The sequence below is a fragment of the Arvicanthis niloticus genome, chromosome 17 (genome assembly GCF_011762505.2).
Source record: "Arvicanthis niloticus isolate mArvNil1 chromosome 17, mArvNil1.pat.X, whole genome shotgun sequence".
NCBI classification, from domain to species: Eukaryota; Metazoa; Chordata; class Mammalia; order Rodentia; family Muridae; genus Arvicanthis; species Arvicanthis niloticus.
This window is the reverse complement of record NC_047674.1, coordinates 9,765,264-10,053,621: the sequence shown is the minus strand read 5'-3', so window position 1 is coordinate 10,053,621 and position 288,358 is coordinate 9,765,264. Positions and strand designations below refer to the sequence as shown.

Here is a 288,358-nt window from a genome sequence, read left to right as displayed (position 1 = left end):
TTTAGGAGTTCTCTGGTGGAAGTTTTAGGGTCACTTAAGTATACTATCATATCATCTGCAAATAGTGATATTTTGACTTTTTCCTTTCCTATTTGTATCCCTTTGACTTCTTTTTGTTGTCTAATTGCTCTAGCTAGGACTTCCAGTACTATATTGAATAGGTAAGGTGAGAGTGGGCAGCCTTGTCTAGTCCCTGATCTTAGTGGGAATGCTTCAAGTTTCTCTCAATTTAGTTTGAAGTTGGTTACTGGCTTGCTGGATATTGATTTTACTATGTTTAGGTATGGGCCTTGAATTCCTGATCTTTCCAAGACTTTTATCATGAAGTGATGATGAATTTTGTTAGATACTTTCTCAGCATCTAGTGAGATGATCATGTGTTTTTTTTTCTTTGAGTTTGTTTATATAGTGAATTACGTTGATGGATTTCCAAATATTAAACCCTCCCTGCATTCCTGGGATAAAGCCTACTTGATCATGATGGATGATTGTCTTGATGTGTTCTTGGATTTGGTTTACCAGAATTTTATGGATTATTTTTGTATTGATATTCATAAGAGAGATTGGTCTGAAGTTTTCTTTCTTTGTTGGGTCTTTGTGAGGTTTAGGTATGAGCGTGATTGTGGTTTCATAGAATGAATTGGGTAGACTCATTAGTGGTCAGCATCTAATACTGGCTAAAATAAATAAAATATAGAAAAACATGATTTAATTAAATGATCAGCATTAGCTTTTCCCCATTTCTTGGTGGCTTGTGGTTGGCTAAAGGATGTATAGTCAAGTTAATCCTATATTATGGGAAAATGGAAACTCATTCCTTATCATTGATGATTGAGAATAGTTTCTGAAAATGTATTCTTCTTAAACAATCTGTCTCTTCTTTGTGTGTCAGTCCCTGCAAATTGCTGATTTACCAAAATAGTTGTGTCTTATCAATGTACTCAACTATTCTCATAGATCAATGCCTTGTTTAGCCATCATCTGAGAAGCTTCCTCCTGCAGCAGATGGGAACAGGTATAGAGACCCACAGCCAGACATTTCATAGAGGGCATGGGAGGGAGAGAGAGAGAGGGAGAGGGAGGAGGAGGGGAAGGGGAAGGGGGATGGGGAGAGGAAGGGGAGAGGGAGTCTCAAGACACACATCTTTAAATGAGATGGCTCTGTTGACTCTACCCTTAGAACTCAGGGAACCCCACAGAAGAGGAGGCAGAAAGATGGTAAAACCTGGAGGAGATGGAGAACACCAGGTGTACAGGGTTCCTAAAGCAGCTGAGCAAAGCCTATGTAAACTCACAGAGACTGAAGAAGAAAGCACAAGGCCTGGGTGTGTCTCACCAGGGTTTCAGCCTAGTATATTTTGTAGACTCCCAACTGTGTGAAGACTGGGTACCTGATTCTTGTGCTTCTTCTTGGGCTCCTTCCTTCTATTTTGTTTGCCTTGTCCTATTTTGATTTGATTTTTTTCAATCTTATAATAGTTTATTTTGTTATGTTTTGTTATCTCTTAAAAGCTTGTTCTTTTCTAATGAGAGACAGAAAGGCAGTGGTTCATGATGGGAAGGGAGGTCAAGAGGAACAGTGTAGGACCCTGAAGGGCTGCTATGCCCTGGCTGAGACTTTCCATGTGCTGCTATTTGCCAAGTAACATTCTACAGTTTTTCTAACAACAAAACATCCTATTGAAGGTGTGATGCCCCGGGCAAGGACTTTTCACTATATAAACCATTGCCCTCCAGTTGAGTTCCTGTTTGTGTTTTTCCCTCCCCAGTTTGGTGTATATGTTGAACCTGTTCAGTAAAAGCTTCGACATTCTCTCATAATGAATGACCAGAGTCTGTGTCTTCTTTTAATCCCTCAGGCCTATGCACAAGCTCGGTATAGCAGCAGCACTGGCACTGTCAAGTGGAGGTCCCACCAAGATCAGGAAATCAAGGAGAACATGAAAGAAGCCAGCTGGCTCAGTGAGTGGAACGTATTGGAGAAGCAGCATGGGATCAAACTGAAAGTAAGTAGCACTAAGTAGTTTTAAAGATTTTGATTGCTCCATGGTGACTAGGAGATCCCCCCTACAAGTAGTGGCACAGGATGATGCAGCTAAGAAATCCTTGCATGAGACGAAGAATAGGTCCAGTCTGAGCATGAGGGAGAAATTTTAGAAAAGGAAAAATTGAAGAAATGCAAGGTCAAAAAATTGGAAGGGAAGCCTGGAAAATGGAAAGCGAGAGCAGAAGACTGACTCAGTTCCGGGGCAGCAGCAATGGCAGCTGGGATGGCAAGATGGTCGAGCCAGGGACATTTCTGCTGCTGCAGTGGCAGTAGCCCACACCAGCCATGCTGAATAAAAACAAGAAGGAGAAAGAACCACCAAAACTGGTGAAAGTGGAAAAGGTTCAAACGAAGGACAAGATACAGCAGAAGCAGAGATAGCCAGCAGGAAAAACAGCTGTCCAGTCTTCAACATCTACTAAAATAAAAGTATCAGTCCCTCAGCCCATCATCATCCCTGTGAAGAAAGACAAATGGCAGAACTCTTCATGGTTTAATGCCAGCAATAATAAAGAACTGCAAAAACTCCCATCTTTACAAGATGTTTCTCCTGTGGGTCAAAAGAAGCTTTTTATCCAGAAGCTACATCAGTGTTGTGTCCTCTTTGACTTTGCTTGTGACCCACTGAGTGACCTGAAGTGGAAGGAAGTAAAGCAAGCTTCACTAAGCGAGGTGGTGAAGTATATCACCCACATCCAGAACGCGATCACAGAGCCCATTTACCCCGAGGCCATCCACATGTTTGCGGTTAATATGTTTCAAACCTTGCCACCCTGCTTCAATCTTACGGGAGCAGAATTCAACTCAGAAGAAGATGAACCAATGTTAGAAGCAGCCTGACATCATCCACAGCTTGTTGATAAATTTTGTTTTCTTAAAATTTTTATAGTCTCCAGATTTCCAGCCCTATATAGCAAAGAAATATATTGATCAGAATTTTGTATTGCAGCTTCTAGAACTCTTTGACAGCAAGGATTCTTGGAGAGAGATTTTCTAAAAGTGACCCTTCACAGAATCTATGTAAAGTTCTTAGGCCTGTACACTTACATGAGGAAACAGATCTATAATATATTTTATAGGTTTATCTATGAGACAGAGTACCACAATGGCATAGCAGATGGAGATCCTGAGAAGTATAATTAATGGATCTGCCTTACCGCTAAAGGAAGAGCACAAGATTTTCCTGTTGAAGGTGTTGCTGCCCTTGCACAAAGTGAGGTCCCTGAGTGTCAACTATCCCAAGTTGGCATACTGTGTCATGCAGTTTTTAGAGAAGGACAGCACCCTCACTGAACCAGTGGTAATGGCACTTCTCAAATACTGTCCAAAGACTCATAGTCCAAAAGAAGTAATATTCTTAAATGAATTAGAAAAAATTTTAGATGTAATTGAACCATCAGAATTTGTGAAGATCATGAAGCCTCTTTTCCAACAGTTAGCCAAATGTGTTTCCAGCCCTCACTTCCAGGTGGAAGAACAGGCACTCTATTACTGGAACAATGACTACATCATGAGTTTAATCAGTGACAATACAGCGAAAATTATGCCCATCATGTTTTCATCCTTATACTGCAACTCAAAGACCCACTGGAACAAGACAATACATGGTTTGATATACAATGCTTTGAAACTCTTCATGAAGATAAACCAGAAACTCTTTGATGATTGTACTCAGCAGTTCAAAGCAGAAAAACTTAAAGGAAAGCTAAAAATGAAAAAGCAATAAGAAGCATGGGTTAAAATAGAAAATCTAGCCAAAGTGAATTTCCAGGTACTAAAAGAGAGTAACTTGGGAGTATTAAGGCTTTGTGTGACATCTCCTAGGAAGGAGATGAAAATTTAAACCTTAAAAATGAGAGAAAGAAAGAGGGTTTCAGAAAAGCAGTTTTCTTCTCTCTGGCCGTGTTAGCAAAAGAGAAGGAAAAGGCTGTTTCAGAGCCCTCCTGGGAGCAGGAGAAAATCAGGAGATGTCCTGCTTTCTCTCTGGCTCCTACTGGAGAAATTCTTAGTTCTTCTTTCCCTGTCTATTGTCAGTTCTTTGCACGCCAATCTGTCCATGTGTATTAATTATCTGTTTTTATTTCATTGTTTGAATGATTGTTGTCCTGTTTTATGTTTAAAAAGTGTTTATTTGGTATGATTAAACATTTTCAACTTTGATAATAGAAAGTTGCTTTAACTAGTAACTCAGGGCTAGATAGATGGCTCAGCCATTAAAGGCCAGGCTATAGTGGAAAGAGCACATTTAACTTTGAAAAAATTATCTTGAAAAACAAAAAAGGAGGAGTTTACTTCACACCTCATGCAAAATTTTAAAATTTTTATTAGTGGCAAGATTTTAAAATTTTTATTAGTGGATAAGGATGCATTGTCTGCTGCAGACAGACATTGGAAATGAGCCCAGAAGGCACTGAACTTAGTGAAATGAAAAGAATTGTCATCAGGTGTATGGAAAGGACTTGGCCCTGTGTTAGTCAGGGAGAGAGGTTCTGTTTGTGTTTTTCCTAAAGATGCCAAAAGTCCTGTTTGGATTCCTGAGCATTGCATGTGCCCTGGAGCTATGGAGCCTCGCCCAGGCAAAGATCTACTGGACCTTTGTGAAGAACCCCCCAGTTCTGATGTCAGAGGGGATAAGTAGCTTGGTCTGGCCAGTCATAGTTTCCACCAACAGGACTATTGGAAAACCTGGAGCAGGATTGATATTTCCTTGCCACTTTTGCAGAAAGCAGACTAAGTCCCAGGTAGTTACTAAGCAGGTGCTCATGTCACTGGCACGAGAGAACCCTACTGCCCAGGTTTGTCTCAGACTTTACAGAAAATAGTTAGTCAATGATGGGCAACTCCTTTGAAGTCCTTACCTACCTAAGCCAGGGTCCCTGAGGCTGACAGGGATTCCCAGTGATGGGTAATTGGTATTGACAGAAGGTAACCTAAGACAGAGAATATTCACCTATAAAATAAAAACAGGGGACTTGTAGGACCCCGAAGGGCTGCCATGCCCTGGCTGAGACTTTCCATATGCTGCTGTCTGCCAAGTAACATTCTGCAGTTTTTCTAACAACAAAACATCCTGTTGAAGGTGTGATGCCCCGGGCAAGGACTTTCCACTATACAAACCATTGCCCCGCAGTTGAGTTCCTGTTTGTGTTTTTCCCTCCCCGGTTTGGTATGTATGTTGAACCTGCTCAGTAAAAGCTTCAGCATTCTCTCATAATGAATGACCTGAGTCTGTGTCTTCCTTTAATCTCCCAGGCCTATGCCTGAGCTCAGTACATTGGGAGCACTGGTGCTGTCAGAACAGGGAGGAGTAGAGGTAGAAGAAAGTGTAAACAGGATATATTTTATGAGAAAAGGTCTGATTTCAATAAAAGGAAAAAATTCACAATAAAAAATAAATAGATAAAATAATACCACTTAATAAATGCAAATATGATATGGAAAATTTATGATGAGATGTAGTTTTAACTACCAACTTATTGTAATCTAGAGTCCCATTGGAAGGAAGGCTAAAGGAAGGTTTCTCCAGATGAGGTTGTCCTGTGAGTACTTCTTGTGGTTTATCTTTATTGGTTAATTGAGTTGGAAAAGAACCATCCTCAGAGGGTGGCATCATTCCTTGAATAGATGATTCTGAACTGTACATGAGTGAACAAAGTCAAGAACAAAATAAGATTATTCAACTCTTGCCTAGGGGCCTGACTAACTGTTTAACTTTTGTTTCACAAGACTCATTGGCAACAATGGATGGTAACTTGGAATTGAGAGTCAAATCAATGTATTCTGCACTAAGTTGCTTTTGTAATTAAATTTCAGTCATAAGAGGAAACAAAGCAAAGACACCTGTCTTGGAGGAAAATATAGCACTATACTTCTCAATGTAAATTTTCTATCCATTACTTAATATTTTTTGGTTGTTTTTATTTTTTATGTCCATCTACAATAGAAATATAAAGTTAACGTTCAGGATTAATCACTATCAATGTGATTCCTTCTTTTGTATAGTATTCAAAGCATATATATATATCAAGACTTTTAAATAGCATTATTATTAAATTCATTTTGTAATTGCACATATGTGTACTACACTTACATAACCCCTCTTTCCTCCATCCACAACTCCTGCTTTGTCCTACTACTGAGTATAGATACAAAGCCAACCATATTAACATGATTCCAGTTGGAAATATGACTTCAAGCTATAAGTTACAGAGAAGTACGGCATAAACCCTCAGCAGCCCCCCTCAGCCAGATTGTGCTGTTCTCTGGTATCATCATATATTCCTCCATGATAGGCATTAGGGAAATGTGACTTCTCACTTTAACTAGAAAACTTGCTTGAGGTTGTTTTTGTCTCTTAAAGATTTTAAAAGCACATTCCAGAAACTGATTGTGATTTGGCAATTGAAAATCCATGCTCCAATATGATTATCACCTCAGCAAAACTGGAAAAATATCTTTGTAGCTTCCTTTTCATCTTCTCTGAGATTGAGACATTACTACCTTCATTATCTCTCTGACAATTCTGGCCTGTGACTCACTACTGTAAATTTATTATAAATTTTAATTAATCCAGAAACAAAATAGATTTGCTATGTCTGGGGAGCCCATAACTATTTTTCTCACTTCTGTTTCATTTTTTTAATGAATGGTTCATACAGTGCCCCTCTCTCCTTAGTTTGCTGAAAGCCACAGGAGCTCATTTATTTCCCTTTGTGAAGAGACATGTGGGACTTCAGCAAGCACAGTAAGGACCTGTCTGTCACTACCCACATTGTTACTACTTCTAGTGACTCAAAGGCAGTGACAGTGTTGGACTTTGATGGTAAAGAGAATTGGAGATTGCAATAATATAATCAGTAGATAGACACAAATTTAATAGCATTGTGACTTACCACCAGAAGGTAGTGAATAAATGCATTACATACACATCAGGCATTTATCATTTTAAAGCTTCACTACACGGTGAATCCTTTATGCTAAATATGCATCATCCACTTTCCTCTGACCTTCAAATAAAAATTTCACTCATTTGAAACATGTGTAGAATAGAACAAAATGGTACTTGGTTGAAGACTGACTTTAATTTTTATAATTTACATTTATTATTTTCAATAGCATAGTGTGGAAGTATGTATACCTGTGCGATTGCAACATTGTATAATCCAAATGTCTTTTTGACATTTAATAAGAGTAACACTGACTTTAATTTTTATAATTTATATTCATTATTTTCAAGGGTTGGTTACATATTTCTTAGAGTATTTAGTTTTACTTCTGTAAAATTCATAGCCACATACTCTGTCAGTTTTTAGGGTGTTATTCACTTCTTTTTATCTTATTTTACTTCTTTAGTTTATATGTTTGTTACTTGCTTGTTTGTTTGTTGGAGACAGGGTTTCTTGTTCTTGTTGGAGACAGTCCCTGACTGTCCTGGAACTTACTCTGTAGACCAGGCTGGCTTCTACTCATAAAGATCTGCCTGCTTTTGCCTCCCTCGTAATTGGAGTAAAGATATATGCCACAATCACCCAGCATGTTTTCACTTATGGAATTTAAAGCACCTTTGATTGACTTCAAGTATCTTTTCTTATTTTACGATGTAATATTAGTCAGCCTATTGCATATGCAACATATATAATATATATTGTATTATCAATATATATAATACAATATATATAGTATTGAATATATATCATGAGATCTATTATTTTAATACATTTTTACCTTGTAAATCATTTAAATTACATTTAACATGTTTATCTTTCTTGGTATTTACCAATTCTTTATGATAATTGCCATTAACATCCTTTTCCTACATGTATGAATTTAAAATAATTGAGTGCAAGGTTTTTTAATATATAGCTTATATAGTTTTGATTTACTACAAAGATAGCATCCAATATTTATTATTATTATTATTATTATTATTATTATTATTATTATTATTATTATTATTTTATTATTATTGAGCTACTTATTTTTTAGATACAACCTCAATCTTTTTCTCATTTTATTTTTGTTGTTTGGTTTTGGAGTTATCCTTTTACTCCACATCCAAGACTGACCTTAAATAACAAATAATTGTCTTTTCAAGTGTTGAAATTATAGCCAGGAACTACATTGTTAATGTGGGAGTTCTTTTCAATTAAGTCTTTACACCATATATTTTAATGTGCTCTTCCACTTCCACCAGTTCCTCCTAGGATCAGCTGCTCCAATCCAACTTTTTGTCCTTTCTCTCTCTTAATGAAAAACATTTATTTATTAATTGGAACAGGAAACATCTATATTATTGAACAAGCTACCCTGAAACTCATAAACCTTCTTGACTGTATCTGAGTGCTAATATTATAGGTGTGTGATAAATGACTCAACCCCACCTTCATTTTCTTTATATAATGAGCTAATTTTGCCGTGCTATATGGAAAACTTTTCATTGTTGATTTATGAAGTCTCAGTTTTGTACATTCAGGTTCTACCAACTCATAATTCTCTCTCTAAATTGTCTTTCAATTCTACTGCATTGTTATGCATTATTGTCTGATTTCATACTATACTTACTATTAATCCTTAGATTCCATCTCATTACCTAGCTGGCCAATTTAATAGCTATCAAGGTATTTTATGGTCATTTGGTCTCAATTTCTACCCAATGACAGAACTCTCTTTTGCAGTATTCCTAAGATGATCATTAAATATCGTAAATATCCCTAGAGATGACGCTTTTACAAGTCACCTATGATGCTGCACGCGTATCCCTAGCCACTCATGCACAGCATTCTGTTGTTTGTTTGTTTGTTTCTATGTGTAGGAAAAGAGAAAAGGTACAATTTTCACACATGCACATGCCAAGATTAGCAATCAGTCTAAGGATTTGTTTCTCTGGATCTATCTAACTTATCATTGAGTTAGTGTTTATTGCTGGCCTCTTGGATTCTTGAGCCAGCAAACGTAGCTTTATTCTGCAAGTGCCATGGATCCTCTTGCCTTTGCCGTCCCAAGGCTGAAATTACAAGTGCATGCTAAATTCCCATCTTTGAACATAGGTTCTAAAAATCAGACTCAGGCCCTCATGTGTAAGAGACAAACACGACTCACTAAATAATCTTTCCATCTATATCATGGTCCTGTGTCTCTTCACTTCAGATTATCATTCTTTAAAATAAAACTTATTTTCCTGCAGTTCTCATCGCTTATTCACAGATTTCTTTTTCTTGTTTAATAAATAGTTTTATATGTTTGAGAGCTTCAAAAATAAGCAGACCTGTTGCCCTCTCTCTCCCATCTAATTTGTTCTATATACTTCTTCAAAATTCATGATCTTTAATTATTATTTTATATATATGTGTACACATACATACATATATAACATATCGACTGCCTCAAGCTTTGCTCAAATTTTAACAAAACATGAGGTTTATTTTATTTTCTGAATAGTAATTATTTGACTATCTTTTATTTTTGATATTATAATTATATCATTTCTTATTGCCCATGCTCTTCCCAAACCCTCCCATATATCCCATACGTAAATCCTGTCTTGATTTTTTCAAATTTATGCCCTCCTTTATTTCCATTAAGTATCATTTATTTCATTCATGCATGTGCACACACACACACACACACACACACACACACACAGAGAGAGAGAGAGAGAGAGAGAGAGAGAGAGAGAGAGTGAGAGAGAGACAGAGATCAATGTACACATATATTCCTAACTATAACCTATGAGATCTTTATAATGTTACTTGTATGTATGTTTTCAGGGCCAACCCTTTAGAATTTGCTAACCAGCTGGTATGCTTTTCTCTGAGGAAGATGATTTCCCCTGATCTCAGCATTCCTTATGTGCCTGTAGTTCTTTGTGTAAGGTTAAAGCCTTGATGTCTTTCCCCTGTCCACTTAGACATGCTTATTGTTGTTGTTCTTTTACAGATCATGTTGTTTAAGCAGTTATTTTGGTGAGACTTTTTGGGTGTAGCTTCTGACATTACTAGGAGATACCCCCCTCCCTTTTTTTTCTAGTCTAAGCTTGATATCCACAGCAACATTATATATCGTCATGTACCATGAAATCCACACATGTCTCAAGTAAAGTTGAACTTCTCTGTGAAAAATTTATTTCGTTTTGGGTCCTTTTAAAATATTGGTTGTAGTGCAAAGTAAATAATTCACATGTGGCCTGCCAAATATAGAATGCAGTGATAGCATAATCACTCTCATTACTGGCGCTAAAATAATGTTCTTTCCATGAGGATTGCTCCTTCCACACTTTGTATAACATAATTCTCTGTAAATGTATATATTTTTATTTTTTGTGGTAATAAGCAGCATACCTTGAAAAAGAGGTAAAAGTATATGCTGAGTAGAGTGTGCCAAATATTACCACTGGAATGACTCTAATCAAGAAAAAGAAGGCACTATTAAATTTGTAACATTCCAAATCTTCCTTCTATGACCAACTCTGAGACTTTGGCTTAAAACTAGTCAGTGCACATTATTGGATAGAACACTCCAGGGGCTACATACTGAAAACTGCCATTAAGAACAGTAAATCTGTGGCCATGGCTTATTTCACAGGAGATCTAGTTTCTTTGGCCCACTCTAAGGCAAATTGACCATAATAATGTCTTGACATGTCTATTTCCTATTTTAGGCAAGCTTTCCTCACGTGTTACTCAGCTCTCAGCATGGAGATATCTGGAGACACATCAGGATAACTTGCCCCCTACAGTAAAAGCATGCGGCAAGCAGAGGACCAGTGACAGGTACCATCCTCGAAGCTCCAAATATGTGACAAGCGCTGTCAACCGCATGACACATTGCTACAGGTCTGTCAGCTCACCTTCAGAGCACTGTTAAAGGGTTAGGTGCATCATCTCCTCATCCAAATTTTAGCTGTGCACAAAAAAACCAGGGAAAAGTCAGGAACATTGTAGTATACAGTGCCCATAAATTCTTGTTTATTTTGCATGGAAGGTATGTACAGTTTTACTGGTTTGAGCTTCAACATATTTTCCTATGTAATTTCTACCATATTTTGACAAGCTGTCTTTAGGTTGCTTGGGCACTCTAAGCAATTTAACTAAATGCATCCTGAAAAAGTTTTTTTAAAAAAATCTATTGACCTTTGTCTGTAGGTGAGTATAATTCACATCATCCTTCAAAATACAAGTTGAAGGTCATCTCCTGGGTGATGCTTTACCTGATACTAAAATTCACACTTGGTATTTCAATGCTTTTTCAAAAGATAGTTAAGTGTATGGTTATTGCTTTCTTTCATGCACACATTTAGGGAATTTTTTGAGGGCTTGTTGTAATGCAAACTATGTTATGTGATACAGTTTAAAGGGAAAAACTGTTTTAAAAAACTGGAGCTCTAATTTGAAAACAAGCTTGCAAACAAAATGCTGATGCAGTGTGGTATATGCAGCAATGAATGATGTGCACAGGATACAGACAGAAAAATCATAAAACTGTCTTGCATTTAGATCAGTTAAAACTTAATAGCTTGCACACATTACTGAAGTCTGAAGAAGAGGCCATGTTCTTTCCCGTTCTTTATCTTCCACTTATAGACCAACTCCCCTGGAATGACATACCGTTTAGGACATAAAGCATTGATTTGTTATACTTGAATTACTGACATGTGTTCTCTCTCTCTCTCTCTCTCTCTCTCTCTCTCTCTCTCTCTTTCTCTCTCTCTCCTCTCTCTCTCTCTCTCTCTCTCTCTCTCTCTCTCTCTCTCTCTCTCTCTCTCTCGTGTGTGTGTGTGTGTGTGTGTGTATGTGTGAAAAATAACTGGGTCTTAATGCTAAACAAGGCTAATTGGATTTCTAAAAGATTTATTATGGATGCCATTTAACTGCAAAAATATATTAAGGTGACAATTTGCCTTTTGGGGGGACAGAGACAAATATTTTCAGAGAAAAGAATTGTTATATAAGTACACAGTAGTTTCATTTTCCTCTTCACTACTCTAAGCAGCTTCTGGAGGAATGAAAGGCAAGGATAACCGAGAACAGTAATTCCTTCAAGGAAAATCTCACCTTTCAAATAAAGAGATTTGTATATTATGATTTATGTTTTATGTGTATAAAAAGAAATTTTCAGGGTGTCTGATATATTCCTGATATCCACAATACTCAGAGCATCTATTGTAATTTACATCTCAAAGCAGCTGCTTGGGGAGGAAAGTGTTTTGATAATTCATGGTTTTTAAATAAAATATTTTACTCTGCAAAGTATTGATTAAAGTTTCAAGATAAAGTTGATATTTCTTAAAAGAACCTGATAACAGATGACAGAGAGAATAATAAAGAAAATCCAGAGGTTTTAAAGAGACTGTTCTAAAAAGATTTCTTTAAAAGACAGTTTTCAAGATTAATGTTTAAGAAAACTCTTATTTATTTTATTTTATTTTATTTTTAAATACATTTCAGATTTTATTCCCTCACCCCATTCCCTCCACCACCCAGGAACCCCCTATCCCATCCCCCACTTCTGCCTCCTCAAGGGTGTGCCCCCACCCACCCCCCACTTCCCCCTCCCCACCCTTGAATTCCTTCCTGCTCTGTGTTCAGCCTTCATGGGACCAGGAATCTCCTCTCCCACCCATGCCCAACAAGGCCATCCTCCCCGAAGTATACAGCTAAAGTCATGGGTGCCTCCCTTAGTGCTCACAGGCTGGTGGTTTAGACCCTGAGGAACTCTGGTTGACTGGCACTGTTGCTCTCCTCTTGGGACCACCAACCCTTTCAGCTCCTTCAGTCTTCTAACTTCTCCATTGGGAACCCTTGATCAGATCAATCGGTAGCTTCAAGCAACCACCTCTAGATATGTTAGACTCTGGCAGACCTCCAAGGAAACAGCCACATCAGGCTCCTGTTAGCATGCACTTCCTGACATCCATATTGGCGTCTATCTTTGGTGACTGCACAAGGGATGGATATCAAGGTAGAGTGGTCTCCTGAGGGCTTTCTGTCCCACACTTTGTCACCTTATTTGCTCCCTTGAGTATTCTGTCACTCCTTCCAAGAAGGACCGAGGCATCCACACTTGGTCTTCCTTCTTCATGAGCTTCATGTGGTTAGTTAGTTGAATCTTGGCTATTTCAAACTTTTGGGCTAATATCCACATACCAGTGAGTAAATACCATGTGTGTTCTTTGTGATTGGGTTACCCCACTCAGGATGACATTTTCTGGTTCCATCCATTTACCTAAGAATTTCTCGAATTCATTATTTTTAATAGCTGAGTAGTACTCCATTGTGTAAATGTACCACATGTTTTGTATCCATGCCTCTGTTGAAGGACATTTGGGTTCTTTCCAGCTTCTGGCTATTATAAATAAGGCTGCTATGACCATAGTGGCGCATATATCCTTGTTATATGTTGGAGCATCTTCTGGGTATATGCCCAGGAGTGGTATAGCTGGGTCCTCAGGTAATGCTATGTTTAATTTTCTGAGGAACCGCTAGACTGATTTCCAGAGTGGTTGTACCAGCTTGCATTCCTACCAACAATGGAGGAGTGTTTCTCTTTCTCCACATCCTCGCCAGCATCTACCATCACTTGAATTTTTTATCTTACCCATTCTGACTGGTGTGATGTGGTATCACTGGGTTGTTTTGATTTGCATTTACTTGATGACTAGGAATGTTGAGCATTTCTTAAGGTGCTTCTCAGCCATTCGGATTTCCTCAGTTGAGAATTCTTTGTTTAGCTCTGTACCTCATTTTTAATAGGGTTATTTGGTTGTCTGGAGTCTAATTTCTTGAGTTTTTTGTATATATTGGATATTAGCCCTCTATCGGATCTAGGATTAGTAATGATCTTTTCCCAATCTGTTGGTTGCTATTTTGTCTTATTGACAGTGTCTTTTGCCTTACAGAAGCTTTGTAATTTTATGAGGTCCCATTTGTCAATTCTTGATCTTAGAGCATAAGCCATTGGTGTTCTGTTCAGGAACTTTTCCCCTGTGCCTAAGTATTCGAGGGTCTTTCCCATCTTCTCTTCTATTAGTTTCAGTGTATCTGATTTTATGTGAAGGTCCTTTATACACTTGGATTTGAGCTTTGTACAAGGGGATAAGAATGGATTGATTTGCATTCTTCTACATGCTGACCTCCAGTTGAACTAGCACCATTTATTGAAAATGCTGTCCTTTTTCCACTAGATGGCTTTAGCTCCTTTGTCAAAGATCAAGTGACCATAGGTGTGTGGGTTCATTTCTGGATCTTCAATTCTATTCCATTGATCATCCTGCCAGTCTCTGTACCAATACTATGCAGTTTTTTATCACTATTGCTCTGTAGTACAGTTTGAAGTCAGGGAAGATGATTCCCCCAGAAGTTTTTTTATTATTGAGAATGGTTCTTGCTATCCTGGGTTTTTTGTTATTCCAAATGAATTTGCAAATTGCTCTTTCTATCTCTTTAAAGAATTGATTTGGAATTTTGATGGGGATTGCATTGAACCTGTAGATAGCTTTTGGCAAGATGGCCATTTTTACTAAGTTAATCCTGCCAATCCAGGAGCATGGGAGATCTTTCCATCTTCTGAGATCTTCTTCGATTTCTTTCTCCAGAGACTTGAAAAGTTCTTGTCATACAGATCTTTTACTTCCTTGGTTAGATTCACTCCAAGTTATTTTATATTATTTGTGACTATTGTGAAGGGTGTCATTTCCCTAATTTCTTTTTCAGCCTGTTTATCTTTTGAGTAGAGGAAGGTTACTGATTCATTTGACTTGATTTTATATCCAGCCACTTTGATAAAGTTGTTTATCAGGTTTAGGAGTTCTCTGGTGGAAGTTTTAGGGTCACTTACGTATACTATCCTATCATCTGCAAATAGTGAAATTTTGACTTCTTCCTTTCCTATATGTATCTCTTTGACTTCCTTTTGTTGTCTAATTGCTCTGGCTAGGACTTCCAGTACTATATTGAATAAGTAGGGTGAGAGTGGGCAGCCTTGTCTAGTCCCTGATCTTAGTGGGATTGCTTCAAGTTTGTCTCCATTTAGTTTGATGTTGGCTACTGGCTTGCTGTATATTACTTTTACTATGTTTACATATGGGCCCTTGGATTCCTGATCGTTCCAAGAGTTTTATCATGAAGAGATGTTGAATTTTGTCAAATGCTTTCTTGGCATCTAGTGAGATGATCATGTGGTTTTTTTCTTTGAGTTTATTTATGTAGTGGATTATGTTGATGGATTTTTGAATATTGAACCATCCCTGCATTCCTGGGATAAAGCCTACTTGATCATGATGAATGATTGTTTTGATGTGTTCTTGGATTCAGTTTGTGAGAATTTTATTGAGTATTTTTGCATCAATATTCATAAGTGAGATTGCTCTGTACTCTTTCTTTGTTGGATCTTTGTGAGGTTTAAGTATAAGTGTAATTGTAGCTTCATAGAACAAATTGGGTAGTGTTTCTTCTGTTTCTATTCTGTGGAATAGTTTGAAGAGAATTGGTTTTAGGTCTTCCTTGAAGGTCTGATAGAATTCTGCACTAAAGCCGTCTGTTCCCCGAGTTTTTTGGTGGGGAGACCTTTAATGACTGCATCTATTTCTTTAGGGGTTATAGGACTGTTTAGATGGTTTATCTGCTCCTCGTTTAACTTTGGTACCTAGTATCTATCTAGAAAATTGTCCATTTCATCCAGATTTTCCAATTTTGTTGAGTATAGGCCTTTGTAGTAGGATCTGATGATTTTTTTTTTAATTTCTTCATATTCTGTTGTTATAGCTCTCATTTCAATTCTGATTTTATTAATTTGGATACTGTCTCTGTGCCCTTTGATTAGTCTGGCTAAAGGTTTATCTATCTTATTGATTTTCTCAAAGAACCAGCTCTTGGTTTTGTTGACATTTTGTATAGTTCTTTCTGTTTCTACTTGGTTGATTTCAGCTCTGAGTTTGATTATTTCCTGCCATCTACTCCTCTTGGGAATATTAGCTTCTTTTTGTTCTAAAGCTTTCAGGTGTGCTGTCTAGTTGTTAGTGTATGCTCTCTCCATTTTTTTTTTTGTAAGCACTTAGAGCTATGAGTTTTCCTCTTAGTACTGCTTTCATGTAGTCCCACAAGGTTTGGTGTGATGTGTTCTTTTTATTAAATTCTAAAAAATCTTTAATTTCTTTCTTTACTTCTTCCTTGAGCAAGTCATCACTGAGTAGAGTGTTGTTCAGTTTCCATGTGCATGTGGGCTTTCTGTTGTTTTTCTTGTTATTAAAGACCAGCCTTAGTCCATGGTGGTCTAATAGTGTACAAGGGATTATTTCAATCTTTTTGTATTTGTTGAGGCCTGTTTTGTGACCAATTATATGGTCTATTTTGGAATAGGTACCATGAGGTACTGAGAAAAAGGTATATTCTTTTGTTTTAGGATGAAATGTTCTATAGATATCAGTTAAATTCATTTGGTTCATAATTTCTGTTAGTTTCATTGTGTCTCGGTTTAGGTTTTGTTTCTGTGATCTGTCCATTGCTGAGAGTGGGATGTTGAAGTCCCCCATTATTATTGTGTGAGGTGCAATGTATGCTTTGAGCTTTAGTAAAGTTTCTTTTATGTATGTGGGTGCCCTTGCATTTGGGGCATACTTGTTCAGAATTGTGAGTTCCTCTTGGTACATTTTTCCTTTGATGAATATGAAGTGTCCTTTCTTATCTTTTTTGATTACTTTTGGTTGAAAATCAATTTTATTTGACATTAGAACTGCTACTCTAGCTTGTTTTTTGGGACCATTTGCTTGGAAGATTGTTTTCCATCCTTTTACTCTGAGGTAGTGTCTGTCTTTGTCACAGAGGTGAGTTTCCTGTATGCAGCAAAATTCTGGGTCCTGTTTATGTATTCAGGCTTATAGTCTATATCTTTTCATTGGAGAATTGAGTCCATTGATATTAAGAGATATTAAGTAAATGATAGTTGCTTCTGTTATTTGTGTTATTAGGGGTGGAATTATGTTTGTGTAACTATCTTCTTTTGGGGTTGTTGGAAGATTACTTTCTTGCTTCTTCTTTGTTGTAGTTTCCCTCCTTTTGTTGGAGTTTTCCACCAATTATCCTTTGAAGTGCTGGATTTTTGGGAAGATATTGTGTAAATTTCGTTATGTCATGGAATATCTTGATTTCTCTTCAATAGTGATTGAGAGTTTTGCTGGGTATAGTAGTCTGGGCTGGCATTTGTGATCTCTTAGGGTCTGTATAATATCAGTCCAGGATTTCCTGGCTTTTATAGTCTCAGGTCAAAAGTCTGGTGTAATTCTTATAGGTCTGCCTTTATATGTTACTTTGCCTTTTTCTCTTACTCCTTTTAGTATCTTCTCTTTGTTTTGTATATTTGGTGTTTTGATTATTATGTGATGGGAGGTATTTCTTTTTTGGTCTAGACTATTTGGGGTTCTGTAGGCTTCTTGTATATTTAAGGACATCTTTTTTGTTAGGTTAGGGAAGTTTTCCTCTATAATTTTGTTGAAGATACTTACTGGCCCTTTAAGTTGGGAGTCTTCACCCTCATCTATACCTATTATCCTTAGGTTTGGTCTTCTCATTATGTCTTGGATTTCCTGGATGTTTTGTGTTAGGAGCTTTTTGCATTTTGCATTTTCTTTGACAGTTGTGTCAATGTTTTCCATGGTATCTTCTGCACATGAGATCCTCTCTTCTATCTCTTGTATTCTGTTGGTGATGCTTGTGTCTATGACTCCTGATCTTTTTCCTAGGTTTTCTATCTCCAGGGTAGTCTCCCTTTGAGATTTCTTTATTGTTTCTACTTTCATTTTTAGATCCTAGACTGTGTTGTGTAATTCCTTCACCTGTTTGTTTGTGTTTTCTTGCATTTCTTTAAGAGCCTCTACCTGTTTACATGTGTTCTCCTCAAATTCTTTGAGAGTGTTGTTTATGTCCTTTTTAAAGTCCTCTATCATTATCATGAGAAGTGATTTTAATTCTAAATCCTGATTTTCTGGTGTGATGTGGTGTTCAGGACTTGCTATGGTGGGAGAACTGGGTTCTGGTGATACCAAGAAAATTTGCTTTCTGTTGTTTACATTCTTATGCTTGCCTTTTGCCATTTGGTTAGCTCTAGTGCTACCTGCACTCACTAGTTCTGACTGGAGCCTGCCTTTCCAGTTATTTTGGTTGTGTCAGAACTCCTTGGGGTCCGGATGTCTCTGTGATCCTGAGCTCTAGCTGTTCTGGTTACAGTGGCTCCTCTAAGATATCTCAGAATATGGTGTCTCCATGGTAGTAGACCAGCTAGGTGTTTGCTGCTCTGAGTGTAGTCGTTCCTCTAGGATGTCTCAGGATATGGTGTTCCCTGTTATGAGGTCAATGGCCTCTCTAGAATGTCTCGAGACTCGATTTCTACAGCTTTGCAGCTCTGCGGACCGTGGCCTCTCAAGGATGCCTCAGGAAGTGGTTTCCATAGGGGAGCGAATCAGCTGGGTGTTTGCTCTAGCCACCAGGATCTGGATGAGGGACAAAAGGGGAGTGGTATTCCACAGGGGCAGGGTCTGGATGCCAGGTGTGCTCTGAGGGCTCACTACTGCCAGTTGTGCCTCTGGGGCATAGGGCAGTGGGCGGGTGCTTCTACCTGCAGCTCTGTGGGCCATGGCTTCTCTAGGATGCCTCCAGACTTGGTTTTCACAGGGGATCAGATCAGCTGGGTGTCTGCTCCAGTCCCTGGAATCTAGGTGAGGGGTGGAAGGTTAAGAAAACTTTTGAAAGAAAGTGTGTATCACCTTTTAATATCTATATTAATGTAAGTTTTACTTACCACAGGAATAGTCTTTGTTCTCCACTCCATTCTAATTTTATAGAAAGGTAAAAGTTGCATGGATTATTCTTTTGGTTAAAGCAATAAGTGCATTTTAATCTCTGACTTTAAATCATTATTTCTCAAGATACAAACAACTTGAGAAAAAGTAGAACATACAGATATTGCATAACCAAGGAAGACCTCGAAGTCAATCAAGGTTTTTAGTTTATAACATATTTATAGAATAGTGTAATACTATCACAAAATGTTATGGCCTCAATATGTTGAAGAATATAGAAACTAATGATAACTAATGTTAGTTATTACTTTGACAGACTCTAGAATCATCTGGTAAATGATGTCTTGTAATGCCTGTGGAGAATAGTCTTGATTATGATAACTGATATGGAAAGATCCATCATAATTGTGGGTGGGACATTCCCTAGGTAGTGGATCCTGGACTGTATACCTGTAGAAACGCAATGGCATCAGCATGAATTCAATGTTCACAGCTTGACTGAGGCTGCAATGAAGCCAGCTGCTCCAGTCTCTCCGTGACTCGATTTTCCTGTTGTAATTGACTGTTTCTTGACTGGGATGCAGGAAAAATCCCTTTGCTCTTAAGTTGATTTCATCGTCCTGTTTAGTTACAACAACTGGGGAAGAAAATAACATGCTACATAATATCATAGCAATCAAGAAGTGAATTACAGATAAACTGGGAAAATGAGGACCATATGGAGATTACGAAAGTGTAGAACATGGTGAATAGTATTTACAACATGGAAAAATTGCCTTGGGTAAATCTTACTGCTTCTGAGAAACTGAGAGCAGAGGAGGAAGAAAATACTTTGGAGCTAGAAAATCAAGTTGAATAGCAAGGCAAATTAATCTGAAGCGTCATCGAAAAATAATGGCAAAGACGTGTGTTGTCAGACTACATCATGTGCTTTTGGAAAGGACTAAATGCCACCACCTACATTACTGTGTACTTACTCTGGTGACTGCTATAAAATGACAGAGATAGCTAAATAAATAAAATGATAGATAAAAATTTATCTCCTATACCTTAAAAATATTTCAATGAAATTCAGTAGTACATAAATTTGTATGGAGACGATAGTGGTATTTTGGAAGGAAATGCTAGGAAATCAAGCAAAATATAATCAGTTTCATGCTTAGACTATAGAAACAGTCAGGAATTCCCACAAGTATATTATAGAAACATTGGGGAGTTCCAGAGACATTGCCATATTCTGTTTTTTCTTTATGACCATTACCTCAGTAGGAGAATATTTATTTCTTCATAGGGAATGTCAAAAGTGAGAAGCAACATTGTTATAAGGATTGAATCTGTTTATCGCTGTTACTGTGTGACTTTTGAAAAGGAGTATGTGGCCCAGGCATTCTAGAGGTAACATTATGTGGATTCAGTGAGAATCTCTAAATGAAACAGAAACCAACAAGGAGGGTCACAGGGCTGAAGGTTGGAGTTTAAATTTTGCATTTAAATCTTATGCCCATCACCATTTCATTTGTGATCTTAGCAATAGGGTCAGAATGTTACAAGTATTTAATAGTCAAATGCGTGATATATTTAGCCCAGACATTTAGGTGTAATCTTTTCTCTCTGCTTTCAAAACCATTGAAAATGAATTCCTTTAAAACATGCAAAAATGAAAACAAAAGCTTTGTTTTAGGTGATTTAAATCTCTTTCTTGTGTTTCAACTATTTTAGAGAAGCATGACATATTCTGGAGAAAGCAAAAAAAAAAAAAAAAAAAAAGCTGTCAATACATGATCCTTTTGAACCTGGGCTGTCTGACTTTTAGTCCTCTTTGTCCTTTATAGAATTTTAGGTTGCACGTCTAGGTTAATTCAATTATTCTCTTTTTGCTGAGGGAGTTGTTCAGAAACATGAGGCCTGTGCGATATAGGATAAGCAGCAGAGCATGTTTACCAGTTGTGACCTCTATCACACATGGTATCAAAATGCAATTTAGACACATGCACTTGAGGAGAAGGTCAGACTAAAGATAAAGATGGCGGTCTTCAAAGAAAGACCTTTAAGTGATATTTAATTAAATTGACTGCTTTATCTTACAAACTGTGGAGTCTATTTTTTTATCCCAGAGTCCTGTAGGATTCTAGCTACCATGTAAATTTGGATAGTTATGCTTTTAATATCATTTTATCATGTTACCCCATGAAAAAGATGCATTTAGATAAGTTTGTTGAGTAAAAGAATAAACACTAGACAGCATGTTTAAATGAGGATTGTTAGCACTCTATGTGTAATTATACTTAAACAAAACTTCCTAACTTGTGCTTAACAATCTCTTCCTCTTCTGCACCAATTAATCCATGGGTTTGGAAGCGGGATGCATTTGTCTTTCACTCTTTCGATACACATTACAATTTGCATGCTAAAGTTGACATTTTCACTCACAGGTTATAAATACTAAAGTTTATATTATCTACAAAACTAGTGGCTTCATTAGTCACTAGATGGTTATTGGTTTGTACTAAATTACAAGTTCAAGGAGACATAATACAACATAGAATTAATACTGTTTTACAAATTATTGCTTGTAAGTTTTGTACATATATAGTTATGTTTTGCATTTAAATATGTATATGTGTGTTTTACAAATTATTGCATCTATCTATCTATCTATCTATCTATCTATCTATCTATCTATCTATGGTTAAGAATTGCTTTGCTTTTATTTAGATAAAAGAAAGAAAATAAACCTCAAAAACTTACATTTAGATATTTAACTTAGGTCAAGTTTTTATGATACCATTTTCCACAAGAAATTATATCTTAACTGCCATGTTTGTATGCTTGTATGGTATTGGTTTAGCTTCAGTTAGTCTCAGACTACTTTAATTAGCAGAAGTGAGTTCTGTCTATTTCTCAGACTGAGAGGACATTTGGATTTTTCTTACTTTAATAACGCTTCAAAACTTCATTTACTTAGTTCAGTCATATTAATCAAAAGATAGCATCTATATGACAATATAAGTGTGTGTCTCAGAGACACAGGAAAATTACTCAGAAATTCATATTCACCCTGCATGGTCTTCTTAGATGCTCCTTTTGAACCTTAAGGCTTCTCAAGTATCTTCCCCTGGGCCCTACATGTTACTTAGCTTCTTTGATTCTCTGGATTGTTTAGCCTGGTTATCCTGTGCTTTATGACTAATATTCACTGATAAGTTGAGTATATACCATGAGGTTTTTTCTGGGTTTGGGCTACCCCAGTCAGGATAACATTTTCTAGTTCCATCAATGCCGGGAGCCAAACCCAGGAACTTAAAGAACGTCTGGCATTTCCTTGGAGCTGGTTATGACAGTGGGATGGTCTAGGGCAATAAGGATATGACAGTGGACTGGTCTTAGACCATAAGGATTCTATAGTAGGATAGCCCTAAGCAATGACCCAAACTTCCGGGTTTGCTGTGTCTTTATAACCTGCCCCCAAAATTAAAGTTTCAGAGCTTGATCAGAACCCGAGACTTGCTCTCATTCTTTGTGTCTCTTGTCCTTTCATTCTTTTTCCCCCTTCCCTAAGATCTCGTCGAATCCCCGCAGGCTGGGGCACATCAATTTGCCTTAAAAATTAGTAATTTCATTGATTTTACTGAGTAGCATTGCATTACAAAAAAATGCATATGCATCCATTTTCAGTTGAGGTACATCTTGGTTATTTCTAATTTCTGGCTATTCCAAATAAGGCTACTATGAACATAGTGAAGTACATGTCCTTATGGTATGGTGGAGCGTCTTTTGGGTATGTGCCCAAAAGTGGTATAGCTGGGTCTTCCGGTAGAACTATCTCCAATTTTCTGAGGAACTGCCAGAATTGATTTCCAGAGTGTTTGTACCAGCTTGTATTTCCACCAGCAATGGAAGAGTGTTCCTCTTTCTCCACATCCTTACCAGCATCTGTTATCACTTGAGATTTTGATCTTAGCCATTCTGATGGGTATAAGATGGAATCTCAGAGTCATTTTGATTTGAATTTCCCTGATGACTAAAGAAGCTGAATATTTCTTTAATGCTTCTCGGACATTCTTTTGAGAATACTGTTTTGCTCTACCCTATTTTTTAAACTGGGTTATTTGGTTTGCTGTTGTCTAACTTCTTGAGTTCTTTATATAATTTGGATATTACCCCTCTGTCAAATGTAGCGTTGGTAAAGATCTTTTCCCATTCTGTGGGCAGCTGTTTTATCCTATTGATGATGTCCTTTGTCTAACAAAATATTTACAGTTTCATGAGATCCCATTTATTAATCATTGTTCTTAGTCTCTGATCTGTTGGTGTTTTATTCGGGAAGTTGTCTCCTGTTCCAATGTGTTCAAGACTATTCTCTACTTTTTCTTGTCTAAGAATCCTCCTTGTAGGAGGAGCTAAGGGTGAGAAGAGAGAGAAAGGTGAACGTGGAGGCGGATGTTCATGTGTCTCCACCAGTCAAAGGTAGTTGGTATATCTAGTTGGGTTGGTAGTTGGGTATTGGGTCACACTTCTGATTGAATGGGCATATTGCTATTGATCATTACCAAATATATAAAGCCTTTGGATAATCTAAGCATTAGAGTCTCATTTTTCTTCTGCCCACGTGGTTGAGCTAGGCAGAGCTGCTGCAGCCTAGATAGTCGGCTTTACCTATGGCCGTTTTAAAATAATTACTACAACATTTAGTGTATCTAGTTTTAGTTGAGATCTTTGATTCACTTGAACTTGAGTTTTGTGCATGGATCTATTTAAATGCCATGAGAGAGCCCACCCCCAATACTATTAATAATATTCTTCTATAGCTGCAGATAGGAGGATAGCATGACAATCATCTGACTTGCTTCACCAGGAGCTGATGTAAACAGATGCAGAGACTCAGAGCCAAACATTAGGTAGAGCCTAGGGACTCTTGTATCAGAAAGGATTGAGTCAGAAAGGTCAAGGACACCACAAGAAAACCTGCAGAATCAAGTAACCTGGCCACATAGGTGTTCCCAGAGAGTGGGCCACCAGCCAGGGAGCATGCATGGTACAGACCTAGTCACTCTACACATAAGTAACAGATGTATATAGTCCTAATATGAGATCTCTAACTGCAGGACCGGGGAGTGTCTCTGACTCATTCTGTGCTCTGCCTTTGGATTCTCATTCCCAAACTGAATGGCCTTGTTTAGCCTCTGTAGAAGAAGATGTGTCCAGTCATTTTACAACTTGATATACTAACATGGATTGACACCTATGGGAGGTTTTCCCTTCTCTGGGGAAAAAGGAAGGGGCCATAGAGAAGATGAGAGAGGAACAGAGGAGAGAGGGGAAGCTTCCATGGGTGAAAAGGTGTCTCATAATTTATGAGCTCTAACTTGTGAAACATTGTGACTAGTTCCACCAAATTTTAAATAAAATTTAAAAATAAACAGAATCGCAATAATCTCAAAATACTTCAGGGTTACTTACAGTAAACCTGTGCTTAATTATAATCTCATTTAACATGGGGGAAAATAAATTGGGGGGGGGGAATCTTACAGGCTCTTGACTTTCTTCAACACCAAGATCAATTCTCATCCCTTTGCGAAGTTTGTGAAAAGAACAGTTGCTGGCTCAGAACAATATCCTCTGGTCTGTTGGTCCCAACACTGGCAGCTCAGAGAAGTAGTTGGCATGTTCTCCAAAGGATCTTTGTTTAGAATAGTATTTAATGTAGTATCCCGAATCTGTCCAAAATCTGATTTTAAAATGTATGGCCCTAATTATTCTTTGTTAATAAAATCTAGAATCAGAAATAAGAATGATAGTAATTTTTGTCACTCATTTTACATAAAATATCTTTATTCTAGGAGTGGAGGAATATTATCTCAAATGAGTGTGTTAATGCTTATATAATATTATTATGTTTTATAATAATATTATGTTTAATAATAATAGTAATAGTAACAGTAATAATAATAATACCACAGGAGGAGAGTAGGTGACTCCTCAGGGTCAGAGTTAGAACCTGAGGATGAAATGCCCACATATGAAGCTGACATGATGCCATATATCTTAGGGTCTTCATGAGGGTCAAGTTCAAGACACAGACAGAGACAGAATGGCATGTAAACATCCTACAAGAAAACTGTATCCTAAGCATTGCAAATGTTCTAATATTTATTTTGTATTTGTCACTTTAAAATTGGTTTCCAGCACTTTACTTTTTGACATTTTCATATATGTATATAATACATTTTCATTACTCTTCATCTCTGTCTCTCACCCCCTGTCTCTCCTATCAAATCACTTCTCCTCTTGCTAAGTTTTTTATTCATGTGTGAACATTTAGTTTAATTACAGTTGCTTCCATAAGTGTGAGTAGGGCATGTTCTGTAAGGCTTGAGGAAAATGGAGAAAGAGGAATGGGAAAAACAGGAGAGCCAGAGGATGGGAGTTTTGCTGCAAAAAAAACCATCTGGAGATGACTTCCTGTTGCCCTTAGGTATGTGCTTTCAGCTGTGGTCATCTGCACAAAACCTTGAGCCCACAACATGAATGGAGCCCACAACATGGATGGAGGCACAAAAGGAGAGGAAAAAGAATCCCTACACTTTTTGAGTGCACAGCCCACAAACTGGGCTTGTGTTTAACTGAGGAAAAAACTTCCTATTTCCATGTCTTGTTTTTTCTCCAATGCTTTGCGGTGTTTATTTTCTGTTTTGTACTAAGATAAGTCAATAGAAGGGTCTTCTTTTGAAATAATGGAGGCATAGCTCAATATGTAGTGTTATCTATCATTCTCAAGTCCTTAGGTCCAATCCCAGGACTTTATAAACCGAATATCTGGATTTCCTATCTATGTATTCCAAAACTGCAGGGATGAAGGTAGGGGGTACTGACATTCATTCTCCTCTCAATATTGTTTCAATATCTCATATTAGCCGCATTGGCTGGTTTTGTGTGGCAACTTGACACAAACTGGAGTTATCACACAGAAAGGAGCCTCAGTTGAGGAAATGTCTCCTCCTTGAGATCTAGCTGTAAGGCCATTTTTCAATGAGCTATCAAAGGGGAGGGACCAGCCCTTTGTGGGGGAAGCTGGGCTGGTGGTCCTGGGTTCTTTAAGAAAGCAAGCTGAAAAGGGCATTTCTCCATAGCCTCTGCATCAGCTCCTGCTTCCATATTCCTGCCTTGTGTGAGTTGTTGTCCTGACTTCCTTTGGTAATGAACAGCAATGTGGAAGCATAAGCTGAATAAACCCTTTCTTCTCAACTTGCATCTTGGTCATGATGTTTTCTGCAGGAATGCAAAGACATTAGCTGTAGTCTAACAACAGACATTTATACATAGGAATCCTGATTCTAATACTTACTAACCATTTGACCATGAATAAAACCTGTAATTACTGTGTCCCTTTCCATACTTGTAAAAGTGGTTGAATCTATGTATGTAAAATGAACTTTGTGTATTCTCAAATCATTATTATCTATGGCAAAATTTTGATATGTACAGAGAAAAATAATTTTTCTGAAAATGTTAAACTTATAAAAGGAAGACTTTAGCTTTCCTATGTTTTGGCACAATTTATGCTCCAGTATTTTATCAGCTTTTTCCATCAAATAAAATAAGAAATAAGATATTATGAGTTCCTATCAGTAAAAATCAGCTGAAGTCTAGCTAATAAGACTTTCCAGGGGTAATATTTTAAAAGTTCAATTTTCATACAGAGTCATATTCCCTTCCTACTCTGTAACTTTAATTCTCATGATTTCAAACTTATATGAATAACCAATCAGAATTTTTTTTCTTCCTTTAGCTAGTATATTCTTTTAAAAAATAAAATCTTCCATGAAGATGTGGCTACGCTCTTGATTCTCCTAACATAGATTTTCTTCAGGAGGTAATCACAGTCTCAATTACTGATGACTGTAGAAAGTTCACTGCTTGAGAGTCGAGGAAGTAGAAGATGAAGTAATTTTCTAGGGCTGACTTGCATTATTGTTACTCTGATCATTTAGAAGGTGGCAGAAGTGAGCAAGAGAGTGTTGCATTGACATGACAAATAAGGTTAATGAGCCATGATGATGCATAACACAAACCAAACCATTTCAGCAAAGTGCTGTTTACAAGCTTGTTCGGCAAGCAGTGAGTATGCACTCCAGAAGTCAGCCAGCTCTAGCGTTTTTAAATTAATTAGAAATGGTAAGTAGATTTTAGGTGCTTGCTTTCCCATTGAGGCCCACAGGGAAGTTAATCATCAACAGAATTTCAGAGAAAGTAGAGCTTTCTATACACAGAAAATTTTTATTCATTACAAACTTCGTATATGACTTTAATGATTTTAATCAGAGTCTAAAATAGATATTTACATTATTTTATTTCTAATTTATTATCCAAGAGAGCTATAGTATTCTACTGTATAAATAAGGGTTGAAAATACTACACCATAATTATTCAAATAATTGAGTGTTATCTAGAGAAGGAACACAAAGCTGTTTTAAGTAGGATTTTCTCCTTCCACTTGAATTATTCCTAAGATTTCATTTTCCTGAGAATTATTATATCTCCAATCACAGTTTTATTTCTCAGTAAAAAAAAAATATGCATGAAGAATGTGCATGTGGATTAGAGGATAGTCTCTGTTTCAGCAAGAGCTGCTAAAACTATGGATTAGTCTAACACTACTAAAGACCTCCACTAGGTTGAAAAAAAAAAAAGTTCTCCACCACAATTCTATTCAGATGCTTCATGTTCTTTCCTAAGTAAAATATTAAAACAAACCACTAAACCATGAGTAACCCGAGGTTAATTTATTATTAAACACTTTCTCTGGTGTTCTTATCTCTGGTGTTTTTATCCTTGTCTGTCATCAGCTATAAAATATTTTCCTATAGCCACAGATGAGCATACTGATATCCTCCAATGGGGACCACATGCAAGTTATACTACAATTACATGTATGTGCTTAAGAGGTGGATATTGCCATGCCAGTGCAGCTAAGACTCACCCAACGTTTTCCATCAGCAAATCCTCTGCTCACCTGGTATTTCTATTCAGAAAGAAAAAAAATAATGAGGATTAGAACCTAATTGTTTATAACAGATCTGCCCAGGAGTAACCTCAAAGGCTTCCAGCCCTCTTTACTGGCCAGCACAGAAGATTTCTAAATTATGGGAAGAATACTTTCTACTACTTTTCAATAACTTGGGAAGATTAGAATATAACTCAGCAATGCTAACTGTCAGGGTCTGTACCTCCTCAGCGTCCCCTAGCCCGCAAGTGAGACACGGGAGGCGGTTGTCGGGTATTACTACAGCACACTTTATTGCAAGATGAAGCGGAAGACCCCAAGCCCCCAAAAGGCACTGCTTATATACACCCTAGAGTGGCGTGTTCACTTCTGATTGGCTGCTTACTCATCACCCCATATTACGCCCCAGGATGGGCAGTGACTTGGCGCGCTTTCGCCACTTGCACTTGTGCAGTTTAGTTGTTTACTTGTAGGAGCACTGGTTGCCAGCGCCATCTTGTAATGGCGAATGTTGTCACTGCTTGCTGCAGCTCTCTACATCTCCCCCTTTTTATTTTATTAAGATGGAACTGCCTTTGTCTATCAATCATGGCACCAACTCAGTGAGGGAAAGCAGAGGCCTGATCCCCTGTGCAATCTGAGATATTGTAATGGGTTTCTTCTCTTGTCGTCGTGCAATGAGCAATACTTCCCATACCCATCTTGATGCCTTTTGACGGGGAAAGGGAGCCTCCGCCCTGGGGCGCCACCAGGAGAGGAGGTTTTTGGCATCAAACCTTTGTGCAATCAGGCATGCTTTCGGGAAATCTATCCACACTCGTGGAACATTCCCTGTTGAGTACCCACTCGCAAACACCTCAAACTATTCAGGTACCACAGTTGTTCAGGCAAGGGCTGGCTAGACTTAGACCTCTCATCGACCCAGTGCAATGGGCTGAACCCTTGGGGTGCATCGACTAAGGGTCTCAGTCATCAGATCCTTTTAGCACAGATAGCCAAATTTCAGGGAAAGATCCTTGTTCCAAGGCTACAAGTGCTTGGGCAATAACGACCTTGTCACGTTTCTGTTGGGCTCTGAGCTTGCAGACCAACCATAACATGAACACTAATCCACAACATAGGGCTGCACCAAACAGGCCTTCCCCCACCCACTCTTTAAAGAAAGAAAAGGCTGAAGAAATCTAAGAGGAGAGTCCTTCAGTCAGCGACAGGTCAATTCGTGTTGCGTTGATGGTCACAATCGCTGTTCTCAATGACTCCATGGTTTTCTCAAATCCTTCAGGCCAGTTTCCTGTAAGATATAAAGACAATTTTCTAGACAAATTGGCAGTTTGAGTAAAATTTTCATACTGTACGCTAGCAATGCAATGCGCTCCAAGCTTTCTTTCACATCCCAATTGGGCCAATTGAAAGAGGATGTCTAATCTCTCTTCCACTAAATCAAGGCGTTGGTTAACAACCATCAGCCCGCCTTTTAACTGGGCTGTAGTAGATGTATGGGTATAGTTTCTCTTAATTGTCATTTTCGCCCATTCTCTCTTATCATAAAACCATCTCAAGGCCCTCCTCGAGAGAGGTATACAGTCTCCATCCTCAGTTGTTTGAAAACAAAGAGAGCCTCGTTCTAGCAAGGAGCGGCTCTCACCTAATGGGGCCCTTGTAGGGTCATATGGCATGTAGGGCAAATCTAGAGTCTTATTTGTTGTGAAGATTTTAGGAAAAACTGCTGCATCATGTATGACTGGCATAGGTTTTGGAAAGGCAGATAGAATAGCCCAACGATATTCTCCCCAAATACTAGAAACCCAATTCTGGAGAATCATCGTGAGAACTGGAATTAACTTCCAAGGAATCTATCGGTTCATTTCCAGGTGTTAGGATCTTTCTCGTCAATCTCTCAGGTAACCAGAAAGGGTTATCTTCTTCCTGTGGAAAAACACAAACAGCTCCCCTGGATCTTATTAAAATAGGATCCGGGCCTTTCCATTGACCAGTCAAGACATCTTTCCATTTGACCATCTCCTTTGGCCTATCAGGCTCTAAACAATGAAGGTCAGCTGCCGAATGGCCCTGACTGTCCAGATTCAGAAAATTAAGAGTGAACAGTGCTATAGAGATGGCTACTCGTGGCACTGAGGGTAGAGCTTCCTCGACTCCCCCTTTTTGTCTTATTAAATAAGACTTGAGAGTGTGATGAGCCCGTTCTATAATGCCTTGTCCTTGAGGGTTATAAGGAAGGCCAGTTAGATGTGTAACTTCCATTTGGCAACAAAATTGTTGAAATTTTTGAGAGGTATAAGTGGGTCCATTGTCTGTTTTCAGGATTTTTGGTTTGCCCCAGGCACTCCACGCCTCCAGGCAATGTTGGATAACATGGGCTGCTTTTTCTCCGGCCAATGGAGAAGCAAATATAATTCCAGAACAAGTATCAATAGAAACATGCAAATATTGTAATTTGCCAAAAGATGGGATGTGAGTAACATCCATTTGCCAGATCTGTAGTGGCCGGATTCCTCGGGGGTTAATTCCAACATGAGGCACAGGTAAGAATTGACAGCAATTTTGACATTGAGTCACTATATCCCTAGCCTCTTTTCTAGTTATGTCAAATCGACGACGTAACGTCTCAGCTGTCACATGGAATCTTTTATGAAAGTCTTTAGCCAAGTCCAATTTTGGCGAAAGGGCAATCGTAATCAACTTTGTGGCTCGATCTGCTAGGTCATTTCCATGGGACATGGGTCCCGGTAGGCCTGAGTGAGCCCTAATATGTGTAATAAAAACAGGGAATATTCTATTAACCAAGGTAAACTGAATCTTTTGAAAAAACTTCTACAAGTCTACTGGATGTCTTAATTATTCCGGCCAATTCTAAAACTTTTACTTCATTAACCACATAACAGGAATCTGAAACAATATTTAAGGGACCTGGAAAATTTTTCAGAACCTCTAACACCACTAAACATTCCACAATTTGAGGTGAGGTTTCATGGTATTGTTTGGATGTGACCTTGTTATTAACCACATAGGCACCTACTCCTGTCTTAGACCCAACTGTATAAACTACCATTCCATCTAAGAGTGGTTCCTGAGATACAATGCATGGAAATATAATAGCTTGAGTTAAGGCAAATTGCAAAATGGGATGTTTGGGATAGTGATTATCTATCTGACCATTAAAGGAAGTGGCCAACACCACTCAAACATCAGAGGTAGCAGTTAAGATTTGGACTTGATGGGCAGTATAAGGCACTATTAAAACCCTAGGTTCTCTTCCAAAATGGGTAATGGCTGTTTTTAGTCCACGAAGGGCAAGTTGAGCAACTGCATTTGGATACCATTCAATGGTCTTTGCAGGAGAAGCATTGGGATGGATCCATAACAAGGGCCCCTTCTGCCATAACACAGCAGTTGGTAAGTGTCTAGTTTTAAGCACATATAAGTCAAAGGCTTTGGTTTCAGCTATGCGTTTTAGTTGGGCATCTTGTAATGCGTTTTCTACCACTTGTAGGGTGTGGCTTGCAGCCGGTGTTAAGGCTCTTGGCGAGGAAATATGAGCATCCCCTTCTAAGATATCAAACAAAGGTTTTAATTCAGCAGAGGGAATTTTCAGAAATGGTCTCAACCAATTTATATCACCCAGTAATTTTTGAAAATCATTCAAGGTATGTAAATGGTCTCTGTGAATCTCTAATTTTTGAGGAACTATTTTTTTCTGGATAAATAACCGTTCCTAGAAAAGAGCCAATTTCTGAAATTTTGGGGATCTGAAATCCCCAAAGATTCTGCCAGCTGCCTCAGTCATACGGGCCACAAAGTCAGAGAAGGACTCACTGGTCCCCTGAGTTATTTTGGACAAATAAAGATTACTCCCTTCTCACCTGGGGAGAGACTTCCAGGCCTTAACAGCAGCTGTCGCTAGCTATTTGTGCGTATACCTGCCAAGGGTGAGTGGTCTGGTAATTGGTATGTGCGCCAACTCCTGCCAGCATGTCAAAAGTCCATAACTGTTGTCCCTCAGTGTTTGAATTAATTCTGGCTTGTGCTTGTAGTGCCTCGTGCCACAAGGCCTTCCACTCTAGGTATTGGCCTATGTTGGTAAGCACCGCCTTGACAGTATCTTGCCAGTCTCCTGGCATCATGGCAGCTGCACTTAATCTCTCCACTTGGGATATGGTAAAATTAGCCCCAACTCCATATGTGCATACTGCCTCAGCTAATTCTTTGACCTGTCTATACTCTACTGGGGCATGAACATGGGCTCCCTCTGCCCCTTCAAAAACAGGAAATGCCAGCTGTAGCTGTTTCTGGTCTTCGGGGCTAAAAAATGAGCTAGAGGGAGAGCCCAAGGCATAGGGCGGAGGCAACGGGGGGCAGTGGGGCAGCTGGCAAGGGCCCTTCCTGTTTTTGCCTTAGGGTGTGTGGCCACTGACCCATATCTATCTTGTTCATAGGCAGCTGCTTCTTTCTCAAGATCCTCCTCCTCTTCCGTGGACAATTCATCATCTGAATCACTCAATCCTACAGCTATGAGTTCTTTTATAGGATGGAGGGGAGTCTTTTTAACCTGTACTTTCTCCCCACCAGCCGGTGGAGGGCTACTATTCTTGGTAGGCCCTGCAGTGGCCTTAGTTTCCTTAAATTCTTTTTTCAAACCATCTTTCTTTCCTCCAGGCTCTTTGGCCTGTTGCCGGCTAACCCGTTCTGATCCTGATATGCTGGAGTGAACCTCTTCTAAGATTTCTTGGCTTGCGGTAACGGCTGCGCTGCATGTTGGGTCCTCTAAACAATTATATACAAGCTGCCAGACAGATAAAGCGGCTAAATGTAGCTTGCCCTTGCGTTTTTCTAGCTCAAGATCTTTCTTCAGCTTGTTCCAAGAGGGGATCGTGAGTGAGCCCGATACAGCAAACCACGGTGCCACTCATTCCACCTCCTTGACAAAAGAGTGGATACATTTATCAGAAAGATTAATGTCGCGATGTCTTAGGAGCGACTTGACCGACGCGACCACTGAGTGGGTTTGTCCCATTTTGTCCACTTATCTACGTCGAACTTACTCACAGGACAACAGAAGATGGAGGGTTGCAGCTTATCTATGTCTGTCTAACACTCCTTCTGAAAACACCGTGGACTATCTACGTCCGCCTTATGCGTTCTAAATAAATCCGCAATGGGCAGAGTAAGCACAACACAAAAAGACAAAAAATACAAGCAGAACAAGCAAAAGGCCAACAATCGCTGCCGTGGCGGAGGCTGAAAATCCGGTCGCAACCAAGGCTTCTACTCCAAACATACCTTTCAGAAACGTACCTGAATCCTGTAGTCTTTTAACCCACCCCGAATCTCGGGGGTCTCCGCGGAGCCTCGAAGTTCCCGGGTTTTGGCGCCAGATGTCAGGGTCTGCACCTCCTCAGTGCCCCCTCGCCCGCAAGTGAGACATGGGAGGCCGTTGTCGGGTATTACTACAGCACACTTTATTGCAAGATGAAGCAGAAGACCCCAAGCCCCCAAAAGGCACTGCTTATATACACCCTAGAGCGGCATGTTCACTTCTGATTGGCTGCTTACTTATTACCCCATATTACACCCCAGGATGGGCAGTGACTTGGTGTGCTTTCACCACTTGCACTTGCGCAGTTTAGTTGTTTACTTGTAGGAGCACCGGATGCCAGCGCCATCTTGTAATGGCGAATGTTGTCCCCGCTCGCCACGGCTCTCTACAGCTGACTAGAAATTTAGATTATGTTATTCAATCTGTTATTAACATGCATTATGCTCAAGACAAAACTGTCTAAGGATGTTTAGAATAAATCATTGAGGAAAATCTCAGTATATACAATGTTTAAATGATCTTTCTACAAGAATATTATATTACTTTTTGTCCTTTTGTGTATATTATTATCTTAAGGTAGAGTTTCATTATGTCTCCCAGACTGGCATGGGATTCAAGATTTTCCTGACTTCCCCCCTGAGGGCAGGGATTACAGTGGGCACCACTACACACCATTACTTTTGTATTGAAAAACCTGGAGGCTTTCAGAACTGGAAAAGTATATGTTAAAAAATATTTAGAAGGCAGTTCTAGAGATTTCTCTTTCAATTCCATATATATAGATAGAAAGATATAGATATAGATATAGATATATAGATATATAATCTTTTTGTAATAACATTGCAGTAGGGCATGGTAAAAATGTGTTATTTTGAAAATTCATACTTTGTGAAATAAATCACAATTCAAAATACCATTACTGGTTTGTATGTATGCTTAAAATTATGTGATGCCATTTACATTCAATGAGTTTTACATGTTTAAACAAAATTTAATAATCTAACTTGAAAAAAACTAAGTGTGTAACAAATTCATGTCCTAAATCTCACTATCTTAATGTTTTAAAACATAGGCACCTTTGGTTGTCATGATGATTTCCCAGTGAAATAATATATTAAACAGGATTTAAGACATTAACACTACTCCTGAACTGAAGATTATAAGTACTGATTTCTGGATACTGGGTCTTTTCACTCTCTTTTTATAAAATATATATAATTAAAGTTTGTTGAGGCTCTCCTAGGCTAGTTGGTACTTCACTGGAAACCTTCTTATAGTTTCTAGGTAGAAGACATATTAGTTGATATGTTTCATTAGCTTCACTGTTAACGTGATAAAACACTGAACCAATACAACTTGGGAGGAAAAGGATTTATTTTTAACACTCCATATCATTTCTATCAAAATGGCAGTCAGGGCAGGAATTTAGGACAAAAACTGAAGTAAAAATCATCGAGAAATGCTTTTTTTCTGGCTTGGTTTCTACAAGTTGCCCAGCTTTCTTAGACAACTCAAGACCACCTGTCCTCCTGTCCAGGATCAGAAGCACTCACAGTGGACTGGCCCCTCCACCATCAACTACTATTGAAGAAAATACTCCACAGGCCAAACTAAAAGAAGCAATTTCTAAATTGATCTTCCCTCTTTTCAGGTGACTCTAGTTTCTATCAAGTTGACAAAACCTAACCATCACAGTACCTTATCTACTTTCAGTCATTACAAGGTATTTATGAACATAATACCTTCATTCTGCTTACTCTGAAACAGGTAAGCCTCTCTTGTTTGAAATGTTATATACAGGAAGGGATCCTTCCTGTAATGGAGCAGGTGTTTATACTTATCTTTGAGGGGATAAGAGAAGAAGTGAGTAGCACCCAGACAGTGAAGTCATAGAAGCTGGTATGTTAATCCACTGGTGAAGAATTGTGATAAACTTTTACTAGGCTAGCACTCTCATTATCTATTGCAAATTACTCTGTTATTGTTATCGAAGACGAAATCTTTTTGACACCAATCTTTCCCATGTTGTCATTCTGGCTTTATTCCCATTAGTATGACTTATCCTTTCTCTGCTCTTCTGCCCACAAACATTAATCTGTGACTTCAAAAATCTATATATGGGGATTAACAAAGAGCCACATAATCAAAATCATTGTTTGTCAAAAAAGGTTTTTACACTAATTACTCAATGACTCTTTGTTGAAGTCAACATTACTACTTTTAGACAAAGGCTTTACATATTCCATATTTTTATTAATTATTTTATTTGTTTATAATTCAAATGATATCCCCATTCCTGTTTACCCTCCAGAAACCCCTTATCCTGTCTCCTCCCCCCTGCTTCAGTGAGGGCACTCCCCTACCCACCTACCCACTCCCACCTCCCCATCCTGGCATCCTCCTACTCTGGGGCACTGAGCCTTCACAGGATCAAGGGTCATTCCTCCCATTAATGCCCAACAAGCCATACTCTGCTACATATGCAGATGGAGCCATATGTCACTCTTTGGTTGGTCGTTTAATCTCTGAGAGCTCTAGATTGTCTGGTTAATTGATATTGTTCTTCCTATAGAGTTGCAATCCATATTTCTTTCTGTATGTATATATACTTATTTGTTGAAAAGGGGAATTGTCATCTCTTATAGTCTCCATTCTCATGGAGAAATAGTAAACACGGAAATAATATCTATTGCTTATTTTAATGTAATTATAATGTATCGATCATGTCAGAAGATTAATTACCATGATCTGCATGCACCTTGATTTCTTTTTGTCATATATTGTTTGAATCTTTACTTCAGCAACTATTACATTATATAACATTGAATTTTTGACCTTATGTCTTTAATGTATCCTTCTCTCAAATCTGTAAGTCATATGTAAAATACAGATACACACATGTATCCATCTGTGCATATATAACCTAGAAACCTGATACTCAACAACTTTGTAATTTTAATAATTGTTTACTGCTTAAATTAATTTGTCTTCTAGCTTCTCTTCTGCAAATAAATATATTAGCCCTCAAATCAACTACCAATTCTCTCAGAATTTTTAAGCTTCTTTCTTCACTTTTTGCCCAATTAATTTTAAATCCTCACTGAATCCACCTTTAATTTATTTATCAAACCTACAATGCTTTTCCATTCCTGCTACCAATATTCTTCCACATTCCATTTTTTCCTATACATGTCAGTAAAATCTTCACAAACTGAATCTTGTCTTAGCTGCCCTTTGGTTTGTTTTCTTTCATTTATTTTAAATTTTATCTTCAATATTAAAACCTTTAAATGATATTTTTAAATTACCATGGGAAAATAGTTGGCCCATAATCTTGAACATCAATCTTCTTTTTCCCTATAATTGAATTTGGACTGTTCATTAAACACCAACAACTGAAGAGAGAGAACAATCTTAAAGAACTAGTCATTTTTATAATATATAGATTGGAAATACCTACTTCGATATCTAGAAAACCTTTAAAAATAAATATTACTGAGATATAGTTCCAGTCGAGAGATTGTAGTATAGCAAGAATGGTGCTGAGTGACTATTCACTGTATTATAAGTAGGAGGAGCAATCAAACCCATCTCATATATTAGGAAAACAATTGTACATGCTGGCACAAGTGACAGAATTCATAAGTATCGATCGAATTTCTAAGAACTCCATATTTAGTAAGGACAAGAAAAACTCTCTGAAGTGTCTGCTTTTCAGTTTGTCTGCAGTGACTATCACAGCTATTTAAACTAAATGGAGAAACATGTTAGAAAAATTCTACATGAAATCAGGCAATTATTGAGTAAGAGGCACTTTGAATTTTACTCATGATGTTAAACAATGACTTTGTTGTTCAAGGAACTCAATTCAGCTCTTTAGCATCACAGATTGGCATTCTTGAAGTGCTGTTTATGTTTGTATTTGTTATGCTGTAATTTTCTCTATGTTGAAGAGGAAGCTTGTGAGACTCAGGCAATAAACAAACCTGGCAAGTCAGGCAAAAGCAACAAGGCCCTATCCTCAAGTTATGTAAAGAGGCTCTCTGACTTGTTGAATTGCCTGCTACTACCCCTGTAAGCTCCTGGCATGCAGCTTTCGTAAGCAATCCCTCTACCTCCTGCTTCTATGGTGAGCTTTTCAGTGATACAGCTGCCTTTGAGTCTTGAGGAACCCCAGTCTACTTCCTAATTCACCAAAAGAGACTTTGGTATAATTGTCTTCTTAATCTGTATTGGTTTTCTATCTGGTTTGAGTAGAGGTTTCTTCACAATTTCCAGGAGTAGTCACAGGACACATTATACACTGCTCTGAGGTCATTGATTTCACTTTGTTGTTTCTTGATCTTTCTTGAGTACAAACATTCATCATATGAAGAATATGGCATATTAACCATGTTTGTATCTCCATACTCTAGCACAGAAATTGGCAAACATGGCCAGTAAACACAATTGTATGTGAAAACATGAATATATACTAAAGAATTTTCTTGAGTTGTTATTGACTATTTAATTTTTTTGGTATTGAAACTTCACAGTATTTACCAAATTCCTTGAATCTGTGATTTTTTTTCTGGAGTTAAGGGCAACGAATATTAATAATTTATTAAGAACTCCATGTGACTTATAAAAGACCTCTCCTGTAGCAGGTGATAGTCTAAGCTCCAGGGATGAAGCCCTGCTTTGATGGAAGTTGCATTCTAGTAGTGAATAAACCATGAAGTGTGGATTGCAAATGTACAGCATAAGAGCAAGGGAATTTTAGCTCACATGTAGCAGAGTGTAAGGAAGGTCTTTGCTTTAAAGCACAAGTAGTGCAAGAATGTTCAATATAATGTAAGTTTAAGTACTATATGGGAGTACTTATTTAAGTACTAAATAAGACAAGACGAGACAGAGAAAGACTGCTGGTTAATTTTAGAAGGGGCAGGATGCACTTCTCATTGACATGGTACAGAAATTAGGAAACAGTTGCCTGGGAACAATTAATTAAATACAGAAGGCAGAAATGTAAGCAATGTTTAAGCAGAGTAGAATTCATTAGCCTCAGCCTTCAATATTTGAAGATGTTTAGACCAGTACTAAACATGCATACAAAAGTAACCTCTTCTCCACCAAACAAGACACACACAATGATTTTATTTTATTTGTATGACTAATTAGAATTTTATAGAAATAACTATAAGTACTTAAAAACCATTAAGACCATTTAAATCCCACTATGTGCCATGCTATACCTAAAGAAATACAATATCTGACATGAGGCATTTAGATTCATCCCACTTTTTTCCACAAGGAACAACTTTACTGTGATTTTTCTATGATCTGTTATACTTTCTGTTAAAAACACAATGCCACATTCTAAAATATGTAGATGGTGCATGCTTGAATTTTTGATTTACCAAATAAAGTAACTTAATTATTATTTCACAGGTCCTGATTTAGGCTGGATTTTAGTTATTATATTTAAACAGCCTGGGTGTGATTGGGTAAAGTAATAGAGAAAGTGGCAAATGAGGGTGGGGCAAACAAAACATCTGTTACTGAAAGAAAAAATACTAAGACCTATTAGAGTGTTTCCTTAATATAGATTATAATTTAGCAATAGAAAGACCTATTAATCAAATATTTAGAGATAAAATATAAAGGTGATTTTTCTATAAATCATTGGAAATTCAAAAAATGAATGCTACAAGAATAGCTTTGATCCATAGGTTAATCATCCATATGCCCAAGAAAGCAAAACTTGATTAGTGCTCCTTTGTCTGTATATGAGTTGAGCAGAAGAGGCCAGGGAAGCCATTTGCTGTTATGATAGAAAATTTTCTTGATGCACACTACAACTTCAGGAATGAAAAGTAGCTTGATAGGGAAGGCCAGGTTGCAAGACCTGCTCTTCTTAAACGTGTTTAAAGCCCACTGTCATTCAGAAGTCTTTACTATAATTATTAAACAGAAAGAGAAATCCATTAGATCTAACAAAAGATGGGCTAAACCCAAACAGTTTACTTGGCAAACACAATCTATATTAAATCTCAAAAGAACAAAGACAATTTTGACAGAACTATTTTTTTTCTTTTAGGGATTTTCTTTAATAGGTTTAACAGATAAATAGGGTCAAATGGAAAATCGCAAAAGTTGTTTATGAGACCTTCTCATAACCTTACAACAATTAAAAATGCTTAAAAGTGACACTGGGTATCATCTATTATATTAGCAGCCAATGTACTCTAATATTAGAAATTTAGTTAATAGCTTGCAGAAACATATTCATTTGCTTTTGAAAATTTTATGTTCAAACACTTTCAGAAGAGTGCTTGTCAATTTCATTCAAGCCAGAGCAGTAGTCTATATTAAATACTATATACAAAACTCAGTACTAAATAAATGTCGGCTAAAATGACCCTGAATCATGACAACTAGCTTCTTATTGATTACCATCTTCTCTGAGAGAAAGAAGTTAAAAGCAATTAACCATAAAGTAGGGCATACTGTGTTAAATTCTATGCTATGGATATAATGTGCCCAGAGAGTAGAATAAAGGAAGGAATTCATTCTAAAGAAGAAAAAAATTCAATTTACTGAGAACAAGCAGTTTCCTTTTTATTTCCCTTTGTATTTTCTTCTCCTATATTTTGAAAACTCATTTTTTAAAAGTCATATTCTATTAGGTATTGGAATGGAGAAATCATAGAAATAGTGGAGAAGTTTCTGAGTTTATGTGCCTGATAAGGCTGGTATAGTACATGCTCCAGGGCTTAAAACACTGATGTTAGCTCGTGAACCTTGGATATGACTATGGAAAATTTCTCTGTATCCCCCGTATGCAGTGAGCATCAGCAAAAGTTTCCAAACTGGAGGCACAACCTAGCCCTGGGCATGGGAAGGGAGCTTGCAGAGAAATAGAAGGTTTTAGAGGACAAGACTTCAAGCTAAAAATAAAATAAAATAAAATAAAATAAAATAAAATAAAATAAAATAAAATTTAATTAAAAATCAACTAACTAAAATGAACACCTCAGTTAATGGGCATGTAGTGCTAAATCACACGACTTGTAGCAAAGGAGTAAAAAAGAACAAATTTGAGAAATAAACAACCATCACTGACTGGTATGGGGTGAGCTGGAATCAAGGGAGAACATGATGAGATTCTCAGGGTGGGAAAAGGTCCACTGAGAAGAGTTAGGAAATTTAATGTAATCCACACATCCTCATCTATAATACCTGCCTGAAATGCTATCTATGCAGGAAATGGTCATGAATCAAAGCCATCATGAAGTCCATCAATCATTCTTGAGTGATGGATCATTAGAAGCAGCATGGGAACAATAAATTAAGACTACCAATCGCTATAATTTATTATAAAGGATTTAGACATAAGTGGTTAGGTTATAACATCAATCTGTCAATCTTTCATCCGTCTGTCCTCCTACCTACCTACCTATCTACCTACCTACCTACCTACCTACCTACCTACCTACCTATCTAGTTGCTCAAGTGATCAGAATGATAAGCCAGATTTAAAATCCCTAAGAAAAGTTCTACCCTTTAGGGGTTACCCTAATACTCAATGAGATTGTGTTTCCTTCTTTTAAAACTTTTACTTATTTGTTTATTTATATCCCAAGCGCTGATGCTCCACTCTCAGTTACTCCTCACTGAGACACTCCTCCAATCCTCCCTACCCTTCTTCTCTAAGAAGATGGCCCCTCTAGGTATCCTCCTACTCTGGAGTATTGTCTCTGCTAGATTAGGGGCATCCTCTCTCACTGAGGCAGGATAAGGCAGCCCTATTGGGGAATGGATACCACAGTCAGAATAAAGATTTACAAGAGCCTTCGTTCCAGTTGTTCTAATGCCTAGATGGAGTCTGAGATGCACATCTGCTGCATATGTGCCAGTGGTTGGTGAAAAAATAGGGAAAGCCACACACACACACACACACACACACACACTGACACACTGAACTGGTAGTTCAGTTTCTGAGAGCTTTCAAAGGTCCAGGTTAGTTAATTCTGTTGGTCATCCTGTGGGGTTTCCTTCCCCTTCAGGGCCTTCAATCCTTCCACCAACTCTTCATAAGAGTCCCCAACCTCCATCCAATGTTTGGCTGTGGTATCTTCACCTGTTTCAGTCAGCTGTTGGATGGAGCCTTTCAGAGGACATTAATGCTAGGTTCCTGTCTGCAAGCATAATGGAATATCATAAATAATGTCAGAGGATGGTACTTGCCTATGGGATAGGTTCCAAGTAGGGCCAGCTGTTGGTTGGCCATTCCTTCAATCTCTGCTCTATCTCTGTGCTTGCATTTTTTTTTTTTTTTAGACAGGACAAATTTAGGGTTGAAAGTTTTGTGGGTGGGTTGATGTCCTTATCCCTCTATTGGGGGTTCTGCCTGTTTACATGAAGTGGCTTCTTCAGGTTTCACATCCCCACTGTTAGACATCTTAGCAAAGGTTTCCTGCGTTGAAAATATCATCCTGAATGAGATAACCCAGACCCAAAAGGACATGCATGGTATGTACTCACTGATAAGTGGCTATTAGCCATAAAGCACAAAATGCCAATGATACAGCCCACAGACCAAATACTTTAAATAAAAACAGAAGGCCCAAGCAAGGATATTGAATCATACAAGGTAAAAGGAACAAAATAGTCATAGGAGGCAGAGGGATGGAGTAAAGTAGGTGGGAGAGGGAAGGAAAATGAGAGAAACAGGTATGGGAAGAGACAGGAGGGAGACTCAGAGGGATAGAAGAATGAAGGGAAATCTGCAGCTGCCAGGGGTGGGGTTGGGGAGGAATCTTCTAGGAAGTCCCAGGAACCTGAGATGAGAGGCTCCCAGGAGACAGTGTTTCTTTTACAAGATTTTTCTGGGTTGATCAAGCTGCAGTCTGCTTGTGCTGTGTATTTGACTCCTATCTTGTTTCAACTATTCTTAAACATTTGCCCAGTGAGTTCTGTCTTGAGGTGGCAGGTAGTGGTCATAAATTTGGAAACATAAACATGACTGAAGAATCCCTGCTGTTTATAGCAAATGTCTTTGCTTTCATTATACTCCATAGCAATTATCACTACTTTGTTTCATTGTGGCTTGAAAGAAAGGTCTTTAGTTCAGCTATTTCTCCCAATTTGCAATGTCCTTTTTTCTATTTGCTTATCCTGATCTGTCACAACAAGCTCAATATTTCTAAATTAACTTAATTTACCTCCATTTGTCAGTGTTACTGCAGTGATAACATGCATCCTACACATGCAAGAGTGTCCTTGTGTTATTTTAGGTGAATTTGAGTCACAGTCTATTGACAACTTTGGTGTCAGAATATTTTCTAGACAACCAATATATCTCTTATAATGTAGTCCTCACTAACAAGTTACCTCCAAACTCTGAGAATTAAGATCTTCAGCTGACCCTTCTTCTCACCTTGTTCCCCACCACATCTTGATATCTTGCTCAGTGCATAAAGGCAGACACCTTGATCTTTAGATGGAGTTCTGGGGCTCAGATACAGGAAACATTTCTTCTCTTCAGTTTTAATATGATTCTATGCTCTCAAGTAATGATTTCTATAACAAAAATTACCTCAAATTGTGAATTATTAAGCTTACTTAGATTGAGAGATATACCAGTGCTTCTCTTTCTTTTACTTGACTCTCATCATTTCAAGGCTAAAAATACTATGTGGTTCATAGGGGTAAATTGGAAATCCCAGATGTCCTGATCACTTAAACATTTTTTGCCATCTCTTTTGTGGTGTTCCCATGATTCTGGGGTTTATAGGTGTAGGTGGCATTGATTATGTACCAATTAAGACTAAGCACCCATAGGCACTTGCCCTCTGCATTTTGGTCAGTAATGGATTAGTCTCTGTCTCTGGGGGGAAAAACTTCTCTAATGCAGGCTAAGAGCTACATCTATAGCTAGGTAAACATTTGAATATATAAATTAAATTGGTTTAGACAAATAACAATAATAGGTTTTTCTCTAGGTTCTATAACCTCTCCAGTCTTGGACAGTTGGCCAGGTTACCAAACCAGGCATAAATTCCATCTTTGTCTTTGGTAGTTTTGTTCTACAATTAGAAAGCTAATGATTATTCCTAAGACAAATGCCACTATTTCACTACCAGATATTTTGCTATGGTTATCAGGCTTTACAGCTATGTAAGAATATTGATTGATTTTCTCCCTTGACCGTTGCATGGTGTCTTGACATGCTGAGAGCTGGTCCCCAGAGAGGAGGTTTCTAGGATTATTTGAGCTTGAGTTCTCTGAAGTTCTGTGTCCAAAGTGTGTAGTGTTTCCAGCAATAAGCTCTTCCTTAAAGTTCAGGAAGGCAACAGAGGGCAATGATAATAGCCTGAATTGTTTGGGAGGGGTCCTTTGGATATTCCTAACAACTTGAAAGGAGGTGTCCCATGCCTGTCCTTGGGTATTTTGTTCTATAATCTATGGCCAAGGATCAGGATATTTGGTGCTAGATGTGTATTCTTAACATGACAGGGGTGCTGTCCCAATGAAATCTGAATACTTTGTTTCCTAAATAAGACCTGCACAATAACACCAGTTGACATACCAATGTGACAGGAAATTTCACAAGCCCCAACCCTTAGATGAAGAGCTAGAGCCAATCACTGGCTACTTAGAATCAGCCTTCTCCCAGAATGAACCACTGATAGGTATCCAATTCCAAGTGGTAAGATCTATACACATGTAAATAAAAGCAATATTTAATGGTCTTTCTCTCTGTGTCTCTCTCTCTGTCTCTCTCTGCTTCTGTCTTGCTGTCTCTCTCTCTCACACACACACATATGTACATAACTCTAACTAAAGAAGAACAGAGCATAAATTTATGATCATAGGAAGATGCTGAAGTTTATATTCATTTATGAAACAAAATTTAAATGAAATGAAAACAAATGGAAATAACAAGAAAATATAATTCTACTAGTAACACTGCACTCTTGGTAGCAGCTGTGTTCTATTACTTTGTATTTCACTTCCTCAGTAAATCATAGTATTAATTAGTTTTTATGTTAAAATAAGATTAAATGCGAGTGGCTATGAAAGAGCATATTTAACTATTGTCACCACTGTTTTCTGTGATGGATATCTAGCAAGCAGATATCTGAAAAGAATCAAACTTAGAATACAAATATTTAGTAAGACAATTGTTATCTCAAAGTAGGACTGTCCCAGGATTTTTATCAAAATACATCTGCAATTTTAATGCATTATAGCTTTCTTAGGGAAGTGTAAGGGAACAGGCAGTAACACATTCTGAGGCAATCTTGAAGGCCTTGCCAGATGTTGTAATTAACTGCTATTTTTGAAGCAGAGGTAAACATCACAAAACCATGAACAAATACACCAGACATCCAAAGAGTCTTCCATCCTGCCCTGCTCCACACCAGCCAACTTACTCAACTGAAAACAGGAGGCATTTCTTACTGTCTAAACTCATCAAAAAGCTTAGTGGACCAGCAAATGACAACAATAAACATCTAACCAACCATGAAACAAGAAGTCAGAGCTTTCAACTTGTATGCATGCTTAAGCTAGGAAAGATGCCAGTCAACGAGTTTAAAAGAAAGAAAAATATATATAAGGAAATAGCAAGAGAGCTATTGGGAATATTCCTCAGGGGCCTAAGGGAAAAGAGCCCAGTGCCTTACATAGCTAAGGAGGCTAAGGCTTCTAGAGGCCCCTAAAGTAAGTATACAGCAACTTGAAGGACATGTAGCCTAGAGTGGCATTCAGCTACTTGAAGAAGTTGCCTATTTCTTAAGAGACTTACATGGTGGGCTCATCTTGGGAATACTGTCCGGCTATGAGTCATCTGGATTGTACTTTTCTCCTTTAAAAAAGAGTTCTGCCTGAAGTCAGCCAGAGCTAGGTTATGAGAACTCAGAGGATCTGGGAATTAGTGAGACTAAAGAGATGCCACTCTCTTCGTGGACAGAAGTGCTGGCTATCCTCCTCCATAATCTTCATTCTGCCCACAGTTCAATTATTTACTGAAGGAAGAAACAAAACCATGTGTTTTAGCCCTTGATTAAGGAGAGTATAGTGTTTTGTTAGGAAAGTCAGCTGCAGAGTCTGTGTGAACGCGGCGGCCGGTGCGCTGAAAGGTTTTGATTTGGCTAATCACTGAGGTCTTGCTCGAAGGCTAAGTAAGGAGCCCAGGCAGAACAAATTCATTCCTGATGAAGTCTTGCAGCTGACAACGTGGAATAATTTGAATCACAGACCTGTGAAATTTGATCAGGATGGAATTAAATGACTCCCAAAGTGATTTGGCAAGTCAGTTTTAACCAAGGAGTGACAGCCTAGCAAGTGAGAGCCCATTTTCTTCTGCATTCTCATCAGGTCTTTGCTATCTGGAACAATTCTAAAGTCCACACCAGGAACTCAAGGTTACCTGAAGTCAAACTAAAATGCATATCCTAACACCGACAGTCAATTTACTAACACATATGACTGTATCATTTACAAAGCTGTCCAAATCTTTCTAGGATTATGCTATGTTAGATCTGCTTCAGGTTGTTATGTCTAGGTGTGTTCTAAATTTGTATGAAATAAAATTTCTTTTCATTTCTCCTACACACTTTATTCCATACATATTAAAGAGTACAAAGTATGCCCAGGTGAAAAATTGGAAAGTTCTACAAAACCATCATCAGCTCAACCTTGATCTATACTAACCCAGGCAGAGAATTCTAAGTGCTGTCCTGATGAGCTACATTGAGTCATTCACTTCCATTCTTACAGCATATGGATGTGATACCATCACATGCCATTCTGAGGACAGAGATGAGTTGAGAAAATGAACCCAACACAAATTGGAGACTTCCAAAGTGTTGTCACTAGTTGTGGATTTCGCTGTCAAAACCAACGTTGGACCACAATCGCGAAATACTTTTATCCATGCAAGAGTATGTTAAAAATTGATATTTATATATTTTACCATGACCAGTGGGACATGTCACATTCAGCTAGATTGTTTCTTAGAAATTGGTCCTGGCAGGGGAAGTTTGACGAAAATAATGTACAGGGAACAAATAGATGAAATTTAGAAGAATTGTATGGTAGTGCACAAGAAGTGATTATAGAAGATGTTTCTAAAGAAAAGATGTAGCTAAAGGAACACTAAGATGAAAACTAAAACATATTACTGAGTTCTATAGTAATGAACTAGATAAGAGCTGATCATGGTGTTGCATGCCTAAATCCCAAACTCAACAGGCAAAGGCAGATCGCTGTAGATTCCAAGCCAGTATGGACTACACAGAAAGTCCCAGGCCAGCCAAGGTTACAAAAATAGCACCATGTCAAAAAATAAAATAGTTTTTCTTACAAAAAAAAAAAAAAAACAGAAAAAACTAAGATGTATATATGAGAAAGGACATCTAAAAACTGCAGTACTGAAATGCTTAGTTTTTAAATAAGCATAATACATATTATTAATTGAACTCAAGGCTATCAATGGTTGGTAACAAATGGAAGCTAAAGAGAATTAGCTTATTCAATGGTTTGGTTTAATTTACAGCTTCTTAATTTTGTTTCCCTTGAAGAAGAAATGGTAAGGGTGGAGAAATGCAAACCTTTTTATCTCAAGTCTGTGCTATGACTTCTATACCATAACTTAAACATTTTTAATATTCCTGATTTTACATACTACATATATACATCATATATGTACACATTATATATACACATATGTGCACATGTGTGTGTTTGTATATGTGTGTGTGTGTATTCATTTAAATTTATTGTCAAGACATTCTCTACTCAATTGTGGTCCTATTTGCCAACATGCAACATTTCCCTATAAGGGCAAAGCTTATATACACACATCATATAATAAGTTTTATGATACACAAGACTTACAGAAGTACGTGAACATATTATTGGCTTTATAACATATAAAATATATGTGTGTGCATGTGTGTGTGTATGGAGGTGAGGATCCTTATTAATTCAGAAGAGTATTTACAACAAATATTATACATTGGCCTCACATATTTTTCATATATCATAATGTTTATCATCAAAAGAGAACTTTTTCAGTTTTAGATATTGCCTGTTTAACAAAATATCATTAGAAGAAACATTAATTCTTGTGATAATCAAGAGGGTATATTAAAATAAAATATAGGCACTTTATAAATTTCAGATAAACTGACACCAAACACCATTGTTTCTTGGCTTGAAACAGATTTCTGATTCTTCCACCTTATATCCATTCTCCTCTCTGTTTCTACCAAAGTCCTTACCATCCAACACTGTGCCTTCAATATCACTGGAATTACATTCCTTAGTTTCCTAAATGTGTCCTAATTCTCCTCTACTCCTTTGTAGACTCCTGCTGCATGCACATAGACACATAGGCACAGAGGCATCTGCTAAGTCTCATCCTTGTGTTTTTATCTTTACACTTTCCACACATGTGTGCAGCTTGAGGTTCTGCTGTTACATTAAAGATACTGCTCACACATCCAGCCTTTCTTTGTAAATACTAGCAAATAGTAGTATACCAGTGGTACTCCAGTCTACAAGGAAATCCATCTTCTCCACTCATTCTTTTCTTTCTTTTCTCTTTATATTTTTATTGGATATTTTATTTATTTATATTTCAGAAGTGTTATCCCCTTTCCCCATTTCCCCCCCACCCATAAACTTCCTATCCCATCCCTCCTCCTCCTTTTTGCTTTTACACCATTTTAATTATGTGCAAGTATTAAGGTCAGTTCCAGGATGAGGAACTAGCAATATAATAGATGCAAATAGTCAAGGAACAAGCAAGACAATAAACACAAATAGTCAAAAAACAAGCAAGGCAATGAACAAAGTCCCACAATTACTCTCATGATCACTATTTCTAAGAGCTTATCAGTATGACTAAGATATCTGAGCCTACTCTCCTGTCCTAGCCCAAAGTCATTTTCTTGCCTAAAACATCTACTTCTTTGTTCTAGCCTAAGATTTAGATTCCTACCTGAAATTACTTCTTTGTTCTAGCCTAATGTAACAATCATGTCTGAAGCCCATTTCCTTGTCCTTGGCCAATGTCAGATTCCTGCCAAGCAGCCCCCAAAGCTCTTCACATCTCCCTCTTTTTTATTTCATAAACAAAACTGAGACTGTCTTAGGTTGTTCTGACAAGAATGCCTTCCTTACCCATCATGGAATATACATTATCAAAAACAATGCATTTCTGTCTTAGGTTGACAATGTTCTGTGCAGAATCTTTCCCGTCCTTTACTTGCCAGCCTGTTAAGTTAATAACACTGGGGGTCCATTTTCAGTTTCAAGTCATGTACTTTGGCTGTCAAGGCATCCCCCTCCTTCTCTACCTGTTAAATATAGTACTTGAAACAACAGATGGAGGTCAAAGGATACAAATTGGAAAGAAAGAAGTCAAAATGTTACTACTTACAGATGATATGATATTATACTTAAGTGACCCCAAAACTTCCACCAGAGAACTCTTAAACATGATAAACAGCTTCAGCAAAGCGGCTGGATATAAAATCAACTAAAATAAATCAGTAGCCTTTCTCTACACGAAGGATAAACAGACTGAAAAAGAGATTAGGGAAATGACACCCATCACTATTGTGAAGCCCATTGTCAGTATTGTCATAAAGAATATAAAATAACTTTGGGTGAATCTAATCAAGTAAGTGAAAATCTGTATGATAAGAACTCCAAATCCCGGAAGAAAAATATCAAAGAAGATCTTAGAAGATGGAAAGATCTCCCATGCTCATGGATTGGTAGGATTAATATAGTAAAAATGGCCATCTTGCAGAAAGCAATCTATGTATTCAATAGAATCCCCATCAAAATTCTACCTCAATTCTTTATAGAGTTAGAAAGAGCAATTTGCAAATTCATTTGGAATAGCAAAAACCCCAGGAAACTGAAAACTATTCTCAACAATAAAATAAATTCTCAGGGAATCACCATCTTGGATCTCAAGCTGTACTACAGAGCAATAGTTATAAAACTGCATGGTATTGGTAGAGAGACAGGCAGAAAGACCAAAGGAATTGAATTGAAGATCAAGAAATAAATCCATACACCTATGGTCACTTGATCTTTGACAAAGGAGCCAAAACCATTCAGTGGGAAAACCACTGCATTTTCAAAAAATGGAGCTGGTTCAACTGGAGGTTGGAAAGTAGAAGAACACAAATTGATCCATTCTTGATCTCCTTGTACAAAGCTCAAGTCCAAGTGGATCAAGGATCTCTACATAAAAACAGACACACTGAAAGTAATAGAAGAGAAGATGGGAAAGAGCCTCGAACACATGGGCACAGGGGAAATGTTCCTGGACAGAACACAAACGGCTTATGCTCTAAGATCAAGAATTGACAAATGGGTCCTCATAAAATTGCAAAGCTTCTGAAGGGAAAGGACAATAGGCAACCAACTGATTGGGAAAACATCTTTACCAATCCTACATCTGATAGCGGGCTAATATTCAATGTATATAAAAAACTCAAGAAATTAGACTCCAGACAAACAAATAACACTATTAAATAATGGGGTACATAGTTAAACAAAAAATTCTCAACTGAGGTAACTCAAATGGCCAAGAAGACCTAAAGAAATGTTCAACATCCTTAGTCATCAGGGAAATGCAAATCAAAACAATCATGAGATTCTACCTCACACCAGTCAGAATCGCTAAGTTCAAAAACTCAGGTGATAGAAGATGCTGGCAAGGATGTGGAGAAAGAAGAACACTCCTCCATTGTTGGTGGGATTGTAAGCTGGTACAACCACTCTGGAAATCAGTCTGGTGGCTCCTCAGAAAACTGGACATAGCATTACCTGAGGACCCAGCTATACCATTCCTTGGCATATATCCAGAAGATGCTCCAACATATAACAAGGACACATGCTCCACTATGTTCATAGCAGCCTTATTTATAATGGCCAGAAGCTGGAAAGAACCCAGATGTCCTTCAACAGAGGAATGTATACAGAAAATGGGGTACATTTACTCAATGGAGTACTACTCAGCTTTTAAAAACAATGAATTCATGACATTCTTAGGCAAATGGATGGAACTGGAAAATATCATTCTGAGTGAGGTAACCCAATCACAAAAGAACACACATGGTATGCACTCACTGATAAGTGGATATTAGCCCCCAAATTCCGTTATTTTCTTAACATCAAATGCCCCTATATCCTCATTAGTAAAAATACTAATTTACTACCAAGTATTTATATGGTGTACTATTTTAGCCTCTAATTTCTTTTACATCATTTGTGGCTGAATAATATGTTTTCTTTTCTTTCTTTCTTTTCATTTATTTTTGACAGGGTTTTTCTCTATAGCCTTGGCTCTCCTGGAACTCACTCAGTAGACCAGCCTGGCCTAGAACTCAGAAATCTGCCTGCCTCTGCCTCCCAAGTGCTGGGATTAAAGGCATGCACCACCACTGCCCGGCATAATATATTTTCTTACAGAAATTTGCTTTAAAATTTTCCACTCTTCAATAGTCCAAAACACTTGAATGGAGATGAATGAATATATGGATATATTTCACTGTCTTTTATAGTGTTACATTAATTTCACATGGTTACAGGAATTCAAGATATTAAACTACACAGTTACTCACTCATTGGACTTGTGCTGAGTCATCTAAAACAGTCAGCACACAGTTTCAAAAAAATTAGAATTTATTTTTGTTTCACCCATGGTCATTGCAGCCCACCATTGCTGGTGACTTGACCAAGGCTGACAGGCCTTTTCTTTCATTAACATACAATTTTCTATTTTCTTCATGTATTTTTTCCTACTCATTTATCATGATTAGAGTTAGAGTCCTCATTTTTATCCTCATTTTTATTTATGTGAATGCCTATTCTTTTCTACATTCTAAGACATGAAATTATTGTTACATTTTTCTGTGATCATCACTTGCCCTCAGGTTTTAGTTTCTAAAGTAGCAGCATAATGGTGAGCTTATATGCTTGGTTATACCCATTTTACAAGTGATTAATGCAAAACTAAAGGAAGGAAGAGAGGAGGGAATATAGAAGGGAAGGGAATTAAAATGAGAGGAAAGTGAAGGGAAAGATAAGAGTAGACATACCTCAAGTTTCTTTCTTTTTATTATTTTATTCATTTACATTCCAAATGTTGTCCTCCTTCCCAATTCTCCCTCCCTGAGTTCTTCATCTCATCCTCCCTTCTCTTTCCTCTTAACTGGTAAAGTCTCAGATGTAACATAAAATTTACCTTTAACTATATTTCTACCTCCTTCAATGTTTAATTTTGCCTCTTAACATACTATTACTGTCACAGCAGTAATCCTGTGCTTCATTCTTTCCCATTGGAATTACAAGTTCCTATATACAGACACCATTGCTTCATCCACTCAACTCTGTGTTGTAGTCTAGGATCTAGCAATATGGTGCTGATATGTCAGGCTTAACATGAATTACTTACAGCATAAAACACATGAAGCACCGGATGTTGCTGCATGTTAATAATCTGAGGGTATGTTCTATTTTTTATTTTAACACTATTAATAAAGTTTTTCAGATATAGTAATTCATAAATTTCAATTATTGTACAATTTTGTAGAAATAATGTTTTCATTGTTCATAATATAATGGAGGTTAAGATAAATAACCCCAACAAAAAAAAATTCAGAGGTGCAGACAGTTTTAGTACTCCTTAATTTATCATATAAAGTTTAAAATAGATGAGATGCTTAACTGTACACATCATACCGATTTCCACACTAGATTCAGAAACAAATGGACACATTTCAGTAATTGTGTGAATAAAAGAGAGTGGCTCAAATGTTTTCCAATAGCTACTTTTCTAAAGCTTGACAAGGAATTGGAAAATGTAAAGGTGCCTACTGGGTGTTCTGAAAGCTTTCGTTATCTGCATGTCCTTGCACATGCAGAGTTTGGGAAGAACAGACAATTCAGTCAATATAACAGAGTAGGAGATCAGTAAGTGTGGCTAGAGTGCTTGGTATATCTCAGACTGTGAGACTGCACACCTTCTCGTGAGGGCCAGCATCTCTAATGACTTAATCCACCATGCTTCATGAGTTTTCCATGCATAAAATAGCAGAAACAATCAGAGCAAACAAAGCAGTCAAAGCAGGCAGGGTAGTCAGTGTTGGTAGAGTATTCAGAGCCTCTATGCTCATCAGTCTGTCTTTACCAAGCAGCTCTTTAGTGATCTGCCTGTTGAGGCCAGGACTTTGTTGATTATGTCATTTATACATAGCCTTAATTTATCTAATTTCTTTTCGTACTTTTTTTTTTGTTGTTGCTGTTCTTGAAAGCGAAGAAGCTCAGAAGAAGCTGCTGGTTGGACGTGTCAGAGTAGAGGCAGAAGATGACTGGACTTTGTTATCCAGTGATTCCTATCACATCAGAAAATTCCTTCCTGTGTCATCATGATAGTCATGTAGATAAAAAACCCAATTATCTCAGGCAAAAATGGAGTGTGAAGTTCCTATATTGCATCCCCTCTCTTGGGGATTGTTGATTCATGCCATACTCACTACAGTCAGTATTATGGTCCTTGGGATATCTTATAGTGAAGACTAATGTGATCAGTTACCTTATCTAGCTTCATTATGACAGTTAAATGTCCTCTACTGAGTCCCTGATTTACTTCTATTTAAAGTACTCCAGACTACTTGATAGTGAACACTTGTGCTCCTGGAACATGCCTTATATGCATAGAGAGCCATATGTTTGTAGAACTACACATAGGCCCAATTCATCTTACAGTTGTTGGAAGTTCTCTTATCCTATTAAAAATTAGGAAGAGTTTAGAGAATTATGTCTATGATTTTTACAAAAAAATAAATATTTTGTGTTCATCAGCTATATATTATCTGGCTCAAAAAATCATTTGTAGAATATTCTGGGAGGGAACACAAAGTATTACTAGGACAGGGTTGTTTTTAGTGAATTCTGAGTCATGAGTAAAAACATGGCAACACAGGGATTTCAATAGGGGCATAGTTAGAGAGAAATATAGGGATGAGGCTTTGGCTGTGTCTAATTCCTAATTATTAATTTCTAAAATATTAATTCCAAATGTTAGGCATTTAAAGTAAATTTGCAAGCAGGATAAAAAAATGAAATGAGTCTGATACTCTAGGTCACCAAAAAAATGAAAGATCATCAGAATGTTCATGATATTAAACATATGGTTACATATAATCAGTGTGTCTTTGAATCTACCTCTGTCACAATGGAAAAGCAGGTTTAAGGGAGATGTACACAACAGTTTTTCATTTATATGAGGTGAAAATTGAATCATCTTGGATATTGTGCTAAAATGATTGAGGAGAAATTTATATCTGAAAGGTATTTAGAGATATAATGAATGATATTTGGTAGTTTACAAAGGACTGAATGAAACAACTCAAAACCTTGGTGTGAGTAACTAAGTAAGATGAAGATTTTTTTTTAAAAAAAGATAGAAAGTGTTAAATGAGGGACAAGAGAAGAAACAGGGGAGATGTTTGGCATTAAGTATGTTATATTTGCCACATTCAAAATTGTCCTTATGAATTTTGAAGTGAAGAAGCATTTTGGCTAAAATATCACAATTGAGTATAAGAAGGATGCAGACTTGACTATAGCAATGGGAGAGACTGGCCAGAGAGGTTGTGCAGTGTGTAGAGATGAGAGAGAGAGAGAGAGAGAGAGAGAGAGAGAGAGAGAGAGAGAGAGAGAGAGAGAGAGAGAGAGAGAGCAATTACCAAGGTTGAATACCTTGCCAAGGGAACTCTGAATGTGCATGTTGCTCACCAGGCTCAAAATAAAATTGAATAAAAGCTGAATAAATGTCTCTAACATAAGTGGTCTTCTGATCCTAAAGACTGACTTTTTTATATTAAAAAAGAAATGTTAAATTTGATTTTATGTTCTAATTCCATGTAGTCTATACCAGCCAGGCAAGTGTTATCTGGCAGTAGCAGAGATGCTGTGACCAAGGGAGAACATTTTCACTTTTCATTTTGAATTGCGCAACAGGTATAGGTATAGGTATATTTCTCTGGGAATGTCCAAGCAGTGATAATATACAGGATTAAAGTGGATAAGCTTATGATTAACTAATTATTTGAAACTTAGTAAGAAATGACTGAATAAATAGGTGCCTGAAAAAAAATCTTTTGTGGTTCAAATTAATGAGGGCAGAAAAAGAAATATAAATGAAAAATATTCAAAACCATGAAAGCTGGAAGAAAATTACATTATGTGAGATAGAAATATCAAAGTAGGTAAGTCCACTTCACTTGAAAAAAATATTAATTCCGCTCATTGAAGCTATTAATATTTCACCATTTTGATATCACTATTACAACAAATATTTCTCATGAGGAATTAAAAGTCCCATCACATATTAATTTTAATCACAATTTGTATCACCTATATGTTAAATATTTTTAAGTGTAAGTAGCAAGTGTTAGGTTCTGGCATCTCTGGAAACACATTAGCTATCGGTTAGCCATTCTGGGAGAGTCACACTCTTCTCAAGAGATTGAACCTTTCATACCTAATTACTTGACATGAGTTTTCCCTAGAGAATCATTCCATCTGTAAGGCACAATTCAGCAATGTGCTTTCAGATGCATCACTTGTTGAAGCTACAGTTTCCTCACTGAAATCCCCTATTGAAGATGCATGTCTCGGATGCTCTGAGCTATATGGTTAAAATGGGTGATGACATTCTGTGCTTATACATCCTAACCTTTCATCATGCCATGGTTTCACATGAAGGAACTAGATAGACAGATTGCTGACCTTTGCTGTGTTCTCAGAAAGGATCAAAGGAGTTCTCACTAATAGAATCAGATCTCGAATTTTCTAACCCAACTGAACAGCGGTTCAGCTAGCTGCAAGCTACCTCATGCGGCACACTTCCTAACTACCACTGGACTTGCTAAATGCATCTACAATTGGGGACTAGCTGTAAGAAAAATGCAGTGTATGAAAAGAAGTCTTTTATACACTGTCCCTTATTATGTTATTAAAAACCCAGGCTTAAAATAGATTGAAGTACATTTATCTTTTAATGAAAATCATCAGGAGTTTGCAGTCAAATGTTCTTATCTTTTTCTCATGTCTCTGGTGCAGAGTTGACCTTGCAATACCAACCTAGAGAGAACTACCACAGTTTTGTGGACTGACTTGGTTCACAAGCTACACTTGAAAGAGACACCAAAGCCAGCATGTCTCCTTTAAGGCTTCATTGTCTGGAGGTGTGCATGTTGGCTTTTTCAGAAGACAGGGGACACAAAAGTTCAGAGGCATTGTATAGGAAACAAAGGAGTGAGTTCTCAGGACACTGTTAGGTGAGTGGCCTGACATGCTCACAGGTCCATTGGGGGCACTGATGCAGATTGGGTGCATGTATGCAACTGATTTCAACAGTCTCACTACCGGAACATAGCCAGGACTGAGGCAGAACCAAGAAAAACATGAATCCTCAGCAGGCACACCTTCTAGAGACCTGTCTTTGTTGTCCTAGCAGGACTGAGACACATGAGTGGATCTGTCAGAACCTGAAAATGATGTATGTGATTTCAAAACCTAGTTCTCAGTTTATTTATTTATTTATTTATTTATTTATTTATTTTATTTCTCACAGCAGCCAGTGGGAAAATGATAATTGCTTGTTTCTTTTCCTTTGCTTCCTCCTGTATATATCTTAAACTCCATAACAGAGATGAGAGCTGATGCCTGAGTGGAGAAATAGGGTAGCAAGAAGTAAAAGCAGATAAAAGGGGAAATATAAAGACTGTATTCAGCTAGCATTTTATAAATATATGTAAAAAATTCACAGGGAAAATACAGTAATGAGAATTTAATGTCAAAATGATTGTAATGTTATGCCTAAATAGACTCAACATGACAAAAAATGTTCATCTTAATTAAAAACAGATTGATGCATTTTCATAGATTTCTCTAAAACTGCAAAGCTTTTGAAACTAATCCCTAAGAACAGTATTTAATGAAGAAGCATGATCACCAACTGATACACTTTAAAGCAGGAATCTAAGGTTACCTTGAATTCTTCCCTCTCCACATTGTATCAAATAATAAAATTCTGTAATAATTTTATATCACAAGGTTATTATATAATTTTTGCTATAACTGAATTTCTAATGTCCTTACTTTTGGTAATCATTTTTACTTATACACAAATTAATGTATTACTGAAATTGTGTGCTGTAAAGCTTGTTAAAGATTTTACAAAGCAGTGAAGGAAACTGTGGAGGTTTGAAGGAAAATGTTCACCAGAATCTCAGACAGACATGGTGGTGGCACTCTTTCGGGAGGTTTGGGTGTTGGGGCCTTGCTGTAGGAACTATGTCACTGGAAGTAGAATTGGAAAACTTATAAATTTGCCATTTTCAGTTCACTCTTTCTACGGTGTACTTGGAATTTCAGATGTGAGCTTTCATCTTGTTGTCCTATCCAACCGCTGGTTGCCTTGCTGTCTCCACCATTGTGGACTCTGATTCTCTGGAGTGATAAATCCCAATAATTTTTATCTTCTGTAAGTTGCCTTGGTCACAGTGTTTTATCACAGCAACAGAAAAGTGACTAAGACAGAAACATATGTGCCCTACAGATAAGCATTTGACGGACTTGCTTATTGTAACGAGGACTTCTTACTGTTACCGTTTCTTACATTAGTTTTTCAGTGATTTACAACAAAAGTTAGCAGCCATGGGATTCTATTGAAGCTATGCATTACTACAAGAAGATGAACTTCCAAAATACTGTATGTAATATTCATACAGAGAAATAATGCCTTTTGATCAAACCTATCCCACTCCCTTCTCTCCAACCACTCCCCGATCCCATGCCACTTTTTTCTTCCAACTTCATATGCTGTTCTTTTAAAAATAGTCATATTACAAATATATATATTTTAATATATATTATTTAAAATTGAAATATAATTCCACTACATCCTACCCCCTGTTTCTTCTCCTCACATCTTTGCAGCACTGACAGCTCATGAAACACTGCGCAAGTCTGGCAGGAAAAAAATCCTAAGAACTAGCATATCAGAAAGTTTTCTGTAACATAGTCTGTCCTAGAACTGTCTGTGAAAATGAGGGCAAACAATGGCACTGTACGTGGATGTGCTAACCAGTGGAGGGTGGGTTGTTTCACGAGGGTGTACCTATAGACACAGAACTACAGGCAGCCAGTGGCTGCTGCGAGATTATGGTTTGTTTACTTTAGACTCACTAAGGTCATTTAGCGTTTCCCATTTGTTTATGGGTATGGAGATGTCAATTGTAGCATAGGTAGCCTCAAGCCATCCCTGGTGAACCCCGACTCTTCTCCCAGAAAATAGTGGGGTCATACTTCAAAGTCCCTCCACCATCCATCCTAGGATTCATAAGAGTTTCTTCCATCTAAGTTCATGTAGGGTAGACCTTTCTTCTTGGCTGGATGTCATCTATGTTTGGTCTATGGGGATGAGGAGTTTTGCTGCCATTACCTTGCCAGCTGCTTGCTTCGGCTGCCTGCCTGTCTGTCCTGGGCAAGTCCTTCTTCCTGGCATGTGCATCCTCTTGGCTATGTGTCACTAGAGCTTGGCTGATGGCAGTAGGAGGGGTGCTGTTGTCTGTAAACCCTGCAAAGTAGAAAGAGAATAAAGAGGCAGAGGTGCCTGCTGGCACACCACCAGTAGGTAGGGCCTTAGGTCCTCTTTTTTAAAATGGAGAAAAGCCCCTGGAAAGCTGCCGACATTGCAAGCCCTTGTGCCAGCGAGGGAGTAAAGTCAACACACGAAGGGACAAATCTATCATATTTTCAGAGTGCCTTGCAGGCCTACGCAGGGCTTTGCAGGTTTTATTAGCATTTTGTAAGCTTATTGTCTCAGCAATATACCTACTACCACTTTATTAGGAATTATCTTTGTGACATTATCCATTAGACAAACCACAAAGTCTGTAAAGCTCTCATCTTCCCTGGTGGATGTCCACCAAAGCCGAAGTTTGGGACCCAGAAGAGGGTAATTTCCTCCAGGCAGTAATAGCAAGGTTTGAGAAAGCCATCAAATTTCCTTTTGAAAATTTTAATTGTACCGTAGAGTCCAAAAATGCCCCTGTTCCAGTCAATGTCTGATATGCAGCCACAGTCTCACTATTTTCTTTTTATTTGAATGATATTTTTTGACTTCTTCCTCATATTCTGTTTTACCACAACAGAAATTATCCTCCTGAGAGACAAGCTTTTGTTACCTGCTGCTCATCCTGGGGTGTCAACCAGTATGTGGCCATACTGTGTAACAAAGATATTACATAAGGAGACATAGGACCATATTAAGGTTGGTTCCTGAAAGTTCAAGATTTGCCTGTAACACTTTTGGTATCTGGGGAGGGGGTGACTGATGGTGGTGGCCTTAGTAAAGGTTTAATTTTCCTCATACTAAACCTGAGCCTGAACTAGACTGGGGCACCAATTGAGCAGGCTCAGATATTTCTTTACCCTCTTGGGTCTGTACCCACATGTGAAGGTCTTTACCAACCTTATGCTCTCTATCAGGGCTCAATGACTCTTTTTCTGAGAATCACGGACTTACTTTTCTTATAAACTCAAAGAAATCTTGCAAAAGACAGCATGCATCTTGAAGCTTTCTTACTTGTTTCAAGACCTTAATATACATTTTTCTACCTTTTTAATATGCTTGAACCATTTTTATTTACCAAATATTCACTCTTTTATCCAGTTCTGTCTCATACAGGACAGGGAGGGTGAGGTTGAGACACCTTAGTGAAATACATAAGTCAGAAAACCTGCTAGAAAAAATTCTTTGGTTATCCCTCCAAAGTCAGAAATCCTGCTAGAAAAATTTGAAAGGAGCTGTAGTCACTCTTTAAGTATCTCTCTGGGTATTTCTCTGTTGCATAACAAAGCCCAGTCTTTTATTTATAAATCAATTCAGTCATATGCCCCAGTTTCCCTTGCGATTATCCCAGGAATCAGCATCTATGACCTTAGCCCCTTGATTCTTAGAGACAGCAAGTACATTTTTTTTTTTAAACACAGCAAATAAATTCAGAGACCTGTCTGCCTTCATAAACACAAACAATAAACTTAGGTGGTGCAGGGAGATCTTGCCCTGTGATCACAGCTCCTCAAATCTCTTTGTTTCTTCTTTTCTGACAAGCTGGCTCACAGTGCAGCTGCCTCTGGTATTTTAGGTCCAAGGAGCCCCTCATATAACTGATATCCATCCTTATATTTTTGCATAGTTGAGAAATTATACATGCTGAAACTCGTGTTTTCAGAGTTCTTTCTCACAGCCTTACAGACTGTCCTGAAGGTCACAGGGTTTACTATTTTTGCTGAGGAACACCAGACACAGCCTCGCCTCCAGACTAGTGCTCTTTTCATTGTGTAGTCATTAACACTGGCAGAGAGAATATCTCCCAAAGAGGTCCATAAAGTAAATTATGTACATTTTTATACAAATGAACCTTCCACCTAGCAACCATCAGCACTCCTGGAGGCCCATGTCCTGCTAGCTCTGCTCCAAGGACAGAAACTCTGTCACTCTGTCCCTTCCACATGGCCATGCAGGACCACAGCTGAAGTTGCATAACACCATCTCTTTGGTTCCTTGGGTAAGATCTCATTTAGGGATAAATAGAACTTTGTTTTCTCAGAAAAGCCATATAGTATTTTGTTCATTTGTGTTCTCTTGTTTTTGTTGTTTTGTCTTTTTTAAAATTTAATTTAATTTAATTTAATTTAATTTTGTGCAACAGAGTCTCAGTGCAAGGTGGTCTCAAATTTATTTTGCAGTATAGGTGGGGCTTACCAAAGTTGTCAGCATATAATATTGTATAGTCATTTAAGAACCTCATTACCTCAAAATATTTTCTATAATGTCTACAATGTCATTTATAATTAGAAATATTTATACTATGTCAATCTTTTTAATTTTATACTGCAAAATTGCTGTTTTTCTTGATTTTCAAAAAGCATTCTATTGATTTAAAAATAATTTGTCATTTTTAAAATTGACTTGTGTATGTTCTGATCTATTTATTTCGTTACTTCTGTTAACTTTCTTTTTAATTTCTTCCCCCATCCTAAGGTTTTTGAGGCAGACAATTAAGGTATCATTTGTAGGCACTGAGCCACCTAACACAAAAGCCACTACACCATAAAAGCCATCAAGGGACAGCAGGTCCCTCCTTCTCTCTGCCTACATCCAGCACAGTAAAATGTACCGTACCACAGGCACTGTCCAGTTTTCATTTAATAGAATTATTGATAAAGACTTATTAGTCAATTGCCTTTTGATTGTTTTACATACCTTTTATTCTTCCTTTATTTGTTTTCATAATTACTTTATTTCCTGTAGTGCTGTTTGATCTATAGCAAACACAAATTTCACTAGAAAGATTTCAAAACTCTGAGACTTAAATTAAAACAACCTAATGTATTTGTATATAAAAGCTCAAGTCTTTTAGACTCCCCATCATTCTGCATATTATTGTATCATAATCATATATTATGTATTTTTATAAATTATTATAGATAAAGTGATATTTTTTACTTTTTGATATTTTCCCATCATATTGGGTAAACATATATTTTCACAACTGTTGTGTACCACACATAGAGATTGAAATCCAGAACATAGTTGAATGAATAATAGGGTATCCTTGGTTTGTCTGCATGCTCAGTAGTAAATACCATATTCCTGAGTGCTGTCATGCATGCAGTCATTGCCATTTTGTTTCTCTTTTCCAGAATTTCCTTGAGCGTTGTCTATTAGATGAATTTAGTAGTAATACACTCTGCTTTTCAAAAATGTCAGTTATTTAAATTTAGTAATGTCATGAGCAGGGATTTTTAGTGAAAAAAATAGTTTCTTTGAAAAACACAGAAATATTATGGGGTTTTGTTTGTTTTAATCCCAGGTGTGGAATATGGGGCTACTTCAGATCGTCCACAGCAGCAGACTATGACTTACCTTGTGTTCTATCAGGGGCATGATTTGATCACAGGCAGATAGTTTCTGAAATTATGTGACATTTGGAATTCTGGGCACTTTTCAGAGAGTATATAAATGCTAGGGCCCCCAGAAGCATGGTGGGTTTTTGATTGTCAGTTGGTTGCTCTTGGTTTCTCTTTGTTAAGTAGTTGTGTGCCAAAATATGAAGAGATATTTGATATCCTGAATTTGAAGATCAATCTTTCCCCAGGGAACTTGACACCCCCAATCTCATAAAGTCACCGCCTTCCTCCTCTAGCCTTTTTCTCCCCTATCTCAAATATGTTCAACAGTGCCTATACATTTGGAGAGTCATATTATCTTGATCAAACTGGGTTTACCACTGTTCTTCCCCTCTGGAGAAGACCTAAAAATAGATCGCTTGTATGCCATACATGTGTAGAATTAGGAAAAAAGAGAAAATAGAAATGAATAAATGTTATTTTTTCTTATTTGCATAATGATAATCTAAAGCTTTGAAAAAACCAGAAAGCTTGTGACTGATAGCTGTTTCTTTAAAGAGCTTTTTATGATAAGCCAAACCAACTTTTTGGCACCATAAGAGTGTTGAGGATATTGGTTATAGACAAAACATTTCATAATCCTGCATAAAAACATTAATATATGGATGAATAATTCAATTATACCTAAAAATGAATTATGGCTTTGATCATGTGAGAAATTTATGAAATGAGAAGCTTGAGTTTTAACTGAAAATTTTACAAACTTCTTAAGTGAACATTCAATGTTGCAGTAAATTCCAATGAATAAAGTTAGCAAATCCTGGTCATAGAGTGTTTTCTGAGTTAGACAGATGTTATGTAATTACCATATCAATGAGTTTGTCCATAACCAAAATTAAGGGCTTGAACATTATGGTAATCACAAATCTTGATTTATTTATTTTTCTCTCAGAAACTTAATATTTTAGTGCTTATGATGTGTGATAAATGACTCAAATTCAGTGGGTAGGTTAGTGAATAAACCAGAGCCCTTCCTCCTCTAGTGAAACTAGACATGAGTAAACGATTATTCATGTAACTGTTACAGTAGTTGGTATTAAAGGGAGAGTGAAATAAAATGAGAGAGTGGTGGTTTAGCCTCACTATAGTACAGACAGTAAGGCTTACTGATACAGATGAAATGGTTGCAAACCATGGAGACCTTCACAGGTGGTGCTAAGGAAGAGCATAGAAGTCCCAAGCCCCATAGCAGAACCCTGACTGATGAGCCAGAATGTCTTAGAAGCCATGGTGTTGCAGCATAATGAGGGACCCTAAGAATATGAGTGGCTTAGGAGTGCCACAGAGCTTGCCTGACGTCAGTTAGGATGGATGCTGTGTTTAAGTGACTTGAGAAATAGCCGAATCCATGAATCTATGGATTTCACATAATGTCAGTGTAGCTCATTGGAGAGATTTACCTTTCAGCGTGAACTCAAAGCGAAGGCACACCCTCAAACTTCAGCTTACTTCTTGAGCAATGAAGAAGAATCTAGCTGGATTTTGTCACCAAACTATCTATATTGTAAATATATGTGTGCAGCAGATAAGAAGACAATGGAGTAAAAGCTCTGTAGTTGAGGTGTAAATTATTCTAAAATGCCTAGATGTGTTTTTTATTCTGAAAAATCTCTCAAAGGGTTGATGTGTGCAGAAGGCTGATAAGAAACACTGTTGAAATCAGAGTGTGAAGACCTGTGCATGTCAGCAGGTCTTTATCTCAGAGTCATGTCTGTAGTTGATCACCTGGCATATTTATTACTCTTCAGGAAAATCTGCAGACCAAGGGATAAAACAGAACCCAACAGTAAGAATTCAGAACAAGTAGCTTAGAGTTTCCTGCTTACTAATTTCCAGCAATGTGGATTTTAGGTGCATCCTACATGTCCCATTGTTGCCAAAAGCAGAATTTTGCTTCAAAAGAAGTCCACAATAGTGATTTCAAATGCAATGATATGTTCTGAGTCTTTTACAGGTTGCTATGATTCCACAAGCACGCAAACACATGCACAAATGCACAGTAAGAATTAAAGTAGTTTAATGTAAAATGCACTGTGAGATGTTGTGTTTCTTTCAACACCACCTGAGTATCATTCCTCCTATTACTCAGAACAGTTATTCCTGGTATTTAGTAATTGAGACTTTAAATGAGTAAACATATTATAAGGACTATTTCAATTATTTTACTACAAAGTAGTATTTCCAGCTTTGAAAGAAATGTGAGAAAAAATAATATTTACTGATAACTGCTCTAGAAAATTTACAATAGGTCGTGTTAGATTTGACTTAATTTCCAGTCTCAAGATGTGAGAGTCTCTGGTTATATTTGCAGATAATCAAGCTATTTGTATAACATTGATTAAATTTTGGTTGTGAAAGTTGGTACTATTGAGAGATACACATTGAACAAAATAGTCAATCATCTGGCTTGGAAATATAGTTGAGGTAGATACAGTTTGACCGATACTATTTCATGACTAATAATTACGCATTTTCACACTGTTATGAAATATTAAATGGGCAACATATAATTTAAGCTTTAAATTTTCACTGTTGTTTAAGAACTTCTACCATTTTAGGTAAAATTCAGGGAAATAAAAACTTCCAATTACTGAGTCACTACCAATGTTAAGTAAGTAGTGCTCTTGTTTCAGAGATGTATAATTATTAAAATATGTGTGTTTTGGAGTTGATGTGTAAAAAAAATTAATAGTTCACTCTTCTAAAAGTATCAAGCATTCACTTTCTTGTGCATGGTTTTATAGCTGCCATTTTAGTTGCAAAGAATTGAACTTATAAAATGTAGTTTATATCTCTAAACTATCCACAGAGTTATAAAGCCAACAGACAAATCACTGATAAAAATCAAGTTGGGACAGCAGAATGGGAGAGAAAAAATGCTGATACTGGAATTAAATCACAATTGATATTCTTTGTTGTCCAGATAATGTGCTGTGAGTTGGCTTCTGGAAGTGTGTTTTAACTTAATGAAATTAACCAAAGGCAATAGAAAAACCGTGTCACACACAAGAGCTTAAAATAGTGAACCAGGGGCAGATGTGATAAATTTTGGGGCATGTTATCATAGAGTATCAAGAGAATTTCAGAAGCAGGAAGGCCCCCCTTCCCTTCCTCCTTGAAGCAGATCATAAAAGTATAAGGAGGCCATATGTTCTATTCTCTTGAGGATCAGGCCATGAGTCCTCATTCAGAAGGTGTCTTTTCTGTTCCCAAAGAAAGGAACATCCTATCTTTTAAAATTTATGACAAAATAATCTGGAAAAAAAAAACTGGTCTAGACTAAGTTTCTCCTGGGCTCTTCATACTTACTTATCAAGGATTTCCCATGAGTGAGCACTGGTTACCAAACCTAAGCACAAAATTAGTTTTTCTCTATTTCTCTGAGTCATCATTTCTAAAGGCTACTATGTTGTATGTCACATATTTTAAATTTACTTGTGCATTTTTCCTCGTTAATCTGTACTTTGTTGCAAGGTTCTCACTTATATACTCATGGGCAATGAAAAGTAGTTATTACCTCACAGCCCATAAAGTTTAAGCACCACGAAACACAGAGACCAAGAGACATTTCTGAAAAGTGATGGGCATAGAGTATCATAAAACTACATTTAGATCTATAATAGCTATCATTTAATACAGTCAGGGTCCTTGTCACCTGCATGTATTTTCTCCTTAAGATAGCCTGTTTCCTTTGGAGCAAATAGATTTAAATGCTTGCAGTGAGGAAAAATACTTACCTAGAGAACCAACCTATAATTAACAGAACTTTTACTTGTGCTATGCAGGTGTACACAGAGAGCACATTTTGACCCATGCAGAGAGACTAGTGTTGCATCTGGAGAACCATTAAGAGGATGTCACCAGAGAAGCATTTTTTAGTCTGAGGATTTCAGTAGAAACGTGTTTCAAAAATGTTTGTTCATGGACTAGAATGTCAAATAAAAATTTAAAAATATAAATATCTGTAGGAATAGCACTCACAAGCAAAAGAAGAGAAATATCCAGTAGTATATGATTAATCATGATTCTGCTTTTATTCTTGCTAAAAGTCATGCAGCATAAACCACATGTAATTAAAAAATATAAACATGCTGTAAATGATCAAGGAAAGTGAAGGGCTCTAAGTTCTATAGTGTTTAATTACATGGCAATATTGCAACATTCTGTAGGATCTGGGCAGCTAGTTTTTTATATTTTGTATATATAGTCCTATTGGTGCACCATAGAACTCTTCTCAACATTAAAATTATACTCTGTGTCAAATATTAGAGTCTCTGACAGTATTATAACTTTCCACAGTTATAGGTTAGGCAGTTTGAGTAAAGAATTCCCACATTGCTTCAGGCATTTGAACACTTGGGCCCCAGTTGCTGCTCTGTGGAGGATATGGGACCTTTAAGAAGTAGCCTTGCTGGAGTAAGTACTCACTGGAGAAATTTGGGGAAGTTATAGCTTTGATTTGCTTCTAGTTTCCTCTCTTGGCTTTTAGCTTGTCTGTGAGCTTTCTTCTCTGGCTGCCTGATGCAATTTCGTCTATGTCATTATGAACTGTCTGATAGAACTATAATCTTAAATCCATTCTTATTTCTATAGGTAGCCTTTGTCGAGCTATTTTTACCATAAGCAGATAGGCAATTAACACAACAGGAAAGATTTCAAAAAACAAAACAAAACAAAACAAAACAGATTTTGTTAGCAAATGAGTGAGGAAGACACATTCATGTCAGACCTGTGGCTTTCCCCGTATCCCTTGCTTATACTTCTTCTGGTTATGTATTATGAAACATCACACAAATTAACAAAGAAGGCATGTGCAGCCCTTAAAACGTGCTACAATCAACTAACATGAATGTACTCCAGAAAAATTCAGAAATATTTGTGAAGAGATTTTCTTACGTATGTATCAATACTTATTTTTCTCCTTCAGGGATTTGGTGAAGTGATCTCCTTGTTAGAAAGTTTTGCCTTTTTAAAGGATTGTTCTTACCTGCTCTCTGGCCTAGTAGCTGATTAGCCTGATGTATGTATTTCCTTGCCTTCTCAGTCCAGAAGTAGAACAGTGCGAACTATGTGGATGAACTATGTAATATTCTTTTCCCTACTTTTGTCATGTGTTAGCTAGCAATACATTTTAATTGACTTTCTAAATATACCACTTATTTTACTTAACAGTGACCTCTGAGATCCTTATAACTATTTTCTTTATACTTGTTACCCTACCCTCTACCCTGTACCAGCCAGGTACCCATGGGGGATAATGATTGTCTCAGGGTTTTACTGTTGTAAACAGGTACCATGACCAAAGAAACTCTTAAAAAGAACATTTAATTGGGGCTGGCTTACAGGATCAGAGGTTCAGTCAACAAGGCAGGAGCATGGCAGCATACAGGCAGGCATGGTGCAGGAGGAGCTGAGAGTTCTACATCTTCATCTGAAGGATGCTAGCTGAACACTGGCTTCCAGGCAGCTAGGATGAGAGTCTTACAGCCCACACCCACAGTGACACACCTACTCCAACAGGATCAAACTTTCTAATTGTGCTACTCCCTGGATGGAGCATATACAAACCATCACAATGGTATAACATTTTTTTTGAAATTATAAGGTAATTATACCATTTCTGCTTCCATTTTCTGTCTCCAAACTCTATCATATACCTGCCCTATTTGCTTCAAATCCATGGTGTTGAGAGTATAATTGAGTGATTGAGCATTTGACTGCATATTGGTGACCTTTCTTTTTTAAAATTGATTTGTGTTACATACACACACACACACACACACACAGACACACACAGACAGCTCATTCTGTTTATTACTTGTTATTATTACTTGTATATTTTTAGAGTTATTTATTTGCCACAGATAACAAATTGGTGTGCTTCTCCCTGAGGATGATTACTTCTCCCACTCTTGTATTTCATTAGTTGCCCATGGCTCTTTGTGGAGAATTGAAGCTTTGGGGGCTTTTTCCAATATACTTTAATATGATTCATATTATTTTCTTTGTTCAACTCAGGTTAGGCAATCATATTGGTGAGACTTTATGGGATGCACCTTCTGATAGTAACAGGAGATACAATCTCACATCAAACATCCTAATTCTCTGGCTTTTCCAATACATCTGCCTCCTCTTGAGGAATTATCCTCAAGCCTTAAGTGCAAGATGTGTTTTGTAGATGTATCCATTGGGATTGTGCTTCACAGCTCTGCACTTTGATTGGTTGTGATTTTTTGTAATAGTCTTTCTCTGTTGCAATGAGAAGTTTCCCTAATGAGGGATGAGGACTACACTTAACTCTGGGCATAGTTTCAAATATTTAGAATGTAATGAGGGATGGTACTTATTTATAAAGTGACAGTCATATGTTCCCCTATATTATCTATAACATCATTTTTCCTGAATAGTTAGCTAGGGTTCCAGTATCAGAAATAGTTACCCTCTGTTGTGTGGGTATTATATTCAATTAGCCATTAGTTACCACTAAGGAATGCATGCAATACTATACTCTTAGGGCTAGTGTGCTGTGCTGTTTGTTGTGATGATTCATACACTTTGTACCTTGGTGGGACTGTTGATTGCTTCCCATTTTGGGACCCTTGCATGCGCCTTCTGATAGCATAAAAGATAGTCTTCAGGGAGGAAGAAGTCATCTTTGTTCTTTATCATTGACCTCTTGTTTCTGTACCTGAAGTCCATGGTGCCTTTAGCAATAGGACTTTACCTTCCACATAGTATGGGACGGTAACTAAGGGCAATAACAATAGTTGTATGTTTTAGTAGTCTTTTGGACAGTTTTGACAAAACAACTTTAAAGATGGCTTCCCATGTGCTTTGGATCTTGGTAGATGGTTTGTCTCCTGGAGAGAGTACAGTTAGCCTGGATGAGAAAATTTTATTTAAACTATATATGTATATTAATGTATTACAAGATTATTTTTAAGATAGATCATTAATAGTGGAAATTTTAAAATATTTTTAAAAACATCTTTACTGTTATTTTAGCTCCTTTTCCTCTGAGCTTATCTTCCTCCTTCTCACTAATTAAAGGCCCGGGTTTTCCTCATTGCCCAATCAGATTACTTGCACCCTGATTTCCCCATTGTGTCTCTTTCCCCACAAACCTTATCCCTTCAAGGGTCTCTTTTAACTTTCCTGATTTCTGTTTTGACACAAGAATTTGTACTCATATCTGAAGATTGAGAGCTAGGAGCCTCCAGTGAGAAAGACCATAGTGCATTGGAGTTTTTGGATATGGGTTACCTCAGTCAATATGATATTTCCTAGTTCTATCCATTTACCTAAAGAGTTTATGATCACCTTTTTCTTTATAGCTGGATAGTTCTCTAAATTGTATGTGTATGTTATACAACACATTCATTGGTGATAGAATATTTAGGTTACATAATCTCCTATTTGTGAATATAGTAGCAATGAACATAGATGAGCAAAAATCATTGGCATAGGATTTCCAGTCCTTGAGTACATAGCAAGTGTGTGTGTGTGTGTGTGTGTGTGTGTGTACAGGGTCATATTATATATATATATATATATATATATATATATATATATATATATATATATATATATATATATATATGTGTGTGTGTGTGTGTGTGTGTGTGTGTGTGTATGTGTGTGTGTGTGTGTATGTGGGTGTGTGTATCACCTTCTGGTAGCATGAATGATAGTCTTCAGGGAAGAAGAATTCATCTTTGTTCTTTATCAGTGACCTCTTGTTCCTGTGCCTAACGTCATATATATTTCATATGACCACACACACACACACACACACACACACACACACACACACACACATACACACACACATTTTTTCTTGGCCATCACTCAGATATTTATTCTCCTTAAATTCTTTTTCCTTTAATTTCATTGAGATGTTTCTTTGTGATTTCTTTAAACTCCCTAATTTCTTTCATGCAGTTTATGATTTTTCTTTTAAATTACTTATCTCATAATTATATATATATATATATAGTTCTTTCCCACTGGCAAATATTTCATTAGAATTGACATGGTTTTGGGAGAAGATACTGGCTTGATTGTTAATACTCTTTGTATTTTTGACATGAGATGTTGGCATATGGACTTCTTTTGTTAGCTCTAAGTTTGATATGGATTGAGCAGATTGGAGAAGAAGATAGGATATGTAAAGCAGTTGAGACTAGAGGTTGTGCATGACATAGAGAGATGAAGTCAGTTGGAATAGAAGCAAGTGGGATGCTATCAAGAATGTGTGTCCTTGTCCAAGCCTGGAGAGTGGGAGTAGATGTGGTTTTGTGGAGAGTGTGGATGTGACAGATACCTGTCTTCTGAGTTCAGACAATATACATCCTGGTGGAAGCCTAGAGGTTGGTTGTTATGCAGACAAATGTGACCAGACTAGGTCTAGGCACTGGATGTGAGACTGAGGTTAGATCTGGCTCACTGAGGAGGTGAGTAGATGGGGTCTTAGGCAGATTCACCTGGCTTGACTTAGGATAGATAGGATTTGAGTGGATGAAGAGATTTAATGTGGAATGTTAGGGGTTTGTTGATCTGGTCAGGTAGGATAAATTCTTGGGGAAGCCTAGAAGTTCCTTTCAGGACAGGAAATGGTGACAAAACTAGGCAAAGGGACCCATGTTATATCTAGTGAGTTGAGGAGGGTGCATAGAGAGCAGGGTTAGGCAGACTCATCAGAATAGACCTTTGAGAATCAGTACAGAACTTGGCCACATGGTGAGATTGGATAGGCCATCAGAGGAGCCTGTGGATAAAATCTTTTAACAACTCAATTCCAGTTCATATAGAGAGATATTTGTGCTCTACTTATGAAGAGCAATGAAATAGATCATCTTTCCTGCTTAAAATAAATCATTTTAAAAAATTTTACTTCTCATCTACCTTCACAACCATAATCTAGATTCTCTTGAAACAGGCACTTCAGTAGAAGTGTTAGTTTTATTAGATGATGCCAGTGAACTATAAAAGGAATTAGAATGAATAAAAATAAATACCACACACTGATGGAGTTCCCAGTAGTTGCATAAAAATATATAGGAGCCCAAAACATATGGAGTGTATTGTATTTTGATTATCTTATACCGATTCTGCTGTTGTTATTATGTATTCATAGCTTAAACTATCACTGAGTATGGTAGGTCCTGATATTCAGTAAGACCTCTCATTTCAGATGAGGCCAACCATACATTGCTGACAACAATACCAGTCCTCTACCATAACAATTAAATGGACCTACCTTTCTCCTAAGCTTCATACTCATATCTCCTCTTGTCATCTTAATTTCATTCTTCTAGGTGCTCAGTACAAATCTGAAGTATCATCCTTGATTCATATGCCTCTCTAAATTTACATCAAAATTTCTATCAAAAACAATTTGAAGTTCTACAAATATGCCCCTATTATCCAACCACATCTCTCCTCAAATAATGACAGTACTAACATCTATGCCAACATTACCTCTTGACTAAGTGCATACAATGGTTTTCAAGATGTCTCACTGATTTCAAATTTCCTCAATATTGTCCATAGTAAACATTTCTGTCTTGGTTATCAATTTGACACATGTGCAAAGAGAAGGCTTCAGTTGAAGAATTACCTCCATTCTATTGGCCTGTAGGCATGTGCATATTACATTTTATTGATTTGTCTTTGACAAAGGAGACCCCAGTCCACTCTGGGCAGTGCCATCCATAGGCAAGTGAACCTGAACTGTATAAGAAACATAGATGGACATGATTTAAGGAATAATCCAGTAATCTGTGTATTGCTATTTTTTTCTGATTTCATATAATGCTTGATTTCTTCCCTTGGTTTCCTTGATGATAAACTGTTACTTGAAAGCATATGATGAGCCTTTCATTTCAAATTTTCTTAGATCATAGTGTTTTATCACTGTAACAGGGCACAATCTATAACAATATTGAAGACAATCTCATTAATATACATGTATTAATATTTTGTATTAATTAAAGCAGTTTTGCTTCACAAGAGAGAAAGAAAAAAGAAGGAAAGAAAGAAAGAAAGAGAGAAAGGAGGAAAGAAAGAAAGATACAAGTAGGTTTCCTACTATAACTTAATTATTTTTATGACTGATTTGGTAATATCAGACTTCTTTCTATCTTCCCATCCAATTGCCACTTCCTTACTTCATCTTTCACTATTGTTGATATTTTTCAGTCTACTCTTATTGTTCCTTCTTGTTGTCCTCCTACTGACTTGTCTTTTTACCAGCATTCCATCATTCACTGTTCTTTGTTTCTTCCTGTCTCTTCCTGTCTCAGTTATTTGATTGTTAGCTACTCACATTATTGCTGGGTCTACTAAGGTCAAGTAGAATGTTTTTCATTGAAGTTTTATTTTTCTAATTAATAGCATTCACCTTTTAATGAGATAAAAATTTCTTTGATCTTATTAAATTTACTTTCATCTTAATAATAAAGATATTTATTTTATTCATGAACTCTTCAGTGGTATCCTAAACAAGTTTTCTAGACTGGCAGGGATGGAACTCTTGATAGATTTAACACTGTGGGTTCCCTCTTCACTCCAATTGTGGGGTGGGTAAACTGCCAATGGCTCTAACCTGTGCCAGGCTCCATAGGATGACAGCAAGATAAGTTGAACAACTTTAGAGGCATGCTGAAATAAGTTTATATTAGATCAATTCATGTTGGAGGAGACAATAATTTAATCTTATGGGAATTCATAATTATAATGCAAACCTTATATGTGGATAAAAAGCAATTGCTAGACTTACCATGTAGGTTGTAGGTTCTTACAAATCTACAGATCATTACAAAAGGGTCCTACATTTAATTACTTTTCTGAGACAAATGCACAGTTTCGTAAAAACTATGAAGAGACAAGGGGTATATTAGTGTTACTTTGGTATACATTTCTTTCACCATGTACTCCCTCAGCAAAAAGTGTGGTAGCCTAATTAATAGACTAGCATGAAATTGCAACTACTCAGCAGAATGACAGGTCATGGTTAAAATATTATGCGTGTTTACAAGGATGTGCTTTTCAGTTTAAATAACTATTAAATGAACAGCCTCCATATCTAGCTTCAGTCCTTACAAACATGGCATAAAAGCACCACTAAGTATCTTCTCATAATTTTAAATAGTTCATTTTTGGAATTTTGTTTCTATTCTTTATTATTTAAACTCCATTAAATTAGATGTCCTAATTTTTTTAGGACACAGAGAGAATAAATATCTTGCTGAAGTTAAAGCTAACACTACAGCTTCATTAAACTGGGTTTTCTCACGACACTGTGTCAATAGTCAAGGAAGAAGTGTTCTCATTCTGACAGAGGTAATTGACACTGATGTTACCAAGAAGGTAGTTAATGTGTACAATGCATAGAAGGGAGAGTAAGTCTGAAACTCAGAGGATTCATTTAGTATCTCCTGGTGATTCATTTCTGGAATAAATATTAATCCACAACTGTGCCTGTCAATGTCTAGCAAGTAAAATTCTGGTAAATGCTCACTCAGCCTCTTGAAGAACTATGAGGTATGAGGTGTAACATAAGCAAAGAAATAAGAATATGAAGAGAAACAGAAGAAGTAATTTACAGGGAATGGGATTCTGATTTCAACGGGCCATCTTTAGCCTTCTGTAATTTGGCAAGCTTGTACCAAATTATCAGACTTGTCACTGGATTAGATTTGGTAGAAAAGACAACCCTAATTCAAAAAATACCTTGAATTTATCACCTAGGCTCCCAAATACTGTCTTCTTTCTCCTGATACATCTGAGATTCACAAATTGTTGTAACAAAAGTAAAAAAAAAAAATGATGGCCCCCTTCCGGTCTGGGCCCCTGGCACAGAGCAGATCCCAGGTGGCAGCTCTGCACCCAATCTCACAAAACCCGGAGGAAGCAGGCCTCCCAGGAACTCCAACGCAGACAGTATCTTAGGTAAGGAGACAGCAACACTTGCCCCAAACAGGGAGTAACTGGGACCCACTAGGACCCAGGAAGTCACTCCTGGCCTGGAGCACTGTTTTCTTCCTGTCTGCACCTGAGCACTGAGTAGATCTTGGGCCCAGGCTCTAACTCCAGTAGTAGCACCCACCTCACACAGTTCTGCTACAACCAAGATAATAGGAAAGACAGGCTCCAGTCAGAGACAGGGCAGGTAGCACTAAGGCGATCCAGATTGTGAAAGGCAAGCACAAGAACATAAGCATCAGCAACCCAAGGTACTTGGCATCATTAGAACGTAGCTCTTATACACTAGAAAGTCCTGAATTCCCCATATCACTAGGAAAGAGATTCAGATTTAAAATAATTTCTAATGATGATAATAGAGAACTTTAAGAAGGACATAAATAACACTCTCAAAGAATTTGAGAAGAACACAGGTAAACAGGTAGAAGCCCTTAAAGAGGAAACACAAAAATCCCTAAAAGAATTACAAGAAAACACAACCAAACAGGTGACGGAATTGAACAAAATCATTCAGGACATAAAAATGGAAGTAGAAACAATAAAGAAATCACAAAAGGAAACTACCCTGCAGATAGAAAACCTAGGAAAGAAATCAGGAGACATAAACACAAGCATCATCAACAGAATACAAGAGATAGAAGAGAAAATCTCAGCTGCAGAGGATACCATAGAAAATATTGACACAACAGTCAAATAAAATGCAAAATGCAAAATGCAAAAAATTTTTAACACAAAACATTCAGGAAATCCAGGACACAATGAGAAGACCAAACCTAAGGATAATAGGTATAGATGTGAATGAAGATCCCAATTTAAAGGGCCAATAAATATCTTCAACAAAATTATAGAAGAAAACTTTCCTAACCTAAAGAACAAGATGACCATAAACATACAAGAAGCCTATAGAACACCAAATAGACTAGACCAGAAAAGAAGTACCTTCTTTCATATAATAATGGAAACACCAAATGCACAAAACAAAGAAAGAATATTAAATGCAGTAAGGGAAAAAGGCCAAGTAACATATAAAGGCAGACCTATCAAAATTACACCAGACTTCTCACCAGATACTATTTAAGTGAGAAGATTGTGGGCAGATGTCATACAGACTCTAAGAGAACACAAATGGCAGCCCAAGCTGCTATACCCAGCAAAACTCTCAATTACCATAGATGGAGAAACCAAGGTATTCCATGACAAAACCAGATTTACACAGTATCTTTCCACAAACCCAGCACTACAAAGCATAGTAGCGGGAAAGCTCCAATACAAGGAGGGAAATTATACCCTAGAAAGAGCAAGAAAATGATCCTCTTTCAACAAATCCATAAGAAGATAGCCACACAAAGATAAATTCACCTCCAATAACAAAAATAACAGGAAGCAACAATCACTGTTCCTTAATATCTCTTAACATCAATGGACTCAATTCCCCAATTAAAAGACATAGGCTAATGGACTGGATATATAAACAAGACCCAGCATTTTGCTGCATACAGGAAACCCACCTCAGTGACAAAGACAGACTCTACCTTAGGCTGAAAAACAATTTTTTAAGCAAATGGTCCTAAGAAACAAGCTGGAGTAGCCATTCAAAAATCTCCAGCCTGAGAACACAAAGGGAGGGACTCATGGCTCCACCTGTATAGGTAGTTGAGGTTGGCCTTGCCTGGCATCAGTGGAAGTGGACAGCCTTGGTGCCTGAAAGTCTGGATTCCCTAGTGTTGGGTAATTTGAGAGCAGGGAGGCAGGAATGGGAGCATGGTGGGAGCATACCCTCATAGTAATAGGAGCAGGGTGGATGGGGTAAAGGGATTTGGAGGGGAATGGGAATAACATTGAAAAGTAAATAAATAAAATATCCAATTAACAACAACAACAAAAAGATAATGGGTCTGGCAATTGTAGTTGAGCAGTTGAGAACTTTTGTCAACAATTTGTTATGTGGATTTTGTTTAATCCTCAAGGACGAGGAATTGTGGAAGAGGCCCATGGAACTCTAAAAAGATTGATGAGGCATACTGTTGCTGAGACAAAAAATGATGCTGACCTGTAAGCTTGCTGAGTGCCTTGACAAGGGTGACTGGGGAGTTGTATTGGACATATGTTCCTGACCCACCTTTGCTTGACTATATCCCAGATGGTACAAGCTGCCTTGTCTCAAGATTTTAGACCTTGTGGGATAGAGAATTGAAAAGAGAAACTATGTCTCTTGTATTCTTCTTAAAGCTGTCCAGCTATTAGGACAAAATCACTGGTCTAGAAATCAATTCAATATGGGAAATAACAGTCTACTTTTGGGAGACTGGATCTGGATTTTGTCAGGAACATATTTGGAAGCTAGCTGTAGCTCACTATGATGTTAGGATAGCAAGAGATAATGTTGGGACAGGATCTGGATTACAAACAAGGGCTAGTGCATGTTTTAAGGCTCTTTTAATTGTCAAGCTAAAATTGGTTTTGTCTCTTCTACAGCATTTATTGTAAGTTGTATTGACTGTATAATTTCCAATTGTGTTAGTGTGTTGAAACCTGGCATGTCTGTTATGGAGATCTATCAACCAGCTTTTGCCTCACTGCCCTGAATGTTATCTCACTGCCCTGAATATTAGACAACCTTGATTCTCTGAAAAAAAGCTTGAAAGTGCGGGAAGAAGTGAATTAGGCGGAAAGTGGTGGAAGAAGTGAATTAGGCGGAAAGTGGTGGAAGAAGTGAATTAGGCCTTAAGCAGAAGCAAGAGGGCATCAGGCTTGATTAATTGCTAGCTCCACTGCTTCTGCAATAGCATTGACACAAGGATTTAAGACAACTATTTTTGTTAACCATCTAGCAGAAAATATTACTAATGTTTTGAGGAAACAAAAGGATTTTAATAGGTATCAGGAACAATGAATGATGCTCTATAATCCATTCAAATTATCTGAAGGAGGTTCAGGGTTCAAGTTAGGAGCCATCCCAAGTGTCATGACAAATATTATTGGAGTAGTGTTACTTTTGAAATTCACAATGATTGTAATTATAATTAGAAAAAAGTTTAAAGACATCTGTAGAATATTTGGCATAATCCTAATACCTCTCTGGGTGTGTTAACTTTGCATAATGAGATTATGAATTTAAAGAATGCTGCTCTGTTGACCTTTGATGCTGGAGATAATCCTGATAAAATTATCCATGGTCTGAGCTCAGTATTTTCATTTTGGACAAACCTCAGGAATGGCATATAAAGCTTGATCAGGCTAGCCCTTCTTGTCCTGGGAATATTTTTATTCCTGCCTACAATGTTAAAGCTTATCTTTAACAACATCAACATGTTGGCAGCCAAAGTACATGGCTTAAACTTGAAAATGGACCCCCAGACATAGTTATTAAATTAATACCTGGCAATTCAAGGACGGGTAAGATTCTGCACAGAGCCTTACCAACCTAAGACATAAGTGCATTGCCTTTGGTAATGCATATTCCATGATGGGTATGGAAGGCATTTTTGTCCGAATGACCTAAGACAGGCTCAGTCTTGTTAACGAAATAAAAAAAGAGGAGAGGTGGAAAGCCTTTGGAGCTGCTTGGCAAGAAGCTGACATGAGCCAAGGACAAAGAAAGGGGCTGTTTGGCAGGAATATTACATTGGCCAAGGACAAGGAAGTAGGCTTCAAGTACGAATCTGACATTAGACTAGAACAAAGAAGTAATTTCAGGTAGGAGTTTAAATTCTAAGCTACAACAAAGAAGTAATCTCATGCAGGAATCTAAATATTAGGCCAGAACAAAGAAGTAATTTCAGACAGGATTCTAAATTTTAGACTAGAACAAGGGAGTAGGCTTCAGACATGAAAATGATCTTGGGATAGGATAGGAAAGTAGGCTCAGATACTTTGGTCATCCTGATAAGCCTTTAAAAACAGTGATCACGGGAGTGTTCAAGTAATTTGGTTTAATGCCATGCTTTTTCTTTGACTATTTGTGTTTATTGTATTGCTTGTTCCTTGACTATTTGCATCTATTGTGTTGCTAGACCCTCAACCTAGAACTGACCTTATTAAATGCATATAATCAAAATGGTATAAAAGCATAAAGGAAGAGGGGTTATAGGATAGGGGGTTCTAGGGAGGGGGAATGGGAAATGGGAAATGGGGATGACATATATATTGTAAATAAATAAAATATCTAATTAAAAAAAGAAGAAAAAAAAAACCCAAACATCTCCCACATAGTATGCAAGAGTTAGTGATATCTTTTCAGTGCAACCTGTTTCTAATATGTTGAACTAACTAGAGATAGAAGCATATTAACTGAATGAATAAAATACATTATTTCAGTAAAGAAAAAAAAAAACAAACAAAAAATCCCCCAAAAATGATGGTATATCTTAAAAATCTACATTTGCAGAACAAAAAGTGAGATATTTAGGGATTTATTAAAAAAAAAAAAAGAATACCCAGGGAAGGACAGGGTCTGAAGAGCAATTTGTTTACCGTTTTATTTCGTGAATCAAGATCTTCTCACAAAGCTTCTCAATTCTTCAATTAAGACTTAATATCAGCCTATAGAATCAGTCAATTTACAACGTTTCTTTATGTGTACTTTATCTCACATCCGGTCATAGTTTGCCTGGTTCCTCACTTCATATTCTAAGGAATATTTGTCAATTAAACTATCTCCTATAAAAAACCTTCATGCTAAATATTAAGTGAATCCTAAAAAATAAATATGAGTGGGGAATGGTGGATTTTCAGGTCATGGGTCTTAGTCAAATAATACTTTAAAATTCACGCTAAAATGACAAGAAAATTAGTTAAAATTTTGTTACATAGAACCCAGACATTTTCTTTGATGGTACATTGCTTCGAGTTGCTAACATAAAATATATACTGAAATGATCAAATTGAAACTCATATAATGGAAAATTTCAGAAATATTCATTTATTTTGGTGGTAACTCCTTGTTTTATGTTGGACTCTGTTTTTTTTTTCATTATTTTTATCTATTTTTGCTATTTATTTTATTTATTTATGGTCCAAATATTGCTCCAGGTCCCCACTCTCTGAGTCTCTCTTCCCTCTTCCCTTTGCCTCTGAGAGTATGTTCTTTCTACCTTACCCCTCACATCCCCTTTCTCTGAGACATCAATCTCTATAGAATTGGACTGTATCCTCTCCCATTGAGGCCAGACAAGGCATTCCTCTGGTAAATGTGTGCCAGGGGCCTCAGATTAGCCTTGTATGCTCTGTATGCTCTTAGTCTCTGGTAGCTCCCAGGGGTCCAGGTTAGTTGACACTATTGTGTATCCTATGGGGTTGTCATCCCCTTCAGCTTCTTTGGTCCTTTTCCTAATTCTTCCATAGGGGTCCCTGACCTCAGTCCAATGGTTGACTGTAAGTATCTGCAATTGCCTCAGTCATCTGCTGGTAGAGCCTCTCAGAGGACAGCCAAGCTAGGCTTCTATCTGCAAACACAACATAGCATCAGTAATAGTGTCAGGGTTTGGTACCCGCATATGGGATGGACCCCAGATCAGGCTGGTCTCTAGATGGACTTTTTTTAGTCTCTGTTCTCTGCATTACTTTTAGACAGGAACAATTCCAGTTCAAAAAATTTGAAGGTGGAGTGGTAAGCCCATGCCTCCACTGAGGGCCTCTGGTCTCTTCAGGTTCCCCCTCCCTACTGTTGGGCATTTAGACTAAGGTCACCTTCATTGAGTCCTGAGAGCCTCTTACATCCCAGATCTCTGGAACTTTCTAGACTTTCCCCTCATCCCCATCACCAGAAGCTACATATTCTATGAATTCTCCTGGCCCTCTGAGCTTCTCTCCTGTCTCACCCCCATACCTGATTCTGCATCCTTTTCCCCTTCCTCTCCCCTCTCCCACCCAGACCCCTCCCTCCTCCTGACTTTTATTTTATTTAATGGTAAAATTCAAAAATGAATCCAGGAAAGAAATGTGATGATAGAATCTATCATTTTTATAACGCAGGATTTGACAGGATTCTAATTCTCTAGGCTAATGGCTCTTTCTTTTTATAACTCTACCATTTATAATAATGGAAGAACAAAAAAAAGGAGTAACTACTTTTTCTGTTTACACAATATATTTTGTTTTGTTTTATTTTTAGGATCTTGAATTCTGCCCTTGGTATCTCAAACTTCAGAGGACAGGTGCTGCTCTATTTATCTTAGATCATTTCTGAAGGTTCTTTGTTTCATGTCCTGTCAAATCAACTATAGATGATCAGTACTCTATGTTCCTTGTTATTATAACAACTAAAACCCAGCTACACATATAAAACTATTACTACATTTTTATTGATATAATCAACAGTTAATGAATGCTTGTCAAATTGACTTAACAGGGAAGCAGTCACTGGTCAGAAGATATAACTAATGCCTGGCAGACTATCTCATGAATTTATTATCATATACATGCTGAATAAATAGAATCACTTTATAGTTTAAGTGTTTTTTTTAAATTTTTATATGGAATCGAGGTTTGTATACATATACATTGAAAACTGGTTGATAAAATGTGAAGAAATATATGTAAACATAATCTGTGGAATAAATTTATGCCAAGAAAAATATCTAACTTTTTTAAATTCTAGAAAAAAAAACAAAAATTACAGTTATTAATGCAGACAGTTGTTAAGGCTATCACTGGAAGACTACAACTTGATTTATACTGCTAATATCAATATTTTTCTTTCTATTCTTTCTTTCTAGGATTTATATTTTGAAAATATATCAAATAAAGTCTTAAAGTTAACACAAAGGTTTATTGAAACAGCACAGAAAAAGAAGACCTCAACCTACAGGGGTACTCTTTATTCATATTTCTACATACCTGTTCTTGACAGAATCTGGTGAATGAACCTACATCAATTCTGTTACTGTTCTAGACATGAGAGTCAAGTGATCCATTTGGACAGAAAGGCCTGTGGCCAACCACGAAGCATTAACTAACAGAGAAGCCAGATCTGAGCAGCTCTGATGGGAGTGACCTTTTCTGGGAAACATCTGCTTCCAGCTGAGTGTGTTTACATCTTGGCAATAGTGGCAGATGTGCTTAGATTCAACCCATCTGTGTGGTGTTAGGAGCCTGGGGCTGAGAAAGCAGTGCTGGACAGAAGGTATAGAGTGAAAATACTGCATGATATTAAGTTGTAGAAAATGGAAATTAGCACCTAATCCTTCCTGCAATACTGTTTTATGTATATAAAGGATCATGAGGAGTAGTTGAGCCATGTTGCTTAATGGTAGGATTCCTCATAAATGGCCTTAAGAGAAAATCAGGTTTCTTTTCTTTCATTAAAAATAGGGTCTTTTCCTCATACAATATATCCTGGTGTAGTCTTCCCCCACCCCTGCCCCAGATCCTCGGTCAAAGAGCTTTTTTCCAGATATGCTCCATTTTTTTTTTTCTCATTAGGAAAGAACAGGCTTCTAAGAGATAACAACTAAATATGACAATATAAATATAATAAGATGAAGCACAAACTATCATGTCAATAGTTGGACATCGCAACCAAAAAGCAGAATTCAAAGAGCAGATATGATAGTCAGAGACCATCTCCTCATTCTCACAGTCAGAAGTTCCACAAAAATACTAAGTGAATAGCTATACATATTCAGAGAACCTGGTGCAGACCCATTTAGGCTTAGTGTTTGCTGCTTGTCTCAGTGAGCTATATGCACCATGGTTAGTTGATTCAGAGGGCTGTGTTCTCCATCACCTCTGGCTCTTAGACTCATTCTGCCTCCTCTTCCATGGGATTACCTAAGTTCTGAGTGGAGGGATTTGATGGAGACCTCCTACTTAATCTGTCTCTCAGAAAATGTCTTATTGTGGGTCTCTACATCTGTTCTCATTTGCTGACAGAGGAAGTCTCTCTGATGATGACTGGGTAAGACCTTGATATAGAAGAATATCACTAGGAGTAATTTTATTGTTAACATTTTGACTTTTTTTTTAGACCAGTAAAGTTTAATTTTACCCTAGGTCTCTAAGCTATTTAGTCTCTGGATCTTGGTTACCCAAGCAGTGTCAGGCTAAGGTTCCTTCCCATGGAGTGTGCCTTAAGTCAAATTAGACATTGGTTGGATACTCCCACAAGTTCTGTGCCACTGTTGAACTAATATATTTTGCAGGTAAGACAGATTTGTAAGTCAAAGATTTTGTAGCTGGGTTGGTGCTCACATTTCAGTAACCAGGGAGAATATAAGATCAGGGATTTGGGGAGGAGGTATTGTTTATTTGTTTCTAGCTTCCATGTCTAGCCTATGAATAGTTAGAAAAGAGAAGGAAACTCTCTAGGCTATCCCAAGCCACATAGTCCTACAGTTTGGGTTTGGCTCTTATCTCATCACTTCAACTGAGGAAATAAAAAGGACATTTACAAGAGACACTATCTCAAAAAAAGGGATATAGTACATGAGATATCACACCAGGAGTTGTCCTTTGTTCCCCATATATATGTGCACACACTAGTACATTTACAATCTGTTAAGGCCTGTGAAACTGGTGCTTGTCTAGCCAGGCATTTTGAGTTGTTACTAATGCTACAAGGAAATTTTCTTATATACTGTTACTAGGAAACTTTTCCAAGTGCTAGTTGATTGCATATTCTGTTATGCGCCGTGCTTTGGTGTTCTCGGAAACCAATTACAGTATAGTCAGTTAGAACTGCTTTGTGTAGTTAGTCACAAGAAGCTTGAACCCAAACCAACCACTCAGCAGCACGTCTCACACCTATGTATAAGTTTTTATGGTTTCTTGCCTTTATTAGCTGTTCCTGAGATGGACCCCAATATAGGAGAAACATCTGTGCCAATCTAAGAGGTCACTGGGAGTAAAACTTCCATTTTGAGAAGGGGTGAAATAAAATTTAAATTCCCAAGACTTCCCTGGGAATTGACATCCTACTTGACAAAAAGGGACATACATACATATCTTGGTTGGCAGGTGAAAACATGATTGTTAGGTAAGGCAAGTTCCCAGCCACTATTGAATTCCCCAACCAATGAGAAGAAGGTAAGTGTTCAACAATGAAATGTACCTAAGGAAAGTCTCTATCCCTAAATTCTGATTGGTAGAATAGTTTGGTACAGATGTTTGTGGATTTTAGGCTTAAATGCTCTATAGGATTCTAGCTGGTGTCACAGTTCAGCTCCCAAGTCTGCACTGCATCTCAGATCAATCAATCTTGGAGTGTACACTGAATAAACCATACCTGTTTGACTGAGATTGGTGTATGAATGGTTTGTGCTGCAATTACTAGACACCTACACACAAGTAGAAAACAGGTACATACATATTTTATTTGTCTATTTATTTCTCAAATTATAGGAGTGGAACTTATTTACTCTCTTCTTGTATTTTTCTTCTTATACTAAAATTTCTTTTCAGAATGTGGTGTTACAAAAATAATATCATAGCTAGTACAACTTATTTAAAATTACCTGACTTCTGAAATTAAAGCTCTTGGTATTGCCAGATATTAGCTCCTTCATTGTGTTAATAAATTTTCTGGATTTTCTTGGAGAAATATAATGCTGTCATTCATAGAATAGAATTTGGAGAAAAATTCATTGATTATTATACTTCCATATCTACTTCAGAAATTTAGCAGTTGTGATTGTATCAAAAAGCAGTAAGCTATAAGAAATCTTTAATCTGGAAGCAAGATAAACAATCAAATGTTCATATACTTGTATTCAACACTTTAATTAAATTGCTTTTGGAATTTTAGGCATTGAACCATTTAACTGATTATTATTTGAAATATCTAAAAAGTGAAAATAGCCTAAAATATCTAAAATATCTAAAATGTGAATCAGCTGATGAATAGAAAATCAAACTGATATATTCACACAATTCAATGTTATGAAAGTGTTAATAAAAATAAAAATAAGAAATTCAGAATTATAGGAATGGGAGTGGAAAGAATGATTTTGAGGGAGGTAGCTCAGAACCAAAAGGATGCATATTTATTTCTCATTTGTTGATGTCAGCTTTGAATCTTCAGATATGTTGTCTCATACGGAATCCCCACAGATATCAGGAAATTAGTAAGGAGTAATGGAAGCAAGAGGCTTTCAAGGGATGGAAGATAGAATTCACTGGTATAAGCAAAACAAAGGATAGGATTGAAGGGGTAGGGTTTAACTGGGATGAGGGAGGGAAGGCAAGTTTGTAAGAGGAATACAGAGAAAAGGCTTTTCAAAAAAGTCATGGGTTAACCTACTACAGTAGAGTATCCAAAAATATTCATGTGGAGATGGCTTTGGCTTAAATGTTGCTTCCCTCTATTGGAGTGATATGCTCTCACTAAATACTACAAGCTAGGCAATACAAACCCCAGTACACATACTAACTTACTGGGAACTAGACTAGAGAAAACTGACACCCCATCACCTAGTAGCTACCAGCCAAAGTTGCTTGCCTAGGAGTGGGACTCTGGCTACATTTGCTCTGAATACTGAACTTTGGTCTTGCTTGAGCTTGCACAGGTCTTAGGTTTGTTGTAAAAACTACTGAGATTTAATATGAGCAGCTGCCATGCAGTGTTCAGAAGAAGCTCTTGTCTTGTGGTTATACATTGCTTTGCATTTTGAGAATCATTCTTCCTCCCTTCATACAATGATCCCTGAGCCTTCTGATGAAGGATTGTGATACAGTTGTACCATCTAGGGCTAAATGTTCTGCAACATCATTTTCTGAGCATATTGACCAGCTGTGGGTCTCTGTGCTGATCACCATCTACTGCAGAAAGTGTTGTAACCACATTTTGAAAGGATATCACTGATAATGAAGAAGAAGCAGCCCCAAGAGAGGATAGTACCAAGATTCAGGAGAGAGTGGATTCTAGAGTCAGTGAGTTCAAGTCCCCAGTCTCCTCTGAGTCATGTTTCCTTGAAGACATCTCATAATCTTTTTAATAGTGTGTGTCAAATTTAAATGATGGCAGTACTTAGGTCTCATACTTTTATTAAAATTAAGTAACTTAATATCTATATATAATATTATGCATTATTATACATATATATTATGGATTATATATTATATGCTATAATATATAATAAACTAATACTATTATAATACAATACTATATATGTATACATATATATAATATTCAGAAAATTATTTGATCTAAAGTATAGACAGTTTAAGCACTGTTAATACAAGATAGGTGAAACACAAATTACCTTAATGAATCTTGAGAGAGTATTAAGATTCATTCAGTCTGTTTTTACTATAAATATAGTCTCTTGTATATTAGTTTAATTTCTGCTTAGTTTAATCATTCCTCGGAATCTGTTACATATTATAATGTTTAATTTTTCCTGAGAGAACACTAGAACTGTGTAAGGACATGCAATTTTAGTCTTTTGCAAAGCACATTTAAATGTATACTAAAAAAGAATGATGATAGCGTCTAGTCACAATTTAGACAGTCAAATATATTTTAAATTAAAACACACATTAAGGTGTGTTTATTTGACAGTTAAAGTAAAGTGTTTTTTAGCATGAAGTTTTATAGATTCAAAGTCACCAATGCTTACACAAAGTTCTGTAAGCTGTTGCATACCATCAGACCTGGGATTCAGCGGGTGAATTGACCATTTGTACATAAAGAGAGAGAATGAACATTATTTATGAATACTGAAAAGTAAATGTAGGTACAAGAGTTTAAAGAAAAGAAAAACATCATATAGACTTATCAACCACACCTGAATCTTGCTTTTCTGGTGTCATCGGGTATTCAGGACTTGCTATGGTGGGAGAACTAGGTTTTAATGATGCCAAGTAACCTTGGTTTCTGTTGCTTATGTTCTCGCACGGGTTATTTCTAGTGTTACCTTCACTCACTATCTCTGATTGAAGCCTGTCTGTCCTGTTATCTCGGCTGTGTCAGAACTCTTCAGAATCCAGCTGTCTTAGTGATCCTGTGATCCTGAGATCCTGGTTGTGTTAGCTCCTGAGAGTCAGGCTGCTTCTGGGCTCCTGAAATCCTGGTGTGCCCTAGCTCCTGAGACCCTGTGATCCTAGTATCCTATGTTCCTATATGTTAGAGCTCCTGGGAGTCCAGCCTTCTCTGGGTTTTGAGGGGTTGGGTGCATAGCTGAAGCCTTAGGGCTGCTCCAGGCACAGGCACAGACAGGGAGGGTCTTGTGCCACTGGCCTTGAAGGAGTTTGTGGGTCCCAGCAGGTCCCAAATTACTCCCAGTTTGGGGACCTGGGGGGGGGGGTTAGGTTACTCACCTACACTCCTGGGCATGTTAGAACTGTTGGGAGTCCAGCCTCCTCTCTCAACCACTCCTAATAGTCCTGTGATAGTGTCTAGTAGAATTTGACTCGTAATTGTACAATGTTGAAAGATACTTCATAAAATTACATTTAAAATGTTTTCCTGAAAAGTGAGGTTATGACTGAAAGCATAGATTTGTAAGTTATTGAAAGGTCTGGAAAATGGTTTAAGTAAATAGTCTTTCTAAATCATCTTCTAAAAGGCAAACAGCCAATGGCAGCAATTTGCAGACGAAGTTACATGTTAGAAGGAAGCCCTAGGAAATGCTGTGTATAAAAAGTCAGCAATGTTCTAGCCACAGAGGGCAAATGACTAAGCTATAATACTCAGTGGAAGTATGAATTAAAAACAAATTGCAGTAACCTGTGTAGTGAATGCCCCAGAATCCATGCACACAACGAATATTCCACCCGCAAACTCTTGAGTGCTTCCTGATACTCATGTTGGTATTAAATTTACTCATATATCCATGAATGCATTTAAAATAAATGTTTAAATCAATTGTCAATCATTGAGGCTGAGATTGGAAAAGACTCAAACAGTAATAAAACCTTCATAAATGCAGTCACCCAATATTGATATATGCCATGAAATCAAAGGCGTAGATAAGAGAAAAATTGAAAAACAAGTAATTTAATTTATTTTACAATTGTACAAATGATAAAGCAGGAATAGCTCATTGCTATGCACAAACAACAGAAGACATTGTTGAACAGAATGAACCTACAGAGTAAGCTTCATCCTTCCTTTCCAGAGATGGTATAAGAAAGACTCAGTAGCAATTATCCTATGCAGCAAAGCTATCTGTAAACTCTTTTTTTTTTTTCTTCTTCTTGCTATATACATTAAAAACACTTGTGCTTTCACCTACACAAAAAAATCAGTATTTCTTAAAAGGTGCTACATAAAGGAGAAACAAACAGCCTAGACTCACAATCAGAAACCTGCAATTTAAATACATTGCCAGCTTGAAGTTTTTTTTCTTTACTTTTGTTTTGAAAGATTTGCACATACTAGTTGCTTACTATTACTCTAGGAAAGAACATATAATTCAGCTATAAAGTAGGTCTTTCTTAAAGCAGAGTAGTAAATGAAGTTTCAAAAGAACTTCTGTTTTTAAAGTGGTCATGATCTCCAGGGCAGTTCACAGTGCAGACCCTGAAGATATCAATATAACACACATCTAGTTGTGCACATATTACAGAATCAGTGCGTACACACAGATATACATATATAACATGGTATATATGCATCACACTTGTTTATTTGTACTATATAGATATATTTATAGCACATATATAATAAAATATCTATTTCTAGATGGGTTGTATTTGGAGTTTGTTTATCAAATACAAATAATTACTCTTACTTGTTTTTATTAAAACCTTGGTATATTGATAACGTTTAATGGGGAAACTCTCAATCTTGTAGAGATACCAGCTAACTATACACAACTTTTTCCATCCCCTGTCCACAACTATAGATAGTCCTTATAATTATCACATGAAAACAACTCTGTGAACCAAATATCACTTAATATGTATTATGACTAATTGGCATAACTATAAATAAATTATTTTGCTTACCCTTTCTTGAGCAGTAACTGAGTAACTCACTTGTCTGTACACTACCCTTCACACTTCTTAAATAAAGCATTTCTGTTAGGATATATGTGGAGATTTTCATTAACAATAGATATACAGTTCATATGATATACAACACATGAAGACATTTGAATGCCCAGCACCTTCTCCCAGTGAGAACAACTTCCACAGCACTTTCTTTGTTCCTGAGGGCTGAATTGCTAGATTTGCCCTGAAAATCTATTATTGAGTCATATTTTCTTTCAACAACTTATTATTAGTATAGGTTATGCTGAGTAACAATAATGAGAATGTTTCCATGGTCTGTTCATGTCAAAAGCACAGTAGAAATCATGTTACCTCAGTGACTAGGATATTTCACAGTCAACTGCCTGGGCATTTCCAGGTGCATAATTAAATCATAAACAACAGGAAATAAAACAAGTAAAGCTGTAAGCATACCATATTAAGGAAAATACAGATAGTTCAAGTATATACTTATAATTTGATTTTGTTATGATTCCTTATGCCACCATGTGTGTTAAATCCTGTTTTCCCAAATGTTAAGTCTCCAATTCTCTCCCTGCCTTCTTCCTGTGAGAAAGCCATGATAGGGATTGAGGTGTGATGGCAAATGAAAGGGTATATGTGAGAGAATGAAATAATCTCACACAATATTTCCTCTTTGAGTACTAAATGTCTTTAATTGAATTCATTCTTATGTACTGAAAGTTCCCTGAGATGAACAAAAGTAGTTATCTCTCAAATCTGAAGCCCTTTTGCTACTAAACATTTCCCTAACTGGGCAAGCATTTAGAAAACACAAAGCAGAGGGTGAAGAATCAATGCAAAGACATTAAAAGGCACTACCCAATGCATGTAAGAGATAGACATCAATGCATGGAACATTGGATGGCTGAGCTGTGCTTGCTGTGGCCAAAATGTCATTTAAACACATTTTTTTTTCTTCTTAAAATTTCAGTCAAAACCATATGCTTCTGCTTTCAAATACATACTTTGAATGAGTGCCAAGATAGTATTTACTTGTCAGAACTTACTTGTGACTTATGGATTTCTATGGGATTTATGTTAGCTGTTAGTGGGAACACTGATCTGCATAGAGTTCAAAATAAATTTTGTACATTATCCAATGTTCACATATCCAGTATATTAGACTTTCAATTTAACATTTATATAACATGTACTTAACACTTTCAAAATTTTAATTAGCAAAGGAATTTAATGATAAAGGTATATTGAGATAATGATTCATGCTAGTTATGAACTCCCATATACATTTTTTTTCCTTTTTGATAGATACATGAATTCTCAGAAAATGTTAGTTTTATCCTGAGATTCTGTTGATGTTTTAAAAAATATTGCAACCATTATTAAAAATCTGGTAACTGTACTATGTGACTATTCTTGTCCATAATATATATATATATATATATATATATATATATATATATATATATATATATATATATATACCTTTGCTGTCCTCTGCATTCATTTTAGATTGCCTGACTTAGAAAAACAAAGCGTACACATTTTTTCATGCTGTTTCTGCTTTCTTCTGATTGCCTTCCCAAGAAACAGGAAGTCATGTTAAGTTGCTGCAGGCAAAAGCAGAAGTGAGAATATAGTTCTGCTTTCAAAAGAAACAGAAAGCCTGGCCACCAGTCTGCTCAGTCATGTATGTAAGTCAGTAAGTCACTCTATGAGTAAGTTCATGTTCCTTTAGAAATACAGCAATACCGGAACTGTACTCAACTACAGAAAAATCCTTGTCAATTGAATTAATTTTAAAGGTACAATGTTGATGTATTATTGTTAAACTGCTTTGAATTAATTATCTGTTATGAAAACAGTGCTCAGTTAATCATGTTATTTTCTAGAGAGAAATTTTAAAATAATATTAAGTGGATCCTATTGATTTCTGCACCTGAATAGCCAAGATGATTTTACTCAATGAGAAGTCCTATTTCAGCTACATAAATTCAACATTTACTCTACATGGCCATGTGTTTTCATATTATCATGAAATTGCAAAGAAATAAGTTAAAAAACAATGTTTGATTTTGAAAAATTTTAACTATGTAGAGTTCAGTTTCATATTAACAGCATATGGATGTGTCCATGTTAATAATATATTCTTTAAGGACAGTGGCTTACTGTGTAGGAACATGATATAATCTTTGGTACCAAGACTGAAGTTTTTCTGCTAATTTGATCATTTTTCAAATATCACTCCTTCATAATAGTTTACTCCTACTGAGTGGTGTAGTTTGGCTGGTACCTGCTACACTGTTGATCTATAGTCCAGAGATTCAGAGTTGTGCAAAGTAAAACAAACAAACAAACCAGCAAAAATTTGGTGTGATCGCTGTTTAAAAAATATAAGAACTTTAGAAAGGCTTGTTTGATGTTTCTTTTTCTCATTCATATGTGTTTCCCATTTCTGTATCTCAAATGAATTTCTAAGCACCCCAAACTGAAACTAAAATAAATGTCAGAAGACAAACAAGAATATAAGCAAAACGTAAACATGACCGTTCTCAGTGTCCTGACTGAAAGCATTCCCTCAAGTTGCTTCATGCCATGGATTTCACTGCTGGAACTCTGTTCTTCATTTCTGCTGTTAAGGATATTTTAACTTCCCAAGGGCCGAGTTGTGCGCCTGGGTTCCTCTTCCAGTGTGCTTGGCGTTACAGTGGCTGCCCCACATTGATGAACACATTTGCTTTGCTAACTGATAATGAGTGCACTGTTGGATCTTGTAAACACTACTGATAATACATTCAAACTGTTTTCTTCATGGAAGTGGCACTTACTAGGACCCTTGAAGTCAGAGTATTTTCTAGTTAGAGCACTTTGCAGGTTTTTCATCAGCTGGTGGTGGATTCACTTAGACTTCCATTTCAGCTACTCAGTCAAGTGGTGGATGCTGAAACCCAGCCTTGTTTTGGATCCTGTTTCTAAATCTCCAGAAGCATCTTTAGAAAAAGTTTGTGTTCAGTTTCTATACTTCAAAGTGTGCCTTATTGCTTCATGCACTTCCCTGTAGTCAGTTTTAGAGCTCCTCTATTGTGTAGCACATTCAATGTTTTAAATTCCAATGGCATTCTGTGAGGACTTGCATTGGAAAAGTATCTGTATTTTAAGTCATCATAGTAATGATATTTGACAGCTTTTCCATTTAGATCCTTAGGGAATGGCCAGAATCCATACAGGTGAATTTCATCACAGAATCTGGTGGCAAGTGTATACATCAGGAGACCTGTGCTGGGTCTTTTGATGGGTACTTTGTTGGTCAGCCAGTAACTAGAAGAAAAAAAAAAAAAAAAAAAAAGTAAGACAGGGAAGATTTACAGTGATATACAACAATACATTCTATAGAAATCATATCATGTAGTAAGCACAATGCATAATTATAAATAAACTTTTCAGCGATTACTAAAAAATAACATTTATGTAGATAGGAAATTTTATACTTCCACATTTTCTTTGACATTTATTTCCTTATGTATTTGTGATCCCATAAAAACAGCCAGAGGACTTAAAAGCATAAGTTAATTCTATTCTAGAATATGACGTTCCAAACTAATTAGGAATAAACATACATCTAATATTCAGAGTAGAATCTTTGCAGAATGGTGTAAATGTTATTGAAAATTCACGACTTCAATGCCACAGGCTTGATGGTCAGAAGTCACATGACAGCTTTGGCATGATATGCATAGGCTGGTGAATTCCTGAGTCTCACTGGTCACCTTGCCTAGAGTAACAGAACCCAACATTGACTTCCTGCCTCAGGCATACACAGAAACATTCTCTCTCCTTTCTCTCTTTCTTTCTTTCTTTCTTTCTTTCTTTCTTTCTTTCTTTCTTTCTTTCTTTCTTGGATATTTTATTTCTTTATATTTCAAATGTTATCCCCTTTCCAGGTTTCCTCTCTACAACGAGACCCCAAAGGAGGAGTTAGGGAAAGGAGCTGAAGGAGCTGAAGAGGTTTGCAACCCCTTAGGAAGAACAACACTGACCAACCAGACCCCTGAGAGCTTGCAGGGACTAAATCACCAACCAAAGAGTACACATGGAGGGACACATAGCTCCAGCCACATATGTAGCAGAGAATGGCCTTGTCTGGCATCAAAGGGAGGGGATGCCCTTTGTCCTGTGAAGGCTTGATGTCCCATCCTAGCTAGAGCAGTGAGGTGGGAATGGGTGAGTGGGTAGAGGAGCACCCTCATAGAGGCAAAGTTGAGGGGGATGGAATGGGAGGTGTGTGGAGGCATAATCTGGAAAGGGCATATCATTTGAAATGTAAATGAGTAAAATGATTAATAATAAAATAATTTAAATGAAATCACTCCTGGACCTACCCACAAACATATGTGCTGACATCTTCCATCCTCCCTCCCTTATTCCTTCCACCTTTTTCTTCCCATTTGTTTTAATATTACAAAATTAAAAATTTTGTAATATTAAAAATTCACTTAGAAAGTTATGTATAACTTATAAACTATTTATAAATGGAAAAATGTGTTGTAGGTCCCATAGATCTCAGTGCTCCAAGAATGAGATATCAGTTTTTCTTAATCAGAAGGTCTTTTACTCTTCCTCCAGTAAAATTTCCATGTTCTTTGAGGAAACTAAAATCTGGAATGCTACAAAACGCTTAATTTATGAATAACTCCTGTGAATCCAGGAAGTAGCTGGTTCACCTGTTTGAAATTAATAATATCTAGCCTAGCTTATGTTACGATGATATGAAAGAGATGGTAAATGTGAAAGAATCTAGCATGGCTCTTGCCACATAGTGAACAATGTATCTTTGCTCTCAACAAGTCATGAAGGAAGCTATTCTTCAATTCTATGTATAAATTGAACATCATGCTTAGAAATTATCTCTTAAAATGACATATTGACTGGTTAAGGCCTAGATACAATATTAAGGACTAGATGGATTATTAAGGACTATATAAAATGTTAAGGCCCAGCTGGATGATAAAGCCTAAGTAACTGTTGTCTGTCTAGCCTGACACTTTGTGCTATTACAAATATTATAAGGAAACATTTTCATATAGTTGTTTCTGCTGTTACTAGGAAATTATGTCATGCCCAAGTTGATTACATATTCTGTTATGTTCTGTGCCCTTGGAAAACAATCACGATAGAGGTCAGTAGAACTGCTTTGAGTAGTTACCTACAATATCTGTTGCTTTTTATCATGTGCCTCATATTTTATTAGAGAATTACTCTAACTACTGGAAATTAATTCACAAACCCAGATTCACACTACTACATGATGTTCATAATATCTCATGGTGAATTCTATTGGATGAAAGGCCATCACTTGCGTTTACACTCATGGCTCCAGAAAAAAAATATTCTGCATGAATTGCTCATTAAACAAGCTGTCTATTGGTATTCTGTTAAAGATTTAAGCATATTTACCTAATAGGGAAGAGGAAGCTACTACTTTCTAACAATGGGCAGTGTCTGTGGCAGAAATGTTTTTCATATTTTTGATGTCAAGATAATACCCTGATATCTCTATATATTTAATTTGGAAGACTTGGTACAATCAGCTCTGAAAAAAAAAATCCAATCCATTTTCAGTACATGTTTGTAATTTAAGAGAGATATAAAATACTTCTCCATATGCATAGTACCATTAAGCTTGAAAGCTATATTTCAATATTAAATAAACATTACATAAAACTTATAAAAATTAACTGTTTCTTACTTCTCAAGAAAGAAATTGATGAAGCATTGATGTTTTAGGTTTATAAAGGAGAACTAACTATTGCTACTTTCTTCACAAGCATAAATCCTAACTGCATTCTAAATACTTATCCTTAGACCTACAGATTGTAACTTTCACCTCTCATATGAGAAACTTCTTTTTACAGCATACAGAAAGTTATAGAAATCCTCAAGGTACATATGTATGAAATCTTAATTATCAACCTGATATAGTAAAATCTTGCTGGAAAGCAAGAGAAATTTAAACAAAATATCCAGAAAGACTATCTGTATATATCTATGTTTATGTCAATATCTTTATGTATATCTATATCTATATAACTATATCTATTCTGAGAAGAATTAAATTGATTATACACAGAATATGGATGGCTCAGATTATCACTTGGATAGAAAGATGTTGATGAAGGGAGTAATTTTAAAGTCATCATATATGAACAGTTTCTAATTGTATTTTAAATGTTTTTGGCTTTTTAAAAATAATACTTTAAATTTGAAACTAGCAAATGGAACCAGTGGCAATATTTAGAAAAATGTCATATCATACCACAACTTCTGTGAACCCTTTAATTAAATTTACATCAGAGAGAAAACTGAGTACGTAACTGAAACTGTACAATGAGGAAGTAGTAACATAAAAAAGCAATCTACAGATTCAATTCAATCCCCATCAAAAAACCCAGGATATAAAAAACAATTATTAACAATAAAAAAAACTTCTGGGGAAATCACCATCCCTGAACTCAAGTTGTGCTACAGAGTAATAGTAATAAAAAATTGCGGTATTGGTACAGAGATAAAAAGGTTGATCAATGGAATAGAATTGAAAACCTAGAAATAAAACCACACACGTATGGACACTGATCTTTGACTTAGAAGTTAAAAATATACAATGGAAAAAAAGCATTTTCAATAAATAGTTCTGGTCTCAGCAGTATGGTCAGTATATAGAAAAATGAAAATATTTGTCATGTTGCACAAAGCTCACGTCTAAGTGAATCAAGGACCTCAGCATAAAACAGGATACACCGAATCTAATAGAAGAGAAAATGGGAAAGACCCTTAAACTCATTGACACAGATGGGGGGTTGGATTTTCTAAACAGAACTCCAATAGCTCAGGCTGTAAGATTAAGAATTGACCTCATGAAACTGAAAAGCTTCTGTAAGGCAAAAGACATAGCCAACCGGACAAATCCACAACCTACAATTTGGGGGAAAAAATTCACTAACCCCACATCTGATAGAGAGCTAATATCCAAAATATGTAAACAACCCAAGAAGCTAACCTCCAAAAAATCAAACAACCTAATAAAAAAATGAAGTATACAGATAAACAGAATTTACAACAGAAGAATCTCGAATGGCCAAGAAGCACTTAAAGAAATGGTCAAAGTTCTCAGTCATCAGGGAAATGCAAATCAATATAATCCTGAGATTCCTCCTTACACCAATCAGAATATCTAAGATAAAAAATTCAGGTGAAAGCACATGTTGATGAGGATATGGAGAAGGAGGAAGACTCCTCCATTTCTGGTGGGATGGCAAACTGGTATAACCACTCTGGAAATCAATCTGGAGATTTCTAAGAAAATTGGAAACAGATCTACCTGAAGACCTAGCTATACCACTCTTGGACATACACCCAAAAGATGCTGCACCATACCACAGTATCACATGCTCCACTGTGTTCATAGTGGCCTTATCTACAATAGCCAGAAGCTGGAAACAACACAGATATCCCACAACCGATGATGAATGGATACAAAAAAAATGTGGTTCATTTATACAATGAAATACTACTCAGCTATTAAGAATGAGGATATTGTGAGTTTTGTAGGTAAATGGATGGTACACGAAAATATTATCCCGAGTGAGGTAACTCAGACCCAAAAAGACATGCGTGCTATGTACTCACCAATAAGTGGATATTAGCCAAAAAAAAAAAAAAAAAAAAAAAAAAGTACAGAATACCCAGGATACATTCCACAGAACTCAAGGTTAATAAGCTGAAGGGCCCAAGTGTAGATGCTTCACTCCCAGTTGGGAGGGAGAAGAAAGCAATCACAGGAGACAGAAGGAGGGAGCTAGATACCTCGATGGGTGAGGGAGAAGGAAAGAAAATTGGGATATGATCAGATATTCAGGGGCAGAGAGAAGCCTGAGGGCCAACCTAACAAATGGAAATATTCAACCTGGAGTAAAGGAAGTGGAAGGACCCTCTAGAATGTAATGTAAACCTGGGACTCGAGAGACTCTCAGGACTCAAAGAAAGGGATCTTAGATAAAATGTCCAACAGAGGGCAGAGTGAACTTGTAAAGTCCACCTCCAGTAGAAAGGGCATCAAGTAGAGAGACAGGGTTAATATTCCACAGTCAAAAACTTTGACACAGGAGTTTAAAGAACTCTGTCTAAAAGGATTGCAGGGACAAAAATAGAGAAGAGTTTGAGGAAAAGGGGATCCAGTGAGTGGTCCAACTTGGGATCCATCACAAGGGAAGGCTCCAAGGCCTGACAATATTACTGACGCTTTGGTGTGTTTACAGACAGGAGCCAAACATAGCTGCCCTCTGAGAAACCCAACAAGCAGCTGACTGAGACAGATGGACCCCTGTGGTTGAATTAAGGAAAGGCTGGAAGAAGCTGAGAAGGAGGGCGACCCCGTAGCAAGACCAGCAGTCTCAACTAATTCAAAGCCCTCAGATCTCTCAGACACTGAGCCACCAACCAGGCAGCATATAAGAGCTGGTCCAATGCCCCAGCACATGTATAGCAGAGGACTGCCAGGTCTGGCCTCAGTGAGAGAAGATGCACCTAAACCTCTAGATACTTGAGGGCCCAGGGAGTGGGGAGCCCTGGCAGGGTAGGATAAGGTGGGGGTGGGGACATCATTTTGGAGTCATGGAGGAAGGGTAATGGAATGAGGAACTGTGGGAGGGCAAATCAGGACAGGGGTAATGACTGGACTGTAAAAACGTATTCTGGAGGGTCTCCCCCAACCTTCTCCCTCCTTATGTTGTCTGTTTCCACTCTTTCTGCTGGCTCTCAGGGCTTCAGTCCTTTTCCCTCACCCAATACTAGGTCATGTTCCCCTCTCTCCCCCTCCCCACCCCATCCACTTTCCCTCTCAGGTCCCTCCCCCCTCCCTTCCCACTTGTGATTGCTTACTTCTCCCTCCCAAGTGGGACTGAGGTGTCCTCACTTGGGCCCTTCAGCTTGTTGACCTTTTTGAGTTCTGTGGACTATATCTTAAATATTCTGTACTATTTATTTATTTATTTATTTATTTATTTTGGCAAATATCTACTTATTAGTAAGTACATACCATACTATTCATGTCCTTTTGGATCTGAGTTACCTCCCTCAGGATGATATTTTCTAATTCTATCCACTTGCCTGCAAAACTCAGGGTAGGGGGCAATGGGGAACCTGCTCTGGTATTGGGTGAAGGTAAAGGACTGAAGCCCCGAGGGCCAGCAGAAGGAATGGAAAGAGGCAACCTAGGGAGGAAGGAGGTGGGGAATCCTCCAGAATGCACCAGAGACCTGGGAGGTGAGAGTCTCTCAGGACTCAAAGGGAGGGACCTTAGATGAAATGCCTGACAAAAGAAAGAGGGAACATATAGAGCGCACCTCCAGCAGGAAGACAGGGCATCAAAAGAGGGAGGGGGTTGCCTTTCTACAGTCAAAACTCAGACATGGAATCCTATAAAGGAAGAAGGGAGTTGTGGGGGTTAAGCCACTCAAAGATTTAGTAACAGTAAGTTGGTTTTGGGGAAATGGACACAGTACTTATCCATGTAAATGCTTTTTTCTCATAAACATTTGTCCTAAGAAGCCACTTTGAGGTCATACTTGCAGCCATCAGAAGGAGGATTTCCCCACAAGAGTCAACCTTACTCTGAAAACAGTGTGTAAATGACTTTTAAATCTGATGATTTCTAATTGATGTAAAATGACAGTTTACAAGTGACAGTGACAGAGCAAAGTTCAGTTCAGTAGGTCAGCTTACTTTGAGCTCAAACACAAAGCAGGGATGAAATCTATTTCAAGAGGAACAGAGACCAACAAAGTGGTCTCCAACAAAGGAACAGAGACCAAAAGGTATAAGTGATCCTTATATCTTTTAAATTTGCAAAGTTCTGACCAGGAAAGTCTACAAGTTCTGCAGACTTTTCCCAACTTTAAAGTTTCCTGTCTGAAGGGGCTCACTTTAGACATAATTCCCTGTTTTCATACTTTGTATAAAGGAATAGAAGATGACAGAAATGCTCGCTTAGATCACACTGCTGTCCTCTGAATTAATTTATTTCTCAATAAAAGACTACTCATGAGGAGAGGATGTAAATGGAGAAGAGCAGTTTGGTTGAGTGAAAGTCTCATGTATTTTGTAAATATACATAGTTTCTAGACAGGCTACTGCTGTATATTCTACTCTCAAGGTGACTGGAGGGAATCATCTAATTGAGTTTGAGCACTGAAATTTGCCAGGCTATAAGACAGCATACAGGAGTTTGTTATATCATGTTATTAAATAATTTTTCATGTCACTTCCATGTCTTTATGGCTCAGATGCCAGTCTTGTGGGCTCAATCTGTTTCCCGCTCTTTACACCTTTTCAAATGGAGTCACTTAATACACAAACACATTTACTACACATCTATAAAATAGTTCAGGAGTAGTCAAACATTGCCATGCATTTAAAAAAATGTTCCTATGAAGAAAGGATATAATAAGTCTTGTAACTGAAAATATAACGGCATCATAGCATATGCTGTTTTAGGTTATGGGAAACTACAAAGTGAAAATAGTGCTGTAGTATCAGGTACTTGTGTGACAAACCATTTACTTGATATACTCTCATTATGAGGTTTGTCATCACAATTGACAGAAATATATGAAGTATAACCTGAGTTAGGCTTTTGTGACCCTCTTCTTAGGTAAGCCCCCAGATTCCCTGTCTATCTTTGAAGAGTCCCATTTCAGTGAGTATCCCAACAAACCAACATTAAATTTCCCTTAGTAATTTTTTGTTGTTCACTATGCTCCTTTGATATGAAACCCCATTTGTCCCTTGCTATATTTAGAAGTTAGCTTGACTATGTTCAGATTTAGTTTTCATCTATTTTAAAACATTGAATGAAGTCCTATTTACTGTTATTTTTGAGTCTTCTCTTACAAGACCTCAAGAATTAAAAAACGGTGTGTCCCGGATACAATTTTTACTTTAATGGTCCAAAAATAGAAGCAATTTACATTTTGTATGAATAGATGAAGTGTAGTATATACCACAAGAGAATGATATCTGCCATTTAAAATTAAAAATGCTGATCAATGCCACGACACATTCCAGATCTTATAAAGTATGGTAAGTGAAAGACAGAAGTTACAAGAAAAGTACACTGCATTTCCATTTATATGAAATGTGCAAGGTACTGTAGTTTCTTTAAATAAAATGTTAATTACACTTGGCTAGGAACTGGACATGATGGCACAGAGGATTTTGGGGAATGGCTGATAATACACAAAGTCTTCCTGTAGGACAATAAAAACACCCTAAATTGATTGTGATGATGGTTAAGTAATCTTATCAACAAATGAAAATCATCTAATTTTTAATTTAAAAGTGTAAGTAAAATAAATTCAGGAAAATTGTTATAAGGTAACGAAAGGTAACCCTGAGTGCTCATGCCTAAAGTTTCAGTAGCAGACACAGTGCTTTCTCAAAATATCACAAAATAGTCTGTAGCAGTCAAGAACTACCTGGGAGGGAAATATAATTATAATTAATTATAATATAATCTTAAATTTACAGAACAGTAATATTTTTATAATTGCTATCAATCAGCCACCTATATGTCTATAAATTGTATCCATCATCCTATGAGTCCTATTTTTCAAAGTAAGAGTTAAAAAACCAAGTACTTCATAAATCACATACTTGGCATCCTAGTACAGGGAGGTAAAGTTGAGAGAATCTTAAGTTCAAGGCCAGCCTGCACTACAAAGAAATCTTTAGTAACAAGAGAGAGGGGATGCAAGAGAGGGAGATGTTAAGAAGGTGAGTGGTGAAGGAAATTTTGTCTATTTTCTTTTTTTTATTGGATATTTTATTTACATTTTAGATGCCATCCCCTTTCCCCATTCCTCCCCCCCCCAGAAAACCCCTATCCCATGCCCCCTTTTCCTTTTTGCTTTTATACACTTTTTAAAAATGTTAATCAAAGGCTTTATCAGTTTGGTAATGCTCAGTCAGAAGTGTAACCCAATACCCAACATAGATATATCAACTATCTTTGACTGGTGGGGACATGTGAACATCTGCCTCTATATCCCCCCTCCCTCTTTCTCTCTCTCATCACCTAGCTTCTCCTCTCCTTCTTCTCCTCCTCTCCTTACTCCTTCTCTTCCTCTCAGTACTCCTCCCACCTTAGCTCCTCCTTTGTTTTGTTTTTAATTCTGTCTCACTATGCATCCCTGACTAGCCTATAACTTGTGATCCTCCTGTCTACCCATTCCTGGTATGATAGGTCTGCTTCGTATTTGAATTTGGCAATTTTGTCATGATGAAAATCAACTTAAGTGAACCCTTATTACTGTGCTCCAGATTCCTGACTGTATCAGGGTTAAATATCTTGAGGAATGTAGAAGGAACTGAATCATACAATAGAAACAACAGTTCACTGAATTATTAAACTTACAGACAAATGAATGTCAACATACCACATTGTGTTGTACCAATTGCCTTATGAAGATTTAACCACACTATTAAGCACATGCATACATATCACATAACTGAGTCTGAGTTTATCTCCTGCTTTTTGTTTAGAATATTTAACAGATTCTTGCCTATAATATACAACTAGAGCTTGAAAATTATTTGGCAAAATAAAACAAAAGTAATGAGCAAATAAAAGTATCCAACACTTGCTTCTTTGGGATTAGGGAAATTTTAACAAGCCAGAAAAACAACCATGAGATATCCATCCATCTTCACTGTGAACTATGCAGTTCAACTTAATATACCAATCATGAAATTCATGGGAATTTAAAGTACTAAGACAACCACAATCTCCATAAAATTTGATTTCTTTTAGCTATACAGATATAGTAAAAACTCAGCAATGAAAGTCACAAACTTCTATTCAATAGACACTTTGGAAAAGAATATGAGCTGATGGAGAAAATTAGCTCAGATTTCATAACAATAAAACTTGAAAAGAGTGAAACAAAGCTCTATTCACAAAGACAATGTGATTGAAATGGCTTTTTGTTGTGATTACTCAAGAGGAATATTTCCATGATAAAGAATCTCTACTCCTTTGTTTAATGATTGGTTTACATGGGAAAATATATGAAGAGAGGCAATATGGGGGTGTTGCTTTACAAAGAACATGTAAAATATTTGTGAACATCTTTTTGTAGGTAGATTCATGTACTATTATTTTATATTTTGTGACTAATACCTTGCATAAAATCTCATAATCACAGAATATGTATAACATATAAAAAACAATAGATAAATCTGGCATGTAGAAGGAGTCAAAAAGTCATATTGGCTACCCCTTAAATATTTAAAAAAAACAAAAATTTAAAATATTGTTAAACCACACATTGAAACTTTAACACTGCTACCTAACAAATATCTCTGAAATGTCTCTATGGTTATTGTAGTATTTGTTATCTGAAAGAAATGATAAATTAAATTCAACACTAATGAAAATTTTTTAAATGTGTGGGAACACCAAGAATTGTTCAGAGTCTTTGAGTTATGAATGGATAACACAGGTATGGCTGTGGTTAAACTCAATGGGTCACAGTATACATAAAAATGATATGATATAAATCCAGAAAAAATACTGTCAGGAAAGATTAGGAGGACATAGGGAAGAGTAAAGGAGATGATGGGATAAAGAGCAACCAAAGGCATTATATACAGAGATGTAATCCTGAGGGAATAAATGTATTCCTTTTAAAGGAGTTTTTCATTTCTGCTATAACAACTATGGATTATATCAAACTCAAGAACTCAGCTTGTAAAAATGTTTAAGAAATGCAGAATTTAAGAGATAAAAGACAAGATAAACACTTTCTTTGTCTAAAATAAATAGGAAACACACAAAAAATGTATTGAGAAAAGTGCCTATGTTCACAAATGAACTTGGGCCCAGCAGATATAGTGTTGAAGTAGACAGCATGTCTAACATGGTCAAGACCCTGAGCTCAACCCTTACTTAGCACTACAGACACACAAGTTATCTCATATCACACTGTTATTTTTCTTATACTATGTTATCAAAACTGCCTGTGCTTTCAGAGATACAGTACATCTCAAGGACACTCTAGAGAAAATAAATTTGGAGTTTTGATGGGTTTAAACAAATCTAAAATTTGTATGTATATTTATATAAGGTAAAGAATAGGGGAACACATTGCAACACTATATGACACTTTGGCCCTGATAGTCAACCCTAGCCAGTCTTCTTCGCTTTTGATTCTGGTATACGTTTAAAATTGACTGTGGATTCCAATGTTGGAAACATTGCTGAACTACAAACACAAGCTCTATATCCACTTCAGTCTCTAGATGATTCATCAAAAACAAAGGTGCCATATAAAGAGGAAAAACTATAAATTGATTAAATATGCTTAACATAAAATATTATTCATGATCTGCTAGGGTTTATGGCTAAATCTTCTAGGGGATATGTGCATGCCCAGGAAGAGTCAGTCATGGTACAATAAAGAAAATTTCAAGGCTATTTTATAGTTAGATGGCAGTTTTCACCTATTTTGAGATACACAATTTCTATGTTTATATACATGAAAAATATAAGGACTTATCTCTGAACATAGTTGATGGCAAAGTTGAATAGGCTGTTGTCAATTAATTAGTGGTTGACCTCAATAGTTCCCAAGATAGATAATAAAATAAGCCACTATAGGTTAACATGTAATAAGACATGCCATTCTAATTTATACAATTATTAAAAACAAAATACATATTTTTATCATTGTCTTTTAGATGCAACAGGGCTGGTGTGCATGTGAACTCACTGAGATTGGCAGCATGAACAGGACCTGCACAGGTCTAAGGCAAATAGGATCCAATCCCTGAGAAGGGCAGTGGACATAAGTCCCCATCCCTAAAGAAGAAGGTATCTCAAATTTTTAACTGCTCTCAAAAAAAAAAAAAATCAAAATTTCTCCAATAGAGTCTCACTGGGTAGAAGAATTTTTCTAGTGACATAACTACTGTGATTGTATCCAAATACTTTCTAGGTCTTTGCGATCTGGCTGCAGTCCTTTAATACCTCTGGGTAGAACTCTTTGGTATATACCTTTAATCCCAAGCAATGATATCTAATTGAGGGTCAGACAAAGTGATGAATTAGAGAAAGAAAGAATGAGGAAAGATAGGATACACCCAACTCTCCTGAGGATATCACAGGCAAGAGAATATGTTTAAGAGCAGCGCAGGAGAGAGAATAAGCCACATGAGAGTCAGTGCAGTGCAGTGGAGTTTGGGTTATTTCATGAGTTTATGCACTTCAGTGTAGGTCAGCAGGGGAGTTAAAACCAGAGAATAAGAAAGAGCCAGAAGATTAGAAAAAATGCTAGTGTTAGTTTGAGGCCAAGCAGAACAATTCAATGAAAAATTGAGAGTAATCAGATTGAATCAATCAGCCTGGAGAGGAGTTTAAGAGAGAATAGCTGAGTTGAACGAGTTGAACCAGGCAGCTACAGTGAGCCTATTTGGTAGTAAATCTTTGAGACAACAATTATATCTGGCAAATGAAAGATACTTTTACAGTATTTAAGGGAGGTCCTGCTCAGCAGTAGAAGATAAACACAAGAGAGAGAGAGAGAGAGAGAGAGAGAGAGAGAGAGAGAGAGAGAGAGAGAAGATGAAGGGAGGGAGAGAAAGAAACGGGAGAGATGAATGAAGAAATGTAAACAAATAAGTTCAATAATGAGGAATAAGGATAATCTATGTAGTAGGTGCTGGAGATATATTTCATCTGTTAAAAGCACTGACTACTCTTCTGGAGAATCCAAGTTTGATTCCTAGCACCCACATGGTAGCTCAGAATTATTTGTAACTTTAGGTCAAGGGATCCAACACCCTCTTTTGATGTCCATGGGAACTATATACACATGATACAGACTTACATGCAGGCAAAATTTCTATACATATGACATTTTTATAGAGTTTAAAATATTAATTTCAAAGAGTGAAAACCTCTTCTTTTCAAATGTTCAATTGAAATACATCACATATCCTATATCTATTCTGCCTACATTGATGAAAGAACACTATAACTTCAGAGATTAAATATAACAAAATCAAATGAGGACTAAGAAAAATCTGCTTCCATAAAGTATTTAGCAGTCAACAAGCAGAAAAACTCCCAGGGTCAGTTCCACTATTCTGCATGTCTAATAAACACCATGCCAAAGATAAAAATGTCACAGAAAAAAATTGTCTTGCTCTGTGCAGTTGTATTCATCTCATGATGGAAACAGTTTGCTCAGGAGACATATGTATCTCTATGACAGCTGCATTGCCACAATATGCTGAAGAGGCTCAAGTCGACAGGTCACATCCTGGATCTCATATTCTAAATGGCAGCTGGGAGATGCCAGGAGTACTTTCTCACAGTGGGTCAGTCCAGCATCAAGTATCCATGTGTTAGAGCTCCCTTGGCCTCGGAAACACATGACTGTAAGACGCTCAGGTCACATCTTTATCAGTCTAGTTCTGCTCTAAGTAGCAGTGACATTCCAAGCCAAAATATCTACGATTCTACAAGAACAGCCCAGTATTTTTCGGGATTACTATGTCCTGTGCTTGATTGACTTTTTATGTGACAACCTTTGACTGATGCCAGATACAGTATTAGCACTGTGAGCATGAAAATGCTGCTTAGTAGCAGAAGCTTCAGACTGAAATCTCCAAATGCAGTAATGACTCTCTCTCTCTCTCTCTCTCTCTCTCTCTCTCTCTCTCTCTCTCTCTCTCTCTCTCTCTCTCTCTGTGTGTGTGTGTGTGTGTGTGTGTGCGTGGTGTGCACATGTGTGCAAAACTAAGACACAGTCCTAGACTATTACTGTGGCTACAACTGAAAAACACAATCCCACTCTCTCCAATAGAAAATAATTTCCCATCTATTCTTGTGTGTCTTGTAGAACCAGGACCACATAAGTCAACCACCTCACTAACTATAATTGGTCAATAGATCATAAGTTGTTATATGTTAACACAAGGACCATGTCTCTCAGCTCTTCAGAGTTCTTCGTTGTGACAGGCATACAACATTTAGGTCACTCACACAGAGTAACTGCAAGAAACATTTCTGTTAGTCCTCACTATCAGTGTGACTTTGTAGGATCCAAGACCTTACTTTTGTTCATAAGACCTTAAATGACAGTATTTCATTGAGGATTTCTCTAAAAGTTGTCCTTAACAGAACCAAATATTTTAGTGTTAATTGTAAAACTATGTTTAGCTTAGATTTCCAAGCAAAGGTTTTCAAAAATATTCCCTCAGGCAAAAGTCCAAGATTAAGTCCTAAATTCCATCACTTTCAGGATTCTAAAAGTCTAGAGCCATTTCACTTGGATAAATATGAACTAGACTTCGTGATATTTTAGGTACATGTGTTACAGAACTAGTCAGGTAGACCAACAGATTGCAAAAATGTGTGGCAGATATGTTGTCTACAACTGTAGTTTCAGATCTAGAGAAGTCTAACTAATTGTCTATTGACAAAAGTTTCTGAGCAGTGAGTTCTGAGTGAGAATTCCTCATCAGGAAATTGTGGAGACTTTCAATTAGCTTAACTGCAATAGATCAAAAGCAAATCCCTGCCTTTGATTCCTAAACAACTATGAATACTGATGCAGGTAGAATTTAGCCACAAAACAGAATAAAGACTTTGAAAACTGGATAACCACTTGTAGGTACAAGATACTTCCACACTGTGTCTTTGTCTATGACACCTGACTAACATCCTCCACAGAAGAATCTTAGCGTTCTATATATTTTGTTTCACTCCAATGCTGTGCTCTGACATCTGGCCAATCTTGCACAAGTCTCAAGACCCTGTGGAGCCCAGGACGATCTTTGTGAACCAGGATCTGTTCTTCAGCCATCTTCCTCCTCATTTAAAACAAATTTTCTTCAAATTTGATAGTCTACGTTTTGCATTGCCCTTCCCACATTGATTATATACATAAATTCAATCATTTTAATATAAACACATATATCTTCTTATCAATTCTTTCCTTGGCTCTGTAAAACTAAATGCATTAAAACATTAAAATTACTCTTCATCAGATATCCCTTTGTTGAATTATATTTTATATTATATATATATATACATATATATATATATATATATTATATATATATATCAACAAGGAGAAAGCCAAAGTTGAATAATAGTGAAACATATATAATGGAAGAATGAAAATTTGTAAGTCAAGAAGAAAGTAGATAGTGATTTCCTAAACCTTTAAAGTCCTTGACATACTAGTACATCCTTTAGAATGGCCACATTTCTACCTAAGTATCCTTTTATTCCTTAAGGAGATCTGGCATTTCTAATGCACAGTTTGATAAGATGAAGCTACTGAATCTCTTCCTTTATTATTGATTTCATATTACTTGGAGCATAGTCATACTTTTCCAGGCATCAGCCACAAATATGCAACACTGAAGTTAAATATATGTGGTCCAGATTTGAAATGCAGTTCTGCCATTCTTAAAATTATTATAATAAAACCATCCTTGGAGAACAATACATCAAAGGTGTTAGACCTTAGCCTGGCCCACTATTTTGGAAGTGATGAGCACTATCAGGCTAATGGTGTTGAAAACCCAGATAGATTTGTTGTGCCAGTGTTTACAGGATATCTACGTTGCCTCTTCATTCTACTATCTTTGTAATTAGAATGATGTTTATTTTATAAATTGTTATGATGATTAAATTTACCATCTGTACAGTGTTTTCAGTACTACTTGGAAAAAAGTTAGTGTGAAGCTGGGTATGTTTGCTCACATCTGCAATCTCAGCATTTAAGCACCGGAGGCAGGAAGCAAGAGACTTTGAAATCAACCTGTACTACAAAGTGAGATCTGGATAAAAGAAATCCAAAATTTGATGCAACAGCTCAGTATAGCAACATTCAGGCAGATGTCCTTCAGTATCTGTATTGTAGGTGCCTCTGTGTGTACAAAGATATGCATAAGAACACAGATATGACAGACACATACATGGGCAAGCATATGATAATTAAAAGGCAAGAGGATCATTTCTACATACAATTTGACACATTATCACACCTAAATTACCTGAATATTGCATGTTTTCTAACATAACTATTGTTGATTTTGTTTATAGAGGTCATCACTAGATGCAATGTTTTAATAACAGCTTATAGAAGTAAGGCATGTGGGTAGATTGCATCTTAACATTTAAATTTAGAGTTTTTCAAAACAAATCTGTATCGATGTTGTACTTATATTTAATATTCACTGACAATTTTCATTATAAGTTATCACTAAAACTTACTGTTGAATTAGGCCTGACAAGACACTCAGCAAAATAGGGCACTACCTCGGGAGCCTGTCAACCATAACTGGATGATCAAACACCACACTGAAGTGGAAAAAGAGATTCAATTTTATAAAGTTCTCCTTTGATCTCTACATGTGTGCTATGGACACATACAAAACAATAATAAAGATTTATTTTTTAAAAGATTGCAGATTTGCCACAGAACTTTTTATAACAATATTCTATTTGTCTACCTAAATTCGTTTTGCAATGATTTTTATTTTCACTTATCTATCAACCACTTCATTTTTTGAGGATCCGTATTTGCCAAGTACTCTTCTGGCAAATAAACAAAGAACAGAGTTTATATCCAGTGCTATCTTATTTCTGTAAACTGTGAGTTCTTATATGTGCTAATCATAGTACCTCCCAGAAGGTAACAAGAAAAACATTAGGATTACAGCTTAAGAAACAAGCACACTTTAATGCTACCCACTCTCTTGTCTTTAGCCTTCATTCTTGGTTCTGGCCCTGAGTTCTTCTTATCCTAATGGGAGACTCATAAAACCTATTGGTTATAACATGTTAATCACAAATGCCTGTTCCATCTTTGAGTCATGGTCCTGTTCACATGTGCAGACAGCTCTGTGCCATTTCTAATCATTGAGATCCTAAGCCATCATCTGTCCTCGTCCCATTTCCCTCCAGTTTTTCTCCTGTTTCATTTCCCACAGCAGTTGCAGTCCAGTCTAGCTAATTTGGCCCTAGAAAGTCGGGTTTGGTCACGATTCAGGAGAGTCCAAATATTTAACGAATTTGCTTCATGCAACTCTTGGTTTAAATTGTTCACCTTATGTTTTTGAGCAGTTTGGAACAGATAAACAGGTAATGAAAAATTAGGAAGTAGAGGGCTGATAAGGGTGAGAAGAGGATAAAATAATGTAGGTAAAAGTGTGATTAGAATTTACTATAACCATGTATAAAATTGCCAAATTTAATTAATAGAATTAAACCACCAAAAAGTGGACATATTGCATCATTTGTAAAGAAGACAGAATGTATATATATACACATATATAATTTCTGAATTGATTACTGATGATAGAAAAGATTGAATAAATATTCATAATAAAAAATATCACATGAGGAATCCATGAATTTATGTCAAAAATACTTGAGTCTACTACCAGGATCCAGTATTAAAACTATATTCAAAACACTGTCTCTGTGAAGTACTTTGAGGAACTCCAAAATGTTTTTCTGTGAATTCTACAGAAGACCTTGATTGGTTTAAATATTTAAATATTGTAGTACAGTTTAAATAGATATGGAATGCAAACAAATAATTAAATATTTTGTGTTTATTCACACTTAATGCAGGAGTTTTGACAAAAAATTATTTTACAGTTTAGGTTTCATCTATTTTTTTTTTCTAATTCTCTATGACCTAGTCTTTATGTGGAGGGGCTGGTGATACATCACAGTCTTTGTAATTATCACTAAAATATGAAGAGCGTTATCTAGGGCATATGCCCAAGGGAAGTCTTCCCAAAACCTACAAAAAAAAAAAAAAAGACTGAAGATATTTCAGTATCACAGTTGCTTCCTATTGAAGATATTTCTGTATCACAGATGTTTCATTTTCAAGCATGCTTTAGACAAAAGACACTGAAATAAAAATTACAAAGATTTCCTGTTTCCTTCCATGACATGAAGGAAATATTTCTTATTTTCACAATTTTATAATCTTTTTCAGTTTTCTAAGTTTTGCACTGAAATATATTCTAAAATTCTAATTACTCAATATACTATTAACTAAACCTGTCCTGGTCTTTTTGGTCTATTTATGTTTTTATTGTTCAGGTCTAGATCATTAATGACTTGTAAAATGTTAAATACATCACCCAGTGTTTTTGTAGGAGCCAGTTACACAATGTAATCAGATTTTTTTTTTAATAAAAGTACAACTTTGATCATGTTATTTCTAGTTTAAAAATCTCTAAGTGTTAGTTATCCATTTTTAATAAGAATGATGTTCTCTGATTAGTAAATGGAAATTTTACAGCAGATGAACTTATAGGATGCTGTCATTGTTCTTCCTCAAATCTCTAAATGTTCCTATGATGCTTTTCTTCCTCCTTACCCACATGCCAAGACTTATCTACTCTATCACCTTTGATTAGGAAATTACAACCTGCTTTCCCGGGTCTTAAATGCCACCTTTTAATGAAAAACTATTGATTTTTCCCTAATGAAACTAAGTTTTCCCTCCAGGTCACATTGTTGTATTTAGCTATACACCTCATTCTTAAGCAGGTTTCAGATTTGCACTGTGAATTCAAGATGACTAAGACAAATCTTTGTACCTCACCACATGCGTATACGGAATAGTCTCTGTTTTCATTAAGTTTTATATATTATTTGTTATATACATAGTACTGGAATGAATTGTCAACAATTTGAAGGTAGAGTTAAAAGCAATGTTTCTTTCTCTTTTTTTTCTTGATCTCTAGTATAGATCCTTGCATATAGAAGACCAGGTTGCTAATGTCAACTAAATTCCTAGTTTTATTGCTGATTTCTGATTTGTGATGAATGACACACAGAATCTTACTGATTCTCTTTTTGCTGACTTAATTATTTCAACTATTACAAGCTGGTATCTATCATGCTTTTCAATACCATATTGAGGTAGGAAAGAAAACCTAGTATAATGAATTAATTTGGTTCTTTAATGTCTTTCTAGTACTTTCATACTGGAAATTAGGACAGCTAGCAATATCTGGTATTATGCTACAAAATTATTACAGGTTTTATATATCTCCTTTTTTTGTTTAAACAAAGTTTCCGTTATTAATTATAACATGCCAATATAAATTAATATGCATTAGTAGATAGCATATTATTAAGGATATAAACATTATTTTTCTTGGATTTTTATGTGTTCCAAGTCACTTGCTCACAGAACTATAAGAAAAGCTATAAATAATTTAAAATATTTAATAAAAGTGGTCATTTAAAATTTGAAAATACAATGCTGTAAAGGTAAATGTTGAGCCATCAGCTTGTTGTAGTTGAGCACTATTGCTGGTAGTCGACATAGTTTTCCACTAATGCACATTAAGTCATGGAAAATTTCTCATAGAAAGTTGTGTCTATCACTCATTTAAAAGTTAATGCTGAATTTCAACGGAGAGTCAAAATGATAGAAAGTGACTGACACTTTGAATCTCAAAGATAACCTGTGTAGGTGCAGTCATGGCTTCCCAAACATCACATAGTCATTTTATCTACCAAGCTTAAGCTGGTTGTGTTCCTTTGGGAAACATACTAGGCCTTTGTATCTATTATTTGCATTCACCAGAGTGGAAAGAGCTCTATTTAATCCCAATTGAGAGAGTTGCAGAAGCAGAAAGCAAAAACAAACACAGATATCCATACTTCCTTCTGAAATCAAGAAAGAACAACAGATCTCATTCCTGGGCCTTCCATCTGTTTTCCAACCCAAATCTCATTTATCTATTTATTTCAAGACACTGTGTTAGAAATAAGCCATTGGACTTACTGAATCTACTTTAATGACATTTTAATTTGAGCTAAGCTTTCTTTAGCAGTAAGAAATTCTTCCAAGTAACTTAGCATCTAATGCAAATGCTGATCTCAGCAAGCCCTGTGTTGTAGCAACTCTTAATAACTACATACTAGAAATCTGAAGACTGATGAAAAGAAGTAACGGGCTTTAAGCCATAGAGCTGGGAAAATAAAGTAACTTCATTCCAAGTCTGTGCCCCAAACAGCTGTGGACCTGGAGTGCTGTATTAATCTTTAGGTGCATGATATTATTTCCAAAATAAATATTTAATTCTTAAAATGTAAGATGTGATATTCTAGGATTACTTATCAAATATATTGATATGCTGATATACAAATATACTGGTAAAATAAAGACAGCAATAGATATGCTTCTAAAAACCTAATAGAATGAAGTGTTTCCAAAATAAAATTGGGAAAAAGTTAACATATTTTCAGTTAAGCAAATAGTTTTTTTTTTTTAGTAAGTGTAGTCTGGACTTTAGTAAATTTCACATTTCTATGATAAATGTCAAATCTGATATTTGCATACTAAAACAGCCCAATCTAAATTTCTTTTTTGCATATTCAAGGGAAATAAATAATAATTATAAATAAAAATAATTTAAGCTATTAGTTTGAAATATATATAATTAAAACAACATGTAAGAAGATAACATCATTTCTAAGTTGTATTTTTACTTATTTGACAGAGTACACTTCTATTCTGAAAAGGATAAAATCTGTCAGAGTAAATTGCCACTGTTGCAAACAGTTATTAAAGGAAAAACTTTGGAGACTCCCTTTACAAATTAGAGATGAAAATACCCCATCACTCTTAGTAACAACTGTTGAATTTGCTCATAGGAGAAAACCCTTTGAATTTTCTCATTAGTGATCACACACACACACACACACACACACACACACACACACTATCACCGAAGAGAAGAGAAATCAATATTCCGAGTATTAATTCCACTAGCCACTTAAATGATGAGAGGAATAAGTAGAGAACTACTTTGCAAAGAAGTATGAGGAAGGGAAAGAGGGAGACAAGGGTTGGGGGGAGGAAGAAAAAAAAACAGTTATGAACATTAATCTTGCTGCTTCATTTTAGATATTATATTCTTTATAAAAAGTTTTCTAAAAAATGCCACAAAATATTAGGTTAGTTTATACCTTATTCTTGCTGTCATAAATCAGTTTCAAATTCTGCTTCCTAGACAAATCTAGGACATCAGCATGTAGATTCGACTCTTTACATCTGAAATGCTTTAGCTGTAAGGGTTGTGGTGGTCCAGTTTTACACAAGCATGAGGATGAGTTTAGTACATGTTAGGTGAAACAGCCAACATTATTGTTAGCATATCCATTGAAAAGCATAGTTTGGACAAAATCAATCAATCAATCATTCAGCCAATCAAGTACATTTTTTGACTTATGATTGTTAAGAACAAATTTAAGAGGGGTTGGAGGCCATTGTAGGAACTAGAGAATTGAGGAGAGACATTAAGCAATGCAGCATATGAATGGATAAAATTCTCCCAAATATTACATTAAAGGGATGATAAAATAAGGGAGAACAATAAAGAAAATAGAATGATGGTGAGCTATGTTTTATTTTAAATATTAGAGAAATAAATATGATTCTAACTCATTTGGGTTGTGAATAATTTCATTGTAGAATTAGGAAAAATGTTACTTACAATATAACTCAAAGAATTCGTAAGCAGTATGAGAGCTATAATTAGACACAAGAGCAAAACTGTTTTTTCCTAAAACTGTTCAGCATCTGCGTTGGACACAATTATCTCTATGTTCTGAGAATTAAACTTATAAACTTATTATCCAAACTTTTGAAGTAAAAGTAGAATTAGATGTGTATTAACTAATATGTATGCAAACTGTAATATCTATAAGGATATAAATGTATGCACAAGTAAAAGCTATTATTTATTACACAGTAGATATTTGCCATATTTATATGTATTATCGTTAATTAAAACTTATACATCTTTGTATAGAAATATCACCAATTGTTTTCCTTTCAACATACTTAGTTGTAAGTAAACAATAATTTTATTTTCTCAGGGAATCTTGAACCACATTTACTACTATATTTGATTTCAGGCTAAGTCCTTAAATTAAAATTTTTAAATTGTTTAGGTAAATTTACGTCCTATGAAGGCTGATGATGTTGCAATCATCATGTTTCTAAAGTAAAATAAAAAAAGCATAACAAAAAGCATTTCAAGTATTTATAATATAATAATTAAAATGTCTGAAATCAATGTTTAAGGATGATTATGAATCCTTAAGATTTTATAGCTTATAAAATAGTAGAATATAGACAAAATAATCATTTCTCAGAAACACTAAAATTTAAAAGCTATTCAATAGCATGTACCTAGGAAAAGTACACTGGCAGAGGGAACAATTTAAGTACTTCTTCTTTAGTCATTAACACTTAAAGATTGTTTTTTAAGGATTAGTGTATAAATTTTCCATTATGCATCTTACATCTAATTAGCATAATAAACCAAAGACAGGGATTAAATGAAAGTACCTGACTTTTCATTCCCATACATCAGTTGGCCAGGGCTTTTGTGCTAGCCAATATAAGCTACATAACAGACGTAATAAAAAAATGTTCTAATAAGTGAAATAGATATTTCTGATAGAGTGCCAAGCATTAGAAACATTTTATTCAATAACAATACATTAGTGACTTCAATCTGGCTTCACCAACACCAGTCAAGTCTTTCCTTGACACTGACATCTATTCTGATGCTGGTACTTGCCCTCAGTCATTCACAAAGCAGCTGTCAAACTTTTTGGAAATTTGAAGACTATTTTGTATTTTGTCTTCAATGTGAAATCAGACATGCGAGGAACATTTGAACTATGAATATGAGCTAATATTATAAGTCCAGATTTTTCTTTTTCTTCAGAGAGCTCATTGGCAAACAGTCGCTGCCATATGTTTCCTCAAAGAAAATCCCGTTGATGATGTAGATGCTGCTTAGCTTTCTGTAACTTATTAACATCATGCTTTCTACATTTGTGTCAAAATAGGTGTATAGTAGAGAAAGATCCTGCTTTTCTATACTTAATAATTAACTAGCCATCCCAAAGACTATGAGATGCCATTAAATAAAAAAATGGAAATAAAAACTGGGAAATACAGAGACCTAATAAAAGACTCATCTGGTACAATGATCGACCAGGAAGGTGTAAACACCAACAAGTAAAACTTTGTATTTTAACTCTGCTTCATGTCTGTCATGAAGATATTCTGATTTCATTAGAGTGACTAGAAACTGACATTTTTATTTAAAACCATGGGATTCTTTAATATCGTTAATTAATTCAATTAAAAATATCTGTGTTGTTAAATATGTCAGCAGATTGAAATGAAATCGTGAATTATCGATATGTTACTCTTGGTCTGTAAGTAGAAAAAGTGACCCAGATGTGAGTAGAGGGCTTCTGGGAAATCAATCAGAAAGATTATTGACAATAAACACTATATGCTTTAAATTGCTACCAACTAAATATATATGTTGAGTAGATGTTGAATAATAAAATATTTTAAAGTCTTTCTTGATCACAAATAATACCCAGACATTACTTTGATCATTCAAATGCAAACACCATTTTTTATACACCTGGATTACTGATGGGAAGAAAAGCATTCAAATTAAGCACTGAGCTGAAAGGCACACCACTACAGGTATTTCCTTATATACTTGCAAAAACTTAATACAAATTAAAAATAAAGATTACTTTTTGGTATTGCAGAAACTCAGCTCAAAGTCACCAACTTAGAAACTTAGCTTGAAGGTGTTTAAGATACATTTTCTAGAAACTTCCTCAACTATGTCATCATGAATATTTGTTTCTGAAAAAATTCTATATATTTACAAGAGAAAACAAAATTGCCATTATGCCATTTTAATAAATCAAAAAAATCTGTGATTTTTCCCCTTATACTACGTTATAATTAGTAAACTTCCTAGACACAAAATCAATCAATAAGAAAATCATTTAAGGCCAGGCAGTGGTGCCGCACGCCTTTAATCCCAGCACTTGGGAGGTAGAGGCAGGCAGATTTCTGAGTTCAAGGCCAGCCTGGTCTACAGAGTGAGTTCCAGAACAGCCAGGGCTACACAGAGAAACCCTGTCTCAACAACCACCACCCCCCCCAAATAAAAGAAAGAAAATAATCTAAATCATGCTAAGGTATATACCATAAACAGGAAATTTTATTTATTCTGATAAATTTTGACTGACTTACAAAGTGTAAGTATGGCTATTTTGTTATTATAAAAAATTTACTTGCTCATTGACCAAAAACACACTGCAAGCTTCTTACTTTCTTTTTAATTTCATTTACAGAAAATTATTTCAAACGAGAGTGGGTTGCGTTCTGTGAATAGCACAATACACTATGCATCAGTTCTCCAAAAGAGAGCTTGATTTTGCTCTGCAGACGTCAGCTGAATGTCTAAACAGATAAATGTACTTGGATTTAATGAAATGCTTTGGAACGCAGTGATCAAAATTGTGCTATTTTTTTTTTTTTAAGTTGGAAAAATAACCATTCAAATTATATTTTTAGATTATTTGAAAACTTGAGCTTGTGGTTTGGGTTATAAATCCTTAGTGAGGAAGAAGCTTTTTTAGTTACTTCTTCGTGTGTGTGTGTGTGTGTGTGTGTGTGGTGTGTGTGTGTGTGGTATCAACTTCTTAGGCCAGGAGCTGGTGGCCTATACCCTTAATATCAGCAGTTGGGGGATAGAAGCAAGCAGATCTCTGATAGTATGGTATACAGAGCAAGCTGGAGGATAGCCAGAGCTACACAGAGAAACCCTCTCTTGAACCATTCCCCATCCCTCCCCCAAAAAACCTTTTTATCTTTGTCCAAGAAACAAACACAAGCCAGAAACTAATCAAGATCTGGTAAAACTCCATTAAAATAGAGATAGATTCACTTTCAAATATTACTTCGGCATAATATAAAGGTTTTGGATTAAATAATATTATATGGAAAAATTAAAGAGTAATTATAGAATGGACAAAGACTAATATGAAGATGTATTGTTCTGTAAAGAAATTTATAGACATAGACCTAATCCTTAAATCTGTAACTCTGGGTATCCCAGTAAATGAGGATTTATTACTGGTAAGTCAGGCTTCAAAATACCTGGTATAAAATAAAAGATTTAATTAGATTATCCCACAACTTACTAAAAAGTTCTCTATGTATTCATCAGCTATGCATAAGGTATTGATGTATTTACAAAGCAAAGATATATTAATATTTTCAAATTTTCCATATTTTAAAGACGATCCATCCCTTATCTTGAACTCTTTTATCATTCACATTTTATATTCACTCTTAGCAATGGTAATAACCACCCATGTGATGACTAAAATAAAATATTGTCTTTGAATGTTCTCAAATGTTTCAAGCACTTTTTTTCTCATCCAAATTAACATTTCAAGACATTTTATACTAGTTTTGTAAAGAAGAATGGTTACTACAGGGTCCATATAACTTAAGTCTGAGGTACATAGTATGAGTATGACCATCTTCCCACCCATCCTCACACATGTGATCAATTCTTGAGTTTTCTTAAGGTAAATGATGGGGGAATTTGGATGATTGCAGAACTAGTTTTCAATGTCTGATTATAACAAATAACAAGCTATGTAAATGATTCCTAATAAGGTCAACACTCAGCTTAGGAAGTCCCATCTCAAAAGGTTGAGATCACTCAAGTGGTAACAAAATTCCCCCAAGCAACTTATGTTGCTTAGTCATGTCCATCATGCCTGGTGGATGTAAATGGTGTCCTAATACAAACTGCTGGGGAGAATTCTGAATGCCAGCATCAAACACTCCCAGCTAGGGAGGCATCAACTTGTAACAATTTTTTATCTAAATAAATGCTTTTTCTATTCAGCTTTGTTGGAAACTCTCAGAACACTATGATCCCTGTATTTCTTCAGGATGTAAAAACCCTAATCTTCATCAATGATCTCATTGTACAGATCCCAGCGAATACAATAAGGGAAAGTAGTTTGTCTAATTTTCCTCTTTACAATGGCTCTTGCATGATCTATTCTGTAAGCACCCCTCCCCTGACAATGAAAGCACAGCTCTTCATTATCAGTCTCTGTCAGAGTGAGTACTCCAAGGACGCATTTCCTGTGTACACAAAGCTAAATGAGAAAAACAGAAAGGGGAAATGCCAAACCCACCATATATCACAATTGAGAGAGAAGAGGGATTCGTGAATCTAGGTCATACTTCTTCGGCTAGAAGTATTTCAAAAGATGTTCCTCATTTCAGTAGTTGGGTTTTTTTTTTTTTTTTTTTTTTTGGCTTTTATTTTTTGTCTTATTACTCTTTTTTTATTACTTTTTGAAGCATAAACTTCAGCACATAGCATTAAATACCTTCGTTCTTGAACATTTTAGTAAATGGACAATTTTAGTATTCAGTACACTTTACGCTAAATTCAAAAGTATTCAGTACACTGTTATGACCCAGCATCTGAATTGGAATTACTGCAAATGTTGGTCTGTACTGCTATCTGACCGTTCATCCTGCTTGGAAAGTGCTCTGCGACTCTCTGACCAGTGAGATCTCACATATCTCAAAGGATGTAACTCAAGTCTTCGCCAAGTCCCTTAAGCTAGCAGGTCCAAATTACCTTCCCCACACTGTGCATAAGCAGCTGCTCTGTCAATCTGAGAATTCTGTCACTCGTGTAAGCTCATAAATTTGTTATCCTCCTTGAAGCTTCAGGCCAGTCACAGCTCCTGGACAAATAAAAGCCATCAACATCTTTCTAGTGAAGAAACGGCTATGCTATATAGCAGGGATATACCCTTTCATAATATATTAATGTTTGGGAATCAAAGTATTTTCCCACTGCAGTAAATCTTCTTAAAGAATAAAATACCATTTTTTAATCATTTTGTACATGATAAAAATTTCTAGAAACATATTCTATGTCAAATATTTCTTATAAAATAAGTATCTTAGCAATATTTTTGATAATGATATTTTTCTGAAAAAAGAAAGAAAAGTATTAGTCATGTCAGTAATTAGAACAATATTAGCAGTGCTGATCTTTGCTAGTGGGAACTTTTCTCACATGATAGGCTAGGTGGCAAAGGCATGCACAAGTAAGCTCCCTGCATTTCACAAAAGATGCTTACTCTTTACAAATAGAATTTAGTGGTTAAGATATTTTCCTCAAATATTTATGAATTCTGTATAATGGTTTGAGGATCAGCTAAGAACATATTTTGGATGCAAAATCAGTGTTTGGTATGCTAATATTTTACATGTTACCATGAGATTTCAGTGATGTTATGGAACTCTAATGAGAGAAGTAAGATCTTCAGTGCAATGAAGAGTTAAATCAGAAAGTACATGGGATAAATCATCTCACTTTAAAATAAATTTGAGAAAAAAATACATTATTTTCTATTAAACTAAGATTTGAAAACAGTAATAGTGTAGCATTGGTTCTCTAGTTCCAAATCCTGAACTGTAACCAGTAACCACATTGTAATTGTAGCTATTCACCTTTGCAGTTTGTGAAAGTATATTTTGAATCTCTATTAAGACAATTTGAGTCTAAACTCAATTATTGACATTCATGTTTAAAAAGTTCTGTCAAGTGTCATTGATATTTACTGTTTAAATGTGAACCAAACAAGAAGTTATTAATGAACATGGCAAACTGAAAGGGAAAAATCTCTGGAGGCCTGAACTCTACACAAAGAACTATAGGTAACTTAGTAAATTTGAAACAGAATTGTTAGCCCTCTCATAGGTAGAACACACTAATTATTGTCCAGTGAAAATAATTGTTCCTGTAAACATATAGATAAATTTATATGACTCAATATGTTTTCTTATGACTATGCATATACATATATATGAATATATTATTATGTTAATGAGAGAAAGAGACAGTGAATTTTAGGAAGAGCGGAGAAGAATATTTGGAAGGGTTTGAAGGAAGCAAAGGGGAGGGACAAACAGGATTAAACAGCAGTCTCAAAATCAAACAAAAGAAAAAATTGTTATAAAGACAAAGGAACCATTGTGCACATAATTAATTGAGGAGACACTGTATATGGCATGTTCCAACAAATTCTCATTTTTTCTGTGACACACCACTTTCCACCTGTATGTTCTGCAGAAGAGTGAGCAGATCCCAGTGCTGATGTTGCCTTCTCTTCAGTGATGACAAAGAACATTATTTCTCTACAGGAGTGTGCTTCAAGCAACATAATCTGCTTTCACTATGGAAGCTATCTGATATTGACAATGAAATATACACTGTCTGAAACAAAAGCAATAACGCTTGGTAAGAACTGACCAGCAAGGGAGTCCTCCCAGACCTTATATCATCTTACTTTTGCATCACCCACATGGTCATTCTGTGACTGCTTAGGGGACAGAAGTAAGGCAGAGTTTGGACTTTGTAACTGACAGTTTAGGTCACTAGCATCTGACTGAGACTCTTATCAGAAATAAAAATCTTAACAAGGGAATATAATTAATCATTGCTACTGCTCAGCTGAGACCTGTGAAAGCAAAATGTACCAAATGTTTGCTCATTTTCTTAGAACAGGAGAGTGATTTATTACTTATGTGCTCCTGGAACTGAGTCCCACCTCAAAGCCTTTGAAACAGTTGTACAAAGGTGGACATTGTTGGAATTGTTACCAGAAATGGGAATCTGAAGGGCCAGTACCTCAATGTACTTTCAACATCTTACACCCAAACCACACAAATATATCCATAAGGCCTTTGCATTACTTTCTTTTACCCCAACAACTTAATTACCTTCTATTATAAATATTTTATAAGTAATTTACATGTCTCTGTATAAAGAACATGTTTTCTTACAGCTCATATATATGAAGGTTAGGTAGTAATTCCATAATCAAAACTAAAAGCCTTCCAAATACTCTGACTGAACCACCTGCTATACTGCTTCTTTTAAAAGACTTGTTGGATATTTGACTCAAAATCCTTTTTAATATACTTAGCAGTAAGTACATACTTATACTTTCTGCATAAGGTCATTAGATATATTTTGCTCTTTGCTTGAAGCCCATAACTTATAATTTAATGTTCTTATGAATGATTCTTATGAATGATACAAATAAGCTAAACACCCATTTTCTTATCCATAAATTAGACTAGCTTTGAGCAGATTAATTCAATGCTTGATCTGCACATTATTGTTCTTTCTTCCCAAGAGCTCAGAGAAACAAGGGAGTTTCTGAGGTTGTGTATAAACTTTACCATTATTAGAAGAGTAACTATTACAAGTAAGAAAGATGGCCTTATTTGCTTTCTAAAGACAAAGAAAGAAAGGGCTTGAAGTAAGGTGAATGTGGAGATGGAAAGGACCTTGAAGAAGTTATAAATGAGAAACCATGATTGCAATATATTTACAAAAACAATTTTTTCCATAAGAGAAGAAAAAACAAGTGAAAAAGAGTAGAAAGATAGCATAAAAACAAAATTATGTAATGAATATAATTTATGAACAAAATTTATATGTTTCCTGTAGCTCTTTCAAAACATATATATATATATATATATATATATATATATATATATACATACACATACATATATGTATATATACATACATATATATCAACTTTTATATGTGTACACATGCACAAGGTTGTATACATGTATGTGTGAATAAATGCATCTCATTAATCATGGCAAAGCATGGGTTTGCCAGATGTGCACTACAATAGGCTGTCGGGGTTTGAAGCATGGGGCTGGCATGGTAGCCACCTGCCAGTGGGAACTTAGTGAGCTGGCTGGAGAGATTTTGGAGTTCTGAGTCAGAGAGTATCCACGAGATAGAAACAGGCCGGCCATTGCCCGCGAGTGCATGGCTGGCCAGCCGGCTGGGGCAGAGAGTAGCTGGGATTAGCACAGGAAATCGGTGTCGACTTTTAAAGTATTTCCTGCAACAATATTTAAAAGACTTAGCACAAAAGTGAGCATAACATGACATTTTTAGATATCTTATGCACACAGATTTACAATCAGAAAATTTAGAGATCAAAGAAATATAATTATTATTAATGTGGATACTCATAGTTTCATGGTATAAATCTGAGACTTAAAGTCATGAACAGTTTTATCCCAACACAGCAGAGCTGTGTTACTTATTCCTTAAAAATAAAGTTCCTTAAAAATTCTAAAATATTCTCTCTCTAAAGAAACCTTATTTAAATGAACAATGACTCTAAGAGACATTAATTAAATTTTATCTTTCTCTCCCCCCACATGTATATATAAACTTCCATGGCGTTTATAAAATGCCATTGTGAGTTAAACATTCTGCAGTCAGTAAAATGTGAGAAATTATAGAATTGATTTTCCCTATTTCTGTCCAGTATTCTGGCAGCCATTAGATTTTAATTCAGTTTTGTTCATCTTTTATCCTTTTAAATTTTTTGCAAGAGTCTGCTATAATTTCCTCTGACTTCACTTCATATGACATCCAAAATCTTCTTGTAAAAGTGTGTAAAGTTAGCAGTTTCATTATTTTCATAGGGTAAAGTTTAAATATTGAAATCTGACTTGTGATGATTTCCAAATTATCCTTATAAGAAATTTTGATATCTATTATTATGTTCACATTTTTTTATGTTGAACTACAGCACTCAGACGTCAGCGATGCCTTCACACATCAGCGTTGTAGTTATGTTCTAAAAATATGTGCTCTGGTCCCTTCACCTTTCATTAACAATTCAACCCCAGTAAGCAACAAAAGATCTGAAACTATTTTGTTAAAGCTTTTAACCACGAGGTTTTCACATTACTATACCAGTAGGATTTACGATTTGGAAGTAAGTCTGTCTTAACAGGTGTTCTGGAGTTTGATCTTGTTAATTTTAGGTGTGGCATAACCTTTTATCAGTGATTTTTATTCTTGGCTTGTCAGTGTTTATGTTTTGCTATTCTTTTTCTGGGTTCCAGCTTCATAAAAATATGTTGAAATGATTCACTACCAGTAATATTAGTTCTATAATTAGTAGTATATATGAAGTAGTATATATGCATGCCACTTTTCAGGAGTCAATCTCTTTACCTTACAGGGGGATATGCAGTTATATTAATAAGAATATGGTGACACATCTTCTAGCAAAGTCAAGAAGCACACTAGTCAACTGCATAAGACATGGTAACAACAATTTAACATGCCACACATTGTATTTACAAGTTTTATCTTAAAGTTCTTTGGATGATGGCACTTACTAACTATTAATTTTCAAAGTTATTATGGGACTAAAGTAAATACAATGAAACATGAAATACTTATAACTGAAATAAAAATAATTGGCGTTTTTTACATTTGAATCTTTGTACAAAGCAAAATAGATGTGCCAGTTTTCTTAGTTACTAGAAATGTGAGGCAGGAGAGTTGCTTGGGTGACTCAGGAGTTAGAGGCCAGCGTGGAAGGTAGCGGATGGTTTCAAGCACACAATGAAAACAAAATAACACATAAACATATTCATAAATACTTTCAGTAGAATTTTTAAGTACATGTATTTCTAACTGTCCAGTAACTTCAACTGTGACACCTCTTTCATAATCTGCTTTTGGTATTGGGTTGAAAACTATTAGTCAGATTATAATGATTATATTTTAATTTAGTGGTTATATTAAGCTTTCTTTATGCTTTCTCTCATCAGGGAGTTGAGTATATGCTTTTTAGCTCTAATCATCTATCACTGGAGAATATGTATCTAAACTTAGAAGGAGATCTGTTTTTTAGAATAATACGATAAGTTTATAACATAATATATTCTTATTCTATTTTTTGCTGACCATATGTCATTCTTTTGGGTCAACTTTTTAAATCAAAGAATACATTTAGAAATAAATTTTACCTTAGTTATAATCTAAGTGCATATATATGCACTTAGCATATATGTATATTCACTTCCCAGTGAATAGAGTAGTGACTGTTGAATAACTTGATCCAATCATGACTAATTTAATTGTAAACAGAAGAGTACAGAGTATGAAACTCTTGAGGCTTAAACAGGAAATGGTGAACCTTTGCAGGGAAATATTAGAGTAAAGAAATTAAAAAATAAAAACAAAACAAAAGAAAATGAAAACCACTTGTACATGCTTTCTATTATACAAAGAAGGCTATTTTACGTCTGGACTTAGATATTTTTTTCTTCTTTTAGAAATTCTATCACTATATTTACTTGTTTCCCTAAATTTAGGATTGTTTCTGTTGTTGTTGCTGTTTTCCATAGTCACCATGTCAATCCTATATCTTTGTTTTTCTATGAGCAAATTAATTAAATTATTTGTTCCATTGAAGGATGTACCATTTCAAACTCAGAAACGTAATTGTACTTGAAACAGAACAAAAATGTCTCCCTCCCAGCCATAACTCAACTTGCTTTTGCAACCTGTGTTTCAGTGCTCACAATTGGCTCTGTGTGTGCTGATTTTCTCCCCTGTGCTCTCTCTTTGCCCCTCCATCCTTAACCCTCCCTCCTCTCTTCTCAAGGATCTCTCAGGCTCCTCCTCCCTCTCTTTCTATGGTTACCTTCCCCTCTCTACAAATCCCAAATTATTTGTCACTCCAGTCTGTCTTTTCTCCAGCTTTTTCCCCTGCCCACCCGCTTTATTGTTTCTTATAATTGTTATTCTGTTTTCAAATCCAGTCAAATAACAAGCTTACCTTTAAAGTCTTGTGAACCTGAGGAGGAAATTACTTTTCCCTAACCAATATGCTTTGTTACAAGGGCACTGGAATGTCATATGCCCATGCATTCACCATCAGTCCCCTTCACTGATTTTTGTATTTACAGGATGTGATGCTTAAAGCACATTCCTAAGCCTACAGAAACGTCTGTCTTTGATCTAGTCATTTAACACACTATGTACATAATTGCCCTTAGCCTTTTTGTCATTTCTCATACTTAAGCAATAGATTATTCCTTATAAATTTTTAATTATGACTTTTTTATTAAAAGGGAAATAGTACCTTGAGTTGTGAAAATTGTGACACTGTTGTGAAGTATTAAGTCATATAATCTCAGCTAGATACCTCTCCTACTAGTTGGACTCTTAGCTACAGATGGACTTTAATTGTTCTTTAAACAAAGCTAGTGCTTCTGTGTCCATCACATTTCCTTGTATCCACTGAGAATTTCTGTTGCAGCCTGTCATTCTAAAGTCATCAGTTTTACTGTGCACTGTTATTGCCTTTTGTTGCAGGAAAACCCCAAAATCAGTAGTCCGTTCATGAGCAGGAGTAAATGTCAAACTCACCAATTTGCTTTTCCAACGTGGGTGAGCAGAAAGACTAAGTACATAAAATGAATATTTGAAAATATAGAAAGCATTGTAATGAAAACATGCTTATTTCAGGGGATTTTCTGGTGTTTCTTTCCTTAGAGACACTCTTTAGTTACACGTTCTATTGTGTCAAGGACAGACTGGTCCTTTCCAGCCACTTACCCTCTGACTGCATGAATAAGTCTCAGTGATGGATAGGCAGTTCGCACTTTCAGTTTGTTCTTAAGGATTAATGCATTAACCCATTCCACGTGCTTCTCTCCTCCTTTGACCATGAAGGCAGGAATCCAAAGGACACTGTCATTCAGCATGGAGAGTCTATGCACAAATTTTTCTCTGTCACTCTCATTCCGAAAGCCTCCAAATGCTCTTTGCACAACTGATGGATTCATGGTAATAAAATCTGATTTAGTCCCCACATCCGCAGCAAACTCGACCACAGGAGCTAGATTGCACCTGAGGAAAAATGAATGGAAAAATGGAAAATAAATATGAAAAATTCACCCATAAAACGGTGTGCATGAGGAGAATGAGGAGCCATCAGGTTTTTATCAATAGGCAACAGAACAACAAAACAAAACCAAATTTCCCCAATTAATCTGCCTGGTAAATTTACATGTATAATAAATAAACAAAACATTAGAAATAATACTTTCAATAAAGATGTTAATTCCCAGCAGGGCTCCAATTATCCAATCTGTTATTTTTTTGTTTGTCTTCACAAAGCCATACATTAGCAGTTCATGATAAATTCATTTATAATGGTGAATCCACAAAGGCTTTGTTATTGTGCAATAGGAAATCTTAACCACCTGCTGTATAAGTAAAGAAAATTCAATTTACTTGCTGGTCAGATCGGTCTTGTTTCAAGCCTTGAGTCTTTCAACATTCCTGGATGTTCCCGAATAAGTCTGACTTTTTAATACTCTGTGATAGAAGAGCATATTTTTGCAGTACTGTCCACAAATATATTTACAATTGCCTTTGGTAGGCCTATGCATTGAACAAAATGAGCAAATGGAATTGAAACCTTTAGCCTGACTCTCAGAGACTTTAAGGTGTGTAGGAAAAAAAATCCTTGCTATTCCTTTGGACACTATTCTGTAGATTCCTGCATCCCTGTGGGCATATGCAGAAAAGGCAGAGAATCTGTGTTTCTGATTTTTTACCATTGGATCATGATCCTATAATATATCTTACATCTAATTTTATTCACGCAATATGATCTCATCTGTATATTGAAAGATTACTTTGGAAGCTTTTTGAATATATGCCCAACTTAATTGCGATGCTGTATTAACTCTTTCATATTAATCATGGATGCTTGACTTGAGATATATTTAAATACTCTTATTTTAGCTTCTTTGGATGTATGTTTTAATTAGTTTCCAAATGAAAACTTAGATTTTTATTCAAACAAGACTTAACTATCTATAAAAGAAGGTTTTTCAAATGCATTCAATCTATAGATTCATGAAAACAAACCTCCACACACATAAAAGGCAGTATCCTCCCTTGTATCAGTCTCTAAAAAGAATGAATATAGGGTATTATAGCTCATTAGTTTGGGGAGTTTCTTTATATTTCTCTTCCTGTGTATTTTGTTGCATTAGTAAGAATTTCAAACAACTTACACTTTAAGAAAAGAAGAAAATGTATGTACTATTATAAAAATATCATCTTGTATATCCTTCCATATATCTCTTAATATATACTAATTTCATAGATCTCTAACAACTTTGTCTATAATAATAAATCTTTTCCACCTCATCATAATCTTAGGTTAAATCTTTACTATCCAGGATTAGCTGTTAAGTGGGAAAAGGAAAACATTAAAAGTTATAGCTTGCATATTAGATATTTAAGTTTATATTTTAATGTATATATCGTTTTGCACACTATAACAGATAATTGATATTTTAGCTTTTCTTACTCCATGTCACAAATTGAGAGTAAATAGAAATCATTTCCATTATAACAAAGACAGTAGGAATAGGATAGTCCTGAAAATCTATTAGAACTCAAATAAGTAGGAATCTGCAGGATGGCACTCAAGGGAACAAAAAATATATTTTACTGACATATCCTAATGTGGGTAACTGTTAAAAATAGCCTGTAATGATATTCATGGGGTGCTGAACATCTGATTATTATTTGTTTGGATTTACTGGCTCCACAGTAGGTCAGCTCACACATTGTCCTAAAACACATCCTTAAAGATATATTTTTAAACATATCCTTAATGATATACATCTTTAGCTTCTAGCGTCACTTTTGTAGAGGGTACCAATCCAGATCCGTCTACCCCTACCTCTCAGAAGCTGAGATATCAAATGTCCACAGAAGTGTCTGAAGTTTTAACCAATATTATGTGATGCCAATGCATCAGTTTATAGATATTCCATATATATTCCATATATATATATATATATATATATATATATATTTCATATATATATATGGAATATCTGTAAAACATATATATATATATATATATATATATATATATATATATATATGGAATATCTGTAAAAATCAGAGCACCTGCTTTCTCATTATAAATAGCATTTTTCTTCATGATAATAATAATATAAAAATAATCAGGATCAGCATAATTATGCTGAAGAGAGTAAAGAATCTACATGGCTATATCACCTATTAGGAAGAAATGAATGATTTACTCTATGCTTATATTCCCTTACAGGTTAAAATTCTCCCATCCCATCCAATATTCTCCAACATCTACTATTTTAACCTAAGTTAAAAGTGGTTTACATACACGATTGTCTGGGCCTGTGTGTGATAAATGGGCATAACATTTAACTAACTTATACAATCTAACCTTTATACTCATAGATTAATGCATCTCTCAACTCTCATTGGAGAAGAAACTCTTTGAAGTAGATAGTCATTACCACAAAGACCACAGAGACCACACCTGCATAAGCTGCACAGAATAAGGAACTGTGGTATGCTCACTCCTAAATGCAGCATCTGTACCACATCCCCTCCTTCCAGTACTCACAATCATGGCAGAAAAAGAAAAGGTCATAAAACCTAGAGATGATGGATGAATAAAAGCAAATATTGTCCTCCTGACACAGTAGGGCAGCTGCAATCTGAACTCAGCAACTACAAAGGCATGAACAAGCCCTATGCAAGCTCAAGCCAGATAAAATCCCAGAATGGAGAGGGACAGTTGGCACAAATTCCTACCCCAGGAGCTATTGTCAATTGATAGTGGCTTGGAGAGGCAGTATCAGCTCCCTTCAGCGTATTTCACTTAGTAAGTCTACCACCATACAGTGGAAGACCACATACCCAAGAATATATGAGTAATACAAATTGGACTTGATGGATGGGTAAAAGGGCACAAGGTTGGGTAGGCACCTAAGGGAAAGCATATCTGAGAAGAGTGGAGACAGGGTCAGAAAGATCAAAATTCTTTGTTCAAAATTCTCAAAGGACCAATAAGTAAAAATGTTAACTTTGAATGGAAACTTAAAAACCAGAAGTGTTAAAAAGAAACTCAACAATTAGCACTAGTACTAACTGAAAATACTTTCTACTTTGGAAGCAGAGAAAATCCTATATTATGTTTTTGTTTACTTGTTTGTCTGTATTTTCTTTGAGAAAAGGATTGGTCTTAGAGGGGAAAACACATATATTTAAATATATCTAAATATAGTTAAATGAGGATGATGCTTACTTAAAAACCATTGTGTCTCCCAGCAATGTCAACAGATATGATATGGTTATGAGTTCTCACCAGCTCAACTGCATAAACATGAGCTGAACAAGGAAAATACTAATAGAAATGTTAAAGTGAATGGAAGTGGCCTTATCCATACATAAAGAACTAGAGGAATGGAGATGACAGTGGGGGATATAGTCATCTTTAGCAAAGAGCATACCAATCCTACTCCAATTCCAAATGGTCAGCTTTAAAACAGACATATGAGTAGCATTATACAGACTTAGTGTATTATATCTAGGAATATCGGCATACTTACATTTATACTTGTAATGAAAATTAATAAGGCAACGTGGTGATGGTATAAAAGAAAACAAGGGGGAGCATAGGACAGTTTGGGTGGAGGAAACAAAATGGGAGGGAGAAGGACATCATTTTATTGTGTCAAAAATAAAACCAGGAAAGAACAACTAAAGATGGGAGAATAAATATTAAATTCATATGTAGTATTTTGACAACTTGAACATAGCCCCATCAGACTTGAAGAATGAGAGTAAATGTACTGAAAATAAAACAGAAAGACACATCATAAAATGTAGCTTGTGTTGGCTAGAAAAGGCCAATTTGTCACTCTGCTGGGAGTAAGTAGCATACTTTTATTCCACTGGAAATGAAGAATAGAACCATGTCTACATGTAGCTGACAAATAACTACGTGGAGATAGATCAGCTATCTAGTTATGTAATTAGCAAACTGTGATAAATTCAAAGAAAACTTAAGTAAGCAACTACAATGAACCAGTGGTGCTTCTCAGCAGCATTTCGGCAGAGTAGTCCATGTCGGTGAGCAGCAACATTTGCTGATAAAGACTATAACTGTTTTCTCAGTAAAAAGTTTCCACTTCCTAAATATCTTCTTTGAAACCAAAGTTTTCAGAATTAAACAGAAGGTGACTCAAAAGTTTATGAGCTCCTGCGTAAGTTACTCAGATTATTCTTAACGTCCTTAACATTGGCCAACTTCAAAATGAAACTTTAGTTTTTCTTGCTGTTCTTTTCAGCCAAACTACTGTGAAGATACAAGCAGCTAGTAGCTGTGAGTTCCTTTGTCTTCAATCAAATCGATTTTTGTACATCCCATTTATTCCTGACAAATAAAAATCATAAGAGCTATCTACACAAAAGATCATAATTCATAAGTTCTCTGTTGGGGCTGGTTCTACATTACTGACACAGCATTTGCAGGAGTGAAGATGACTCCAATTTTAAGAATTTAAATTTTTTTCTGTGATCCGATACTTATATGATTGTTTTTCTATATGTCTCATGTTAGTTGAAAATGCTTCAATTATTTAAGACTGTATAAATTATTTATTAAACAAAGAAAACAATGCTTGCTACCTGTTTGGATTCTAAAGAATTATGGAATTCCTTAATAAGAAAGTGCAATGTGGATTTGTCAATCTTAACATTTCCCTTATATTCTCTTCTACAACCTAAATAAATAGGATATATGTCATTTATCCATTCACTGAGAGCTCAGTACTCAAACTTAGCACTGTGTTCAAAATGCTTTTCTAGTTGTTTTGATGATCATGGATATGAGAGAGCCCCAATATAGCTAGATATTACAAATAACTATAGATATATATATATAAGTAGATACTGGGTAGATGTCATCAATACTCTCAGCAAAATATGGGTCATTCATTTAGCCATTTGTTTATTCACTCCAATGGTTTTATTTTCAAGTGTGTATTATGTACAGAATTAATCACTGAAGACATTTAGGTAAAGGATAGTTTTCTGTGTAATTGGTGGGTGGTAGTTAAATACTTATACAAAGTCCATTTGACTTAAAGTAACAGCTTTGAGGAAGTAGTACATGGTATTTTTCCACACCTGTGGTTAACAATCAAACAAGCTGCTGTATGTAATTATTTTGGTTTCCTGCTGTGGCTATAGCCACCTAAGTTTTTTTTTTTTTTTTTTTGAGTTAACACTAATCTCTCAGCCAAAACTAATGCTATCACTTGTCAAACCAGTGGAATTTCCTTAGCCTTTCAATCAAAAGAAACATGTGAGCCTGTCTGAAACCTGCTATATTGGTTCTCAACTTGAAGTGTTAATTATAGGGTCAGAGAAACTCTTCCACCTATCTTACTTTAGACATTACATATTCTCTCCACATTGTATAGTTAGGAAATATTCTCTGTCAGTCCCTCTGTACTTCCTGGATTGATGGTAGGAGGCACTGAATAGATGTGAAGCCAGTTAAATCAAATGCATCAAAAATTTTGAAAACTATTCTTTTCATGTATTAGTAAATTTCAAATGACTACCAGATAAGAGTTTTTGTATATGAATCACAAATTGGCAAGATGTTCAACTGTATATGAATGAACACAAACATGACATCTCATGGGAAAAAAAGCTAATGATGAATATAGACAAGATCATTTTCACAAACTCAGGCATTCCTTGACATTAATGAAGAGGGTATTGAGAAGAATGTTCTCCAATGTCTCAGGAATCAAAGTTTTTATTTCCTGGTCAAATGATCAACAATTTGTATGCTAAGAATATGTTAGACTGTCATTTTAATGCATCAAAAAAAATGGAAATTCAAACATGCTATAATCACAAGAATACTCTAAAATAATTTTATTTGACAAACTGGAGGGAAATATCCTACATGGGAGTATGCCAAGCAATGGATGGATGCACTGCATTGAAATAAAATGCTATATGTTATCTGATATCTGTCCAGGTCTGTCATCAACTTGAAGGATTATAAGGAGGCCATCTTCATTTTTATCTTCGCCCCCTCTACCAGTACAGTCCACCTCCAACCAGTACAGTCCACCTCCAACCTGTGCTAATGCAGGTGAGTTATTCTAAGTCTCCAAGATTGTAGTTGTTCCTTTTTAAATGTCCTCTCTTTGTAGAAGTACAGTTTAGAAAAAAAAATCCATGAAGTTATATGTTCCCACACCTATATATTATGTATACACATATCATAATTAGACACAGTGCTTCATTAAGCAATGATACAAGTTTTAATGTTCATTCACATGCTGAATTATACTTAAAACCAAAACTACAAATTGAAATTCATATAATTAGGAAATTACAGCTGTCACACTGAAACTTACTAACTCATGAGTGAAGACAGCATTTTATTTATGACCAAAAAGGAAGACTATTTTTTCTTACTCTCTAATATACTTTCTCCCTGAAATCAAGAGATTTCTCAATGAAAATTGGCTTTCTTTGGTGAGAAGGATAAGAAAATTTTATTTATGAAGTTTAATTTTAAAACATATAAAAGTTTTGAATTTCTATTCCTCTCTATAGAATTTTATTTTATTAAAAGCATGGATATTATTTTAAAAGTGCATGCAATGTAAACAATGGAATAAATAATTAATTTATATTGCAATGCATGTATTTATTAGATGAGAGATAAGAAAAATGACAAAATATTCTGTAAAGTGTACATAGTGATATGTGTATAGTATTAAATGTATACCTCTTTTAAGACTTCAAGCAAGGCACTTAAGTAAGATAAACAGTTCCAAGATTTTAGATAAGGGAAAAACTAGGCTGGTTACAGTAGCATTTTTAAGAGACAAGATCTGGGAGGTCTGGCAGTCATTATATAATGTTCCATTGCACATCCACAGTTTTAATCAAAGTCAAGCTTCATTCTCATCAGATTTCTCTTTGGGGCCTGTTGAATTTGGAGTGGGATGGTTAATTCAATTAGCATTTGTTTTTGAAGAAATATTGAAAAAAAAGGGGGACTGAGGGAGATTGAAGCACAGATGTAAATAGAAAAGGGGGAGTAGAGACTCACATGGACAATGATTGACAAAGATTATGTTCCTCAAATTAAACCTAACAACAGGTTATTTAGCAATGAAAGATTGTGCACTAAGCAGTATTGGAGACAAAGGATAACTGCCATTCTCTCTATGTGTCTCAGCAATTTAAGGAAATTCTGAAATGCTAACAGACAGCAGAACTCATAGTGTGTGTGTTAATTGTCTGGCTCACTACATAGTCCTCATTGCCTGAGAGTCGTGGTCTGAACTCAGGGAATATTCTTCTCTCACTCATCAATAGTCATGTGCACAACAGCTGCAAGGAAATCTGTAATAATCAAATGCCAAACTGTTAGAATTGTATTTCTAGAAAGCAAGGAATACCAAAAGTCCTTAGTAAAGTTCTTTTCCTCTGGTGTCTTATAACAGCAGAGGAAAACAGTTCTCTGAGAACTGTTTTGTTGTTTTGTTTTTGTTTATTTTCTGCTTCTACTCTCACTTCTCCTGTTTGTAAAAAAAACAGCTAGAAACCATCCCTGAGTAACTTAGAAAGAGAGTGCTCTCTTGGAAGGGATGGTAAAAATGTCATAACCTCCACAGATCTGTTCAGTCCCCAACGGTGTCCTCAAGCGTTCTTTATTGTCAGAGCACTCCTAGACATTTGGAAATCTCTGTCTCTTCAAGGCTTCCTCTTATTGTTTAAGACCACAAGCAGGAACATCTCTTTGCATCACTTTTGGCCACAAAAGCATCTAAAGAATTAAACTAACCACTTTGTTTTTGTTTTACAGTTGACAACATGCCCTTCCCATGTAAGTGGATTTATTCCAGATAACAAGACTGGTGAGTCAGACTTCAAGCAGTTTCCAGAGAACAAACATTCAATTATTCACTACTTAGCTTCCATTAACAGTTGCTGCCATTTTCTAGAGATTCAATATTGGTCATACTTGTCAGTATGCACCTTGCCTCTTCAGTGAGCTGAATCATTCAGCCTAGCCCTTCAATTAGAACTCTTTAGCATGAGGTCTAATCACCTTCTGAACTCCTCTTGTGTGGTCCCTGAAACCCTTCAGCTGAGGAGGTACACAGAAAACCACTGTCTGTTGATATTCTTTCCTCTTCTTGGCCATTTTACTGTTTTCCCAAGACTCACTCTTACCTCTTTTGCCCGAGTATGGGAACATTCAAGAGGCTTCCTGTACTCATCTCTCGTCTTACTCTCTCTGCTCCTCTGGACCCTTCCCCTTCACTCACCGCTGTTCCATCTCAAGAGCCATCTTGCCTCGACTTCTGCTATAACTTCAGTGATTCTGTCATTGACTTTACTCATCTGTCTACATTTGCTACTTGTGAGCATTCTCATTCACAAGCTTTCAAAGAAGTGAGATTTACATTACTTATGTTCCATATTTTATCTCAGTTCTTTATAAATGAACTACTTGGTTAGGTTGAGAATTCATTGGAAAGAATGGAATGTTAGAAGTAAGGCTCAAATCCTAGACTATGTAAATTAACAAGGATAGTCCAGGCGATGTCTACTTTCTTTTATTTAAGACTGGTAACATATCCTGTCCTTCTCCCTCTCCCTCTCCTCCCTCTCCCTCCTTCTCTCCCTCTCTGCCCTCTCCCTCTTGCTCCCCTTCCCTTCCTCCTGTCTCCCTGTCATGTGTATGAGTGCTTATATAAATGAATGTATGTATACTTTTACACTGTGGGTTATATAAATTTCTACCATTAAACTATGTATTCCTCAGTTCATATCTAATTTTATCTTTGTGTCTTTCATGCCCACCATTTCAAAACCCAACACATATTAGTCATGAGGAAACCAACTTGTTAAAATGGACAGGTAGTTCAGTTGCTTGTGTTGGAAATATCAAAATCTGAGTTTCAACTCCCAAAGTAACATAAAAATACCAAGTAATAGAAAATATGTATAATCCATGGAGCTTGCACGCCAACCAGTCTAGCTAAATTAGTGTGACTAAAGCCAGTGAGAAACTCTGTCTAAAAAATAGGGATGGTATTTTTAGAATGGCATCTGAGTTTGTGCTCTGATTTTCATACAAACTTGCACACACACACACACACACACACACACACACTCACACACACACAAACATGTACATACGTGTACACACTCACATAAACATACTTGATTAAGTAGATGAAAATACTAGTATCTATGGATACTAAAGAATGATTGTATATACTCAAACAGAGCACAAACACAAACAGAGAGAACTATAAACATTCAATTTTCTTATCAATCCAACAAAGTAATAAATAGTGTCATCACTGTACACACTTTACCACCTATGAGTCACCGTAGACATATAGAGGATTTGACTAGACTTTGATCACTTACCTTGCAGGGGAGAGTAACACAGCTGTATAAGTACTGAATATTCAAACATGTTTAAGGTGTGAAATAAATACATAAATACATGGACATAGAAATACATGATTAATTTTTACATCGTAAAACTTGTACTCCTCATTGTCATTGTAGAAACCTATCACTATGCTATGTAAATTGTCACATATGTTATGTATGACCCTTTTATTTCACCATTTATCACAGATACATAAAAACAATCATGATTTTCTTTTGTTGTTTTTTTCTCACAGGAGAACATGGATACATATTGAGGCCAGGCTTAACTTCAATCACAAGTATCATGTTTCCTGAAATTACATATATTTTTAAAACCAAGTATATCTGCTAAAACTCATCCTTTTTAATTAAAATGCTCATCATGTTTGTTTTTTAAAAAGAGATATAAGAAAAAATTCTAGCAGTTTGCTGTCCTTGCCTCAAAAGTCATGATTAGTTGAGCAAGTGTCCTTAAGAGATGGTAGAGCATCTTTTGAGTATATGTCCTGGAATGGTACAGCTGGGTCTTGAGGTAGAACTATTCCCAGTTTTCTGAGAAACCACCAAAATGATTTCCAAAGTAGTTGTACAAGTTTGCACACCCACCAACAATGAATGTTTCCCTTGCTCCACATCCTTGCCAGCATGTGCTATCACCTGAGTTTTTTATCTTAGCCATTCTGACTAGTGTAAGATGTAATCTCAAAGTCTTTTTTAAAACAACAATAATAATAGATGAATAAATTATAATTGGTGAAAAAGTCATGATAAGTTTAGAGTAGAATATGATCTTTGGGCAGATTCTCAAACTTGGGAGCTCCTGCAGACATGTAAGTTAGAAAAGTAAAGTTCACCCTAGTCCCCATCATTGAAACATTTAAAATGGTGGGAATGCCTTGCTATTTCATTCAGGCATCTATTATATATCATCATCATGTCTTATTCTATATAGTCATTTTATACCTGTATACATTTACTTTAAAAATAATATATTGCATTCATGTATAGGTATACAACCTTGAGCCTTTTAATATGATAATGAAAAAAGTCACAGTTTGAAACTTTTAAGGTCATGAGTGATGTATTTCATACTGGGGGCTGGGAACCAGACAGTGGATTCTCAGGAAGTCTAACTGTATACTTGGCCATGATTGTCTGAGGCCTGAACTCTTCTATTGATCACAGCAGGTGAAAATTTACTATTCTTTCATAGAAGCGAGGTCTGATTCAGCATGAAATTTATGACATTAAAAATATTCTCTCTACTAAATAGAATAAAAGAACATTTGTGGAATATTTCTGTTGCTACTCTAATTACCCATACTAAAAAAAAAAAAAAAAAACCTATAATTTCTCCTTTGCAATTCAGTGTTAATATATTGTGTCTCATGAGGTCATTATAGAACTTGTAGGAAGTGATTCTCTGAGATCTCTGGCTTTTAGTGAGTATAATATAAATCCTGTCAAAGCTACACTGCTTTGACATTTAAGTGGCTTATTTAAGAAAACTTTGAAACTTAAAAATGTTTTAATCTGTCATTTTAAAAAACATACCTTTTTTTTCTATATGCATGGACGTGTGTGTGTGTGTATGTGTGTATGTGTGTGTGTGTGTTGAAAGTTCAATAGAAACTTGAAAATCTGTTCTTATATGCTGTATATGATTTATTTAACAGTGGGTCCCAGAAAGGTAGTGTAATTCTCAGAATATTCAGATATTCTCATAGTATCTAAGACTCCAGGAAAATACCACGTCATGAGTGTGGAAGCAAGGACATTTTTATGTCTAATGTCACAAGAACTTCACATCCACTTACATGGTGTTTATTGCAGCAGCACATTGTTTAGGCATTTTATCAGCAGCATGGAAACAGGATGGAAAGGCCTCGATCCCTCCACATATTGTTTTTCTTCTCCAATTTCATCCCTTACAAACACCTAAAAATTCCTTGCAGAAAAACATTTCCCTAAATACATTCTCTCTTCTTTAGTCCTATTGATATTTTCTAGGGTGAGGCACCCTCACATTTCTTTGAACTATTATAGCAATTAGTTTCTAATTAATTTTGTTAACTAAGCTAGATCCACTGGTGGATCATAAATTAATCTGGTGTCATGAATGAGCACGTTTGGAAATTTGAAGAATACAATAGGTTAGAATAGAAAACATAGCATTCCCTTCCCATACTTTATGAAAATTTGGTGTAATCATTTTAATTACTGTTCATGTGTCCTAATACAGTAATTGCAGTAGTGGGAGAGACGGTAGGAGTAGATATTGATGTGCAATACATTATTTATAATTCACCATTTAAAAATTATATTCAAAGTCCTTGCTCTGAAGAACCCTCTGTCTTAGAAATTCTGCCTTAGCAGCAGCGTCCCGCTAGTGAAATGCATGTTTGATCACTCTGTTCTGCTAACTCAAATTGTCAGTGGCTGCAGCCAAGACTCTAATGATGGATTTCATCACAGACCTCATATTTCCCAGGGTTTCCTCTACATATGCACGTTCATATCTGATATTCTAATGGCATTAGCTTTATCCTTGGGCAATACAGTTTATATCCCTCTATACATATCAATGTATGTATTATCCACTAACATGAAAATAAAATGTACTGTGCATTTTTAAAAATAAGCATTAATTCCTGTTTTATCATTTATAATGATTTAGGAAAACCTGATTGCACTCACTTCTTTACCTACTCTCAAGTATTTATTTATGCATTTATTTACATATGAAAATGACCAATGCAGCAAGTTGTTTGAAAAATATACTTAATGAATTAAGAAGACAAAACAAAATGATGACCATCATCCGATGTATTTTTGTATGTGGATGTATTCATTGAGCAAACCACAAGCACTTCTCTTGAATTTTTAGAAGCGCTATTTATGTTCCAAGCCAGATGTTAAGATGCCTTTTTCTACCCAGATATTAATGTAGCTCTTGTAAAATGGGTAACTTTTCGTAGACCCACCATTTAAGACAAAGACATATCCTTGACCTTGTGTTGAGAATGGCCAATAAAACAGTGCTACCATATTGTTGGGGCTCTAGAATTCCAGTGTGTAAGCCTGCAGCAATTCTTCTCATTCTATGCACAACCTCTTTAAGTTTTTATCATTATTTTATCGCTTTAAATCCCATGTGGGTATGTATGTCTGCATGCGGATATATGCAGATGAGTGCAAGAGACCACAGAGGCCAGGGAGCTCAGAATTATGGGAACTGCAGCTACAAATGGCTGTCAGCTGTCTGGTGTGTGTGCTGTGATTTGGACTCGTGTCTTCTAGAAGAGAAGCAAGTGCTGTTCAGCACAAAGCTGTCTCTTTAGCCTGAGCTTCATGTTCTCCAGCTTCATGTTTTCACTGCATTTGCTGTGCACAAAGAAGTGATGAGCCCACTTTAGTCTTAAAATTAGTTTTCAATAGACTCAGAAGTGATATTAATGTAGACCATGATGGTTTAAAAAGAAACTTGCATCGGGTGGCGGTGGCGCACGCCTTTAATCCCAGCACTTGGGAGGCAGAGGCAGGCGGATTTCTGAGTTCGAGGCCAGCCTGGTCTACAGAGTGAGTTCCAGGACAGCCAGGGATACACAGAGAAACCCTGTCTCGAAAAACAAAAAACAAACAAAAACAAATAAAACAAAAAAACCCAACAAAATAAAAAGAACCTTGCATCTAGAATTGTATAAGTTAAAACAAACCTATGATCTATGTACATCAATGTATACCAATATACCTATTATAGGTGACAAGTTGATTCTATAGATATGTTAAGAATCATTCAAAGCCAGTCATGGAAATTAGACAGTGCTAAGAAATGGCAAAGGCTTCCCTTCAAAACAAAGCAAAGCAAAACAAGATGAAAAACCCTCTAAATCACAATACATTCTTAAGAAGAGTTTACATCTTAGCATTATCAAGCACTGTCTAGGTGTAATGATACGTAGACAATAAGTTACATTGTTTAAAGTAATTCCAATTTTCAGGATTTCCCTTTTATTAAATTGAAACTGTTAAAATGTTTGATTTTGCCTCCTTTTTGAAGAATCTAGTTAATTCCAGGGAAACTGGATTTTTAGAAAGATATCAAGCCTGCTTCCTTTGTTGCTTTGACTTTCTGCCTCATTATGTGATCTCCTCCACACTTATTTACATCCCTGTGATGTCATCAGCCATTGGACTCTCTGCAGACATCACATATGAGCAACATTTTCATAGGAGTAATGGGAAAATTTCTATTTATTCCAGAAAGCCCACCATGATAGACTAAATCAATAATTCCACTCTCTATCATGATGAACCAGGGAGCTTATGGGAAGCCAAATGGAAGGTTAAAGGAACATGGGGGGGGGGTACCTAAAAAGAGCCATATCACCAAAATTTTCAGTCCAGAAAATTTGATAACTTTCACAATTGCATAGATAAAATCTTTTTTAGTTAAAATTACACCTTCTAGATACTTCATCATTTCCAGAAATTGTATGAAACTGAAGAAGTACTTAAGGCTGTGGTAGGCAGGAGAGACAGGAAAACAAGGGCAAGGGTCTCATAATCATCTGTCCTGGTTAGAGTTTTTGTCAAGCTGACCAAAGCTAGAGTTATGTGGGAGACAGAATATCAATTGAGAAAATGACACTGTCAGATTAGACTGTAGGCAAGTCTATAGCACATTCTTTTGTTTAATGATTGATGTGAGAGTGCCAAGTCCACTGTACATTGTGCCACAGATGAGCAGCTGGTCCTGAGGTATGCAAGAAAGCAGGCTGACAAACAATGGAGATCAAGACACTTAACAGTGTTCCTTCATGGGCTCCACTCCAGTTCCTGCCTCCAGGTTCTAGGTTTTAGAAGCTTTGCCTGGAGTTCCTGCCCCAACTTCCATTACAGATAGACTATATCTTGCAAGCTGAAATAAACTGAGTCTTTCTCAAATTGCTTTTGGTCAGTATGCATCACAAAAACAATACCCCAGAGACCTACCAAATTTGATGGAGCCCCACCTCTTGACATCCCCACCTTGAAAACCAATCAACCAACATATGACACCCATACAATCCCTATCCAAATAAAACAATTCTCAACTAGGCAAAGGTTCAAGTCTCCTTCACTATCTCTCAAGATATAAGTTAGCTGTCTTCCCAATAACCTTGGTTCATTGCTAAGGACAATAAAGGTTACAATTCACATTTAAAAAAAAAAAAAGTGTGCTTTTTAAAACCAGAACTCCAAATCCTCATTTATTCAATACAGAATATTGCTCTGCCACACTTCACATATCAACAAAACATACTGAGATATGGTAAAGATCTATTACATTAAAAACAATTGCCCAAGATTTGGAAATCTTGGCAGATAATTAAAGAGAAGAGAAACAGTTTCAATATGACGAGCACCAAATTTAGCATTCCAAATACAGACAGTTTTCCTAAATTTCATATAAAAATTGTATCTGAGGAATCTAAGGAAATTAAAATAGATCAAAGGTTATATTTGAAAGTTAAAATTATAACAGTCTCATGATATTAATGATTAGTAATCAAAACTAAAAATGTTTTTAAAAGTGTGTGTTTCTCCACGATGTTCCATTAATGTAGCACAAAAAGCACAGCTAGCAAGGGACACTATTGATTTGTAAAATTAATATTAATTATAAAATGAAAGCAAGTAGATCAGAATATGTGAGAAATTTGTTGAAGTGCTGTTTCATTTTCATTTCCTACCAGAATCACCATCATATACCAAAGTCTCCTTTTCATAATGGATTCCTCTGTCTTGTTTTGAATAATGTTCTATTCTATTTCAATAACTACTGTCATGGCATTATTATTTTGTTATTCCTCCTTACATATATGACTCCCCTTATAAAGTTGAAATTCCAAATAACACGTACCTTTGTCTTTATACCTGTAATACTTGCAAAGCCGCCTAAAGCTGGATAGTCATGGATATTTTGTAACAGTTCATTGAGTGAATAAAACACTAGCTGCATAAACGTGACAAATTAATGGAATAATTGCTTATATTTTAAACTTGAATCACTATCATAATATAATTCCATTTGTGAATCTTTGTACAAAATTTAACTTCAGTCTTTTATGAGATATCCATGTATTTGACTCATGACTTCATTGTTTGTCTGATCATATATGTAAATCACTAAACATAAAGGAATCAGTTGCTACCTTATATGAGATGGTACATGTGTGAAATAATGAGATCTTAAAATCACAATTTGATGGAGAATTAGTAATCATGTTTTATTAATGCAAAAAGATGTCCCATTGATCTTCACATCTTGGAAACTGGGATTTAAACTATGCACTGAATCAAAAATATTAAACCCCATACTTATCTCCAAAGTTAAAATTGGAAATAGTTTTTCTGTACTTAAATAATATATTCTACCTTACAAAAACAAATAAAAACATCAATACAGTATCCACAAAGTGCTATAATCCAAGAATGAATACATAAAACTATGGTTCATGAAACCTCAAAAATTCAATACTTAATTAAAAAGCAGTTCTTTGGGCTGAATAGATGGCTCAGCAGTTAAGAACTTTGCTATGCTTGGCAGGTCCCCAAGTTCAGTTCCCAGCATCCATGCTAAGTGGCTCATAAGTTCTTGTAATTCTTGTCTCAGGAGGATCCAATGTCTCTGACTTCTGTGGGCACCAACTCACACACATGTATATATCTTTCCCACTCACACCTAGACATATTTAAATTGAAAATAAGTCTTAACAGAAAAACAGTGTTCAATCTCTTTGTGGAGAAACTCATTTGTAAATCCAGTCCTTCTTAGTCTTTATTGGGTATAATGTTCCTATGTACAGTGTTCGTAGTCTTAAATGAAGTTTTCAATTAAAGCTAGTGTTTTTACATTTTTAAACAATTGGATTCATATTCACTGCACCGAGGTTATCTATTTACTTTACATGCACACACACACACAAATGTGCCCTCACACCCACACTTACAGAGAGACAGACAGACAGAGATAGAGAGACAGAGAGAGATGAGACTATAAAACATTGGAAACATTCTAACTAATAATAAGAATTTTTCTCAAAAATATGATCCCTGTAGGTCTTTTTCAAATAATTACTTTAAAGTAATTATTTGATATCATGCTGGCTATTAATTCATATTTTTACATTTCTAGTAATAGATGAGTCAATTGGTATTTCACAACTTTTACAACAATTGTAATTCCAGGAATTTTAATGGTTGTCAGTAATATAGCAGATACAGGAACTAGGTTATACCCCCAAGAAAAGTGCCAAGGTCTTTTCCCTAAAGCCTCCCTGAGTTATGATGATGTACAACTACTTCTCTTTCTTCAAGTAATTCTTGTAGTTACTGGTTTTTCTTAACACCTTTAATATAATCTATGAACTCCCTAGGACCTGAACACATCATATTGACATCATATCTCGATGAATCATTGAATGTAGGGATTGTTTTTCTTCATCTAAACAAATGTGATCACATCCTGATTTTACATCCTAGACAGCTGTTTTACATTCATCAGAAGGAAGGGAACATTTCTGAACCAACAAAAACAAAAATCAGCTTACGAACCATAGCAATATGTGTTATTTCCACAACTTCGCTGACAGGAAACATTTTGGCTACAAACTGTGGTAATAAGAAGGTAAAATTTCTACACCATGTAAACTCACAGGCCTTGCTCCAAAGACACCCATGAATCATAGAAAAATACAGTCATAGGGTTGAAGAGTCAGGAGGCCATTGAGTTCAACTTCCTTATTAGGTGAGTCTAGAAAATGAATCCCAATGTGCATTGTCTCGGTTGTTCAGAGTTATACTACATTTAACTGCTGTGCCAGCAGTAGAATCCAGAATTCTTTGTTCTCAAATGATGATTGTTTCAACTGTTACTTCCTGTTAGTGGTTGTCCAGTACAGCACAATGAGATGGTTAACTATAAATACTGGCATCTTCTGTGTGTATGAGTCATATTTAGGGTGATTACAACACAAATACACTATGTATTAATCACAAGTAATCCAAAGGATACAAACTATTTATTGAATAACTATGCTGAACAATCCTTTTTTGTGATATTTATACTAGAAACTTTCACTATACTCCTAAATACAGACAGAACTATTAAACATAAATTATTTTCTTTATATTATTTGAAAATATTTATGGCTTAGTTTTAATTCATGTTAAATCAGAGAGGTAATACATAAATATTTGATTTTAATTGTTGTATAATAATGATTAAGATGTTAAGACACTTAACTTAGCTCATGAGTTTCCTGGTTACTTGTCTTCAAAATATTTAAATGAATCTTTTGTTCACAGTAAGAACTTAACAGAAAGACATTCTCAAGTTTAGACCATATACCACAACAGAAAAACCTATTCAACCATACACATTCCAACTTGGTGGTTTTACCTTTGGGTTTCATTGATTAAAAATAAAGTTTTATAGTCTTAGTTTATACTTTGAGTCATTACTGCTGCTCTTTGAAAGTATCAGACTTAAAAGGGGTATTCTTCCTTCTGTCCAACACGCTGTCACCAAAAGTTAGAATATAATATAAAGATATCCTTAGTTTCACAATAAGCACACAATTAATGTTTCCAGTGTAGAATAATCCTGACTTATATTTACCATTCAAAGTTCTAAATGTTGTTAGTCTGTGTCGAAAATACTGTTAGGATTTGATTAGAGATAAGGCTGTGTTGTTTTTTGATCCACATACTGACTACCTACAAGGAAGCCCTAAAATTTTGGTTCTGTGAAGAAGTGTTCAAGGTTGACTTGTGTGTAAAGCACTTTAAGACTCAGTTAATACAAATTCAAATTCCACATGACCAACCTTATATTTAATATATGTCACAAAAATGTCTAACCTTTCCTTAGTTTTATACTCATCTTGCCAATTGTATTTTTCTCATTTTCTCTTCCCCACATTTGTCCCTCTGTTGTTTTCCCATCTTGGTACCTAATACACTGTTATCAGCATTACCCTTTGAACAACTCTCAAATACAAAGCCTAAACTCTCTAAACTCTGCAAGCCATTTGATATCTTCATGATATTACAAGTGATGCATCACAGTCAAATGCTGTTCTAGAAACACCTTCAGGCAGTATTTAAAAGGTGGTATGTAAGACATAAGTGTCTATGCTCAGACAAGGATCCAACCCTGAAAACATTTCATTGCATATATGCCAATATTCTTAAATTTGAGGAAAACCAAATTAAATTGCTATTGCAATACAAATTATAATCGTATGATAATTTGTTCTCAGCCTGAATCAATTGTATTTCCTTTAAATTGAGTTATTGGTTCAAGCATCTTTATGAGCCTCCCATTTTCTCATACAAGTGTTTTGATAAATGACTTCCCATGACATGTACAAAATTAAGGTCAATCTTCGTAATCCCTTTCTCTCTGTATTATTAGTCCCACCACACTTTGAATCTTATGAGGTCTCATTTATCAAGGTACTTTTGCACTGACACACACTAAAACCACTCTCCTCGTCCATGGATATTGACAAAGACTATAAATTTTGCTTGTTGTCCCTTCTTTATATACCAGCTGCTCTTCACAATTCGACTCAGACAAAGACCCCTTAAATGAACCTTTCCCAACTGCACAGCTCCTCCTCCTCGACTTTACCAGTGCTGTGTGCTGTGTGCATTGTCTTATACAGCAACTTGCATATGATTACGGCATGAGCTTAGTTTCTTGCCCCAGACTCTGATCTCTTTGAAAGTAGATATTTGTTTTTCTTAAATAAATCTACTTCAGCATAACTCTTCATACTTTGGTGATAAATTGACAGGAAATTATTTAAGAATCCAAAGCTATTTTGCACTGAAATTTTTTGTTTGACTTTGGATCAAAGTTTTAAATATAGCATCCATGTATAGAGCTATAATAGGTGAATCTTTTAGTTTTAAATAAAAACTGAAATGATATTTTTAAGTCCATGGAAGAAATAGTAAACTGGGCATTTGGTAGAACTTTGTGTCCTAGAAGAAATTTTGTGCCATGATGAATCATGCTGTCCAGCTCAATTTTCTTTGTCCTCTACTCTGACCTAAAATGCAAACTTGCTTCCTATAGTCACCCTTATTGAAAGGCTTTTTAAAAAACCGCTTTTATAGTGTTTTCTTTCCATTTATAGATGCTTATTTCTAGCATTATGAATCTATTCCTTTTCATTTATAGCAATTAGGAATATAATAAAATTAATTAAACCAATACGCCAAAGAACTATAAGGATATTTCTTAGGATATTTCAAAATGTCATGAAAGTTATTCATATCACATAATTTTTCTTCAGCATCTACTTCCAAAATTGCTACTTCCTCTTTAATGTAATCTTCATTATGAATCCAAAAGAAAAGTAACCCCAAAATCACATGATATCTTATGACCCTTGAAACACTTATTGTTTTATTATTCTTGGTTCTTCTACCCTGTATTTTTTTCTCTACATGTGGAATGACTAATGTCCAGTGATTTCTTAATTCCTTTTTGTGCACTCTAACAATCCTTTTTGCTTAAACAAAACAATATATAGAACTAAAAGTGTCAGATATGAATAATAGTAAGGTTCTTAGAAGACATTATCAACTTGACTTTGGCAATGTTCTATCTATTTATATATCTGGATGTGTTTTCCTGAGATATCAGTTAATTTTGTATTATATATTGTTTTTTAAAATCACTACTATATGTATATATGTATGTATGTCATCTTTATTTTTAGAAATTATTAAACATGTTTTAGAATTTTCTATTTCCATTTTCATTATTGTTTCTTATTGAAAATAATTTTCTCTTAGAGCTGACACAATTACAAGAACCAACCAATTCATACCACACAGTAGTCCACAGTAAAGTCCTTTCTTTACCAATGTTAACATGTGAAATGATTGATCATAATAAAAGTAAATTCTGACTCACACATAAGCAGAGATTTTATAATTAAACTCAGTAGATAAAACATATGAGATGATTATTTTAAAGCTGTACTGTTCCACTGAGCAAAAAATTATTAAAATTATATTAAGCTGAAAATCATGCAAAATATATATGGTAAAATTTATGTAAGACACCATCATCTCTGAAATGCAAGCTGTTGTTTGAAGGTATACACATCCTTGTCATTTTCTGGGGCCGCCTCTCGGTCATATACCTTGCTGTTTTCTATTTGACACTAAGAGATGTGTGCACATGTATGAAGAAATTAAAGACATTCTTTGCAATTACAAGGAAACTTTGGCCGGGCAGTGGTGGCACACGCCTTTAATCCCAGCACTTGGGAGGCAGAGGCAGGCAGATTTCTGAGTTCGAGGCCAGCCTGGTCTACCAAGTGAGTTCCAGGACAACCAGGGCTACACAGAGAAACCCTGTCTTGAAAAACTGAAAAAAAAAAAAAAAAAAAAAACAAGGAAATTTTTTTTGTTTCTTCTAGAAAATAGTCTACTTTTTATAAATAGTAGCATGCAGTGAAAGTCAAAAGTGTGATTTAAAATTTGTCATAAATTATCCATTAATGGAAAATCAAACTTGATTCATTCTTGAGTATCGATTAATCCATATCTTTTGTGAATCATCCATCCCCCTTCTTAGCAAGACAGATCATCGTTACCACATTGTTTCAGATTACCCAGGACATATATAGCTTTAAACATTTAAATCTACATTTACAAGTTCATATTCTGTTGATACTCATCTCCCCTGAAGCATTATTTTTTTGTCCCCTCAGATCAGGTTCTTTATTTCTTACTCAGTCTAACTCAGATTTGCTTATCCAGGGTCAACTTTATACGCCTTTGATAAACTTGGGTAAAGTATCTGTGATTTATAATGGATATTAAGAGTATCTTTCTAGTTACTGAGTTTCCCTTTGCCATCATCGTTGGACAAAGTACTTGCAATTTATATATATATATATATATATATATATATATATATATATATACACACACACACACACACATACACACACACACACATACACACACACACATATAGTGGAGAGATAGCTTAATGGATAAGAGCGCTAATGCCACAATGAACTAAAATCCAATTCTGAGGTATCTGAAACCCTCTTCTGGCCTTTAGGGACACCAAGGACAAATGGTGCATACATACATATGTAGGTAAAACACACATAGACATAGAAAAATAACAACTTCTTAAAAATTATATATGTATATTACTTTCATATTCATCTTTTTGCTTCACTTTAGAACTCATGATTATTTTGATAAATTTTACAGATACAAAAAAAAATTTTACAATACAAAAAAGCCCTCTGACTAATTCTGAAACTCAATATTGTGTAAATTGTATGTAAATAGATTTAGTTCATGCTAAATTTGATCATATTTACTTTTTAATTCAATGTACCAGTCTTGTTACCAAACCCTAAATACAAAGGCCAGAGAAATTTGATATGATGAGGTGTTTCAGCCTATAGGATACTGTAAGTCAATCTCCAGAACTGCATGAACACGTAGTAATACACACATTCAGACTCAGCAATCTAACTTGATTTCTGAGATTTTATACTTGTAACAAGCCTCCAGTTGGTGCTGGAATCTTGAACTACAATTTAAGATTAAACATTTTGTTATATCTTCAAGCTGTTTTTTGTTTTATAAAGTGAAGTCTTCCTCACTATGCCATTAGATAGCTATAGTCAAGCAGAGTGTCATGGCACATGGTAAGGGCAAGGGTTACTTAAAGGAAAATGAGTAAATTTAAAGAAAATGATTTAGGATAAAGCTAAGAAAATGGTAGACTGAAAAAAGGAAGTAGTAGGGAATAGATTAACAGAATTAAGTGGAAATGTATTCTTATTTCAGAATAAGAATATTAAGTGGAAATATATTAATTAAGTGGAGATATATTCTTATATATTCTCAGAATCTATAGAAAGCATGTTTCAGTATGCAGTTAACAATTGTTTATGTATTCACATCAGAGATACAATATTTGTTGCATTTTTATAGTACAATGTACTTTTGGCAGATAAGTGAAGAGGTAAAGTATCTAACAAAAGTTGTATTTAACTTTAGAAAATTTTAAATCACTTTAAAGACTTATTTATTAATTATGATCAAATCAATATTCAAATTATTATTTGAACATATTGTTTGAACAAAAATGTTTAAATGTATTATTTTTTACCATGCCCCCTATCGGCACTTAAGTCATCTTTCTTTTTTTATACCACATGTGTCCTACTCTATTCCATAGTTACATTTTTAATTGGTTTCTCAGATAGAAGGCTTCCATTTGGCTATTTTATATACCTTTCCTTTAGTTTAACTCTCTCTTTCCATTCCTGATTTCCCGAATCTGCCTAGTGCCATTTTTTAGTGAAACCTTTCTTTTTTAAATTTTTAATAATTAATGTTTGTTTATTTAATATATTTTTAATTTTTATTTTTTATTGGGTATTTTATTTACATTTCAGATGTTATCCTCTTACTCCATTATTCACCCCACCCAGGAACCCCCTATTACATCCCCCTCCTCCTGCTTCTATGAGGATGTGCCCCCACCTACCCCCCCACTCTCACCTCCCCACCCTTGAATTCTCCCATACTTGGCATCCAGCCTTCATGGGACCAAGGATCTCCTCTCCCATCTATGCCTGACAAGGATGTATGCCATCCTACCCTACATATACAGCTAGAGCCCTTTCTTTTGAGAGCATTTCATCTTTCTACTTTTGTTTTATTTATATGTACAACCTCCTTAAAGAACTCAACTCAGAGCATACTTATAGTTTCCTGTGTCTCACATATACTACAAGTTAAACACATTGAATAAGATTTTAAGCAAGAATGTACATTTGAGAAAATGGCTACATTTGTCATTCTGGGCCTGAGTCATTTTAGTCAGTATTAAATGTACTATTATTTAAAATTAAGATCTCTTATATTTTAGGAATTTTTTAGGAAAAAAACAAAATAACTTCCATCACTTAATCTTCTTGAATGTAGGAAGTACATGGTTAGAAAATGAAAAAAATAAAAGGAATAGAAAGTGTACTATAAGACAAAAGTGGATTTTAACCCTACCTTACATATAGTAAAAAAATAAACAATATTTTTGCTATAAGCTCTAGATTGACAAAATTGTATAGCATTTATTTACATACATCATTCATATTCATACTGGGTTAAACAGTGTTTTGTCTGGTTCGGGAAGGGAAAATCGTTTTATAATTCTCTGATCCTTGTGACTAGTAAAGTTATAGCATTCTCCATAAAGACGAAGAATTCCATACTAATCTCAGGCTCTGAAGTCGAAGCTCAGGTCTAGGAAGGCTAAAAAATGATATGAGCATGAAGCACTCACCTATAACCCTAACACTTAGGTCCTGGAAGACACAGGATTAGGAGATCAAGGATTTGCTCAGCTGAAGAACATATCTAAGGACAGCCTAGATAAACAAAGTCTTTGTCTCATTAAGACACAAAATAGACATAAAAAGAAATACTAGGCACTTTTTTTAGTATCATCAAAACTAAACTTTGATCACACTATAGGTGTCATTATATCTACCTATAATATCATAAAAACTGGATAATAAAAACATTAAAACAACTGTATAGTTTCACTTGATGAGAGGTTTCCATTGTCATGAATTATTTGTGTGGTGCCAAAAATACATTTATCTTTATTAGATTTGGCTCTAAAATTCTAAAATCTACATCTGAGTTTATATGGAGTGGCTAAAACTATGTTCCACTGCTATACTGCAAGCATAGCAGGAACCATGGATTCAACTAGCATACAGCACTTTGGGAAAGTAAGCGTCCTTCAGTAGTGTGACTAACTCTGTAGCTGCATGTATGTTTGCTATGTTCCAGTTGGTTTGACCTAGCTCATTTCATGGCACTTTATTAATATTGAACATTATCAATCACTACCTAATTAGAGCATTGAAAAGTTGGTCATCCATCTCCCCTTCTAAACTTATTCTACAGGATAATCTCATAAACTAGGTAAAATTCTGAGGTTGTATAGCCCTATTCAATAATAAAACCACACCTTCTTTCTCTAGAACATTTTATAAGCCTTCCTTTGTTATTTGAAAGAATCAAAATAGACATGAAAATGTAATTTGAATTTGCCATGTATATTCAGAAATTTTATTTTGATGATTACCCCTGACCTTACCCAATCTCAGTCTCCTGTAAAAAGGAATTTAGACACTCAGTTCTGTAATAAGATCTGCTTTTGACTGAACCACATATCAAGTATTATTTTGTGACTAAGAAACATCATGTTATATTAGTGATTTGCTAAACTAGTGTTTTCCTATTTAACAGATTATATTGAATGGCTACAAAAATAATATAAACTTGTTATTTTCTAATCAATGTAATTTTAAGTGATGTGAAGGGTGGTTTAAAGCAAAATTTTTAAAAATAATTTCTAGTCATGCTAAATTTATTGATATTTTAAATATTAAAAATGCTTCAATATTGTACAATTTTAATGTTACATAATCCTTTCTGTTTACACAGTTTTACTATTGATGTTAACACTGTAGGTAACCTTAGCAAAGTCAATATTTTTGATGTTTCTTTTATTAGATAATAAAAAAGCTATAATGGCTCAAATTAAACTTTACTATATTTAACAATACTAGAGACACAAATGCTTCTTGAACCATAGAAGTGCTTATCCTCAAGAGGAAAAGAAAATATTAGAGATGAAATCATACTAAGAATTGAATTCTTTTGTGTAGGTCATGGCAAGTGCCTATAATGCAGAATCTAATAGACTGCAAGCATAGCTTACTCTAGTTTTAATAAAGTACATATAAAGTGAGCAGAATTTCTATGACTCAGGAATCAGTTTCTGAGAAGTAAAGCTGAAGTAATACTTCCACTTCTACGTTCATTTGCTTTTATCATCAAGGAGGTGGGATGTGGATTCAGCACATGACTGGTATATTAGTATCTGATTCAAACAATTAGTTCTTCCTCCTCCTTAAAATGACAGAATAGCTGTTGTCATAGGGCCTTTATTGTTTCATTGGCCATCTCTGTCAGAGGAGGTGTCAGGCCAAGATATTTTCAATTTGTAACAGAGACTGACTTCTTTTGTACTAATCAAGATTCTTTTGCTAAAACACCAGGTATCATGAGTTTTGCTCATGAAGGAACATTAATCATAGTGCCCTCCCTTAACAGTGTTGTTAGATTTATGGGTTTATAAATGCTTATTAAATATTTTCTCCTTCCCTTTATTGTAAATACACATGATTATGAAACTTCTAGTACAGGAATAGGCTGAATATTTAATCACTCCATAAGAATAAAAGATTATTTGGTGAAGAACCTGTGGGTAGACATGTCACAAACTTTAGAGGAGAACTTACAAGTATTTTGCTACTAAATGGACACAGTATTAAATTGAATCTTAATAAACTATTGTTATATACATAGATCTGTAGGTACATACATCTTCCAACCCTCATCTCAGACACTTCTATGTGTAGTAGTTTGTGATTAATACAGGTGTTGAGTAACCCACAACTGGCCAAGGAGATGAGAGTAAGAGACTGCATGCAGAAGGCTTAATCCATTAGGGAACACATGTAACGCACAACCCTACCAAGGCTCCTGGATCATTGTGGATGAAGGAGTATAAATAATGTAAAATCCAGAGGTGGTGGGTGAGTATGGTGACACTTTATCTCCTGTGTACAGGAGGAAAGCAGTATACATGGATTCAATGTGGGTACATGAACATGTAAAAGACTTGTCCAAGCTCAAGCCAGAAACATTCCAACTTAGAAAAAGAAACTGGACTCACAATTCCATCCTTAGCTTTAAGGCTTCTGATATTTGTTAGATACTAAGAGAGGGCAAAGGCAGTTTTTTCTAAGAGTGTAGTCACTAGTAATTCAAATATGCTTTAGTATAAGGACACACATCCAATAATATTTGTTTTACATTAGTCCTAAAGGATAAAAAGAGACACAAAAAGTTGTGTGGGTCTAGGAAGAGATTGGGATGGCTATATATGACCAAAACACATGGAAAACTCTCAACAAATAATGAAAAATGGCACCCAAAAGAAAATCAATGTATGTCTTTAATTTTTAATTAATTTTCCTACTCTCATGTTGACTTTTAGTTTTATACCTCAAACATCATGTAATGATCTGATCACAGGTACCATTTGTCCAATATCTACCTGAAATTACTCTTAAAACAATGGATTAATTAATTGTAAAATTCAGTACTGTGAGCTCCATTTTTTTAAAAAAAAAAATGTATGTGCTGCAATGTGTTCTATGCTTATAAAATGACAGGGACATTTTGTTTTGCTTATGAGAAAATTTGTGGAGATAATCAGATTTATAGTCAGCATCAGCTCACAATAAAGATCCTTATAGCATTTACTTTTCCCTTTTCACACCCCAGCAGAAAACTACTTGAAGCAGAAGATTACCATTTGTGTTCCATGCTATATACGATAATGCATAGCTAAGAAAGACATCAATTTATTTCTTAATACAAATGTGAAAGCAATAAAAAATATAGTTGATGCAAAATAAAGATTTACCTTAAAATGTGCTATTATTTCTAAAGTCAGAGGTCAAGTTAAACATGATACTTAGGCAAATTCGATTTTAAGAACTCACTAAATTAACTAGTGCCCTATGCAAGCAAAATAGACATAATTAACCTCTCTTTCAACAAACCCATTACCCACTAATTTTACTTGGAAACAAGTAAAGAAACTGGAAACACTGGCTGGACTATTCAAAGAAAGCATCTATAACTATTTGTACAGCTCTGTAGGTGTACAATGCAGTTGTACTGCCAATTGGGCAATTTTTCTGAAACAGTTTATAAGTTCCAGCCAGGTCAATATAGACAGGGAAGTATATTAAGGAAGAATGGAATTTTCAATAAATTCTAAACAAATAATTTTCTGGACATTTAAGGTAAAGAATGTCACTATTGCACATTGATACAATAACAAAGGTCCAGAAGTATTTGTGGGGTGTCCCCAAATGATAATATTATAGAGAGGACAAAAACTCAGCAGCAGCATTTCAGAGAGGAATATAAGACATTATCAAATAATTTACTTGTTCAAGAAACAAATTAGGACTTAGTTTTCCTAGGAGTATTACCAAAATCAGGGCATCTAAGAGTAACCATAATGTGTCTGTTAAAAACAAAAGAATATACTAAGTGAAAGATAGCATTGCAAAAAGTAAGTACATATGTATAGGCTGACCCTTTCCAAAAGTGTAGAGAAATTCCTTCTTTTTTATTAAGATTGTCAGTATCTCAATCTCTGGCCTGTGTGCCATGTTGTGTATTTAAAATTCTCATGCCCACATCTTTCATTTATCAACATCAGTAGTATGTTGTAGTAATTATTTTAAAAAGCAGATGCTGGTTAAGCCAACTGGTTAAGCTGCAGCAGCTCTGCCTAGCTCAACCACATGGCATACCCGATGGTTACAGTTTTTATTTCAAATGATAACATTTTTTTCTTCTCATCTATTATTCTTACTTTCTTTTCTTTTTTCTTATTCAGGACAATAGATTTTTAACTGGTAAGTGATCATTGGCAAAACCAGCTGGTATTTTATGGTAAACAATTGCTAATATCTTCCTCATTGTTTCATGTAATAAATTACTACTTTACTTCCCTGTGTATGGAGATCAGGTTCCATATATGTCCTTTCAAATATTCTGCATAGTATAACAAATAGATTCCCTACAAATCCCTAATACAATAAAGACCAAAGGAATGAACTGAACTGCTATTAAATTAATGGCCCCCTTCCAGTGCAGAATGCTTGCTAAAATGAGAACTTTTAAAATTGTTTCTTGAAAAGTTGGGAAATTTTTTTCTCTTGGGAAATCAGAGAAATCTGAACAATACTTTCATAGTGTACCCAGAATTGGAGCACAGTAACTTCTATTTTTTAAATTAATAAAAATGTGCAAAACTGGAGAAAAAGGTCAACAAGATGTTTCTTTCATTTCCTTTTTAAACATATCTTATTTTCTAACTAATACAAATAAAAGCTTGTATAGTTTATCATTATTAAATTCCCACTAAACACTAAGTAAACATAACCTGACAAAGAACAGAAACACTTCTAAAGGTCAAGAGCTAAAGACCTTGACCAACTTAAATATCAAAAAGGAGTTAATTACTTGAATGTTGAAAGGCTGTTTAAAACCTTTGTTCAATGTTAACCTAATATATAGTTGACTTGTACCTCCCAATAGATTTGTTTCAATTTTATTATCATCTTTAAAAATTGTGTGACCTTAAGGGAATAATATAACAGAGATGAGAGCAACTTAGAAAAATAAATCAGCTATGAAAAGACTTCAAATATTCATATACACATTAGCTTTTTTTCCTGCAGACTAGCTCTAGGCTAAAGAACACTAAATTTATGTAAATTCAACTTTATAAAAAATGTTTTATAACTCCCAGTTTACAAATTTTGACTGAGAAACTATAATACTATGTTTGAAAATGTTTTCATGAGAAGGAAGGGTCAGTCAACAGAGTTCTTCATATAATTTTTGTGTAAAAGCAAGTTGAAATAAAGACAAAAGATACTAGTTCTATTATCTTTTACCCTAGAAAGATATAGTCTATGTATTCTAGTTGTGAATACAACCCATAGAGTCATATATTTGCTTGACATGGGGTTTTTTGTTAGTCAATGAATTTTATAGAGGGTATTATCAGTCCAAGTAGTATAACTTCATTTAATTTTAGGCCATAGATACAGATATGGATAGATAGAGATAAAAATATAGATAAAGATATGTGTGTTTGTATTCATATATGTGTGTATTGTAACAATATGAAATATATAATATATTACATATTGTATTTAATATATATTGCATTTAATATATTCTATATTGATGTGTGTGATTCTTCTTGTCTTCAATTGTCTCTCATAGCTTGTAGAACCATATTGCTATGGGCTCCCCATATTTAGAACAAAAGACACAGAAGATTTGGCTGTATATACCATGAAAGCCTCCTTCTTGGAATCTAGCTTTTATAGTACCAGAATGTATTATTTGAGCTGCCAAACAGAAAAAAAAAAGAAAAGAGAAAAAAAGGTTGCAATGAATAGTTCTACCCATATGAGCCACAATAATGACCAGGGTGGCAATATATCCCAAAAGGTACAGTAGTGATATTCACATGTTGAGGGTAACCAACAATTGTCTAATAGAACTTATGGCCTATCAACAGTAGGAAAATTAAGCCTTGTACAAAAAAAAAAACTAGAAAACCACCTGGAACTAGCAGTCATGGATCAAAAAAAAAAAAAAAAAAAAAAAAAAAAAAAAAAAAAAAAAAATCCTGCTAGCACCAAGTTGCTAGAGCAGCAGAATTCCTCACTGCACTCTAAAGCATATCTTTATACCCACAGAAATCTGTAGCTCTTACCCCTCATCAAAGAAGAACACTACAGAAAACCACCAGTTGTTCTCTATATCACAGATATATATCTCTGATATAATAGAGACCAACAAATTCTGGGGAGCCCAGCCCCAGTGGATACACCTACAACACCACTCTTGCATCTAAGGCTCAATAAACCTAAGGAAGAGGAACAGAAAAAATATGAGATTCAGAGGAGTAAGAGACAGTCATGATTTTGTCTCCGAGAAATGACAGGAATGCTACACCTGTGACACCCCAACAATGTGGCCAACTGTTTAAGACCTGAACATTGACATTATTAATCAACATGGTAATAGAAAGTAGAAATATCACTGGGTCTCCACCCCTAGAAAAAGACTACACACAACTAATGATTGCTGAGATAATTAAGCTCTCAAGGACGAGCCTCCTAATAAGTGGTCAGCTCTTAAAACATATGTATGCAAGCAACAAAAATGAACCCACAAGGTGGCATTTATATATTTATGTGTATACATGTAACAATAGTAACAAAAGGCCATTGATTTGAGAGGGAGGGGGGAGGCATGAAAAGAGGTGAAGGGAGTAAATATTGCAGGGCTTTGAGGGAGGAAAGGGAAGATGGAGGTGATGTAATTATTTTAATTTAAAAATATTAAAGCTGAGTGTGGTAGCACATGCCATTAATCCCAGTACTTGGGAGGCAAAGGCAGGCAGATTTCTGAGTTTGGGGCCAACCTTGTTTACAAAATGAGTGCAGGCCAGCCAATGCTACATAGAGAAACTGTGTGTTGAAAAACAACAACTAAAACTAAAACAGCAACAACAAAAGGCACTTCAAAAGATTGAATAAATAGAATAGATGGAAATTTAACAAAAACAGAAGTTATAATGTTTATGTATGCATACTTAAATTTGGTTTAAAGGGAAAGGCAAACACACAGAGACAGATTTGAATAGTAAGAGTGTTTGAGATGCTGCAATTAAGGTGTAGTCGATTGTCAGAATGAGGGAGTAAGCATGGCACTACAGAGATCAGTTCTAATTATGAGAGAATGTTTGTGAACTGACTGTGGAGCCTATAACAAATCTTTTAACTTGAAGATGTTGTTTATAGAAATTGCTGATGTGCTAACAGTCCAACATTAAAGACAGCGAAAGATGAGGGTACTTTATGATAACTGTAATCTTTCCCATTGATACCTGCCATAAAAAGAATTTGTGGCTTAAATAAAAATATATGTTTTTTTTATTTACCATAGTAATAATATAAAAGTCAATATAAATGAGAAACAAAGCCAGGAAACAATGTGACACCCATGAATTGATATAAAAGTAATCAATACCGATGACAGGCATTTGTCATATATAAAACAGTCATCAGCTTCCAAAATAGGCTAAATCTGTCAGTTTAGTTTCCCTGCATATGTTCAGAGTCTCTCAACAAGTGAGGCCTGTTTGGAGCGACTATCTTCAGGATTATCACACTTTGAGATCTCCTTCTTCACGTCCCCTGTTGACCATTTTACTGACTTATTTTAGATGCCCTGTGATCCTGTGTAGGAAAGTTGGAAATCCTTACATATTCTTCACAATGGTATTTCACCCAGACATCATCAGTCTTTAAAGCTCACCGAGGTCACTGTCCTCATGCTGTGTATCTACTCTTTGCACATTCACTCAACTGTTTCATTCATTCATTATTTTTCTAAAGATCTAAGGCATAACAAAAATCATACAGGTACTAGAAATGGACATTAAAAATTGCATAATGTCCTTAGATATGATCTGTTGCTTACTTCTTTAAGTTAATAAAAGGTTATCCAAATGCATGGTATGTCAGATACCAAATGAATCTGGTCACTTATGTGAGAAAACTAAATTTGGAAACATATAATTTCAATAGAGCAAATGATGAGTAATAAAACCAATCTGATTCAGGACAGTAGATACAAACTCACAAACTTAGCTTCTTTGAAACTGTAAAGTAATTAATAATAATTAGTAAAATTTATTTATGTCTGTCACAACACTACATAGTAATCTTCAGTCAACAAAACTAAATGGTGGGTTATTTCTCAGCCACTGGTGAAATGAGCCAATTAGATTATATTAAAGGCAGGTTTATTGGGGAGCTGCAATGGGCTGGGTGTGTTTGCATGGACCAAGGCCAGGGAAATTGACTTCAGGAAAGGGGTCAGGGTTAGGGGAGGGAGAGAGAAAGAGGGAAAGGGGCCAGAGTACAGATGCAGAGGAGAGGGGAGAAAAGGAGAGAGAGAGAGAGAGAGAGAGAGAGAGAGAGAGAGAGAGAGAGAGAGAGAGCTCTGGTTGTGAGAGTATGCCAGGTAGGGACTGAGCTGAGGGATGTTGGGAGAATCCAGAGATTGGAGGCCAGGTCTGCTTTGGTATTTAAAATATGCACCTCAGTCCCTTTGAGGTCTGAAACCAAACATTAAAGTTTAAAAGAAGTATAAGAAATTATTGATTGTCTCTCTAAGTACTAATATAGTTAACTTATTCTTGCCCATACTTTTAAAATCTTTTGTGAAGTGTAACAAGGTATTAGACCTTTCTTTCAATGATACAGTAATTAAATTTCTAATCCAAAATAAAGGGTTGTTTGGATACACCACCACCATAAAAGATATCCCACGTAAACAGTAGCGTTCTCAATAATTCTCAATATTACTGTGAAACTTGAGCATTTCTTACAGTCTTCTAGGTAAAGCGATGTTAAAGTACGTGCAGTGTCAAAGAGCAGAAGGATGCTCACCTTATTACAAAGTTGTGGTTGTCAATCTCCTTTCCACATCCACTGTCTAGTAGAATGCCAGAATTGCCAACAACAGCACAGGTCTTAAACCTGCGGTTTTTCATTGGTGAAACTTCAGGAAGGAGGCTATGCAGATCGTGAGAAATATTTAGTGTCCGGCGTCTGTCCAAAACATAGTGTATGACATCACCAGGCTTAAAACTGCTCTTAACCACAGATACATCACGTTCCGCATCTAAGAAACGGAGAATGTTCTTCCTGTATTTGGAATACAAGCAAAGTTTTAGATTAAGGGCTGAGTATCTAATACCCAATGTCCCCATTTCTACCACAGTATATGCTATATAAACTGGTAACTACTCCTCTTAAATTGTCTGGTGATAAATAAATCAAGTAAATGCTATAGAAAATACACTTTTGTTAATTCCTGTGTGAGGAGTTTAGAATAATTTCATGAATAGATATAATGTATACATCTATTGCTAAAGTAAGAAAATCACTTCATTTGTGAAAATATTCTTAAAAATATTTCACTAGGTAAAGTGTTGTTCATTAGGGACAGTATTTGTACAACTAGATTTGTTGTCAAATATTCTCAATTTTCTAAGTCATTGTTTTTATTTAATATTATACAAGATGAATAGTATTAACTTGAAGTTATTTTGAATCAGATCATTGAAAGAAATATTAAATTATTGCAAATCCTCCCAAAATACATTTATCCAAATGGTACATTAAATATGTCTGTAAGTTTTCATACATACTTAAAAGTCCAAGAAGTAAAATGGAGTCATTCCAAGAAGTCCTGATTAGACAGAGCATCATTTGTATATATGAGAGATATTTAACTATTCTTAGTGTTCTTTAATACCTTCTTCTTTGTTTTAAAACATTCACTTTTGTTGTTGTTGTTTGGGTTGTTCGTTTTTATTTGTCTGTGGGGCCTGGATAATCATTTAGAACCTATCCATGTTCTTAAACAAGTCTAGTTGTTTGTGTTGTTGAGTTGATCTTTTTAAGTTGGATGTAAACAATCTTGTGTATGACCAAATGAGAGAAAAAAATTCTAACTCATCTCATCATTGCACTTTACACCCATCTTTTTCTTTAACTTTTAAAAATTTAACCCTTTCTCTATCTACTGTACAGATTAATCACAAGATATAAGATGCTACAGTAATATAAATATGTGCATATTCTAAATAGATGACAGACTATGAGAAAATTGACATAACTGGCTGGAGGGTAGAGGAAATGTGGCAAAAGAGAAAATGCACCTGATAGTTTGTCTTTTAAACTTTGGAAGCTTAATATTGTACACAATAAATTGACTGTTCATGAAAAACTGGGTTAAAAGTATTTAACCGTTGGGTTTTCTTTTCCTTTAGGTGCTAAAATAGGAGAATCAGACCTGAAATAGCCAAGTGGCAGGCAGTGAGGAAAGAAATCTGTGTCTTCACAGGCTCTGTGGTCCAAACTGTAAGGCTATGCAATTTGTAGCCACCATGCATGCTGCTTGGTAAAAAAAATGTGAATATAAATTATAGCTGTCCAAATAAATGTGATAAATTATCTTTCCATGTACAATGAGAGATTTAAATGATCCAAGATTTCTGTGATTGAATTATGGAATGGAGGGCTGATTTAGTACAGTTTTAAAATCCTGAAAAGAAGCCTGTGCTCATGAGACGTCCCTGGGAGGATCCATTCAGGTGTGTAACTAACATCAGGGAAATACACTGGATCTAGTAGCTTTTGAGGAAATGAAATTGACAAAAATCTTAGGATATGGCCTACAAGAGTCCAAGATTACTTAATTCCACAGCTACCAATCATAATGCTGCAAGAAGCAATCTAAAAGATCTGTAGCAGAGGCTGGAAAGCGGACTTTATTTACCAATGTGCTCTTAAGTCAAACTTCCAGCTTCACAGGGATAAAAGTCAATGCCTAATAGTAATATGTAAGATAAAAGAGACCTATTTTCCTTTTGTGCTAATATGGTGTATGCTATACAACACTAAGTTTCATTACTAAGAACCACACATTACAAGGATCTAGTTGTTCTCCACAAATGGTAACATCTACTATCAAAGTGGCACCATAGTCTTCCATACTCATTAATTAACTTCTGTTTAATTACCTGGGGGGAAATGAGAAGAGCTTGACACCTATATTTTAACACAACTTTTTGTTTGCTGTGAAGATGACAAGGTTGTCTTGCAGATAAAGACTGCACGGATGTGGTTAAATCATCAAAGAGGGTGATGTTACCCTTTCTCTTTGAACAAAACTGAAATAGACTGTCATAGATGCACTTAAAGATTGTGCTCAGAAGCAGTAGCATGTTTGGCAGCTTGAGATGAATAGATCGGAGCTGCAGGTATTAAAGAAGTTTCTGTAGCTTAGAAATCCAAAAGCGAAACTCCCTTTCACGTCACCAAAACGCTACACTTGCTGGCATGGGAACTGACAAAGAGGGACTTTCCTACAGAAATGTCTTTTCTAGGTAATAGAAACTTAGAAGCCAAATCATTTCAAAATGTGATGCACATGTAAGCAGAACACCAGTGCTTTACACACCCTTAGGGGAAAAGTTTGAACAGTGCTTCGAAAGTTAAAATGTTAAAATGAGTAGGCTTACTAATTTTGGGAGAAAATAGTAGCCAATGAGATAGACAGTTACTAAGCACATATGCCAATGTTATGAATCCTTCTAATTGTAGGAGTTAGGATTAGCAGTAATTTACTTTTACAAAGCATCAGTCAAAAAAATAACTATGTCCCTTGACAGGCAGGAAGATCAATGGAATAGAAGTAAAGATCCAGAAATGAACCCACACACCTATGGTCTCTTGATCATTGACAAAGTAGCTAAAAGCATCCAGTGGAAAAAGGACAGCATTTTCAACAAATGGTGCTGGTTCAACTGGAGGTCAGCATGTAGAAGAATGCAAATCAATCCATTCTTATCCCCTTATACAAAGCTCAAGTCCAAGAGGATAATGGATCTTTACATAAAACCAGATACACTGAAACTAATAGGAGAGAAGGTAGGGAAGACCCTCGAATACCTAAGCACAAGGGGAAAGTGCCTGAACAGAACACCAATGGCTTATGCTCTAAGTTCAAGAATTGACAAATGGGACCTCATAAAATTGCAAAGCTTCTGTAAGGCAAAGGACACTGTCAATAGGACAAAAACAGCAACCAACAGACTGGGAAAAGATCATTACCAATCCTACATCAAATAGAGGGCAATATATACAATATATACAATATATACAAAGAACTTAAGAAATTAGACTCCAGACAACCAAATAACCCTATTAGAAAATGGGGTACAGAGCTAAACAAGGAATTCTCAACTGAGGAAACTCGAATGGCCTAGAAGCACCTTAAGAAATGCTCAACATTTTTAGTCATCAGGGAAATGCAAATCAAAACAACCCTGAGATTCCACCTCACACCAGTCAGAATGGCTAAGATCAAAACTCATGTGATAGTAGATGCTGGCAAGGATGTGGAGAAAGAGGAGCACTCATCCATTGTTGGTGGGATTGCAAGCTGGTACAACCACTCTGGAAATCAGTCTGGCGGTTCCTCAGAAAAGTGAACATAGCATTACCTGAGGACCCAGCTATACCACTCCTGGGCGTATACCCAGAAGATGCTCTAACATATAACAAGGACATATGCTCCTCTATGTTCATAGCAGCCTTATTTATAATAGACAGAAGCTGGAAAGAACCCAGATGTTCTTCAACAGAGGGATGGATAAAAAAATGTGGTACATTTACACAATGGAGTATTACTCAGCTATTAAAAATAATGAATTTGAGAAATTCTTAGGTAAATGGATGGAACTAGAAAATATCATCCTGAGTGAGGTAACCCAATCACAAAAGAGCACACATGGTATTTACTCACTGATAAGTGGATATTAGCCCAAAAGCTTGAAATAACCAAGACTCAACTCACAGACCACATGAAGGTCATAAGAAAGAGCAAAGTTTGGGTGCCTTGGTCCTACTTAGAAGGAGTAACAAAATACTCAAGGGAGAAAATATGGAAACAAATTGTGGGACAGAAACACAAAGAGGAGCCATCTGGAGACTGTTCTACATGGGTATCCATCCCATGTGCAGTCACCAAAGATAGACACTGATGTGGATGTCAAGAAGTGCATGCTGACAAGAGCCTGGTATAGCTGTCTCCTTAGAGGTCTGCCAGAATCTGACATATACAGAGGTAGATGCTCACAGCTAACCATTGATCTGATCAAGGGGTTTCCAATGGAAGAGTTAGAGAGAAGTCTGAAAGAGGTGAAAGTGTATGTGACCCTATGAGGAGAGCAACAATACCAACCAACCAGAGCTCCCCCAGGGTCTAAACCACCAGCCTGGCAGCACATAGGGAGGGACCCTAATATGACTCCAGCTATATATGTAGGGGAGGATGGCCTTGTAGGGCATAGGTGGGAGAGGAGATCCTAGATCCCGTGAAGGCTGGACACTGAGGGGGGGGGGAATTTGAGGGTGGGGAGGTGGGAGTGGGGAGGTAGGTGGGGGCACATACTCATAGAAGCAGGAGGTGGGGATGAAATAGGGGATTCCTGGGTGTGGGGGAGAATAGGGTGAGGGCATAAAATCTGAAATGTAAATATAATATCCAATACAAAAAAAGTAAAAAAGAAAATCTAAATGTAACTGACTAATTAAAATTAAAAATAAAAAAGCTTTTAGATAAAATTTAAAACATTTTTATGTAGAATGTGCAACCTTAACCTGGAAATTTAAAAGAAAGAGACTTTGAAGTATTTTAAATGTTTTTTTTTAATGTTTTACTTCTTATGTTTTTTAAAAAAAACATTTAGTTCCCATTTTTAGGGCTGAAATTTATGCATGAAAGGTTATTGAAAGTAAGATTGTTGATAGAAATGGTGATGATAATTATTATGAATGGACAATGTTGTGACGTAGAAACACAAGCACTTTTGGAACCAGTGAGGAACGGTTAGATTCTTCTCCAGTTAGAAGGCTAAAATCATTTTATTTGCTTATATGTCCAATGTAACGTAACAGATTCTGTGAATTTCCTAAACATAGTTATCACTAAACGACAAAAGGATGGAGGGAGGAAAATGGTACATAAATATAATTATCTAAATGTCACAGGAAACAGGAAACACTCTTCTTAGAGTAAATTGAAAAACTTTTTAAGTTTCATCAGAAAGTCATGAATGGCTTCCTTTAGAACACAATATGAATTTAATTTTGTTTAACAGCAAAGTCAGCAACATTGCTTGAGAAATAAAGGAAAAGCCAGCTTAGCTTCTGAGATCGCAGATTCGAAGTTCAACAAAAGTGTATTTAGTATTCAAGCTGTAACTTTGATATGTGGACAAGCCACTAACTGATATTTAAAGTCAGGGATTGTGTCTGATATTAAAAATAAATAAATCATTAAAGGAGATTTAAGAGATTTCTTAGATCTTCAACTGTCATTTTGTCACTCTGATTTAGACCTTCACGCCCTCTTAGTCAAGCCAATACCACCTTTAGAGCAACTATTTTAAAATTAATAGTAACTGAAAAAAAATTGAAAATGTTTCGTTTTCAATGAGACTGAAAATATTAGTCACAAAATACATTTTTCTTTTTAAAGACAAAGTCAGTTTCAACCAAAGGTTTGTGGACTGTTAAACTGACAGGAAAGATTCTATACAGAAATTTCTCAACTGACTCTGCAACCAGAACTTCCCTTTCGATACCAACCATTGGTTGCAACAGCAGCTGCAGGGTCCTAGAGGCTTAATTTACTCCTCATTGTTTTCATTCGTAACATGTTAAATATAGCTACCGCACCCCCACATGCCACTCTTCCTACTCCGTATGTTTTGTACCAACAATCTGTGTTGTGGCAACTGAAATTTCACTGACAGTGCATTTGTCTCACCAGAAGGTTTGAGTAACACATTAAAAGTTGAAAGTTAAACTGGGTTATACATACAAACATATATCATCATGTAAGTAATTTCAATTTATTAGAGTAAATAGAGGAGAGGGAAGAGAGAATAAGTGTTTCTAAATTCGATGGTTAAAAATATCATATTGATTCACCATAACACAGCTCACTGAAAAGAAAAGGAAAGAAATTTCTGTGTGCTTTATTGTGCCTATGAAGTGAAAGACAATCCTTACCTGACTTTTCCTAAAGGAAGTCTTTTTATTACTTAGTAATTCAGGACTTGGGAAAAGGTTATGGGAAAGATGTTTTAGTCTGAAAAGGAAAAATCCTAAACAATCACAGCACAAGAAAATTAAATCATTACGAAATATGTGAAGAACGCTCTTTTGTTTTTTTTTTAACTTTACTATGTTATACTTGGCTATGAACTTGGTAAAATTGGATGATCAAAATTTATTTTTAGTTTTAAAGCAAAAACGTATCATGAACTTCATAAGGAAGCTCTATATTTAGTACTAAAACATGATCTTCCACAACTTGCTCTATTAAAAGACAGGCATTTTAAAAGAAAGCAGTGAATGGAAATGCTTGTTCGTGCTAAATAAACTTCTTCAGCTACAAGTACCGTTATTGTCATTTGCTGAACACAGTAGGTTGAAGATGGTGTAAGATTGTATGTGCCATTTTCCATGAAAGAAATCTATAAATGGAACAGCATGGTTTTTTTTACATGAAACACATATAACTGTGCACTTGTGTTTAATTAGACAGTCTTGTATATTTAAGAAATATTACACTAAGAATCAAAATATTTTACTAATTATTGGCTAGACTGTTTGGATGAAGAGAGCTGATTTCATGTTTCTACACTCTTATTTGGCATTGTATTTTTTTAGGGTTTTGTTAATGTATGAAAACTGAGAAAATAAAGAACCAAAATATGGAAAATAGGTTGAGACAGATGGTAGAAGCTGACAGCATTCACAGATTTAGTCACAAGTAATGAAACTTAAATGTGTCAACTCTTAACAACATAATAGTAACAAAACCTTCACAATACAAGCCATCGAGAACAAGGTAATAATTTTGATTGTGAATATGCCTGTGAAGTGCTTTGACTTCATAAACTTTGTGGATTTCAAAATACAATGAACTCAAACCACCTGAGACAATTCTCTACCCTACGGTCACTTACTAACTCACCACCTGATGTTTTTAGGAAAGCTACAGACCGATCAGCAGAAGAACAAAAGAGTGCAAGCAAAATACACAACTAAAAATAGAACTAAATGACCTACACAACGATTATACATGTTAATGCAAATTAACAAAACATTTATTAGAAATATCATTAAAACATTATAAACATAGTGGTAATTTAATAATAAACAAGACCTTAAAGCTGGATTCAACTATTTAAAACAAACAAAAAAATCAAAGTAGAATTTTGAAAAACTTGAACGTGATCCAGCCACCCTCTCACAGACATGCTTGCTAGCAACAGACTTGTAAAACCTGAGCTGAACAACAAGATAATTTCATATCCTCAATCTTTTATTATAGGTGTCAAACTGATTAATACTCAATAGTCACTGGTGCCAGAGGCAATTGTAATTTTTATGAACTGTTTGCACATCACACAATAATGAACTTACAAATTATTCTTTACTTTCAAATGACAACTTTGTATATATTATTCAATATTTGTTCACTGTTACATTGTTTACCTCTTTGACTGTTAAGAGGAACAATACAAACATAGCCTGTAGTAACATTTCATTCATATTAACAGCTCTTAGCTGAAAAAGCTCACCTTCAGAATTGCAATTGCAGCATTCACTAGTTTGTAAAGTTCCATCAGAGGAAGCACTATAGTCGGTTTATATTTAACACGTTTAGATTGGATAGCTTACTATAAAGCAAACTATAAATTTAATGTCCCATGAATACATATATTATTTGTATTTGAAAAGACATTAGGAATGCATAGAGTGATGTATTAATTAGGAAGGTGTAGCATTCAATTAATAAACTTTTTAAATTTTCACATACATGACACATTTTAAGCTTAGCTAGACCTGCTAATCAAACTATTGTAATTTTTTTTTGTATGCCATTACATCATCCATGCAGCCTCACCTTCAGTGACTCCTTTCTTGCCTGACCACTGTTTCTTTTAAATCATGATTGTAAATAACTTTTCTTTTCAACCAACCACATTTTTTTCTCTTTTATCAACTTCTGAGATTTAATGTTGTGCCTATCTATCACCTTGTTCCTAATAATTAATGCATGGCTAACTTATTTTAGGTTTAGATAAAGATCTAGATATGGGATCCAGAGAGAGAGATGATATAGGAATCATGTGAGCCCCAAAATAGCAAGCTGAGAAGTAAATGAGACCCTCATTTTTTAATCAGTCAGATACTGTTAACAAAATTTCTATCTTAATATCTCATCCATGAAGGGTTGGAATTTGGAAACACTAAAAAGCAATGGTTTTATATATAAGGGACATGGTCTCCCAAACTTCTCAAATTCTGAATTACCAAAATGCTCTAATTTAAGTGTACCAACAAAAGCAATGATGGAATGAAAGTATAAGAAAAATAAGATTGTTTCTCCCTATGTATTTGGGAATGTATAGCCCATTTTCTCAATAATTCTAGGGTTGAAATACAGTAGAGTGCTGCAGTGGATATAAGGAGTCCTTGGGTTTATTTCAATAATTCATTGTAGCTTAAAATGTCTGTCTGGCAAAGAGCAAGCCAGAACTGAAGTAAGCTTGTTTTCTGATGTTTTATTCTCTTTTTCTCTTGAGCTTATACCGGCATAACCATTTAATAAATCAAATCAATCTACATTTAAAACACAATAAGAGTCAAGAAACCTCTGCTCTATGTAGTTCAATGTCAGATCAAATTGAAGTCTCAATATGGAAAAGTAAGAAAATGATTCTTAAAATAAATGTTCATTCCATGCAATGGAATAAAATTATGTTAAAGGTTAGGACTTAGCTCAATATTTTGCTCTATATGTAATAGGATAGTATATTAAAAATTAAATCATCCTTGAAAAAAAAGTGACCATTCAATGACTTTGTTTTTATGGTTCCACATTCTTTCATGAGGAACATTAAAAATAGCTGATTCATTTTTTTTTCATTAAGCATTTACATTTAAGCCATAAATCAAGTGTTCAATACAAGTTTGCCAAACCCAACTTCTTTAAGGACATGATGTGATGGTTTTCGGCTTATTAAAGAAACTCACCTTATCTCCAGGACTAAAGAAGAATTGATTTTCCAGCCTTGTACGGAATGTTGGAAGATGGTAGAGCCAGCCTTCCGAATGATTTTATCAGAGCTGTTGACAAGTGATCTGCTCAAACACAATTCACCATCTCTGAAAAGACAGACAGGCCAACTGGGTGAAAATCAGAAGCATTTTGCTTAAGTGACAGCATACACAATTATGTATACATTAAGGAGTAAGCATGGAATATTATTTTCATAAGTTAGTAGAAAAGAGAAAGTAGAATGGAAGGGGCTTCAGAAGTCATGTGACTGACATTATCACAGCAAACCTCTAACCCCTCTTTTTTTTTAAAAAAAGAAAATAATCTTTCATATAAAACAGACCTCCTGATATTTAAGAAAATATAACTCTCATCAAAGCTACAATACAAAGTACCCCCACTGGCACTTAGACAATAAGAGACAGGATGTTTAGTCAGTTACTTCCTTTACAAGCTATGACTTTTGCTGCCAAGATTAATTTTGTTTCAGAGAAGACAGAAAAGAACTAGAAATATACTTTGATGAGGACTACAAAGAAAATCATGTGCATAGCATATCTGCATGCATGCTTGATTTAATGGTGCACTGGCATTGTGTTCTTGGGCACTACATCACTAAGGTCACTGTGCTGATAGCCTTGACAAACAGCAGCAATAACATTATTTAATATGCAGGGACTGTGGTGGTTATAGGGTTTTCTGTAAAACAAAGTAATTTTTCAAGCATGGTTGATGTGCCCATTTAAAAAGAATTGGTTTCTAACATTGTAAAGACTAGATGCCCTGGAAACAGAGAAAAAAAAAAAAAAAAACTCTTTCGGTTCATATATTCATTGCCTTTGTATTGCATTAAGAGCGACTGACTCTTACAGTCAGTCATCTCTAATATACCATTGGCTAGTAAACCATGTGACCTGGAAATGTTCGGGTTTTGGTCCGTGTGTGATAGAGAGAAACGTCTATCATGTCATTTATACTATGAGAACCTGTAGAGCCAAGCAGTTGACTATTGAATACATATTTGCCTTTGTGATTTCTGCTTTAAAAAGATTTGGATAATTACTAGAAGGCAATCAACTATGGCAGAGGAAGAAAAAGTTTAGTCTTTTCAATATGTGTACTATTTAATCATTTCCTTTCAATAGCATTGCTAAAAAGTAACATGATTGTTCAAAACCACCAAGTATGAATATGTGTGTATTACCCTGAATATTCTCTCTACTCATAGGAACATTGCCTTTTAACAGCTGTTAGATGATTCTAAAACTGGAAGCTTATTGTTTGGTACTTGCTTTGCATTATTTTCTTAATATGTAATTTTAATTTGAAGCAACTCCCGGTGCTACTTATGAAATCATATGAAACCACTCCCTGTGAAATTTGAAACTCTATAAAAATTAATATTTTACACAGTTCTACTGATGGAGATTACACATTTGCATGTCTGTGCCAGGCTAATAGTAGTCATTTTACAGAGGTCATTTAGGGTGTTAGGAAACAGAATACATTTTACTATGCAGTGATAGAGTTATCAATTTTTATATTATACTTCTAATGATAATAATTGCATATGAGTAAGATTGTGGATGAGCACAGAAGTTAACCTTCACACTTTAATGTATTCCTTTAAGCAGGCAAAAATTATCATTCTTTTTATGAGAAGAGGCAAAGATCTTTCCAATCATCACTTCTTTAATGACTGGCAATATCATTTTTTTCTGCCATAGATTGCTAAGGTTAGAATAATAATTCTGAGACCTAATATATTTTTATGGAAGTAAAATTATTCATGCAATTGAATTTTTAAACTTTATATAGTATTGTGGCACTCACAATTATGTGTAGAATTTCAACCTACAATGGTTTTTATGATGATATACTTAGTCTTATGGAACCTTAACAGTACAAGTGCATATTCTGAGAACAGTGAACTTCTCTGTCTGAGCAGCTCTTTTAGATTGGTCATTGGCCATAGGTCAGGCTTTTATCATTGGAAAGAACCTTGAATGGAAATGAACATGAGTAGTCAAACTTCTCTTTTACACTACGAGGAATCATCTGTCCCTATAAAGCATACTTTTTTGTTGTTGTTGTTTCTGCAAATTTAAACAGCCCCCAAAGGATATTTTTGCACATGATCTTGGTTTGACTCTGTCTGAAAGAAGAATCCCTTCCCATGAATTCAAGGCATGAAGAATGTTGCCACCCGCTGCTTGATTCTCATTCTAGTTTGGACATGACCTCCAAACAGCTGCACTGAAAACATTTTTTTACATAGAAATAGCTACAAAACATTCAACATGCAATTTTAAAAGGAAAGAAACAAAAGACATCAAAGAAATCAGTCAGCGCTAAAGAATGCGATTTTGCAGTGTTCCTGATTGTATGATGTTATGAAAATTCAACAGAGATGGGCATACATAAGATCCCACACTTAGGAATATCCATACTTAAGTCCATTAATATCTAAAAAATCTTCTGTTATTGTTTTCTCTTTGATATGAGTTTCTAGCCTTTGCAACAATTTATTTTGTCAACTCTAAGATACACAGCAAAGGTGATTAAATACACTTTTGGATGGTAGGTTTCAGCATCTTAGTATTTTAGGATACTGATTACTTAGCTTCAGAATGATTGTGAGTAGATTAACCTTCTTCATTAATTTAAACTTTAGAAAACCATACGAACAAAAGACTTGAATCAAACTAAGTCTGAATTCAAGCAGGGGGTAAGTCTATATTTTATTCCCAAAGTATCAAGCAAATAAAGATGAGATATAGTGTAGTGTAATTATAAAATTAATCTGGGAAGTAAAGGGTAAACCATGAGATACCGTTTTACAAAGACATCTTTTACTTTGAAACAATTTAAGAGTAAGGTGTGCTATGCAGTTATAATCTAAGCACTGTCATTTAGCTTTATGATCAACCTTATACATGGCAGAATTCAAAACTGTTAATTGTTTAGTAGTGTAATGTAATCAGCCTTGAGGGGAAAGAGCATGGATAAGTATACTGAAGTCTTATTTTAGTTCTGCCAAGCAAGTTTCAGGGAAGCTAATCAAAAGTGACACCTATACATTATTTGACTTTGCCAACTTTCAAATTCTTTCCTCACTACATAGGTTTGCTTATGTAGTACATGTGGGAAACTTAAAACCCATTTCCAGTATATTTTGGCGAACACACCAAAAGTGCAAAAGTAGGACAAAAGTAAAGCATGTGGGGAAAAAAAAATGACCTAATTAATACTTCCAGTGGTAGTACGAGGTAAATTTGTTAACAAATTCCTTCTATAAATAAAGTTTATCCGGAAGGAAATGGCGGCTTCAGGTGGTCAGTGATTATCACTCAAATTGTTGGGAGTAATTTCCTACTCAAGCTGAACACACTGCTGATGCTCCTCTAGAAAGAGAAGACAGAAACCTTTCTCAGCTACTGTTTTCCTTTCTGCATACAATGACTGCTTGATGCTGAAAACTGAGTGATGCTTCCTTGGGGACTCTTCAGTGGGGACTCTGCTAAAGAAGAAATGGCTGGATAGAGAAACCTCCTACCTAGTGAGAAATATTCATGGTGGTTGGGATGTTGTCTCTGAACCCAGAGGAATGTAAGATTAAAGGACTCTGTTGGAGCTACTGCCAGCTGGTGCATGCAGTGCCCCCCAAAGGCTGTAGCCCGCCTTTGTGATTTCACTTTTAAATGAAGCTTTGATCCAGCCTCCAGGGCCCCTTTACTCTTTAAGTCATTTCAAAACTGGCCTCTCCATAAGCTTGAACAGAGAGGAGATGGTGGGTTAGCTGATGAGTCAAAGGCTCCACCAGAGGCACTGTTGGGGAGTTGAAAGAAAATCATGTGCTCAAGTCACAAGCTTTCCCCCTGAACGTTTCATTCCAGCAAAAGGGGGATGAAAGTCCAGAGACACCAACTACCCCGCACCGGATCCTGGCCACACTGGCCCCACCCTGTGCCCGACTCTGGAGGCCCATAGCAGTCAGGATTTCTTCAGCACGTGTGTGAGGACTGTCTCCACAACCCAGTCCCTGACTTGTTGGAAAAAACTGCAGTTGTGGGCTTTAATTAAGGAGGAGGAGCTTTGAACGTGAATTTTTGTTTGTTTGACTGTCACAAATGAAGGCGGGCTGACTTTTTTTCAGAAATCACACACACACACACACACACACACACACACACACACACACACACACATCTTCTCATTATCCTGCTCTGACTACTAGTTCTCTTAGAAGATAGGGTAGACACAGGCACTGGGCACACCTCTCTTCCTGTTTTGATAACTCAAACGCCTGCCTCAAGCTTTCTCATAGAAACTAGGAAGAAAGAACCAGCTTAGCTTGCAAAGGATGCGGAGCCACAGCTCAGTAGAGCTACCCAGCCACTGTGTGGCTGTGGGGCGGCAGCTCCTCTGCTGCCAGGGCTGTGCCCACCCGCCATAGGTTTCCAGAAAAAAAGGCCACAGAAGAAATGTCACTATGAAACGTGGAGTGTCCTGGATCTGTTATTTTCCTTTGGGGAACCCGGGGTACATGCCTCCTTCCTGGAGGCAATTTATCTGAGCAAGGAAATGATTCCTTTCCAGCATTTGGACACAGTGCTTATTGCCACGCCCACTCCTGCTCGCTAGGGTCCCAAACCACTGGAGTCCTGCTTTGTCTAGGCGCCGGCTCATCGGAACCCAATCAGTTCAGAAGGGAACAAAGAGCCTCGACTCACAAAGAGGGGAGCCCCAGCCTCCTCCTCTTTCAGGAATTCCCACGCGCGGGTTCACCACCTTCAAGACCCCTTTGTCTGCCTGGCAAAAACAGGTCGGCTGGGGATGTCCACACCCCTCCCAATTTATCTTTTCCACCATTGACATGGATTTTTCAAACCATCCACTTCTATGTAAACGACTTCACATGATTGATTTATTTATTTATTTATTTATTTATTTATTTATTTATTTATTTATCTCTGATACAGACCTTGAATAGGTTTGCTGAAGCATAAGGACCATTCAGCCTACTCCTTATTAGCTTTCCTTTCTTCTACAGTCCCCTTTGAGCCTAGTACTATTAGGCTAGCTTTATGCAGAATAGCAAGTCCTTCCGGGAGGATACACCTGCATCTTACTCACTTAATTGTGACTGATTACTCAGAGAGGAGCAGGGATATTAAGAAAAGAGCTGCGTAAAGTTTCATAGTGTGCGTTTGAGAAGCTCTGTGCCCCGCCCCCACACATAACCGCGCACACAAAAATGGCAAAGCATCCTTCTTCGTTTTTTAAAAATGTCAGAAACAATTTCAAAACAGAAGGAAATCTCAGCCAGTGCAGTTTCCGACTGCGGAAACCTCCGGACTTGGAAGGATTTCCGAAACAGGACTTTTAACAGAGTTGTACACGCAGGACCATATCCTCAGAAAAAGCGCTTCCAAGCCTTGTCAGAGACAAGAAGTTACAAGGCGCTTTGCTCTGGATAGACTTCAAAGGCAGAGAAGCCAGGGGAGAGAGGAAGGAAGTGAGATATTTACAGAAGTTAATGGGGCGGAGATTTTGAACACATCTTGACAAACTCAAGAAAGAGCAGACATAGTCTGTAAAGGGGCAGTTCCCAGTTCCCTTCTAAAACTGTAATTATGAAACCCAGGAGTTTTATCAATAAAGAATAAGGAATTTTCCTTATTGACACCGAAATGTCTAACTTGAAAGAAAGAAAGAAAGAAAGAAAGAAAGAAAAGACATCTCTCAGGCGTCCCCTCCCCCAACAACAAACAAACAAACAGAAAAGAGTACAGAAGACCTATTTCACTTCCGTGAAGATAAACTTTAGAGAACGCTGCTTTTTATAGTGTTTTCATAGACTGGCAGGACACAGAAGGAAGGAAAGGGAAGGCTTGAGGAGTAAAGACATTTCTGAATTCTGCTGGAGCGTTAAAATGACAAGGACACACGTTCTTTGTTGACACTTCTGCAATGACTTCTTTGGTGAGCAGCACCCTGTGCCTATATATCTGTCACCACCACCACCACCACTACCACCACCACCACCACCACCACCACCACCACCACCACCAGCACCATTGCGCAGGACAAGTTAAACTCATCCATGAACCAACACAGGAAACGTTCACACACACACCTCCAAAGAGCCTTTGTTATTTAATTCATGACACTCTGTACAAGCACGCCCAAACCAACACACACAGCACCCCAAAACGTCACTCTCCCGACTCTAAGCACACTTCACTAAGGCTTGATCTGGTGTCATATCCTTGAACATGCATTTACCCAATGAGTTGCGTCTCTTGGTGCTCCTCAGTTCTGGCTATTTCTTTTGTCTTATAAAAGATCAGGAGTAGACTTATAGTGCAGATGGTCCACCGTTTTCTAATGGAGCGCATCTTGGGTGCCCGGGAAAGTCCTGGTTGTCCCAGCTCAGGCACCTTCTCCTGGTATAAAGGCTCCGTTTTGGAGAAATAATCAAGGGGGAGAAATCTGAAAATTGCGATCGGAGCGTGGAGCCGAGATCCCAGAATCAGGTCGCCAGGATGTTCAGCCGTGGAGCTCTCCGGCTTCTCCAGCGCTGCCCAGCGCCCTGCCGCGCAGTTTGCGCTAGCCTGGCCGGGGTCGCTCTGCGCCGCCTCCCTGGGGCTCAGGTTTCTTTTCAAATGTGACACCTTGAGCATTGGAGGTGGCGGTTGCTTCTGCAGCTGGGCTCGGGGGCGTCACTGGCCCTTTCCTCGCCGTAGCAGGGAAATGATAAGCAAGGCCAGCCAATCACAGTGCTGAGGGGGCGGAGGCTGCTGTTGCCTTGCGTTGCTGGCGGCTGCTAGGAGAGTAACGTCGTGAGCTAGGTCTGCACTACGCCAGGGGAGGAAGCTCACAGTCGCACGCGGACGCGTTCTCACGCACATACCCCCAAACCACAGACACACACAGAATTACACCGTCTCCTAGGACGCCCAAACGTCAAGGCTCCAGATCCGGCAGCTTCGACACCAGCTGACTACACCGCTGTAAAGAGTGCATCTCATCTGAGAAAGATGAGAGAGACTCATCCCACCAGAGGAATGCAAAGGCTAGGGCTAGGGGTGGCTCGAGAAAGCAGCCTAACATTCAAAGCGTGTTTGCTAAACATACATAAACGCACGAGCGAATAAACCCGACCGAGGCACAGTGAAATCCAACAGGGAAGTGTAAGGGGAACGTTTGCTATTCAGTGCACAACTCTGTCTGGAAAATACGATTATTCATAGGAGCCAATGAGCTGATCTCGCCCGCAGAGTGGACGGGTGATGAAGATCCCAGCTTGAAGCTTGCGGTAAGCAACTGAAGTCAGAGGTGTCTTTACGAACATTATGGATACGTACGTGGCCCACGCGTTGTCATTTGGAAACTCCTCACGAAGTGAAGGCAAGTCCAATGCCATTTAAACTTCACTGTTGAGAACCAGAATTCTGAGAAAAGGCAGCGTCCTCCAGCACACCCACAAAACACATTCACAGTTCTAGGGAAGAAGGGTAAAAAGCTGGAAAGGCAGGCTCCTCTTGAAAATCTAACTGAAAGTGTACTGGGCTCTGATTTTCACCCCTTCTCCCGCCTACCATTTTCCTTACTTCTATTGTGTTGTGCAGCTGGCGCGCTTTCTGAGTATTTTAGCTCAGCACCTCTCCATTCCTAGTTTCCGGGCGGGCGTATCCAAGAAAGCTGACTGCTCAGGCTTATCACACCTAACATCTCAGCAGGAGACAGAGCCTGGAAGCCAGACTCCTTCCTATCTGTGTGCCTTGGCCCCAGGATCCCAGGAGGCTCTGAAATCTGACTTCCTGCTCCTTTAGACTGAACATTGCCTTTGGTAGTCCTCACACTTACCTTGTAAGTTTGCAATTTCCAAATCAGGAAAAGATAAGGCCCACCACCAGGACTTGGGTGTCCTTGGATTTAGGAGGAGGAATTCTGGGTGGCTCAAGGAATAGTATTACATAAAACGACATCACTCTTATTTAAAACTCGAAGTTCGTGAGCCTTTGCCTAACTGCTGAGGTCTCTAAAAGTAAAACAACAGAGCTAACGTGATGCTCATGCGTGCCAGTTTCTATCTGAGGTTTAGGAAGTTAAGTCTCTAAAGTTTTGAGAGCCCGGTTGGTCTCCTCCGCAGCACAGCCAAGCAAAGGGCTGAGTCTAAAATGCACCATGCAGCAAGTAATTACGAGTCTTTATTGACACTACAAGTGGCCTGCTGGGAGCCTTTCCAGTGTATTGATGTCTAGGCAGATCCTGCCTCCCTTAATGCATTTTTGTTACACAGACTTCTCAACTAGCAGCGGGGAGAAGAATAAAACAGTTTCTCATATAAGTTAAAGGAAGTGATATTGGCTGGGGTGTGTAAAAATGCTGTTTGTTGCAAGGAAATAGCATTTTTCATTTTTCCCTACATTAGTTCATTTTTTTCTCACATAAATGCCCAACTTAAAAAAAAAAAAACCTTTTGTTTTTATATATTGGCCTTCACTTATACTTCCATACATAGAATCAAATATAATAAGTGTCCAATCACAAAAGACCTTGACTTTAGCTAGAATGCACAGTCATAAATTAGTGCAATTTCTCCCGGATCAGGATCTTCAGCATCCTCTGGCTTGGGTAATTGGCAATACTATTCTTTTGCGTACAGTGTAATGGTTTGTTAGCGAGCATGAACCTTTTACAATGAACCCCTCTTACAGACTATCAATTAAATAATCTTAAATTTGTAAAACTCAATTCAAATGTCTTGTGAGATTGTCTTTTTCACTTGTGCTGTTCGGAAACACCTCTGTTTGTAAGAACCACTTTAATTTCTTAAGGCTCACATTTTAATTGTCTGTAGATTCTTGTTTTAGCCTAGGGGTTTTGTTGTTCTATTATTATTTCATATCACACAGCCTTTTGAGGTGTTAAAAATACACACACACCAAAAACAAAAACCAGATAGAACCTCCTATTCTCAGGGCAACAATTCTGTGGAGTTGAGTAGCAGCTGTCTGGTCTCATTTTTTATAACTTTGTTTTCATAATTTTCATTTTCTGCTTTTATCTACTGAGGACAGCTCAGTTTGTATTTGAATGTGTAAAGTAAGCAATTCTAATAAAGGTTTCAAACTGTATGTCTTTACTGTTACTATTCTAGGTTGTACCAATCTCAATTTTTGGAAAATGAGTAGTAGACAAATGAATAAATATAGTACTTACAAAAGAAAGTTTAAATTCCAAGCATAAACATGCCCAATCCATTAGCAGGGACTGCTTCTGGGGAAAATGGATCAATAGACACTTATTGGAGAGAGCCATTGGGAATAAGAGAAAAATAATGAGTCTATTTCACATCTGACCTGTAACTCCCCAACATAGAATAAATAATTGATCTTCCTCTCTATTACCACAATCATAATTCCCTATATCCCACTTGAGAATTGGTCAATACCGATAGATATCATACACAGTGTGGTTAAGCACACAGTCTCACATCCATCATTCATGTAATTGTGATGATTTATATTAGCTGCAATTACAAGTCTGTCATTAAACAAGCATTAAAAAGTTGAGTCAATATACAAGGATGATAAAAATAGAAAGATTTTTAATGTCTCTTTTATGACCTAAATGTAGAATCATTTATTTCTTCAAAACATGTTTTAGAATATGAAGAACATGTAGTGGATTTATCCACTTTTAATCTTCCTGACAGGAAACTACATCTACAGTAGAATCTCAGAAACAAGTGCTTATTGTAGCATTTTATGTAAAATCCTGTAGAAGAATGTCCTGGAACCGATGAAAATTTCAGAGTAGCTATGATCCATGTCATGGAAGCTGCATGTTTGTTCCATGGTGTTTTGCAAAATGAAGTCTCTTTGAAGATGAAATCAATGTCAAAAGTATCAACAAGCTACACACAGTATAATAAGCTAAAAGAAACATAGTAGTTTGTGTGAGAAAACATCTTATAAGAAACAGAAGTCTGAGATAATCTTCTGAAAATCTGAGAAAAAAATTTAATTAAGACATGTAGTACTACTGTATCTTTGGGACCTATCATTGATTTTATGAAGAGCTACCACTACGGGTATATATAAACATGTTCAATAGCAATCAGTGTAACAGGTTCTAGTCACAGGAAATATATATCCCTGTGATCAAGCACTGTTGATATTTTACCAGACAACTTATAAAAAGAGTGAACATGTTTCTTAATAGTGTGATAAAACTTTTAATATTAAAAGACCATATTTAAGATCCAAATCCAGAAAACAGAGAATTTTGTTTGTGAAATCTAAACGTCAGAGCAGTAACACCGCAATTTTAAAGGGAGATAGAAAAAGCAAGGTGAAAAACTGAGGACTTGTGCTCTTGGATTTCTGGGGTGCATGAGCAAATGGGAAGATAATCTGAAGTGAAACCAAATTTGCTACAGGTGAGAAGGTGAAGCTGCACAGTGAGGTTGGAGGTCACCAGAAAGGAAAGAGAGAACATGTACAGACAGCACACAGGAGTTAGTCAGTAGGAGTAAATGGGTTAGTAGGTGAGAGCAGGAGAGGTGGAGGAGGGGAGCAGCCACTGGCATTGCTGCCATGGGAGATGGATGAAGAAGCTTCTTGTTTACATGCCTACCTATAACCTGCCTAACACAGCCAACAAAACCAGAACTGGGGGCATGCTGGAGAAGAAAAGAACTCTTCAAATGCCTGGTGACAGGGCTAGCTGATTGATCTTCAGTTTTACAACAAAGGGGCAAAGATATTCATGCTGTAGCTGGATTATATGATATGGCTTATTTATCTTATAATATATGATTTTTATATTTAAGTGACTTTATTTTTTTTTTATTTTTGTTTATGCAGCATAGCTGTCACCCAACACCTCTGTTAGATTAATTTAAACTTGTGATTTTTATTTGGTATTAAAATACTTTATTTTGATTATTTTCTAAGCTAGAATATGAGCTTTATTCATTGGTGTTGATTTAACTGACAAACCACCCTCCCTCAAACATGAAGGTAACAATATATAATAATTTCTTATTGATGATGTGTCACCAGCTTTTTTCTATGGCTCTGCAATACTTGTCTTCTCATCCCAGAGGGAAACTCTACCAAAAAAAAAAAAAAAAAAAAAAAAAAAAAAAAAAATCAGCGAAAGTCAAAGTAGAAACTTCTTATGAAACCCTCAGTTTGATTTCTCCTAAGATATATCTGTATGTGATGTTCCCTCTCATGTTTTCAAAAGTTTGGCATATGGTCAAGCATAATGTCAGTAAAGTAGTAAGACAGCAAACAGCATCTCCTTCTACAGTTTCTTAGTTTCCCACACATCAGTAAATGGGTCAGTAGAAATTTTTACTGGGAGAAGAGAGAGCCAATCCTTAGCAGAAAAGGAAATAAAAACAGAAAGAAGGGGGAGAAAGAAAAGGAACCCAGATTAAGACTGGAAAGCATAATACATTAGTTTTCTTACATTATACAGAAACATATATTCAAAACTAAAAAGCCTCAAGGAAATAAAAGCCATGTGGTCTGAGTGATACTTATCTGCTAGAGTAAAGAGTCCATTGCAGAGTCTATGGTGCCCATTGGGATTTAAGAAGACACAGCAACTCTTTTATAAACTTTTTAGACAATAAAAAGTAAATATGGTAGGATCATCACTGTTGGAATAGAAGACCAGCTGTTTTTTATTTTTAACCTCCCCTTGCCAGAAAACCAGACAAATACAAAGAGGGGCAGATTTTATGATCCAGTTTCTCACTGCTACAAGCACTAATTATACCATTTTATTATCATTTACAAGTATTCTACATATCGAAGAAGAAGCTTATATTATTTAATACAGCTAGTAGCTTTTCTGACTCACCTCAGAATGTGGGCACATATGTAAGTCATATGTGTTTTGTTCTCGAGGGCTATAGTCTATACTCTCTTTCCACAAAGAAAGCTGGACTGGGGGTGAACAGATTATTTGCTTCCTTGCTCTAGAGTTTTGGTTTTATTTTTAAGCCTTTCTTGTTGGCACATTTATTCTGTAGAATAATCTGTGTGTACAGTTTATATACAGCTATCATGACTCATTCATATGTCATGATGTTTCTGCTCTTACTTTTAAAGTCTTTCTTTGAGGAAACCGCTATTACAGGCACTGCTTTCTAAGCACAGAGGGTTTCCTTCCTAGGACTTCCAGAGAACAAAGATAGTGAAGGCACAGTCCTGGAGCCTTTTACTTTGTAACATATCCTCATTAAATTAATAATATTTTATTTGGAAAATATTTATCAGAGGCCCTGAACATAAAATCAAGAACCCCAAATATTTCACTGATCAAGTAAAAAGATTTAGAGAGAAATTAGCTGTGGTTCTCGGCTGTTCAAAAGGCAGAAGAACCAATTTACTCTTATTGTCTTTTCAGAAGATAATTAATAATTTTTACTTTCAGTTATGTAATTATATTTTGTAGATATTTGCATTTATTAATCTTCCTATGTGTTTTGAGACTCCTATACTGTAGGTGTGTTTTTGCTGGAAGAAGCATGGCCTTGGGCTATGGGGTTACAAGAGACTTACACATTTCCTGTGCTATGTTTCTGCCTTTTGGTTGTGGATCAGGATATAAATTCTCAATTATTCTTTCATTCAGTGACCATGAATCTGTAACCAGAAGCCAAATTTAACACTTTCTTCTATAAGTTGCCTTGGTCATGGTATTTTTTATCACAGCAGCAAAAGTGTAATTCAGACATAAGTATGTTTATTTATGTATTTGAGTGTTTTCTTTGCAAGCATGTGTGTGCATTATTTGAGTGCCAGAAACATGCAAAAGCCTACAGAAGGCTACAGAACTTCTAGAACTGGAACTACACTGTTCTGGAGGAAATGACAAAAAGCAATGTGTACAAATCCCAGAAACTTATGAAATAGTAAATTTACTAATAATTTGTTAAGTATTTTTTTACCCTGTACAATTTTGAAGAGAATTTTCAGTTTTATATTTTCTAAAATAGTTGTTAAGTTCTGATGTTGGATTTAAGTATAATCATAAAATAAGTTGCAAAATACCTCACTGATTTTAAGAAAAGATTTTGACAAGAGTATTGTTTTTCTGATTTGCCAGTTTAGTTATAGAAATGTCTCAAGTTAATCATTTCATAATATGGAGACACAGCCAATATTTGTTGATTTTTGCATCTATTTTATTTTCAAGAAATTTTAATTTCATATATAGAGTTACATTATTGTTACAAAGTATTTTGTTGGCATCCTATTTGATTTATTGGCTAGTTGTAGAATAGAACTTTAATCTGACACTTAAATTTCCTATTAAACATCTTTATTTTTGAGATAAGATACTGCTGTGTAACCCAAGCTTGATTTTTTAAAATTATAAATACCTATCACAATATCTGGCTAATATTTTGATTTGATTCTAATTTTGCTAGTAATCCAATCATAGACATACAGTCTTTCCTACAGTATATTGACCTTTAAATATATTTAAATATAAGACTTTGATAATGCCAGTGTTTAACATGCCATGATTAGTATTTAATCATGTACTTGAAAAAGTTGTGCACCCTTTAGTCTTATGAAATGTTGCAATGTTTTCTATGTCATGTAGGTTAAGTAGAGAGCTTACACTGATCCATTTGTTCTACAGTGTTTGCGATAGACCTGTAATTGGTCAGGCCTATAAAGTCAGGCCTGACAGACTGATGCAAGGAGATCATAATTTGAATACTGCCTGGGATGTATAGTCAGAAATTTACTAAAGCAATTCATCAATCAACGACCTCAACAACCAACTAAATAGGCTAATGGAAAGTTTTAATATCAGGTTGCCCATCAGATAGAATAAGTATTTAAAGTACAATCAGTAATAGCTGGTAGCACCCCACATGAAGTGTGACACCGAGGAAACACAGATTCAGAGAATAACCTTGGTGTTTCCTGTCTTGAATACACTTTGCAACAGACATCTGTTAGGTGTTGGTCTGGTGCTGTATTTACAAATGGTAAATCATGATCCCCAAGATCTAGTTGCTTCCAGAGGAGTGAATGTTCATGTACATGGGTCTTTGTTGTATAAATCTTACTCTGCAATGCAATTTAAAGCAATTGGCTAAGTAAAAGTGGCTAGAGACAATCACTGGGGAGAATACAAGAATGTGGGGCTTTGTTTACAGGATTCATCATCACAGATAGGGACCACAAGAAGAAGAGAGGAGAAGGAGGGAGAAGGAGAAAGGAGTCAAAGAGAACAGGAGATTTCCACTAGACATGATGGAGCCGGTGTACATGGCCAAGTAAAATGCCCCAAGAGGACGGAGTGATGGGGAAGAAATAACCTGGGTGAAACTCAAACAGCAAGTACTTGGGAAGACAGCTGAGGAATTAGCAGTCTTCTCTATAGAAAAGTATACTAAGTATAATATGCCCAGTCATTGAACTAAAGCTGATTTAAAAAATCTATAAGACTCTGCCTCTATTATTGAAGGTCTGGCTGGGTTATACTAATAACTAACAGAGTTATTAGATTACATTAAGATATCATTTACAGACACCTGAATGGCATGTATCATGCCCTGACATTTGTGCCTTCCACAGAAACCTACTTTTTATCACATATGTTCAGAGAAACACTTCTTATAATATTCTCATGGCCTTCTATATTGAAGGGACACTTTGGAAGTAGTCAGTTGATTGAAAAATATTCTCCTCAAAAATTTCAGCTGTAGTAGTATGTCTTATTCAAATGTATCATTATAATTATTATTTTAAAATTATTCTTTTATATTGCATAATATGTCATAGTTGGGTCTTTGAACCAGAATCCTACATTCTGTTCTGGTACATTCTCTTTGATTATTAAATAGCTAAATGTTAGCTGCAAATATTTATCTTGATATTTTTATTTTGGATAAACCTTAGTACCACTTGTATTAGTTCACATTATCTAAGAGTAAGAAAACAAGGCAAGATCGGACTTTAAAATTGTATACTGGAAAAAAAATTCCATGACAAAGATAGAAAAATAGAAACAGACAGGAGAGATAGAAGAACCCTACAGGAAAAACATGGAAATATGGAAAGTTTAGAAATATGTGATTCAGGCAAAGTTGTTCTCATAAGTTTTCTTCAGTATCTAATGTGAACTCTTTGAGTGACAGTAGCCTGCTATGTCTTACTGTGAATGTCTAGTCATTTGCTGAAAACAGCTTGTGAGAAGGAAGGCCTCAGCATGGACTGGGCTTTGGATTCTGCCCATAGCCTCCAGGACTGTCAATCTTTCATGGTCCCTGAAGGATATCTGATAGCTACTGGGGTAATATTTTTCTGTTTGTAATGCTTGCATACAATTGTTTGATGTTTTATTATAAATTTTACTGTTATTAATTTGGGACAGAAAGTTTGACACTTTTATTACATCTGGAAATTGTAACCTGCCAGCATTTGTGTTTTTACTTATTATTTTTCATGACTTTGAATATATATACCACATCATGATTTTGACAAGTAAGCATGACAACGGAAATAACGGGGCATTGTGTGATTAATGTTGTGCACCATCATACCACACTACTTTTTTTTAAATTAAATTTTCTAATAAATAACTCACTCATCTAATTTTATGTTGATATTTTCCCGTATGACAGTGGTAATAATGAGATGGTACCAAGTTTAACCCCTCACCCAAATGACAAGCAAAAGAACAGTCTATTTCATCCCAAACCAATGATAAAACATGATGAATTCTGGAGTGTCAGGACTTTATTTGAAATCTTTCTGTGGTTTGAATGTGCATGCACCTTTGCAACAACACTCCGACCCTCATATGGTGAAAGTTTAATCTGGGATTATGATAAAATTAGTGATTGCAGCCTCTGGAAGCAATGGTATCAGTGTTCTGAACAAAGCAGCTACATAGAGCTAACTTCTTCTACTATGTGTGCCTTTCAGGTTCTAGGAGAAGACAGATCTATATGAAACAGTCAATGTGTCCTCACTAGATGTCATTTTTGCCAGTGCCTTGATCTTGAAATCACCATGCCTCAGAACTGTCAGAAATAAATATTTATTATTTATTCTATGCCTTATGCATGCTCCAAGATAATTATGAATGTATGAATGATATTGGTGAAAACATGTCACCTGATATGATCCTGAAAGAGAAATTGCTTGCCTCAGAATCATAAATGCTTATCAGAGTTTTATTATAATATTTTTTGTTTTGAGATTAGAATATAATAACATCATTTTCCCCTTTACTTTCTTCCCTCTAATTCCACTTATGTTCTCTTTGAAATTCACAGCCAGATTTTTTGTTTTATATACATATTAAATATATCTAGAATATATACTATATGCATGTGTTTATGCATATATGTATGTATGTATGTATGTATGTATTCCTAAATATAGGAATAAAACATGCTTAATCCAGTTAATGCTACTTGTCACTATGTTTTCTGGATTAACCATTTTATAATGGATAACCAGTTGATGTGGTCTTCCCTGGGAAAGACTATTTCTCCTGCTCTCAGCATTCTTTATTTGTCTATAATCCTTTGTCTATGGTTGAGGTCTCCTGATCTTTCCCCTTCCACCTTAGTATGTTTATCAGTGTCACCATTGTTCAGGTCATGGGTAGAACGGTGAGACACCATGCGTGTAGCTTCTCTGGCATTTCTAGGAGATCCCTAAGCTTTTAGATGCAGCAGTTGGGTTGTAGATTTATCAGTTAGGGTTGGGTTTCACAACTCTGTATTTAGATAAGATGTGACTTTCTACAATTAATGTCTGTTGCAAAGAGAACTTCTATTGATGATGGGGGAGAACTGAATTTATCTGTGATATAAGGAGAAATGTTTGGAATACATTTAGTGATTATACTGGTTTAGTAAATTGATTATACTATAGGTGCTCTTCCAAGATCCATGACTTCTCCAGCTCTGAGTAGTTGGCTAGATTTCTACTAGCAGGCACAAGTTCCCTCTTATTGAATGGTCCTTAAATATAATTAAAGAGCTGCCTTTTGGGGTATGGTTTTTGATCTTCATTTGCATGCAAATCACAAATCTAGGAAGGGAGCTGTGTTTAAATATTAAGAACTATTTATGATGCCTTTGAGGCAGAGAGCACTACATCATTTTTCTATATATAAACGTGGCAACCTTGTCTTTACTAGCAATGATGAGTATTGTCATTAAGCCCGTGGTAGTCACAGAGTTAGAGATAAAGTTTTTAGTTCATCAACACGAGATTTACCAACTCTAAGATCACGGTCCTAGATGTTTTCATTCTGAAACTCAAAATTGCCATAACCGTCTGTGGAAAACCTGAAAATTTAAACTTCTCTAGAAACCAATTCCTGAGCTGAAATCTCATTTTCCCCCAGAATTTTAGTTCACGGCCATTATAATATACCACAGACGGGTTTTGAATTTTTCACCTCAGCTCCATCAATGACTAATCACATACAACACTTTTTGATGCTTTTCACTGGTGCGACTCAGTAATGATACATAATGTGATTTCCATTAGTCCCTAAAGATATTGAAAATATAAATTTTGAGTTCATTCCCTTGTACCAGTGTACTATTCAACTCGGAACAAGTGAGAGTGTTAATAATTGCCTTTCTATAAATTCAGTGTTTTTTCTTGCTAACTATAGCATCCTCCTGTATGCAAAATATGCTTCTAATTCCATATAAATAAACATGTTTACTTTGAATATTACTCATGCCAATTGTGGAGGATGTATGCTTAGCCCAGGGAGTGGTATTATTAGGAGATATGGCCTTGTTGGAGTAGGAGTGGTCTTGTTGGAGGAAGTGTGTCACTGTGGGGGTGGACCTCCTAACCACGTGGGAGCCAGTCTTCTAGTGGCCTTCAGATGAAGATGTAGAATTCTCAGCTGCTCCTGCACCATGCCTGCCATGCTTCCTGCTATAAGGATAATGGAGTAAACCTCTGAATCTGTAAGCCAGCCCAATTAAATGTCCTTATACGAGTTGCCTTGGTCATGGTGTCTGTTCACAGCAGCAAAACCTTAACTAATACAGAAGTTGGTATTAGAAACTGGGGGGATGGCTGTGATAGGCCTGACCATGCTTTTGTTTGGAAGAATGTGGACTTGGGAACTTTAGTTTTTGGAAAACAGTGGAATGCTTAAAAAGAGGCTTAGTTGGTTATCCTAATAAAAATATGGACGGCTTTGTTGCTAAGAATAATTTGAGCTCTACAGACCTGGCTCAAGAGGTTTCAGTGGAGAAGACTTTCAATATGTTGCTTAGAGACAATTTTTGTGGTATTTTGGTGAAGGATGTTGCTGCTTTTTGCCCTTGTATGAAGAATTCACCTGAGGGTAAGGTAAAGAGATGTATATTAACTGCATTGACAAAAGAAGTTAAAAAAAAAAGCAGAGACTTTGTTCTCTGGTTTAGTCTCATGAAGAACATTCTGATCAAGCATAGCAGCCTTAAAAAGAAAAAAAAAACCACAAAATGTATGGTTCAAATAATAATAAAGTGGTACCAGGAAGTGAAATGGAGCAAAATCCTGTGTTCAAGGAGATAAACAGATTAAGGAAGGAGTGATCTCTGGGCACAATCTCAAATATTTTATTGTGTTTGCAGTTGAATTTTGGACTTTTAATCCTGATAGTGCCTATGGACAAGCAAAGGAGTTTCTTAATAGAAAGATATTTGTCCACATGTCTATTTTCCATCACATAGAGCTATTGTGAATAACACAGTTTTACTTATGCCTTGAAATCATGCGTTTAGGGTCTTTTATTTCATGTTCTCCATATAACTGTTGAAGATATGTGGACTAAGCCATTCTTTATATTTACTTTCCACTGCCATTGATAGTGATACATATGATAGCTATTTTCAGAAAAAATACAGGATTCTGTTATTTGTATTTCTCTGAGAAGTACATTATTTTTAGAAATCTGAATTTCTATGGCAAAAGGAATTTCCATCATGTTTCCAACACCTAACTTCAGCATATTGAATATCACTAAAAAGATTTAGGAAAATAAGTGTCTTAAATTGATATTTAGAGGCTTATATAAAAATAAAACCCACTAGGAAATTTTATTGAACAAATTATGTTCAAACAATATATTCTGATCACAGTTTTTCCTACCTCAACTTCTCCCTGATTTGTCACCTATAGAACTGTATACTCTTAATTTCTCTTTCTCCTTAGAAAATAAAGAAACTGACAAAAATGCTGAAAAAACAAGCAAACAAGAATAAATATTAAAAAAAACACCACCAAACATGTGCACGTGTGCCTGTGTACGCATATGCGCTCGCACACACACACACACACAGACACACACAGATGCAACACACACACACTATAGAGACACAAGATTGGAAAATTAATACATAAGCAAAAGATCAGTTAGATTAAAAATGCTCAAACAGAAAAATATAATACCAAAATAAATCTATAAAAATTCCATTGGGTTAATTCTGAGTTGGCCATCTACTGCTGGGCATAGGACCTACCCTTTAATATACTCAGTGAGACTCAAACGAAAACACTAATTATTTTCTTTGCAAGCAGTTGTTAATTGTCTTTGGCTAGTCATGGAAGTTTGTGTCTATTTCCCACTCTCAGTGCTGCAACAAGTGGGCTTGAACCTAGGCAGGTCTTATGTGCACTGCCCCAGTGGGTTTATATGTATGTCAGTTCTGTTTTTTCAGAAAAAAAAAAAAAAAAAAAACAGATTCCTTAATGCCATCCACCCCCTCTGAATCTTTCAGTATTTATACATCCACTTCCACATAGTTCCCTGAACTCTGAAAGGTGTGTTTGATGGAGCCATACCATTTATGACTGAGCATTCTAAGATCTTTCCCTCTCTCTCTCTCTCTCTCCATTTTTCAATTGTGGGTCTCTGTCTTAGTTCCCGACTACTGCAAGAGGAAGCATCTCTAATTATGGCTGAGTGAGGCAATTTATGGGTATAGAATAATGTCCTTAGGAATTATTTTATATACATGTTCTTTTTAGCACAGCAATAGTATTTGGTTTCCCCTAGGTCCCTATCTAGTCATAGTTTCTTGGCCACCCAAGTAGTATCAGGCATGGGGTGAGCTTTAAACCCAATCAGAGAGTTACTGATGACTCCTATCCTTTGTGGTATCATTTCATCAGTATATCACCCTGGAAGGTTGTGCATCACAGGATCTGAAACTGAGTTACCTTTCTCCTCTTATCTCTAGAGCCTGCAGAGTAGCTTCCAGTCTCATGAACACTAGTCCATAGAGATGAAGGCTCTAGGTAGGAATCAGCTCAATTTCTCTACATTTGGTAGGTTATGTAAGTGTTGTATTCAGCAATATGGTCTTACCTTTAGTTTGTGAATAGGAAACTATAACCTGAGATATTAAAGGACTTTCTCATGAGGATTCTATGTCCAGTGACTCAACTATGTGTAACCCATTCCTGGCAGTGGAAGTTTCATTTAATGATGAAAGATGTCTTATTAGGATTTGTCTTTTACACTATTTGTGACTTTATTTAGATATCTTTGATATGTGTATATATTTTAAGAGTTTTCTATAACAGTAGGTTTTCATATAATCCTCCAAATGCATCTTACTGTCAATTGTCTCTCCAAATATTCCCTACTTACTCTCCTCTTTCCTCTACCTCCCCATTTAATCCTTCTGCTCCACACTCTGCTGTATCTCTCCACAACTATGTATTTTATCGCTCATTCCATGGGAGATCCTCATCTGGCCCCTAGGCCACTAGTCTATATATCATCTCTGTATTTATACATATTGTAAGCATTTCTATTGAAGACTTGGAAGCTAACATTCACATATAAGAAAATACACATCATATTTCTCCTTTTGGTTCTGAGTAATCTCACTTGGAATGACTTTTTTTTTCTAACTCATTTTAATTTACCTATAAATTACATGATCCCTTTTTAACAGTTGACTAATACTTCATTGTATAAATGTTCCATGTTTTCCTTATTCACTTGGTACCTTTAGTTGTCAGTTTTGTGAAGCATGACAAGTTTGAATTCTTCTACATGAAGCTATGTGGTTTGAGAAGCCCCGTTTGTTGAGGATGCTTTGTTTTTCCAGTGTGTAGGCTTGACTTCTTTGTCAAAAGAAAACAAAAGTATTCTTAGGTGTGTTAAATTCTATTGATGTCTTTAATTTCATTCCATTACTTAATATGTCTGACTTATGCTGATACCATGTTGTTTTATTACTGTAGCTTTCTAGTCCCACTTGAGAATGGGATGATGATACCACTCAATGTTCAAAATTATTTTACCTGTTCTCTCCTAGCAATTTTAGGTTAATTTTGCTTATATTACTGTTTAAAACATGTTACTGTTCATTTTGGACATTTTATAGAATTTAGCTTTAAGATCTCTTTGAATGCCAGGCTAGTGATACTTGCTGTCTGAATTGAACAGTAAGAACAGTTGTCTTCCCGGCAAGCATAGCTGTTCTACTAATTTCTATGCAATGGGAAATAAGCCTCAGCTCCACTGATCAAGGCATCCATATGTAAGAGCATCACATGGCTTATACTACAATATCCTGAAGATGATGTGCAGAATCGCACAGTAATAGAAATATTTAATAGCTCCATAGTAAGTTAATGTATAACATTATGGTTGGAAAAGGGAATACATTCAGTGAGAAATTGCACATGGAGACTTATTGAATGCTCAATATGGCATTTATTTGCATGAGCAATGAGAGATTCATATAAATGTTCACAAATGATCACATGGTTGCACATAATAGCATTCAGTGGCACTTACCTGAATGTTTCCACATTGCTCTGAGACATATTCAGACAGCAAGCCTGAAAGCACACATTAGAGCTTATGATAAATGTAAATAGGTCCTGTTTATAGGATTCTAGGTTCATCTTCCTTATTGGTTTCTGTGTCATATTTTTTTTAAAAAAAGCAAAGTGTGAAATGTGAATTACTTTAAAGGTCTTTCATTAAGATTTATGACACAAAAATACAAAGGATTCAGTAGTCATCTTAGTATATTTTTATAGTTTAATGAACTATAATGATAGACTTTCACATAATGTTTTAGACATTTGTGAAAACAAGTATAACCCATGTACCTTGAAGGCTGTGGAGAGTGCTGGTTATGTGCAGTGCTTGGCATGAAACACAAGCTCTGGCTCTTTGTTTTCTTCATGTCCACCCATGTAGCCTCCAATCTGTACTAAACCATCTTTGTTACCAATTCAAGCACTAATGTGCTTTGGGGAGGATGGCTTCGATCCAAGTGAGCACAAAAATTCCACAAAATTTACGGATCCTACTGGGAGGAGAGAATTCCTCAAAAATGACCTTTTTCTTTGTTGTTTTTTCCAGCTTATTCATTACTTTTTAGTTCATAATTTATCAAGTTACCATCTTTACCATGTAATGTAATTTTCACTTGTGTATGTGCAAAAGTATTTAAAAACAAATATCTTAGCAAATTCCAATTGTAAACTACAGTCAACTACCAGTACAAGGCTTTATATTTTACCCCAAGGACAGATTCTTTTGCAGCTAAAACGGTTTACGACTTAACCACTGCTATCGCTCAACTCTGGACCTCTATAAATTTGTATATTTGAAATTTCACATAGACTTGAAATTCTACTGGTTTTTTTTTTGTCTACATTATTTTATTTAGTGTTTTCCATGTCCATACAAATAGTTGCATGCCATCTTCCCAAACCTATAAAATGCCTCATTATGTACAAACACACACGTGTATGCACACACATTTACATTTACTTCAATATCACATTTATTTTCTTCATCTTCAATTACAGATAAATAAGTAAATTGTGCTGCATCTTGAAAATTGTGAATAATACTATATTCTGGGAATCATTACTTATCTCTTGGCCTACATTAGATATATATCTTGAGAAAGGTTTTGAATCACCTGCAAATATAATAAATCTCTATTTTTTTCTGTGTGAGTGATACCAATTTCCATCAGTTGTATTTCCATCAGTTGTATACAAGAATTCATTTTGTTCTTGTCCTCACCAACAATTGTTAATTCTTGTCAGTTTCAATTATAAAACCATTATAAAAGTGTGAGGTGATATCTCCTCTGGTTTTAACTTTCATTTCTCTGATAATACTAACACTTTCTATATACTTGGTCATTTCTGTATTTTCTTTTAATATAACCACAACAGTAAAGTGCTGTCAATTAAAACACATGAAGGGTTAGAAAGATACATAAGCAGTTAAGAGCACTTGCTGCTCACACAAAGAACCTGGATTTGACACAAAAATAAAAAGAATTTAGTCATTTTAGTATTTAGTCGTTTTATAGTTTATACTATAATGATAGGCTTTCAAATAATGTTTTAGAAATTTATAACAGATATGACCTGGATTCAGTTCCCAGAACCCACATGGTGGCTTATAATTATTAGTTTAATTTCAGATCATTTGATAGCTTCTTCTGATTGTAGTAGATACCAGGCAGGCATGTGGTGCACATACATATAGATAGGCAAAATACTCAAAACATGAAATAAAATAAAACTTAAAATAAGTTTTAAACAGATATGTTGGGGTCCGACTTTTAGCAGAAAGCGGCTATCAGCTTTGCAGCCATCTTGAGCCATATACCCTGACATGAGACTTGAATTACAATAGCCTACAACAGCTGAGAACACTCCGATAATCTTGGTTTAGATACCTTGAGATTAAGGGTGTGTGAGATTAAAGGTGCATGAGATTAAAGGTGTGTGAGATTAAAGGTGTGTGATTTAGAAGTATAGAGATCAGAGTTAGAGACAAGACCTAAGGGCATGATTAAAGGTGTAACTTAGAGGTGTGGCTTAGAAACAGACTATAGAAGATAGAACCAGACATCAGACCAGAGAGAGAGATTCATACACATCAGACATTAGGTAGAGTCTGCCTTCACCCTCGCTCTTGCTGAAACCTGACCTGCAGACTGGAGCAGCAGCTTGGGCCGGGATAAGGTGGCTGCCCAAACGTGGGTCAGCCCGAGCCTCAACATTTTGCCTGGGCTGCAACATTTATTTTGGCCGCCCCAACTTGGGGCTAGTGTGGTCCCCAACATTATTTTGGTGCCCGAACAGGGACTCGAGCTTGGGCTTCAACACAGATACATAAAACAATGAAACAAATTAGAATCCACATATAAATCCACATACCTATGGCCACCTATTGTAATGACTATTAAAACCATATGTGGGATAAAAGATAATGTGTTGAATAGAAATTGAAGAAATTTTAATAGGTGGAATAAAATGATATACTTAGCTTTTACCATGATCAGAAATCAACACAAAGCAGATTAAAGACTTATGTAACTAACAAATCATTAAATTAATACAAAGAGAAATTCACTTTAAAATTTTGGGGGGAAATGACATTTTTATCCAGTACTAAAAGCGCTAGTAATGAAAGCAAAAATAGGCTAGGGAGACTCCCTTTAAGCTAAAAGTCTTCTGGATAGCATAACTATAATGTAAAGAATAAATATAGTGTAAAACTATGTATAGAATGGGAATGGATTTTTGAATTACATATGTAAGAAATGATTACTTTCTCAAATATATATATATATATATATATATATATATATATATATATATATATGTGTGTGTGTGTGTGTGTGTGAACATCATACACTATAGTAACAAAGAACAAGAACAACTCATGACATTGATTTATGAGGCCTTACTCAAAGGCTGGGTAGAGGAGAGATGACAGGGTGGGTCCCAGCATTTTCTGACTTCACAGAGCATCTTGGCTCCATTCCTAGTACTCACAATTTGCAGTTTACAGTCTCCTATAATTCTAGCTCCAGGGATTCTGATTCCCTCTTTCTGCCTCTATGGTTATCTGAACCATATGCATATGTTCAAGCACTCATATTACATATACACAATTTTAAAAAATTTAAGTTTATAAATGAATAAAAGTGTCATGATAAATAAATAAATAAATAAATAAATAAGATTTCTGCAGCTTTGGGCTGTAGAATATGATTTTGTTTAAGAGAGTACAATTATTTAATTACTATATAGTGTTACTTTCTTTTGAAGTATATTTACATCAAAGTGTATGGCTTTTTTAAAATCTATCATTATATCTGTTAGTTAATTAAGACATGCACTGTAGTGATTTCAACCATTTTTCTTTGAAACATCAGGAGTCTGTGCTCCTGACAGTTACAGTGCCACTTATACACATTGGAACAACAGCATGTACTTATTCAATTTTGAGATTTACCAGGGCACAGGAATTACCGTCCTGTTTCTGTTATCTCAGTCTCTTCAGTACTTCCTGTTTTAATGTGTTCCACATAGTATTTTCCTTCCTTATCATCCCCATGACTTTTTCACTCAACGAAATAAAATGTGGGTTTGGGTTTACCAGTCTTGGTGCTTGTAATTTTTCAATATTCTTTGAATATTTTAGTTATCCACAAAGAAATACAAATGTTTTTTGTTGAGGTTCAATTGTCAGTGATTTAATGTGTCCATTTAAAGTTGACTTTTGATGAGAATGACATTGAAGGTGCTTGCTTAGAGTAGCATAGATGTACTCGCTATTGTAGTGGGCTTCATCAGGAGATCTGAATATTTAACCATAAGTGAATCAAGCCCCTGTGTACAGAAGGGACTCTGTAGCTGGCACTGCTGTACAGTAGCCCAGTCCTAGATCTCAAGAGTTTCTCTCTTGCTGGCTTTTGACTGAAGTGGTGTTTTTGTCTCATCCAGGTCTCACCTCTCCCAGTTCACATTGTAATGTTTTGGCTTATCAACCTCTATAGTAACCACATGAACCAATTCCTTATGGTATGTCTACCTGTATGCAATTATTTTATTGGTTCTTTTTTTTTCTGGAAATTATTAAGAGTTATCATTTAAAATTTAGATATTCACATTAAATCAGATACTTATCTATGGTCAGATTGCTATCTTGTCTCTTTCTGTTTCCCAGGCTTTTGTATGTAACAGATATTTGTTGTTTTACATATTATCATACTTTTTTAAAAAAATTATTTTACTTTTTATTTATTCACTTTACATCCCTGTCACTGCTCCCTCCCATTACCCCTCCCACAGTTCTTTCCCTATCCCTCCTCCCCTTCTCCTCTGAGTAGGTGGGACCCCTCCCTGCTAGGAATCTCCACACCCTGGCACTTCAAGTCTCTGCAAGGCTAGGTGCTTCATTGCCCACTGAGGCCAGACAAGGCAGCCCAGCTAGAAGAACATATCTCATATTATGAGAAACAGATTTTGGGTAGCCCCCACTCCAGTTGTTTGGGACCCACATGAAGACAAAGGTTCATATATGCTACATATGGTACAGGAAGCCTAGGGCCATCACATGTATGTTCTTTGGTTGGTGGTTCAGCCTCTGAGAGCCCCAAGAGTCCATGTTAGTTGGCTCCGTTGGTCTTCCTGAGGAGTTCTTATCCCCTTCAGGGCCCACAATCCTTCCTCCTATTCTTACATAAGAGTCCCCAAGTTCCATCCACTATTTGCCTGCATTTCTTGTAGACAGGATGAATTTTGGATTAAAAGTGTTGTGGGTGGGTTGCTATCTCCATCGCTCCACTGGGGTTCTTATGTAACTACAGGAAATGGCCTCTTCAGGTTCCATATCCCCAATGCAATGTATTAACAACTAAGGTCACCCTCATTGACTCTTGGGCACCTTCCTTATCCCAGGTCTCTGTCTTATTCTGGAGATGACCCACCCCCGCAACCTCCTCAATTCTGTCAGTTGTAGATTTTCATTCATTTCATGGCCATTTGGCCATCTCTTCTTTCCTTCTTCACATCTGTTCCTCTCCTGGCTTCCCCATCCCCTCTCCCTCCCAGTTCTCCCCCTCCACCTGTTTTTCAAGACTTTTTTATTCTCCTTTCTAAGTGAGATTCAAGCATCCTTACTTGTGCCTTCCTTGAGCAGATATTTCTTAATGGAAAGAATAAGACTGTATTTGCCTTGCCAGGAGATGGTTATGACTATACATAGACTATAGTTCTCAAAAAAAAAAAAAATGACAGTGAAATCAATTTGTTTTATATTTGAAATCCAAAAATACTAAAGTATCAACTGGAAAACAGAGTAAATAGATGATTTAAATGATTAGTAAAAGTAATTTTTTAGGAAGATGCAAACATATGTGATCATAGGATGTCTAGGTAAGGCCAAACCTCACAAAGTCACTGCTCAAACTTGACTCTCTTCTGCCCCTAAATCTACCTAACATTGTTAGTCTAGAAAACTAGATATTAAACACAGTTTTGAATCTAGAAACTTTTAATATGACTTAAATCTCTGGTCAGTAAACACAAACAATAGGCAAGAATACTTTATTCTTTAAAAAGTATTCTTAAGATTCCTTCAAAAGTAAAATACTAGAATCTTTAAATATCAAAAATTTTATGTAGAATTGGAACTTTGTAAAAGATGTGAAGTAATCAAAGTATAAATATGTTAATGTTTTATCTGTATCTAAAATTTTTCCTCAGGAAAAATTGTGTTTTTAATTAGTTTTATGAGAAAATGTTTCATCTTTAAAATTACATCTTTAAAATGTTTCATCTTTAAAATAAGTGGCTCTGAGTTTTAGATGAAGTCTCATTTCATCTCATTATTAATTATGAATTCAGAAAAAAACTTAGGTTCTGGCCAATGGCAGATTATATAATGAGGGAAAAATTGTCTCCAGGTCTGCTATCCATCTGAGAGCAGGGATGCCCAGTGAACAAGAACTGTGAGTAAATATTTGATTTTTGATGATGGAATTTAGCATATAAAAATATTGTACTAGATCAGGTGTCTGAGTGCCTATCTCCAATGAGGGGATTTAAAAGAAAGAGATCTAGACATCTTCACAGGGAGACTAGCTCAATGCCAGTTTTTCACACCAAAAGTGGAATTCTCTGAAGGCTATGCAATGAAAAATAAATAGAAGAAAGGAATAATTTTCTAGTACACATAAACTAAACAATGTCTGCACCTAACACAGTGCCTTGGGTATTTCCATGTTCCAGCAAACAATATAGAACAACTTTATTACACAAATGACCATTAGAAAAGAGACAAGAAATAGCACACACAATAACTGGAACGTACCCTAATCCAGTAAAAAGCAATAAGCAAGGCCATACAAAATGGATGGATATTGCCAAATTGCTCACAGACATAAAATTTTGAGGAGTTGAATATTTATGAAATACCACATTAAAAAAACAATATTCAATCTTTAAAATTCTGAAACAATTAAACCACTTACAGCCTTGCTACAAATTTTAATATAATTTAGTATACAGCATTGCCATGTTGACAGGTAAGATAGTGCAATTGGCTCTCTATATTTACAGAATAGACATCAGGGGTTATAAAATATCTTGAGTAACAATACTGCCTCTATGCTACATATGTACAGATAACATTTAGTTTCAACACTCACCTTCACCCCCAAAATACAGCATCACACCTGTTTGCATCTTAGTGTATTAGCCATCTATAAGTGATTAAAAGAGACTATTGAGCTCACATAGGTACCATATATTTAATCAAAGTTATTTGAACAGTTGTAGATATTTGCATATGTGGATGTTTTAGAATCAATCCTCCATGGATTTAATCTATATTTTTTGGAGTAATATAGAACAACAACATTGAATTAGAAGATTTTGTATTGGGGCGGGGGGGGCAACGTAAACACAATTTACATTTTTATGACAATGGGCTTCCATTGTCTCAAATATTTAAATGTGTCCTACAGTTGGTGGAACTGTTTGGGATGGATGAGAAAGAGTGGTTCTGTTGGAGGAGATATGTCACCAGGGGTAGAGAAGGCTTCAAAAGCCCAGGCCATCTTTCTCTCTCTCCCCCTTCCTTCCTCCCCTCTCTTCCCTCTTTGCCTTCCCCCTTTTCCTCTCCCCCTTCTGCCTCATTGTCACTGTATCCTGAGATGTAAGTTTTCAACTATTGCTTTAGTACCATGTCTGACTTCCTGTTGACATGTTCACTTTCATAATGACCATGGTCTCATCTTCTAGAACTCTAAGACCCAAATAACCTCATTCTTCTATAAATTGTCTTGGTCACAGTGTCTCCACAGCAATAAAAATGTAACTAAGACAGGATCTGTTAACAATGTGGGTGCTATTGATTGCTTTATGTGTTTATGTGCACTCTTCAATCAAGCTACAGCCTAAAATATTTGCTTATAATGATTTGGACCAGATTATTCTCCCTATCATTTTACTTAACTTCTTTCCTATACAGTAGTTATAAATTATACAAAGTCCAATAGGTTGCGTTTCTAGATAAATATTTGTTGTTACCCTGTTTAGAGCATAATTTCTTTTAAGTGAATATTCTGTCTGCCCTTTAGAAAATTTATCCTTGGAAAGTTAGGAGATTTTTAGTACATATATTTCTTAAATGCAACTAATATTTCTCTCCATAGACGACTTCTACAAAAAAGTCATATGACCTACCCAAAAGTCAAGAGTTTCCATTATAACCATCGAGAAGAGTTTCATGTATATAAACAATAGAAAAGTATCACAATAAGTAGTATAATATCGGCTCTTGAGAGTTGAAGACAAAACGTGTAACACGCTAATTTCATCAGAATCTAAAAAAAGACGAGTGAGCAACGTGTGTTTCTTACACGGCTAATACTCACTCATTGGCAATCTGCATTAAAAATATCATTATCTAACATATTTCTTTTTGTTTATGTTGCCAACATCAATCCTTAAAATTTGAAAGCAAAGAGTTCTAAGTAATCAAAACCAAATAGGAAACAACAACAACAAAAATAAATTAATTGAATTTGATATAGAGAGGTTGGAAATTTCTATGTGAGACCTAGGCTCAAAACAGAACACCTCACTGCAATCTTTGTCACAGTCCTGTGTTTCCTACATAGCCATGCAGAGCTCCACAAATACAAAGGTCTCAATTTGGAACTTTGTAATAGGTATATTGGGGTCCTGTTGTGGTTCCACATCTGCTTTCTCCCTCTCAGGGTATCCAGAAGATACTACACACTGAGATGGAAGGAAGAAACAGAGTCTAGAATGGATGGTGTCTGCAGGAACCCAGTCAGTTTGGGATTGAATGCCACAGCAGGGGACGGGGTGGGGTGCTTCTCCTAGGATCTCAGTGTTGCAGGTCTTGTAGAAAAATACCTTCAATGACAATCTTCAGTGAAATGAGGATAAGGATCTTAGCTTCTGGGCATATTTTTATTGGGGTAGACTTGTATGAATAGACTTTATTCAGAGTCTTTATATAAACTTTTCAGAGAGGAAGTAGTTTTTAGGGTAAATGAAAATTATTGGCTAGAGTTTAAAGTACAGTAAACAACTCATTTGTATGGAGAGGCCTTCCAGGAATCCCAGGTACTTCCTGGGCAGCTCTTATTGAGAAAAGAGGAAGTTGAACTCATAGGTCTGCCAAAGGACTACTTGACCTTCACCAGGTAGCAGATGTTGGGAATAAGGCTCCCCAGACTGGGTCAGAGAAGTGGAATCCCTGCTGGTAAAGGAGTCCTCCATTTTTTGCACAGCTCAGAAGAGCTACCCAGTCATGGTAGACTGTGACCTTAAGTAGCAGGGTTTCCCCATAGAATGTTAGCTGAGTCTTGACAGTAGGCATCAATTTATTTTTAGACTACTTGCTATTTGAGTATACTTTACTTTCTCCGTAAGGATTAAGTACTCCGTGTGTCCTATTTCCCTGATGAGTTTTCTATTTATTTCACTTCTTTACTTTCACCAAGACTGTGGCCTGTGCCTATTAATAAAAATTAAACAAACTGGAAATGGGCTGGTGATTATAGAGTGAAAAATTATAAAGACCATTTTATGAAATATATACAGGCTTTTTCTTTACCCTAGACCTGAGCAAAAGAATTCAAGTTCCAGAAAGCGGAACTGGATGTAAGATTTCAGGCCTTCACTGCCCCGAGGATGGTGGAGGACATTATCCCTGAATCAGAGGACACTTGCTGGATTAACATTCCTCAAGCCTCAGGAGAGAAAACCCACCTGTGGGTAAGGAAGGCCCAAAGCAGGAAGATGGATTCCTGACCACAAAAATGATGCAAGTCATCTAGGTGGGGCTGTGGCCAGAGCAAGTGAGAAATAGTTAATCTGAAATAGTTGGTAAATGACAGTGTAGGGCACAGTGACATGGTAAAACTACATTCATGAGAAGAATGAGTGTGCAGAGTGATTTTCACATGACTCTAAATCATTTAGGGTGGGTTCCTCTGAAATGTTCTACTATTTTTAGGTTATGTATCCTTGACAACTCCTCACCCCCTTCCCACTCCCCTGGTTTGTGGTTTTCCCCTTTAAAAACCCTCCTCAGACTGACTGGCTTTGTCAATTCAACTCCTGCTCGAGTGAACCGAATTGACCTTGGCTGGCCAACTCTCTCCATAATAAACCTCTGCTGACTGCATCCAGGTATGGTATCTTGCGAGTTTGTGGGTGGCCGTGACTTCCCGAGACTTGAGTAAGGGTCTCCCGAGTTTGAGGGTCTTCAGTGACCAATAAAAAGCTTTACTGCTACTAGCTGCTCACAATTTCTCCACTACTAGGGAACAAAAGTAATAATCTACTTTATCCAGCTATAAAAGCTGTGACATACAAAAGAAACCTGCATGTAAGTTATTCTGGTCCTGGTGGCACCAATGTTATGGGAGTAATCAATTAATTTCTAAAAATTAGATTTAAGCCTTACTCCCTAAGATGGAACCCGTATACAACACTGCTAAAGTAGCCTAGAACATGAGACTAGATATCTCATGGACCTAGGGAAAAACTTATTGTTATTCTTCTAAAGGGCATACTGCTATACCCATACAACAGAACATTGCTTCTTCCTGAAGTAATTGAAATTAACAGAAAGATCTACAACTGGAAAACATGCAGATAGTGAGAGACTGGAGTCATCATCCCTAAATGTGATGTCTTTTTCAAAATGCTCCTTTTAAAGCTAAGAAATGTATAGAACAGTGGTGGTTGAAATAGTCTAAGAGCTAGAAGTGTTAGGTATTTCCAAGGAAACAGTGTCTTCCAGCCACAAGAGGACAGATACACTTATAAGTTCAAGGAAACTGTGACAGCATGCACAAGATATGTTCAGGTTTAAATCATACAAAAATGTTAGCATTGAGAAGGGCAGTGGGCACTATTAGATCAGGATTAATCAAGGTAATGTGAAACTGAAAGAAAGAAGGAACCCAACATCAATGGTATCAAGATGTTCTGTAATCAGAAAAATTCAGGGTGGCAGCTTGTGTTGGAACAGAGACTGTACAGATGTAGCCCAGGGGCTTTATAGAGAGGAATAGAAATGTTGAGGACAGATGATTCCATCTGCAGGTTAATTCCCCTAAACTCTCAAAGTGGTAAACAGCAAAAGTGTGTTGATCTTATTCAACACTTACAGGATCTTGACAGCCCACAGGATTTATCAGTAAGTCAACATTTCTGTCTGAAGTTTTGCAGCCTATCTGAGACTTAGTTTATTAACACTTTATTGTAAAACCTAAGGCAAGATAAAAATAAAAAGGTAACCTATTCTTTCATTGGCTTCTTCCTGTCAAGGGGAGACAGGGTCTGGAATGGGCATTTGGAATCTCAAAGCCCAACCCCAGTGACACACCTCCTCCAACAAGGCCAGACCTCCTAATCCTTTCTAAACTGTCCTCCAATTGGGAACCAAACATTCACTATATGAGATTACGATGGCCATTCTATGTCAAGTCACCACAGTTTTCTATTTCATTTATGAATAAAATACTTATATCTAGCATTTTAAAAGTTGTATATGTCAAGTATTACTTATATGTACTGGTTTATCTATTAGTTATTGAAATCCTTTACTGATCTCTTAGATGCTAGCTTCATTTTGTCTTAAATTTTGCACTAATTTTTCACTTCTACCCTATTTCTCCCATTAGTTTTCTTGAGAGATATTTTTTGTAATTGAAGTTATTTTAATAAATTAGGGATTTTACTATAATTAAATAACTTTCACTACATGTCTAAGTCAAATATTCATTGATGGATAGTACTAGTTTTTTCATTATTTTTGAAGTTGTATCTTAACAACATTTGAGTTCTTATTGAGATTAAATTTTTTATATATAATTTTTTAAAAACTTAATTGATTCTTTGTGAGATTCACATCATGTAGCTCAGTCTCAGTCATCTTTCCATACCCTCATATTTGCCCTTCCCCTTTGCAACCTCCCCCAAAACACACTCTCTCTCTCTCTCTCTCTCTCTCTCTCTCTCTCTCTCTCTCTCTCTCTCTCTCACACACACACACACACACACACACACACACACACACACACACAAACAAATAAATAAATAAACGCAGCAACAAAATAGACCATAGAGAACACCTCATCATGGAAAATGTAGTATGTCAGAGTGTGTCCCATAGTGGATTTCTCTGTCTCTGTCTCTGTCCACACATTTTCACTTGGAAATGTTCATTGTAATGAGTCATTGGTCTGGTCCAAGATCTCTGGCTTCTGTGGCAGCATTAATACTAGATCCTCACTGGGACTCTTCCCAGTTATCCTGTTGTTGCCCTGTGCCATGGAGATCCCACAGCTTTGGAACAGCAGGACTGGCCTTTTCACAAATCCGGACCATTCACAGATGATAGAGATTTTGGGGTGAGCCAATTCAGAGCCTTGCATCTGGGCTTGAGTGGTAGCTGAGCTGGTCAGCTTGTCAGCGGCCCACCTGTACCCATGCCTCCAGAGCCAGCTCCACTATGCTGCTTACTCCAGCTGTGTTGCTCACTCTTCCAAGTGCTGCAGCCTATCCAGCTCTCCCACTCCCATATTCTCTGGTCCGGCTCACCTGAGTGAGTCTTTGCCATCAGGGCCAGCTCCACTGTGTTTCCCAGGCAAAGTGCAAAGCGTGGTCTCCTGAGTGCTACAGATGAGGGTCGGGGTAGAGGCTAGCTCTTTTTCTCTCATGACCTCAGAGCCAGCTCTCCCAGATACTACCTCTGCACCATTGCCACCTCATGCCAGATGAGTAGCTTTGCCAGCTCATCCATTCTCTCACCATTGGGATCAGCTTGCTTGTGCCCCTTTCACAGTAAGCCAACCCTACTGTGCTGCCTAGGCAAAGTGCAGGGTCCTCTCTCCATATTGTTGTAACCAGGGAGGAAGTGTGCCAGCTCCCCTACTCTCATGATCCCAGGGCAGCTCTTTGGACTACCTCAGATATATTTGCTCATATTTGTATACCTCAAGGTAGTTATATTTGGAAGAATATGATAGTCATTAGTTTGTCACTTACAAATTTATTCTCTATATATTTGACATGTACTTTATTGACATCATAGTTGGTTTAAATTAATAGCTCTATGCCCATCTTAAAAAAACACCATTTTTTGCTCCATTCCCCATCCTTGCTTGTAGATAGGATAAACCTTGGGTTGCAAGTTTTGTGGCATGTTGGTGTCCCTATCACTCCATTGGGGTTCCTGCCTGCCTATAGAAGGTGGGCTCTTCAGTGTCCATATCCCCAATCCTGTGAGTCACAACTAAGGAAACCTCTATTGATTTTTGGATGCTTCCGTTATCCCAGGTCTCTGTAGCTTCCTTGGAGATGCTCCCTAATTCCTCACCTCTGTAATGGGAATGGCCAATCAATAACCACCCAACTTGAGACACATTCCATAGACAAGCACCAATCCGTGACACTGTTAATGATACTCTGGTATGTTGGCAGACAGGAGCCTAGTATAACTGTCCTCTGAGAGGCTCCAACCAGCAGCTGACTAAAAGACATGCAGACACCCACAGCCAAAGAATCGATATAGTTTGGGGACTCTTTGGGAAGCATAGGAGGAAGGATTGTGGGCCTTGAAGGGGGATAGGAACTCCATAGGAAGACCAACAGAGTCTGAATCATCAACCAAAGAACATACACAGGATCAACCTAGACCTCCTTGCATATATGCAGATATGTATCTTGGGTCATCATATGGGTCTAGAACAACTGGAGTAGGGACTACCCCAAATGCATTCCCTGTATGTGGAATATGTTCATTTAGCTAGGCTGCTTTGTTTGTAATCAGTGGGAGAGGATGAGCCTAGCTTTGTAGAGACTTGAAGTGCTAGGGTGGGAGGATATCCAAGGAGGCCCCCACCTGCTCAGAGGAGAACAGGATGGGGTATGTTGGGAAGGATTGTGGGAGGGGTGACTGGGAAGAGCACAGTGAGTGGGATGTAAAGTAAATAAGTAAAAATATATACATACATACATACAATTTTCAAGTAAATTAATATAGAACACTGCTATTAATACTTACATTAATACAGAATGCCAATTGAACAAACATTTTCTTTAAACATTTTTTTCATCTTTTGAAGACATATGGTAATAAAATAGGAAAGTTTCATTAAATACTATAATTATATATTTAGATAATGCATAAATTTCACAGTAACATGAGTAGTTGTATTGTATTCATATTTACAACAACATTCAAACATTTTTCTAGATTATATAAACCAGGTCTCTTATGTGAAATGATTACTACTGATATGTAAACCCTGATCTTACCAGCTTTGCATCTTCAATTCTTGTCATTAAACTGTGAGAAGTTATATTAAATTACTAATATATTTAAATTGAGTTCTAATATTTTGTTTGAGCAATAACAATGTAAATGATACCACTGTGATGATTTCTTTGATCGACTAAGATATTAAGAAGCATTATAATGCTAATTGGGACAGGTGGTACTCTTATAATAAACAAGCTTATCACTATACTGGATGAGTTAACTATAAAACAGGCTGACAATTCCTACTTAGTGAGTTGTCATCGGCATTTAAATTCCCTATGTTAATATGCTTTTTGTTTTAATCAATGATGGCAAGATGCTATCCAGAATTGAATGTTTATGTGGTATTCTGTATTTTTTTTTATTAAATGGAAGATTTAAATGAAGCAAACAAAACAATATCTAACAATGTTCAGTCACTTAAATTCTCTCTTAGAGAAGTCAGGGTCTATTACACATTGGAAAAATGAAAAGAAAAATTGCTGAATTCTTTAACAATGCAAAATTGAACTTACCAAAATATAAATATAAAAAAATTAAAAATAAATAAATAAATAAATAATATATTTTAATTGTTTAACATCTTACTGTGTTAATTTTGTTCTACATTATATTCTGCCTCAGTGGCTACTCACATACTGAGGAGCAGACTGACAAAATATAAACATGTCACACAAAATGTGTTGTCATATAGTATCTATTAACTTTGTTTGAGGAAAACTGCACGAGATTTAATACAAAATAAGGGTTTGAAACATTATCCATATTCATCAATTAAACAAAATAGAGTAGCTTTAAGATGAGACCTTATTTTCAAAGCTTTGCATTAAAAACCTATATGGCAGTTTGTTTAAAAGATATTTATTAAATAGTATAAAATAATAAAACTTAATCCATAACACAATGATAATTACTTCTTTCAATAGAATGTTAGGTTCGCTCCCCCCACCCCTGCCTCCCCAGCCCTGAGGTTAGTCACTACTAATTGTCAATACCTTAAATCTGTCTATGTCATCCATGAACAGCCTTGTTATTTCTCCTCAGGACCAGAACAGTTTTTATTTTTATTTTTTATTTTCACATAAACTACTCTTAGTAGACTCATAAATACGTATAAGATCTGCTAGAAGTACTCTAGGGACACTGAAGGTACTAGCATCTGAATCTTTCCTCTAGAAATATCTCTGGCTTAGAGGAGCTGGACCAGAAATGATCAGAATACACCGTCCTCAGAGGTAAAAAGAGCCCAGAGAGTGTTAATGTACAACTGGAAAAACCAAAGGATTGTTATTTTCTTTATGGTCATCCCACTTTACGTATTCTACTAGATTCCCTGATGTTTCTGTTCATACTGTCCACTCATTCCTCTTCCTCTTCTCAGTAGTGCTTCTTGTAATTTCTCGCAGATATTTTGCCTCCAAACATAACCCAATATAGTTCTTTTATATAACTCTAACTGTTCATTCATATCTGATCTGCAGGAAACATAATAGTACTATACAAAATTATTTCACACTAATCTTACAAACTCTATCTGTTTGGATTACATTAGAATTGATAAGACCAAATATAAGAAGCAGAATTTAATTTCACTTCTAAACCCAGATTTAAAAAAAAAAAAATCACATGTCTCTTGACATCACACTTAAATGACACTTAATGAAACAAGACCAAGAAGAAAGCGAAAACTTCCAAGTATAAAAATTGTGCTTAGCAGACAATCATATATAGTGTTGTGGAAACTTAGGGAAGTTAGGCAGTCAAGCGGCATACAGCGCAGAACTTCTGAGGGATGCAAATTCTCCGTGTAAATCAACTGATCTACAGCTAATATGGATTTGTTTTTATGATTTCAATGGCTAAGTATATTCAATGGCTCATACATAATATCCTTGTTAGAAGAAATTGGAGTGATGAAGTTGGAAAACTTACTTAATTTTAAGTAAAAACATACTAAATTCTATTTGTTTTTATAGTGTTCTACAAAGAAGCAAAGCAGTGTAATTATTTAAAAAAAAAACCCTCATTGTTTCAAGTTTCACAGTGTGGAAGCATGTGAAGTTTGAAAGCACCCTGGTAAACATAGAAAGCCCATTAAGACAAAGACAAAACAAAACAAGTTATGTTTTATTACTGATGACAAACACTAAAGAAAAATAAGATAGGTAACTCTGGACAGAATTTATGATTTAATTGGGATTTTTAAATAGGAAGAAGTGACATGCAAATGTGAACAAGAATTCCTGAAAAAAAAAAAAAAAAAAAAAAAAAAAAAAAAAAAAAAAAAAAAAAAAAAAGCTTTCATCTGCAGAGGCCAATGGATTAAAACTTCAATGAAGTTGCAGTGTTGCTCATTCAAGAAAACTAATTATTCCTTTTGAGATATCTTTAGGTCCACGTGGACCTAATATCCAAATAAATAGATAAATCCTTTGAAAGGATTTGAAGGTTTGGTTTAACAAAACCCTGGTCTATGCTAATGAAAGAGCTAAGAACACTATCCAGTAAGATCTGAGGTCTGTAGTTGGGATCCCTGGATCTACTTGTTTACAGCAATGTAAAATGTCTTGATATATACACTTCTTCCTTCTGTTGCTATAAAACTACTTTCATGTTGGAAACCATGAAAATGGGTAGTTTAGACTTGTTTTTCAGAACTATAATCATTAGATTTGAATAAACTACTGATTTCTTTTGAGATAAGAGCTGTGTTCTTGCGATGGCTCGAGCTAAGCTAACAGACAATGAGACTGATAACTAGCACTACTTGTTATTTGAATTTTGTTTGTGTACATACATTTGGATGAGTGCCAGTTTTAGCAATTATAAGTTATCTTGGTATACATATTCATGTGTAAGTTTTGAATTAATTACATAACTTCATTGCTTCATGTTAAATGTGTAGAAATAGACTAGTTGAGCTCATTTTAAAAACCAATGATGAAGTTTTTAAAGCACGGAAATGGGGACTTTGGGCATCATTGTGTGAATCTTCATAGTGATGTGGAGTATGGAGCCCCTCACCTGTTCATTCCTTACCTACCGTCCTCTCTGGAAGCCTTCCTTTTCTTAGATGCATCATAGCTGTCACTTGGGTAATCCTGCCTCTATTCTAATTCTTTAAGTTTGACAACTAAATTTGATTGCTATACTTAGCCCACACCATCCTACTATATGATTGTGCAGCAAAATAAATCTAGATTCTTCATAATAATGTGGTTTCATTGTTCAAGTCACCTTGTAAAGTTGATTGCCTTTTCCTGTACTTCCTAGTGTCTTTCTTTTCAGCTACTTACTTGTCTTCTCTTTGCCCTGTACAACCTCCTAGATTTATATAAGATTCATCATTCCATTAGAATTCCCATTTCCAAAGTATTGACTGATACATAAAATCTGCAAATATGTACTATTGCTTTCTGTTAAAAGGCAAGCACTAAAAATCAACCTTATTGTTGTCTGTATATTTGATTACTTTCATAATTGTATATTAGTCCATTATATTATTGTTTCTAGTTTGTTTATTTATATGCAATTGGGTCAGTTCAATTTTACAATTACAAATTATTTTGGTGTACATGTTCTTGTGTAATTTTTAGCTCAATAAATAATGTATTAGAACTTGTGTTCTTGATATCATGTGGCCTTGTTAGTATTTCAACTCCTCTAAAAACTAACAGTTACATCTAGTTTGGTTTTTTTTTTTCCTGTTGAATAAAAACAATTTTATAGAACACTTAGACAAGGTTACTCTGTGATGGAGATTGGTCAGGGAAAGAGTGCAATACAGCCAGTATACACACAGATAGAAAAGAACATTAGTTAGTCCATTTAAAAAATGACTAAATGCCTCTCCAGACTGCAAATATTAGTAACTGGTTTACTAATATGACAGTATTAGCCTCACACATTTCTTATATTCCACATGAAATTATTAATTTGCTCATCATGTAATTAACTTCACCTATGACAGCATCCAATTCAGATCAAATTCCTACTTGAAATCTCTCCTAAATTACTCAATACAAAGCCACATATCATGTGTCCTTTGTAATAACTTCTTTTTTTTCTTTTTTTTTATTAGATATTTTATTTACACTTCAGATGGCATCCCCTTTCCCCATTCCCCACCCCACCCCCCTTAGGAAACCCCTATCCCATGCCCCCTTTTCCTTTTTCCATTTATACATTTTTTAAAAATAATGTTAATCATAGGCTTTATAAGTTTGGAATTGTTCAATCAGAGGTGTAACCCACTGACCAACCTAGATATAACAACTATCTTTGACTGGTAGAGATACTTGAACCTCTGCCTCCCTGTCTCCCCCCTCTTTCTCTCTTTCTTCACCTAGCTTCTCCTCTCCTTCTTCTCCTCCTCTTCTTACTCCTTCTCTTCCTCTCAGTACTACTCCTACCTTAGCTCCTCCTACACATCACCCTTCCTGTTAAAATGAAACTTTTCTCTCAAAATACAATTAGAACATAATTATGCCAATTTGTACCACTGAGGTACAGGATAGTCCTAATACCCAGTCCATCCTTTTGTTGACTAACCAGCTCATCTGTCATCTATTCTAACTAAAACATGTAGTTCTGAACCTGGCTTTAGGATGAATGTCAGCTGACGACCATCCACTCAAGTCTTTTCTCTTAAGGTCAATAGCTATATGTTTTCAACCCCATCAGAAATCCAGAATGACTGAGTTAACTATAATTGTGGGAAGCACAAATCATAGTTTCTAAAACTTAGCCAATTTATAGAGACCTCTGAACACCTGGACACTAGCTCTACTTCAAAACGTTGGAGCATCTGTTCTTCTGCCTTCTGGCCCAGGATCATCTGACAGACCTTAGTGCTGCAGAATTATTAAGGGCTGATTACTCTGTCTAGGCAGATATAATCAGTCGACTATTCTGCAAGTGTGTCCTTTTCTGGACAGTAATTTGTCTGTAGAAGGAAAGTGGCAATTCTTGCCTAGTGGCTGTCTCACCACAACTGGAGTAACTCCAAGGATGCTCAATTTCTTCTTAGAATTTAACATAGGAAGCTGTCCGGAGCAGACAGGTCTCTAATGAAAATGAACATTAATACTGAAATGTTTGTCATGTCAATTCTAAGGATTTCTGATGTTTTGAAAACCAGCTATCCATGTAAGGTAATCTGGACTGTTGCCTGTTAACTCCACTCAGCTATTTCTGAACACCCTTATAATAAACTCCAAGCCATGAATTTGCTATAGTCCCTTAACTCACAGGCTGACCATCTCAAATCAGTTAAAAAAGTTAAAGAAGGACTGAGTCTAAGCTTCGTATTCCTAACTGTGTTATACTGGTACAATGCCTATGGGGGTAACAATATTCATCTCACTCTTATATCACTAAGAAGCTCATGCCAGTGAAAATCTTAAAATTTGTAAACAAAGTAAATTGGTGCCATTTAAGAATTTATATCTTCATCTTGATATTAATTATACAGATTTCTACTAATAGGTTATGGCTATGCAATAAACCCTAGCTAATCCTCTCTATTCCGACAAAACCACTACTTTTCCCTAGAGAGACAGCCCAACATTTACCACCTTAGTCCCCAAGCCCAGGGAATAGGGGCACTGACTCATCATTAGCTTCTTCAAGCTGATTATGGGTGTTGAGATATTAGAAGAGGAGTGGGGGGTGGAGAGCAAGTTGACAATCCTCTGATGCTGTGTCTTCGCTGCCTCCAGATGGAATTCTGGGACCTCAGAGGTTTGAGCAGGTCTGCCCAGCTTGCTTGTTGAGTAGATACACCAAGGCTGATCATTCTGCAATATACAATTCTCAAAACAACTTTTAGTATCAAGATAGTTTTTTTTTTAAAAGAGGGCTAACATTTTATTAAGAATGTTGGTTCTAACCGCTTTTCTATTATTTTCCCTCTTTTATTGGATATAATATTTACATTTCAAATTTTATCCCCTTACCATATTTCCCCCACCACCCAGGAACCCCTTATCCCATCCCCCCTCCTCCTGCCTCTATGAAGGTGTTTACCCACCTACTCCCAGCCCCCCTCCCCACCCTCAGATTCCCCCCCCCCTCTGTGCTCAGCCTTCAGGGTACCAATGATCTTGTCTCCTACCTATGCCCGACAAGGCCATCCTCCCCTACATATACAGCTGGAGTCATGTGTCTCTCCATATGTGCTCCTAGGCTGGTGGTTTAGACCCTGGGGAGCTCTGGCTGGTTGGTACTGTTGCTCTCCTCACGGGGCCACCAGCCCTTAAGGTTCCTTCAATTTACTCTCTAACTCCTCCATTGGGAACCTTTGATCAGATTAATGGATAGCTGTGGGTATCTGTCTCTGGGTATGTCCGACTCTGGGGGACCTCTAAGGAGATAGCCTTATCTGGCTGCTGTCAGCTTTCCCATCCTGACATCCCTATCTAAGCGTCTATTTTTGGTGACTGCCCATGGAATGAATACCCAGATGGAATGGTCTCCCTACAACCCCCCCTTCAGATTCTGTCCCACACTTTGTCTCCATATTTGCTCCCTTGGGTATTTAGTTACTCCTTCTAAGAAAGACCTAGGCATCCTTACTTGTTCTTTCTTCTTCATGAGCTTCATGTCGTCTGGTAGTTGAATCTTTGTTGTTTCAGATTTTGGGGCTAATCTCCGCTTATCAGTGAGTAAATACCATGTGTGTTCTTTTGTGATTGGGTTACCTCACTCAGGATGATATTTTCTAGTTCTATCCATTTACCTAAGAATTTCCCAAATTCATTATTTTTAATAGCTAAGTAATATTCCATTGTGTAAATATACCACATTTTTTGTATCCATTCCTCTGTTGAAGGGCATCTGGGTTCTTTCCAGCTTCTGGCTATTATAAATAAGGCTGCTATCAACATAGTGGAGCATATGTCTTTGTTATTTGTTGGGGCACTTTCTGGGTATATGCCCAGGAGTGGTATAGCTGGGTCCTCAGGTAGTACTATATCCAATTTTCTGAGGAACTGCCAGACTGACTTCCAAAGTGGTTGTACCAGCTTGCAACCCCACCAACAATGCAGGAGTGTTCCTCTTTCTTCACATCCTCGCCAGCATCTACTATCACCTGAGTTTTTGATCTTAGCCATTCTGACTGGTGTGAGGTGGTATCTCAGTGTTGTTTTGATTTGCATTTCCCTGATGACTAAGGATGTTGAACATTTCTTTAGGTGCTTCTCAGCCATTCGAGTTTCCTCAGTTGAGAATTCTTTGTTTAGCTCTGTACCCCATTTTAATGGGGTTATTTTGTTGTTTGGTGTCTAATTTCTTGAGTTCTTTGTAAATATTCGATATTAGCCCCCTATCAGATGTAGGATTGGTAATGATCTTTTCCCAATCTGTTGGTTGCCGTTTTGTCATGTTGACAGTGTCCTTTGCCTTACAGAAGCTTTGCAATTTGATGAGGTCCCATTTGTCGATTCTTGATCTTAGAGCATAAGCCGTTGGTGTTCTGTTCAGGAACTTTTCCCCTGTGCCTAGGTATTCGAGGGTCTTCCCCAACTTCTCTTCTAATAGTTTCAGTGTATCTGGCTTTATGTGAAGGTCCTTTATCCACTTGGAGTTGAGCTTTGTGCAGGGGGATAAGAATGGATTAATTTGCATTCTTCTACATGTTGACCTCCAGTTGAGCCAGCACCACTTGTTGAAAATGCTGTCCTTTTTCCACTGGATGGATTTAGCTCCCTTGTCAAAGATCAAGTGACCATAGGTGTGCGGGTTCATTTCTGGGTCTTCAATTCTATTCCATTGATCATCCTGTCTGTCTCTGTACCAATACCATGCAGTTTTTATCACTACTGCTCTGTAGTACAGTTTGAGGTCCGGAATGGTGATTCCCCCAGAGGTTCTTTTATTGTTTAGAATCGTTCTTGCTATCCTAGGTTTTCTGTTATTCCAAATGATTTTGTAAATTGCTCTTTCTATCTCTATGAAGAATTGATTTGGAATTTTGATAGGTATTGCATTGAATCTGTAGATTACTTTTGGCAGGATAGCCATTTTTACTAAGTTAATCCTGCCAATCCAGGAGCATGGGAGATCTTTCCATCTTCTGAGATCTTCTTCAATTTCTTTCTTCAGAGACTTGAAGTTCTTGTCATACGGATCTTTCACTTGCTTTGTTAGATTCACTCCAAGATAATTTATTTTATTTGTGGCTATTGTGAAGGGTGTCATTTCCCTAATTTCTTTCTCTGCCTGTTTACCTTTGAATAGAGGAAGGCTACTGATTTGTTTGAGTTGATTTTATATCCAGCCACATTGCTAAAGTTGTTTATCAGGTTTAGGAGTTCGCTGGTGGAAGTTTTAGGTTCACTTAAGTATACTATCATATCATCTACAAATAGTGAAATTTTGACTTCTTCCTTTCCTATTTGTATCCCTTTGACTTCCTTTTGTTGTCTAATTGCTCTAGCTAAGACTTCCAGTACTATATTGAATAGGTAAGGTGAGAGTGGGCAGCCTTGCCTAGTCCCTGATCTTAGTGGGATTGCTTCAAGTTTCTCTCCATTTAGTTTGACGTTGGCTACTGGCTTGCTGTATATTGCTTTTGCTATGTTTAGGTATGGGCCTTGAATTCCTGATCTTTCCAAGACTTTTAACATGAAGGGATGTTGAATTTTGTCAAATGCTTTCTCAGCATCTAGTGAGATGACCATGTGGTTTTTCTCTTTGAGTTTATTTATGTAGTGGATTACATTGATGGATTTCCGAATATTGAACCATCCCTGCATTCCTGGGATAAAGCCTACTTGATCTTGATGGATAATTGTTTTGATGTGTTGTTGGATTCGGTTTGCGAGAATTTTATTGAGTATTTTTGCATCAATATTCATAAGAGAGATTGGTCTGTAGTTCTCTTTCTTTCTTGGGTCTTTCTGTGGTTTAGGTATGAGTGTAATGGTAGCTTCATAGAATGAATTGGGTAGTGTTCCTTCTGTTTCTATTCGATGGGATAACTTGAAGAGGATTGGTATTAAGTCTTCCTTGAAGGTCTGAAAGAATTCTGCACTGAAACCATCTGGCCCCTGACATTTTTTGGTGGGAAGATTTTTAATGACTGTGTCTATTTCTTTAGGCGTTATGGGACTGTTTAGGTGGTTTATCTGCTCCTCGTTTAACTTTGGTACCTGGTATCTATCTAGAAAATTGTCCATTTCCTCCAGATTTTCCAATTTTGTTGAGTATAGGCCTTTGTAGTAGGATCTGATAATTTTTTTAATTTCCTCTGTTTCTGTTGTTATGTCTCCCTTTTCAGTTCTGATTTTATTAATTTGAATGCTGTTTCTGGGCCCTTTGGTTAGTCTGGCTAAGGGTTTGTCTATCTTGTTGATTTTCTCAAAGAACCAGCTCCTGGTTTTGTTGATATTTTGTATAGTTCTTTTTGTTTCGACTTGGTTGATTTCAGCTCTGAGTTTGATTATTTCCTGCCGTCTACTCCTCTTGGGTATACTGGCTTCTTTTTGTTCTAATGCTTTCAGGTTTGCTGTCAAGTTGTTAATGTATGCTCTTTCCACTTTCTTTTTGTGAGCACTTAGAGCTATGATTTTTCCTCTTAGTACTGCTTTCAATGAGTCCCACATGTTTTGAAATGATGTGTCCTCATTTTCATTTAAATCTAAAAAGTCTTTAATTTCTTTCTTAATTTCTTCCTTGACCAAGTCATCATTGAGTAGAGCATTGTTCAGTTGCCAAGTGTATGTGGGCTTTCTGTTGTTTTTGTCCATGTCAAAGACAAGTCTTAACCCATGGTGGTCTGATAAGGTACTAGGGATTATTTCAATCTTTTTGTACCTGTTGAGGCCTGTTTTGTGACCAATTATATGGTCTATTTGGAGAAGGTACCATGAGGTGCTGAGAAGAAGGTATATTCTTTTTTTTTAGGATGAAATGTTCTATAGATGTCAGTTAGGTCCAATTGGTTCATAACTTCTGTTAGTTTCATTGTGTCTCGATTTAGTTTCTGTTTCCATGATCTGTCCATAGCTGAGAGTGGGGTGTTGAAATCTCCCACTATTATTGTGTAGGGTGCAATGTATGCTTTAAGTTTTAGTAAAGTGTCTTTTATATATGTGGGTGCCCTTACATTTGGGGCATAGATGTTGAGAATTGCGAGTTCCTCTTGGTACATTTTTCCTTTGATGAATATGAAGTGTCCTTCTTTATCTTTTTTGATTACTTCTGGTTGAAAACTGATTTTATTTGACATTAGAATCGCTACTCCAGCTTGTTTCTTGGGACCATTTGCTTGGAAGATTGTTTTCAAACCTTTTACTCTGAGGTAGTGTCTGTCCTTTCCATAGAGGTGCGTTTCCTTAATGCAGCAAAATGTTGGGTCCTGTTTACGTATCCAGTCTGATAGTCTATGTCTTTTTACTGGAGAATTGAGTCCATTGATATTAAGAGATATTAAGGAAGAATGAGTGTTGTTTCCTGTTATTTTTGTTATTGGCCGTGGAGATATATTTGTGTAGCTACCTTCTTTTACGGTTTTTAGAAGATTACTTTCCTGCTTTTTCTAGGTTGTAGTTTCCCTCCTTGTGATGGAGTTTTCCACCAATTATCCTTTGAAGTGCTGGGTTTGTGTTGAGATACTGTGTAAATTTGGATTTGTCGTGGAATATTTTGGTTTCTCCATCAATAATGATCGACAGTTTTGCTGGGTATAGTAGTCTGGGCTGACATTTATGTTCTTTTAGGGTCTGTATGATATCAGTCCAGGATCTTCTGGCTTTTATGGTCTCTGGTGAGAAGTCTGGTGTAATTCTTATAGGTCTGCCTTTATATGTTACTTTGCCTTTTTCCCTTACTGCTTTTAGTATTTTTTTCTTTGTTTTGTACATTTGATGTTTTGACTGTTATGTGGCGGGAAGTATTTCTTTTCTGGTCTAAACTATTTGAAGTTCTGTAGGCTTCTTGTATATTTATGGACAGCTCTTTCTTTAGGTTAGGGAAGTTTTCCTCTATAATTTTGTTGAGGATATTTACTGGTCCTTTAAGTTGTGAGTCTTCCCCCTCATCTATTCCTATTATCTTTAGGTTTGGCCTTCTCATTGTGTCTTGGATTTCTTGTATATTTTGGGTTAGTAGCTTTTTGTATTTTGCATTTTCTTTGACAGTTGTGTCAATGTTTTCCATGGTATCTTCTGCACATGAGATTCTCTCTTCCATCTCCTGTATTCTGTTGGTAATACTTGTGTCTATGACTCCTGATCGTTTTTTTAAGTTTTCTATCTCCAGGGTATTCTCCCTTTGTGATTTCTTTATTGTTTCTACTTCCATTTTTAGATCCTGCATGGTTTTGTTTAATTCCTTCTCCCGTTTGGGTGCATTTTCTTTCAATTCCTTAAGGAATTTTTGTGTTTCCTCTTTAAGGGTTTCTATCTGTTCTTTGAGAGTGTTATTTATGTCTTTCTTAAAGTCCTCTATCATCATCATGAGAAGCGATTTTAATTCTGAATCCTGCTTTTCTGGTGTGATGTGGTGTTCAGGGCTTGCTATGATGGGGGAACTGGGTTCTGATGATGCCATGTAACTTTGGTTTCTGTTGCTTACGTTCTTGCGCCTGCCTTTTGCCATCTGGTTAAATCTAGTGCTACCTGTGCTTCTGTCTCTGATTGTAGCCTGCCTTTCCAGTTGTCTCACTTGTGTTTGGTCTTCTAGGGGTCCAGATGTCTCTATGATTTTTTCCAGCTGCACTGATTATGGTGGTATCTCTAGGATGCCTCAGGATATGGTGCCTCCAAGGTAGCAGTCCAGCTATTTGTCTGCTGTTCTGGGTGCAGTGTCTCCTCTTGGATATCTCAGGATATGTTGTTTGACACTCTGAGTTCAGTTGTTCCTCTGTGGCTCTGGGTTGAGTGGACCTTCAAGTATGTCTCAGGCAGAATCCGGGGTCCACACAGCTGCAGACCTGGCAGAGGTCTGGTCTAGGCCTCAGACCCGGGAGATGGGCAGAAGGGGGGTGCTAACAGGCAGGGGCGGGGGAGGGGGGTATCTGCTGGATTCTGAGCACTCAGGGCACCCAGCTATGAATTCAGGGTAGTATTTGGGTTTTCCTACCTAAAGCTGGTTGTGGGATCTGTGGAGCCCCCAGAATGTGTCTGGCAGCAGTAACTGGGGTGCACTCACCAACAGGCCTCAGACCGGAAGAGGGGTGCGCGGCGGCAGGGGAGTGCTAGCTCTGGCTATGGGCTCTATGGATCCCCCAGAATGTGTCTGGCGGAATCCGGGGTGCACTCACAAGCTGGCCTAGCAGAGGTCCGGCCCAGGCCTCAGACAGGAAGAGGGGTGCGTGGCGGCAGGGGAGTGCTAGCACTGGCTATGGGTTCTATGGATCCCCCAGAATGTGTCTGGTGGAATCCGGGGTACACTCACAAGCCGGCCTGGCAGAGGTCTGGCCCAGGCCTCAGACAGGAAGAGGGGTGCGTGGCGGCAGGGGAGTGCTAGCGCTGGCTATGGGTTCTATGGATCCCCCAGAATGTGTCTGGCGGAACCCGGGTTGTACTCACAAGCTGGCCGAGCAGAGGTCTGGCCCAGCTACATCTAGTTTTTATTTCTTTGATTATTAATGATACTCGTTATTTTTAATTTGCTCATTATCATATATCTTTCACTAGAAACTTATTCAAATTTTCTGCCTATTTTAAAAGTAACTTGATTTCATATCATTGAGAATTTTTCTAGTTTTTATTGGTGTATATATATATATATATATATATATATATATATAATACATATACAGTGTATAGTACTCTCTCTATATAATGTATTATGTATATATGGTACACAGTATATATATATATTATACATATACAGTGTATAGTACTCTCTCTATATAATGTATTATGTGTATATGGTACACAGTATATATATGTGTGTTGCAGCCCGAACTGTCCTGCGTTTGGGGGCCAGAAATATCTTGGACCGTTCTCTCAATGTTGGAACGAACACTACTAAAACCTTGGGGGCTAAATTGTTAGAACCTGCACTACCCCAAGCTGCTCCAGTCTGTGGGTCGGGGTTCAGCAAGAGAGAGGGTGAGGACAGACGAGGAATGGAGACCAGACAGAGTGTGATTCAATCTCATTTATTCTTCAGTCTCTCTTCCTAGTCCAAGTTCTCTGTCTTGAGTTCCTAGTCCCTACTTCCTAGTCCCTAGTGCCTCCAAGTTCCAGTTTACTTCTTCCAAGTGCTAAGTGCCTAATACCTAATAACTAACTCCAAATTGTACTCTCTGACCTAATTCCTAGTTCCAAGTTGTACTGTCTAACACTGAACATAAGTGTTGGGACACCTATTCAGCAATCTGACTCTGTTTCTACTTCAATTGTCTATGGAAGTAGATTTGAGATTATTAGATGGAATGGTAGTTCTGTTTAAAATCATTATATGACCTACATATTGTTTTTTAAAGTGTCTGTCGCCATTGTTGAAATATGAAATAACTTCCAAGATGGCTCATATATTATAGATTAGTCTCCTGTTAGTAGGGCTCTTGAGTATCAATTGGATAATATGGATCGTGGTTATTTAACTAAGACAGGTCCCCTAAGCGCTCAGGTTTGCTGTTTGCTTTACAGCTGGTGGCACTGTTTGGAAAAGTCACCGGTGCAGCCTTTTTGTAAGAAGTATTTTAAAGGCTGGGCTTTGAATGTTCATCGACTCACCCTACTTCCAGTTTGATTTCTCTACTGTGTGTTTGTGATTGAAGAGGTGATGAGTCAGCTTCCTGCTTCCCCACCTCCTGTCCTTCTCTTCCACCATTGTGGACTCTCCTTCTAGAACCATAATCAAAAAAAAAAAAAAAAGTGTCTTCCTTAGATTGCCTTTGGTAATGGTATTCAATCATAACAACAGAAAAGTATGTAACTAATACAAAAGCTGTTGCCAAGAATTGGCTGTTACAGTAAGAAACATGACAATATGGGTTTTTGCAAGAAAGTTGAAGACTTCGACTTAGAAAAACAGTCTGATATTGCAAACAGAGCAAAATGAGCTTTTCTTGGAAAGGTGTGGAAGACAGTAATATTGAGTGTAATATGGATGGTAAAAGCCAGGCACATGAGGTTTGAGAAAGGAAGAAAATGACTGAATAGAAATTGAGCTGGAGGTCATGCCAGTGATATTTTAAAACTTAAAAAAAAAAAAAATGTGGCTACCTTTTGACTGTGCCTTAAGAAGTCACGTGAGGCTAAGTTTAAGTTCTTTGACAGGGAGAACTTTAAGATTCCATAATATTGAGTCTCTGGTGTGGTTATTACTGAGTTATTTTCTTCAGTTTCAGTTCTACAAAGAAAAAGAGCAAGCAGGGCAGAAAATAAAAATAATATATATGTGCTCATGTGTATATACACGTATACAATTGGGAGAGAAAATGGAGCACTAAGAAGCTATGAGTGTATTGAAAAGGAGAACATAACTGTAGAGATCTGGAACTTTAACTGGAGCCTCCTGAGAAGCACTGGAATGAAAAGAAAGGTGACTGAAGGCAAAACCACACCCAGTAAAAACTTGCAGTCACCTGGCTCTACAAGTCAAATTCCTATCAACTAGTTTCAACCATCAGGGTCTTCTGAGTTTAGTACCAGTTGATAATAGCATGTTCTATTGAGGGTGGAGCTTTATTGTTTTACTTACACATTTTAACATTATTGTTTGATTTTACTTCGTACATTCTGATCATCTTATTAAAAAGCTTAAGTCAGTGGATATCGTGTTACATCCAGCACTCAGGAGACAAACAGATGCAATTCTAGAAAGCTTGATCTATATACAGGTTTCCAGGCCCACTAGAGATGCCAAGGAAGAACCTGACTATAAAACAACAAAAACCAAAACAAAGAACCATAATAAATAGATAAAACCTATTAGGTTTTTTTTTTTCAAAGAAAATTCCATGTAAAACTTTATAGTGGATCTTGAGTATAAATAAAGCCCAACAATTCTATTCATAGACTTTATAGTTCCTCCCTCCCCGTAGTTGTGGGTTCCCAATAGTAATCATGTGGACACTGGGGGGAAAAAAGAACCTTTGCTGCTAGTAGCAGCCTTCTACTAGTCATTGCTGCTCCTGTGAGCCATACAGACTACAGTGTTAGATCTTTCTGGATGAAAACTAAAGGAAATAAAACGTCCCTGCCTAGAAGATACTGTCATCATTCCTGCCTCCCCCGCCCTCATATATATCACTTTCTCTGCTGTTTGATCAAATTAAAAAGTTGAAAGCCCAGAGAATTGTCACTGCTCAATGACAGGGATATTATCATTCCTTTTTTAGTGTTAGACTTCAGTAGATTCGATCCCCCTTACCACTGCCAAACAAAGAAAGAAAGAAACACACACAGCTTCTATCACTGATGAACTGGAAAATTCCAGGAAGAAAATATCTTTTACACTTACTTATAATATTTACAGCTGAACATAAATGACTTAATGCTGCACAGGCAGGCTTCGCCATCATGGGTGGTCAGTACAATGCTCTCTCACTGATGCTTGCTGAGTGTGAGGCTTAGCAGAGCTCTGCCTTAGAGAACCAACCGCCACCAACACTGCTTAAGTTCCAGTGTATTTTAGCAGCCATGAGATGGCATTGTCTTCCATCAGACCAGTTATTACAGTGGTTTGAAGAGTGGGTAAAAGTAGCACTCATTAGAGAAAATATCTAGATATTTCTCCAATAAAGTTTATTACTAAAAATAATCATTCATAAATGTAGCAAAACAGAGAAGGAAGATTTGAAAGAAGGTTTGTGTTTGTGAGGGGAAACGAAAACTTGGGAAACAAGAAGAGTTCTAACTCATAATTTAGGTTTTATGCTGAGAAAGGGGACAGGAAGTTCTGGAGCCAAGCACTAATGATGAGCCCAAATATTTAGTTACTTGGAATTTAAAAATCTCTAGGCTAAGAGCTTGTTCACTGGTTATTTGGAGTTTTCTCATAAAATTGTCTCTATTGTGGATTTAGTCTGAGAAAGGAGAGTGTGTTAATTTGTCCATGATTAGGAAATGTCAGTTAAGATATAAAATGACAATAAGAATATTCTGGAAAATTTAGGATATTGATAATAGCGACTAAATGAAGAACCATACAGACTCTCAGAATGATACACTGGGGAAACACATATATAAGCAGTTCCTGGTGTGGCTAATTTAAGTAAGGATCCTCACTGATTCCTCAGGGATGCCTGTACTTCATGGCTATGAACTGGTCCTGGCTGAACACAGAATGTGCCCATGCCAACTTCCAGATTACTCTACGTGAAAATACAGAGTAAGAATAAACATTGTGAGATTTCACATCGATTGATACTTAACCTGACAATATTAGGTAAGTTACTTTAGTGTTCCTGTTCTAAAAATATAGTTAAGAGAAAAACAAAATAAGCAGGGAGCAAAAATAGCAATGAGACTTAATTTGGCTACATTGAAATAAAGTGAAAAAAAGCAGAAAGTACAGAAAAAATAAAGAAATAGGCAGCAAGGCAAACAGAGAGGGAATTCTGGGGGGAACACAATAAATAGGTTTTTATTTCCTATATATGATATTTCAACACACTGAGATACTTCCTTCCCTCTCTCCCTCCAACTCTTCTCCCTCTCCCTCCCCCTCTCCCTCCCCCTCGCCCTCTCCCCTCCCCATCCCTTTCCCCTCCGCCTCCCCCCTTTCTCTCTCTCACACACACACAGACAGACACAAGCATGCACACACAATTGATTCCTTATTATGGATGGTTTTAGGCATCCACTGAAAGCCTTGATGTTGTGGTGAGGCATCATTCACATGAAGGAAGGTAAGACTACACATCTATTCTGATTATAGTGAAAGGTGTTCTGCTAATACATGTAGAAGCTATCAACACACAATAAACATAACGGCAGTCATGTCCTTTAGAGTAATTTTGAGTTGACACAGCAGCAAACACCTGTACATAGCTTTCTTACCTCCGGGGTCTTCTTTTCAGAGAGGCAGCTGGATCCTCTTTGGAATAGATTTTTTTCTTCTTTCTTCCTTCATTGCAACTAAAGGTGAGAAGTCTTAACTTCCCCTCCTGATAAAGGGACAGCCACTGTGAGGAAACTGAAGAGAGAAGGGGAGGGATATCCTTCCTCATCTCTCCTTCTGCCTAGATTTCCCACTATTTATTTCAGTGACAAAATCCATACTAAAAGCCAGTAACTAACCTGGGCCTATTTGTTCCCCTGCAGTATGGAACTGAGAGGCTGGCAGATGCTCATGACTGCGTACTTTAGGGAGGACAGTGATCTTTCCTGTCAATTACTTTTGCTCCAAATTACAATGGTTGTCTGTGCTCACATGTGATCATTTGCAGAATTAAGTGAGGCTAGTGTCTAATTTGTATATACATTTGTATGTCATTTATGTTTCTATGTGTGTATGTATGAGCATACAGGCATAAATTTCATCTGTAATACTTCAGCTATCCTCTGTAAAACCTACCAGTTTATAGAAATCTTATTCAACATATTTCTCCTGACACAATTCTGTAGTCTCTTTTGGTGTGTATCTTATCTGAAACATATTCTCCCATGGATCTGCAAATCACAGGCATCTGAAGTAAATAAAATTAGGTAAGTGGTGTTCCTCACCTCTGCCTGAATATCTCACAGGTCCTCTGGCTCATTCCTTCATAATGTTTCCATTGCTACCTTACTGCCTCTTTCATCTGCTTTTCTAAGTGTCTTCTTAGATGATTTTGGCTTTTTCAGTCAATATTATCTATGACAGTTCTTTCTTTCATAACCTCTTATTGACTTGTGGCCCAGGAGAAAGAAAATTACATTAGGTTTTCTAATAAACTTGACAAGTTCTGCCTTTTATCTCTCGCATCCATTTTCAAAGAAGCTACACAATGATAGAATAAGAGCAATGGATACTATGTTTTAAAAAACCACATTGTTTATTTCTTTAGTCTTTTTCCTTTAAAGTAGTTGCCAACAATCATCTAGATAGCATTGAACATATTACTTTTTGTATGTGTTTTTACATTATGTTTTTACGTCTGTATATAGGTGACACTTATCTGACCCTACCTATATTTAAGTACCCATATAAAGTACATTTTCTCCTTCATTTCTTATTGTTCTTCCCATTCTTCTTCTTCATGAAGATTCTATTACTAAAGGTATGTTTGGGTTAGTTTCTTTAGAAACATTCTTAGAATATAAAGGACTATTTTCAGAACTGCAATTGTATATTGCTTTAAGTTTTATTGCTTAAGTTTGATCATGCTATGGGTTGGAATAAGGCCACTACTTATGCTGTATAAGTACTTTCATACCATGGAAATATATTTTCATCCAGTATATATGAGAGACAAGATTTCTTTAAGATCGAGAGTGGCCTTAAGCTAAGTCTTTAGCCCAGAGTATTCCAAATTGATTCCACTATCTTAGCTTCCCAAGTAGTTGAGTAGTTAAAGTTACAAGCCTTCACTACCATGTCAAGCTATACTCACTAGTTGAATTTTATGGTAAAAGACGGTCATCGTTTTATTGGGATGCTTTCACTGGTTATAAAATTCACACTCTATAATATGAATTCTAAGTGAAGAAATTTGTGGAATCCTGGGTCCTAATTTCCATATAAAAAGTTCATATCAATTTAATGTATAAATATTTCCCCTTATATTTTCTTTGTCTGTCTATCTCTATTTTAATTATTCTTTTTGTTCATTGTAGTAAATAATTAGTGTCTTAGTTAGGGTTTCTATTAGTATGGCAAACATCATGACCAAAACTAACTAGGGATGGGGATGATTCATTTCACAGTATTGCAAGATATTTGATCACACTGTGAACCCAGAGATTGTGTTTTTTATTAAAAAAAAAAAAAAAAAAAAAAAAAAAACTCTTGCTAGGTGTGTTGTGTCTCAATGGCTCAGTCCTTAACATACAGTTTTAGTCTCTCTGGCTGGAATACACCATACTTATAGTACACAAACTATGAGGGTAACATTAGTTTGTAAAAGGAAACACTCATGTTTTCCTAATTGAGTGACAGACAAAATGACAAATGAAAGATTTGACAGAACAGGACATACCCAGCTCTCACAAGAAGAGAGAGGAAAAGGAAGCTACTTAAGAAAGCAGTGCAGAAAGAGAGAGAGAGAGAGAGAGAGAGAGAGAGAGAGAGAGAGAGAGAGAGAGAGAGAGAGAGAAAGGGAGGGGGGAAGGGAGAAGGAGGGGAGAAGGCGAGGGAGAGGAGGAGGGAGAGGGGAGGGGAGGAGGAGGGAGAGGAAGGAGGCACTTTTACTGGGAGAGTTTTACAGAGACTGGTTGAAGAAAGAAAACAAGTTTACCTTGATCAAGAAAGAATGAGCCATAGAATGAAAAAAAGACAGAAGATTAGAATAGATTGCCAGAATTAGTGTGAGGCCAAGCAAAGCAATTAAGGAGAGGCCCTGAGAGAGAAGCCAGACTGAATCAGTTTACTGTAGAGGAGCTTTGGGCTGGAACAGCTGAGTTGAACCAAAGATCAGAAAGAGCTAGAAAAGAATGAACTTATTCAGCAGCAAGTCTCAGAGGCTGAGGGCATTCTAGGCCTAGATGAAATTGCATGAACTGTACAAACTTTCAGGACTAGACATAGGCTAGCACTGGATGGATGGTGTAAGCCTCAGAGACAACAATTACATCAGATGAATAAAAGATACATTTACATTACAACTTTCAGGTCACAGTTCATTACTGAGGGAAATCAGGGTCAGAAACTGGAGGCAGAAACCGAAGTGAAAAGATAAAGGGACTGTCACAGTCCCTGCAGTCTGAGCAGCATATGTTCCATTCAGGACAACCTGTCAAGAAGTAGTACTGAGAGAGCAGATCTTCGGTTCAGACTCCATCTTAGAGAATTTGACCTAAGGTTGAATTCAATTTAACCAACAAGCCTGCTTCTAACACCAGTTTCCATGCAAACCTGAGCCTCCAGGTTACTCTCTCAACAAGCCTGCCCACAGCACTTCACTTTTTAACAACCACCAATCAGGAAGAAGTTAGTTTATAGTTATAAAAGTTATAGTTATAGTTATAGTTATAGAAGTTAAGTTTATAGTTAGACGGCCAGCACCAGCCAACTATGTTAAAGGGCAACAAGATTCCATAATAGCCTCCTCCAATCAGACGAGAAGCTTGAATAAAAATAACCAAGAGAGATTGTATCTGAATCAGCTCCTTGGTGCTCTCTGAGATTCACGAACAGACAGTACAGTATCATCCACAATGAGCTGTGCCTGCCTTCATTCATTATTAATAAATAAAATGGCCCCCCAGACTTGCCTACAGACTAATCTTATGGAGACATTTTCTCAGTTAAGCTTCCTTCTCCCCAGATTGTGTCTAGGTGTGTGTCAAGTTGATAAAAACCAATTACCACAACTGCGTCTTTGTCAATATGACACACAGAAAGTAACTTATTAAACCATAGAATTTTCCTTTTTGTCTAACCCCAGGATCTCATATTAATATCATGACATAAACAATATGATTTTAGAAGTCCTACGGCCTTTAAAATTTCAATATATTAAAAACGTAAGTATTCTTCAAAAATCCAACATCTCCTTTAACGTTCATAGTCTCTCAGCAGCTGCTGGCTTCTGTAAAAATCAAAATCAAGTTGTATACTTTCCTACTCTAAGAAAGAGAAATCAATACATAGTTATATTCAAATCAAAACTCAACGGACCAAAATTCAACAGCATAAAAAACTCAGTGTCAGATATATTGGACTCAAATTTTTCTGGGTTCTAGAGTGATTGAACCACTCTATAGCTTTGAATATGCTATTCACAGAACAAATAGCCCATCTTAAAGGCCCAGAGATACTCCACTCCATAGCTACTGCTGTTCTTCATTGTCCTATGGTGGTGCTATCTCCTTAATGCTAGTTTCCCTGCTGTAATTGAGCTGTACCTTCAAAAGACACCACTCCTAATCTTTATTAAGAGACTATAACCCTGCTGCATAGTACCAAACCGTTATTTCTCTCCATGATCCCTTGAATCTAGAGCTTATCAAAACTGAAGATTCATCTTCACCAATGGCCTCTTGGACTCTCACAAACATAACCATCAGCTGTGTTTCGTGATGACCTCACGCTTTTAAAACCTTATCACTTGCTTGGCTTTTATATTCCCAGGTTTGGCTTTAATCATGGCTTTTATATTACCAGTGTTGGTGTTATCATGGCCTTTATATTACCAGATTTGGCTGTTATCATGAGGTACAGCCTTGGCATCATGAGGCCCATGACATCTATATGCTGACCCTGAGAACACTTCCTAAAAATTTTTACCTCAGTGATGCTACTTTCTTCCTAAACACAGCTTATACTTTAGCCCCTGAGGACTAACACCACAGGTTCTTAATTCAAAGTATTGAAAGTTCCCAAAAGAGTCTTTAAGGAACTTGCAAAGTTCCTTCTAAAATTTCACAAGCCAGGCCTCTGTCATTTGCTCTGCTTGCATCATTATCATCTGAGTTCCCACAACAGCACATAAGCTCTGAAAATATGATGTCTAGTCCACAGTCCCAAACTCTTTTCATAGCCTCTTTTAAAACATGGTGAGGTCTACCACAGCCCAGTATCATGACCTTTGTACCAATTTCTCTCTTGTTTTTATTGCTATGATTAAGTAAGTTGACCAAAAGTAATTTGAGAATGAGAAGGATTTTCTCATCTTACAACAGATCATACTGATGGTTGAAGGGAGTCAGGGGAGAAAATTAAGCAAGAACCTGGAGGGAGAAACGGAAATACCATGGGGGAAGGCTGATCATTGACTTACTCCCAAAGCCTTGCTTAGATTGCTTTCTTATAACACCAGGACTGTCTACCTAGGGATGCAACCACCCAAAATAATCTGGGCCCTCCCAAAGGAACCATTAATCAAGAGAATTTTCTACAGTTTTGCCTACTGGGAAATCTTTTGGAAGCATTATCTCTGCTAAGCTTCCTTTTTCTCAGATATGTCTAAGTTTGTGTCAAATTAACAAAGCCCAAGGACAGACACTTCCCCTGCCTTCATCTTTATCTTTTTGAGGTTTTATGTGGATGAGAAGATCATTGCTTACATTTGACATATGAATTACGTTCATATGTGTTCTCTAGCAGATGCTTCTCTGAGATCACCCCTTCCTAGCAGAAAGTATTCCTATGTCTGCATTTTTATTCTCAGTTATATTTTTCAGGGCTTAGAATATTTACTATTTTATACTTTCTTAGATCCAAAGGAAAGTAAAGATGATGGAGTATGCAGAAAAATTACATTTTTATTGATGTAGTTTTTTTTTTTTTTAATTTTGCCATTTTTTTTTTTTTTTTTTTTTTTTTTTTTTTAGTTTTATTTTGCCAACTTCTGCTTAGGTTAGAATCCAGACCTTTTTGCTCCCTGTAACCCATATGGAACCATTTATATTTTTCCAGCTTCCTGAATCAGAATCTCCAAGAATTTCAATGGATGGAGATACTCATTCACTTTTTCTGTATATACTAGCATTGATCCTTAATCTTTTGTCATTTATCAAGCTTTATTGACTTCTTTGGATGGAAGAATGGTATTACATTATATGAAAAAAACTCTAGTCTAATAGTTATAAGGAAAAATAACCTTAATGTTTTGAGTCTTCCTTTTCTGAGTGGCTTGCTTAGTAGCTAACTCAATTCCGTTCTCACCACTTGGGTTCCTAAGAGCTCCAAGCAATTCTTAGTGCAGTTTATGAGTATAGCTTCTTATCCAAGCCTCAGAAACTGACTTTTAATACTACATAACAGTCTGCAAATACATAGAATGAAATCATTACTCTAAGATTTACTCTACTCCTATGATATGCCATATTGTTCAGATATTAAAATAGATGCTAACACTTCATTAAGACTCAAAATATTTGTCTCTACGTATGATTATTTTCATTATGCTTTGTTTGGGGAAGTAATTTTATAGACTAATTTTTAGAATGCTAGATGAATTTGCTTTTATGTTAGCATCCTATAGTGAATTCTATTCTCACAATCACACGGGTACAAAGTATATAGTAGCCTTTTGTGTGTGTGTGTGTGTGTGTGTGTGTGTCTGAAAGAATTAAGGAAAGCTAACTCAACGGTTGTCAAGCAAACACTACTTTTTGAAAATTGTCAGAAAAGTTTTATTAAATACTCATCTTTATTTCTTTATTTATGCTTACTTAAATACTAGCTTTGCACACATTTTAACATATATCTTATGAGTTTAGTATAATCTATGATACATTACCATTTTTATCATTCAAAGCCATTCTGATTGCTCGTGCTTTGTTATGTTTATCTGTGTTGGAGTTTCAAATATGCCCTGGATTTATTTAAGTCTGATGTGCTGTTTCAAAACAAAGAAGTCTTATATCTCAAAGTGATTTAAAGAAACTTTAAGTTTCAATTTATATTTCCGAAAAAATGTTGAAAGATAGACATTGTAATTTTAGAAAAAAAATGTTACAATTTATAATTTTTTGTCTTCTTCTTCCTGACCCAAAGAAAGTGGGTATTTATTATTATATCATAATACTGGCCTTCAAGCCTCAAAATACATAAGTATATGTAGCTTATATTATTCATACAACATCTTTCTGTTGTATATATTTTATCCTATACTTATAGTAATTGAAAATGTAGCATCTGTTAAAGAGAAATATTCAGGTAGGGAAGGCATTAGCTATTCTGACAAAGTCAGAACAAGCCTGCCCCGACATATTTTCAAAATGAAAATTTTCTTTTGGAACAAAATTCGATATTTAAATTAGCAAATTACTGAATAATTGTCATGTTGATGTCCAGATGTTTTACTTCCAATATAATCCTGAAATGTTTACATTATTTTCTCATATATGAGAAATGAACAAGATTAGTTGTGTTACAACATCTCATTAATGATTCCAAAAATCTTTTGAGTTTTAATGAAAAATTTTAATCATATTTTTGCTACTGTATACATAATTAAAAGACATCACTATATTAGTGTATCATTAGTTAGCCTTATAATTCAGTTAAATACTAGTCAATATTATAAATATTACTGGACACAGATGAGGATCTTCATTAAAAGTTTCAGTTATATTTTAGGTTTCCAATAAAATTTTTATTTTTATTTATGTTCATGTATGACTGTATGCCCTTTGAGTGAGTATACCTATGGATGCCAGAAATGGAAATTTATTCTCAGGAGCTGGTGTCACATACAATTGTGAACCATCCAGCGGTTGGGACTGGGAACTGAACTCTGGACTTCTGGAAAAATAGGAAACACTCTTAATTTTGGAGCCATCTGTCCAATCCTCATTTTTTTAGGTTTTTAACTTGGAAAAATATAAAAATATAATCATCTATAAGATGAACTGATATGTATAAGATGAACTGATATGTAAACCATCAACCAAAGAACCTCCACCTCTCTGCATATATGTAGCAGATGTGCAGTTTGGTCTTCATGTGGAGCAGGGTCTAGCCCCAAAGCTGTTGCCTGTTTGTAGGATATGTTTTTCTAGCTGGGCTGCCTTGTCTGGCCTCAGAGGGAGAAGAAGGGCCTAGCCTCACAGAGACTTGAAGTACTAGTGTGGGGGGATAGCCAGGAGGACTCCACCTGCTCAGAGGGGAAGGAAAGAGGTGATGGAGGAAAATTGTGGAAGGGGATGACCAGGAGGGGGCAGTGAGTGAGATGTAAAGTATATAAATAAAAAGAAATAAAATTAAATAAAAAACATATACAAGCAACATTATATGGACTGAACAAGTTATATTTAGGAATCTTCATGAATATATATGCATGTAGTAATAATTAGTGAAAGTTGAGGTCATGATTTTGAAGAAGAGTATGGAGGAATATATGTGAAGGCTTGCAGGAAGGAAAGGTAAAGCAGAAATGTTGTAATTACGTTATAATTTAAAAAAAAAAAAAAAAGATTTAAAAAGGCAGAAAATGCAGAGAAGTGAAGATTAGAGAAGACCAAAACAGGCACAAGGAGGTCAGAAGGACATGATACTGTAGCTCACTGTGACGATAGAAGGAGAACATAAGATAAAATAAGTCTAACCTCTAAAGTCTTGCTCAGAGCCAGCTGAAACCTCAGGCTTGCAATCACCAGGACTTAAACTTTGGTGACAAATTAAATGAGCAGAAAGATGGATTACCCTCTAGAATTTTCAGATAGAAATGAAGCCCCAATTTCTCCTAGAGTGTGTTCCTATGGGAACATTCCCAACTTTGCAGCCAAGAAAGACAGGGCTGATAAAAACTGGCAAGCACCTTTTTTTTTGTTTTGTTTTGTTTTCTTTTTGTTTTTCGAGACAAGGTTTTTCTGTGTATCCCTGGCTGTCCTGGAACTCACTCTGTAGACCATGCTGGCCTTGAACTCAGAGATCCACCTGCCTCTGCCTCCCAAGGGCTGGGATTAAGGGAGTGAACCACCACTGCCTGGCTGGCAAGCACCTTTGAACTGCTATTCTCCTCCAAGGTTGAGGAGCTGGTCTTACTTCTGAATGGAAGCATGGCTCAATGTTCCCATACAAAGAGTCAGCCATGCAGAGAAACTGTCTCCTCTTTGATTCCAACCCACAATTCTATGCCACCAATTTTCAGTTTTAATTTTGTTTTTCCCAAGAGAACAGTGGTATGAATTATTAACACTTTTGTTACATGGGATTTATAAGGTATCTGTTAGGGTGAGTGGCATGTGTGAATAGATGTTATGCTTTGTTTTCTGAAAGGTAATGTTTGACTTTTCTTTAGGAAATTCCTCTCAAGAGAAACTTTTATGTCTATACTGAAAGTAGGACTCTGATCTCAGCTCCATCTATTTCAAGCTAGTTCAATCTTCTACAAAGAGCCAGAAATTGGATGCTGCCACAGGGCAGCCCCTCTCAGAAAGATTTAGTATAGGGATGCATAATCTAAATGTGCAGTCACCAAAGGAAGACACTGATGTGGATGTCAGGAAGTGCATGCTGATGGGAAACTGATATAGCTGCCTCCTTAGAGGTCTGCCAGAGTCTGACATATTCAGAAGAAGATGCTCACAGCTAACCATTGAACTGATCAAGGGGTTCCCAATGAAGAAGTTAGAGAGAAGGAGCTGAAGGTGCTGAAAGGGTTTGTGGCCCCATGAGGATAGAAACAATACCAACCAACCAGGGCTCCCAGGGTCTAAACCACCAGCCTGGAAGCATGTAGGGAGGGACCCATGGCTCCAGCTGTATATGTAGGGGAGAATGGCCTTGCTGAGCATAGGTGAGAAAGGAGATCCTTGGTCTCATGACTGAGTGTGGGGGAATTCAAGGGTGAGGAGGTGGGAGTGGTGGGGCACATCCTCATAGAAGCAGGAGGAGGGGGGATGGGATAAGAGGTTCCTGGGAGGGGTGGAATGGGGTAAGGGAATAACATCTGAAATGTAAATAAAATATTCAATAAAAAATTATATGGTGGCTTACACACATTATACAGAGAGTCTTATGATGTTATAAATAAAAAATATTTTATTTAGTGAAAACATTTGCAGATGTGAAAATATAAATAAATAAATAAATTGATAAATAAATCATGGATTTGGAAGTAGGGGAAAGATAATAGCATGGCAATGTGAAAACTAAAACCTGAGTTTTATATCTTACAACTCACACAACTTTAGAACCAGAGAGTTAAGCATAGAATCTGTCAGTTAACCTCTGTGTTACTTTCAATAAAGCATTACAGTATGATAACTGAAAATAGTAACATTCATTTGATGTGTGTGCCATAGCTGTTTGGTTTGTTTAAATATATCTTTATTATCTCCCTGCATATATTCAGAAAATAAAACATTAAGAAAAATAATCTAATTTCGAACTGTGTGTTTCCAAATTTATCATGCAAACCATGACACATATCTTAGACAATGGTAATAGGCTAAATAAGATGCTGAAATGAGGTCAGCTCTGTGCCCAATCCCCCAAACCCAGAGGAGGCTGGGCTCCCAGGAGCTCTAACATGACTAGGAGTGTAGGTGAGTAGGCCGCAACACTCCCCCAAACCCCACAAACAAGGAGAAATTTGGGCCATTTGGGGACCCAGGAATTCCCTCAAGGCCAGTGGGGCAGGACCCTTCCAGTCTGCATCTGTGCTCATAGCACTCCTAGGACTCCAGGTCTGCACCCAATCCCCCAAAACTCAGACTCCTAGGAGCTCTAACATACCCAGGAACATAGGATAATGGGATCACAGAATCTCAGGAGCTAGGGCACACCAGGATTTCAGGATCCCAGAAGCAGCCTGACTCCCAGGAGCTAACACAACCTGGATCTCAGGATCACAGGATTACAGAGACAGCTGGACTCTGAGGAGTTCTGACACAACGAAGATAACAGGACAGACAGGCTCCAGTCAGAGACAGTGAGTTAAGGTAGTACTATAAATAACCAGATGGCAAAAGGCAAGCTCAAAAACATAAGCAACAGAAACCAAGGTTACTTGGCACTTGGCATCATCAGAACCTAGTTCTTTCACCAAAGCAAGTCCTTAATACCCCATCACACACACACACACACACACACACACACACACACACACACACACACAAAAACCCACAAGATTCAGATTTAAAATTACTTCTCATGATGATGATAGAAGACTTTAAGAAATAAATGATAGACTTTAAGATAGACTTTAATGATAAGAATGATAGACTTAAATGATAGACTTTAAGAAAAGAAATGATAGAAGACTTAAATAAATTCCTCAAAGAAATACAGAACATATGTAAACAGGTAGTAGCTCTTAAAGAGGAAACACAAAAATTCCTTAAAGATTTACAAGAAGGCACAAGCAAACAGGTAAAGGAATTGAACAAAACAATTTAGGACATAAAAATGGAAGTAGAAACAACAAAGAAATCACAAAGGGAGACTACTCAGGAAATAGAAAACCTAGGAAAGAGATCAGGAGTCAAGCATCACCAACAGAATACAAGAGATAGAAGAGAGAATCTCAGGTGCAGAAGATATCATAGAAAACATTGACACAACTGTCAAACAAAATACAAAATGCCAAAAACATCTAACCCAAAACACGCAGAAAATACAAGACACAATGAGAAGTGCAAACCTAAGGATTATAGGTATAGAAGAAAGCGAAGATTCCCAACTTAAGGGGTAAGTAAATATCTTCAATAAAATTATAGGAGAAAACTCCCCTAACCTAAAGAAAAAGATGCCTATGAACATACAAGAAGCCTACAAAACTCCAAATAGACTAGATCGGAAAAGAAATTCCCTCTGTCACATATTAATCAAAACACCAAATGCACCAAACAAAGAAAATTATTAAAAGCAGTAAGGGAAAACGGTCAAGTAATATATAAAGGCAGACCTGTCAGAATTACACCAGACTTCTCACCAGATACTATAAGAGCCAGAAGATCCTAGACAAATGTCAGACAGACCCTAAGAGAATAGAAATGCCAGCCCAGACTACTATACCCAGCAAAACTCTCAATTACCATAGTTGGAAATACCAAGATATTCTATAACAAAACCAAATTTAAACAATATCTTTCCACAAATCTAGCCCTACAAAAGATAATAGAGAGAAACCAGTAACACAAGGAGGGAAATTATACCCTAGAAAATGCAAGAAAGTAATCTCCTTCCAACAAACCCAAATGATAGACACACAAAAATGACTCCACCTCTAATAACAAAAATAACAGGAAGAAACAATCACTTCTCCTTAATATCTCTTAACATCAGTGGACTCAATTCCCCAATAAAAAGACATAGACTAGTGGACTGGATATATAAATAGAACCCAACATTTTGCTACATACAGGAAATGTACCTCAGTGAAAAAACAGACACTACCTCAAAATTAATGTCTGGAAAACAAGTTTCCAAGCAAATGGTCCAAGAAACAAGTGGGAGTAGCCATTCTAATATTGAATAAAATTGACTTTCAACCAGAAGTTATCATGAAAGATAAGCATAGACACTTCATACTCATCAAAGGAAAACTCAACCAAAATGAAATCTCAATTCTGAATAATAATGCACCAAATGCAAGGGCACCCACATTCAAAAAAAAAAAAAAAACTTTACTAAAGCTCAAAGCACACATTGCACCTCAGACAATAATAATGGGAGACTTCATAACCTAAATCTCAGAAATGGAAAAATTATGGAAACAGAAACTAAACAGAGACACAGTGAAACTAAGAGAAGTTATAAACCAAATGGAATTAGTAGATATTTATAGAATATTTCATCCTAAAACAGAATATACCTTTTTCTCAGCACCTCATAGTACCTTCTACAAAATAGACCATATAATTGGTCACAATCAGGCCTCAACAGATACAAGAAAATTTAAATAATCCCATGAATCCTATCATATCACTATGGACTATGACTGGTCTTCAATAACAAAATCAATGGAAAGGCCACATACACATGGAAACTGAATAACGCTATACTCAATGATAACTTGGTCAGGGAAGAAATAAAGAAAGAAATTAAAGACATTTTAGAATTTAATGAAAATGAAGACACATCATACCAAAACTTGTGGGACACAATGAAAGCAGTGCTAAGAGGAAAACTCACACCTTTAAGTGCCTACAAAAAGGAAACTGATCAGAGCACACACTAGCAGCTTGACAGCACACCTGAAAGCTCTAGAACAAAAAGAAGCAAATGCACCCAAGAGGTTTAGACGATAGGAAATAATCAAACTTAGGTCTAAAATCAACCAAGTAGAAACAAAGAATCAACAAAACCAGGATCTGTTTCTTTGAGAAAATCAACAAGATAGATTGTCCCTTAGTGAGACTAACAAGAGGACACAGAGGCAGTAACTAATAAAATCAGAACTGAAAAGGGAGACATAAGAACAGAAACTGAGGAAATTAAAAAAAACATCATCAGATTCTAGTACAAAAGTCTATACTCAACAAAACTGGAAAATCTGGATGAAATGGACAATTTTCTAGACAGATACAAGATACCAAAGTTAAATCAGGATCAGATAAACCATCTAAATAGTCCTATGATTCCTAAAGAAATACCAGCAGTCATTAAAAGTCTCCCTACCAAAAAAAGCTCAGGAACAGATAGTTTTAATGCATAATTCTATCAGACCTTTCAAGAAGACCTAGTACCGATTCTCTATAAACTCTTCTACAAAATAGAAACAAAGGGAACACTACTCATTCTATGAAGCCACAATTATGCTCATACCTATAGCACACAAAGACCCAACAATGAAAGGGAACTTCAGACCAATCTCGCTTATGAATACCAATGAAAAATTACTCAATAAAATTCTCACAAACCAAATCCAAAAATACATCAAAACAATCATTCACCATATTCAAGTAGGCTTTATTCCATGAATGCAGGAATCAATATTCAGAAATATATCAAGGTAATCCACTATATATACAAACTCAAAAAAAAAAAAAAAAAAAAAAAACCAGATGATCATCTCACTAGATGCTGAGAAATTGTATAAGGAAATTCAACATTCTTTCATCGTAAAAGTCTTGGAAAGAACAGGAATTAATGGCCCATACCAAAATATAGTAAAAGCAATATACAGTAAACCAGTAGACAACATCAAACTAAATGGAGAAAAATTTGAAGCAATCTTACTAAAATCAGGGATTAGACAAGGCTGCCCACTCTCTCCCTATCTATTCAATATACTACTCAAAGTCCTAGCCGGAGCTATTAGAAAACAAAAGGAGATCAAAAGGATATAAATTGGAAAGGAAAAAGTCAAAATATCACTATTTGCAGATGATATGATAGTATACTTGAGTGATCCCAAAACTTCTCCCAGAGAACTCCTAACCCTGATAAATAACTTCAGCAATGTGGCTAGATATAAAATTAACTCATACAAATCAGTAGCCTTACTCTATTTAAAGGATAAGCATGGTGAGAAGAAATTAGGGAAACAATACCTTTTACAATAGTCACAAATAATGTAAAATTCCTTGGTGTGAATCTAACCAAGCAAGAGACAGATCCGTATGACAAGAACTTCAAGTCCCTAAAGAAGGAAATCAAAGATTTCAGAAGTTGGAAAGATCTCCCTTGCCCATGGATTGGCAGGACTAATATAGTAAAAATGGCCATCTTGCTGAGAGCAATCTACAGATTTAATGCAATCTCCATGAAAATTCCAACTCAGTTCTTCACAGAGATAGAAAGAAAAATTCTCAAATTCATTTGGAATAACAAAAAGCCTAGGACAGTGAAAACTATTCTCAACAATAAAAGAACTTCTAGGGGAATCACCACCACTGACCTCAAGCTGTACTACAGAGCAATAGTGATAAAAAACTGCATGGTATTGGTACAGAGATAAGCAAGAAGATCAATGAAATAGAATAGAAGACCCAGAAATGAACCCACACACCTATAGTCACTTGATCTTTCACAAAGGAGCTAAAACCATTCAGTGGGAAAAATTAAAAAAAAAAAAAAAAAAAAAAGAGCATTTTCAATAAATGGTGCTAGTTGAACTGGAGGTCAGCATGTGGGAAAATGCAAATCAATCCATTCTTATTTCCTTGTACAAAACTCAAGTTCAAGTGGATAGATGACCTCTATATAAAACTGGAGACACTAAAAGTAATAGAAGAGAAATTGGGGGAAAATCTCAAACACATGGGCACAGGGGAAAAGTTCCTGAACAGGACACAAATGACTTATGCTCTAAGATCAAGAATTGACAAATGGGACCTCATAAAATTGTAAAGCTTCTGTAAGGCAAGGCACACTGTCAATAGGACAAAATGGCAACCAACAGATTGGGAAAACATCTTTACCAATCCTACATGTGATAGAGGGCTAATATCCAAAATACACAAAGAACAATTAGACTCCAGACAATCAAATAACCCTATTAAAAATGGGGTACAGAACTCAACAAAAAATTTTCAATTGAGGAATATCAAATGGCTGAGAAGCTCCTAAAGAAATGTTCAGCATCCTTAGTCATCAGGGAAATGCAAATCACAACCCTGAAATTCCATCTCATACCACTCAGAATGGCTAAGATTAAAACCTCAGATAACAGCAGATGCTGGTTAGAATTTAGAGAAAGGGGAACACTCCTCCATTGTTGGTGGGATTGCAAGCTGGTACATCCACTCTGGAAATAAGTCTGGCAGTTCCTCAAAAATTGGATATATTATTACCTGTGGATCCAGCTATACCCCTCCTGGGCATATACCCAAAAGTAGCTCCAGCATGTAACAAGGATACATGTTCCACTATGTTCATAGCAGCCTTATTTATAATAGCCAGAAGCTGGAAAGAACCCAGATGTCCTTCAACAGAGAAATGGATACAGAAAATGTGCTACATTTACACAATATAGTACTACCAGCTATTAAAAACAATGAATTCATGAAATTATTAGGCAAATGAATGGAACTAGAAAATATCATACTACCTGAGGTAACCCAATCACAAAAGAAGGCACATGGTATGAACTCATTGATAAGTGTATATTAGCCCAAAATCTCACAATACCCAAGACATAACTCATAGACCACATGAAGCCTAAGAAAAGGAAATACCAAAGTGTGGGCACTTTGGTCCTTCTAATAAGGAGTAACAAAATACTTACAGGAGCAAATATGAGACAATGTCTGTGACAGAAACTGTAGGAGGAACCATCCAGAGATTACCCCACCTGGAGATTCCTCCCAGGTGCAATCATCATATGCAAATACTGTTGTGGATGTCCAGAAGTACATGCTGACAGGAGCCTGGTATACCTGTCTCCTGAGAGGCACTGCCAGAGCCTGACATTTATAGAGGCAGATGTTCACTGCTTACTATAAAACTGATCACAAGCTTCTCAGTGGTGGAGTTAGAGAGAAGACTGAAGGAGTTGAAGGGGCTTGCAGCCCCATGGGGAGAGCAATAATACTAAAAACCAGAGCTACCTGGTGTAAACAGCTAACCTTGGGATACACATGGAGAGACCCATGTCTCCAGCTGTATATGTAGAGAAGGATGGACTGGGCATCAGTGGGAGAGAAAGGCTTTGATCCGTTGAAGGCTGGATGTCCCAGTGAAGGGGAATTCAAATTCGAGATCAGCGAGTTAGGAGTGGGTGGATGGGTGGGGGCACACCCTCATAGAATGGGAGGAAGGAGAATGAGTTAAGGGGTTTCTGGGGAGGAATTGGAAAAGGAAAATCTGAAATGTAAATAAATGAAGTATCTAATAATAAACCATCAAAAAAAACAAAACAAAAAAGAAAAACAAACAAAGAAACAAAAAAGATAACAGAACTGGCTATCTTAGTTGAACATTTGAGATTTTAGCAGCAATTTAACATTTACCATATTACTGGGATTCCATATAATTGTCAAGGACAAGAGACTGTGGAAGGGACCCATGGAACTTTAAAACAGTATCTTCATAAAATAAAAAAAGGGGGAGTTATATCCCCATATACCACAAATTTACTTAAATCATGTTCTTTTTATTTTCAATTTTAAAATTTTATAAAAAAAATTTGGATGTCAAGGAATTTTCTGATGAGTGTTTATGACACTCTACAACTAGACATATTTATGCATATGCAAAAGGGAAGTATCAGATTCCTGGCATATGGCATGATCCCGATTAGGTAATAAATATGGGGAAGAGGGCAGGTTTGTGTTTTTTTCTGCAGGCTGCTGAAAGAGCATGGTGGCTGCCAAAGTGATGTGTGAGACAAGCTGATGCCAGAACAAAGAATGATGTGATCTGTGAGCTTGCTGAGTGCCCTGACATTGGTGACTGGGAAGCTGTATTGGACATATGTTCAAAACTCACCATTTCTTACCTATACCCCTAGTGGGGCAAGCTTCCTTGCCTCAAGTTTTTAGACCTTGTGGAACAGAGAATCAACAATAGAAATTATAATGACTCTTACATTGTTCTCAAATGTGCCCAGTTATTCAGACTCAATCATGGACTGGTCTAGAAATCAATCCAGTATTGGAAATAACAGTCTTCATTTGGAAGTCTGGTTCCAGACATTTTCAGACATATTTGGAAGTTAGCTGCAATTCTCTAGGATGTTATATTAGCAAGAGATAAAGTTTTGGCAGGATCTGGATTTCAAACAGGTGTTAGCACTTATGTTAAGGCTCTTTTAATTGTTAAGTTAAAAAATTACTTGTTTTTCTTCTACAGTATTTAATGGAAGTTGTATTGATTGTACACCTTCTAATCGTGTTAGTGTGTTCAAGTTAGGCATGCTAGTTACAGAGGTCTGTTAACCAGCATTTGTTTTATTGCCCTGAGTTTCACAGAACCTTGGTATTCTGAAAATAGCTTGCAAGTACTGGAGGAAATGAGTCAGACTTTAAGCAGAAGCAAGAGGGTAGTGGGCTTGAGTATTGCTGGTATAACAGCTTTAATTACATTAATTGCTAGCACCACTACTTCTGCAATTGCTGTGACACAAGAAGTTAAGACAGCTACTTTTGTTAATCATTTAACAAAAAATGTTACTAATGTGTTGAATATACAAGAGGATTTAGATAGGCATTTGGAAGAACAGATTGATGCTCTTTATCCTATTCAAATTATTGGAAGGAGGTTCAGAGTTTAAGAGTAAGGAGCCATTTCAAGTGTCATGCCAAATACCATTAGATTCATATTAGTTCTAAAATTTACAGTGGTAGTCATTATAATTAGGAAAATATTTGAAGACACTTGCAGTGTATTTGGCATAATTTAAACACATCTCTGGATGTTTTAACTTCACATAGTAATTATATGAGTTTGAAGAATGCTGCTCTGCTGAGCATTGATGTGGTAGATACTGCTGATAAAATTACCCATGGCCTGAGGTCAGTATTTCTATTTTGGTCAAGCTTCAAGAATGGCATATATAGCCTCATTATGCTAACCTTTTTTTGCCCTGGCAATACTTTTATTCCTGCCCATCTTGTTAAAGCTTGTCTTCAACAACATCTACGTGTTGTCAGCCAAAGTACATGGCTTGAACCTGAAAACGGACCCCCAGAGTTATTAAATTAACAGGCTGGCAAGCCAAGGACAGGTAAGATTCTGCACAGAGACTTACTAACCTAAGACAGAAATGCACTGCTTTGGATAATGCAAATTCCATGATGGGTAAGGAAGCTATTCTTGTCAGAAAGACCTAAAATAGGCTCAGTCTTGTTAATAAAATAAAAAAGGGGAGAGACGAAGAGCCTTTGGGGCTGCTTGGCAAGAATCTGACATGGGCCAAGGACAAGGAATTAGGCTTCAGGCAGAAATCTGACATTTGGCTAGAACAAAGAAGTAATTTCAGGCAGGAATCTAAATTTTAGGTGAAAACAAAAAAGTAATTTTAGGCAGGAATCTAAATTTTAGGCTAGAACAGGGAAGTTGGCTCAGGTATTTTGGTAATCCTGATAAGCCCTTAGAAACAGTGATCAATCTTGGCAGTGTTCACAGAATTGTGTTTATTGCCTTGCTTATTCTTTGACTAGTTGCATCTATTGTATTGCTAGTTCCTCAACCCAGAACTGACCTGAATACTTGCATGTAATTAAAATGGTATAAAAGCAGAAAGTAGGAGGGGAGATGGGATAGGGGGTTCTAGGGAGGGGGAATGGGGAAAGGGGATGACATCTGAAATGTAAATAAATAAGATAGCCAATAAAAAAAAAAAAGAAGAAGAAAAGAATAGATCAATGTTCCTTGGGAAATGTCCTTTTAGTAACAAAATAAAACAGAAGCACTTATGCCACTTTAAAAAAAAAGATGCTGCAATGAGCTAAAGTTTTTGAGTCAGGACATGTGGTCATGCTCTCCTGAAACACACTGTGATATTACTGATTGTATATGTTTGCTCTTTGTGTAGTTTATTCCCAAGCTCTAACCATTAGATAAGGAGAGGCAAAAGCAAAAGGCAGCTCAAACATTTCTTGTTCAGTCCTGAGATTGAGAATCTGGGGTGGTTTGCTTGATAAGCTTTTCCTGTTCAAGACAGATACAAACATACTAATTACTCATTACCAGGAAGAACTAGCCAGTTGTCTTACTTCTATAAGCTTTCTCGATTTGGTGTTGGGGATATAATTTTTCAACATAATACCAATACAGATGTTATTAATTAGTAGATAATTCTTCATGGCCTTTCCTAGCCAACACAGTAGTTTCAGAATTCTAGTCATAGAGATAAATATGGGTTGGAATGGCAGTTTTCAGAGTCATTATGAATTTTTCATACAAGTGCTTCACCCCACCCACTCTGTATTTACTACTCTGAATACTTAGTGTAATTTGGTCATTGAAAACATGTGTAGTAGCAACTGGGTGAGCAGAGAGTGATGTTCTGTGAAGAGGAAAACAAACAAATAGTCTATAATTAAGGTGTTAAGGAACAGTTGTTGTTTATGTTGTTTGGTAATTAGTAATCACTTGAAATGAAAATGTTTTTCCATGCAGGTAGCTTCTGTATGATTTTGTGTGTGTGTGTGTGTGTGTGTGTGTGTGTGTGTGTGTGTATTTACTTGAGAGTTACTGATGTATCACTGAGATCATTTATGTCACTATATTAGCTTTAGTTTATTCCACCATTAAGTGACTAAATGATCAGCGAAGGTCTTCAAGATTTAGTAACTCAATGCAAATTATAAAGAATGGCTCAGGTTAATTTTATTCTTACCTCTATGTGTATTTTCTGAATGATAAATAATATAAACCCACTCACCCTAATCACAGAAATTCTATGAAGTTGAAATGACATTACTTTCAAAGCATTATTTGCAAAAAAAACTAAATTGTCTTAACAAGAACATGTTTTGCTCTCTGCTGGTCATTTATTGCAGTTGACTACTTGCACTGATTTACATTTTCACAATCACTTTAGAATAAAGCACCTAGCTTTGTTTGCTTTTTTGTTGTTGTGTTTTGTTTTCCAAGTGCTTAAATTGGTAACAGTGGTAAATACCTACTGTATCCATTGATGAGTCCAAGGTAAGATGAACCAAAGTTTTACATTCACAGTTAGTGTTAAAAACTGGGCAAGATCCTCTTTCAAAAAAAAAAAAAAATGAGTAAAAGAAAAAGGAAACAACTTACCCACAGAACCTTCAACCCAAAATTTGTCCCACCTACAAAATATGTGTAGATAGAGATGGAGCAGAAACTGCTGGAAGAGCAAACCAATGACTGACCCAACTTGAGTCCCATCCCAAGGAAAGGGACAACTCCTGACACTAATTAGGATACTCTGATATGCTTGCAGACAGAAACCTAGATAGAATCACTGTCTCCTGAGTGGATTCATCCACAAGCAGCAGATGAAAACAAATGTAGAAATCTGGTGGAGCTTGGGGAGTAATGTGGAAAAGTTGGGGACAGGATTGAGCAAGCAGAAGGGTCAAGGACATCACAGGAAGACATAGAGAGTTCACTGTTCTGGGCCCATGGAGACTTTGAGAGACTGAACTACCAACCAAAGAGCATACAGGGGCTGGACCTAGGTTCTGTACAAATTTGTAGCAGATGTATAGCTAGGTTCTCATGTGTAGTTGCCTAACAATTAAGCCAGGGGCTGTCTGTGACACTGTTGAGGGCCATTGGATCCCCATCTCCTATCTAGCCTGTCTGAGAGAGGACATAATTGCTCCTTCTGGAACTGGATATCCTGCAGTGGTGTGGTACCCAAGGTGGGCTTCCCCTTCTCTGGAGGAGTGAAGGTATTAATTGTGAGAGGGATTATAGGGGAGAGGGTGGAAGGAGAGAAAAGAGGAGGTCCTACAATTGGGATGTAATGTGAGTTAAGAAAAATAAATTATAAAAAAAGGAACAAAACAGGACAAATAAAATAAAACCAGGAACAGTGTGTATCTATTGTCACTGTCATACATGATAATGTGTGATGCCTAGCCCCAAAATCAATATCTAAAACAAGAAAATGTTTACTTGTTTTGTGGGGCTGTGTAGGGTGTCTTGGTTTTTGGTGTGGCATAGACCTTGAACCCCGACTCCAATGGGGCAATGGCAGGTGTTTGGCCATGCCCCCAGAACCCAGGGTCTTGACAATCGGTCTAGATCTCCATTAATCTGCACCTTTCTATCATGTAAGGACAATGCAGCCTCTACCAAAGAGCACAGGGAGAGGGCATGACTACAGGCCCAATTTCCCCCTCCCAATTTAACTCATATCTGTCCTGAGTTGGGGGGGGGCGGGGAGGTGCACATCCAGATTCAACAACCATCCACCATGTTAATAAAACTCTTGGAACCAGACTTTCTCGTGTTATTGGGGCCTGCCATCATGTTGCTATCCTGGAGGACATCCCTGCAAACTTCTAACACAACCTGGGTGTGATTACAAATCCAATTGAAAAACACTATAGATAAATACATAAAAATGAGGATTATTCATGAAATTCAAATTGATGCTTTACAGTTGTGTTTAAGCTTGGAAAATATGTGTACTTACTCTTGGAGTTTTACTGTGTTTATTTGACAAATAAATTGAAAACTATCAAGTGATTAAAACTTATGTCATGCTTGTTACAAAGCACAATATTAATTTTTTTATAAGGCTGGAGGTTAGATATAGAGGAAGGGACTAGCTGGAGGGGACAAATAGAGCTGCCTAGAGAAGGGAAATAGCATAGATTGTAAATGTAACTTTGATTCACCTGCTATAATTATCATTCTTGAGGCTTACTGCCTCTGCCTGCTAAACTAGACCTAGTAGTCCTAGAGACTTCTAGCCCCCATACAGTCTTATCTAGGCCTAGAATGTTTTCAGCTTCTGACACTTACTACTGAATACACTTACCCTCACCTAATTTTATCAGCGTAGTGGCTGGATAGTCAACTCAGTTATTCTGGTTGAAACTCCTTTTCAGGCTGACTGATCAAATCTGGCTTCTCTCTCTTGGCATCTCCAGAATTGCTCTGCTTAGGCTTATACTAACTTAGGCAATATGTTCTAATCTTCTGGCTTCTCCTCATTCTTTGGCCCATTCTGTCTTTCACCTGTTTTTAGATTGTTTTCTCTTCAAACCATCTCTGTAAAACTCTCCTGGTAGAACTGCCTTCTTCCTTTCTGTGCTGCTCTATTCTCCCTCTCAACTCTACTGCTCTTCATGAATTCTACTGTATTACTGTACTCTAGTTTTTTCTTCCTGTGGTGTCTGTTCTCCCTTACATGGTTTCCCTTTCCTCTCTTTTCTCAAGGAGTTGGGTATATCCTATTCTGTCAAATCTTTCTCTGATTCATCACTTTTTCTGTCAGTTAATCAGACATCACTTTCAAATATGTCTTGGATGTTTCTTTCTACAAACTAATTTTCCTGTTGCAGAAAGTATTAGGGGGGGGGGAGAAAGCAATCTGGCTAGATCCTGGCCATGTTCTTGCTCTAATTTCCTGCACTAATGATGGCTCCGGAGGAGACATTGGTGTGGCTGTTGCCTCTGCTCTGTGGCCTCCAGCCCCCAAACCCCAGGGGATATTCGCCATCCCCATGCCCCCATGCGATAGATATAACAATACCAGTACCTTGTAGAAATAAGACTCTTAATCCTTAAAGATTAACCAAATAGATTTATATATTAGCAAATACTCAGTACACAAGATGCCTACACAATTAGAATTGTTATCCCAATTACCTAACCTTGATATCGCAATTACATAACCTGAGAGTGCTAGAGACACAAGGGTGACATTGCAGCCATTTGGCCTCTCTTCCCTCTTCTTCAAACTTTGCCACTCTGCACCTCTCCTTCTACTGCCTAATCACCAGCTCTAGCCTTTATTTTACAAATTAAAGTAGAAAGAAGGTTCACAAGAAGTCACATATATACTGATTCACCCCTCCTCTGCAGCCCCTCTCAGGAAAGCAGAATTAGCATCAAAATACAAGACCAGGGCTGTCCACAACATTTTACTTTCATTGTTTGAGTTTAAAAGTGAGCACTAACAGTGAGTCTGTATTTTAGCCAGTGGGTTTAAAGATGTATGCTAAGGCATGAGCCATACTCTAATTAGAAATGGGTTCCAAGATCCTGTAACACCTACCTAGCTAACTTCCAACTTGTGAAAAGGAAGGAAATTGTGGTGAAGCAGTACTTTAATCCCAGCACTTGGGAGGAAGAGGCAGACCAATCAGAGTTTGCGGTCACTCTGATCTACAGATCCAGTTCTCTAGGCAATGAAAGAAACCTCAGAAAGATTGTGAAAATGTATTTGAACAAGAAACTACTTTCTAGCTCCAGCAAACAGCAGGACTTGGCCAGTATAGATATGGACGTGGTGTTGGCTTTAGAATCCAAAGTACAAGAATGAGGTTATGTAATTTCCCCCCATGACTGAGGAAAGCCTCTGAGGCAGGCACATGTCATGGATGTCCCTGCATGGAGGTCTAGAAAGGACTTTGTAGGAAGCTGTGAAGGTGAAGCCTGGATTGTGTTGGAGACCCTAAGATATTAGAGATGCCAGAGGCTTGGGATAACTGCCTTAGGAAATCTGCAAAAGAGGTGTAGAACCCTTTTAAGATAGGAAAGTGTGTTGAGTCACTATCATTGAAGGGAGATGAAGATTTGAAAAGCTCTTTGACATCAGACATGTAGATGAAGAGTTTGGAGTTTGTGCATCTGGTGCTGTCTTACTTATGTCCAGGATTTCCTCACTATGTTCCCTTTCCTCCCTTTTGGAACAGTAATGCCTATACTGTGCTATAATATGTTAGACGTGTGTCATCTTTTTTTTTTTTTTTCATTTTTATTTTACCAGGGGTTACAATTAAGACCTTGCCATGATTCTTAGATGAGAGCATGAACACTGACTTTTAAACAGGGTTGAGATTGATAGACTATGGAGACTGTTGAGATTGGACAGAATACATATCTGCATTATATCTTTGCAAGCCTATGGGGGCCAGAGAATAGAATATGGTGGTTTGAATGATGATGGCCCCCATAGGCTCATAAATAATGTCAATATTAGGAATATGGCCTTGTTGAAGTAGGTGTGGCCTTGTTCAAGGAAGTATGTCACTGTGGGTCGGGATTGAGGTTTCTGAAGCTCAGTTCAGACTCACTATCTCCTGCTGTCTTCCTATTGCCTGCAAATCCATATATAGAATTCTCTTCTACCTGTCCAGTATCATGTCTGCTTATATGCCATCCCCAGTTAAATGTTTACATTTTTAAGATTTGGGATGATCATGGTGCATCTTTACAGCAAATAGAAAGCATACCTAAGACAGATGCCTATTAAGACAGTCTCTTGAAGATTAACAGTTTTTTTTTTTCCTGATCTCAGAGAAGCCCTTTGAAATTTTCCCTCTGGCACCATTGATTTAGTAGGGTAGTGAGCAAGGGATGGGAGGTTCACTGGGAAAACTCATGCATATTTACACAAGAAGTTCTGGCCATTAAGTCCAGAGGTGGGCAGATTGCTGAGCACAACTAAAGATCATATATCCCATTTAAAATAATGGCAGATTCAAAGTCTTTGGGTAGAAAAATTAGAAATACAGCCAAATTTAATTCTAGGTCCCCTAGTAAAAGTGAATATGTGTGACCTCAGTATTTGAGTTTGCTTCTTTTAAATTTCCCTAAAAGGTTTTATCTAATACAAAACCAAACTAAAAACAACAAAAATAAGACAACTTGTAAAGTCTATCTGCTCATTTAAAGTAGCTGCTAGTTTCAATCACCCAGAGTACAAGACTTGACCCCAAGTGTGCCTAAGTAGAGGATGGCATCCATTAAGATCCATGAGGCACATTAAGTCAATCCTAACAATTATCGTCATGGCAAAGTAATAGTTTTAGAAAATGACCCTCTTATAAAACCTTCTAGTTCTTTCTTTTCTTGCTCAAAACTAGAATAATTTTATTTTCCATGTTCATGTGTTTCATATTCTTTCCAATTTCCTATAAATGTCAGTTACCGTACAAAGAGTAAAACCTTTATTTTTATACTTAATATGGTTTTATATTCTGGAGGAAATCTTTTTTTGTAATTTTCAAAGTAGTTTAATCTATTGCTAAATGTTGAAATTACTATATGACTACCATGTAGAATTATTCTGTACTGTCTAGTATATGTCACTGGTATATCAGGAAAAAAATAAAACTCATAATTACTATTCAAATCAATCAATTAGTTAATTTCCAATAATTAAGAAAGAATTCATGTTCTATTAAGTATAAATTATTATTAATTAATAACATTTTTATATATAAATTTATATATAATAACATTAGCTTAACTTTATTATTAAAAATTAGTTCGGAGAAGAATTTGAGGGAAGGGTCAACCAATGGCTGGCATAGTTAGAGACCATACCATGAGAGAGAGAGCCTTATCTGACACTATTAACAATTTTCTGCTATACTTTCAGATAGGAGTGTAGCATAACTCTCATCACAGAGGCTATACCCAAAACTGATGGGAACAGATGCAGAGACCCACAGCCAAACATTATGTAGAGCTTGAGGAATCCTGTAAAAGGATGGAAGGAAGGATTGAAGGAGCCAGAGGGGTCAAGGACACACACACACACACACACACACACACAAACACACACAAACCTTACAGAATCAACTAATCCTAAGAGAGATTGAGCTGCAAACAATAGAACAGGATTGAGATGGAACTAGGTCTTCTGGAAATATGTAACAATTGTGCAGCCGGGTTATCCTGTGGGACTTCTGAAGCTGGAACGGGGGCTGTCTCTGACCACACTGCCTGCTTTTGGATCCCTTTCCTGTAACTGGGCTGCCCTGTCTAGCCTCACTAGAAGGTGAAGTTAGCCCTACTGCAAGTTGATATACCAAGGCTGGTTGATATCTATGACCGGTCTCTCCTTTTCTGAGGAGAAGGGGAGGAGGAGTAGATGTGGGGAAATGATAGGTGAGAGGGAGAAATTGGGAGAAGAGGATAGAGGGGAAACTATGATTGAGATGTAAAGTAATAAAATAACTTAATCAATAAAAAATAAATTGGAAAACTATGTAGTTTGAACACATTCATTTTTAAAACTTCCAATGATCACGATGAATAAAATTCTGGGTAACATAGAACTAAAGTATTCTTCATCTTACTTGAGTAAAGAACTATATTTTGAAACTCTGAAGGTGTGAGAAATCATTATTAGCTAATGTGTTCCTTAAGTCTCAATGAATATTTACAGATTTCTGACCATTTTTTTGTCATGGTAATCAATGTATTATTAAGTGTATATGTAGTAGCTCTACAATGCACACATTCACAAACCAAGTAAATGAATGTCATACACACACACACACACACACACACACACACATACAGACACACTTGTGTATATACATAATTTTCTATAACAAAATTTTTCAACCCAATTGTTGCCTGTGCCGGGATAACTCTGTTCCCCAATGTGAACAGATGTGTCCTTGCTGCTGATATTAGAGGAAGAACTATAAATACTCCCTTCACTGTTCATTGCTGTTGTTTCTCATCTGTAATTATAAAGAAGTACTTTCCAAACTTGAAAAGATAAATCTTTATTTAGTTTTGAAACATTCTTTTCTATAAGAATTAATTATTATTTCTATTATCATATACAATGGTAATCAGAATCATCTCTTTTGAATTACAGAAACCATAAGATTTCTTTCCTTTTAAAATTGACTTTGTGTCTATTCTTCTGCGGTCATCTCTGTTCTAGACATGAAAATTAACTTTTGACCCTTTCAGCGATTTTGCTAGCATTGAGCATGTGACTGGTACAGTTTTAATCTTTTGGTTCTAGTAGCTGTTTTCTCTGTAGATTTTTCAGTGATGTTTGTCATGAATTCTCCAGTGACGCCATGAGAAGTCCAGTTTCAGGCTGTTACTTTCACCTTTGTAGGTTACTTTGACACTCACTACTTGTCTTGTGGAATGTTCTCAATGAAACATGACATTTCCTCATCTTAGTCATCACTTAATCAGACACTAAATTTATGTATGTAGTAGGAGATCATGAAGCCAAAACTTAAAATATCTTTCAAACACAGCAAAAGGATTGTGTCATATCATTGTGACTGCTGCAATATTCCATAATGGATAGAATACTGAAATATTACTGAATTACAAACAGTGAATGTAAGTAAAATTGCTATATAATACAGGTTTAATTTATTGTCTTTACTTTTTATAAATTCTTCCATTAACTATCATTTTCATCTAAAATGATGTCCCAGTATTAGAACACCTAGCATGGTGGTTTGAATAAGAAATGTACCTAATAGTATCACATAATTAATACTTAAATACTCATTTCTAAGTTAATGGCACTTTTTGGGTAGGTGGTGCAGCTTTTATGGAGGCAGGTGTTGAGAACTCATAGACACATCCAATTTTTTCTCTCTCTCTCTCTCTCTCTCTCTCTCTCTCTCTCTCTCTCTCTCTCTCTCTCTCTCTCTCTCTCTCTCTCCCTCTCCCTCTGGTTCATGTTTGCAGGTGAATATGTATTTTCTCCACTTCTTGCTCCTTCTGGCAAGCCTGATGCTTGCTGCCATGCTTTCTTGCCATGATATACTCTTATCCTTCTGAAGCCTTATACTCAAATAAATAAAGTCTTCTATAATTTGCTATTTCTTCTTCTTATTTTTATCACAGGAACCTAAGAGTAATTAACATATAAGTTGACACCAGAAGTGACTGATATGATGATCTTGGTTAATGTTTTACTGCTATGAACATATGAAGAGTTGCCATGACCAAGGCAACTCTTATAAAGGACTAAATTTAATTGGGGATGGCTTACAGGTTCAGAGGTTTAGTCCATTATCATCAATATGGGAGCATGGCAGCATCCATGTAGAGTTGGGGCTAGACCAGCTGAGAGTTCTACATCTTCATCCAAAGGCAAACAGGAGAAGACTGTCTTCCAGGCAGCTAGGATGAAGACCATGTCCACAATGACACACTTCTTCCAACAAGGCAACACCTACTTTAACAAGACTATACCTCCTAATAGTGCCACTCTGTGGGACAAGCATATACAAACCACCACTGACTATGTTGTTTCTTGGAAGAATTTGGTAGATTGTGAAAATTTGGAATAGAAAAAAAATGGAATAGAAATTTGTTGAATTGTATATACAGAGATTAGTAGGTCATTTTATAATTTATTTAATGGAAGACCTAAGTTCTGAGGTTAGTGTGAACCTAACACAAGAGGTTTATAAAAGGTAAAATATTATCCGGTATGCTAGAAGGCATTTTGTGATACTTCAGTAAAAAATGTTTTTGCCTTTTGATCTGTCCTAAGAATTTAACTGAGGCTACATTGAAAAGTAATGGAATAAGTCATTTGGCAAAGAATATTTCAAGGCAGCATAACTTTGAATCAGTGGCATACATTTTACTGTCAATGATTATACAGGTCTATAACTATATAGAGCAAGTGGGGCAGAAAGAAATACACAATGTACAACTTTGGGAGAAAAAGAGGGTTAGGAAGCTAAATGTGGCAATAAGTACATACTTCCTACTTTCTTACTAAAACATAATTTCCAATTTTTAGAAAACTGTTTATTTTATACCTCTGTGAAGATGAAACTATAGAATGTGCATAAAAATCTCTGCTTCAGATTACAGTAATAAATTAACTGTGTGACAGGCAGAGGGGAACAGTTGTTATCATGATATGAGCATTGAAATTAAGCAAAATGTTAATAACTCTCTTTATGTTTCTAGAGAAGTAATACTTTGTTTTTTATAAATCCAACCAAACCTTATGACATTCAATGGATGAATTAAAAATAATGAAAACACAGATGTGTGATCTTCCTGAGTTCCTGAATATCATTTTGACAGGTGATAAACAAGCTGTAGGTAATAAACAGGAAGATATACTTTAGTAAGTGGAACTTTGAAAATGTATGCTCAAATGGCTTGAACCGGCAGAGTAAGCCACATCAAACTTGAATGTAATAAATGAGAAGAATAAACATTGGATCCATAAAAATCAGACTAATTTTGTAAAAATGATTTTATTTAGCAAGATAGGATAAAGAAATAGAAACTATTCTGCATAAATTAAATGGAATCTAAATTTTTTGTTTATTCTAAATATGTGCTTTATTTGAAAAATGTGTATGATTTTGTAAAGTTCATTCTTTACTGAAAAATTCTCCTGTATGCCTAATCTACATATTTCCTTCAATTTTTTCTCATGAGATTTAAGACCATGAATTATAATTCTTTGAGTTGATTTACCTAAAAATATATTTTTTGGGAAAATCTACAAGTTTTTTTAAACATTTTATCTTTAATGGACAGACCAAATAAATGAAAATTAGATGATGATTTAGAAATTGCTTTATAATCATGAAAACAAATATGAATGTACATCTTTAAGCTACACTATGATATAATTGTTTGATAAATTTTAATATGTACTTATGCATAATTTGTATTGCCTCTGTGTGTGAGTTTGAGTGTGAATGTAGTGTGTGTGATTATGTACACTTGCTTGTCTCAGCATGCTAATGGAAGATGGACATAACCTTCATTTCTGGATGTCAATCCTGTCCTTCCACCATGCTTGTGGTGAGGTCTCTTGTTCACTGCTTGAGGATTGTTAACCCATAAGCTTCCAGGTTTTGGAGTACCTCTGAATTCTATATTGCCTTAGGCATGCTAGCTAGAATTACAAATGCATGTTCACAGCAGGCTTTATGTGGGTTCTAAGAATGCCATACTTTATTTACTGGGACACCTCTGTCGCCCTGGTGATTTTTTTTAATAGGTGATTTTGGAAACATTGAGATTTTGTTAGATTACAGATAGTGATGGATGGACAGAATGTTCATGTCCAAAGGGAACATATATCCTTCCTTCTGCCTCAAGGCTCAGGAATGATTGCAGAAGAGAGGTAGAAAGAAAGAGGTGGTGGTTAATTACAGAACACACCATTTCTGAAAACAATAAAATAATTCCACATCTAAACTCAAAGCATTTGAGATGTTGTGTATAAAACATGTGTAAGGCCAAGTCAAACGAAATGCAGGCACAGAGATGGGATACAGAGTTATACCTCTAGCCATGGAGATACTGGCGACTGTTAACACTTTCTCCCTCTCTCTGTCTCTCCCTCTTTTCCTTTCTCCCTCCTCTTCTCTCCCTCAACCTTCTCTCTTTGCTAAGAGAAGAGAGAGACAGAGAGTCACTTTTCTTTGAGAGTGTGGCACCTAGTAAGTGTATCACTCTTTATGGGAACACATATTTGAGAATCTTTGGGCAGCACTGGTCTTAAAGGAATAAAACAGTTATTAAGTGTTAAGAAAGAAGAGATGGATCTGGGAATATTTGGTAGAGTGAATATTATCAAAACAAAATGAAATGAAATGCTTTTCCAAATTATAAAAAGGTAAATTAAAAAAATAATAGTACAAATAAGTCATGTAACAAATTTACTACATTATAAAAACCAAATTAGAGAAAAAATTAGATAAAAATTTATTCAGTGAAACTAATTATAAATATCATTCCCTTAGATATTTTTATGTCATGCTATTTTATACTTGTTTTGCAAAAATACTAAATTTTGAATAGTATACTAATTCATAAATTATGAGTTTTAAGATTTCTATTACCACAATGTTAATTCTATGAGAATATTCATTATTTTTAAGTGTTTTATTTCCATGGATAATTTGTCAATTACTATGATATTTTAAATTATTTTATTTTGATATTTGAGAAATATAACTGAATATATTTATCCTATACAATTTGTTTTGAAATATCATGTCATGTAAAGAATAAATGTTGCTATTTAACATATATAATCTCTACATATTTACTGATTGTGATGAAGACATTACCATCTATTCTTGGCATTTTTCAGAATTCGATATATTAACCATATGTTAACTAACATACAACTTTTAATAATATGGGAATCACTGTTTTCTACTTTTTTTATAAGTCTTAGTTAGGGTTTTACTGCTGTGAAGAAACTGTAAGACTCTGAAGAGCCTTTGCTACTGAGGACCCCCTGAGTGAACCACAGGGAGCCAGAGATTGATGCAAAAGCAAGAAGAATTTATTTTTCCAGCATGCTGGGGTTGTCCTGCATTCAAAGGAGAGGCAACCTGTTTGGCCAGTTTTGATACAGCTTTCAGAGGTAGAATAGAGCAATAGACTCTAGGCACAATAGTAGAACAGTGTGATGTTTAAAATGATTGGTTCTTAGGTTGGTCTGCCCTGAGGAATGTTTCTACTTGCTCTGGGCTTCCTTTGACTGCAAGTGGTCAATGGTCCCCCCCCCCCCCCCACCCTCTGTGGTTTTCCTGAGGAATGTAATTAGCCTTTCCCTTCTGGAGGGGAAGGATGCCTACTTGCTTCATGACTTCTTTTTCAAAGAGGGGAAGGGTCTGGTGTAATTTTCCAAAGGCTCTGAGCTGACATCTTCAAAATACCATGATCAAAGTAACTGTTATAAGAACAACATTTAATAGGGACTGGCTTACAGGTTCAGAAGTCCAGGGCATTATCATCAAGGCAGAAGCATGGCAGCATCCAGGCAGGCATGGTGCAGGAGGATCTGGGAGTTCAACATCTTCTTCTGAAGGCTGCTAGCAGAATACTGGCTTCCAGGCAGCTAGGATGAGAGTCTTATAGCCCACGACCACAGTCACACACCTACCCAAGGCCACACCTACTCCAACAGAGCCATACCTCCTAATAGTACCCCTTCATGAGCCAAGCATATTGAAACATTCACATATAGTATTACATGTTTACATTTCATTCTCCATTTTGTACATTATATTTTTGAATATGTATTTCTAATTAAATTTTTATTTAAAGTTGAGATTTGAAGGAAAAAGAATCACAGGGATACAAATAAATACATAAAATCTTATGAGGGACTTTCCTTTGGAAATTTACATGACAGAGAACGTAGAATTGTATTTCATGCAATTACAGATACTTGATCATAGGAAACAGGTTTATGTGCTTTTAGAAGTCACATGGATGTACATTTATGCTATGTATTTTTATGCATCCATTTTGTAGATTAAGTTAAAAATCAGTGTTCTCCATTAATTATGTAAAAAATTTCACTTTCAAGAAACTATTTAGTGAACTGTCAGGAGCTGTGTCTCATGATGATGTTTGTGAGCCTTTTCCTCAGCAGAATTCCTTAATACTGCTTAATACAGATTTGAGGAATCTATAACAATGGTGTATTATCACTGCATCATCTTAACACTCACAGACTTGCAATTCAAACATATTTGCAATTTAATGCTATGGTGATTTAAATATGCTTGGCCCAGGGAGTAGCACTATAAGGAGGTATGGTCTTGTTGGAGTAGGTGTGGCCTTGTTGGAGTGGGTGTCACATTATTGGAGGAAGTCTTTCATTGTAGGGGTAGGCTTTGAGATGCTTCTCCTAGTTGCCCGAAGACAATCTTTTTCTGGCTTCCTTTGAAAAAAGATGTAGAACTCTCAGTTCCTTCTCCAGCACCATGGGTGCCTGGAGGCTGCCATGTTTCCAGTCTTGATGATAATAGACTGAACTTCTTTGAAACTGTAAATTAACTTCAATTATATGTTGTAATTTAAAAGTGTTGCCTTAGTCATGGTATCTCTTCACAGCAATGGAAACCTTAATTAAGAACAATGTAGATTTTTATTTGTGGTGGAATAAAAAATATCTTCTATTCAACTTTGCTCCATGTGTTTAGATATTTTGCCTGCTTGTACATATATGTATCCCATCCATGCAATGTCTATAGAGATCAAAAGAGAAAACTGAACCCACTGAAACTGGAGTTACAGATGGTTGTGAGCTAGCATGTCAGTGATGAGAATCAAACCTTGGTCTGGAAGAGAAACAAGTACTCTAAACCAATGAGGCATCCCTCTGGTCTAGCAAAAAGATAAATGTGTGTGTGTGTGTGTGTGTGTGTGTGTGTGTGTGTGTGTGTGTGTATTTCTGTGCATATATAAACATATGCAGATGTATAAGTGTATATGTATGTACATACATATGTACACAAGTATGCTACATGTATGTATGTATCTATGTATATGTTGTATATTACCCAAGTGAAGAAGAATCACTCATGTATTTTATCATACTTTAGTGTCCTAAGTTATGATAAATTATTTTGTTTATATTTTTTATGGTTTTTCTCAATTCTGTCTTATTCTTCTGTCAGAGAGGTCATAAAACATAATGCTTTTACAAGAAGACTTCCTTGTATAAATAAGCATAATGTTTTAGAATATGAACAAAGGTATCTGAAAACTTATATTCTAAAGTAATGAAGGTAACTATTCCAAATGTTCTCAGAACAGCATGAGCCAAATGAATTTATAAGGAGTCCCACATAAATCTCAGAAGACAGGCTTTGATTTGGAAGATTAGAGCCTCAGAAGCAGAAGTAATGGTAAAGAATAATAATCTCTGAATTAAAAAGTTTATAAATAACATGAAACATAATAAAGTTATGAGGCTTATCATCTCTTTTAACACATATACTCAACAATATATATTTGTTATTGTCTGGGTCTTGTTTTATTCTGGGCTAAGAAGAGAAATGCATCTTGCGTATATAGCTTTAATCTGATTAACTTTTATCAAGAAAGTTAGGAAAGAAAATGATAAGTGTGTGTGCATATAAAAGAGGAGAAAGACATAGAAAAAAGCAACAAATGGTGTGAATTATAGAGGAATTTAAATCCAGTAACATGGCTTAGCTGGCACGGGATCACATCCAAAGATATGATCTGGCCAGAATGCACACACACCCTGGATTACAGTGTGATCTGGCTAGAATACAGACATAGCAGTAGTACCCATATTTAATCTTTAACAGTGAAAGTCCAGTTAGTTTGTAGAAGAAAGAAGCCATGTTTGGAAGGGACATCTAATTGATCTAATTGAGGGGCAGACAAACTGATGAATCAAAAAGATTTCACACAATGAGTCAGAGATAAGATATGCCCAACTCACTCAACAACAGCACAGAGAAGAGAAGCTACATAAGAGGAGTGGAAGAAAAGACATATATGTGGCAGTTTTATTGGGACAGTTTTACAAAGACAGGTGGCAAAGACAACAAGCTAGACACAGGTGAAGACAGAACAAACCAGAGAGTGAGAAGGAGCTAGAAGGTTAGAACATATTGCCAACATTGTTATGAGGCCAAGCAGAGCAAGTCAGAGAGAAACCAGATTGAATCTAATCTGACTAAAATTAGATTGTATCAAGGATAGAAGCTTTACAAAGGGTAGAAGCTTCCTGGCCTAGGCCGAGGGACAGATAAAACACAGAAAGAAATGTTCTAGGCTAAGTGCAAGCCATTTATTAGTACATCTTGTGTATGCATCTCATCTTATCACTTCATCTGAGGAAATGAAAGTGACATTTACAGTGGGTTTGAGTATATTTTCATAAATAGATACAAGAAAAATAATTCTTGTATCTCAACAAGAATTATGTATTAGATTATATTCTCCTTAAAGAGATAGCTCATATTAAAATAAAGAAAATAAATTTCAAAACATCTGTAGATCTTTGGTTAAAATTTGTACTAATACTTTCTTTTATTATTTTACAGGAAATAGTATTTCTTTTGGTTAAACTGTTACATTATGGTTGTGAAAGACTTGGAAAGTATTCAATCCTCTCATCATGTGCTTACTTTTACTAATCAGTGAAAGCACATTATGTATGTTAAACACATTGAACAAAAATTAATGTTAATTTGAGCTAAGAGATGATGATTTCTTTTTCTTCTCTGAGAGTCATTATCTATCTTCACTATACATTCTGGAGAAAGCAAGTATACACACACACACACACACACACATCTGTATGTCTATAGGTATGTATGGCAGACACATTGCAAAGGACAGAAGATATCTGACAGAAAGTGCAGACTAGATTCACCTGGGATTGTCCAGAGGAAGTATCAATTCTTGGAGTTCAGCTGGAAGGCCAGAGACACTGGAGAGACTCCAAAGCATCTGGAGTCTTGAGCCTGAAGCAAGGAATGGTACATGGGCCTCCGAAGACAGCAAATCACAGTGATAAAAGACTATGGGTTCCACCAAAATTGATAATGATAGGATCCAAGTAATAGAACCTTGCACATGAAAGGGGAGACTCAAGGATGGGAGGGATGCAGAAAACCAACCCAGATGATGCAGAAAGCTCAGCTGCCCTGCAGGAAGACAGCTCAAGAAACTGGCTAAAAAAGAACAGACCATTCATCAGACTGGCAGACTGGAAAACCTAGATGCTGAAATGGCTATTTGCTGAAGGATGAATGGTCAGGACTACAGTTATGAAGGACCATCTCATCAGTAGATCTTCATAAGGACAAGCAGATTGTAAAATTTGTGGAACTGATAATTATTTTTACAGGGACAGCTTTACAGAACAAGAATTCAGTAAGAACAAGAAAGGGTAAGCTTATTCAGCAGTCTCAGAAGTTTAAAATATTCTAGACCATGATCAGATTATATGGAGGCTAAAAGCTAGGATGACTGAGTGTTGGCCTTAATTGGAACCAAAAAGTAGCTACTAGTTACCTTCATAACATTCATACCACCAATAAAATAGCTTTTAATATAAATAAACATGTTTATTTTTCTTGGGTTTATTTAAAGGCAAAAACAAAATTAAGAATTGGAAACAAATAGTTCTTCAAGCAGTGAATGCCAGAGAGGAAATGTAAATATTCACTGTTAAATAAATGCAAAAAAAGCTAAAAGGGCTCACTTCTGTGTGACTCCAAAATCTGACCTGCTGAGAAAAACTACATAGACAGACAACTATCTATTTGAGAGAAGTTTAGTGGAAAGAAGGATAGAATTAACAGGGAGAAGTCATTTGGTGTGAAATTTTGGGGCAGAAACATTAATGATGCTGTGTTATAATAGTAGACATAGATATATTTTGTTGATGACTGTTTTACAAACAAAATTTTATAGCACATGGAGCGAATCCCAAGATAAGGCTAAAAGTTTAGTCAATAATTATATGTAAATATTGGTTAATTAACTGTCAGAAAATATACTACATATGTAAAACTTAGATCATACAGAAACTATGTTTGCTCCTTCTATTTTCTGTTCATCTAAATGACTTGAAGTCTGTTAACTGAGAAAATACTGAAGACAGTAATGAACTCCAGATAGTTCCTTCTTTATGAACAGAAAAACTATTATATGGTTGTCATTTTGAAGGATTAAAAATACTCAGGAGACATAAAATATGTATTAGATAATTGGAAATAGACTCACTAAAAAATTAATAATGGTTCTCATTTCAGAATCTTCATATTTTTGGAAGAACAGAAAGTTGGTAAACAGATGTCTTAATCTTTATTTGTTCAAAAATGTCATGAAGAAAACTCAGAAAAGGATGTATCAATTTTCAGCTAAGCAGCCAAATGTCATTCTTGGTGTTTTAATAAGAGTTTCTGTAATTCTGGAAACTGATTAGACAGGTGATAGAAAAGATAAAATGTCAAGTGAGTGTTGCAACCACCCAGAGATGACTAATACCAAGAAACAGTACCAACAGAAATCTAGGTAAAGAGTGGGGGAAGGGAAGTATAAAATAAAAAATAAAGTATCAGCTTTGCAGAAGTTTTGGTTAGACAGTGTAGTCCTTGCTTGAAAGAATGGCTTAAAAACACCGAGCCAAAAACATACTAGGAGAATCTCTCTCTTTTTCTTATTTTTTATTAACAATTTTATTTGTTTACATTTCAAATGATATCCCCCTTACTGGTTACCCCTCCTCAACCCCCCCCAATCCCATTACCTCTTTCCCCATCCCCTTAGCCTCTATGAGGGTGCTCCTCCTCCCACTCACACACTCCCACCTCACCACTCTAGAATCACCCTATGCTGGGCCATCAAGTCTCCACTGGACCAAGGGTCTCTCCTCCCATCGACATCAGATAAGGCCATCCTCTACTACACATACAGCTGGAGCCATGGATCCCTCTATGTACACTATTTGGTTGGTGGTTTAGTCTTTTATATTTATTTCTAATTAGGTATATGTGAGGGTAGGGTTACGGACTTAAGTGTGGAGAACAGAGAGTTAAATCCCCCAAAACTGCAATTACAAGTGGTGTGAGCTACTCAATATTGGTGTCAGACTTTAAACTTAGGTCCTTTGCAAGAGCAGTAGACATGTCCAATGACTAATCCATTGCTCAATCCTGTTCAGGGAGTTTTCTCTTTTATCTCTTCTTGTATTAATATGTTCTGTTTGCTAACAGGCTAAAAACAGCATAGGAATCATCAAGATAATCTGTAAATAGAATTGTAGAAATGATAGTTGAGGTCATAGAAAAGGAAAATTTTAAGAAGAAGCACCATATCAATTACAGTAGTTCTTATATAATTGTGTCAGTTTGTATTTACATGTTGGCCAGGATAATACTTAATTTGTCACCATCTGAACAGACATTGAAATTCAGCTCTATTTTGAAGAGATAAGGTAAACTTTTCTTGTCCTTTCTTGAGAATCACAACTCAATATGATGGACATTATTTCTAAAATAAAACTCAGAGAGTATTGATATTGTAGACATTATTTAATCATGACCTGAGGATTCTGCCCTTCCTTTATCTTTTCAGTTCCCAGATAAAACACACACACACACACACACACACACACACACACACACACACAGACACACACAGCTTTTAAATTTACAATAAGCCTTAAATATCATAAGAGCTGGACAGGAATCTCCCCTCTATGCTTTTAGAACCTACCTTCTTATCGATAACCCTGAGTTATTACTTACTATGTTTCAACTGGACTGCTCTTAAATCTAGTTGGCCAGTCCTCAGAGCCATATTTTCATGATTCACCTAACCAATGATTGCAGCTTCTTTCTTTTCCTTCACCTTCTTCTTCTTCTGGTTCTGCTCTGACTCCCAGCCAGAGAATATTGAGCACCATGTATGTCTCTTCTGCCCAGCTATTGGCTGCCAGAAACTTTATTTACCAGTCAGAAAAATTTGGGGGCAAGGTCACACAGTATCACTTGGTTCTATATGCAGACTTATTTGTACCTGGGACAACCAGGCCTTGGGGGCCCAATATTAGCATTAGAATACAAGCAGCATCAGGCCAACCCACCCCAAGAAAGATAAGAGAATTGAGACACTGAACATAAGTCTTGAGCTATAGAGTATCAAATTCCCCAATTTTCTTTTTTCTTTTTTTTTTGACTTAGATACATAATTTTGAGCTAAAGAATTTTGCTACTCAATAACAATAAGTGAAGATATAAAAAGTTTCACAAGGCTGATCTAGTGGTGATGTTATATCATCCAAAAAGTCTCCCAAAGCATTGCTTTCTTAGGGATAATATAAGATATGGCCTCTTTCTCTCCCTTCTCTCTCTCTCTTTCTCCCTCCATCCCTTCTTTCCTCCCACTTTGTCTACTACACACACACACACACACACACGAATCTACATTTATCTCTTCCTATCTACCTATTTATTATCTATCTATCTATCTATCTATCTATCTATCTATCTATCTATCCATCTATCAGACTATTATATCTGGACATGACTAGACATTTGAATTATTTTGGTTTATTTATTTATTTACATTCCAGATTTTATTCTCACCTCCCCCCTGCCCGTCCTTCAACTGATCCACATCCCATACCTCTAACCCACCCCCCTCTGTCTCCACGAGGATGTCCCCACCCCCCTCCTCCCATCCTACCAGACCTCTAAACTCCTCAGGGCCTCCAATCTCTTGAGGATTAGGTACATCTTCTCTGATTGAACACAGACCCCAGCAGTTCTCTGCTGTGTATGTGTTGAGGGCCTCATATCAGCTGGTGTATGCTGCCTGGTTGGTGGTTCAGTGTTTGAGAGATCTCAGGGGTTCAGATTAATTCAGACTGCTGGTTCTCCTATAGGGTCTCCTTCCTCAATTTCTTTTAGCCTTTCCCCAATTCAACCACAGGGGTCAGTCAGCAGCTTCTGTCCCTTGGTTGGGTGCAAATATTTGCATCCGACTCTTTCAGCTGCTTGTTGGGTCTTCTGGAGGGCAGTCATGATAGGTCCCTTTTTGTGAGCACTTCATAGCCTCAGTAATAGTGTCAGGCCTTGGGATCTCCCCTTGAGCTGGATCCCACTTTGGGCCTGTCTCTGGACCTCCTTTTCCTCAGGCTCCTCTCCATTTCCATCCATGTAGTTCTTTCAAACAGGAACAATTATGGGTCAAAGTTTTGATTGTGGGATAGTAACCCCCTTCCTCATTTGATGCCCTGTCTTCCTGCTGGAGGTGGGCTATATAAGTTTCCACTGTAGGGCACTTCATCTAAGGTTACTCCCTTTGAGTCCCGAGAGTCTCTCACTTCCCAGCTCTCTGGTGCATTCTGGAGTGCCCCCCTCCCTAGGTTACCTGTTTCCATTCTTTCTGCTGGCACTCAGTACTTCAGACTTTTCCACTCATCCAATACCAGCTCAAGTTCCCCTCTCCCTAAACCTCTGTTCACTTTCCCTCCCAGGTACCTCCTTCTGTCTCCACTCGTGACTGCTTTCTTTTCAGGGTGATGCTAGAGAATATCAAACAAACATTCAAGATTTTTGTCCTCATTGACTAACAATATGATTCTTCATCAAGAAAGTATAAGGCAAGATCATTCAGAACACCTGGCCATCCATCCCACTCTATTCTAAATCATTCCATCATTGCCCTTAGATATGGTCCCAGCAGACATATAAGTGTGAGCAATCTATTCATCACCTTGCAAGTAGAAACCACTTGAGATCTAGAAGGCTATGCCCCACCCCCCAGCAACAAAAAGATACCTCTTTTACTGCAACAAGAAGCCCTTTCACTCTGCATTTGCTTGGCAGTGATCCTGTGGTTTTGTTGGGATTCTGCAAAGTAGAGCAAGCTTAAAATACCCTTAAAAAGATCAAGAAATATAGATAGTGCACACAAAAGACCTGAATGTCTGGCATGTATTAAACAGCTATAACAAACAGTTCTACTTACACAACTGGAAAGATGGTTTGGAACACTGGATGCTTTTTCATAGGAACCAGGTTCAAGACCTACTAGCACTTACATGGCAGCTTGCACTTATCAGTATCTCCAATTTCAGGGGATCTTATGCCTTCTTCTGGAATCTTTGCATCAAAAATGAGAGTGCTACACATATGCATATGCAGGCAAAGCACTCATAATATAAGATAAAATAAAAATTAAGTTTAAAATAAAACACACACAGTTCCTGGGAGCAAGTACAAGCAGGCTTCCAACAAACAGAAACAAAATGTTTCACTCTTCAAAAACAAATTCTCAACAAATAAATAGGAAAAGAAGAGATAACTAGCGATTTTAGAATCGATAACAAAATATGTGGAGTCACTTTTACTGTGGATCTCATTAAATATGTTTTACAGTAGAATTTTCTCTTTAAACTGATAAATAGTAGTTGATTTTCAAATGAAAAAAAATATGGTCTTTTCAGTCTGCTACTTGAATGATTTTAGTCTAAAAATGAACAGTTTCAGGCATGTGTGAAACTTGAATTCAGTATCTAACTTTCTTGAAAGCAAACTAGAAAATATAGTTAATTTAAGGGAAAGAATGACTAAAACTCAAGTTGAATGAGGATATAAACATTTAAATAAAATACAATGAAGTCAGTATATAAATCTAAAGAAATACGGATGAAGACGAATCAAAGTTTTGAATTCTAAACACACAAAAAAATAAATGATATTAGTAGATTTGTGTGTGTGTGTGTGTGTGCACATGTGCGCATGCATGCACATGCATGCGCACATGTGCGATTGTGTGTGGAAGGGAATTTTACATATAAGGAGAAACAAATTCAATGCAAATGTATTTCTCATAAAATTATGTAGAACAAAAGAAAATGCACTATAATTCATAAATGCTGAAGGATAAGAAGCTATAAACCTAGAATTCTGTATCCAGAAAATACATTATATAGGAATAAATAGGGGGTGGTGAAAGACATTCAGAGATGGAAAAAAAAGTAAAGACAATTTTTGTGAATAGAAATACCTTAACCTCTTGAATAAGAGCATGGTGTCTCCAATGGAGGAGTTAAAGGACTGAAGGAGCTGAAGGGATTTGCAACCCCATAGGGAGAACAACAATATCAACCAACCAGACCCCCAGAGCTGCCAGGGACTAAACCACCAACCAAGGAGTACACATCAAGTGATCCATGGCTCCAGCTACATATGTAGCAGAGGATGGCCTTGTTGGGCATCAGTGGAAGGAGAGGCCCTTGGTCCTGTGAAGGCTTAAAGCCCCAGTATAGGGAAATGCGAGGGTAGGTAGGGAGGAGGGAGTGGATGGGTGGGGGGTGGGATACCCTCATAGAAGCAGGGGGAGGGGAAACCAGGAAAGGATATAACATTTGAAATGTAAATAAAGAAAATATTCACTAATAAGAATAAGAATAGTTCAGTATAAAGTGGTTCTTAAACGATGTAATGTAAATATTTTATCAACTGTTCCAGACCTTTCCCCACCCATCTTTTAATTATCCATTCTATTTCCCTTCCTAAAATGATCTTCTCTGGATTGGCAATTGGTTATCATTGACTTAACAGTATCCACATGTAAATGAACACATACCATATTTGGGTTTTTTGGGTTTAGGATATCTCTCTAAGGATAATCTTTTACTAGTTCTTCTACCTATTTACCTGCAAATTTCATGATGGCTGAGTAACACTCCATTGTGTAAATATACTACATTTTCTGTATCCAGTCTTTGACTGAGGGACATCTAGGGATTTTTTTTGTTGTTGTTTTGTTTTGTTTTGTTTTTTCATATTCTGGCTATTATAAATAATTCTGAAATGAACATGCTTGACCAAGTGTCCCTGTGGTAGAATAAAGTGTTTTTTTTTTTTGTTTTGTTTTTTGTTTTTTGTTGTTGTTGTTGTTGTTTTATAAAAGCAAAAGAATTGCAGAGCTGGATATTAAAGTAGATCAACTCTCATCTTCCTGAGGAACTGCCACACTGGTTTCCGCAGTGGCATACAAGTTTGCACTCCCAGCAGAAATGGATGAGTCCTCCTCTTACTCCACATCATCATCAACATGCGTTGTCACTTGTTTTATTTATTTTAGCCATTTGATAGATATTAAAAGGATGAAGCACAACATAAACCCCATTTGTCTCCATTTAAGGCCTGATTTTAAAAAGAAGGCCATAAGGCACCAGCTCCAGGAATAGACCATAAGTCCCAGGAACTAGGCCAGAAGGCACAAGCCTCAGGAACAGATCATAAAATCCAGAAACAAGGTCATAAAACCCCCTCCCAAAGAACAGCCTGAGGATAACCACAAAAATGGGGAAATATCTCAGAATGGGCCATCTGTGCTGGGCAGCCTTATCCTATGGTTAAACATTCATGACATAGGAATGCAGGCTACTGACCACCTGTGACTCCCACCAATTTTAGATTACCTAATCCTTCTAGAGAGTTTCCTCGGTCCCTATGTTCCCTATAAGAAGGCCTGCATGCCTTTATGTGTGGTCACCATTTTAAAAAATAGTTGATCCCCACATGCAGGTTGTTTCTGCAAAATAAACACTCTTTGTTTTTGAATGCTATCTGAGTCTGGGATCTATCTTCAGTGGTTTTCAGATGCTTACAGTGCAAAATAAAATGTGAAAGTAGTTTTAATTTTCATTTTCCTGATAGCCAAGGATGTTGAGCATTTCTTTAAGTGTTTCTCAAGCATTTGAGTTTCCTCTTCTGAGAATTTTATGTTTAGAACTCTACCCCATTTTAGAACTAGACTATATGTTTTTTTAATATCTCATTTCCCAAGTTCTTTATATATTTTTGATATTAGCCTTCTATAAAATGTTTGGTTGATAAAAATCTTTTTCCTATTCTGTGGGTAATGCTCTGTTCTAATGATGATGTTTTTTGTCACACAGAAGGAGCTCAGTTTTATAAAGTTCTACTTATTAATTGTTGATCTTAGTGCCTGTGCTAATGGGTCAGTTCAGGAAGTCTTCTACTGAGATCATGAGTTTAAGGCTATTGTCCAAATTCTCTTCTATTAACTTCTACAATATTTCATACAGGAAAATGCTCTTCATCCTACCAAAAGAGAAATGTAAAGAACAACACAATCTCTTTGATTTACAATCTATACTGCTTGCAAGATATGCTAGTGCAATGGTGGCACATGGCTTGTGCCAGAAACCAACCAATATCAGATTTGAATTAAAGCCAACTCTGTGGAATGGAAAAAATAAAGATGCAATATGAATTATGACTGGATTGATATGTAAAATGAAAGACTGGGCTTAAGATCTTCAGGAGACAGCTATCCAGAGAATGTTTTCTTGTTTGGTTGGTTTTTTTTGCATTTTTGTTTGTTTGTTTGTTTTGTTTTTTCTTTTTGAATGGCAAGAGAACCTGCTTGGGGATTATAGTAGTAAGAGAGAACCACTCAGAGAACTATATGTAGCAAAACACAGAAACAGAACTGTCTAGAAATCTCCAGAGAAAGCAGATCACTGAGAAAGAAAGCAGAACAGAGAAAAAACAAGCTGGAAAGCTGTCTCCAGCAGAGCTGAGGCCACCAACTTGGACTTACAACTTGACTTTGAGTCACTTGCTTCAGTGCTTCCAGACATCCCTACCTCAGAAGCCCTCTCCAAGCCAAGACTGGTCCTTGGGGGTATATTATTAATAGAGTAGAATGAAGAGACATAAAAGAAGATATACTATTTTATTTCAGTTTATAATGTAAAACCAATGATGTTAGTATACATAATATAATATATTATGATATGATCTATGAATTAGTCATTGCAAAATTTATAAAATAAAGTTATTTTCAATGTAAACTATAAATAAATAAAAAGCAGAATTCTAAATATTAGATAATTTACATGAAAAGAACCTAAAAAGTACTTATTAGTACTCACTAATAAGTAGATATTAGCCCCCTTCCCCCAAAATGTACAGAATATCTAAGATACAGTCCACAGAACTCAGAAAGGTCAACAAGCTGAGGGGCCCAAGTGAGGACACCTCAGTCCCACTTGGGAAGAAGATGAAAGCAATCACAAGTGGGGAGGGAGGGGGTACCTGGGAGAGAAAGTGGACAGAAGGTTGGGGTGAAAGGGGAACCTCATCTGGCATTGGGTGAGGGAAAAGGACTGAAGCCTTGAGGGTGAGCAGAAAGAATGGAAACAGGCAGCCTCAGGAGATTGACAGAAGCTGCTGACTCCTGTGGTTGAATTGGGAAAAGGCTGGAAGGAGCTAAGGAGGAGGGCAACCCTATAAGATCAACAATTAACCTGGACCCCTGAGATCTCTCAGATACTGGACCACCAACCAGGCAGCATACACCAGCTGATATGAGTCCCCCAACACACATACATCAGAGGACGGCCCCAGGGAGTTTAGAGGTCTGGTGGGGTGGGAGGTGGGGGAGTGGGGACATCCTTGTGGAGACAGGGGGTGGGGAGGAGGTTTGGGATGTGGAACCATTGGAGGGTGGACTGAGAGGGAAATAAAATCTGGAGTATAAATAAAAAGATTAAATAAAAAGAAGGAATATATATATATATATATATATACATATATATATATATATATATATATATATATATATATATATATATATATATATATATCCTAAAAGACAAAGAAATTAAAAGCATCATTAAAATGTTAGACAGGCTCTGGCATAACTGTAATTACACAAAATATAAATAGATATTTTTTTAAAAAAAATACAAATGCTGTCCCTATGCTAAAAAGAAAATATTTCAAATATAATTATACAGCAAAAATAAAACAATGGAAAAGAATATTGTGTATTAGTCAAAGAAAATCAGAATTGTGTATACTATTAGCAGCAAACGCAAACCTCAGTTCAAAGAAAACTACCATACGGGATAAAAGCTCTTATTCTTTAGATCTGTATTGCTTGATTCCCCCACAGAGATACATCTCAGTCCCACCAGTCATACACACCTATGTGCCAAAAACAGGGCTACAAAATGTGGAAGAATACTCTGACAGAACTGAAATGAAAACACATATCCATAGATAGACATAAGTAACCAGAAGTAGTTTGATCACATTTAACCCCCATCTGTCAACTCTTCTGAGGTCAATCCCCTCACACACACAACTCCCCCACCCGTCCCACTCAAAACTCATCTAGCTCAGTTTATACTCCTCAAACACTCTTGGTGTGAGGCATGGTAATCCAGTCAGAGGCCACAGCATTAAAGGAAACTCCCTCTCATCTCTCAGCAGTTAAATGCCAGAAACACCTCAGTTAGAAGTGGGACTTCCTGGCCACCTCGCCCCCTGAATGTTGCAATCTTATCTGCCTTGAGCTTCAGGATTTAAGGTTATATTTTTCAGGACTGTATAAAAAAGCAAATGTCCAGGGTTTTGATTCAATCTTCCTGGAAGGGCTAACACAATATATATTTATATTTGTTCTGAATATGAACCACAGTATATAAGGATTACTAAACTACTATGTGTAACACCGTGTCTTTCCTCCTACCCTCAAGGTATCTCTTTTTCTCTCAGTTTTAAATCATACCACAGAGAATTGTGACATAGGCAAATACTTATGCTGTGAGTTAAAAGGCACCAACTTTATATGTTATCATGGCTTCATAGATTAGATAGGTGTGTTCTATTGTTTTCACCTAAAACATCAAACAAAGCAATGAAAGTTATTTGACATTCATTTGAGGATTTTGTCAATAACTCAGTTGTAATTTCAATACCAATGCCATAATACACTGATTTATTTTGTTCTCAAAACAGATGAAAACATATTATTTTTAATCTGTGCCTGTTTCACACACAAAAATATTAGTGATCTATGTGTGTGTGTGCATATGATACATACTGAAACTATTATTTATCAAGTTTAATATTTATGTAAATGACATGCACAACTCAACATTTGACATAATAGTTAATCTTAAATGTAAGATTTATGTTTTACTTATTTAATCTTTTTAAAATTTTAACATGTTTTTCAAGATGAATTTGTGTGTGGAGTAGTAGGATATTAAATTACTAAGATATTTTTATCACCAGGCTTTCTGGGAAAAAAAAGTCTTATTTAAATGGATTTTTAATATGGCAACATTTCAGCTATAGAAATAAAAGTCATTTATTGCTTTGTGGATCACAATCTCCATTTTTTATTTATGCTGGTTATTTGCCTGCCTTTGGTGTTTTGAGGAAGTATGACAGAAAGGTTTGTGTAGTACAGAAAGAAATCAGAGCTCCACCTAGAGGCAGAGTCGTGTACTGAACTCTGGACCTTGAGTAGAACCTTTTTTTTTCCCCTTGGGATTTACAGATACTATTCCTTCACAGTGTGTAAACAGGATATGAAGCCAAATGTACTCTAATGTAACAAAGACAATGACGTCTACTGGGGAAAATGATTTAGGCTAAAATTTTCCATGAACTATAATATATTTACAAAAGTTTATGCACTTGAATTCGGCTAAGTGTTAAGGAGAATTTTAAAATTAAAATTCCAGAAGCAAGCGTGTGCTGTTTACACTGAAAGGGTGCTGTTGAAATCCATGGCATGTTAAAGTTCCAGTGTTAAAATCACTGGAACAATAGCCAAATTATAGATAATAGTATGTAAAATTTCAACCCATGGTAGGATATAAACTATGAGAATTTTAACAATGCTCTTATACTATATCGAGCTGAAGTATAAGAGAAAATGAAAGATGAACCGTGTTCAACAGCCAGCGTCATACCTCTAATTTATTATTTAAAAAGGATCGTGTATTCAAGTATCTTGTGTGATTCCTGGAGAAGTGTTTAAAGGTGTGTGAAAGCAGGGTGGTCAGAAAGTGGCTCTGGAAGGTCAGGAAAAGATAAACTGTTTAACTTCAGTACTTGCATTTTATTATAGGCAAGAATATCTTCTGCACTATGGAACTCTAGAGAATGTGGTAAAGTTATAAATGGATACATGGATGGCCTCAAGTGGCATATCAAACAACATAAAGAATATTTGGAAGTGCAATTTTTAAGAATGATAATTTTAAAGAATGCATAGTCGGTTTAAAGAAGAATTCTGACACCCAATTGAGGTTGAAATTTGCATGATGCTTGTCCTGTAGCTTGTGCTGAGAAGAAAGGCAAGAGAAGCCGGCCACAGGGTTTCACCCTGATGGTTTCCTGGAGGAAGATCCAAAGTATAGGGATAAATGTTTAGAAGATAGTCTGTATTCCTCGTCATACTTTAAACATTAGCTCAACATTATGGAGTGACAAGAAAGAAAATGAAATGATTTTGTTTCTTTTCTTTTTTTTTCTTTTTTTCTTTTTTTTTTTTTTTTTTGACAGGGTTAGCCCTGGCTGTCCTGGAACTCACTCTGTAGACCAGGCTGGCCTCAAACTCAGAAATCTGCCTGCCTCTGCCTCCCAAGTGCTGGGATTAAAGGCGTGCGCCACCACTGCACGGCTTCTTTTCCTTTCTTATTCTTCAGAATCCCAATACATAGTTGGTCTTTCCTGAAACAAACTAGTTAATTCTTGACCTTAGTTTTTACGTCAAAGTCCTAGTCTTTGTTAACATCATCTACCTCTACACTCTGAACTGATTCTTTGACGTCTGTCTTTCACTTTATGACACTTTGGATCTCCACTGGACCTTTCTTGAAATCCTACAGCAAGCAATCAGCTAATACTGGTTTTAATAAGCACTGGTCCTCGCTAGATGAGTTCTTCCGAGGTTGTGTGTGCACTAGACATTCTATTCTAAAGGGCAACACTTCCTATGTGTCTATCGATGAAGTTCATTGTGATTCAGTAATAGAGCTTTATTTTCAAATTGCTTTTCATGTTTTCCTTTCAAATGGTATAAAGCATAAATTAAACCTATAGAAAAATTTCTATGGAATATTTAAAAAAATATTTCACTAGTCTTGATCTCAGAGGTACTCTTTAGGTTTAAAATCATTAATGACTTAAAATATTCAAAATATCCAAATGTACATAAATTATCATTAATTAATTCTATAACTAGATATACTTACTCTTAAAGAAGCACAGTTATCAATAATCTTATAACTATATCTCATTCTCCAAATTACAATGTTTCAAGAAAAATTTTCAAAATATTTCAAAATTTTAATGTGCTATCTTTACTTTAAATTTTTATATCATTATTAAAATTCTCTTATGTACTATTTAAAGTGTAGAGGACAAAGAGGTACTGTTAAAATTCAGTAAAACTTATTATAATTGTGTAGAAAAATGAAAAACAGACTGGATAAAGATATGTTAAATAGATTATAATATAGTAATAATGGTCTAAATAGATTTGTAAATAAATTAAAATGTATTCAGTATTGTTTTCAATGTCTAGAGATTTTTCTCCTCTGGATATTGATGGTGGAAGCATAAAATTCACTCTTGTTTTCTCGTTTTGTTTTTGTGTTTCTTTGAACTAAGAATACTGAAAATAATGTGTGAGGTTTTGCCTTTGAGTATGAATAGGCATCGTTTATGTGCAGGGCCTGTAGAATCCTGAAAATGGTTTCAGATGCCCTGGTACTAGAATTATGGACTATTGAGTGCTGGGAACCAAATTCAAGTGCTCTAGAAGAGCAGCCAGTGCTCTTAACTTCTAGACCATCTCTCCCTCTCTGTTTTCTGTTTTAGAAAGGAGTTTAAGCTCAAAGGGAAAGTGGTTGTGGTTATGAAAAGAAAAACACTGAAGTAATATAGATTAGGTGTCATTTAATAGTTGGTAAAATAAGAATCCAGATCTATTGACTAGAAGGCAAGGGACACACAGGTAACTAAGTCCTGAGAAAACAGAAGCAGGCTGCTAATGAAAATGTAAAATTGCTACACTCTCTTACATAATGTACATTATAGTATTCCTTGATAAACTTGGGTTGCTTGAGAGAACAGTTTGTCGAATCTCTATCTGTAGAGCCGACTGAAAGTGCTTTGGGATTCTCCAAAGAGCTAGGTAATTCTAGGTTTTTCATGGACGCCATTAAAAAAAAATTGCCTTTAATCCCATCACTTGGGAGGTAGAGACAGGGAGATCTCTGGGTTTGAGACCAGCCTAGTCTACTGAGAGAGTTCCAAGACAGTGAGAGCTACACAGAAAAATCCTATCTGAGTAAAACAAACAAACAAACAAACAAAAGTATATGATAAAGATATTGTGACAGTAGAATTTAATTTTTAGTCATGGGTTTTTATCACACACACACACACACAGACACACACACACAGACACACACACACACAGACACACAGACACACACACACACACACACACACAATGTGTCTTTGTATTGTTAATGAAGTAAAAAGACAATAAAGCAGGTCACCTGTGAGGCCTATGATAGGCTTCGTCTTTCTTATGTTCAACTACATAGGGAAGTTTCAAGACTTAATTTACATACTGACAGTCTGTATCTTTTTGATGACAATGTTGTTTATCTGCTTATACTGTACTCATTAATTATAGACTACAATGTCTGCTGACACAAAATCTGTGTGATCATTTTAAAATCATATTTTATAAACTAACTTCATGAAGGATTTTATACTCAGTCACTGTTTTAAAGTATATCTAAAAATAGTATATTATACACTATTTGAAATTGCTAGAGTGCAAAGGTAACCCATAAAAGTTACTGAGTAATGAGATCAAGAGGGGTTCTAGTAGTGATGTAGGGAATAAGTGGGACTGTACAATTCTAGCATGTGATGTAGTACGCTTTGGTATCCATGGGAAATAATAAAATGCAGCCCAGATTTGAATACAATTATTAGGAATACAGGAAAGAGGGGCAGTTATTATGGCATCTTTGTTTTCCCCTTAATTCTCAAATTGTATTTTTAACTGCTGCTAGTCTCTGCCTTTTAAACTAAAGACACAAAGTTAGTCATAAGCTACTGTGTGTAAGTCAGAAAAGAATATTCAGTAATAATTTTAAAAAGCCTATCAGGCTTATTTGCAAAAAAAAAAAAAAAAAAAAAAAAACAGTAGTTAGTATGTTGTTATGGTTAAGTCTGTCTGTAATGGGGGTATGGTAACAATTCAAATGTATATAAAAACTAACCATTTTCTGGTATGACTTTATTTGTACTTTTCATTTTCTTTTTTAAAATCAACCATCAGCCACATACTTTCATTGAGAAATATTCTTTTCTCAAATTAGAAGCTATTTTATGCTGTGTTTCCATGAAAGGCAGAAGTTCACAGCTAATGAAAGTCTAAATCTCACAGGTGCAATTTTCAGCATGTAGTGCAGATTTTGGTTAAAGAAAATCTGTATATATTTTTTGAAAATATAGACGACTCATATTTCATGCAATTTTTTCTTTAAAAGTATTTTATAGCATACAGTTCTTTTCAAGTAAACGTATGCTAGTCAAGCATATTCTTTTAAGACACCAGGGAACAGCTGGAAAAATTGTGAAAAATCAATCCATTTGAAAATATTTTAATGTGAATGATAATTTGTGTGGTCTTGTAAAAAAATGAGAAAAACAGAAGAAGAAAAAATTTCCCACCTCTTGAATCATCATCACTTAACTAATGAGACCTCTCCTGTAAATCCACTTCATCATCAGCTTGATCTTGGGTTTGGCTCAAAATAATGTAAGCATCAGCCACCCGAGTTTACCTGGTGCTGTTAGTTGAATCCTTCATCATTCACCCATGACAATACCCAAAGGCCTGAGAGACTCAACGAATCACACACATTTTCTTCCCTTCCATCCCTGCTACAAACATAAATGTTTATCCGCAGTGTCTCTGGACCATTTTCCTGCAAGAGGTTAGCTATTATTCCCATTCAGATGTAATGTGTACAGTCAGGAAACCCTTTAAGATGGAGTGGGTAAGATTAGTAACCTGGCAGTTCTGGGTTGGACATCTTTTTCTCCTAGCAGTTCTTTCTTTATGCATTTGTCCATAGAGCGTCTCTGAAAATCTGAAGTTGTTGCTGTCCTGAGACCAATGGCAAGTATACCCTGCGATACAGTTATGGAGCAGGCTGCTTCTTCCTCTTCCTATGTTCTTTTAAAATTCTAATTTCCCTTTCAGTTTTAGTTGTCAGCTTCATTTCTACTTCTCCACTAGGTTTCGCTTCTTCTCTCCTAGGTTCTGGTTTTGAATCCTTTAGTAGTATTCCTTTTTCAGTGCTTATCTTTCTTTAGGTAAATATAGTAAAATAAATATTGTGAAAGTAAGTATAGCCCAGTGATGTTTGATTAGAATGTATTAGTTCAATAAAATTTCAATAGAACATAATGTAAAACGTTCTTTACAGACATTAGTTTTCCTATGAGTGGTTAAATTCATATGTGCTTTCGTTGACAAATATATAAATTTTGATCTCATATCTTTCCTAAAAATTAATGCAAAACAATGAAAACTAATTGACTCAATTAACTAAAAGTTAATTGGGATATTGATAGTTAAGCATCTTGATAAACATAATTCTTCATGTATGTTCCATAAGAAGGACACACTGGATTTTAGGTAAGTAAATCTAGAGTGACTAAAATACATTTAAAAACATGCATAAATTAATTCTATCAGTTCTGAGGTTCTACTTAATATATAAATACTATTGCTTTATATTTTCAATATAATAATATAATTAAAACAGTGCTTCCTTTTCTTTGCTCCATCAAACCATCCCATAAAACCTTATCCATTCTCCTTAAACTCCATGGGCTCTTTTCACTAATTGTTACTGCATGCATACATACATACATACATACATACATATACATGTATATACATATATGCATATATATTGTCTTCTCAGTCCACATTATATCATTTTCATAGATATTTAAGCACAAACAACCAATTGGGGTTTTCTCCCTGGGAGAAGAGCACAATCCTGTTCTTAGTTTTCTTCAATTGCATATAGTTCTTTGTATATGGTTGAGGCCTTGAAGATTTTATAGATATAGATATAGATATAGACACACACACACACATAGTCTGATTTTTTTTTTATATAAGTTGGTGTTCTCTTGTTCAGCTCACCTTTGGACAGTCATATTGGTGAGGATTAGATTTCCAGTACCAAAAATGTATTCCTTTTGTTAAGTGGGTCTTAACTCCAATTAGAATGCTGCTGGTTACAATTACACTCATACCTAAACCTCACAAAGACCCAACAAAGAAAGAGAACTACAGACTAATCTCTCTTATGAATATTGATGCAAAAATACTCAATAAAATTCTCACAAACTGAATCCAAGAACACATCAAAAAAAAAAATCATCTATCATGATCAAGTAGGCTTTATTCCAGGAATGCAGGGATGGTTCAATATTTGGAAATCCATCAATGTAATCCACTACATAAATAAACTCAAAGAAAAAAATCACATGATCATCTCACTAGATGATTTTGCTGAGAAAGCATTTGACAAAATTCAACATCCCTTCATGATAAAAGTCTTGGAAAGATCAGGAATTCAAGGTCCATACTTAAATATAGTAGAAGCAATATAAAGCGAGCCAGTAGCCAACATCAAACTAAATGGAGAGAAACTTGAAGCAATCCCACTAAGATCAGGGATTAGACAAGGCTGCCCACTCTCACCCTAACTATTCAAAATAGTACTGGAATTCCTAGCCAGAGCAATTAGACAAAAAAGGAAGTCAAAGGGATACATATAGGAATAGAAGAAGTCAAAATTTCACTATTTGCAAATGGTATGATAGTATACTTAAGTGACCCTAAAACTTTCACCAGAGAACTCCTAAACCTGATAAACAACTTCAGTAAAGTGGTTGGATATAAAATCAACTCAAACAAATCAGTAGCCTTCCTCTACTCAAAGGATAAACAGTCTGAGAAAGAAATTAGGGACATGACTCCATTTACAATAGTCACAAATATTATAAAATATCTTGGAGTGAATCTAACCCAGCAAGTGAAAGATCTGTAGAACTTCATGTCTCTGAAGAAAGAAATTGAAGAAGATCTCAGAAGATGGAAAGATCTCCCATGCTCCTGGATTGGCAGGATTAATATAGTAAAAATGGCCATCTTGCCAAAAGCAATCTACAGATTCAATGCAATCCTCATCAAAATTCCAAATCAATTCTTCATAGAAATAGAAAGAGCAATTTGCAAATTCATTTGGAATAACAAAAAATTCAGGATAGCAAGAACTTTTCTCAACAATAAAAGAACTTCTGGGGGAATCACCATCCCTGACCTCAAACTTTACTACAGAGCAATAGTGATAAAAAAAACTTCATGGTGTTAGTACAGACACAGGCATGATGATCAGTGGAATAGAATCAAAGATCCAGAAATGAACCCAAACACGTATGGTCACTTGGTCTTTGACAAAGGAGCTAAAACTGTCCAGTGGAAAAAGGACAGCATTTTCAACAAATGGTGCTGGCTCAACTGGAGGTCAGCATGTAGAAGAATGAAAATCAATGCATTCTTATCCCCTTGTACAAAGCTCAAGTCCAAGTGGATAAAGGACCTTCACATAAAACCAGATACAATGAATCTAATAGAAGAGGAGGTGGGGAAGACCCTTGAATACCTAGGCACATCGGAAAAGTTGCTGAACAGAACACCAATGGCTTATGCTCTAAGATCAAGAATTGACAAATTCCTCATCAAATTGCAAAGCTTCTGTAAGGCAAAGGACATTGTCAATAAGACAAAACGGCAACCAACAGATTGGGAAAAGATCATTACCAATCCTACATCCAATAAAGGGCTAATGTCCAATATATACAAAGAACTCAAGAAATTAGACTCCAGACATCCAAATAACACAATTAAAAATGGGGTACAGAGCTAAACAAAGAATTCTCAACTGAGGAAACTCGAATGGCCAAGAAGCTCCTTAAGAAATGCTCAACATCCTTAGTAATCAGGGAAATGCAAATCAAAACAACCTTGAGATTCCACCTCACACCAGTCAGAATGGCTAAGATAAAAAACTCAGGTGATAGTAGATGCTGGTGAGGATGTGGAAAAAGAGGAACACTCCTCCACTGTTGGTGGGGTTGCAAGCTGGTACAACCACTCTGGAAATCAGTCTGGCAGTTCCTCAGAAAATTGGACATAGCATTACCTGAGGATCCAGCTATACCACTCCTGGGCATATACCCAGAAAATGCTCCAACATCCAACAAGGACATATGCTCCACTATGTTGATAGCAGCCTTATTTATAATAGACAGAAGCTGGAAAGAACCCAGATGTCCTTCAACAAAGGGATGGATACAGAAAATGTGGTTACAAAACGGAGTATTACTCAGCTATTAATAAATTTGAGAAATTCTTAAGTAAATGGATGGAAATAGAAAATACCATCCTGAGTGAGTTACCTCAATCACAAAAGAACACACAAAGTATTTACTCACTGATAAGTAGCTATTAGCCCAAAAGCTTGGGATATCCAAGATGCAACAACTCAGAGACCATATGAAGCTCATGAAGAAGGAAGACAAAGTGTAGATGCCTTGTCCTACTTAGAAGGAGTAACAAAATACTCAAGGGAGCAAATATGGATACAAACTGTGGGACAGAAACTGAAGGAGGAGCTGTATGGAGACCATTCCACCTGGATATCCATCCCATGTGCAGTCACCAAAGGTAGACACTGATGTGGATGTCAGGAAGTGCATGCTGACAAGAGCCTGATATAGTTGTCTCTTTAGAGGTCTGCCAGAGTCTGACATATTCAGAGGCTAATGCTCACAGCTAACCACTGATCTGATCAAGGGGTTCCCAATGAAAAAGTTAGAGAGAAGACTGAAGGAGCTGAAAGGGTTTGTGGCCCCATGAGGAGAGCAATAATACCAACCAACCAGAGCTCCCCAGGGTCTAAACTACTAGACTGGGAATAGATAGGGAGGGACCCATGATTCCATCTGTACATGTAGGGAAGGATGGCCTTTTCGGACATAGTTGTGAGAGGAGATCCTTGGTCCTATGAAGGCTGAACACCGAGTGTGTATGTGTGTGGGGGGGTTCAAGGGTGGGGAGGTGGGAGGAGAGTAGGTGGAGGCACCTCCTCATAGAAGCATGAGGAGGGGTGATGGGATAGGAGGTTCCTGGGTGGTGGGGGGAATGGGGTAAGGGGATAAAATCTGAAATGTAAATATAATATCCAGTTTTCAAAAAAGAAAGCTGCTGGTTACTAACAAGGCATGCATGCCACCATTGCACCTGTAGAACTGACATTATTCACTGCTTGTTGTTGATGTGATTCAGACTTTACTGAAGATTTTATTTTTAATCTCCCTTAGCATAGATTCTATGACTGAGTTTTTCTGGAAGAAAGCTGTATGTGCAAAGATTGATTGACTAATTAAAACAGCACTGATATAGAAGAGTTAGAATGATGCAGGTCCAGAGCCTGATTTCCTTATCTTGAACTAACATTATTCCCCAAAGTATTATTCCATGCCCACTTCTGTTTCAGGAATAGTGTGATCAATGGAATGAAAGGAATACTGTGATCAATGGATAAAGCCCATTGGAAATTTATTAACTTAAGAGACCTCTTACTTCTACCAGCTCAAAATGTCATCATATAGTACTTGAGTTCTATGGGATTCTCCAAACTTGCTGAAACACCTCTGCAAAGTACCCATGAATGTGTCTTAAAATTGCTTTGATTTGTGGGTTCTGCTACCATAAATCCTATAAAATTATTCCTCCTTGTGAATATGAAATCTGAGGCAACTTAGATCCTTGGTTCCTGGGTCATACTCATTCAGATTTGGCTCTAGGACAAACTGTATTATGTTTAGGTAAGAGCTGTGTTTTTTCCAATAGCAATGTGTTCAACTATAAAAATGAATATTTCTACTAATTTAAAAACTATTTGTGAGTTAATGGATATATATGAGCTAAGAGTTTTTATCAAAACATGAAAATTTACTGACATGTTGGGAATTGAAAAAGAAGCAAAGGAATAATTTTGGGTCCATACAGCAGAACATGAATGTGATAGAACTACAATTTATATCTCATATGCGTGAGCATAGCTTGGCAGCTGGTTAAAATTCCTAATACTAGGTCTTCAATCATGACCAAGCTGTTTGTCAGACATAGTACTAAGTCTTCAATCACAGCTAAGCTGTTGTCAGACTCTGTATTCAATATCAAGAGCAGTATCATAATAAGCAATTTATGCATCTACTTTTGTGATTATCTGGATTTGTATAGTAAATTGATTTTTGTTATCCTATAATGCTCTTTTTACAGTCTAGAGAAACTGTTTTAAAATTGCCCAGCTATATAAATTAATTAGTCAAACTAGAAAAAGTCATATTGTATTAAATGTCAAAAAATTCAACATTATTTTTTTAAACTTTGTTCTGCCTAAGAATCATTCAGAATGAGTCTTCTTTGATTTTAAGTTACTGAAAAAAATCTCTGTGTGCAAAGACTGATGACTCATTCGAACCACAGTGATACAGAGAGGTTGAAATGTAGCAGGTCCAGATCCTGATTACCTTATCTTGAATTAGAATTAGTACCCAGAGAATCATTCCTTGCCTATTTCTGTTTCAGGATTAACATTCTGTGATCAATGGATACAATTCTTTTGAAATAAAGGGAGAGTAGAATAGTTTTACTTTTGCTCTGAAAAAGTAAATCATAAATTTCTGTCTTGGTGAACAATTTTGTTGCATGTCTATCTACTTTCACAGGCAGATAGTATATAAAACTGGCTGAGACAATATACTACTGTGTGTGTGTGTGTGTGTGTGTGTGTGTGTGCGTGTGAATGCACACATAGCTAGACTTTTACTGCTGTGAAGACACACCTTGACCAAGGCAAGTCTTATAAGGGCAACATTTAATTGGGACTGGCTTACAGGCTGAGAGGTTCAAGTCTATTATCATTATGGAAGCATAGTGGAGTCCAGGCAGGCATGGTGCAGAAGAGGCTGAGAGTTCTACCTCAGTAGGCAGCTAAAGAAGACTGACTTCCACAGAGCTAGGAAAATGGTCTCAAATCCCACCCATATAGTGACACATTTCTTCCAACAAGGCCACACCTTCTAATAGTGCTACTCCCTGATCCAAATATATTTAAACCATCACAGTTTGTGATGCAATTATATTTAAATTAATGATTAATTGTGTCAATTATTTTAAAATTACTATTCCGTAGCATATATCTTGCATACACTTCTATTTTTGACTTTGCATAGATTTTCTATTGCACAGTCTGTTTAAATTGTTCCTTCTGGTGATGCATATGCCCAAAGAAGTCATTTAATTTTTTTTTACAGTTATCTTAAATAAAAAATAAAATAAGAAAATTTTACTTTTTAATGGTACACCATATTTTGTTATGTGCTGCTACTGGATAAACATTCTTCCCATGTTCTTCTCACTTATCTAGAAAATAATCTTTGTAAATTTGCTGTAATTCTCTACAGAAGGTGCTGTGCAATTGTTACATAAAGTAACATCACAATGCCATAGCCTTCTGGAACATCTTCCCCTTACTTAAATCTAACTCAGTAAGCACTGGTCAATATTTTCCCACCTAATTCCACTCTCCCCTGTCACTCTCTTCAGATCTATTTTCAACTTCCTTGAAATATACTTTTTAGAACTCACACATTTGTGACAGCATGCAGTGCTTGTTTTTCTATGCCTGATTGATTTTCCTTGACTAAATGGTGATCGCACTATAGCAAATAACAGAATTCCATTCCCTTTGTATGTACTATTATTTAACTAAATGAATTTACATGGTAAAGTACCCGTTGACTAGCTGATGGGACACTTGAAGTGTTTCAACTTTGGGCTATCAAGAATTGTGCTGCAATGAACATGAGAGAATTCATACCTCTGGCATACATATTTGATTTCCTTTGGGTATATATTCAGTAGTGAAAATTACATATAGCTTGGTTTTTTTTTTTTTTTTTTTTTTGGAATTTAGTTTATTGATGTTAAGAGATGTTAATGACCAATGACTGTTAATTTGTTAATTCCTGTTATTTTGATGTTGTTATTGTTGTTGTTGTGTGTGTTTATGTGTGTGTGCTTACCTTATCTTGCTTTTTTTCTGGTGTGGGGTTATTTATTTCCTATGTTTTCTTGTGTGTAGTGTGTCCTTGGGTTGGAGGTTTCCCTTAAGTATTTTCTGTAGGGCTGGGTTAGGGGAAAGACATTGTTTAAATATGGTTTCGTCTTGGAATTTCTTGTTTTCTCCATCTATGGTGATTGAGAGTTTTACTGGTATTTTAGTGTAGGTTGATGTCTGTGGTTTCTTAGGGGGCTATAAGACATCAGTCCTGGTCCTTCTACCTTTTAGACTTACTGTTAAAAATTCGAGTGTAATTCTGAAAGGTCTACCTTTGTATGTTACTTGACCATCTCTCTTGCAGCTTTTAATATTATTCTTTCTTTGTTCTATAGATTTTGTGTTTTAGTTATTATGTGCTGGGAGAATTTCTTTTCTGGTTCAATCTAATTGCTGTTATTTAAGCTTCTTGTGTTATTAGGCGTCTCTTCCTTTAGGTTGTTGAAATTTTCATCTATGATTTTGTTGAAAATATTTTCTAGTCCTTGGAGCTGGGAGTCTTCACTTTATTTGATTCCTAATTTTCTTAGATTAAATCTTTTCATAATATCCCAGATTTGCTGGATGCTTTGCGTCAGGAATTTTTTAGACTTCATATTTTCTTTGACTGATGTATCAATTTCTTCTATTGTGTCTTCTATTCTTGAGATTCTTTTTTCTATATCCTGTATTCTGTTGGTGATGCCTGTTTCTGTTGTGTTGTTTTCTTCACTATTTTCCATCTCTAGGATTTGCTGAGCTTATGTTTTCTTTATTGCTTCTATTTCCATTTTCATGTCTTGAACAGTTTCATTCATTTCCTTTTCCTGTTTAGTTGTATTTTCTATTTTTAAAGGGATTTCTTAATTTCCTCTTTAAAAGCCTCTACCTGTTTGATTGTATTGTCCTGTATTTCTTTGAAGAATTTGTTTATTTCCTCCTTAAGGGCATCCATCACCTTTTAAGGTTGTATTTAAGGTTATTCTCATGTGCTTTGGTTGTGTTAGGATATCTAGGCCTTGCTGTAGTGGTATATCTTTATGGTGAATGCACCATGTTGCCCTCAGTGTTATTGTCTTCTTACTTTGGCCTTTAGTGTTCTGCTTGTCCCTGAATATTCCTGGTGTAGCATGTGTCAGGAAGGTAGGACTAATCGGGATGGTCTCCTTGCAGCATGCCTCCTGTGGGCAGCCTTGGAGTGCATGTTCTGAGTGTTTCCTCTTAGGCAGGCCTGATGGAGGTGAGCAGAGCAATGGCCAGACAGTAGAGACTGTGGGACAGCCCACAGCTAGCTCAGGGCAGCTGGATGTGCCCTAGGTGATGGGCAAAGAAATCTCGTTTATGTAATTTTTATTTTCCTGTGCTTTTAGATTCCAGTCTAAATCAAAACAAATCTAAAGTATTTGCCCATTGAATTGTATTAAAGCACCTTGCTCAGTCTGCATATATATATATATATATATACATATATATATATATATATATATAAATGTATGTGTTATTATGTTATGCACACACATACATGCATGTACATACACAGGCACACAGAAACACACACACACACACACACACACACACACACACACACACACAGCTAATTGCTGCCAAGAGTTCTATCATCCCAAGTTTCAAGAGTAGTGGGTTGCTATATATTAAATATAGTTTAATAATTAAACTCTAGTTGCAAAAATGATCCCTGGCCATCTTGTGCTTCGGTTGTGTTAAGATATTCTAACACACTTTGCATGAGTAAGATACTCCTCAGAAGCAGATAGAAATCACCACAAAAAATGACCCTGGTATAAGCATTGTCATTTACATTTAGAAGAACCAAAAATAGAAAAGAGACAGTGTGTGGAACACTCACAGCTCGTTTAGTTTTTATACATCCTTTCATTCCCTTACAGATTAATGAAGATGAATAGTGGCCTATATAAATTACTAAGAGAAAAGAAATAATTTGAGATTAGAAGAGGGATTTAGAAATAGCTTGAGAAGAATGGGCAAGCCTTGGCTTCAGACTCCAGAATGACCAAAATGAAGAAGAAACCATTTATGTAATCATTTAATTTTTCTTTCTTTTCTTCTTTTTTCCTTTTTTCTTTTTCTTTTTTTTAAGTGCCAGGTTTGTTTTGTGATCTTGGAGTTAGGAATTATATTGAAATGCATCTTGTCTCAGTGCTCTCATGTCTGTGCATGCTTACATAATATTTTTGTTTGTTTAGTTCAAAATTTGATTGGATGGCATGGAATTTGAAGGTGAAGTAACAGTACTTCATAGTAGATAAGGGCAGAGAATTACCAAATTTTTCTGGATCTGTATGATTACATTAAAGAAAGAATTAGAGAAACAGCAATGTCATGAATCCACACAGTTATTATGAAGATGTCCATGAAAACGTTTGGAAAGCCATGAGTGCCACAACCATCCAAGCGTGACAAGAAATCACTATGCTTATTCCATTAATAGCAGAGTGCAAAGAAATCAAGATATCGAACATGGTTTCAACTGATTATGGATTTTTCTTTTTCAGATTCAGAAAGAACTGAAGAAGAAAAGGACGCCATCAAAGGAAATGATAAATAAAATTGTTGGGTAGACAATCCCAAAGAGGAAATAAGTTAAATTTAGAGATATTCTACCCAATTAAAAAGCTATTTGGAACCTCCTTCAGGACAAATAATAAATTCAACTAAAAAAATAAAAACTGATTAAACTGGAGGTTGAAGTTGTTAAATGTTCCTACTGCTGGGAATAAAGACTCTGGTTCAACTTGAAATATTAAATAAGAGCAGATAGAAATGTTTAGAAATGTGAATAATGTCCTTGGGAAGAATAAAGTTCAAAACGTGTCAATACATGGATCATAAAAAACTTTATCTTTGTGAAAAATAAGCTATAAGACAAAACAAAGCAAAACAGAGGTTCATAGAGAAAGAGAAACAAGGGATTTTGCTGCAGACAAAACATTCTATTTTAGATTCATCTGGAGGAGGGAAGATGTAAGACAACCTTGCTAAACCTGTCAAGGGCAGGAAAAAGATGACAATAGAAAGGATAGACAAAAACTTCTGATGAAGCTTATTGGAAACAAATGTGAAACAATGGTAGTTAGCCCAGGTTCTACTGCAGACTGAATGCTCACTGGAAGGTTCTCCTCCATACCCCCTAAGAATATCTTTACAAATATATGGAAAGCATGTCTTCCCGGGTTTAATTTAAGTCCTAAATTATAATTATAATCATAATTGTAATTATAAGAACAACAATCACATTTAAACCAAGAGACAGTGCTATAGGTAGTGGTGAAGGGTGAGGGATCATGTTTTATTGGTTTAATAAACACATTTCTGGTAAATTATTTCAACATTTCCTTTGTTTCTTTCAAACTACTATCTACATTTCCAGGGAGGAACAAACATCAGTTCTTCCTAGTTATCACATCTATGAAACCACCAGCATGACTGATAAAACTAAAGTTACAGTAGTGACAAGCATCCCTTAGTGGTAACCAATATCGCTAATTAGACTTAAGACACATAGTATAATAGGGGAATTATAACTAGTCCGGGAAACCTAGCCACCTATCTTGTAGAAAAACTAAATCTATTGTTTTTCTAAGACAGAACAATCCTTTTCTCCACATAAATATTTGTTCATAGACCTAGAGTTAAGTATAATCCTGACCCAACACCAATGAAACTTCTCTTTGTAGCAAATCAACCATTACAGAAAAAGCACAATCGATCAAAATGCTGGTTTGGAGCGCAGCCCCACCAAAAACATCTATGAGAACACAACTTTAGCATCTATGGTTCAGAGAACAGTGTGGACGAGAGGGTAGAAAAATTGTAAAAGCCAGAGGAACAGGAAGCTTGCTATGAGATTTCGTTCCCTATAAATTTCCGAAGTTACACTCATGAAATTTCACCATCATGTCTGTTTAAACATAACCTGAGCAAGGACAACATAAATACACAGAAATGAGCAAAGGTCTATGAGAACTCACTGCAACACTAAGAACTATAGACAACCAAAGAAATGCTGGAAGTGGGAGAAATAATCTTCCGGGGAAGAGCCCAACAAGTAGTTAACAAAAACAAATTGTTAGCCCCGATAACAAATATCTAAATAGCATTATAGGTGCTTTTAGATAAACAGTGAATAATATGAATCTTTATGACATTTTCAGACTTTTTTTTAAACTGTTACTTTCCCCTCCTCTCCTTCTGTATTTATTTCCCCATGCCTGCCCCACACTATTTTCTTTCTCTCAGATTGGATTCTTTGTATCCTGTAACTCCTTGCTCTACTGATCATTTCCTTCCTTGGCAATAGTCACACCTTCCTTTTTTATTTCTGTATTTATTCTGGGATTTATATACACATTTGAAGACTTGGAGCTAAAAGTCCAGATGAGAAAGAACATGTGGTATTTGTTGTTTTCGGCCTAGGTCACCTTACTCAGTTAATAGACATTTAGGCTGCTTCCTTTTCCTAGCTATTGTGAATAGAGTATCTGTGAATACAACTGAGAAAATATCAATGAGATCAGATGTCAAGTACTGTGGACAAAGGGAAAGAAGTAGTATAAGGCATATGGTAGATTTATTTTTAGTGTATTAATAACACAAGTGGGATCTGCTCCACAGAACCATTACTAAACAGGTCCACTTCCTTCATATCCTCTCTTTTCTACTACCTCTGGTGGGTGGTGGGCTAGAAGGGAGGTAAAAACATTTAAGAACCATCATTAAAAGTAGACTTTAAAAAACTAAAATTAGGGTGAGGAGGTGAGAGGTTGTCCACTGGGAGTTAGAAGGAGGTACTAGTGATTAAATGTTATCAAAATATATTGTTGAAATGCACAGGGAACACAAAAGATTTTAACTTTATATAATAAACTAGAGTCAAGTAATTCTGAGAGCAGGGGTAGTTTCCACAGTTAGAAACATATCAAATGCTTATCTGATACCAAATATTATACATTCTGAGCAGGTTATATTTCTGTATTTTTTAATGATAAAAGAGCCGTGCATTTTAAAGAGAGCAAAGAAGGATATAAGGTAAGGTTTGGAGAGAAGAAATGGAAAAGGGTAATGTTGTAATTACATTATAATCTCAAAAAAGAAAGTTTAAAACACATTGTATGGGTATGCAAATTTTTCAAATAATAAATAAAAATACAAGGATATCAAAACTCTAGTTCTAACTGCACATATTTTCTACCAAGATAATTAGTTTCACTGAGAGAAAATTTGCACGAGTAAGTTCACGGTGAGCCTATTTCCATTCTTCCTGGTGTCCTGTTAGAAGACAGGTGTTCTGCTAGAATTTACTGCTTTCAAACAGTAAGTCATCAGTGGAAACATTGGAGCTCTGAATGAACTTTGGATAAACATCTTATTTAATATGAAAAAAAAATATTGTACAGTAACTCAACAGAAAAACTCCTTAAAATTATGGTTTTTTTTTTCCATTTTAAAAATTTGTCATGTTGATGGTAGCTAAATATTGATGTCAAAAATCAGCAGCCAATAAATTATAATGTCTGTAGTATTTCATAAGGCTAAACACCATGTTTTCTAATTTTCATAATTACTGAGTGAATAGAGGATTTGGAAACCATAGTTTTCACTCATAAAAATGTTTTCTGAAGTTAAATTGCTTAAAAGCTTTGAAAGCACACATGTGAGAAAGATGAAAACTATTACAATTGATGTTGTAGCTTGTATATGCATATTTTTCTAAACATTCTAGTACATAACTGAAAAATTCTTTTAATTACTATTTCTTATTTCTATACAGACAATTTAATATATCTTTAAGGGTCACCCTCCCTGCTGTGTTCCACAGCACATATACTTATGAAAAGTTAAGAATCTATTATTTTTTTCAAATACAGAACATGTGGCAAAACATTCAACAAAAGGAAAGAAATAATAGCTAACAGACATTGCAAAATTCGAGACCCTGCTAATAAGATACGATCTATAAATGGAGAAAAAAACATGATCTTTAGAAGAAAGACAATCATTTTTAATTATAGTGTTTCAGAAGACCCTTGCTTCATTTATGTTCAGTAAGTTTTTAAGCCCTCATAATAATTGATAAACAATATCAAGTTTTAGCCTCAAAGTTTGTTACTGAAATGTGCCAGAAATACTCATTATCTTGTCTACTGCACTGGTTTTTGTTTTCTTAATTAGAATAATGTTGAATACTCTAATAAGAGGCAAAGCAGGCATTTGTCAAATTTTATCTTTAAAAATAGTCATGTAGGCTAATAAAATGTATAAAGATTAAATAGAGATCATTGTCTATTACAAATAAGGCTGCTGTAAACATAGTGGAGCACATGTCCTTGTTATATTGTGGGACATCTTTTGGGTATAGGCCCAGGAGCAGTAGAGTTGGATTTTCAGGTAGAACTATGTTGTTTTCTGAGGAACCAACAGATTGCCTTCCAGAGAGATTGTAGAACTTTGAATTCCCATCAGCTATGGTAAAGTATTTCTCTTTTCCACATCCTCATCAGCATGTGCTGTCACTTGAGGTTTTTTTTTTTTTTTTTTTTTTTTTTTTTTTTTTTTTTTTTTTTTTTGTCTTAGCCATGCTGATTGGTGGGATATGGAATCTCGGGGTCACTTGAAATTTCATTTCCCTGATTACTAAGGGTGTTGAACATTTCTTTAAGTACTTCTTAGCTATTTGAGATTCCTCTGTTGAGAATTCTCTGTTTAGCTCTGCACCTCATTTTTTCATTGGGCTTCTTTGTTTTCCGGAGTCTAACTTCTTGAATTCTTTATATATTTTGGCTATTAGTGAAGATCTTTTCTCAATCTGTAGGGTGCTACCAATCAAAGAGCATACATGGGCTGGTTCTAGGACTGCTTTGTCTGGCCTCAGTGGAAAAAATGTGCACAATCCTGTAGAGACTTGATGCCACAGGGAGAGGACATGTAAGGGGGGAGTGCCCTGACAGAGTCAAAAGGAAGGGAGGATGGGAGAAAGGACTCTGAGAGGGGACTGGAAGGGAGGAACATTTGGGATGTAAATAAATAAAATAGTTAATTATAAAAATAGAGATCATTGTCATTTCTACATGCTGTTTATGAAAACGGAATTATTATAAGTGTCAGCAGCAGACTTTTCGTGGCCATACATAAGTATAATTCATTTGTAATGCAATTAATGTTTCCAAGTAAGAACAAGGATAAGACAAAGCTGTCTACTTTCTCCATACCTCTTCAGTATAGTACTTAAAGTCTTAGCTAGAACAATAAGACAGACAACTTGTCAGGGACCCAACAAGCTTCACAGTTTGCAGGCAGGACAACAGTCTGGGGAGGAAGGACAAAACGGCAGCCAACAGATTGGGAAAAGATCTTTACAAATTCCACATGTGATAGAGGGCTAATATCCAATATATACAAAGAACTTGAGAAATTAGACTCCAGACAACCAAATAACCCTATTAAAAATGGAGTACAGAGCTAAGCAAAGAATTCTCAACTGAAGAAAATCGAATGGCCAAGAAGCACCTGAAGAAATGTTCAACATCCTTAGTCATCAGGGAAATGCAACACAAACAACCCTGAGATTCTACCTCACACCACTCAGAATGGCTAAGATAAAAAACTCAGGTGATAGCAAATACTGGTGAGGATGTGGAGAAAGAAGAACACTCTTTCATTGTTGGTGGGATTGCAGGCTGGTGCAACCACTCTGAAAATCAGTCTGGCAGTTCCTCAGAAAATTGGGCATAGCATTACCTGAGGACCCAGCTCTATCACTCCTTGGCATATACCCAGAAGGTGCTTCAACATGCAACAAGAACATATGCTCCATTATATTCATAGCAGCCTTATTTATAATAGCCAAAAACTGGAAAGAACCCAGATGTCCTTCAACAGAGGAATGGATACAGAAAATGTGGTACATTTACACAATGGAGTATTACTCAGCTATTAAAAACAATGAATTTAAGAAATTCTTAGGTAAATGGATGGAAATAGAAAATATCATCCTGATTGAGGTAACTCAATCACAAAAGAACACACATGGTATTCACTCACTGATAATTAGATATTAGCCCAGAAGCTTGAAATACTCAAGATGCAACTCACAGACCACATGAAGCTCATAAAGAACAAAGACCAAAGTATGGGTGCTTTGGTCCTTCTTAAAAGGAGTAACAAAATACTCAAGAGAGAAAATATGGAGACAAAGTGGGGGACAGAAACTGAAGGAGGGGCTATCTGGAGACCATTCCACCTGGGTATCCATCCCATGTTCAGTCACCAAAGATAGATGTCAGGAAGTGCATGCTGACAGAAGCCTGATATAGCTGTCTCCTTAGAGGTCTGCCTGATTCTGACATATTCAGAGGAGGATGCTCACAGCTAACCATTGAACTGATCATGGGTTTCCCAATGGAGGAGTTAGAGAGAAGACTGAAGGAGCTGTTTCCAGCCTCATGAGGAGAGCAACAATATGAACCAACTAGAGCTCCTCAGGGTCTAAACCACCAGCCTGGGAGCTCATAGGGTGGGACCCATGGCCCCAGCTGTTTATGTAGAGGATGATGGTTTTGTTGGGCATAGGTGGGAGAGGAAGTCCTTGGTCCCATGAGGCTGGATGCCCAGTGTGGGGGAATTCAAGGGTGAGGAGGTGGGAGTGGGTGGGTGGGTGGAGGCACATCCTCATAGAAGTAGGAGGAGGGGGGCTAGGATAGTGGGTTTCTGGGTGTGGGGGAAAGGGGATAACATCTGAAATGTAAATAAAATATCCAATAAAAAAAATTCTGAAAAAAAAGAAGGAAAATCGAGTCGACATCAATTTTCCAGGTTCTGGGGAGAAACTTCCAGAATCTGACCAGATGGTATATTTTTCTTACACTTTCAAACATAGTGAAACTTTGGGGAAAAGTCTTCACATGGCAATTTCCAGCAAGCTTAAGGGACAGCTATATTAACCCTCACCACTTTCCAAAGTAGCAAATTACTTCTGACCTATACAATAAGAATGATTGTTAAAACAGTGCTCAGGACAAGAGCCTACAAAGCAAGAAATAATAATAATCATAAAAATAGGTTTTATTGATGGGGAATGCAAAGTATATGAGACATCTTAAATAAAGATGGGTTCTATTCACTGGAGACAAAACTCAGGATCAAAGCCTAAACAATGCTCAGAATATTGGAGATATTCAGTAAGGCTCACTCCATAGACTAGCAAAAAGACCACCGGGTTTTTAGATAACAGGCACTCCAGCTTTCCAGGTGAGCAGGCATCTTTCATTTTCTCCCACTGAAGGAAAATCATTCACATGTCTAATAAGTATAGTTCTTTCAATGGTTTCTTTGGGATCTGTCTCTTACAACTAAAGTATATCAAAGGGACACAAATTAGAAAAGGAAGAAGTAAATTTGTTTTATTTGTTGATAATGTAATATACCTAAGTGACTATAAAAATTCTGCTGGTGAGCTCCTACAGCTGATAACCATCTTCAACAAAGTAGGTGGATACAAAATTAACATTAAAAATGTAGTTTTCTATATACAAATGACAAATAGACCAAGAAAGAAATCAAGGAAACAACACCTTTCACAGGAGTCTCAAATAATATTAAATGCCTTCAGGATAACTATGGAAGCAAGGAAAAGACTTATCTGATAAAACTTTAAGACACTGAAGAAAGAAATCAAAGAAGATATCAGAAGATGGAAATATGCTTATGGATTGGTAGGATTAATATAGAAAAAATGGCCATACTACCAAAAGCAATCTACTAATTCAATGCAATTCCTGTCAAAATCCCAACACCAATCTTTACAAGCTTGAAAAGAAAACTTTCATCTTCAATATGGAAAACAGGAAGTCAAGAATAACTAAAGCAATCCTGAATATTAAAAATGGCTAGAGTTGTTGCCATTCTTTATTTTATTTTATTCTATTTTATTATTTATTGTTGGGGGCCGACTTTTAGCAGAAAACGCCTATCAGCTTTGCAGCCACCTTGAGCCATATACCCTGACATGAGACTTGGATTACAATAGCCTACAACAGCTGAGCACACTCCGATAATCTTGGTTTAGATACGTTGGGTGTGTGAGATTAAAGGTGTGTGACTTAAGAGTGTGACTTAGAGATCAGATTTAGAGACAAGATTTAAGGGCATGATTAAAGGTGTGACTTAGAGGCGTGGTTTAGAAGTGAGACATATAAAAGGCTAGAGGTAGACAGAGAAAGCAACAGATGACTTGACATTAGGTAGAAGACACTTGGCTCTAGAGAACAATTTGGAGTAACAGAGCTTGAGTACAACTAGGAACTAGGAACTCATGACTTGGGACTTGGACTAGGAAGAGAGACTGAAGAATAAACGGGATTGAATCACACTCTGTCTGGTCTCCATTCTTCAAGTCTGTCCTCACTCTCTTTCTTGCTGAAGCCTGACCCGCAGACCGGAGTGGCATCTTGGGCTGGGAAACAGGGGAGTGGAGAGGGCCTCAACATTTTTGGTGCCCGAACAGAGACTAGTGTGGTTCCTAACAATTAATTTCCTGAGAAAACTGGTTGCTTTTTAGTAAGTGACCAAAACAAGGTTGATCCAGATGGGAAGAGAGATGAGAAAGATTGGGAGGAAGAGAGAGAGAAGAAACAAATAAAAGTTTAATATATGAGAAAAAAATCTGTTTTCAATAAAAGAAAAGAAAGAAGAAGGGATTGGAACTGGAGAACAGGAGGGACACTAAAGATTGACTTCCTGATGGCTGGCATGGCAAGGTTCAAGGAGTGTCTCCATATGTTGGTTGCTAAGACTAAATTCATTGTATTAAATTCCGTTTTTTTTTTTTAATTCTATATTTGTAAGACAGAGCTTTGGTGTGTATTTCAGGCTTCCTTTGAGGTTTTCTTGTTTCTGCCTCAACTTTCCAAGTTCTAGGATTAAAGGTGTGCACCACCACACATGCCTAATTGTATTTTTATATAACGTATTACATAATGAAAATATTTAAACAATTTTCAATATGAGAATGATGGTTTTTGATGACTGAATCCAACAATACTTACACAAAATATCCTCCTTTGTTGTGTTTTGTATGTGTGTTTCTTTTCTAAAATGTTTTATATTTATTTATTTTAGATTAGGTGTATGAGTGTTTTGCCAGCATACATGATTTGTATCATGTGACTGCATTGTGCCCTCGGAGTCAGAGAAGGTATTGAATCTTTTGGACTAGAGTTACAGATGGCTTTCAACCACCATTTGATGTTTGGGAAGCTAATCTGGGGCCTCTGCTAGAGCAGCAAGGGTGCTTCATTGCAGAACCATCTTTCTAACCTCATGCTTGTTTCTTAAAGAGTATTTGGGTGGAAGATGGCTATGGATGGAAACATAATAGTACCTACTTTAATCTTAAATTTTCCATTTTCATTCTCATTCCCTCTAAAATATTCACTGTGATTGTGGTGATCCTGAAAATCATGTATAAAGGAATTGTGGTCTTTTCCTAAAATATTATATAGCTTTGACTACTAGTTTTTATTTATTTTCTTTCTTTCTCCCTTTATAACTCATTTTTTATTGGATATTTTTATTTGCATTTCAGATGTTACCCCTTT

General features: G+C 36.3%; 1 protein-coding gene and 1 pseudogene across 1 annotated transcript; one reads left to right on the top strand and one right to left on the bottom strand.

Annotated features, from left to right (window-relative positions):
- The first annotated feature begins 2,332 nt into the window (after positions 1-2,332).
- On the top strand, positions 2,333-3,890 carry LOC117722722 (serine/threonine-protein phosphatase 2A 56 kDa regulatory subunit gamma isoform pseudogene; annotated as a pseudogene).
- Positions 3,891-86,132: 82,242 nt separating this feature from the next.
- On the bottom strand, positions 86,133-172,586 carry St8sia4 (ST8 alpha-N-acetyl-neuraminide alpha-2,8-sialyltransferase 4). Its single transcript, XM_034521682.2, has 5 exons — positions 172,130-172,586; positions 165,817-165,948; positions 156,577-156,834; positions 123,581-123,874; positions 86,133-90,436 (listed from the first exon to the last, which is right to left on the bottom strand). Exons 1-5 carry the CDS (start codon positions 172,525-172,527, stop codon positions 90,154-90,156), a joined length of 1,365 nt encoding a protein of 454 aa, XP_034377573.1. The 5' UTR covers positions 172,528-172,586; the 3' UTR covers positions 86,133-90,153.
- Between the last annotated feature and the right edge of the window lie 115,772 nt (positions 172,587-288,358).

Excerpts from the sequence above, each read along its gene's own strand:
- St8sia4 (XM_034521682.2), bottom strand. The coding sequence starts at position 172,527 with ATGCTCAAGGTGTCACATTTGAAAAGAAACCTGAGCCCCAGGGAGGCG. Across the intron at positions 156,835-165,816 it reads TCTTTAGTCCTGGAGATAAG|GAAGAACATTCTCCGTTTCT; the intron begins GTGAGTTTCTTT and ends TTCCAAATACAG. Across the intron at positions 123,875-156,576 it reads AACCACAACTTTGTAATAAG|GTGCAATCTAGCTCCTGTGG; the intron begins GTGAGCATCCTT and ends ATTTTTCCTCAG.